At 44.1% G+C, this 288,358-nt stretch overlaps 3 protein-coding genes across 6 annotated transcripts; all 3 read left to right on the top strand.

Moving 5' to 3' along the window:
* The first annotated feature begins 3,860 nt into the window (after positions 1 to 3,860).
* On the top strand, positions 3,861 to 102,964 carry DSTYK (dual serine/threonine and tyrosine protein kinase). The gene is made up of 13 exons (XM_077295089.1): positions 3,861 to 4,206; positions 43,474 to 43,862; positions 58,616 to 59,270; positions 72,413 to 72,648; positions 76,258 to 76,341; positions 76,684 to 76,860; positions 83,089 to 83,218; positions 85,164 to 85,320; positions 86,567 to 86,699; positions 99,242 to 99,355; positions 100,386 to 100,500; positions 101,124 to 101,258; positions 101,421 to 102,964. Exons 1-13 carry the CDS (start codon positions 3,999 to 4,001, stop codon positions 101,600 to 101,602), a joined length of 2,715 nt encoding a protein of 904 aa, XP_077151204.1. The 5' UTR covers positions 3,861 to 3,998; the 3' UTR covers positions 101,603 to 102,964.
* Positions 15,769 to 17,197, top strand: LOC143817359 (uncharacterized). Its single transcript, XM_077298732.1, has 2 exons — positions 15,769 to 16,402; positions 16,497 to 17,197. Exons 1-2 carry the CDS (start codon positions 15,769 to 15,771, stop codon positions 17,195 to 17,197), a joined length of 1,335 nt encoding a protein of 444 aa, XP_077154847.1.
* Positions 102,965 to 124,294: 21,330 nt separating the features above from the next.
* On the top strand, positions 124,295 to 248,807 carry RBBP5 (RB binding protein 5, histone lysine methyltransferase complex subunit). Of its 4 annotated transcripts, none has more exons than XM_077295085.1 (15): positions 124,295 to 124,368; positions 142,704 to 142,733; positions 212,108 to 212,133; positions 213,386 to 213,558; positions 214,251 to 214,391; positions 219,257 to 219,419; positions 219,503 to 219,612; positions 219,707 to 219,826; positions 220,075 to 220,228; positions 220,348 to 220,419; positions 229,531 to 229,648; positions 234,151 to 234,220; positions 242,479 to 242,708; positions 243,466 to 243,657; positions 248,014 to 248,807. In XM_077295085.1, the coding sequence occupies exons 1-15, from the start codon at positions 124,338 to 124,340 to the stop codon at positions 248,040 to 248,042; spliced, it is 1,659 nt and encodes a 552-aa protein (XP_077151200.1). In that variant the 5' UTR covers positions 124,295 to 124,337; the 3' UTR covers positions 248,043 to 248,807. The 4 variants fall into 4 exon arrangements, with proteins under 4 accessions (XP_077151200.1, XP_077151202.1, XP_077151201.1 ...); XM_077295087.1 differs by having other exon boundaries at positions 124,297 to 124,368; positions 243,466 to 243,543; XM_077295086.1 differs by lacking the exons at positions 124,295 to 124,368; positions 142,704 to 142,733 and adding an exon at positions 200,943 to 201,239.
* Positions 248,808 to 288,358: the final 39,551 nt, after the last annotated feature.

Here is a 288,358-nt window from a genome sequence, read left to right as displayed (position 1 = left end):
ATTCACTACAGCAAGCAGTGTGATGTGCCATTGCAGTCTGATACATACTGGTTCAGCAAGACGTGTAATGTGCCAGCTAGACTCTATTTAATACAACATATAATGATAAAAGTAACTATTAATAAAAATAAAATACTGTAACATATGTAAAACATATTCAATAATATTCATATTTTTTAAAGGGAAACCGTCCATGGTTGAGAATATTGTACATTCAGAAGCTGCAATGCGAAAAGAGTACAGTGGTAATGCTCAGCGAGCTGCGCTAGAAAAATCAGGAGAAACACATCTGTTATACGGGGCCTAAGATGTAACTTCATATGAAACTACTGTGATACATTATAAATTGCAAAATAGTTTTGAAGCTTTGTGTAGAAATATATCAGGCAGAGAATATAAAACTACTAGACACTCTAAAAGAATAGTTAAAAGTAGCTATTAATAAAAATAAAATACTGTAACATATGTAAAACATTATATTCAATAATATTCATATTTTTTAAAGGAAAACCGTCCATGGGTGAGAATAGTGTACATTCAGAAGCAGCAATGAGAAATGAGTACAGCGGTAACGCTCAGCGAGCTGCGCTAGAAAAATCAGGAGAAACACATCTGCTATACAAAATGTCAATAAATGGTTTTACAATATCACCCAAACAATCAGCTAGGTCATTATTCTTTAGCAGCAATGAGAAATGAGTACAGCGGTAACGCTCAGCGCGCTGCGCTAGAAAAATCAGGAGAAACACATCTGCTATACAAAATGTCAATAAATGGTTTTACAATATCACCCAAACAATCAGCTAGGTCATTATTCTTTATTTTAATCCAGATACATACATGTTGGAAGCAAGAATCATTAGCTGCATGTTATAAAATATGCCAAACGTTATTATATTCACTATTCCAACAAGTTCTTATAAATTGCAAAATAGTTTTGAAGCTTTGTGTAGAAATATATCAGGCAAAGAATATTTGAAGCTTTGTGTAGAAATATATCAGGCAAAGAATATAAAACTACTAGACACTCTAAAAGAATAGTTAAAAGTAACTATTAATAAAAATAAAATACTGTAAAACTTTTTTAGAAAATGTAATTGATTTTGTTCAATAAACTTTATTACTTTTATCTGAAAAGTTCTCTCGTTCTTTATTTTACAAAGATCAGTACTGTTTATAGTATCAAACTGTCAATAAAAGAGGGTCCTAGCTATGAAAATGTCAGAAGCACATCTTATAGCTTGTATTGTATATCTACCCCTGATTATTGACGGGTTATGTGTAAGCCGTGCACTGTTGGTGAATTGGTATATTTTGTCTGTATTTTATCTATTAACCACATGAGCATGTAGCCCCTTATCACACATAACACGACCTCTTAAAACTCATGAAAATGAGAAACTGCGTTATAAGCTGAAAAATATGCTGTTTCATTCTAAATGTGCAGTGGCCAAGCTGTCTCTAAAATACAGCTTACAGAAGACCCCAAAAACAACTAGGATATAATTGTATAACGGGGCACCGTGTGTTATAAAAACACAATTTTATACATATGTACCACAAACAACTGTTTGTGTTAATGTATCCAATTAACAATATGTAAAAATCTAATATAAAAAACAAATACTGGTATAATAATTGCTGTATCAAACAATATCAGCCTGTATCAAAAGCTGACAGCCGGACAAGGAGAGCCAGCTGCTGACAGGGCGGGGAGGAGGGGTTACACCCTTTTGATACATCTTGATAGGGGCGGGGCACCTGTCAGATTGAGTTTGACGAAACCACCCGATGCTACACTACTGGGGTGTGTTGGGGTTAGGGTTAGAGTTAGAATTGGGAGGTTTCCACTGTTTAGGCACACCAGGGGCTCTGCAAACGCAACATGACGTCTGATCTCAATCCATACAATTCTGAGTTGAAAAAGTAAAATGGTGCTCCTTCCCTTATGAGCTCTGCCGTGCGCCCAAAAAGTGGTTCACCCCACATATGGGGTATAAGCATACTCAGGACAAATTGGACAATAACTTTTGGGTTCCAATTTCTCCTGTTACCCTTGGGAAAATACAAAATAATACGGCTCTACATTATAAACGTCTGTGAAGCACTTGGGGGTTCAAAGTGCTCACCACACATCTAGGTATGTTCCCTAGGGGGTCTACTTTCCAAAATGATGTCACTTTGGGGGGTTTCCACTGTTTAGGCACATCAGGGGCTCTCCAAATGTGACGTGGTGTCCTATCTCAATTCCAGCTAATTTTGCATTGAAAAGTCAAATGGCGCTCCTTCCCTTCCGAGCTCTGCCATGCGCCCAAACAGTGGTTTACCCCCACATATGGGGTATCAGCATACTCAGGACAAATTGTACAACTTTTGGGGTCCAATGTCTCCCGTTACCCTTGGTAAAATAAAACAAATTGGATTAGAATAAAAAATTTTGTGAAAAAAGTTAAATGTTCATTTTTTTTAAACATTCCAAAACTCCTGTGAAGCACCTGAAGGGTTAATAAACTTCTTGAATGTGGTTTTGAGCACCTTGAGGGGTGCAGTTTTTAGAATGGTGTCACACTTGGGTATTTTCTATCATATAGACCCCTCAAAGTGACTTCAAATGTGATGTGGTCCCTAAAAAAAAAATGGTGTTGTAAAAATTAGAAATTGCTGGTCAAATTTTAACCCTTATAACTCCCTAACAAAAAAAATGTTGGTTCTAAAATTGTGCTGATGTAAAGTAGACATGTGGGAAATGTTACTTATTAAGTATTTTGCGTGACATATCTCTGTGATTTAAGGGCATTAAAAATTAAAAGTTGGAAAATTGCTAAATTTTCGCCAAATTTCCGTTTTTTTCAAAAATAAACTCAAGTAATGGCAAGGAAATTTTACGACTATCATGTTGTACAATATGGCACGAGAAAACAATGTCAGAATCAGCGGGATCCATTGAAGCGTTCCAGAGTTATAACCTCATAAAAGGACAGTGGTCAGAATTGTAAAAATTGGCCCGGTCATTAACGTGCAAACCACCCTTGGGGGTAAAGGGGTTAACTTCTTATTGAGAGAAATAGAAAAACAACAGCAATTGTTTGTTACATTTGAAATATTAACGCTTTTTATTCGGGCTGCACAAATAAAGCATGGACTTTATTCTGTACATCACGTTTACGGCGATAACAAATTTAGGCTGTGTTCACACGCAAATGAAAAGCTGCTTTTTCCAGCACCAGGGAACGCTATGAGGTTTCGGAGACCTCCTGCAGACGCTTGTTTTTTTTCCCTGACTGAATTGGAAAACGGCTGCCTGTTAGAAATCTGCAGCACGTCACTTCTTTCAGCGTTTTTTCACCCATAGAAAACAATGAGATAATTTTTGGTGACGTCTACTGTGGACAAAGCACAAATGTTATTCTACACCCAGAAAAAGCTGCCCAAAAAAGTTGCAAATGGCGTGAAAATTCTGCATGTGAACACGTAGCCAAATATATTTTACTTTTATATAATAATTTCACTAAATCATTGTTTTGGCATCATATTCTGAGCACCATAAATTATACATATTTTTTTCTGAGGGCTTATTTCTGAGTAACAGGACGCATAGTATGTACAGTATGTGACTTGTTTATCACTTTTTAGGAACAGCATGAAAGCAGCATTCTGCATGTGGAGGAGCTGAAGCACGTCCTCGCCCAGTAATAGAAAGTCAAGGCTTCCTGGAGAGCAGTCACTCGTCCGCGCTGCAGGCTGTACAGCTGCTCTCTAGGCTCTTGTCTTCATCTTCTCACGTCACTGCAGTGCAGCGGTTTCCCGTTCAGGACTACATTTCCCTGCACGCCCTTCGGCAGTCCTCGCGCATGCGTGTTTCGGGGTTGCTGCCCGCCTCAGCCCCGGGCGCTGATGATAAAGGTTCCGTCCCATGGGCAGTGCTCTGCTTGTTGTTGTGTGGCTTGGTGGCCGGCCGCGGAGTGTGCGGGTGCAGGCAGGGCACTGGCTGACCGGCAATGGAGGAAGGCGACCGCCGGCACAGCTCCTCGGGGGGCTCCGGCTCCCTGCAGCGGGAGTTAGGCCGAGGCTTCGCCCATTATAATAAGCACCTGGCCAGGCTGCACCAGAATCTGCGGGACACTAAGAAATTCTTCCGGGACATTAAGCAGACGTACAGCGGGAGTCCCGGGGGACCGGAGGCCGATCTGACTGCCGGGGAGCTCGGTAAGATGGTGGGCTGTACGGTAGTGGAGTGCGCACACTTGTTGCTGCAGGGGAACTACTAGTTCCAGGATGGCCTGCAGCTACAAGTGTGTGGTGCTCTGTCAGCACTGGCTGTGGCATGTATGCCTGCCCTGTCCATCACTGTCACTGCTCCAGTCTCCTCTGGTCCCAGGGCAGTGGCAGGAATCGGGTTGCCAGTGCTGTTTTGCGTTGGATCTTACCTGTTGGCATAACTTGTGGTGTGGGCACTGCAGGTGCCACCGTGTGTGTGTGTGTGGGGGGGGGGGGGGGCATAGCCATTATTATGGCTGCATGTATAGGCTCTGGTAGTCTTCTGTGAGAAGGTAAAAAATGAAGACTGCTTGTAACCCCGCACTGACACTCTGGGGGTCCTCGTCTATGGTGCCCCGCTAGTGAGCCAGTCAATTTCAGGGCTCTCTGGTCATATGCTGTACACCCATCCAGCACCCTGAGGCCAGTGATTGGCTGCATCGGTCACATACTGTACATGCACCTGTCATCCCCGAGACCAGTGATTGGCTGCATTGGTCACATATTGTACATTCATGCAGCCCCCGAGACCAGTGATTGGCAGCATCGATCACATGTTGTACATACACTCGTCATCCCCAAGGCCAGTGATTGGCAGCATTGGTCACGTGTTGTACATGCACTCGTCATCCCCGAGGCCAGTGATTGGCTGCATTGGTCACATGTTGTTCATGCACCCGTCATCCCCGAGGCCAGTGATTGGCTGCATTGGTCACATGTTGTACATACACCCGTCATCCCCCAAGGCCAGTGATTGGCTGCATTGGTCACGTGTTGTTCATGCACCCGTCATCCCCGAGGCCAGTGATTGGCTGCATTGGTCACATGTTGTACATACACCCGTCATCCCCCAAGGCCAGTGATTGGCTGTATCGGTTACATGCGTGTACATCATGTCACAGCTGTCTATGGGTTAAAGTTGTTGCGTGAACTTTCCCTTTAAATAAAAAGATACAGGTCTGGAATTGGTCTGCAGGGGTTTTGCTAAGTGACAAAGCACGAGGGGTGTATGTCAGATACTGGATGGGCTGTTTACACTGAGAAACAAAAAACTGTGACTGTCTTCTAGGAATACCTGGTGATCGCCGGGGTCCGGCCTCTGCAGAGAGCTGTCCTGTACGGGGCAGAAGTGGGCATGCTCCACTTCACTCCATTAATCTTCTGCTTTCTCTGCCCTTTCCAGAGTCCACTTTCAGTAATTACAGGGGGTCTCTGCAGTTGGTCCTCCAGCGATCAGTAAATTTCCTCTGTTCTCCGGTTACTTTTTTTATTTATTTGCACGTCATTCTGGATATCTGCCGCATCTCGGTTAATATGTTAAATGTTCAGCGTATTGGACAGTAACAGAATAACCGTCTATATTACAGCCTTAGTCACCTCGTACAATGGAAGCCTAGGTAACGGATCCCATTATGTATGTTTGCGATTCCGATAGCGCTGCATGGCTTTGATTCCTTCGTCTTGTGATTCAGGGGCATGTGACGTGTGCTGGGGTCTTGGGAGATTTTCTTGGGGATGTTCGCAGTGACCTAAAGGCCATTGCTATGTGAAGCACTGTGTTCTTGTTGCATCTCTTATTCTAAGTGAATCTTACTCAGTATCATGTGCTACATCGCCGCTGTCAATCCAGCAAGATGAAAGGGCATCTAAACCTGACAGTCAGTCCTCAGATTAACAATGTACTGCTGTGTCCTTTTATTACTTTGCTGAGGGCTTGTTCACACTAGTTTATTTATCGGATGGCACTCGGACCAATGTTTAAATTATGGGCCGCTACTGACTAGCACTTTTTTTTTTTTTTTTTCGCATGCCGACTCGGCATGAAAAAACAAATCGCAGCATGCGGCGAGTGCATCCGCACCACGCTCACCCATATAAGTCTATGGGTGTATGTGAAACATCAGACTGCACTCAGATGTCATCCCAGTGCAGTCAGACATCTGTGGACTCAAACAGTGGAGAAATGCAGTTCTCCATCTCCTCCGCATGTGATATGATTTTATCATGCGAGAGAATCAGATCACAGTAAACTGACACTTGGCTCAAACTCCAACAGTGGGATCCGAGTGACATTATCATAATCTGCCTGATTCTCTCATCTAATTATCAAATTGCCGAATGGCAAATAGACCCTAACTAAAGATTCTGAGATTGATAAATTATAATGGTAATAATAAGAATTGTGCTCATTAAAAATAGGGTCCACAGCAGTTATTGATGTCTTAGTTGATGTATTGATCATACAAGATGGACACCATTCTTCCTCATGCAGTGTGGCTGCTAACTGCTGGGGGCCATTGCTACAAGGGTAAGTATTAGGAGATTCTTCCCTATTATTGTAGAATCTGATATTGACAGGCGATCTCACATGGGGTAGGTATTATTTAATTCCTCCCTTTTATGCGAGTTATGGTGACTTATTTCACTGGCTGATTAGCCTTTATGGGGTATGGTAAGTATTATTCAGTACCTCCCCATGTGAAGCCTTTCTACAGCTTTTAGGACATCAGTTATTATAGGTTTTTAGCCTTGGTGGCCACGGACCACTCCTATGGCGTTTTACAATAATGTGGACTATCTGGTCTAAAACCAAACAGCTGTCTGCCCCCCCGACATGTTTCGCCATTGCTGGCTTCTTTAGGGAAATGAGGTTCCAAATCCCACAATAGGGAAGAATCTCCTAAGGCCGGCGTCACACTCGGCGTAAGACAATACGGTCCGTATTTTACGGCCGTAATACGGCCGAAATACGGTGAAATGTTCCCAAAATAGTGATCCGTAGTCAGGGTGTGTCAGCGTATTTTGCGCATGGCATCCTCCGTATGTAATCCGTATGGCATCCGTACTGCGAGATTTTCGCGCAGGCTTGCAAAACCGACATCTAATGGATTTATGTGCTCAAATGTTCGGGAAAACATATATACAGTATATATATATATATATGTCATTGAGACACATATATATATATTCTGTATTTAGATTTCATTCAGCGCGATATGTGTTAAAAGCCGGTAATTCAATTGCCGGCTTCTCATTTCTCCTGCACAAACCCGACAGGATATGAGACATGGTTTACATACAGTAAACCATCTCATATCCCCATTTTTTTTGCATATTCCACACTACTAATGTTAGTAGTGTGTATGTGCAAAATTTCAGCGCTGTAGCTGCTGAAATAAAGGGTTAAATGGCGGAAAAAATTGGCGTGGGCTCCCGCGCAATTTTCTCCGCCAGAATGGTAAAGCCAGTGACTGAGGGCAGATATTAATAGCCAGGAGAGGGTCCTTGGTTATTGGCCCCCCCCTGGCTACAAACATCTGCCCCCAGCCACCCCAGAAAAGGCACATCTGGAAGATGCGCCTATTCTGGCACTTGGCCACTCTCTTCCCACTCCCTGTAGCGGTGGGATATGGGGTAATGAAGGGTTAATGCCACCTTGCTATTGTAAGGTGACATTAAGCCAGATTAATAAAGGAGAGGCGTCAATTATGACACCTATCCATTATTAATCCAATTGTAGGAAAGGGTTAAAAAACACACACACACATGATTTAAAAGTATTTTAATGAAAAAAACACAGCGGTTGTTGTAATAATTTATTGTACTCTCAGTCCATCAGGAACACCCTCGCTTGGAAAAATAATAAACGCACAAGATACATACCTTCTGCTGTCAGATCAGGTCCCACGAAGTAATCCATCTGAAGGGGTTAACTAATATTACAGGCAGAGCTGCGATAATCCACTCGCTCGTACCTGTAATCCCCGGGTGCTGAAAGGAAAGCAGTGATCTATACTTACATTCAGTTGCGGTGATGCGCCCCTGCTGGATGTTCTCATGAACTGCAGCCTGGGAACTTTTTCCCACGCTACAGGTCATATGAGGACATCCACCAGGGGGCGCATCACCGCGACTGAAGGAAATGTAGGTCATTGACCTACATTTCATTCATTCGCGGTGATGCGCCCCCTGGTGGATGTCCTCATATGACCTGTAGCGTGGGAAAAAGTTCCCAGGCTGCAGTTCATGAGAACATCCAGCAGGGGCGCATCACCGCAACTGAATGTAAGTATAGATCACTGCTTTCCTTTCAGCACCCGGGGATTACAGGTACGAGCGAGTGGATTATCGCAGCTCTGCCTGTAATATTAGTTAACCCCTTCAGATGGATTACTTCGTGGGACCTGATCTGACAGCAGAAGGTATGTATCTTGTGCGTTTATTATTTTTCCAAGCGAGGGTGTTCCTGATGGACTGAGAGTACAATAAATTATTACAACAACCGCTGTGTTTTTTTCATTAAAATACTTTTAAATCATGTGTGTGTGTGTTTTTTAACCCTTTCCTACAATTGGATTAATAATGGATAGGTGTCATAATTGACGCCTCTCCTTTATTAATCTGGCTTAATGTCACCTTACAATAGCAAGGTGGCATTAACCCTTCATTACCCCATATCCCACCGCTACAGGGAGTGGGAAGAGAGTGGCCAAGTGCCAGAATAGGCGCATCTTCCAGATGTGCCTTTTCTGGGGTGGCTGGGGGCAGATGTTTGTAGCCACGGGGGGGCCAATAACCATGGACCCTCTCCTGGCTATTAATATCTGCCCTCAGTCACTGGCTTTACCATTCTGGCGGAGAAAATTGCGCGGGAGCCCACGCCAATTTTTTCCGCCATTTAACCCTTTATTTCAGCAGCTACAGCGCTGAAATTTTGCACATACACACTACTAACATTAGTAATGTGGAATATGCAAAAAAAAAGGGGATATGAGATGGTTTACTGTATGTAAACCATGTCTCATATCCTGTCGGGTTTGTGCAGGAGAAATTAAAAGCCGGCAATTGAATTACCGACTTTTCACTAACACCGCTGCGTATTTCTCGCAAGTCACACTGCTGGTCAGTGTGGAATCCGTATTTTTCACGCCCCCATAGACTTTCATTGGCGATTTTTTTGCGCAGTACGCTGACAAACGCAGCATGCTGCGATTTTGTACGGCCGTAGAAAGCCGTATAATACTGAACCGTAATATACGGCTAATAGGAGCAGCCCCATTGAGAATAATTGTGCCGTATGTTATGCGAGTTTTACGGACGTAGTTTCTGCGCTCTTACGTCCGTAAAACTCGCCAGTGTGACGCCGGCCTTATACTTACCCTTGTAGCAATGGCCCCCAGCAGTTAGCAGCCACACTGCATACGGAGGGATTACGTCTATCTTGTATGATCAATAGGCCATCAGTAACTACTGTGGACTCTGTATTTTTATTGAGCACACCTCTTATTATTACCATTATAATTTATTCATTAAAAGTTATATTTTATTAATCTCAGAATCTTTAGTTGGGGGTCTATTTGCCATTTGTCAATTTAATTATCTCTTTAAACCCTATGCTGATTCTGTCTGAACTGTATCGGATAGCTGATTCATCTCACTCGCCAGCCCCTGCTGCTACATAAAGGTAACCTGTCAGATAAGCATTTTTGTGACCACGGGGGCTCTGCACAGAACTGCGTTGCTGGCTGTGTGCTCCTTGGGCTGCAGACTGCACTACTGTAGGGGCAGTGACCTTGATTACAGCAATGTGTCACTGACGGGGATATTTTATGTATTTTTCTTAAAATCACTGTTTGCCACTGCGGAACTGAGTGTTATGAATGCTGTGCTCTGTATAACCCCACCCACACCACTGATTGGCAGCTTTCTGCCTATGCACAGTGTACACAGAAAGCTGCCAGCCAGTGATGGGGGTGGGGGTTATGCACCACTCATGAACATGGAGGACTACATGGCAGCAGGTATACTAGTAATAACCTCTTGCTGATAGAACAGTGATTTTCTTTTGATTAAAAAAAAAAAAAAATTATAGAAAGTCCAGTAAATGACACACTGCTGGAATCAGGATCTCGGTCAACCTTACGGTGTTTATATATTGGGTGGCAAAAACCTGGTGTCCTGGCATGGATATGACACAGAAGAGCAGTCCCTCTGTGTTGGTGATGTGTACGAAAGGGACAGTCCTACTTCAGTCACTAAGCCAGCCCCCTTCTCTGTCAGTCTGCATAGAAAAGCTCCGCTATTAGCCGTCCACTGTAAGGGTATGTGCACACGATCAGTAAGTGCTGCATACTTGACCAGATGTTTCAAGAAATCCCATGCCCACTATGTGTCCAGACGCCTGCAGATCACCTGCAGAGACTGACATGTGGTGTGTCTTTCCAGACCGCAGCATTTTCCGCAATATAAATGTCACCCGTACAATGTATTGGACGCTGTGATTCCGCACAGTTCACTGAACACATGCGGATTCACCTGCGTTCAATAAACAGCAGCACATCCAAAGCACCGCCATTTCCGGATTGTGTGCACATCCACAACACAAATAAGTGAAACGCAGATCTCCCACTATAGATGATGAAAGTTGATTTTTTTTTTTTTTTTTCTTTCTTTTTGTCGTCAGATGTCAGTGCATAACACATACTAAAATCTCTATGAATATTCCCATAGGAATTTGCCTTTTTTTTTTTTTTTTTCTTTTTAATTAAACTATAATGAAAGGTGAAATTGTACCCAAGCAGCCTCCTGAAGCTGCGTGAAATCTGTTCTCCATTGACGTCAGTTTTATTTGAGTTCTAGATTTTGTTTTGAGCTCCAAAGGCTTCTTGGTGTTTTTTTTTGTTTGTTTGTTTTTTTTCCCCTATGTTTTTTTTTCTTCTCTTTTTGAGCTCTGCTATAATGGAAATGGGGAATTTCATGGTGATCCACGCACTGTCCTAGAGGCGCTTTGTAATCCCTTTGGCTAATTGCTGGTCTGCATTTCCACTGATCACTATTAGTAGCAGTCCTAGGAATAATCCCATTGTCCAGTGTAAACCGGCTGCCAAGGGCACCAAAAATTTGGCACGTTCTAAGGGTACCGTTACACTAAACAATTTACCAACTATCACGACCAGCGATACGACCTGGCCGTGATCGTTGGTAAGTCGTTGTGTGATCGCTGGAGAGCTGTCACACAGACAGCTCTCCAGCGACCAACGATGCCGAAGTCCCCGGGTAACCAGGGTAAACATCGGGTTACTAAGCGCAGGGCCGCGCTTAGTAACCCGATGTTTACCCTGGTTACCATTGTAAATGTAAAAAAAAAACCCACTACATACTCACATTCCGGTGTCTGTCGCGTCTCCCCGCCATCAGCTTCCCGCACTGACTGTGTCAGTGCCGGCCGTAAAGCAGAGCAGTGACGTCACCGCTGTGCTGTGCTTTACGGCCGGCGCTTACAGTCAGTGCGGGAAGATGACGGCGAGGGACGTGACAGACACCGGAATGTAAGTATGTAGTGTTTTTTTTTTTTTTTTTACATTTACAATGGTAACCAGGGTAAACATCGGGTTACTAAGCGCGGCCCTGCGCTTAGTAACCTGATGTTTACCCTGGATACAAGCGAACGCATCGCTGGATCGGTGTCACACCGATCCAGCGATGACAGCGGGTGATCCAGCGATGAAAGAAAGTTTCAAACGATCTGCTACGACGTACGATTCTCAGCGGGGTCCCTGATCGCAGTAGCGTGTCAGACACAGCGAGATCGTATGTATATCGCTGCAACGTCACGGATCGTGCCGTCGTAGTGACCAAAGTGCCACTGTGAGACGGTACCCTTAGGCCACGTGCACACATTGCAGAAAGTGGTGCAGATTTTTCCGGACTGATTTTGGAAAATCCGCAGGTAAACCGCACTGCAGACTTACCGTTTCTTTTTTTTTTGCTGATTTTGTGCGGATTCCTATTATGGAGCAGGTGTAAACCACTGCGGAATCCACACAAAGAATTGACATGCTGCGGCATAAACAATGCTACGTTTCCGCGTGTTTTTTTCTGCAGCATGTGCACTGCGGATTTTGTTTTCCATAGGTTTACATGTGACATAGGTTACATGGTATTGTAAACTCATGGAAAACAGCTGCGAATCCACAGCGGCCAATCCACTGTGGATTCACAGCAAAACCTGCAACGTGTGCACATACCCTTATGGTGGAATTACGTTTTAAGCTTGTTCTCAGCAGCACAGTCCAGCAATGAGCCTATGCGCGCACACACAACTATTGTATTCTGGAAATGCGGTCAGCCTGTGTAAGTGGGCTATTAACGACTGCTGATCGGCTACATAGAAATCAGTCAGCAGTTGTTTAATGGCTACCATCAGCTAGTGTAAAACCACCCTTAGGCCACGTTCAGATGTTCAGTATTTGTAAGCCAAAACCAGGAGTGGAACAGTCAGAGGAAAAGTATAATAGAAACACGTCACCACTTCTGTATTTCTCACCCACGCCTGGGTTTGGCTTACACATACTGAGGTAAAATATTGAACGTGTGAACATGGCCTAAGGCTGGGTTTCAATGAACTCTGGCATTCTCTGAGCCTGTCATGTCCTGTAGTTGGGAACGTGAATGGATCTGTGCGCAGCACCCTGCTTTTTCCGCATTGCTGATGGGTGCAGAAACTGGCTGCCATATAACAAACCTGATCTCGTCCGTAAATCGGACCGGAATGCTGCAGGCAGAGTTTAGAGTTTGGTGTTTTTATTTTATTTTTGCTTTAACTCCTGCTAAAGACTGTCAAAGGATTTTCACATGGATTTTTTTGCCACCAAAAATACCCAAATCTCATACAATACAAGCTTTTGTTTTCATGCTTTTCCTCCATGTCTCTGTGGCAACCACATCGATATCCCGACTTCTCCTTCTGTGGGCAGCATGTAAGGCTACGTATACAGTAGCTTTTCACATTTCGTTTTGGACCAGGAAAAACAAAATTCTGATTCTGAGCTCTGTACATCTCCCGCCCAGTAATTGGCAGCTTTCTGCCTATGCACAGTGTACACAGAAAGCTGCCAATTCAGAGCTTGGACACCAGGCAACAGCTTACTAGTTCCCTACTTATAAAATCTGTGTTTTTTCAGCAGAATATTATCAAAACTACAACAAGCAGCCCAGTAACACATGACCCAGTGCTGGAATCGAGGTCTTGTTTCTACATTCTGCTGCTCTCAGATTAGGTGACACACATGGTGAAAAATTCCATTGAAAGGTAACTTTCTCTGAATAAGTGTGAGTGTGTTAATACTATTTCTGGCCATTATGTGAGCTAGTGGGTGGAAAGTAGCTAATATATTGTCTCCTTTACACAGCACACACGGAGACAAGAGATGGGTTCCTATTCTTTCTCTGAAGGATAGGGGCAGAATGTAGCATGGTGGACATTATACAAGCATTGTGGCTGTGAGTCCAGAACAAGCAAAATGTTTTTTTTGCTGAAAGCTGAAGCACAATCTCTGTATCTGCGTTGTTCCACTATGCGGAGGAGTGCTTGCCCCTTTTCATAGTCTAATAGACTGTGGCGTCACGTTACCCATCCGTTCTTGCGTTGACAAGAACTTTTGTCATAATTTTTGCTCTATTGTGAACGCGAGATCCTAGGAATGCTCTTTCCACAACCATCTTTGCTGCTGCAAAGCGGCCTTACAGCTTTAGCACACAAGTCTCCTTTAAATGACTGTTGATCAGTATTTACTGATCTGAAGATCCTTTAGTGCCACCATTCAATCTGTGTAAGCAAACCTTTAGGCTGTGTGCACATATTGTGTTTTTGATGCATTTTTTTTTTTACTCAGAAATGAGTCTTATGCAAACTAATTCAATGACAATCCTGAAGTGCTGTCCTTTTTTTTTTTTTTTTTTTGTCAATTCTTTTTTGCGTTTCTGCAGCGTTTTTCACCCGTTGTCAGTCAAATCCACAGCAAAAATGCAGGTATAAAAATGTTTGTGGATTTGCTGAGTTTTTGTTTGCGTTTTTACCTGCTTCCTATGGTGTTTCCTACGCTGGCATCTGTGTCACAGCGTGGGAAACACCGGCATGGAGGTTCTTATTGGCGGTAACGCTACCACCAGTAAGGGCACTGCAGGGCCATGCTGTCAGATGTGGTGATCCGCGGTAAAAAGCTTACTTCAGGTCAGCAGGCATGGGCTGATGAGACTACTGCTCCCATCGAGCTACGTCTGTTATCACTGAGGCTGTGTGCACACGTCGCTTTTTTTTTTTCGCGGTTTTTCGTTATAAAAACGCTATAAAACCACGAAAAAAGCGCTCACATTAAGCATCCTATTTAATAGAATGCAATCCGCATTTTTTTTGTGCACATGCTGCATTGTTTTCCTGAGCGGAAACGCTTTCCAGAAAAAAACGCAGCATGTTCATTAAATTTGCGGAATCGCGGGGCTTCCACACACCTAGGAATGCATTGATCCGCTTACTTCCCGCATGTGCGGTTGGTACCCAGTGTGGAGGAGAGGAGACTCTCCTCCACAGACTGGGCACCATATAATTGGTAAAAAAAAAAATAATTAAAATAAAAAAAAAAATAGTGATATAATCACCTTCTGATGGCCCCCAGAGTCTTCCCGCCTCTCAGCGGTGCACGCGGCCGCTTCCGTTCCCATGGATGCTTTGTGTGAAGGACCTGCAATGACGTCACGTGACCGTGACGTCATCGCAGGTCCTGAACACAAAGCATCTATAGGAACGGAAGCCAAGCCGCTGCGTGCACCGCTGAGGAGATCGGGGGGCCATCAGAAGGTGAGTATAACCATTTTACCCTTCGCCACGACAGCACCCCACATGAGAGAGAGGGATCCGCCCCATAGGAACAGGAAACCTACAGAATAAAAGGAGGCGGTCCCCTCTCCTCCTCAGTTTTAGGTTTCCTGTTCCTACAGGGACCCAGCTTACCTACAGATGAAGAGGATCCCTGGGCCATGCACCCGCCTGCGTCGGTATCTGAGGGAACGGCAGGGGCTGCGGTTCCAGAAGCAGCGGCGGGGGAGCCCCTGCTTGCAGCCTCCCCCCTCGTCTGGCCAAGCATCCACGGTCCGGGTCCGGTCACCGTGGGTCCGCCCGGCACCGTGAGGACGCGCGCGCTGCTGCGGCCGGCTTAATATCCCTAGCCGCCGCATGGTGAGTGAGAGCGGCGCGTCTAACCCGGAAGTCGCTGGAGCACTTCCGGGTTGGTCCGGGGAGGCAGGAGAATGGGCGGCAGATTCAAAAATGCAGCGCTAGCGTCGGGCCGGTGTGTGTAAGATGGCTTCACCGGCCGACGATGCGCACTTGCCCGCAGTGCAACAGCGTTCTCCTAGCAAGGAGAGAAGCGCTAGGAGCAGCACAAAGAGTGGTGGTCGACCTCCAGAGAAGGGTTCTACCACCAAACGAAATCCGCCTCCAGAACCGGTACCTGTCAGCTTCACTGGGTGAGTTTTTGAAAGAGTCTCTTCCTATATGCTGATATATGTTCCTCCTGTATCTTTCCTCTAGACTAAGAAAAGGACACACAAGTCCAAGCACAAGGAATGTGCTTTATGTACGCAGCCCCTCCCGGATGATTATGTTAAAAAACTGTGTTCGGAGTGTATCATGCAAACCTTACGGCAGGAAAACATAATGACTCCATCAGAACGATGGGGTGCTCAGATGAGAAAGAAAGTAAATCTGCTCAGGACATCATGTTCGCGGGGTTAGGACAGAGGAAACGTAGGTCCTTCCCCGTCATAAAAACTATTAAAGAAATAGTAAAAAAAGAGTGGGATAAGCAAAATAGAGGTTTTCTACCATCATCCTCTAAAAGACGCTATCCCTTCAGCGACGAGGAGCTAAATACCTGGTCAAAGGTGCCGAAGGTTGATGCCGCTGTAGCCTCCACAACCAAACAGTCGGTCTTACCGGTGGAGGATTCAGGAGTCCTGACAGACCCGCTGGACCGTAAAGCGGAAGCTTTACTAAAAAGGTCGTGGGAAGCCAACACGGGGGCGTTCAGGCCCGCCATATCTAGTACCTGCACTGCGAGGTCACTACTAGTGTGGATGGAGCAACTGGAGGAACAGATTAGAGGTAGAACTTCGAGAGAGTCAATCCTGCCGAAATTCCCTCTAATCAAAGAAGCAGTAGCATTCCTGGCTGATGCCTCTGTGGATTCGCTACGCCTAGCAGCCAGGTCAGCCGGCCTAGTGAACACAGCCCGGCGAGCACTCTGGCTAAAGAACTGGAAAGGGGACGCACAGGCCAAAGCAAAACTTTGTGCGATCCCCTGCCAGGGTGAGTTCCTTTTTGGAAAAGCGCTGGATGAACTCCTGAGTAAAGCAGGAGAAAGGAAAAAAGGCTTCCCTAACCAGTATCTTCCATCCTACAGGAGAGCCTTCAGAAGACGTCCCTTTACCAGGAACAAGCCGTTCGAACAAAGGGAGCGATGGGAGTCGAAGGACCCGAAGCAAAAAGGTGCCTTTTTTAGCGGGTCCCATAACCCGAAACGCAAATACCGCTAACCAGGAGGTGGGCGGCAGATTAAAATTCTTCCTCCCCAGATGGGAACAAATAACATCCAGCCAGTGGATTCTGGACATTGTACAATACGGCCTAAAATTGGAATTTGACCGAATCCCTTGGGATTCCTTTATAGTAACATCTCCAAAAGGTCAAGACCAACAAAGGGCTCTGGAATCAGAGATCCTATCTCTTCTGTCTAAAAAAGTCCTGATAGAAGTTCCCCAGGATCAAGAAGGGAAGGGGTTCTATTCCCCTTTATTCTTGATCAATAAGCCTGATTGTTCATTTAGAACCATCATAAATCTCAAAAGATTAAACGCCTTCCTGCGTAATCATACCTTCAAAATGGAATCCATTAGTTCAACCATAAAACTCTTGTTTCCTAGGTGTGTCATGGCCGGAATAGACTTAAAGGATGCCTATTATCATCTTCCCATACATGCCGAACATCAAAAGTATCTAAGGGTAGCAGTCACCCTGGAAGGACAGGTTCGTCACTTTCAGTATGTTGCAATGCCATTTGGGCTTTCTATGGCTCCCCGCATCTTCACTAAGGTGATATATTAGAAGTGATGGCTCATCTACGTCAACGAGATACCTTGATAATACCCTACCTAGATGACTTTCTAGTGGTGGGAAACTCTATGCTTCAGTGTAAAACCCGTCTATCTAATACGATCTCGTCCCTACAGGAGTTAGGTTGGATCGTCAACTTCGAAAAATCCCGGCTGAATCCAGAAACTGTCCAGACATTTCTAGGAATCCAGCTAGACTCCGTAAGTCAGAGATGCTTCCTCCCCCAGGCAAAGAAACTGACTATACAATCAAGGGTATCAGACGCAATACGCAACCCCTACATGACATTAAGGAAGGGCATGTCTTTACTGGGGTCATTATCATCATGTATCCCTGCTGTACCATGGGCACAATTTCATACTCGTCAATTACAGTATGAGGTATTGTCGGCTCAGGGAAAAGACGGACATCTAGAAAGCAGAATAACTCTTTCCAAAGATGTCTTAGAATCACTATCCTGGTGGCTAGACATGGACCACCTCTCAGAGGGTGTACCATGGATAATAGACCCGTCTAAAATAATTACCACCGACGCCAGCCCTATTGGGTGGGGAGCACATATGAAAGACAGTCTGGCCCAAGATACTTGGGACCAGGCAGAATTGTCATATTCCTCCAATTGGAAGGAGTTAAAAGCGGTAGAATATGCCTTAAATCACTTTCTCCCGCAGATTCAAGGAGCAAATGTAAGAATTTACTCGGACAATTCCACCACAGTGGCATATGTGAACCGTCAGGGTGGTACAAGGTCAGGAAGTCTAATAACCATAGCTGCAGACATCTTCCAGCTGGCAGAGACTCATCTAACATCCCTAACAGCCCTGCACATCAGAGGTGTAGAGAACATCAGGGCAGACTACCTCAGCCGAAACGAGTTACGTCAAGGGGAATGGACCTTAAACAGATCCATATTCAGTATGATAACAGAATCATGGGGGATACCACAAATCGACCTATTTGCCACAAAAGACAACCGGCAAGTAAGAAGGTTCGCTTCCCTGAACGCCATGGATCACCCAGATATGTTGGACTCTCTCCACCATCCTTGGAGGTTCCAGCTGGCATACGCCTTTCCTCCGATGTCTCTGATTCCTCTAGTGATCAGAAAAATCAGGAGGGAACAAGCAAGAGTGATCCTCATTGCACCATTCTGGCCGAAAAGACCATGGTTCTCTTGTCTCTAGACCATGTGCCTATGCGATCCATGGATTCTCCCATCAGACAAGAAGCTGCTGTCCCAAGGCCCCTTTTTCCACCCGCAAGTGAAAGGTCTTCACTTGACGGCGTGGAATTTGAGAGGCAACTACTAAGATCAAGAGGGTTCTCAGCAGAACTAGTAAACACCCTCTTATTGAGCAGGAAAAGATCTACCACCCTGATATATAGTAGGGTATGGAATAAATTCTTAGACTTTTACACGGTACCGTTCACTAAGCAAGTTCCAGTCACACCTATTCTAGAGTTCTTGCAAAAAGGCCGAGAGTTGGGGTTATCTGTAAACACCTTAAGAGTTCAGGTCTCGGCATTAGGAGCCCTATATGGATGCAATAGAGCAGCTAATAGGTGGATCTCCAGATTCATAAAATCTTGTGAACGTAGTAAACCGGTCCATATTCCCCGTCTACCTCCGTGGGATTTAAATCTAGTGCTAGAGGCCTTAACCAGCTCCCCATTTGAGCCACTAGATTCAATACCTTTAAAAATCCTGACATATAAAGTAGCCCTCTTGGTAGCCCTAACCTCAGCTAGACGGGTTAGCGACATCCAGGCCCTATCAGTAGACCCACCCTTCTTACTGATATTCCATGATCGGATAGTCCTAAAACCAGACCCCTCATACCTCCCTAAGGTAGCGTCCACCTACCACAGGTCCCAAGAGATATTTCTCCCTTCCTTTTTTGATTCACCTGTAACTCCAGAACAGCATAAATTCCACACCTTAGATGTCAGAAGAGCCATCCTGACCTATATAGAAAGGTGTCAGACATGGAGGGAGAGTGGGAGAGTAGGGCTCTGTTTATCTCCTTTCAGGGCCACAAGAAAGGACATGGGGTCACGAGAGCTACCATATCTCGATGGATTAGAGATGCTATCTGCTTGGCCTATACATCAAAAGGCGAGATTCCTCCAGCGGGTATTAAAGCGCACTCAACACGAGCCATGGCTTCCTCCTGGGCGGAACAAGCAGATGTACCGATCCATTTAATATGTAAGGCCGCAACTTGGTCTACACCTTCTACCTTTTACAACCATTATAGACTTGATCTATCTACATCTTCTGATCTAACCTTTGGTAGAGCTGTTCTTAATACAGTAATCCCACCCAAATAATGAATCTCTGAAAATCTCTCATGTGGGGTGCTGTCGTGGCGAAGGGTAAAAAGCCGGATTACTCACCGGTAATGCTCTTTTAATGAGTCCACGACAGCACCCATTTACTACCCTCCCTAAGTTATGCACAGCTCTTCCTTTTAAATTCACAAATAATGGTTGTATAGAGTTTAAGATATTTATGTTGCTGAATAAGAATTAATACTAAAGCTTTTGCGGTTCCCTTTTTGTACTCTGTAAACTAAACTGAGGAGGAGAGGGGACCGCCTCCTTTTATTCTGTAGGTTTCCTGTTCCTATGGGGCGGATCCCTCTCTCTCATGTGGGGTGCTGTCGTGGACTCATTAAAAGAGCATTACCGGTGAGTAATCCGGCTTTTTTTTTTTTTAATTTTTATTATTTTTAACATATCTTTTTACTATTGATGCTGCATAGGCAGCATCAATAGTAAAAAGTTGGTCACACTTGTCAAACACTATCAATCAGTTTTCCAAGCGATGCTACAGATAGCTTGGAAAACGCTAGCATTCTGCAAGCTAATTATGCTTGCAAAACGCAAGGAATATGCATGCCAATTCCGCATGCGATATACCCACGGCAGGAGTTGCAGAATTGCCACAGAAATTTCCGCGGTAATTCTGCAACATGTGCACTTAGCCTGATAACTGTAAAAGCAGGTGCTGTTGATGGGAGGCATAGTCAACTGATCTCTCCTTCAAACCGTTTATCCAAGCCCTTTCCACTTCCTGCCGCCTTCAACTCAAAAATATATTTCACGTATCCGTACATTCCTAAACCAAGAATCTGCAAAAACCCTAGTCCATGCTCTCATCTTCTCCCGCCTCGACTACTGTAACCTCCTGCTCTGTGGCCTCCCCTCTAACACTCTCGCACCCCTCCAATCTATTCTAAACTCAGCTGCCCGACTAATCCACCTGTCCCCCCGCTATTCCCTGGCCTCTCCCCTCTGTCAGTCCCTTCACTGGCTTCCCATTGCCCAGAGACTCTAGTACAAAACCCTAACCATGACGTACAGAGCCATCCACAACCTGTCTCCTCCATACATCTGTGACCTCGTCTCCCGGTACTTTCCTGCAAGCAACCTCCGATCCTCACAAGATCTCCTTCTCTACTCCCCTCTTATCCCCTCTTCCCACAATCGCATAAAAGATTTCTCCTACGCATCACCCCTACTCTGGAACTCTCTTTACCCCAACGTATCAGACTCTCGCCTACCATCGAAACCTTCAAAAAGAACCTGAAGACCCACCTCTTCCGACAAGCCTACAACCTGCAGTAACCACCGATCGACCAAACCGCTGCACGACCAGCTCTACCCTCGCCTACTGCATCCTCACCCATCCCTTGTAGATTGTGAGCTCTCGCGGGCAGGGTCCTCTCTCCTCCTGTACCAGTTGTGACCTGTATTGTTTAAGATTATTGTACTTGTTTTTATGTATACCCCTCCTCACATGTAAAGCGCCATGGAATAAATGTATTATTATTATTGATGATTATTATGATTTATTATTATTATTATTATTATTATTATTATTATTATTATTATTATTATTATTATTATTCCAGAGCCTGTGTTCAGTTAAAATAAATTGATTACATACATTAAAAAAAAAAATAAAAATAAAAAATTACTCAACTAACACTAAATCCCCGATGCCCTTGTCTCCTAGAAATAATGTTAAATGATAAACCAACATATACTCACCTTTCCGCCATAGTCCATGTAATCCCGAGAGTCCCTCGGCAATCTCCTATATAGAACAGTCACATTGGGAGATGTGACTGCTGCACCCGGCCACCAGCAATACACTGATAGGAGGAAATCCCGCAGTGTATCGCTGGCGGTCTTTGTCTGATCACTGATGTGACTGCTCTCAATCATCAGGATTGTCGTGGAACATTATGAATTATTTCTTATGCAGACAGGTGACATCACCCCCACAAATATGAACCCCACTTGCCACCGCTACAGGGCAAGTGAGAAGAGCGAGGCTAAACGCCAGATTTGGCACAACTTATAGATGCACTTTTTCAGGGGTTGCTGAGAGCTGATGGTTTTTAGTCTGGGAGGGAGCCAATAGTCATGATGGCCCCTTCCTAGGCTATTGACATCACCCACAGCTGTCTGCCTAGCCTTTTAGCCTTTGCTGGTTAGATTTTATAGGGGGACCCTATATCCACTTTTTTTCTGGGATCCCCCTGTAAACTAGCCAGTAAAGGTTAAGCCGACAGCTGTGAGGTGATATCAATAGCCTGGGAATCTTTGTGGCTGTTGGCTCCTTGCCAGAATATTAACATCAGCCCCCAGCCGTCTGCTTCCCCTCTGCTGGTTATTAAAATTATTTGGGAGCCCATGCGATTGTTTTTTTTTTTTTTTTTTTTTTCTTTTAAATTAACAGATGGTTACAGATGGTTACAGCCTATGTGCCTTCGTTGTTAATGTGTGTGTGTGTGTGTGTGTGTGTGTGTGTGTGTGTTTACTTATCGGCTTAGTAATGAGGGAGTCAGGCTGACACCTTTTCCGTTGCCTAGGGCTTGGTGACAATAACAGCTGCTGACACCAAGCCCTGATCCCATTACCCTGATGCCACTGCATCAGAATGAAAAAGGTGGTGGTGGTGCTGAACCAAGAAATTACATCACAAAACTTTTTTTTTTTTTTTTTTTTTTAAATCTATTTCCAAAAAAGCCTTCATTGCTGTACGAAAAACACTTGTTTTTGCTGCCAATAGATGCAGAAACCTTTTAGAAATTTCTGCAAGGAAATACTGAACCTGCACACAGCCTAAAATGCTCCAAGTTGCAACATTTTACCAAACCTATGAATCTGAGGAGATGGTGTTTCCTACACAGGAGATGTAGAAAACCTCCATTACTTTGTATGGGACTGTGCTGTAATTCTCTGCAGAATGAGTGGTTGAGCGCTTGTGCCCCTTTGTTTGTGGGTCGGTGGGATCCCAGCAGGCCAGACCCACTATCCATGATAATTTTATATAACGTGTTTTTGTTTTTGATAAATTGTCTACTTCTGATACTACTAGACTCCTTTTCACCCTCCATCAGATAAGACAGTGGAAAATCTGTCTCATTGGTTGCTATGACAGCGTAATGACTTCTCTGGTGTATTTATAGAGTGGATAACATGATGTCTGCGCCCTGTATCACATTTCTCTGCTTAGTCCTGCTCTAGGCTCATATTAATACAGAGTAATATGTTGCAGTTTCTGTTAACTCCCAAAAAACTATTGTGATTGGTATCCTGACTGGGCTCCGACAGCCATTTACTGGAATAAATCTGATATGCACAAAATATCTGCAAATTTATTTTACTTGTATAGCGCTATTAATTCCACAGCACTTTACAGACATTATCCCTGTTGGTATTTCATTTTAGTGTGGGATGAAACCCACTAAAACTGTGAGAAAATACACACTCCTTGGTGGGATTTGAGCCTTGGACCCCAACTTTGCAAGCAGGGCTGTGGAATCAGTAAGCCAAGCCTCCGACTCCTCAATTTCCATAATTTTTTTTTTTTTTTTTTTCTACCAATTCAGCAAGAGAAGAAAAAAAATGCAGCATGCTGCGATTTGCATTGCAAATCAGAAGGCACGCATCCATTCAAGTCTATGGGTGCATGGAAATCGTAGGGCTTGGATGTCACCCGAGTACAGTCTGATTTCCACAGACTCACAGGATGGAGAAATTTCCTTCTCCATATTCTCTGCATCCGAGAGAGTCTGATCACACAAAGCTGACGCTCTAGAGATCTTGGTGTGTACTAGGTAGTCATGTTGTGTGTACTAGGTAGTCATGTTGTGCCTACATGCCAAAAAATAAGTGTTTGCTTCAATGCAAGACTATGGGTTGGTGGAAATGTAAGGACATTTCCAGGCGATTACACTAAATGCGGTGGGAGCTTGGCCCCATTGATTAGATGGGTGCAATTTGTCCTTGTCGTCCACAAAGTGTCCATCGCATTCCTATGCAGTGCATTTCTCTGCCCTGGTGAGTATTGTGGTGCGCATCAGCCAGGATAGGCCAAAGAGCGCCGATGTCCCATAGGCAAAGCTGGCACATGTGCACTACACTGCTCAGCTCTGCCCTCGGCAGGGCACATAAGTATGCCTGCAAAGGAACGCGATGTAGGACACTGTGAATGATGTAGGATGTCATATACACATGGAGGACGGCAATCGTAAGAGAGGAGGCGCCGGATTAAGACCAGAGACTCCCATCTGACTGTAACGTCTCATTATAATAAATGGTCTTTTTTGTGCTTTGCCGAGTGGATTGGGGCCATATATACAGCACTCTAGCATGCTATAACAGTTCTTGCAGTTGCTGGCTGTACTTTATATGGGGGAGGATCTGGTGACAGGATCCCAGTAAGACATGGCATGCCAAAAAAGACAGACGCGCGCATCAAAAAATGATTAAAACAAATATAAAAAACCACGAGTAACCTAAGTTACATCAAAAGCTGAATGTGGGAGCGTGGTCGTAGGGTTTGTTTCCTATCCAAGTATCGGAACTATGACCCCAAGCAGCTTTTGCTAGTTTTCTGGTGTAAAACTGCTTACAACATTGCAAAACTGTTGCCACTTCTAGCGTTTTTACACCAGTCCCTGCCAAAACCCCACTTTTCGAAGTGGTTGGGCGGTGGTGCATTGGTCAAGTGCAGCTGACAAATTTATTATAATTCACGTAAAAGAAGAAAGTGCCATAAATTACAGCGGAAATGTAGTCTAGTCACTGACTGTAGTACCTTTCTTGTGATGGCGGAAAGATCTGCTAAATTCCGTAGTGGCGCACGGCTCTTGAGATTATTCCAGTGGACCCTTTATCAAGACTGGCATGGAAAAATGGCCGGCTTGGTGAAACCGATCGCTGCCTGTGCCTTTTCTGCAACCAAATTACCAATTGGACAATCCCCAGCATAGACTGACGTGCTGCAGCTTTGGATTCCACGTTGCATACATTTACACAGCAGATTGTCTTTTCTATCATGTACATGAGATTGTGTAAACTGTCACATGCCCTCATAGTGTTGTCGTGTGATGTCCTATAGACTCGTGTCACTTGGCCTTCTGTAGACAATAGTGATTGGTTGACTGTTAATACATTGTTCACTCATCACTAGTAATTAGCATACTCGGATAAGGTGTGATCTCAGCATGCTCCTGTGCTATCAGAGCATTTTCTGTGTGCTCAAAAAATTGTTTGTGTCCCGCTGCTGTGTGTGTTGCTGCTGTTCGACAGAGGCAACACATACAGGGATTGCCTAAAAGCCACGAGACACGCAGTGGTGGGGATTTGGATATATTATTGAGCACGCCAAAGACACTGTTAGCACCTGAGCATGCTCAGATAACACCTTATCAGAGCACATTCACTCATCACTACTAATTACCCCAAATTCTTCTCCCTGGCAGATGCCTCACATTTTACAGGGAAGTGTGATCTGCTCCTGTTTTTACTGACTGAGACGCAGGGAGAGACAAAATCATCCTGTCTAATTCTTCGGATGAAAAAAGAAGAAAAACGTTTCCCAAAGTTACTGTTAGCCAGTTAAAGTAATATAATCCAGAATGATCTTTTATTATGTCCCTTGTGGTTGTGCTAGAAAATAGTGACATTTTTATCTGATGCCTGGACAACATGACAGAAATGCAGGGATTGGTGTGCACACTGTCAAAAATAATCAAGGTGCTGGTCTAATGGACTGTAAGAAGTCCCAAAGAGTCAGTCAATGGTCACCGCACTCTCTTGAATATATGCAACAAGAAGTTATATATTGATATACCATCAAACATGGAATAGAGCAAAAACACATTTTGGTCGTTTTCTGTTTTTGCTCTATTCCATGTTTGATGGTATATCAATAAATAACTTCTTTTTGCATATATTCAAGAGAGTGCGGTGAATATGGACTCTGCCAACATGACAGAAAGACATTGATAAGCTGGCAACAATGTGTGAATTGAAAATGTATGTACGGTACGTATGTATCCCTTTGGTGTGTGTACCCTAAAGTTGAAGTAACTGACCATACACCCAAAAATACAATAAATATACCTTTTTGTGTGTGGTGGTGTTAGGCTACTTTCACACTGGCGTTAACTGCAATACGTCGCAATGCGTCGTTTTGCCGAAAAAACGCATCCTGCAAAAGTGCTTGCAGGATGCGTTTTTTCTGCATTGACTAACATTAGCGACGCATTGACACACGTCGCAACCGTCGTGCGACGGTTGCACAGTGTTGTGGCGGACCGTCGGGAGCAAAAAACGTTACATGTAACGTTTTTTGCTCCCGACGGTCCGCTTTTTCCGACCGCGCATGCGCGGCCGGAACTCCGCTCCCACCTCCCCGCACTTCACAATGGGGCAGCGGATGCGCTGGAAAAATGCATCCGCTGCCCCCGTTGTGCGGCGGAGACAACGCTAGCGTTGGTGACCTTGGCCCGACGCACCGCGACGGACCGAGCCCGACGCTAGTGTGAAAGTAGCCTTATGGTTAGTTCCTTTTTTAGCTTTAGGGTATATCCACATGTTAAAGGGAATCTGTCACCAGGTTTGCTACCACATCTGATAGCCGCCTGCTGTAGGCAAGGAGAAGCTGAATCCAACGATGTATCACTTAGATTACTTGGGTACTAATGCAATTGGAGCTTTTAGATTTAGCATGAAGCAGAGCTGAGGAAGCTGCCCCAACCTCCACCAGGCTCTGTATGTACAAAGTCCATAAACAGATGCTCATCACAGGACGGGACGTTGCCAGACCCGGAGGAAGGAGCTGCTGTGCCCCAGCAATGCTGAGCTCCTGCTGCTAAGACAATCGCAATGAAATCCAAATCAAAGGCAAACCAATCCAAGGAGCTTGATAAGGGAGGCATTGCTGAAATCTGTGTTTCAACTCCTACAGCATGCTGTCTTCAGCTTCTCTGCATCAAGACGTTTCTCTTGAGGCTCGTTCACACTGCCATATAACACACGGCCCAGTGCTATCAGATGTATTCTTGTACAGCACTCGGCCCAGTGTCACACTATGGAGCAGTGCAGATCTGCCATTTCATGAGAAAACAATTGCAGCATGCTGTGTGCCTCTGATAATTGGTTAATGTGCACCCATATGTGTTTATGGGTGCAAGCGAAACATTGGACTGCGCTCTGATGTAATCGGAGTGCAGTCCAATCTGCGCTCAGACAATGGTGAAGATGATGAAATTAAGTCCTCCATCTTCTCTGCACCTGTGATGTGATTCTCAATCAAGACAATCTGATCACTGTGCTCAAACTCTGATAACTTTTGAGCCGAGTGAGAGATATAGATAGATAGATTTTTTTTTTATTCTTCTAGATACTCCAGAAGAATTTTATATTTGTAAATCTCTTCTGGGGTACATAGAAGGAAAAAATATATACAGTATATTCTAATTATTTCTGCAGATCCTGTGCTTCTTACAACAGACAAATCTGACATATACGCAGTTATACGCGTTCATATAACTGCACCTGATTGTAAGGCTTTGCCACCAACTTTCAAGATTTTACCCCAAGCTCTCAAGTTCCACATCATGGTGAGAACTGCAGGCAATTCTCCAAAATGTACGGCTTCACTGTCACACACGTGTTGTAGAAACAAGCGGAGCAGCGTGACTGCATCAGTATACACCAGCCACTGGTCTATGAGCACTCGCAGCAGACCAACGCTAATCCACACTTGTTCATGTCCTAGCTGGCAGCAAGAAAATATTTATAGGTGAGGGGGGGGGGGATATAAAAATATACTGTAGATTTACAATTTTTCCTCCCTATATACCCTACAAGAGATTTATTAATATATACTATGCTTTTAAAACTCTTCTAGGGGAGGAAAAAAAAATTCAAGTCTTTTAAAACCAAAGTTTTTATAGTGCACACACGTTCTTCTAAAGTGATGGCGTGTGCGTCAGATGGCCGTCCAGAGCAGACCTAAAGAGGACCAGGGGCTAATTCTCTGCTGCACTTTCCACACTTCCTAATTGGTGGGGATCCCCTAGATTAGACGCCTACTGATAAAGCTGTTGCTGGCAATATGGCTTGCTTTATCACACAGAGATACACCTTCAGTTGCTTGATTTTTGAGTTTCTTGTTCCCATGATGAAATCGGCCTACCTTTTTTTTGTGTAAGGACTCTGTTCTATCTGTGCCTCTCCCAAAAAGTGTGTGTGTGTGTGTGTGTGTGTGTGTGTGTGTGTGTGTGTGTGTGTGTGTGTGTGGGGTTGTGTTTTTTTTTTTCTTTTTTTTTTTTCTCTTTCTTCTTGAGTGGCCCCTACTAAAACATGGGAGACATGTTGAGTTTTTGTTGGGGACAGCATTCAGAAGCCATCCATACTCTGTGCAACTTTTCTTGTTTGGGAGAGACCTTAGACAAAACAGTGACCTCTGCTTTGTGCACGCCTCTGGTCCTCCCGGGAGCCACCAGCTTTCAGTCAGAGTTCATTTTCTATCAGTAGTCACACTTTCAGTATGGTGGCCAGACAGCATAAGAACGCTAGTAACCTGTGGCTCGGATCAAAAATAAACATGTCTCTGTTATTCACTTACAATTTTATTTTTTTATTTTCTAAAAATCAGTGATGCCTGAGCCTTTTACGGGTGTGTGGTGTTTTTTTTTTTTTTTTTTTTTTTTTCCATACAGAATGTAGTCCATATAATATAATATAATATAATATAATATAATATAATCATGTGGCATCGAGTTTTGCATAATATTTATTATTATTATTATTATTAATGTTTTATAATTAGTAATGACACCACAAAAAGTGCCACAGATGACTATAGGAGAAATTCAGCAGATATGCCAGTGTCTAAGACAAAATGTGCACAAGCTTGGAATTATCAGAGCTTTTATGCCAGAATTCTGCCGCAAAAACTGTCATGTAGGGCTGCACTTAAATTTTGCAGCGTCTAGCACCGTTTTTGCTCTGCTGAGATAATGTGGGAGAAGCTGGGGTGGGATGGGGATGTGGTAACCCTTTGTGATTCCTGGTGAGTTGTGGCATTCCTTTTATACCACAAATCTTACTTCCATCCCTGACCAGAGGGAGGCGCACTCCACTTCTCAGATGCGCCAGATTCAGTTAGTGTGATATGGGCTTCTTGAGTCAGGAGCGTCTGACTCCGCATCATCAAAGGTCAGCATGAAAAACGCTGTTCTTGATAAATTGGAGTCTGACTTCCAACGTACAGAAAGTGATGTTTTGTGTTCCTCGTTCTTTTTGTAATGTGGAAAACCAGACTCTTTCCACCCTCCCCTTTATCAATTTCCATGACCGCTGCTGTTTGTGCAAAGCTTTGGCATCCATAGCTGCTAAAGTATTTTCCTTTCCGGTTTCTCAGGAATTCTTTCATCCGTGGAGGTTTGCTTTCCTGTACGCTGGCAAGGGAGAGCTTTGTAGAAGTGCACGGCATAGCCTTCTGTGAGATTGGTCGTGAACATGACGTGTGAGGCTTCGGCCCCCACATACTGCCCTATGGGGCTTGTTTCTGGGACAATGACTAGTGCTCATGCGGACCCCTCTGGGGCCTTTCTGCTCTTTTATGGCCAGAAGTGGACAAAGAGGATGTTATCTGGGTCTTCTGTAGAAAACATTCCTGGACTTCTTTGTGATGTAATGTCTTTGGCGTTGGGTTATAGATTAATTCGTAAGGGAGGAGTGGAGTTAATACTCAAATAAAGGCTTATCTACTGCTGTAGATTAACAACCTTATAATGGCTGCTTCAATGGTAATGCATACAAATGGCTGACAATCGGTATGCATAGACTATTGTTCTCAGCAGCACAGGTCCCATTTACACATTGGGCTGCTGGGAACGATTATCTTTTTTTTGTGGAAACTAAAAGATCATTTCACCCAACGAACAAGCGTATAACTTGTTCACTAGGTGATTGATGTAATGTTAACAACCAATCATATCATACCTTTTATGTTCAAATCTGCTGTGGTAAAATGAAAGTGGTCCTATGATTGGTGGCTCTGGGAGATGTGCCTTTTCGTAGGCGCTCTGTACTGTCTATGAAGCGGCAGTGTATCCCCGTAGAACAGACTAGAGAAGACGAACTTGCTCTGTTACTCGGGGATAATCCCTAATAAAATAACAAGCATTCATACTTTGGTTATGAGCAGTTTTCTGTTCACAATTTTCCTAATGTGTTCCTGAACAAAAATTGGAATAATTAGTTAGCCTAATTCTTAACGCTGCTGGTTGGCATGTGACTCTAGTTAGGATTTTCTAATCTCATTACTAGGATTTAACCCTGCCAGCCCTAGACACCCAGAATGTAAAATGCCTTTTTTTTTTCTTTTATTTTTCTTCTGAGGCTGTGATCGTACTCTGCTTTGCTTTTCTATCATTCTAAGGCCTCTTTGACTTGTCTGTGTCTCTGGTACGTGTGGTGACAGTTTTCACACGTACCGGAGACAAGTACACACGTAGACCCATTCATCTGTGCACATGTCTGTGTTTCCACGGACTGTGTCAGTTTGCCCCTCACAGACATGTCCATTTTTTTTTTACCGCAAAACGTCCCGCACACGGAGAACACACTTTGATGTCTTCTATGTGACCAGCATTGGTACTGGGGAAGAAGCGCTACAATAAGCGCTGTTCCCCGGCAGCTGGTGCTGAAGCCGACTCTCCTCATTCTCCCCTGCTCTGCTGGCGATCAGCGCGAGCAGTGGAGAATGATGAGTTATATTAATAAGTCCAAACGACAGCAGGTGGGGGGCTTTTGGGATTCTTACCCCCATCATCCGACACCTGCTGCTAATATGTGACAGCAGGAGCGGATGATTGAGGTATCCCTCAGCCACTGCCTACGATCTAACAAAATAAATGAAAGACCCTACGTGGGATCCCCCTATTTTCTTGAACCAACCAGGCAAAACTCACAGCTGGGGGCTTCAACCCTCAGCTGTCAGCTTCAGCAAGGTTGGTTATCAAGCATAGAGGGGTCACCACGGGGGGGCGGGGGGGGGGGGGTTTGTTTGTTTGTTTTTAATTAACAAAAAAAACCCGGCGGGGGTCCCTCCATTTTTGACAACCAGCCTTACTAAAGCTCACAACTCGGGGCTGGTATTCTCAGGCTGGAAAGGGGCCATTGATATAGCCCCCCCCCCCCCAGCCTAAAAACAGCAGCATGCAGCTGCCCAGAGCAAGAGCATCTATTAGACGCGACTTTTCTGGCGCTTTGCCCGATTCTTCCCACTTTCCCTGTAGCAGTGGCAAGTGGGGTTGATGTCGCCTTTGTATTGTCTGGTGATATCAAACCCACGGCTTGGTAATGGAGAGGTGTCTATAAGACACCTATCCATTACTAATCCTATAGTTATGTTAGAGACACAGCCACACACATTGAAAAAATGACACCTTTAATATTGTAAGTTATATTATACTATACTTACAACCTCACCTAATTCCCTGAAGCCCTCGATCTCCTGTAATATAATATCCAACAATATACCATACCTGTCTGTCGTCATGTCCCACGCCGTAATCCGTGTCTGGGGGCTAAATAGTTTTCAACCTGGATGGTGCCAAGATGCAACCGACCCGGCTAAAAACCACTGGTGAATGAGCTGCGTTCTGTGATACATAAATGTTTGGGTTTTTTTACATCAGTTTGGCAAGCAGTCAACTTTGTAAAAAGTTTTGTATAGAACTCGCAGCAGAAAGTTGATCTGAACATGGATGTATATTACACTGCACTTCAGGTGTCTTAACATTGAGAATTTCATCACTGCTCATATTTGTAATACTCAAGCAGTGGGTGATCTGGAGTGTACGTCGCCCCCAGGAGACACTGGCGCTGCTGCCACTGTTTTTATATGTAGGATGGGAGGGCATCGCATGTTAACTCCCCCCTCAACATGCATAATCCTTCATTGTATGCACGGCAGCGTTCAGTAGGAAACGCTGCGTCTGCAGTGCAGGAAACCATTTAAAGGGCTGCCAAAACAAGGCCACCAGCCTGAGCACTGCAGTCCTTGGGTCGGAAGTTCCCTACCTCGCTTTAAAGGAAAGCTGTGAAAATATCCTGATCTAACCAATTGGTTCTTGTAATTAACACAATAAAATTAATATCAGCAGTGTATAAAAGTTAGGCTACATTCCCACAATGTGTTTTTAGTGACTTTTTTATTTTTAACGCTATGTGTGTATTATTATTTTTTTAATGCACGTAATCTATTTTACTTAATGGGTGCAGAAAATCTGCAACATTAAGGGTATGTGCACACGTCAGGATTTCTTGCAGAAATTTTCCTGACAAAAAAAAAAACGGACATTTCTGCCAGAAATCCGCATGTGTTTTTTTTTCCACGTTTTTTCATGCGTTTTTGACGCGTTTTTTGTGCGTTTTTTTTCCAAATGCATAGAATTGCGGAAAATCCACAAAACTAATGAACATGCTGCTTTTTTTTTTTTTTTACCGAGATGCGTTTTTTTCGTGGAATAAAACGCACCATGTGCACAAAACATGCAGAATGCATTCTAAATGATAGGATGCATAATGTATGCGTTTTGAATGAGTTTTTATAGCGTTTTTATCGCGAAAAAACCTGAACGTGTGCACATAGCCTAAAAGCTAATGGTGGGAATGTAGCCTGGCATGGCATTGTAATCCTGCCTCTGATAAGGAGTCTTCCAGTAAAGGCTGCCTGACTGGGCATTTAGTGTGGATGTTAAAAAGCCAGTGTGAAAATGGCAAGGTATTATTATTTTTATTTTTTTTTAAATAAGTTTTCCCATATCTTAATTTTACACGTAACACAAGCCTTCTTTGAACTAGGCCCCTTTCTGATTGCTTCCCTTTTTAATTTTGATTGTGCTACAACCCCTTTATCACCAGTTCACAGAATAGATGCATTTCTACCACTGGGAAGAGTCAGATGGCTGTAAAAAGGCTGTGTGCACACGTTCAGGAATTTTCACATTTTTTTCGCTATAAAAACGTGACAAAAATGCATTCATTAAAGCATCCTATTAGAATGTATTCCACATTTTTTGTGCACATGCTGTGTTTTTTTCCACAGCGGAATCGCATTCCCGGAAAAAAATGTAGCATGTTCATTCTTTGTGCGGAATCGCGGGGATTCCGCACACCTAGGAATGTATTGATCCGCTTACTTTCCACATGTGGCTATGCCCACCATGCGGGAAGTAATGGATCATGTGTGGTTGGTACCCAGGGTGGAAGAGAGGAGACTCTCCTCCAGGCCCTGGGAACCATATAATTGTTAAAAAAAATTAATTAAAATAAAAAATCGTGATATTCTCACCTTCCGGTGTCCCTCGGCAGGCTTCCCGCTCCTCGTGATGCTCGTGTTCCCAATAATGCTTTGCGGCAATGACCTGTGATGACGTAGCGGTCTCGCGAGATGGCTACGTCATCTGGGGTCATTGTCACTAGGCATTATTGGGACCGGAGCATCGCAAGGAGCGGGAAGGCTGCCGAGGGACACCGGAAGGTGAGAATATCATGGGGTTTTTTTTTTTTTTTTATTAGATCTTTTTACTATTGATGCTGCACTGATTTGCCCGGTTGAGGGCATTGAAAAGTACTGCAGTGCACAGGCGCTGGGACTCTTAAGTATTTCCCTGCGCACTGCAGTGCTTTGCTCTACCCTCAACAGCATTACAAAATGCTGTTGATAAGCTCTGGCCACCGCCATTAGGGTCTTATCTGTAAATGAACCGTAAAGGGAATCTGTCATCTCATTTTTCACATATAAGAAAAAAATGGATTTCTCTGGAATAACATCAGATTGCAAATATCAAGGTATCATTTTATTCAGCTTCCTATGACCTACATACCCATACAGAAAACTTGGAGGGTTGATCGTATTGACTGATTCCCTTTATGGTATGTGCACACATCAGGATTTCTTGCAGAAATTTCCTGAAGAAAACCGGAAATTTTCTGCAAGAAATCCGCATTTTCTTTTTCTCCTTCGCCTCATTGGGGGACACAGACCATGGGGTGTATGCTGCTGCCACCAGGAGGCTGACACTAAGTATTACAAAGAAAGTTAGCTCCTCCCCTGCAGTATACACCCCTCTGCTGGCTCCCAGCTAACCAGTTCTTGCTTAGTGTCCGTAGGAGGCACACGGACTGGTCTGCTATTCAGACCCAAAGAATCTTTTTACTTTTACCTTTTACCGGACGAAGGGGGCGACGGATTCTTTCATGTTCCGATCTCCCCCGAACCAACAACAGGCGAGTACGGGAGTTTTACCTCTCCGTATCCTCTCCTGCGACGTGGGAAGCCACTGCCTGAGCTGATTCTAGGGGCGACGGGCCCCTTCATGGGACCGATCTCCCCCCTCCCTTATCAGACGAGCACTGGAGTGTCACCTTCAGTATCCTCTTCTGCAGCCAGGCCTATTGCCGGACATTCAGCCATGACCACCAGGTTATACCCTCGGCTGTTCAGAGGCACAATCCAATGTGGCGTCCGAGCAGCCCCCACTGCACCACCACTATTAACCCCTTCCCGACATGTGACGGTATAGTACGTCACATGTCGGGACCCCCGCTTTGATGTGCGCTCCGGCGGTGAGCGCACATCAAAGTCGCGACATGTCAGCTGTTTTTTACAGCTGACATGTGCGCGCAATAGCGGCGGGTGAAATCGCGATCACCCGCCGCTATTAACTAGTTAAATGCCGCTGTCAAACTCAGACAGCGGCATTTAACTACCGCATCCGGCCGGGCGGCCGGATATGAGCGCATCGCCGACCCCCGTCACATGATCGGGGGTCGGCGATGTGTCAGGAAGGTAACCATAGAGGTCCTTGAGACCTCTATGGTTACTGATTGCCGGTGGCTGTGAGCGCCCCCCTGTGGTCGGCGCTCACAGCACACCTGCAAATCTGCTGTGTAGCAGCGATCTTATGATCACTGCTGCATAGCAGAGCCGATCGGGCTGTGCCTGCTTCTAGCCTCCCATGGAGGCTATAGAAGCATGGCAAAAGTAAAAAAAAAAAGTTTTTAAAAATGTGAAAAAAATAAAAAAAATATAAAAGTTTAAATCACCCCCCTTTCGCCCCAATCAAAATAAATCAATAAAAAAAAAACCCAACCTACACATATTTGGTATCGCCGCGTTCAGAATCGCCCGATCTATCAATTAAAAAAAAGCATTAACCTGATCGCTAAATGGCGTAATGAGAAAAAAATTCGAAACGCCAGATTTACGTTTTTTTGGTCGCCACGACATTGCATTAAAATGCAATAACGGGCGATCAAAAGAACGTATCTACACCAAAATGCTATCATTAAAAACGCCAGCTCGGCACGCAAAAAATAAGCCCTCACCTGACCCCAGATCACGAAAAATGGAGACGCTACGAGTATCGGAAAATGGCGCAATTTTGTTTTGTTTTGTTTTTTGCAAAGTTTGGAATTTTTTTTCACCACTTAGGTGAAAAATAACCTAGTCATGTTAGGTGTCTATAAACTCGTAGTGACCTGGAGAATCATAATGGCAGGTCAGTTTTAGCATTTAGTGAACCTAGCAAAATAGGCAAGCAAAAAACAAGTGTGGGATTGCACTTTTTTTGCAATTTCACTGCACTTGGAATTTTTTTCCCGTTTTCTAGTACACGACATGCTAAAACCAATGATGTCGTTCAAAAGTACAACTCGTCCCGCAAAAAATAAGCCCTCACATGGCCAAATTGACGGAAAAATAAAAAAGTTATGGCTCTGGGAAGGAGGGTAGCGAAAAACGAAAATGGAAAAACGGAAAAAGCTCCGGGGGTGAAGGGGTTAAGAGCGGATGGTACAAGGAGGCGGACGGTTCCTCTCCTCCTCCCTAACAAACGGATGATGGATTGAGGTTTATCCCTGCACCGTCCACGCTGCACAGAACAGCGCTGAAACCCACATCCGTGGCGGCTCCATGCCGGGACGCGCAACGATGGTGAGTGGATCCATCTTCAGAGGGATATCCATAAAGGCGCAGGCAGCCTTAGCCACTTTCCTGTGGCCCACCTCTCTGAGGTAACGCTCTGGCCGGCTACAAAAATTTAGCCCCTGGCTTCGGCCGATGTGTAGTCCGCATCCCGGAAGTCTCCTGAAACGCCCCGCTGGTGTCGCCCGCCTGCTACAGAAATTTAGGCCCCGGCTTGGGCCTATTCAGCATCGTGTCCGTCGCTCCGCCCCCCGAGTTGGCGCTTCTCGCTCTCTGCGAGATTTTATCTACTCTGCAGCTCACAGTGGCCATCTTGGTCCACCCGGCCGGCTCACACGGAGGCAACGATTTTTAGCATTAAGGGGGCACAACCACTCTACATCAAGGCATTAAACGCGCAAGTATTCTCCGTTCTTAAAGGCGCATGTAGTATTGTCTGGTTTTAAAGGCGCATGTCCAGTATTGTCTGTTCTTAAAGGCGCAGGTCCAGTATTGTCTGGTCTTAAAGGCGCATGTCCTGTTTTGGCTGGTCTTAAAGGCGCATGTCCTGTTTTGGCTGGTCTTAAAGTCGCATGTCTCGTATTGTCTGTTCTTTAAGGCGCATGTCCAGTATTCTCTGTTCTTAAAGGCGCATGTCCAGTATTGGCTGGTCGTAAAGGCACAGGTCCAATATTGTCTGTTCTTAAGGGCGCATGTCCAGTATTGTCTGGTCTTAAAGGAGCATGTCCAGTATTGTCTGGTCTTAAAGGCACGTGACCAGTTTTTCCCTGGTCTTAAAGGCGCATGGCCAGCATACCCTGGTCTTACGCACATGGCCGGTATGCTCTGGTCTTAAAGGCGCATGACCAGTATTCCTGGTCTTAAAAGCACGTAACCAGTATTCCCTGGTCTTAAAGACGCATGACCAGTACTCCTTGGTCTTAAGGGCACATGTCCAGTATTACCTGGTCTTAAAGGCACATGACCAGTATGTCCTGGTCTTAAAGGCACGTGACCAGTATGCCCTGGTCTTAAAGGCACATGACCAGTAGGCCCTGGTCTTACGCACTTGGCCAGTATGCCCTGGTCTTAAAGGCACATGACCAGTAGGCCCTGGTCTTACGCACTTGGCCAGTATGCCCTGGTCTTAAAGGCACATGACCAGTATGCCCTGGTCTTAAAGGCACGTGACCAATATGCCCTGGACTTAAAGGCACATGACCAGTATGCCCTGGTCTTCAAAGCATATGACAAGTATGTCCTGGTTCTTAAAGGCACATGACCAGCATGCCCTCATCCTAAAGGCACAAGACCAGTATACCCTGGTCTTAAAGGCGCATGACCAGTTTTTTCTGGTCTTATGGGCACATCATCAATACTAAGCTGGTCACTCTAACTGAGCTCCGGAGCCTTCCGCCGCTCATCCCTAACCGCAACCCAGATATACATGGTCCCTTTCCTACATGGGAGCGTCCGCTAGCAGGGGCCGCAAGTGTTCTAGAAAAACGTACAGGCGTCTGCAAAACGGAAGTTTTCATTTCCTAATCTCTCCCCCATGATTTGTTGAGAACAAGGCTGAATATGGATCGCATATTGCCTTGGATTGCAAGAGCTTCAGAAAAGGAGGGACTCTCCTATTTATACCATCAACAAATTGACGAGCAATTCACTGGACAGAAGCCGCTAAGTAGGTTGCCATACCTGGTCTGGTTTTTATGGGCGACGGGTCCTTTTAAGGGCACCGATTCCTCCCACATCTTCAACAGACGAACACATGCAGTGTCGCCTCCATGTATCCTCTTCTGCATCCAGGCCTAATGCCAAACAACCTGCCCTGTCCACCCGGGGACCTCAACTCTGGGGATGTACAGAGGCACACATCTTTGGCGTCCGAGCACCCCCCTTTGTATCAATTTAGGGGATGATGCAAGAAAGCGGACGATTCCTCTCCACGTCCCTGTTAACAGAATGGTGGATCGAAGGTTCCTAATTTTCTACTCTGCACGAAGATGGCAAGAGGCCTGCTGGTTGCAGCCCCGCATTCTGCCACTTGGCAGTCTAACCAGGTGGAATTTCTTGAGGTATACCTACCAGTATCCCTGCCCGATGTATCATCAATTTAAAAAAACCACAGACGGTCGGATAGCAAATCTGGTTCGTTCCGTCTTGTGGCTTCGGGTTCAGCGCTCTACCCTTCTTTAGCGCCACATGATGTTGCTTGGCCAATAGTCTCCTGGTCAGACCTTATCTACTTCAATTCAAATCAAATCTTCTGAGCGGGAGACTAACAAGGGATCGTATTTTTTCTACAGACCCATCCAGCAGTAGAAGCATTGTCCTGGACAGTCTAGATCTAAGGGATCTTGGTTTCACGAAGGAGAAAAGGGAAACTATGATCATTCCTGGACCTCAAACTTCTAACAACCTTTGACAAGGCCCTCCTTTTTCAGATGCAGTTCCTCCGCTCAGCCATTACTTCAACAGAAAAAAAAAAAAAAAAAAAAGTGGAGTTTTCTGGCATCCATCGACATTCGGTTTTCTTACCCTCACATGTCTACTTTTTTTTCCCCTCTACAATTATCTCTTCTCCTTTCCATTCGCGAACAGCATTTTCAAGTCACGACCTTGCCCTTCAGCCTGGCTACCGCACCACAGTGGTCGCAACGCTCATAGCAGTTGTCATGTGCTTCTTGCACCCTAGAAACATGGTCGTCCTGCCCTACTCGGTCGACTTTCTAGCCGCTCTACAAGGACTACGCTAAGTCGTCTATATCACTTGCAATACCCTCTCACTTGGGCTAGCAGCTAAACTTAGACAAGTTTTTTTTTTTTTTTTTTTTTTTTTTTTCCCCTCATTCCCAGCCCAGCAGATCCTCTTTGACGATGATCCTGCACAAGAAGGATGGTAATTCTCTCTCTCGAGTCAAGGTCGTGGCCCTTCAACATGGAGCTTGTGCACTTGATCACTCATTCCCTCGGTTCATTCAATTAGCTAGGAGGGTTCTGAGCAATAAGACGAAAACGGAAGTAGTTTTCTTTTGCTCCGCTCGTTTTCAGCAAGTCAATCAGGCTTTCAAAAGGTAGTCTCTAAGCTCCTTCCTCATCCAGAGCCTTCTTCTGGTCCAATGGTTATTAGGGATACCAATGCCCGTCTTCTTCTCCCGATCATTTCTCTGGGGATCCGAACAGTACGGCTAATCCTACAGCAGGTCCACTGCCCTTAGGCGGGTCAACCATCCGTCTTCAATTTGGATAATGCCACGGCTGTGCCATACGTCAATCATCTCGCAGGTACCCACAGTCAAGCGCCATGGCCGAGGTACCTCGCACTCTCTGATGGGCCGAGATCTATCATTCGGTGATCTCAACAGTACATGTCCCTGGAGTAGAACACTGGGCGGCTGACATATTCAGCCGTCAGGGTTTTTCTCCTCTAGTGAGTGGGAACTTCACTCGGAAGTCTTCCTTCACATCTGCCTTCACTGGAGTACTCCAGATGTAGGTCGGATGGCATCCAAGCTGAACGCCTATGTACTCCAGTTCATGGTTTGGCTTCAAGATCCAAGTCCATCGCAGCGCATGCTCCGTTTCTTCCACGGTACCAATTTCCATAACTCCTCTTCCACTACGTCTGAGATCTTTTTGGAAGCAGAAAAGGCCCCCAGTGATCCCGGGAGACCCGCACTGACCATGTCAGGTTTTCTCGCTTGCGGTACTAGTATTTCTCCGTCTTATTTCGTCAAAACTGGAAATATGGACCTTCTCGCAGGGAGCCTTCACCTGTAGTTCTTCCCTACCGCGTACCGTTAGATCTGGGGGACCTTAATGGTCCTGGGGATCTTACAGTAGACTCCTTTTTCGATCCAGAAAGACTTTACTATCAGGGAACGTCACTCACCTTTTTTCTCTGCGTTCTTGTCATCCTGATGAGTCTTCAGAGCTTGCCACTCTGTTCTTTTCAGTCTTTTTTCCTTATTACCATCAATGCATCGTTGCCCTCAAGCCATCCCCTTCCCTCATTGCCAAGGTGGTTTTGTATTCCCACTGTTGCAGGGGCATCGTCCTCTCATCTCTTTCGGCTCCAGTCCACACAACGGAATGGGTTCGCCATAATCCGGAAGAAGTGAGTGCTCCAAGTGGGTACGTATCGAGGACGGTGTCCTTCCGAAGGTTGGACACTTTGCTTGGGCTTCTCGATGGTAAGTAGGCTTCCCGACGGTCACAGGAAGGGTTTAGCCGTGTTCATCGGCCACGTTAGCCTGGTGGATTCTTTTCACCATCCAGGAGTCCTTCCGTGCTAGATGTCAGCCTATCTCCCTGTCTCAGGGCTCTAGGCACCAGGCGTCGGCAAGCACGACCACAAGCTTGCGAATTCCTCCAGTCCGCATGCATTCTTGAAGCACTATAATTCACACACTTCCACAGATGTGAGTCTGGGCAGGCGGACTTTGCAGGCCGCCTTGGCGCACTTGTAAGTAGCGGTTACACGGCCTGATCTGATGTTGTCCCCACCCAGGGACTGCTTTGGGACGTCGCATGGTCTGTGTCCCCCAATGAGGCGAAGGAGAAATAGGGATTTTTGTGTACTCACCGTAAAATCCTTTTCTCCGAGCCATTCATTGGGGGACACAGCTCCCTCCCTATTATTAGTTGTATTTGTTTTTATCATTTGATATGTTATACTCTCATATATAATGTGACATGCTATACACTTATATGTTGTTATTGATCTCCTACTGCTTTTGCACCGAACTGGTTAGCTGGGAGCCAGCAGAGGGGTGTATACTGCAGGGGAGGAGCTAACTTTCTTTGTAATACTTAGTGTCAGCCTCCTGGTGGCAGCAGCATACACCCCATGGTCTGTGTCCCCCAATGAATGGCTCGGAGAAAAGGATTTTACGGTGAGTACACAAAAATCCCTATTCTTGCGTTTTTTTTTGTTTTTTTTTTTCCTTTTTTTAGCATTTTGCAAGCTTAATTAGCTTGCAGAATGCTAAAGTTTTCCAAGCGATCTGTAGCATCGCTTGGAAAACTGACAGGTTGGTCACACTTGTCAAACATAGTGTTTGACAAGTGTGACCAACTTTTTACTATTGATGCTGCCCATGCAGCATCAATAGTAAAAGAGAGAATGTTTAAAAATAATAAAAAAAAAAAAATGGTTATACTCACCTGCAGACAGACGATCTCCTCAGCGGCGTCCGTTCCTATAGATGCTGTGTGCGCACAGGACCTTCGATGACATCGCGGCTTGTGATTGGTCGCGTGAGCAGTCACATGAGTGGTCTCGCGACCAATCACAAGACCGCGACGTCATCGCAGGTCCTTCACACAGAGCATCTATAGGAACGGAAGAGAGAGGATGCACCGCTGAGAGGCGGGAACACTCCGGGGGCCATCAGAGGGTGAGTATATGACTATTTTTTATTTTAATTCTTTTTTTTTTTACCAATTATATGGTGCCCAGTCCGTGGAGGAGAGTCTCCTCTCCTCCACCCTGGGTACCAACCGCACATAATCTGCTTACTTCCCGCATGGTGTACACAGCCCCGTGCGGGAAGTAAGCAGATCAATGGACTCCTAGGTGTGCGGAATCCCCGCAATTCCGCATTTTTAATGAACATGTTGCTTTTTTTTCCGCGATGCGATTTTTTTCGCTGAAAAAAATGCAACATTTGCACTAGAAATGCGGAATACACTGTAAATAATAGGAGGCATATGTTAGCGTTTTTTTCGCATTTTTATAGCGAAAAATACTGAACGTGTGCACATGGCCTAAAAGTGCTAGGTACTTTCTGGCTTTGTAATTGAAGCAATGCACCTTTGTTCATTTAATCTAAAATAACTTGGTCAATGGTTTCACTTTTTTTTTTTTTTTTTGTAAACAATACTTCTTCTTTCATTCTTGTACTTTTTACTGATATTCAAGGGGTTTTCCCCTGTTATAGTGTTGGTTTTCTTCGTAAAGTGACAACAGAACTCAGCTGTTCAAGATATATCTGAGCATTTCCGAGGACTCCTATTATTTGAGTACTGGTATCCAAAAATAAGTCATGTTTATGAATCGACAGTGGTTAGGAAAATTATCATGGTGTAAATTCCACTATAATGTATAGACAAATGGGATTGAGAGTAAAGTGTCAGTCTTTGCTGCTGACACCAAACTATGTAGGATATTAAAATCTGACCTGAACATTACAATATTGCAAAACGATCTGGATAAGATGTCTGAATGGGCAAACACTTGGCAAATAAGATTTAATGTAGATAAATGTAGAGTAATGCACCGGGGACAGTCATCCTATAACTGCACATGCATTAACCCCTTCATGACTGGAGCTTTTTTTTTTTTCCAGTTTTGCGGTTTTGTTTTTTGCTCCCCTCCTTCCCAGAGCCATAACTTTTTTTTTTTTTTTTCCTTTTTTTTTTTACCACTTGGATAAAACAAAACATAACCTAGACATGTTTGGTGTCTATGAACTCGTAATGACCTCGAGGGTCATTATGGCATGTTAGTATTAGCATTTAGTGAACCTAGAAAAAAGCCAAACAAAATAACAAGTGTGTGTGGATTGCATTTTTCTTTGCAATTTCACTGCACTTGGAATTTTATTCCCATTTTCCAGTACACAATATGGTAAAACCAATGGTGTCATTCAAAAGTACAACTTGTCCCACAAAAACCAAGCCCTCACATGGCCAAATTGACAGAAAAATAAAAAGGTTATGGCTCTGAAGTTGGGAGTGAAACGAAAACACAGAAATGCAAAAGGGCAAAGTCTTGAAGGGGTTAAACTTTTTTTTTTTTTTTTTTTCTTGTGCCATGCTTCAATAGTGTCCATAGGAGACTATAAGCTGGCACAACTTGATTATCTCCGCTACATAGAGGCGATCAGAGCATCACCTCTATGTAGCTCAATTGCGGAGTTGCTATGAGCGCCAACCACTGGGTGGTGCTCATAGCAGTCCGGCATTGACAACCATAGGGTTCTCAAGGAGACCTCTGGTTGTCATGCTGGTGCATCGATGACCCCCGATATTGTGACGGGGGTCACGTGTGTGTGTGTATGCGTGTATTTCCGGCCGGATGGCTGGAAGCGCGATTTTAAATTCCTCTGTCAGTCTGACAGCAGCTTTTAACTAGTGAATATCTGCGGATGGATTGCCATTGCACCCGTGGCTACTGCGGGCACATGTCAGCTGTTTTGAAACGAGGGATACTGACATCGGTGTGCTAATACGTCCGATGTTAGTAAGGGGTTAAATGGGACCATACTTGGGACTACAGAACAGGAGAAGGACTTGGGTGTTCTGGTTACAAGTAAGCTGAGCAGCAGCTGAAAAAGCAACAAGATTCTAGGATGTATATTTAATTTAAAAAAAAAAAAAAAAAAAAAAAGTGATCCCAACTTATTGTTACCTCTTTTTATAAATCACTGGTGAAGCCACATCTAGAGTATGGGATCCAGTTTTGGGCTCCACATTTTAAAAAGGATTGTCCGAAGTTAGTCAGTTCAAAGGCAGGCAACTAGAGTATTACAAGAAATAGAAGGCCGCTCATAGGATGAGAGGTTAAAAAAGTTGTGTGTGTGTGTGTGTTCAGTACAAAGGAATGGTACACGACTTATGGTATAATTCCAGAGACAATACTTAGGACCAGGTAGCACTCATTACAGGTGTAAGAAAAAGCGATTCCGGCAGTTAAACAGGAAAGGGTTCTTTACAGTTAGAGCAGTCAGACTGTGGAATACCCGACCACAGGAGGTAGTAATGGCAGACCCTGTAGCAGCTTTAAAAAAAGGTTGGATGATTTCTCAGTACACATAATATTGCGCATTCTAGATAATTTACTGACCATGTATAATTAGTGGAAAATGAATGAACTTGATGGACCTAGGTCCTTTTTTTTTTTTTTTTTTTTTTTTTTTTTTAATTTATTTATTTTTTTTAATTTCTCTTCTTTTACTTGCAGGTCAGTTGAATTGCATGAGTTTTTCAAAACAAGAAGAAGACTACCTGAAGGTGACTGTTCGCTGTCGGCCATGCCTGTTTGTCCTGGGACAGAACTGTGGTGCTAGAAGCAGATTGGTCAATGCACTTTTAGGGGATCCTCTTTTACCAGTGGGTGGGTGTGATGATCCAGAAACTTGCAAGAGAAGGCGCATCCGCTTTAGGCATGGGCAAAGGACATTAGTCAGCTTGGCATTGCCGGAACAGTATGAACTAGTTCATCAATTAGTAGCCCATCAGGGCAAGTGGCACACCATTCCTAAAGAAGACTTGGAGATACCAGAGGATGAAGAGGATCCTGCACACAGACTGGCAGAGCTTGAGGTGACTCTACCCTATCAGTTGCTTCAGGTAAGGTATCTAGTCACTTGTTTCTGGCAGCATAATATGGGTAAAAATGAATGTTAAATGGACAATTTCCAGGGAGCTCTTTACTGTAGGAATGGTTATCCTTCTAATGGATCTATGGTGTCCTTCAGACATTGCTGCAGAAAGGGGCGATCAGTAGGTCTCTAGCCATCCTAATCTTCTGACTCTGAGCAGTGTATAGTGTTAAGTTGTACTGGTTTTCTAGCGTTTCATGGTGGATGTTGGTGCTTCAGTGTATGGAAATTCAGTATTTGTTAGACCAGATTGGAATCTGAGCCCTTTCAAAGAGAAACTGTCAAGTGATTTGTGCTGCCCAAACAGTGGGCAGCTTGATTCACTGCCTGGTTCCAGCCAAGTATATTTTACTCTGAAATATTCCGGTGTGTCAGAGAAAATATACTTTCAAGATCAGCTGGTTATCCTAGCCAAACCTAATACTAGGCCTGCACCGCAGCCAGCAGGGTTATCATGAGAGACCTGTCAATCACCTGTAGCTGGGCAGGGGCGGAGCTAGAGTGGTCTGGTCTCAGTATGGTTCTTGGCCAGACTTCTCTGAAATGTCACATTGTTTCAGAGAACAATACAGTCGCCTGTGATTCATGCTTTCCATCTGACAGGTTCTCTTTAAACATGATTGTCAACAAGAAAAATGACTTACACAAAGCATAACCTGATTTGCAGCATTTGGTTACTTTTGTGGAACCTTGGTATGTACTATACACTGCCTGCACTGATCCTCATTACATGTAAAATATGTATGGAATATATATCAGACTTGTCTGTTTAGTGGTGCACAGGATTTGCAGGTTTCTTATAAATGAATGACGAGGTCTATTTTTATCGTAGGTACACGTCAACTGTGAGACTGAATCTTTAAAAAGAAATTAACAAAAAAAAAATCCAGACAGTCACATTATGATTTTTTTTTTTTTTTCTTTAAATAGTTATTTCAGGCAATAAAATGCTAATTAATAATTTGCTTCAATAGAAAATTAGAACTTAATATTTGGTACATACGGTAAACCTTTTGTTTGCAATTACAGAGGTCAGCCGTTTCCTGTAGTTCTTGACAGCGTTTGCACACACTGTAGCAGGGATTTTGGCCCAGTCCTCCATACAGATGTTCTCCAGATCTTTCATGTTTCGGTGCTACATTATCAGCTCCATCCAAAGATTTTCAATTGGGTTCAGGTCTGGAGACAGGCTAGGCCATTCCAGGACATTGAAATGCTTCTTACGGAGCCACTCCTCAGTTGCCCTGGCTGTGTATTTCATGTCATGGTCATGCTTGGAAGATCCTGCCACGACCCATCTTCGGTGCTTTTACTGAGGGAGGTTGTTGGCCAGTAGTTGTGGGCTGATTCCTGACCTTTCTGAGAATCATTCTTTCCCCACAAGGCTAAATCTTTCATGGAGCCCCAGACAGAGGAAGATTGACAGTCCCCTTGTGATTCTTCAATTTTTTTTTTTAATGATTGCGCCAACAGTTGTTTTGTCACCAAGCTGCTTGCTTATTGTTCTGTCCTGTATCCCATCTCAACCTTGTGTCCTTGTGACCTTTTATCCCTGTTGTCCTTAGACAGCTCTTTGGTCTTGGCCACGGTGGAGAGGTTGGAGTGTGATGGCGTGTGTGGACAGGTGGCTTTTATACAGGTAACTAGCTCAAACAGATTCACTGTGAAGCTAGATCACAAATATCTCCAAAAAATCAAAACTAAGTCACTGACTAATCCAATTAAAGTGAAAGAATGAATTAAAATATAACATTTAATATTTTTAGAAAGTGTGAGTAGATTTAAAATATCTCTCAAATTGCTCTTTGTGCCAAATTAGTATTAATTATACGGATGTCCTTCTGAACCGTAGCAATACTATAATGCCAGCAATGCATACTCCTATCTAGACGATCATAACCGTAACAAGTGATGATGAAACATGTAGGGCTTCAATGAACTATTCTAGCTTTATTTGCTCTACAGCCAATGGGAGTACTAAATTATGGAGTGTAACTCCCATCGTACCCACTCCCTGGGGATATATGCATCAAATTACTGAACCGATAGCACTTACAGCACTTTTTTTGAATACTTAAGGATAGCTAATCGCTCGGATAGCACTTTATTGTTCACAATAAGTTGTATGGATAGTCCCCACTAAAATACAGTGTGGTGCTGTCAAAGCTCCCTCATTGTCTAGATGGTGTTTTTTCTACGGTATAAGCATACTCCTAACAGGTCTGAGAGCCAGAAATCTTGCTGGTTGGTAACTTGCAAAATCAGCAGTGAATCCAATGCTTATTTTCCCCACTGTAGATCACTCCGGACAAACTATATACTTTTTTTTTTTTTTTTTTTTTTCCTTTTCTTCTCCAATACTCCCAGTTACAAAATTGAGTCATGGCATGTATTATTAAATGGAATATTCTGTTCATGGGCTTAACAAGTGGCTTGTGGTGATACCATAGTAAGAAGCCTAGTAAGAAACTAAAAAATGATAGTGTTGGCCCCCTTAAAAATAGTCTGGGGGAAATGGTGGATGAGGAAAAAGCCAATATGCTAAATGACTTTTTTTTCATCAGTATTTACACAAGAAAATCCCATGGCAGCCAATATGATCAGTGATAACAAAAATTACCCATTAAATGTCACCTGCTTAACCCAGCAGGAAGTACGGCGGCCTCTAAAAATCACTAAAATTGACAAATCTCCGGGCCCGGATGGGATACACCCCCGAGTACTGCAGGAACTAAGTACAGTCATTGATAGACCATTATTTTTAATCTTTAAAGACTCCATTATAACAGGGTCTGTACCACAGGACTGGCATATAGCAAATGTGGTGCCAGTATTCAAAAAGGGGACAAAAACTGAACTCTGTAATTATAGGCCAGTAAGCTTAACCTCTACTGTGGGTAAAATCCTGGAGGGCATTCTAAGGGATGCTATACTGGAGTATCTGAAGAGGAATAACCTCATGACCCAGTGTCGGCACGGGTTTACTAGGGACCGTTCCTGTCAGACTAATTTGATCAGCTTCTATGAAGAGGTAAGTTCCGGACTGGACCAAGGGAATGCAGTGGACATAGTGTATATGGACTTTTCAAAAGCTTTTGATACGGTGCCACACAAAAGGTTGTTACATAAAATGAGAATAATGGGGATAGGGGAAAATGTGTAAGTGGGTTAAGAGCTGGCTCAGGGATAGGAAACAAAGGGTGGTTATTAATGGAGCCCACTCCGACTGGGTCGCGGTTAGCAGTGGGGTACCACAGGGGTCAGTATTGGGCCCTCTTCTCTTTAACATATTTATTAATGACCTTGTAGGGGGCATTCAGAGTAGAATTTTAATATTTGCAGATGACACTAAACTCTGCAGGGTAATCAATACAGGGGAGGACAATTTTATATTACAGGCTGATTTATGTAAACTAGAAGCTTGGGCTGATAAATGGCAAATGAGCTTTAATGGGGATAAATGTAAGGTCATGCACTTGGGTAGAAGTAATAAGATGTATAACTATGTGCTTAATTCTAAAACTCTGGGCAAAACCATCAATGAAAAAGACCTGGGTGGGTGACAAACTCATATTCAGTGGCCAGTGTCAGGCAGCTGCTACAAAGGCAAATAAAATAATGGGATGTATTAAAAGAGGCATAGGTGCTCATGAGGAGAACATAATTTTACCTCTATACAAGTCACTAGTTCGACCACACTTAGAATACTGTGCACAGTTCTGGTCTCCGGTGTATAAGAAAGACATAGCTGAACTGGAGCGGGTGCAGAGAAGAGCGACCAAGGTTATTAGAGGACTGGGGGGTCTGCCATACCAAGATAGGTTATTACACTTGGGGCTATTTAGTTTGGAAAAACGAAGGCTAAGGGGTGATCTTATTTTAATGTATAAATATATGAGGGGACAGTACAAAGACCTTTCTGATGAACTTTTTAATCATAGACCTGAGACAGGGACAAGGGGGCATCCTCTACGTCTGGAGGAAAGAAGGTTTAAGCATAACAACAGACGCGGATTCTTTACTGTAAGAGCAGTGAGACTATGGAACTCTCTGCCGTATGATGTAATGAGTGATTCATTAATTAAATTTAAGAGGGGACTGGATGCCTTTCTTGAAAAGTATAATAATACAGGGTATATATATTAGATTCCTTGATAGGGCGTTGATCCAAGGAACTAGTCTGATTGTCGTATGTGGGGTCGGGAAGGATTTTTTTTTCCCCAATGTGGAGCTTACTCTTTGCCACATGGTTTTTTTTTGCCTTCCTCTGGATCAACATGTTAGGGCATGTTAGGTTAGGCTATGGGTTGAACTAGATGGACTTAAAGTCTTCCTTCAACCTTAATAACTATGTAACTATAATGCAAAGGCCACTTAGTGTACATATATACCGTAGGTGCTCTGCACCGATGTCCCCTACCCCCTCCTCTTCCTTGATTGACAGTCCTAACTTGAGAAGGGTGCAGATTGTTGGGAAAACAAATTGTTGATAGCGCACTGGCCGTTTGGTCACGCCAAGGGTGCCCAGAGCACCACATCTTGGTTTGTACAGACACCCTTTCACTGCTGATAATCCAGATGACGCTGGATTCTTCTCCAGTAGTTTACATATGGCACCCTTTGTATTTTAACTTTTACATATATCGTGCTGAAATTGCAACTTTTAACACATGTTGAGGAAAAGCATTCTAAAAACAATATGATGACATACAGCTGGTTTATTACACACAATTCTATCAATGAGTTTTCTTGAAATCAAAGCTGTGGTAAATTGGCAAAAAACTGAATAGTACATGTACAGTGAAATCTGACTATCATGGCCCTCAGGCGGTCTAAATAGTAATATGACCTGTTTTAAATGAATGGAGTAATGTTAGAAACTACCGTAGTTATAATTAATGAATGTGATCGTGTGTGGTGGGTTTTTTTGTTTTGTTTTTTTTCCTTCTCTATAGCACATTTTTATAGCTTGAATTGTTATACCTGTGGCGACAACAAACGTGTAATTTTTTTATTTTTTCTGTTTGTACATAAGTTTTTTAGCTATATTTATTCATAGCAATTCTCACCAGCATCTCGTAGTAATGTCCCCAATTGAGCCGCTCTTTGCATACACATTTTAAAAAAAATAAATAAATAAATTAAAAAAAAATCCTTCCCACCTAACTTCACTCCCTTGGCGAACAGCGTAGTCCTGACTTCACACCTGGGGTGGTGCATGGCAATGACATCATACGCCACCCCTCGATGGGCACTGTGACATCAGCTGCCGCCCTCTGATTGGCTGCTATTGGTAGTGCTGTGCAGAGAGCTGGTCTCTACACCGCAATACATCTCAATTGAAAAGAAGCGCTGGCATCGCTGCTGCCCCCCCCCCCCCCCCGGACCATTCCGTAATGGTCACAGGTGCTCCAGTGCCTGTGGGTCACATGTTGCCACCAAACTCTTCGGTAGACCCATCTGCCCTGAGACAGTTCTCTTTTCTACTGAGCACTAGTTCAGATTGTCTGGATCCCTCCAAAAAAAAAAAAAAAGATTCTGAGAACCTTAGATGAGCCACTCGCTTCGTTGAGGCCAATATAGGCACTGTCTGGCCTCCTTCCTGGCAGTAGTCGTCTTTTTCAGACCTGCATGAAGACTGGGTCTGGTATACCTCTGTGCATAACAGAAAAAGCCAGATGGTGCCAATAGTGACTCCATCTGCTTCATTGAAGGAAATGGCTACGTCCGGACTCTGTCCTAGGTCCTCTCAGGGTAAGTTCACACAGGGCGTTTTTGCTGCTGCGGGTTTTTTTTTTTTTTTTTTTTTTTTTAATTTATTCATAGCACAGGAGAGGCAGAAACTCCCAATCGCCGCTCCTGCTCTCGCTGTAATTAGTGGTGGCAGGTGTCGGATGATGGGATCAGTAGTCCCATCAGCTGACACCAGTGATCGGAGGTAAAGTTTATACCTCTGATCAGAAGTGGTGTTTGCTGTGCTGTCATGCGTATGGCAGCATGTCACTGTAATGTTGAGCCACCCATTCAAGTGAATGGGGATCGGTCCGCTCTGCTGGATGACAGGCTGTATGGACGCATCATGCAGCCTGCCATCTAGTGGTAGCAGAGCAGAGTGTGACGTCACATCCGGCTGTCTTTGACTTTTCTGCAGCAAATACGCTGCAAGAAAAGTCAACCTGCGTATTTGCAGCGTTTTTTCACCATCCATTCAAGTCAATAGGTGGAAAACGCTGAAAAGTGACAGGCTCTGTCCAAAAAACACAGCAAAGCACAAAATACTGATGACACAATAAACAGTGTGTGCATGAGATTTCTGAAATCTCATAGGCTTTGCTGGTACTGTAAAAAGCAGCTTAAAATTAGCATAAAAAGAGCCCTGTGTGAACTTGCCCTCAGAATCCTGTTTTTCCGGGACAAAAAACCCAACTTGGTGCTCTGCAGAGAGGGGTGAGCCTACCCCTATGTGCCTCTTGTCTTACTGTAATTCAGAATTACTGCGTGGACGCTGGCTTTTTTTTTTTTTTTTTTTTTCTTTATGCAAAAATAAGACATGTAGACAGTATACCAGTAAAGATGCTTGCAGCGTCTCCCATGCTTGTGATGGTCTCCTCCCTGCTCCCAGACAGAGGGCTCTTTCTTCCCACAGGACTAATTTTATTCCCATAAGATATTAGACGTAACTTATTGCTACTTAGTTCCTGGGATCGTGTACAAATAAACATTCAAGGGGGTGAGAGCAAGTCTGGACAGTCCAAGCTGAAATGTCATTTCTGGGAAGAGGATGCCTACTGTTGTGGTAGATACTGTGCCGTGGGAACCATAAGGTCCTCTGCACTTATCTGCATGGACTAGTATGAATTTTCTAAAAAAATAACTTTTTAAAAAACAAAACAAAAAAATATATATATTAAAAAATATATATTTCATTCGTGTAATTCTGTCTGTAACGGAAATCCTGCATCACTGATTGGTCGCACCAGCCGCCCGTGACCAATCGGCGTCAGGCGTAGTCCAGCCGCAAATTAGCGTGGGATTTGAACCACGCTTCGCTGATTGGTCGCGCCCGGCCAATCAGCGATATTGGCGTGGGATTTAAACCTCTACATACATGTTCTAGAATACCCGATGCGTTAGAATCAGGCCACCATCTAGTGTGTGTGTATATGTATGTATGCATGTATGTATTTGTAAGAATCATTGGTGTTCGCAAACCTGAAAAACTGTCTTCAAATATACTTCTATTTTCCACATGGAAATAGAAATCTGCCCATTCTGGAGAAAAGCTAAACAAAAACACCTATTTAGAGAGATTTTATACAATTTTTCTAAGTCTTTGCCCCTTCCTGACTTCCTATTCTTTTGCATGTTTGTCACACTTTTATGTTTCAGATCACTTAAATATTAGACAAAGATGTCACAAGTAAGTACAAAATGTAGTCTTTCTTGTTATGGGGAAAAAGAAATCCAAACCTACAGGGCCCTGTGTGAAGAAGCGATCACCCCCTGAACCAAATAAGTGGTTGGACCACCCTTGGCAGAAACAACTGAAATCTAGCGTTTGCGATAACTGTTAATGTATCGTTTCCAAGGCTCTGAAGAAATTTTGGCCCACTTTGCAGAATTGTTAAAATTCGGCCACATTGGAGGGTTTCCTACCATGAACCCCTTTTTTTTTTTTTTTTTTTTTTAAAGGTCATGCCACAGCATCTCAAACTGTATTACTGTCAACACTTTGACTAGGGCACTCCAAAGTCTTAATTTTGTTTTACTTAATCCATTCGGAGGTGGACTTGCTGGTGTGTTTTGGATCATTGTCCTACTGCATAACTGAAGTGCACTTCAGTTTGAGGTCACGATCAGATGGCCGGACATTCTCCTTCAGAATTTTTTTGGTAGACAGCAGAATTCCATCTTCCAAGTCCTGAAGCAGCAACACAAGCCCCAGACCATAACACCACCACCATATTTTACTGCTGGTATGATGTTCCTTTTCTGAAATGCTGTTACTTCTACAATGGGTGAAATCCAACATATACCTTCCAAAAAGATCAACCTTTGTCTCGTCAGTCCACAGAGTATTCTCCCCAAAGTCTTGGAGATCATCAAGATGTTTTCTTGCTAAACTGAGACGAGCCTTTGTTCTTACTGCTTAGCAATGGTCTTCATCTTTGCTATTTAGCAAATGGGTGCAAAAAAATCCAATTGGCGACTAGAGTACATTTGTCCAAGTTTCCCCACCACCACTTTGTAGCCTAAGCTATGATGACTTGTTGTCAACTCCTAACTAAGCTGTAACATAATGATTGAATAGTATGCAAGTTGATGAATCGAGGCCTGTGTTTCAGTCTTAACACAGAAAAAAGGACCGTGATATTTATCTGTCCAGGTGTCAGAACTAATTCACTATCAGGATGCAGCAAACCCATATAATAAATATTGTGGCAACACTGGTGCAAAATACTAAGACAACCACTGACAGCCTACCAATTCATGGAGGGTGTGACTGTTTGGTATTAAAATTGCCCACAAAGGCTTGTATGGGGCGCTGGTCACACACAGGTAGTACAGTGTCTGGCTTAGAGCCTATAAGTGACACTCATATTGTTAGTGCTGGGCAGCCTGCCTAATCTATGTAAACGAACCCCATGAGGACAGACACCCCAGTTTACAAGGCCCACATTGATGGTCCTGGCTGCACCCTGAAAATAAATAACATACAAAAAATATATAGTAATATGTTTAAGATATTGGTTGATATTTCAGCCAAAATGCACAAGCTCGCAACCTGCATCAAGGGTCTTCTCATTTGTGAGTCCCTACACTAAAAATGAAAAGCAAAGCTAGTGTGGCTGTCTCATCTGTACTTTGCACCTGTGTTGCCCTGTTCTTTATTCTTGCTGTATCCTGAGTGTGTTGGTTCTGAAACCCGGGCAGGTAAATGCTGTTGCCTTTTTTGCTGTGTTTTAATTCTTGAATTTTGGGGGGAATTCTGATTCTTCTTATTGTGGCTTTGCTACTAAATTTCATTCTGCAATATTTATTCTTTGATCAAAACTTCTGATATGCAAAGAGGTTTCAGACTGTTCTCTTGTGGGTATGATGTCCCAGTCCTGCATACTAGGCGTGAGGCCTGTGAGTCTTTTAAGATAGATAAACACTTAAGTACTAGCACAGCTTTATTCCTGTAGCACTTAACCCTTCTACAACTCGTGCGTGTTCTCTTCTCCTTTGTCTTGACACACAGATGCCTCCCTAAGTCTGCCTGAGTAGTCTCCTCTTTCTCTAAATGAATACACAGATGTTGTAACTCATCCACTGCAGACCAACATGTGCTTTTCATTTCAGTCTACTGTGATGCAATATACCTTGTGTGACCTACCCTCCCTGATGACTTGGATGCTTTCTTCTCTTAATGGGTCATTCCATGTCAAGTGAACCAGTGATTTTTACCACTATATTTTTAATTCTTTTGACATTTTGTTATTTGGTAATAGTGTGTCAGAATGCAAAATGTGAAGAAAAAATTCTAGATTTATTTTATTTATTTTTTTTATTGATTTTCAAAGTTTGGTAAAAGTGTGAATTTCGGTGTTGCCTGCCTTTACATTTCTCCCCATAACTCAGGCTAGAAAAAAGATAGAGAAACAAAATAAACACCATTCTACTCAGAACTGTACAGGCTTTCACCAGATATGTCAAAAGAGTATCCTTGATAATATTTTACCTATGCGAACGCCAGCGCAAAACTTTAAAACCTTTCCAAAAAAAAAAACCATTTAATTTAAAAATTTCAAAAACTGCACATGTGCCTGCTCTGCTCCTAGCCACATCTGTACCAAAATACAAGCTGGGATCGTGATGGGATCATATTTTAAAAAATAAAACTATTAGTGTCAATTTGAAAATCTCGCATTCAGATCTGTTCAGCCTGTGGTGTAGAAGTGTGGGGTCTATATTTACCAAATAATCCAAGATTTTTAGATATTACTGTATTTTATTATGTTACAGCTTAGAAGCAGGAGAGGGCAGAGGACAAAGCTTTGTTAGGGCTGAGAATGACCAGGGGTGGACAGTGAATGCAGAGCAGATGACAGGCCAGCAGCTCGGGCCTCCAGAGGCCGTATTCTGATCAAATCTTATCACCCAGGCAACTCCTCAAATGGAGGGAGAAAAATATTCTTAACATCCAGTTCATGTATTGTACAAACCAGGACTACGAAGAGGAGGAGAGTTTGTGAAAACCTCGGTTACAGGAAGCAGAAAGGGGACTCAGCAATACCACACTGTCATCCCATATAGTGAAACAGAAATAAAAACAAGGGTTTTTTCATTCAGCAAAGAGTGACGTCCATGACGTGGTAGAAGGCAGCACAAGATCGGCAATGGATGACATAACTGGTGATGTGACCTGTGAATATGATTGGCGCTGGTGGCGGCTACTGTTCTCTCCAAATATTGTGAAAATGAAGAAGTAGAAGTGACTTTTCTGGTCCAGCGCCATCCTTTGTGTATCCAAGAAAACCAGACATTGTAAAAGCTAACAAAAATCGGATATTGACTTAGGCCAGTCTCACACATCCAGATAATTCCGGTACCGGAGTTATCCATGTCCGTGTGCTCACTTGGCACATTAGTGCGGCAGCAGTGTGCCGACTGAGGACCACACGGACCGTGCAGGAGACAGCGCTACAGTTAAGCGCTGTCACCTGCTTTTGGTGCTGAAGCCGGCATTCATTCCTTCTCCCCAGCAGCGTTTGCTGGAGAGAAGGAATGAAAAATCAAGGTTTTTTTTGTTTTTTTTTTGTTAATAAAGTTTGGGGTCGCCTCCCACCCCTCGTGCGCCCGCCCGCTTGCAGAGAAATACTCACCCAGCTCCTGCGATGCCTCCTCTCAGTGCCGGCAGCCTGTACTGTGTGAGCGGTCACGTGGTACCGCTCATTACAGTGATGAATATGCGGCTCCAACCCTATGGGAGGTGGAGCCGCATATTCATCACTGTAATGAGTCAGACTAAATATTCATATTTGGATCACTTGATATGGAATGACCCTAATACTAGTGCTCCCAAGATCAACTTTTTCTTTCTTCACTTTTTTTTTTTTTCTTTATTTTTTCTTCAGTGGTGTGGCCAAACAGTGCAGTCGCTTGTTTTTATCGATCTATGCATTTCTCTGACAGCTCTGGCTTTATAGAGCCAAAGAGATTTTGAGGTTGTGTGTATGTGGAGATGGGGGAGGAGAGTAGGTCTGAAGGTGTACTGGCCAAACCAAGAATTGTTCAGGCACTTGGTACGTCATTCTGCACTGTCAGAATCCATTTTAATGTCGGCTGAACCACTGAAGTAAGACTCCCACCAATTAATTTGTATGGAGGCTTCATGGCTTTCTCTAGGAATCGCTCCCCTCTACCCATTGAAAATAGTCATGCCAAGTGTGAGGTGATGCTTGCTTGAACAAGTGTTGGGTTGACCTTTTTAAAATTTTGTGGCATAGCCTCCTGAGGAAGCCAATGTGGAACGTGCGTTGGGGCTGTGCTGCATGTGACCTGCTATATCTTACTGTGGGTAAGAAACTATAGGATATGGGGTGGTCTTAATTGTTCAGGGCCCTTCTGCTCTAGATATTACTACTATTATTACTTACCACCCTATTACCTTATTTTTCTCCTCCATATGATAGGACTGCACTAAGCACTGTTCTATATATGAACATGATATACCGTAATTGGGTGCACATGCCGCTAACTACCTGATCTTTCCTAAATGTCTCTTGTACTGTGTTTTTTTTTTTTTTTTTTTGTCACATGCATTAATGATTGTCATTGTGTTTTTTTTTTTTTTTGTTTTTTTTTTTTTTTTTTTTTGTAATGAACTTGTACCTTTTTACATTTTTTCTTTGGACTTCTGCTCCATAATTTTTCTCTTGCTCTAATCTCCTTACGTTTTGGAGTGTCCATCTTTATATTTCTTGTTCTTTGCCTCTCTACATGGTTTGGGGTTTGCATGGCAGATTTGTATGATATCGGTGGTTCCCTATTTGGTCTGTATTTATCTCATTGCTTGAACAAGTGTTGGGTTGATATTTCTAAAATTTTATGGACCCCTTTTACAGTCTGATACAATGGTAGGCAACTTTAATAAAGACTGTTTCGAAAATTGATTGTTTTTATGTAGGCAGCGAATGAACAACAGAAGTTCAGTGCAAGTCCAGTGCAAGTTGTATAGTGTGCATGGGTACGTTTCCCCTGGGTGGTGTATGACCGAATCCTGTGAAGGAGAAAATGTGCAGTGTGAATTGACACATGCCTCTTACTTGAGTCTGCAGTGTCTACTACAGAGGGCTTCACAATTTGCAATGCATCCACAAAAAAATGTACAATTCTCCCGCAAAGATATGACTTAAGATTTGTTTTGGTTCCTTTTTTACTGTGACCAGAAAAAAAAAATCTGTTGCGTGCCAACATGCCTTTTGTGAAATATAACTATAACACTATTGGATCATCGATCACAAATTTAAATGCAATTTTGTGGTTTTTTTTTTTTTTTTTTTGAGAAAGGAACACTGCTAGTGTTCATAAGGAGGCCCGACTATCCGATCTCCGTAACACCCCCCCCCCCCCCCCCGATGAATGAGCAAAACTCTTGTCGGGTGAAGTGATTTGCTTTTTTTTGTTTTTTTTTATATGCTGGTTCGATATTCCATGCACAAAGGATGATTTTTGTTAGCGGATGTCCTGTGCGCATGCACTGTTTTATAGGCCTGTCTGAATGGGAGAGTAAACGGCCACTGGTGGGCTACTCTAAAGAGGATAGAAGGGGCGCTGTTCTCCAGTTACCCGGTGCTTGTCAATGACCTCCTGGATCTATGATGACATTGGTCCCTGGTGTTTATTCTGCCTATGGTACAGACAGGATGTAGCTAGCTCGAGCCTTGTCATTACATTAGCCGAGAATACACGCGGTGGAATGGGATATTATTTCTATTATTTTTAGGCACTTAGGCCTCGTTTACACATCTGTGTCTCTGTCCCCATTGGGGTTCACAATCTAAATTCTCTCAGTATGAATCCGACACAAACCGATTCCTTGCAGTTGTTGTACTTGAACCCAGAACCCCAGCGCTGCAAAGCAAGTGCTTAACCACTGAGCCACCCTGCAGCCTAGCCTAACATTGTTCTATGCATCAGTTGAGGTGTAAGGATTTGCCTCTGGCCCTGGGAAAGAAAATGCATGTGATCTGCCTGTCACTAGGGCGGCGTTTGTGTGCAGAGCCTTTGCTGCAGGCAGACTGACATGCTGGAGAGCTGACGTTCACAGTAACCTTGTTGCTCAGAACTGTTATTTCTGCGTTTTTCTCCTGTTGCTTTTGTTGCTGTTGTGCTTCTCCCTTGTCAGTAGGTTTTTGTTTTTGCATTCTGGTTTCCTCCTAGTACAACGGTCCTGAGTCTGACTCATCAGTCCATCTCTCGCTCTCATGCGATCCCCGCCCTTCCCCCGGCACAGAAGAGATTTCCTTTTGGGAAGTTGCAAAGTGGCGCAATGCATTTTTGATATGGCAGTAAGATTTGTGCAGCTTTTTACATTCAACTCTGTGGGAATAGTAAAATATAGAGAAAATTTGCTTCTTGGCTAAAGTTTTACAAATGATCAATGTGCAAGGCACCACTTTTTCTAGATGTATAAATATCAAAGTAAATCTGTTAGTATATTTTTGCTGCTGCTTCTGAGCACCATTATGTAGAGACTGATTCCAGCAATGTGTCATTTAGTTTACTGGGTGCAGCAGTTTACAATCAGAATTCTTAGATGTAGCGGAGCTCAGAAAGCAGGGACAGCTGCTAATCGGTGCTGGGGAGGGATTGGACAGGGATGCACGTGGCAGCTAGTCCGGCAGTGATAATTTTGTGAGGCTGGCATGTATCCAGCATTTGGCTTAATCGAGCGAGACCTACTAGACCGATAAGATAATGGCTCTGTTTGCATTTAGCTCATTTTGCTGATGAATAGGGAGAGCTTCTTCACTTTTTTTTTTTTTTTCTATTACTTTGGATTTTATTCTTCAAGTCTGTATGCTGAGTATGATCGTGTGTAAAAATAAATAAAAAATCCACACATGGCAGAACGGAGTACATTTGGCTTTTGTGCATAAGTCACGTAGAGAAAGTCTTAAGAATAAAACCATCGCCATTCCCTGATTGCAGATCTTGCTTTTAACTTCTGAATGTCGCTGATATTTCTGTACTTGCAGGCAGTGATGATCTCTACGTGCACCTGACCGCTGCCTCCAATCACTGGCCTAAGTGATGGTGTTGGCATGTATAGCACCAGATCTGATACCAGTGATCCTTTCCCTGTAGGAATAATGTCATTTACATTGATAAGACCGCTGCAGTCAATCACAAATCTCACGGTTCTTGTCGTACTTGCTAGCGTTATCCTTTTACTCCAGGTAGTTAATGGTATATTACAGGGAAGTAATCGCTGATCTCCACCGACCTGCTGTTAACCCAATTTTCTAAATTCTGAGATGTTGCCTTTTTAAGACAATTATCTCCGCTAGGCTACCTCTGTCTCTGAGGCTTGTTGGGGTCCATGCGCCAAAATTGGCTTCTCTTCAGGTTGTGCTGCCCAGTTGAAACAATACTTGTAAACAGTATGAACCAGACGACCATGTTTGCATATTTCTAATTTCATTTGACCTTTTCCTTTTTCCCCTTTTACAGGATGTTGATCTTGTGGTCACCCCTTGTCGTGGCTCCCAACCTGTGACAACTACTGTTGAAGACTACATTGACCATGTGCAGTCAGTAGTTCTTTATGCCATAAGTGAGGACCTCCTATCTACCCCGGATGAAGAGGAGCTTACAGATATTAAGGCAAAGTACAAACTCCCCATCTTTTTCATTCGAACAACTCCGAAGGACAAATTGATAAGTAGCTCAGATGGTGGGCTGTCAGCACTACACGAGCAGATGACTGAGCTTGGCTATATAAAAAGGGGTGTATGTAGCTGCGGAGCCGCAGGGTCTGGCAGTCCAGCCCCTAATGTTCTGGTTGAACAATTTGACAAGTTGCGTCTACTCAGCGGTTTCTCCCGGCAAGTTCTGCAGATGCACCTAGTTGATGCAGCAATGGTTCTTAACATGGTGCACAGTCGTAGTTTGGAATTATTCATAAATACAGCGTTTGATATGCGGAGAGATCTTCAAATTACTCCGAAGAGACTAGAGTACACACGGCAGAAGGAGAGTGAGCTGTACGAGTCTCTCATGGGGATCGCTGATCGCAAGCAAGAAGAACTGAAGGACATGATTGTGGAAACCCTAAACAGCATGAGGGAGCAGCTTCTGGAGGACGCGGCCAACATGGACTTCCAAGGTTGGTGACCAGTGTGGTCTGTATGAACTGGTTTAGATAATGCAGAATATGTTCTAACCACAGGTTGTCGGCTGACTAACTGGAGCCCAAAAAATATTTTGTTGTGCTGGTATGTATCTGACGATCACAGCTTCAAGTCCCCTAAGGGGACTAATAAATATTTTTTTTCCACTTTTTACTAGAAGTTCAAATTACCACCAATAAAAATAAAACAAACAAACAAAAAATACACATTTGGTATCTGTTTGTAAGAGTCCGATTTTATTGAAATCTAAAATTAATCCGATCAGCAAGTGGTGTAATGAGGGAAAAAAAAATTGAAACACCAGAGTTGTGCATTTTCCCCTCCACAACATTGCAATAAGAGGCGATCAAAACGTTGTATCTACCCCAAAGTAGCATCAGTAAAAACCTCAGCACAGGGTGCAAAAAAATAAGCCCTCCCATAGCACAAAATATCGAAAATTGAAAACGTTACAGGTCTCAGGGTTGGGAATGACTACATAAAACCTTTTTTTTTTTTTTGTTTTTTTTCTCCTCTGAAATAGTAAACCAAAATGTACACATGTTTTGTATCTGTGTACTCGTACTGACCTGGAGAATCCTATTGCCTGGTCCGTTTTACCATGTAGTGAAAATGGTAAATATTTAATTTGGGTTTATGTCTCAGCTTACTGGAGCATGCGCACATAGGATATGAAGCTGGGACGCACACCCAGATTCAGTGCGCATGCTCAAAGCGCAGTCCTTGCGCAAGTGCAGGATCTGCTGGGAGATTGTGGTGACGTAGGGGCCAGTGAAGGAAGGAATCATGTGATGGACATTTTAGGGTATGTGCACACATTGTGGTTTTGGCCCTGGGGATTCACAGCAGTTTTCCATGCGTTGTACAGTACCATGTAAACGTATGGAAAACAAAATCCGCAGTGCACATGCTGCGGAAAATTCCGCGCAGAAATGCAGCGGTTTATTTTCCGCAGCATGTCAATTCTTTGCGAATTCTGGAGCGGTTTACACCTATTCCTTAATGGGAATCTGCAGGTGTGAAAACGCATGTGAAATCCGCACAAAAACTGCACTAAATCCGCAGGTAAAACGCAGTGCGTTTTACCTGCAGAATCCGCACAGAAAAATCTGCAAAGGAAACCGCAACGTGTGCACATAGCTTTAGAATTTGAAATGGGCATGTCACTGAAAAGCTAGAGATCGCCACACCTATGACTGAAACAGAAGGTATGTGGGGCAATCGTCAAAGTATAAAAAGTGGGGTTTTTTGTTTAGTTTCTCTCGAGAAAACCATGTTAGGCTACGTTCACGTTTTGCTGCGGATCCGCAGCGGATTTGACACTGCGGATCCGCAGCAGTTTTCCATGCAGGGTACAGTACAATGTTACCCTATGGAAAACAAAACCCGCTGTGCCCACGCTGCGGATTTCCGTGGAAAAAGCCGCGCGGCTTTTCTGCGGAAAAAAAGGAGCATGTCACTTCTTGGTGCAGAATTGCAGCGATTCTGCAGCCATAGAAATGCATTGATCCACTCACTTTCCGCATGGGGCTGTGCCCACGTTGCGGGAAGTTAAGCGGATAATGTGCAGATGGTACCCGGGGTGGAGGAGAGGAGACTCTCCTCCAGGCCCTGGGAACCATATTTTGGTGTAAAAAAAAAAAAAAAAAAAAAAAAGAATTAAAATAAAAAATGATGCTATACTCACCTCTCAGCGCTGCCCGCGGCGTCCAGTCTCAGTTGCTGTGCGAGCAGGACCTGTGGTGACGTCACGGTCACATGACCGTGATGACGCCGCGGTCACATGACCGTGACGTCACGAGGGTCCTTGTCGGCGCAGCCGCCTGCAGCACCGAGGAGATCCGGACATCGGAGGGGGAGTATAACCAATTTTTATTATTTTTTACATTACTATTGATGCTGCATATTGCTGCATATGCAGCATCAATAGTATAGGCGGAAACCCGCAGCGGAAACCGCGGAACAAACCGCGATAAATCTGCAGGGATAACCGCAGCGGTTTTGCCCTGCAGATTTATCAATTCCGCTGCGGGATTAACCCGCAGAGCAGGCCGCAAAGTGTGAACGTGGCCTTGGGGTATTTTCACACTAACGTTTTTTGCAATATGTTGCAATACGTCGTTTTGGCAAAAAAACGCATCCTGCAAAAGTGCTTGAAGGATGCGTTTTTTTTCCCCATTGACTAACATTAGCGACGCATTTGCGACACATTGACACACGTCGCAACCGTCGTGTTGTGGCGGACCGTCGGCAGCAAAAAACGTTGCTTGCAATGTTTTTTGCTCCGTCGAGAACGTCTTTTCCGACCGCGCATGCGCGGCCAGAACTCCCTCCTCCTCGCACCTCACAATGGGGCAGCGGATGCGCTGAAAATCTGCATACGCTGCACCCGTTGTGCAGCGCTAGCGTCGGTACGTCGGCCCGACGCACTGCGATGGGCCGAGTACGACGCTAGTGTGAAAGTAGCCTTAGTGATGCAGTGTGCATCACTAACAAGACCTGTGGACCCGGTCCTTTTTGTCTGCCCTTATTTACACACTGAGGTCAACTCTGAAACATGGTAAGGTTTTAATATTCGACAGCGTAGCACTGTCCAAATCGGTCACCTTGTCGTCGGTGGGATGTCTTTTATGCTATTTTTGATCAAGAACTGTTATTTAAATGCACTTTTGCTTTTTCCTTACCGTATATACTCGAGTATAAGCCGAGATTTTCAGCCCAAATTTTGGGGCTGAAATTGCCCCTCTCGGCTTATACTCGAGTCATGATCGGCGGTGGGGTCGGCGGGTGAGGGGGAGAGAGGACTGTCGCATACTCACCTAGTCCTGGCGCTCCCCCTGCCCGTCCCACAGTCTTCGGTGCCGCAGCTCTTCCCCTGTTCAGCGGTCACGTGGGACCGCTCATTAAAGTTATGAATATGGACTCCACTCCCATAGGGGTGGAGCCGCATATTCATTCCTCTAATCAGCGGTAATGGTGACCGCTGACAGAGGAAGAGGCTGCGGCACCCGGAGACCAGCTGTCCGGGATAAGGAGCCAGGGACCGCGCCGGAGCAGGTAAGTATGTCATAGTTAACTGTCCCCGTTCCACACGCCGGGCACCGCTCCATCTTCCCGTCCTCTTGCTCTGACTGTTCAGGTCAGAGGGCGCGATGACGTACTAGTGTGCGCGCCGCCCTCTGCCTGAACAGTCAGTGCGGAGAGACGCCGAGACGGGACGCTGAGGAGCTGCGGGCAGCAAGAGAGGTGAGTGTCATTTTTTTTTTTTTTGATTGCAGCAGCAGCAGCATTATAGGTGGGGCACAGCTTTCTATGGCACCTCTATGGGGCAATAATGAACGGTGCAGAGCATATATGGCACAGCTTTCTATGGGGCAATAATGAACGGTGCAGAGCATTGTATATGGGGCACAGCTTTCTATGGGGCAACAATGAACGGTGCAGAGCATTGTATATGGGGCACAGCTTTATATGGAGCATCTATGGGGCCATAATGAACGGTATGGAGCATCTATTTTTATTTTCTAAATTCACCGGTAGCTGCTGCATTTTCCACCCTAGGCTTATACTCGAGTCAATAAGTTTTCCCAGTTTTTTTGTGGCAAAATTTAGGGGGGTCGGCTTATACTCGGGTCGGCTTATACTCGGGTCGGCTTATACTCGGGTCGGCTTATACTCGGGTCGGCTTATACTCGGGTCGGCTTATACTCGGGTCGGCTTATACTCGGGTCGGCTTATACTCGGGTCGGCTTATACTCGGGTCGGCTTATACTCGGGTCGGCTTATACTCGGGTCGGCTTATACTCGGGTCGGCTTATACTCGGGTCGGCTTATACTCGGGTCGGCTTATACTCGGGTCGGCTTATACTCGGGTCGGCTTATACTCGGGTCGGCTTATACTCGGGTCGGCTTATACTCGGGTCGGCTTATACTCGGGTCGGCTTATACTCGGGTCGGCTTATACTCGGGTCGGCTTATACTCTGGTCTATACGGTAAGTTACAACAGGGCTTTTGTTCATTTTTTTTTTTTTTTTTTTTCTCTTGTAGGTTTTGATGCTTTCTCTGTAGGTTCTATAAGACTAATGGCATAAACTCCAGCAGCCACTCTGAGATGCCTCCTGTAAATGCCGTCCTCGGGTTTTATCATTGTTGTGTTGTGCCATTGGGCTTGGGAGGTTTTGTATGAATTGCAGTTGGCACCTCGTTAACACCTTTTAGTCTAGGATTGATCTTTGAAAGTAGTTTTACCCATTAATTTTTTTAATTATTTCATTAAATTGTTTTTTTCCAGGAGCAAAGTATGGAACGGTTTTAATACATTTTGGAATAATAGTTTGCACAATTGGATGTTTAAACAAACAAAAACTTCCTGTGCTGAGAATCTTTATAAATGTGCCTCTATCTCAGGACAGTAAGGCCATGTTCACACAGTGCGTTTTTTACCGCGGAACCGCAGCGGTTTTGCCGCTGCGGTTCCGCAGCTTTTTTCCATGCAGGGTACAGTACAATGTACCCTATGGAAAACAGGAACCGCTGTGCACACTATCCTGAATTTCCAAAAAAAAGCCGCGCTGAATAGCTGCGGGAAAAAAGGAGCATGTCACTTCTTTGTCCGAAACTGCAGCGGTTCTGCACCCATAGACCTCCATTGTGAGGTCAAACCCGCAGTAAAACCCGCAGATCAAAAATATATCTGCGGGTTTTATTGCGGTTTGTGGTGCAGAACCGCTGCAGCAGGAAGTGCGGGGAAGCGGCTGGAAGTGCGTCGGCGGAAGTGCGTGGGCGGAGCGACATGGAGGCATACCGTCGCATGGGGATCGCTGTCGGCTGTTTGATTTGGTTGTGTGTGTGTGTGTGTGTGTGTGTGTGTGTGTCCCCATGCGACGCTAGTGCCACCATTGTGCTAAGTCGCCGTATGGGACTACTACTCCCATCCGGTATTAGGATGGGAGAGTTGTCCCTGTGTCCGGCGACTTAGCACAATAGTAAAGTTTACACCAAACACCTACACACAATACACATACATGACACACAGTACAGTACATACAACACATAACACAGAGTATATACTCACCAACAGCACACTTGTAGGCGAAGCCCTCGATCCCCTAGATAAAATCCCAAAATAAAAAATCAAATTCATACTCCCTGTCCGCAGAATCCATAAAACGAGTGTCCCACGCCGATCGGCTGCTCTCCGGCGATACACTGCCAGGAGCGAAGCTCCTAGCAGTGTATCGCGTACTGTTCCGGAGCTCAATGGCTCCGGCGTCTCGGTTAACGGCAGTACAGCTGCGTTGAACTTTCCCACGCAGCACTGCCGTTAAGCGAGCGTGCCGGGGTCAATGACCGCCGGTAAACTCGCTCGCGCATGCGCAGTGACACACCGACAGGAACTATGGCTCCTGTCAGTGTGTTATACGTTATATATATGTGTGATACGTGGCACTGAAATACGTGATACGTGGCACTGAAATACGTGATACGTGGCACTGAAATACGTGATACGTGGCACTGAAATACGTGGCACTGAAATACGTGGCACTGAAATACGTGGCACTGAAATACGTGGCACTGAAATACGTGGCACTTAGGCTATGTTCACATTTGCGTTGTGCGCCTCAGCGTCGGCGCCGCAACACACAACGCAAACAAACGCAGCAAAACGCATGCACAACGCTGCGTTTTGCGCCGCATGCGTCCTTTTTTTTATTGATTTTGGACGCAGCAAAAATGCAACTTGCTGCGTCCTCTGCGCCCGGATGCGTGCGCTGCAGTGACGCATGCGGCGCAAAACGCAAGTGCGACGCATGTCCATTTTTAGTCCCAAAATGGAGGATGGAAGAAGAAAAGGGTTGGACAAGGAAATGACATCATTTCTTTTTTTTTTCCCCCCCACTGCAGTTAAAGCTTTATTTGTGTCAAACACAGCCAATCTGCAGAGAAAAACGCACCAAAAACGCACCAAAAACGCACCTGCGTTTTCTGCCAAGAGCTGCGGTTTTAGTCCTCAAAAAAAAGGATTGAAATCAGGAACGTGTGAACATACCCTAACTTTGTTTAAAAAAAACATCCAATTGTATAATGTATCATTATTCCAAGATCTAGCTGCTGCTCCAGAAATCTGGCTAAACAGGACATCCAGCCTATGAACCTGCGGATTAACCCTATATCTGCCGGTAAATTGCACTTCTGGAGGTTACAGGTTCTCTTTAAATAAAATGTTGGAATGTGAGACGAGCCTAAAGGTACCGTCACATTAAGCGACGCTGCAGCGATAGCGACAACGATGCGATCGCTGCAGCGTCGCTGTTTGATCGCTGGAGAGCTGTCATACAGACCGCTCTCCAGCGACCAACGATGCCGAGGTCCCCGGGTAACCAGGGTAAACATCGGGTTGCTAAGCGCAGGGCCGCGCTTAGTAACCCGATGTTTACCCTGGTTACCAGCGTAAAAGTAAAAAAAACAAACAGTACATACTCACCCAGCGTCCCCCAGCTTCTGCTTCCTGACACTGACTGAGCTCCGGCCCTAACAGCACAGCGGCTTTCACTTTCACTTTAGGGCCGGCGCTCAGTCAGTGTCAGGAAGCAGACGCTGGGGGAGGTATGACGCTGGGTGAGTATGTACTGTTTGTTTTTTTTACTTTTACGCTGGTAACCAGGGTAAACATCGGGTTACTAAGCGCGGCCCTGCGCTTGGTAACCCGATGTTTACCCTGGTTACCAGTGTAAAACATCGCTGGTATCGTTGCTTTTGGTGTCAAACACAACGATACACGGCGATCGGACGACCAAATAAAGTTCTGGACTTTATTCAGCGACCAGCGACATCACAGCAGGATCCTGATCGCTGCTGCGTGTCAAACTAAACGATATCGCTAGCGAGGACGCTGCAACGTCACGGATCGCTAGCGATATCGTTTAGTGTGACGGTACCTTAAGGAACCTTTTTTGCATGGGCTGATCAGCTCTGAGCACTTCCAGCCCTGACCATCTACAGCCGTAATGTTAAACTCAAATACACAGAGGGTCAAAATTAAAAACTGCCGACCTTGATATTTATTAAAACAATGAATATAAGGAAAACCTACAGTGCTGTAATCTTCAGCCCAGGAGAGCAGTACATGTGAGGAATCCCTGCTGTTTCTGAATGGCACAGGAGCGAGTACAATTCTCCCGCTCCTTCCTCCCAGCAGAGGCAAGCTGCGGTCACCTAGGGATTTACTGTGTACAGAAGGTCTGATCTATCCTTACACAGAAGCATCTCTTGTCTGGTTACCTGCTGGGACAGTGCAGTGGATGGTCTGAAGAAGTGTCGGCAAGTAACCCTACATTCACTGTGCACAGGGCACTTGTTTGTGTCTGGTGCTGCTCCTTCAGATTGCAGGATGGTAGTGGATGGGGGGCGGCCTTCCTCACAGGTCAAGTGTTATCTGCTTGCGGGCCAGAGTTTGACACATGTGATCTACAGCGCATCATTAGCTTTCCATTATGGTGCAGATTTTATACTACTTTTCAATAATGTGACCCTGTTGGACAATCTGATATGATATAGGTCACCAGCATGCTGTGTTACTTGGATAGTCCTGCCATCTATAAATGACTTGTCTGGAGACTGCATTAAAGGGCTATTCTCAAGTTTGGATGTTGTTCCCCATTCATGGTTAAGGGATTAAATTTTAGTTTTGAGAATACACTTCAAATCATGATTTCAGCCATTGTCTACATGGCATGAACAGCATCTGTGGAGTTGTATTACCTAGTTGGGCAATATGGTGCCAGATTTTCCCTGTTACTCCTTAACCCCTTCATGACCCAGCCTATTTTGGCCTTAATGACCTGGCCATTTTTTGCAATTCTGACCAGTGTCCCTTTATGAGGTAATAACTCAGGAACGCTTCAACGGATCCTAGCGATTCTGAGATTGTTTTTTCGTGACATATTGGGCTTCATGTTAGTGGTAAATTTAGGTCGATAATTTCTGAGTTTATTTGTGAAAAAAAACGGAAATTTGGCAAAAATTTTGACAATTTCGCAATTTTCAAATTTTTAATTTTTATTCTGCTAAACCAGAGAGTTATGTGACACAAAATAGTTAATAAATAACATTTCCCACATGTCTACTTTACATCAGCACAATTTTGGAAACAAATTTTTTTTTTTGCTAGGAAGTTATAAGGGTTAAAATTTGACCAGTGATTTCTCATTTTTACAACAAAATTTACAAAACCATTTTTTTTTTTTTTAGGGACCACCTCACATTTGAAGTCAGTTTGAGGGTTCTATATGGCTGAAAATACCCAAAAGTGACACCATTCTAAAAACTGCACCCCTCAAGGTGCTCAAAACCACATTCAAGAAGTTTATTAACCCTTCAGGTGTTTCACAGCAGCAGAAGCAACATTGAAGTAAAAAATGAACATTTAACTTTTTAGTCACAAAAATGATCTTTTAGCGAAAATTTTTTTATTTTCCCAAGGGAAAAAGGACAAATTGGACAACAACGTTCGTGGTCCAGTTTCTCCTGAGTACGCTGATACCTCATATGTGGGGGTAAACTACTGTTTGGGCGCACGGCAGGGCTCGGAAGGGAAGGAGCGCCATTTGACTTTTTCAATGAAAAATTGGCTCCAATCTTTAGCGGACACCATGTCACGTTTGGAGAGCCCCTGTGTGCCTAAACATTGGAGCTCCCCCACAAGTGACCCCATTTTGGAAACTAGACCCCCCAAGGAACTTATCTAGAAGCATAGTGAGCACTTTAAACTCTTAGGTGCTTCACAAATTGATCCGTAAAAATGAAAAAGTACTCTTTTTTCACACAAAATTTTCTTTTAGCCTCAATTTTTTCATTTTCACATGGGCAACAGGATAAAATGGATCCTAAAATTTGTTGGGCAATTTCTCCTGAGTACGCCGATACCTCATATTTGGGGGTAAACCACTGTTTTGGCACACGTCGGGGTTTGGAAGGGAAGTAGTGACGTTTTGAAATGCAGACTTTGATGGAATGCTCTGCGGGCATCAGGTTGCGTTTGCAGAGCCCCTGATGTGCCTAAATAGTAGAAACACCCCACAAGTGACCCCATTTTGGAAACTATACCCCCCCAAGGAACTTATCTAGATGGGTGGTGAGCACTTTCAACCCCCAAGTGCTTCACAGAAGTTAATAACGCAGAGCCGTGAAAATAAAAAATAATTGTTCTTTCCTCAAAAATTATGTTTTAGCAAGTAATTTTTTATTTTTGCAAGGGTAACAGGAGAAATTGGACCCCAACAGTTGTTGCCCAGTTTGTCCTGAGTACGCTGGTACCCCAAATGTGGGGGTACACCACTGTCTGGGTGCACGTCGGGGCTTGGAAGGGAGGGAGCACCATTTGACTTTTTGAACGCAAGATTGGCTGGAATCAATGGTGGCGCCATGTTGCGTTTGGAGACCCCTGATGTGCCTAAACAGTGGAAACCCCTCAATTCTAACTTCAACACTAACCCCAACACACTCCTAATCCCAACTGTAGCCATAACCCTAATCACAACCCTAACCCCAACACACCCCTAACCACAACCCTAACCCCAACACACCCGTAACCCTAAATCCAACCCTAACCACAACTGTAACCCCAACACACCCCTAACCCTATCCGTAACCCTAACCACAAGCCTAATCTTAACCCTATTTCCAACCCTAGCCCTAATTCCAACCCTAACCCTAAGGCTATGTGCCCACGTTGCGGATTCGTGTGAGATTTTTCCGCACGATTTTTGAAAAATCTGCAGGTAAAAGGCACTGCGTTTTACCTGCGGATTTACAGCAGATTTCCAGTGTTTTTTTGTGCGGATTTCACCTGCGGATTCCTATTGAGGAACAGGTGTAAAACGCTGCGGAATCCTCACAAAGAATTGACATGCTGCGGAAAATACAACGCAGCGTTTCTGCACGGAATTTTCCGCACCATGGGCACAGCGGATTTGGTTTTCCATAGGTGTACATGGTACTGTAAACCTGATGGAAAACTGCTACGAATTCGCAGCGGCCAATCCGCTGCGGATCCGCGGCCAAATCCGCACTGTGTGCACATGCCATAACCCTAACCCTACCCCTAGTTCTAACCCTAGTTCTAACCCTAACCCCAGTGGAAAAAGAAAAAAATATATTTTCTTTATTTTATTATTGTCCCTACTTATGGGGGTGATAAAGGGGGCCGGTATTTATAATTTTTTTATTTTGATCGCTGTGATAGAACCTACCACAGCGATCAAAATGTACTTTATAATGAATCTGCCGGCCGGCAGATTCGGCAGGCGCACTGCGCATGCGCCCCCCATTTTGGAAGATGGCGGCGCCCAGGGAGAAGACGGACCGACTTCGGGAGGCTCGATAAGTATGAGGGGGTGGTGGTGGGGTGGATCGGAGCACAGGGGGGGGGATCGGAGGACGGGGGGAGCGGACAGGAGCACGGGGGAGCGGACAGGGGGACGGAGGGGGGTACCGGACAGAACGGAGGACTGGGGAGGAGATCGGGGGCGGTGGGGGGGGGGCAGAACATGATTTCCAGCCATGGCAGATGCTATTGCAGCATCGGCCATGGCTGGATTGCAATATTTCACCATTTTCATAGGTGAAATATTGCAAATTGCTCTGATTGGCTGTTGAAAGTGCAACAGCCAATCAGAGCGATCGTAGCCACGTGGGGGCAAAGCCACCCCCCCTGGGCTGAAGTACAACTCCCCCTCTCCCTGCAGATCGGGTGAAATAGGAGTTAACCCTTTCACCCGATCTGCAGGGACGCGATCATTCCATGACGCCACATAGGCGTCATGGGTCGGATTGGCACCGACTTTCATGACGCCTACGTGGCGTCAAAGGTCGGGAAGGGGTTAATCTCAATGTTCTTCTCTCGTACTCATGGCATGCTCCATTAAAATGCATAGTCTACAATAAAGTCTACAATCCTTGAGGCCGGGGTCACACTAGAGAGAAATACGGACGTATGAGAGGCGCAAAAACAACGCATTGTACACGGACCAGTGTTTCTCTATGGGGCAGCTTCCATCAGCCGTATATTTCTCGGCCGTATTTTACGGGCTGAGAAAATCACAGCATGCTGCTGTCGGGGTCGTAACGACAATATACCCTCATTCACCAGTCATTCCAAATTAAACTATAAGCATGTGGTACCGGGTAAGAATGAGTCAGACAGGTAGCTGGTTCAATCTCAGTGCATGCTCATGTGACTATATGTGTCAGCCACGGTCATACCAACTGAACTTTATTTTCCAAATACACGGTACTAAAAAGGAATGCAATAGGCGGGGTTTAAGCAGTATACGTCTAGTGCTCAGTCCTTCTGATTCGTCGGACGTCTCCTGGTGGATTCCTCCTCTTCTTTCTATTTCCAAGTTTCGATTTCAGAAGAAATGAAACTTTAACCTTTCAGATTCTAAACTGAAGTGAAGAATGAACACTGGCAGCCATCTTTAATACAGTTACATTTGCATTAGCAAGGGAAAACTTATTGTTTCACAGTATAAAATCTAAAAGTACAAAAAGTATATAAGAAAGTATATTTTCACCTTGACACTGCGTTTGTCAGCGTATTGCGCAAAAAATCCGCCAATGAAAGTCTATGGGTGCGAGAAAAATACGGATTACACACGGACCATCCTTGTGACTTGCGAGAAATACGCACCGTTGTCCTATGGAAAAGCCGGCAATTCAGTGCGGTGTACAGTATAATCTGATAGAATAGCTAAAATAAATGTCTACACATAGTATAGGGGGGTGTGTGTGTGTGTGTGTGTGTGTGTGTGTGTGTGTATATGTATATATGTATGTCATTGACCAGGGGGCGCAGCACCACAAGTCACTGAAGCTGCATTCCATTCATTCCCCAGTTTTTACAGCCAGGGGTGGCTGCATTAGCAGGCTCCCGGTTGTAAATGTATTTAACCCCTTCAGATGGATTTACATCGTGGGACATGATTGTACGGCGGACAGGTATGGGATATTGTTTTATTTATCCTTTTTTTTTTTTTTTTTCAGAAGATCGAGGGTCGTCAGTTGGATTGAGAGTACAATAAAGATATTAAAACCCCATATGTTTATTTCATTACAATACTTCATAATGTATTTATTTAACCCTTTATTAATTTTGGATTAATAATGGATAGGTGTCTTACTGACATCTCTCCACTATTAAACAGGCTTAATGTCACCTTACATTAGCAAGGTGACATTAACCCCTTATTACCCCATATCACACCGCTACTCGGGAGTGGGAAAAGTAGCTGGCTTTCGCACTCTGGTGGAGAATTGTGCGGGAGCCCATGCCAGTCTTTTTTTTTTCCCCGTGATTTAACCCTTTATTTTAACAGAGCTCCCAAATTTTACACACAGACACTTCTAACATTATTAGTGAGGAATATGTAAAAATATAACCGTCGGTGAGAAAATCTCGCCGTACGGAGGTTTACATGCGCAAAATACGCAGCCACTCCTTGCCAACGGTTGACATACGGAACACTGTTCAGGGAACATTTGTGTGTATTTGGTTTGTAAAAAACGGACCGTATTTATACGTTGTGTGTGACTCCAGCCTGATAAAGAGTGCAATATATGCTACAGTTGGACATAAGCCAACCAAGAAAACTCGGGGCACAACATCTTGACGGAGTTGCAAACATTTCTGGGAGTCTCAGATAAGGAAATAAGGCAGGGATGAAAATGCTTATGCAATATATGTATAAGAGTCTGGGGAAAGGTGACTTCGGAGCTTTTGTAAGGTAGTAAGTCTCATACACCAGAAGAAATGGGTTGTGTAAGTGTCCATAGTGTGTACAGGGAAGGGAGTTGGTGAATGACGTCAATTATTTTCCAGCTATTTTATGCAAGTTTATGGGTCCGTGAATTTCAGACAGGAGGGGGCAAATTTAGGACCTTGTATTTTAGGCTAGCAAGCGCCAGATCTTAAATGCTCATGGATTTCCATTTGAGAGGGTAACTTACCAGCAATAGCCTCTATAAATGTGAGAAGTAATATTATGAAATTTACCGTAATATAAAAATTATTTATAATCTGAAGTTGAGTATCTTCATGCTCTTCTGTTTCCTCAGGTATCGCGATCCCTCAAAATGGTGAGCCTCTTGGAGTACAAGAAGTGAAAAATTGCATCTTTCAGATCAAAGACCTGATCATTTCCCGACTCAACCAAGCTGTAGTGAACAAACTGATCAGCTCCGTGGATTATCTACGAGAAAGTTTTGTGGGGACACTAGAAAGATGTCTCCGAAGTCTAGAAAAGTCCCAGCAAGAATCTTCGTCACATGTTACAAGCAACCACCTGAAGCAGGTACGTTGCGTTTGTGATTGCCGTAGATGTCTTGTTAGATGTAGACTCGCTTGGTGCAGAAGGGGAAGCTTGGCCAAAGCGACTGATTCCCACCAATCCAGTACAAAAAAGGAACAGCATCCCATTCAGGTGATGACAGATTCCCACCAATCGTCATAAAATATGCAACTGACCAATGTCTACGGCAAAGTTAAAAGGTCCTGTTGTGTGGTGTTTTTTTTATTTTTTATTAAATTGCTATAAATTGTGTGGATGTTTTGTTTTAAAAGGGACAGTACTGGTAAAAATGAAATGTAGGATGCCCAGAAAGCTGCCCTCAAGGGCATCTTTACCCAGATGGCTTTTGAGGTGCAAATCATTGCTCCTCAAAACATTAAAATGTTTGTTCACAGCTGCCGCGAGCATCGGTAACACTGCTCGGGACACCGGAAGGTAAGTATATTGCGATTCTTTCTTTTATTTATTTCATGCCATAGTACGAGAATTTTTGTTTTGTGATAAACAATGAACTTATGTTACATCCTATTATGACTCTATTATCAAGTTGGTCTATGGAACTGGTCAACTCTTTTTCACTTAAGTACATACTGTGGCTAGTAAAAATGTCTGGTTCAACCTTTCTTCACCAATTATGGTATACATTTTGTTACTAAATTAATTACAACACACAATGTTGTGTACTGAAGAAATCATCCAGCCTTTTTCAAAAGCTGTTATATTGTCTGCCATTACTACCTCTTGTGGTCGGCATTCCACAGTCTGACTGCTCTAACTGTAAAGAACCCTTTCCTATTTATCTGCCAGACCTGACTTTCTTCCACCCATAATGAGTGCCCCTTGTCCTAAGTATGGTCTCTGGGAGGAATAAGTCGTGTTTCAGTGTTTTGTATTGGCCATATAAATGAGATCTCTTCTGAGACCATTTTTTTCGAAGCTAAACAAGCCTAACTTTTCCAACATCTCCTCATAGGAGAGGCCTTCCATTCCTTGTAGTAATCTAGTTGCCCACCTCTGAACCAAAAAACTCCCATCATGTTAAAGGGAACCTGTCGGCAGGGATGTGCTGAGCAACCTACAGACCGTGTCAGGTCAGCAGAATTATACTGATTACAATGATACCTTGGTTGATGAAATCCGTCTTGTGCTTGTTTAATCTTTACAGAGATTCTTGTGCTTTGTGGGCGGCCTGTGGAGGGGGCTTTATGGGATGCTCTGCTTACATATTCATCCTTATGGCTTGTGACAGGTCACTGATCCCTCAGTGACCTACCCCTTATTTTACATGCTGCATATACTATGGTGGGTTTAGAAAACAAAATTGACATTGAGCAACATGGTGGCACCTGCGCACTATGTATCGCGTTCCGATAGATACCTCGCAAGCTCCGCCGTTGCCATTTTGCTAGAGAAAAAAAAAATTGGCAGCCGTAAAATGGCGCCTGTGCAGTAGCATTTATCGGCACACGATAGGTGCTACTGCGCAGACCCAGCCACCATTATGATGTTGTTTAATTTATTTTTTTTTTTTTTTCATGTCAATATTATAGGCATAATGTGATACATGCTACTGCACAAGCTCCATTTTGCTCACTGTGAATTTTTTTTTATTGGTTTTTTTTTTTTCTAAACCCACCATAATATATGCAGTATGTAAAACTGGGCAGGTCAGTGAAGGATCAGTGATCTGTCATGAGCCCATATAGATGAAAATATAAGCAGAGCCCCACATAAAGCCCCCCCACGGGCCGCCCCGGAGTACGAGAATCTCATTAACTGAAAACTGAGAATACAGATTAAACAACCACCACAAGACGGATTTCATCAACAAAGGTATCATTTTCATCAGTATAACAGCGCCAACCTGACACTGTCTGTAGTTTACTGAGTAAAATCCTGCTGACAGGTTCGCTTTAAGTATAGTCCTCTATTTAAAATGTTAAGCATGACTAGTTTGGTGGGCATTGATTCTTCCAGACTAGTCGAACCTCGGATCCTGTAGTCAAGCTAATTGAGCAGTGTGCCAATTAAGCCAGGAAAGTCAGCCACTTCCCCTGGGCACAGTAACTAGATCTCCCTGATGCCATGCAACTACTGTCCTGGCACTTACCTGGTCCAGGCTTCCTGGTCCTGACCGCCACACTGGAGATAATCCCCTGGTTGAGAGGTTAAAGGGAAGCTGTAGTCAGAAAATTACCTATTGATTAAACTTAAGTCTCTGTTTTACATGTACAACATTTAAAAAAAGTTTTAAAAATAAACAATTACGGTAGTAATCTTGCAATTTTTACACCGCCTACTTGTTTTTTTTTGTTTTTTGTTTTTCTCCTTCAGAGGCTGGATCACATTGACCAGTAACTAGTGATGAGCGCAAGTGGTTGTTACTGGAGTTGCCCAGTGTTCTCGGATATGCACCTAGTATCGCGGGTGCTCCAGTGACATGAGTCACGCGGCTGCATATTTCACGGCTGTTTACAGCCACAAAACATGCAGGGATTGCCTGTGTTTGTCAGGCAATCCCCACATGTGTTGTGGCTGTCTTAACAGCTGCAAAAAAAAAAATGCGACCTCGGGCACACCTAACATCTCACTGGAGCCCCCGCGATCCTCTGTGGGCTCATCATTACCGGTAACGGCTCTATACTCAGCTGGTAACTCGGGATCCTCCAATCACAATAGAGGTCACAGCTGACCCTGCCCCCTCTCCTTTCACAATGACCTGTGCACAGAATCATTAGACATTTCAATACTAAAAGCAGGTTCGGGTCTGACCATTGTGACTAATGTGCATCTGTTATTTCCTGAAACACAAGGAAGTAGTGGTCTACAAAAAGTCCAGTGTGAAAATTGCTACATTTCTATATTGTGATATTGAAAATAGAAAAAAAATTGCCTTAAAAAATGCATGTAACACAAATAACTAATTTAACCTGTAGGTAATTTTCTGATGGCAACTTCCCTTTTTAAGAACAGTATTGAGGTGCACAGACCACTAGGGAATTATCTATGTAATGCACCATCTCTTTATGAGCAATTATAATGGTGCAGTTACATTGTAATGAGACCTGGTAGCAGGTGTCGTTTTCATCGAACCACATGGCAATGGGCTTTGTTTTCTGGATCACAGAAATGATGAGGATTGACTTTTCTTTTTTTCTGTAGAAAGCCGATTTATTGTATAAAACACTCTACTGATCAGGTGTGTGGTTTTTTTTTTTTTTGTTTTTTTTTTGCACCAACTTGCTGTAAGTGCTTTGAATTGAGCTGCTGACTACAGCGCCATTCAGAGTCTGGTGGCCGCTGCCAGGTAGTGAATCATCTCATTTACTCTTTTGAATAAAAGCTGTTCTGCAGCGGCCACTACAGTTTAAATGGAGCTGTGCTCAGCATGTGTTTTTTATAGCCGGAGCAGGTCAGTGGGGGGTTGTTGGACCTATCTTATAATAGATGGATCTTCAATTCTCCATGCCTAGTTGGACAACCCCTTTTTAAGGATTCAAAACAAGTGATTTATTTAGTGGGTCAGAAACGTCTTATATTACTATCTGACTAATTTTAGGACACTAGCGTAGATATAATTTCATCATTATTATTCTTTGTATGTCTTGCCAGATACTGAACGCTGCATACCACGTGGAGGTCACATTTAATTCTGGATCCACAGTCACCAGAATGGTGTGGGAGCAGATAGTCCAGGTGAGACCGAGCCCTCGTAAATGACCGTTTTGACTCATTCACTTAACCTAGTATTCTAGGTAAAGAAGTAAAGAAACATGGAATCGTTGGCTGTGGCTTTGGCATATCTTGGATATTGATGACTCAAAAAAACAAAAAGAATTCACTTCAGTTTAAGTACATAACACTGGAAGTGTTAGATACTGATTAACCTAACAATTACTAATAGACAAGTGCTATCAATGGTTTTCACTGGTGGCCTTTTATTATGGCCTTTTTATGGAGAAGGTGGAGATTTTTTTTTCACACCGTACTTGATGCCAACCTATGGATTATTATACTAATGACCTTTTCTTCCTTTAGATAATACAGCGCATTACATGGGTGAGTCCGCCCTCCATAACCCCAGAATGGAAACGCAAGGTGGCTCAGGATGCCATAGAAAGCTTGAGTGCGTCTAAACTTGCAAAGCGAATCTGCAGCCAGTTCTGTAAGCGTCTCAAAAGCTCTCATGAAGCTTTTGCAGCATCCCTCAAACAGGTGGGTATCAAAAAACGGCCAGAACAGTCTTATGTGACCGGTTTATCTGCAGTGCTGAGACTGGGGTGCATTATTTTGTTAGCAGCGCTGGGATCGACTGCTTGTATTGGCGTTTTATTATTTTTGGAAGCGTTCCTTGCTTGGGCCTTAAAGGGTTCTGAGCAGAGGAAACCTTCCTCTATGATGTCGAATAGTGTAAAGGGGCAAATGGACAGCTGCTGTTAATTTGGGAAAGCAAAGTTTTAAGTTTGTGTGTTCATTGTATAAAAATGTAAGCTTAAATAATTTAACATCCTTTTTTAATACATTGCACTAATTCTTTATAATGCTTTATTTCATTATCAAATTAATAATCCTGTTGGTTACATAGCGGGTTTATAAATTTATTCTGTTTTTTTATTTTTTTACACCTTCACGTACACATAAGTGGTACGAGTGTTGTGGATCAGAATTTCCTTAGTGCTTGATGGTAAAAAGTAATACTTACCAGTGTTTCATCAGTGATTTTCACATATGGATAAATGAAGTATAAAGCTTCTATACATTGCAATGTTAATCACATATCATATGATCTAACCCTTATACTGATATAATCTACTCGCTGTCCATGATTATTACAGACACGCAAACTTGTATTGCTACTTTTTACCTGTGACACTGATTAAGTATGACATGTCTGCGATTTTTGGATGAACTCAACGTCCAAAAAAAACCTGGACACGTGAACCGCTCCATAGACTATAAAGGGTTTGTGTTGTATCTGTGAAATGAGGGATGGCGCACGCACGTGATACACCAATGTCTGAATGAGGACTAAGGCTGGTGGACCTTCAGTTTGTCTGCAGATTTATTGCACTATTGGTAACCTGTGATACCTTGTATTGATCACAATTTATAACCTGTATTAGCTTGTGGCAATAGATTGGTTATGTTGTCAAAAAGAATATCTCCACATGGCAAGAAATAAGAAGCAGCCTTTATTATTTTTTGTTAACCAAACTGTTGTTCAGTTTTGCAAATTTTGCATAACCGCAACAGATCAATGTATAAGATTTGGATCTGTTGTCCATATTGTGTTAAAAAAAAATAAAGTTGCAAAGAACATAACCTGTCAGTCATGATATTAAATATATACTGTACAAAATTGTGCAATACTATTTTAATGTCACTGTCTCCTGTGACTATTAACGCCAGGCTTCAGCTGGTCTTCACAAGTAGTAATGGCAAATAAAGCCATAATATCCTGAGCTGACATATTTTTTTTTTTTTTTTTTGTCCAAAGTCAGATATTCATATATGAACTATTAATGAATGTATAAAACCAGATATATTGTTAGTTTAATAACAAATTATGTTTGAAGAGCCACTGCACGGTTTGGTTAGAAATCTGCCAGTGTAAGAATCCGCAGAGCACTCAGTGATGGTAGACCATCTGCAGTTTCAATCAAAAGTTTAGACCCGCCTGTACTTGCAATGGTTTTATTTATTCTTATTGGCATGTGTACATTGTAGATACAGACTCAGGCCATGTGCACACGTTCAGTATTTTTCGCGTTTTTTTCGCTATAAAAACGTGATAAAAACGCAAAAAAAAGCTTACATATGCCTCCCATTATTTTCAGTGTATTCCGCATTTATTGTGCAAATGTTGCATTTTTTTCCGTGAAAAAATCGCATTGCGGAAAAAAAAGCAACATGTTCATTAAATTAGCGGAATTGCGGGGATTCCGCACACCTAGGAATGCATTGATCTACTTACTTTCCACATGTGGCTATGCCCACCATGCGGGAAATAAGCAGATCATGTGCGGTTGGTACCCAGGGTGGAGGAGAGGAGACTCTCCTCCACAGACTGGGCACCATATAATTGGTAAAAAAAAAAAAAAAAAAAGAATTAAAATAAAAGTCATATACTCACCTTCGATGGCCCCCAGAGTCTTCCTGCCTCATCGGTGCATGCTTCCGTTCCTATAGATGGTGGGTGTGTGTGTGTGTGTGTGTGAAGGACCTGCGATGACGTCGCGGTCACATGACCGCGATGACGTCATCGAAGGTCCTGCGCACACACCATCTACACCACGGCTGTCTGCAGGTGAGTATAACCATTTTTTTAATTTTTTTTTTTTATTAATTTTAAACATTCTTATCTTTTACTGTTGATGCTGCATAAGCTGCATCTATAGTAAAAAGTTGGTCACACTTGTCAAACACTATGTTTGACAAGTGTGACCAACCTGTCAATCAGTCTTCCAAGCGATGCTACAGATCGCTTGGAAAACTTTAGCATTCTGCAAGCTAATTACGCTTGCGAAATGCTAAAAAAAAAAAGGGAAAAAACGCAAAAAAAAAATAAAAAAAAAAAATGCGGATTTCTTGCAGAAAATTTCTGGTTTTCTTCAGGAAATTTCTGCAAGAAATCCTGACGTGTGCACATACCCTCAAGGCAGCAAAGCCACAAGAGATGCACATGGAAAGAAGGAGTAAAGAAACGTATGTGTAAAATCTGGATGCCTCACAGTATCCCCCTTCTGATGGCTGTAACTTTGCCATTCTCTAATGCAGCATCGAGTAGTCACCTGGAATGACTCTCTGGGTACTTTCTCACGATGAGCTTCTATCGTGTTTTTGATGCTGCGTGTTAAAATTCCAGCAAACTGTATGGGATTTGTAGAAATCGCCTGCCCACTGCACTCCTTATTTACGCTGTGTAAACTGATCTCTGGTGCGTTTTACAAAACCATAACGTGTCAATTTCTCTTGCAGGTGCTCTGTGCTTTCAGTGCAGAGTTTCTTCTTAGACTTGTAGAAAATACATGTGTTTTTCTTGCGGAAAGGTATCAAAACTCCTGTATCCCACACATGAATTTACCAATAAAACTGTCAAATCAAAGTGGCTTTATTTAAAGCCTGACACACCAGAGACAAAAATAAATCTGCAGCGTCAAACCAACAAAAGTGCATGTTAATAAAATGCACAAATGCAAGTAACCTAATTTTAAATAATAAATCACTAAGGACCTGTATCTGTTTGCCAGGCCTTTTAACATTTCAGGTGGTGATGGGTTAGGTTCTTCCATGAATTTTATGTGACTAAATAAACTTTGGAATTTTTATTGGATCCGCCTGCTGCTGGAATTTCCTCTTTTCTAGTGAACTCTGATGCACTGCAGTCTCCACGCAGCGGATGTCCGGGAGGAGAGCTGGCTAGGGAATCTTTTTCAGTTTAAATTCTGAAACCTCAAAAACTCGCCAAAAGCTCATCGTGTAAATGTAGCCGAACAGACCTTGTAGTAGTTCCCAGAGATGCAGAGCACTTAGCCTGAAGGCAAAGCAGAAGACATGTGCACACAATGCATTTTTGATGCTGTTTTTTTACGCACGTAAATGGTCCAAAAACGCTATGGAATACTTATGCAAGGTAATGCAATGACAATCCGGACATGCTGTGCATATGATCAGTACATTTCCTTCCATATTTGCAGTGTTTTATTTTCTGCAGCATGTCAATTCTTTCTGTGTTTCTGTAACATTTTTGACTCTGACTTCAATTGAGTCAGTCAAATCTGCAGGGAAACGCAGGTGTAGAAAGGTTTGCTTATTTGCTGCCAAAAACGCTGCAATTTGTCAAAGGAAATTATGTCAGAAGGAGGGAGTGGTGTGTGTGTGTGTGTGTGTGTGTGCGCGCAGGGAGGGAGTGGTGTGTGTGTGTGTGTGTGTGTGTGTGTGTGTGTGTGTGTGTGCACGCACGCAGGGAATGTCTGTGTACCCAAGCGGCATGTGTACCCAGGCATTGCCCGATGTAACTACTACTCCCATCCGCTACGTCTTTTGTCACATATAAGAGACAGTGTGAGCTGATGATGGGAGAATAGTCCCATCATCCAGAGCCTGTGTTCAATTGTAAAAAAAAAAAAAAAAAATCCAAAGCATTTACATAATTACGTATTCACATACAAAATACATATTCGCATAATTCCCAATGCCCGTGTTTCCTGCAAACAATCAAAAATAATAAACCAACATATACTCGCCTTTCCGCCATAGTCCATTTAATACAGTGTGTCCCACATCGATCTCACCCAGCCTCCAGCGAAACACTGACATGAGGTGATCGCACCCGCGGTGTATCACTGAGCCGCCATGAGAGTTCATCAGCTGATCAGCTCTGATGCGTAAGAAAGTACTCACACAGGGATAGTGCCGTAAGTGAGAGCACCGGAGCTGATGAACTCCAGTGAACTCTCATGGCAGCTCAGTGATGCACACTGACAAGAGTTAATCGCTCCCGCAGTATCGCCGGGGTAGAGCAGTCACATCTCCCAATGTGACTGTTCTACAATTGAGATCGCCGTGGGATACTCTGTATTAAATGGACTACTTCGGACAGGATAGTATTATATGTTTATTTATTTTATTTTTTTATTGTTTTCAGGAGACGAGGTCATCGGGGATTAGGCGATCACTAAGTAGGATAAATTTAGATTCAATAAAGGAGTTTGTGTGATTATTTCAAATAAAGGACTTTATTCTGAGTGTCTGTGTTTTATACAATATCACTATGGGGTTAGTAATGGAGAGGTGTTTTATAGACACCTCTCCATTATAAAGCCGTGGGCTTGATGTCACCGTGGGCTTGATGTCACCTGACAATAGAAAGGTGACTTCAACCCCACAAATATGAACCTCACTTGCCACCACTACAGGGAAAGTGGGAAGAGAGGCAAAGTGCCTATCTTTAAGTACTGTAGCTCTATGGATTTAGAATAACGCATAAAAATGTTTTTCTGCAAAGAGATGCAGAAACTTTGCGGAAATTTCTGAAAGCAAATATGCAATGTGCGCACATGGCCTCACTTTGCATTCAACTCATCCCAATCCCTCTCCATTATGTTGAAATCTGGGTATGGTGGAGGTCATATCATCTGAAGCAGCTGTTCAGTGCTCCTTTTTGGGGGGGTCACAGTCCTTTTGAAGGTGTGGTTTTTAAGTCCTTGTCCTGTTGCAACACAAATAATGGTCCAACCAAGTGCAAACCAGCTGGGATGGAATGCTGGCGGATAATGTGGTGGTAAACTTGCTGGGTAAGTGTTGCTTGAATTTGGAATAAATCACCAAAAGTGTCATCAACAAGTACCCCCCCCCCCCCCCAAACATCACACATCCCCTTCCATGCTGCATGATGGATGCAACACCTGTAGATGCAATCTGCTTCTTTTCTGAGTTTCACTAAGACATCCTGGTTGGTACCAAAAATATCAGCATTTTAATTCCTCAAACTGCAGGACTTATTTGCAGCTGATTTTAATGTCCAATCCTTGTTTTGCTTTTCCCAAACAAGTCTCTTGTTTGCAGTCCTTCTTTGTGAGAATCTGGCTTGATGGATGAATTGCTGCACTTCCCTCGGGACAGGTGATGTTGAAATATGTCTGCTCCTTGTTGTCCATATCCTTTATGTTGGTTGTTCTCTGAGATGCTGTCAATTTGCAGTTTGAGGCTGGCATCTCAGATGACCTTATCGTCTTCAGCAGAGGTAATTCTTGGTCTTCCTATCCTGGGGTGGTTCTCATTTCTCATGAGAGCCAGATTCATCATAGCGATTGACTGTTTTCATGATTGCATTTAAGGATACCTTCAAGTTTCTTGCATTTTTTTATTTTTTTTATAAGATTGTCCGACCTTCACGTCTTAAAGTAATGGACTATGACTTTATTTTATGGGCTAGTATTTTATTTACGGTATATTACTTTCAGTTGATTGTTCATTGGAAGTCAGTCTAGATGACCACCTGATGAAGCTGTTTGAGTATGCCAAGGATGTGTAAAGCTGTCATCAGAATTTTGCACAAAAAATTTGAACATTTGTCCACAAAGATGTTTATTGTTTAGTATCTGCAATTCTTTAATTAAAATTGTCCAATGGCATAAAAAGGGTTACTGTCTGACTCGCAGTGCTCTTTTTCCAACATTTTGTGGGTCTCTGCTGGCTTAATTTTACAGAATTTGGTTAAGGCTTCATTACTGGTGTACCAACCAGCAGCAAGTAGAGACCAACCGGAATGGGAACATTGGGTGATCTGTGAGTATCACTCTCTGTATCCTGCCATCAAATGCTTGACCACATACAGAGCTCTATAAACCTTTATGTAAAATGGCAGAACCCTCTTGAAAGTAACTTTAATTGCGAAGTTTGCTTTTTTTCTAACTTTTTTTTTTTTTTTTACTCCTTCAGCTGGAGGTTGGTCACTGTGGCAGACTTGAGAAAACTGAAGATCTTTGGTTAAGGGTTCGTAAAGATCATGCCCCACGCCTGGCACGACTGTCCCTGGAAAGCAGATCTCTGCGGGATGTTTTACTATATGGTAAGAGGCCATGGGACTGTTTAGACTTTTGGTGTCCAAACTCCGTTCACTGCTGGACTCTCATGCAAATTTAAAAATGAATAATTTAGAAATGAAACCTCTTGGCTGCTTTCACACCACTGGTACTCCAGAGCTAAATAGTCTGAGGTTGTTTTCATGGGTGTTTGGCATCCATTTTAGAAAACCGATTATCGCTACTCAAATTCTTATACTGAAGCAATATTAGTCATGAGTAGGGTTGATTGAATAGATTCAGATAAGTGCTTATCTGAATACCTACTGCGCTCACCAAATGGCTGCATTGGTTACCTGGATTTTGGTACCGTGTTAGCCAGTGGATAGAAAAATATTTTAGAATTGAGTCCTCAGTGGTTGATGCCTTTTTAATGGCTAACTGAAAAGATGGTAACAAATTGCAAGCTTTCGAGACTACTCAGGTCTCGTCATCAGGCAAAGACTATAAAAAAAAATTCTGGAGAATCACATATTTATGCACAACACCACACAAAGAAAAAAAAAACATGGATAAGACAGGTGACATGAAGCAGAATTACCATGAGTGATAAACAGTTGTCCATAAAGCTCCCTGTCCTCTCCAACAGCTGCAGGTACCTTTCCTTGCAATCAGAAAAAATGCAAAACCTGTCCATTCATAATGACCACGGACAAGATAAAGATCCCCAATTCACATCAGGACTACAAGATACCAGGTACTTTCAGCTGCGACACTTCTAATGTGGTGTACCTAATCATTTGCACTAAATGTCCAACTGGGGGTCTGTATGTGGGGGAGACAGGGCAAAAGCTTAGAACAAGAATGAATTCTCACCGCCACACAATAAGAGAAAAAATAATGGATCTACCTGTGGCAATACACTTCTGTCTCCCGGATCATAACATTATGGGCATGAAATTACTTGTATTAAAAGGTAGCTTCTTTTTACATCAACTAAGGAATTTGCCCCTCAGACCATGTGAGGTCATCACAACAGAACAAGACCCCAATCAGAGGACAATAAAACAATCCTTATCTAAGAACTGGCCCAATATTTATGGACATAACTGTTTATCACTCATGGTAATTCTGCTTCATGTCACCTATCTTATCCATGTTTTTTTTTTTTTTCTGTGCTATGTTGTGCATACATGTGATTCTTCAGAATTTCTTTTAGTCTGTGCCTGATGAGACCTGTGTAGTTACGAAAGCTTGCAATTTACCATCTTTTCAGTTAGCCGTTAAAAGGTATCAACTACTGAGCACTCTCAATTCTAAATATTAGGTTACCTGGAGCGCTTCCGATAATCTGCTATTAGGCGCCGTTGCTTCATATGTTGCGGCTGTGTGATGGTCACAGAACGTGCATGGAGAGGCTGTTTGTTGGGCTTTCCATGTGTGAGTTGTGACTGTCACACAGCCGTGACAAATGCAGCTGCGGTGCCGTACAGCTGATTATCGGAAGCTCCAAGTATCCGGGTTCCCGGGGCAGTTATTCGGTAAGCACTGAAGCTATTCGATCAACCCTAGTGATCAGTGAACGTGCTTGGATAAGGTGTTATCAGAGAATGTTCATGGTGCTTACAGTGTTTTCGGCGTGCTCAAAAAATATGTCCGAGTCCACGCAGCTGCATGTCTCATGGCTGTTAGACAGCCAAAACACATGCAGGAATTGCCTAACAGCCATGAGACATGCAGCTGCGTGGACTCCAACATATTTTTCGAGCACGCTGAAGACGTGCTTATTCCATATCCATATTATACCCTGTGAGTCATTGCTTTGATTGGTAGATCCCTGCTGCAAACTCTAAAACTGTGAAGGCCCATATTGGTGTTACCCTGTTTGGCAGCACTACTGGCCAGTGCCTTTGCAGCTAAATTCATTACCGCCCCACTCACTTGAACTGCTATGTTGTTTTGTTTCTTTTTGTTTTATTTATAAATCTGCAGGCAAGCCTAGACTGGGGCGAGAGCTGGGAAGGGGCCAGTATGGTGTTGTCTACTTGTGTGAGCATTGGGGAGGACATTTCCCTTGTGCACTGAAGTCTGTTGTACCTCCAGATGAGAAGCACTGGAACGACCTGGCTCTGGAATTTCACTACATGCGGTAAGCTGGGTACACCTTTCACCAGTAGATAACCCCGTATGGTGCATGGAGTGTTTAGTACTCCTCTATCACTAGCCATTCAATATGACAGCACTAGTGACGAGCGAATAGCATTGTTGCTCGGGTGATCTCCGAGTATTTGTTAGTGCTCTGGAGATTTAGTTTTCATCGCTTCAGCTACATGATTTACGGCTGCTAGACAGGCTGAATACATGTGAGGATTGCCTGGTTGCTAGGGAATTCCCACATGTATTCAGGCTGTCCAGCAGCCGTAAATCATGCAGCTCAGGCTGACGAAAACTAAATTTCTGAGCACTAACAAATACTCGGAGATCACCCGAGCATGCTCGGGGAGACCCGAGAAACAATGCTATTCGCTTGTCACTAGACCACACATTCAGGTGATTTATGGGGTTTGTAGCTCTTGGGTCCCCACTTATTCAGCAGTTATCTATCCTGGAATGACCCTTAAGTGGAGTCATGTTTATCCGAAGATTCATTATGGTAATGGAGAGCAAATTCTGAGGGTGCTGAAATGGCCTAAACTGAAAGAGTATCTCATACAAGCTATCCTATTTATACTTGTGAATTTTTTTATTTTTTTTCCCCCCAATCCACATTTTCATGTGAGGGTTAGTGGATCTACTTGTGATGGAAAAGCAAAACTCCTTATTTTATTTTATTTCAATTTTTTTCTTTTTGCAATTTCAGTTTTTCCTTCCTTATTTTTCCCAAGAGCCATAGCCAAAAATTTGTTTCGTGTTGCTGTTGTCTGACATGCATAACTATTTTTTTAAATTATTTTTCTGTCGTTAAAACTGAGATTTATTTTTATTTTTTTTATTACTGATGGTCCCCATTAAGGAATGTGAACTTATGGTACTCCAGTACATAGGAATATGATTGATTTTTTTCCTATGAAGCCAAGGCACAAGATGGTGATGAGGTGAGGGAGGGGGGTCTTCAGCTATAGCAATACATTAGCTTCCTGCAATCCCATCACAAGGAGACATGAGGCACCATTGTGCCATGCAAGCAGGTCTTATAAATGCTGCTATGAGAGATTGACTGAGATTTAAAGCTCAGCTGGGTATGGCGTAGACTCAGATCCTGACTCATACTCCCCAAAACCGAGTATTGAAAAGAGTTTACATTTTATTCAAAATCAACTTGACAAATTCACTTAAAATTGCTAAATATTAATAGAATATAATTTGCAACCCATTTATTGTCTCAATTGTTCTAGGTCACTCCCAAAACATGAGCGTCTAGTGGATTTACATGGTTCAGTGATTGATTACAGCTATGGCGGAGGCTCAAGTATTGCAGTTTTGCTGATCACGGAACGTCTCCATAGAGACCTCTATGCGGGTCTTAAGGTGAGGTGTAGATTTCTGCACTACACATTGCGTCTAGATGGAGGTTGCTTTTTTGAAATGCAGTTCAGACTGAAAGATGACCATTGAAATGGGTTGTTCAGAATGGGAGTCACCATGGTTTTCTGAATGGCAACATACAGATTAATGGTTTGTGCAGTTTCACACGAGGAGCTACAATATTGGGTCATTATTGGACACCATTCATTGATAGATGTGGTGCTGGTTTTGGAAGAAGGCAGCCATGAAGTTTTCATTCTGTACAATCTTTTATTGTACCCTGAAGAATAAAAGCACACTAAACAATGGGTCAAGGAACATAAATTCAAAAGTATTTGGTAGCATGTAAGGAACAGTAAGTTTCCAGATCTAGCCAAGGAAAATATTAAAGGTTCAGCACTATAACAAAATATAGCCTACAGAAAAAAGCATGCATAGAGAACCACTGGTATAAAGTTGTGTAACTTTGCATATAGAAATATTAAAAAAACAGATAAATGTCATCCAATGGATGGCACCACATCGCTAAAAGAGGCAGAACAAGTATTATAATGCACCTGTCAATATACACGGTGTGCAGAATTATTAGGCAAGTTGTATTTTGATCACATGATCCTTTTTTTATACATGTTGTCCTACTCCAAGCTGTTCAGGCTTGAGAGCCAACTACCAATTAAGTAAATCAGGTGATGTGCATCTCTGTAATGAGGAGGGGTGTTGTCTAACGACAGCAAAACGCTATATAAGGTGTGCTTAATTATTAGGCAACTTCCTTTCCTTTGGCAAAATGGGTCAGAAGAGAGATTTGACGGGCTCTGAAAAGTCCAAAATTGTGAGATGTCTTGCAGAGGGATGCAGCAGTCTTAACGCTTCAAAAGTTTGGCAATTTTATCACCGAACAATCAAGCGTTTCATGGCAAATAGCCAACAGGGTCGCGAGAAGCGTGTTGGGCATAAAAGGCGCAAAATAACTGCCCATGAATTGAGGAAAATCAAGCGTGAAGCTACCAAGAAGCCATTTGCCACCAGTTTTGCCATATTTCAGAGCTGCAACATTACTGGAGTAACAAAAAGCACATATATATATATATATATTTACTTCCGGCTGTGTCACAAGATTCACCATTATTTAAATTAGTACACATGCGTATTAAGTTGCTTTCCCGCACTTAACACACGTGATTAGGAAGATAATGCGGTTTTACCGCATCTAATGAAAGTCTATGGGTAATTTATGCAGCGGAGACTGAGCGTCTCCGCTGCAAAAATGGTCATGCTGCGGTCTGGAAAGACGCACCACATGTCTTTCTCTGCGGCTGAGAGGTGGGAATTGGTGCACACATAGTGGGCATGGGATTTCTTGAAATCCCAACCACTATGCTGTAATAGCTGGACGTTGCAGGTTGGATGCTGCAGATGTACACAGCTCCCAACCTGCAGCGGTCCGATGTTTCAGCATAGCGGATGGGATTTCAAGAAATCCCATCTCCACTATGCATGCTGGGATGCCTCAGTCTTCCTGCGAAGACAGACTTGCGGCGTGTCTTTCCAGACCGCAGCATGTCCATTTATCTAGCGGAAACGCTCAGTCTCCGCAAGATAAATATCACCAGTCCAATGTATTGGACGTGGCGATTCCTCACAGATCAATGAACACATGCAGAATCACCCGTGTTAAAAAGCCAGCAGCGCTTTGGTTGGAGCTGACATGTGCTGCGTTCAAAGCGCTGCCGATTACGAACAGTGGGAACATACCCTTAAACCAATTACATTTGAAACCATATAGAATGTGCCCTGAGTCTTCTACAAAGTCTGGGAATTTCTTGGCTTCCCATTTTCACCAAGAGCTTTTATAATCCCTGTATGGCAGCTACTATTAAAACGTGCATAAAGAACATTTATGTAACTTTGAGTTATAGAAATCTAAAAACACACAAATGTAAGCCAATGGATGGCACCACAACACTAAGAGTCAGAAAAAGTATTATTCTACATCTGTTAATACATAGGGGGCAACTCCCCCAGATGAAGGCACACTGCCGAAACACGCAACAGGGATTGGAGCACATCAGCAATAATCGCACACCAGCTTTCTTGTTGCCTATTCACGATTATACTTCTCATAGCGCCATTTCATTTGTCAAATGCTGACAACATTGCTTGTATTTTCACCCTATACACTGTGTGCAGAATTATTAGGCAAGTTGTATTTTAGAGGATTATTTTTATTATTGATCAACAACTATGTTCTCAATCAACCCAAAAGACTCATAAATATCAAAACTTAATATTTTTGGAAGTTGGAGTGGTTTTTTTTTTAGATTTGGCTATCTTAGGAGGATATCTGTTTGTGCAGGTAACTATTACTGTGCAGAATTATTAGGCAACTTAAAAAAAAAATACAAAAAATATTCCCATCTCACTTGTTTATTTTCACCAGGTAAACCAATATAACTGCACAAAATTTAGAAATAAACATTTCTGACATGCAAAAAATGAGTGACCCATATAGCCACCTTTCTTTATGATGACACTTAACAGCCTTCCATCCATAGATTCTGTCAGTTGCTTGATCTGTTTACGATCAACATTGCGTGCAGCAGCGACCACAGCCTCCCAGACACTGTTCCGAGAGGTGTACTGTTTTCCCTCCCTGTAGATCTCACATTTTATCAGGGACCACAGGTTCTCTATGGGGTTCAGATCAGGTGAACAAGGGGGCCATGCCATTTTTTCTTTGAGACCTTTACTGGCCAGCCACGCTGTGGAGTAGTTGGAGGCATGTGATGGAGCATTGTCCTGCATGAAAATTCATGTTTTTCTTGAACGATACCGACTTCTCCCTGTACCACTGCTTGAAGAAGTTTTCTTCCAGAAACTTGCAGTAGGGTCTGGGAGTTGAGCTTCACTGCATCCTCAACCCGAAAAGGTCCCACAAGTTCCCAGCCTACACCAGTACCCCTTGCTGGCGTGTGTGTGTGTGTGTGTGTATATATATATATATATATATATCTATATATCTATCTATCTACTGGGACTGTAATTTGTTCAATCGTCCATGACAGCGAGGGGATCTAACCGACCCAGGTAGTGAGGGGTCTCCTACCTCGGTCGGTGCTGGGACCATGGAAGCGCCACGGTGGGCCCGGGCAGGGCTCCACGACAGTGTGTGGAGCGGAGTCCAGAGGATGGCCGTCTCCAGAGCCAGCGCCGGTAGGTGAGTATTCAAAAACCACCCCCCTCCCCCGGGGTCCGGCCTGGTGCCTGTCATCCTGCGGCCTGGTCTGGCGTGGCATGGTGGCGTGCGCAGGGCTGGGGTCGTGTCATTCGGGTCTTGGCGCCGCTGTCCTCCTGCGCGTTCCCATGCGTTCAACTGGGTGCCATAAGTGACGCGGCAGGGCCAGGCCGAAAGTCTGATGCCAGCCTGCTTCTCGCTGTGGATGCGGCCGTGTCACGGCGGCGTGGGGCAGGCGTACGGCTGGAATAGCGGGAGAGGTGGGGCGCAGTGGGGGAGGACGTGGGGCGTCCCGAACGGGGAGGGGGCGGAACCCCTGGCCACGAACCTGCTGACCTGGATCCGGGGGAGGACTACAAAAGAGCTACAGAGACACTGCAGGGCTGCTTTTTGGCCCATTGCAGCAATGGATGAGCTGGAAGCTCCCATGGTTCAGCAGGAGTAGGAACGCACCTCAGAGAGGTCCCATGTGAACCCCCTGCTGAAAAACCGAGGATGAAGTGGGCAGCCCAGCCGCAAGAGTTCCTCCAGACTGAAGGATTCAGCGCTCTCCCCAAGTGATCCGGTACCTTCCGCTACTGCTTGGGTAAGATCTCCGTGAATGTACCCTGATGCAGTTTTTTCCTTATTTTCTTTCTCTAGTGGAAGAAATGCTCTGGTTAAAAACAGTGAATGTGCCCTTTGTAGTTGTCCCTTGCCAGACGCCTGCCCTAAAAAGTTATATCAGCCATGTGTATGACAGACTGTAGGAAGTTTAAAAAGAAAAAAAAAAAAAAAGGGGGAGCGGAGGTCCCTAGTTAATTGCATAGTCCTTTACACTTTTCCCCACTTCTGCAGGTGGCGGAAGAAACCCCTGACTTCACCGCAAACCTAAGGGTACTGTCTCACAGTGGCACTTTGGTCGCTACGACGGCACAATCCGTGACGCTCCAGCGTCGCTCCATTATCGCTCCAGCGTCGTAGACTGCGGTCACACTTCACAATGCACGGCGCTGGAGCGATAATTTCATGACGTATTTGCGATGTAGAAGTCGTACGGGCATGTCATATCGTGCACACCTTTGTTACACGATGCGATCATGCCACCACAGCGGGACACTTGACGACGAAAGAAAGTTTCAAACGATCTGCTACGACGTACGGTTCTCAGCAGGGTCCCTGATCGCATTAGCGTATCAGACACAGCGAGATCGTAAGTATATCGCTGGAACGTCACGGATCGTGCCGTCGTAGCGACCAAAGTGCCACTGTGAGACGGTACCCTAAGGGTAATTAGGAGAGAAGTTAAGGATTCCCTAAAGTCCCGATCTCAAGGGGAATCTTCCAAAAAAACAGAGAAACCAGTTTCTCAGGGTCAAACTCTTCAGCTGCCCCTGGGAAAGGCGAATGTTATTCACAAGCCTCTGCCTCCTCCGCATCGTCTTCAGAATAGGACTCCAACCGTTTTTGGTTTCCCCTAAATCAAATGGACAAACTTGTCAAATCAGTAAGGTCCACTATCTGGGTAGCTGACGCAAAACCTGAACTTTCTGCACAGGACCTGATGTTCGGCGGCCTAGACCCATGGAAACGCAAATCCTTTCCACTGAATGACAAAGTTCAGAACCTGATAAATAGAGAGTGAAAGAAGCCAGAAAAGAAGGGCTCCCTATCACCGGCCTTCAAACGGAGATATCCCTTGGTGAACAGATGGGATAAAGCGCCAAATCTAGACGCAGCTGTGGCTAAAGCTCCAAAAAATCCTCCACTCCCTTTGATATGGCCTCCTTAAAAGATCCTCTTGATATAATAATAATTAAAAAAAAAAAAAAAAAAAAAAAAAAGCGGACATGTCTAAAAGGGGCATGGGAAATGTCGGCTGGCGCTCTAAGACCAGCGGTGGCTGCTACATCCATGATGGTCTGGCTGGATCAGCTTGAATCCCAGTTAGAAGATGGAGCCTCGAGGGAATCCATCCTGAAGTCCCTGCCAATAATCCAGAATGCCACAGCTTCGGCAGACTCGGTGAGGATGGCAGCTAGGGCCGCAGGACTATCCAATGCGGCTCGTAGGGCTCTGGCTGAAGTGTTGGCCAGGGGACATCCAGGCCAGAGCCCGTCTCTGCTCTATCCTGTGTGAGAGAGAATATCTGTTTGGCCCAGTTCTGGACGAACTTTTAGAAAAAGCTGGGGATGAGAAAAAGAAATTCCCCAGTCTGATGACCCCTTCTTTTAGACGTCTCTTCACCGGGAAAATGTTTTTTTTGTGGAAGGTCGTACAGAGATTTAGGCAGATGGGATGAAAGAAGAGAGGTACTGGATTTATGTTTGGAGGTGGGGGGGCACCAGGAACCATCTCGTGAGCTCAAGAAGCCACCCCAATGACTAGCCGCTCCAGTAGGAGGTAGGCTAACTGCCTTCTACCCGGCCTGGTCCCTGATTTCCAATAGCAGCTGGATCTTGGGGATGATAGCCACGGGTCTGCAGTTAGAATTATCCTATGTCCCCCAAAACATGTTTAAGATTACCCCACTCAGATCTTCCCCAACAGAACAGGGGGCCCTGGAAGCCGAAATTTGTGACCTACGCAGCAAAAAGGTTCTGACAGAAGTGCTGGAGGAAGAAAGGGGCAGAGGTTTCTACTCCCCTCTGTTCCTAGTCCGTAAGTCAGACTGCTCCTTTAGGACTATAATGAATCTTAAAGCCCTCAATTAATTTTTGATCATACGGCCATTCAAAATGGAAATGATCAATTCCACATAATTGTTGTTTAAAAACTGCTTTATGGTTGTGTTAGATCTAAAAGACACCTAGTACCATATACCCATTCATGCAGCTCACAAGTGATTCCTTAGTGTAGCAGTCCATTTAGAAGGGTCGGTCTGACCTTTTCAGTATGGTGCCCTTCTCTTTGGTAATGCAACCCCTGATGAATGTAGCAGAACGTTTTTTCCAACTGGCAGAGCAGCATTTTCTGTCTTTAACCACTCTACATATAAAAGGAAGATAAAACACTACAGCGGATTACTTAAGCCGCAACCTTCTAAAACAAGGGGAATGGTCCCTAAAAAAAAACAAACAAAAAAAAAAAAAACCTCCATCTTTGATCTGATTGTGCAAAAGTGTGGTCAACCAGAGGTGTTTCTCTTCGCCACCAGGGAGAACAGGAAAGTGAGGCGATTTTGCTCAGTGAATCCCAGAGAAGACCCTTTGACACTAGACATTATTTATTTTTATTTTTTTATAATACAGGTCCTTCTCAAAAAATTAGCATATATAGTGTTAAATTTCATTATTTACCATAATGTAATGATTACAATTAAACTTTCATATATTATAGATTCATTATCCACCAACTGAAATTTGTCAGGTCTTTTATTGTTTTAATACTGATGATTTTGGCATACAACTCCTGATAACCCAAAAAACCTGTCTCAATAAATTAGCATATTTCACCCGGCCAATCAAATAAAAGTGTTTTTTAATAACAAACAAAAAAACCATCAAATAATAATGTTCAGTTATGCACTCAATACTTGGTCGGGAATCCTTTGGCAGAAATGACTGCTTCAATGCGGCGTGGCATGGAGGCAATCAGCCTGTGACACTGCTGAGATGTTATGGAGGCCCAGGATGCTTCAATAGCGGCCTTAAGCTCATCCAGAGTGTTGGGTCTTGCGTCTCTCAACTTTCTCTTCACAATATCCCACAGATTCTCTATGGGGTTCAGGTCAGGAGAGTTGGCAGGCCAATTGAGCACAGTAATACCATGGTCAGTAAACCATTTACCAGTGGTTTTGGCACTGTGAGCAGGTGCCAGGTCGTGCTGAAAAATGAAATCTTCATCTCCATAAAGCATTTCAGCCGATGGAAGCATGAAGTGCTCCAAAATCTCCTGATAGCTAGCTGCATTGACCCTGCCCTTGATGAAACACAGTGGACCAACACCAGCAGCTGACATGGCACCCCACACCATCACTGACTGTGGGTACTTGACACTGGACTTCAGGCATTTTGGCATTTCCTTCTCCCCAGTCTTCCTCCAGACTCTGGCACCTTGATTTCTGAATGACATGCAAAATTTGCTTTCATCAGAAAAAAGTACTTGGGACCACTTAGCAACAGTCCAATGCTGCTTCTCTGTAGCCCAGGTCAGGCGCTTCTGCCGCTGTTTATGGTTCAAAAGTGGCTTTACCTGGGGAATGCGGCACCTGTAGCCCATTTCCTGCACACGCCTGTGCACGGTGGCTCTGGATGTTTCCAAACCAGACTCAGTCCACTGCTTCCTCAGGTTCCCCAAGGTCTGGAATCGGTCCTTCTCCACAATCTTCCTCAGGGTCCGGTCACCTCTTCTCGTTGTACAGCGTTTTCTGCCACATTGTTTCCTTCCAACAGACTTACCATTGAGGTGCCTTGATACAGCACTCTGGGAACAGCCTATTTGTTGTGAAATTTCTTTCTGGGTCTTACCCTCTTGCTTGAGGGTGTCAATGATGGCCTTCTTGACATCTGTCAGGTCGCTAGTCTTACCCATGATGGGGGTTTTGAGTAATGAACCAGGCAGGGAGTTTTTAAAAGCCTCAGGTATCTTTTGCATGGGTTTAGAGTTAATTAGTTGATTCAGAAGATTAGGGTAATAGGTCGTTTAGAGAACCTTTTCTTGATATGCTAATTTATTGAGACAGGTTTTTTGGGTTATCAGGAGTTGTATGCCAAAATCATCAGTATTAAAACAATAAAAGACCTGACAAATTTCAGTTGGTGGATAATGAATCTATAATATATGAAAGTTTAATTGTAATCATTACATTATGGTAAATAATGAAATTTAACACTATATGCTAATTTTTTGAGAAGGACCTGTATAAAGTGGAACTTCAGGCCAGCATGTGCCTTCCCTCCCCTGTCTCTGCTACCTCTGGTGATGAGAAAAATCAGGAAGGACAAGGCGAAGATTATAGTCGCCCCGTTTTGGCCCAGGAGGGCATGGTTCTCATGCCTCAGGACCATGTCGGTGTCCGACCTGTGGGTCCTACCAGATATCCCGGCTCTCCTAGCCCAGGGCCCAGTCTACCATCCTCAGGTGGATGGCCTTCATCTGACGGTGTGGATTTTGAACGGTCACTGCTAAGATAGAGGTTTCTCCCTAGGCTTGATTAATACCCTGCTTAAAAGCAGAAAAATAATCACAACCCACATTTACATCAGAATCTGGAAAAGGTTCCTTCAAGACTCAGGGGTGGTAGCTGGTCAATCAGCACCAATAAACCAGATTCTAGAATCCTACAAAAAGGTCTGACCATGGGATTATCGTCTAGTACTTTTAAAGTGCAAGTGTCAGCCTTAGGGGCCCTCTTTGGCTGCAACATTGCCGGTAATTACTGGATTGGTATGTTCATTAAGGCGGCAAGTAGGTCCAAACCAGTAGTGAAAGATAGGATCATGATGTGGGATTTAAACTTAGTCCTCACAGCCATGACAAAGGCTCCATTTGAACAGATTTCATCGACCTCCATAAAAAACCTGTCCCTCAAGGTAGCCTTCCTGGTAGCACTAATGTCAGCTCGTAGAGTAAGTGACATCCAGGCGTTATCCAGGCTCCCTCCTTATACGCAATTTTGAGATGATGGGGTAATACTTTCACCTGATCTAGCATACCTGCCTAAAGTAGTTTCCAGATTTCATAGGATGCAGGAAATAGTTCTTCCATCCTTCCTCCCTAATCCTAGTAACGAAAAGGGGAAAAAAATAACTACACACCCTAGATGTTAGATGTCTCCTAGAATACCTAGCAGTTACTGATCCCTGGAAAAAAGATAACGACCTGTTTGTGTCCTATCGGGGCACTAGGAAGGGCCTTAGGGCATCAAAAAGCACGCTAGCTAAGTGCATAACGGAGGCTATTTCACTAGCATACATCTCAAAGGACAGGTCGGCACCTGGAGAACTGAGGGGGCATTCCACTAGAGAGCAGCCTCGTAGGCGGAGAGATTGGAAGTTTTGATTGACCAAATTTGTAAGGCTGCTACTTGGTCCTCTCCGAGCACATTTTTCAATCATTACAGATTAGATCCGGGTGCTTCCTCAGACCTCTTTTGGTGTAAGGGTGCTGCAAGCTGTAGTCCCTCCTTAATTAGTTATTACTCTCTATAATTCTCTCAGGAGTCCATTACAGCACCCGTAGATTCCCTCCCTTTCTTTAGTTCTGGGTGTGCACCTATTCCTCTTATGATCCACACGTGGTAAATAGTAGTAATATTATTGTACATAAATCATGTCATTAACCTTGGTGGTCCTCTTGTGCTCTGTAAACCAACTGATGCGTGGGAGGTGCCGCCCTTATGTATCGGTAGATTTCCTGTTCCTGAAGGGCGGATCCCCCTCAGGTGGTGCTGTCATGGACTCCGAAAAATACCATTAACCGGTGAGTAGCTAAGACTTTCAGGCTAGTAAGGATCCAATATCCATGAACCTTTCCAGCCTGATAATACCAGGCCGCAGCAAAAAATGGCTGGTGAGGCCCATGGATTTTGGCCCTCACCAGCCTAAAAATAGCAGCCTGCAGCCGCCCCATAACTGGCACATCCAAAGATGCCCCAATTGTGGCACTTTAGCCAGCTCTTCCCACTTACCCTGTAGCGTTGGCAAGTGGGGTAATATTTGTGGGGTTGAAGTCACCTCTGCATTGTCAGGTGACTTCAAGCCCACGGCTTGGTAATAGGTGTCTTCTAGACGCTCCTCTATCTATTACTAGTCCTATAGTTATATGGTAAAGACAGCAAGAATAAAGTATTTTAATTGAAATAATGACAGACTGCTTTTAATAATCTTAATTAAACCATATTTACTGCATCGCCTAATTCCACCGAAGCCCTCGCTCTCCTGTAAGAGAACTTAAAAACAAAAAAGCAACAATATCTTTACCTGTCCGTGAAGAAGATACACATCCTGTCCCACAACTAGTCCAGCTCCGCTACATCTGGATGCCTTTGGCTGAACAGTGGCATTATGCCACCATTCAGCCTGACATCCAGACACAGCGGAGTTGGAAGCTGATGACCTGAAGAGATTGCCGTCCCCAGCGGTCACGTGCATGGCAGTTCTCGCGGTCATCTGATTGATCACGAGAACTACAGTGTATGCGAACTTCCTGCTGAAACAAGGTACGCTAGTATGTAAATTAGTACACATGCGTCATAAGCTGCGTTCCTGCACTTAATATGCATGTGACTAAAAAGGTAATGCGGTTTTACCGCATCTAATGGTAGTGAATGGGTATTTTACACTGCGGAGACAGAGCGTATCCACAACGTAAATAGACATGCTGAGGTCTGGAAAGATGGGACGCATGTCTGTTTACGCAGGGATGCCGCGGGCGATCCACTATGCTGTAACATCTGGCCTCTGTGGGTTGGATGCTGCGGATGTACTGAACGTGGGAACATACCCAAACACGTGGGAGGCTCCCTCCACTCCCCACCCCACCCAAATGACACGTTAATCGTTCCCCAGCATCCCCCAACTGGTAAAACTGCAGCACCCATCAGCTGTACATGATGGCGGACACCCTGCTGCATCAGCCACGATCGGTGTTGGCATAAACTATGGCCATTTAATACCTTTGATATTGTCAATAGTGACTACGGCACCTAGATGCTTAACACCGTGTGGTAGGGCTCCCTCTTTAACGCAATTGCACCTGAGCTCATGATTGTGTGGTACTCATGGTTGCCATGGCAATTCACATCCAAATAGTTTGTCAACTATAGTGACATGTCATGGGTTGCATCCCCATACTCCATGCGGGCTTTGGCGCTGAGCTTGCATGTTTTTCCAGCACACGTTGGCTGATTTCATCAGCTGAGATGTGCCACTAACAGCCATTGATGGAATCTAGATCCATCCGCGGCTGTTAAAATGTTAAATGCTGCAGTCAATATGACCACGGCCTTTAACATGCGCTCACCGGAAGCGCGTGACAAACGTCCATTCAAATCACCCGCCATTCACCCCACTCAAAATAAAACAATGAAAAATACACACATTTGGTATGGCCGCGTTCACAAGTACCCGATCTGTCAAAATATAAAAAGAATCAGAGTAAGTAAAAAAAAAAAACTAATTTTTTTTTTTTTTTTTTTTCCCCATATCTAAACCAAAGATGGTAGCAATAAAAACATCAGATCGGTGCTCAAAAATAAGCCTTAACTCAGCCCCAGATCCCAATAAATTGAGACGCTATGGGTCTTTAAAAATGGCCCCTTTTTTTTTTCCCGCAAACTTTTTTTTTTTTTCTTTTCTTTTCTTTTAACCACGTAAATTTAAAACAGAACCTATACATGTTTGGTATCTGTGAACTCATAATGACCTGGAGAATCAGAAGTCAGTTTTAGCATTTGGTGAACATGGTTAAAAAAAAAAATTGTGGAATTGCACTTTATTGCAATTTCACCTCACTTGGAATTTTAAAATGACAAATTGTTATTGATGCAACAAAATATTCCAAAAACATACATTTAAAAGCAACTAAAAAGCCCAGTGTCTATACAAATTCATGCCAGAATAACCAAATAAGGTTATAGTGGATTACATGTATTCTGCTGTATCAATAACAAGTTGTCATTTTTATGGTGATCCTTTTGTATGCATACTTCTTTCTTGCTTTGTGTACTATTCTGAGAGCAGTGGAAAATGTTGGGCTGGTTTCTCACTAGTGTTCGGCAGGGCTGCGGATGGCTGCCTTCTTCCTCCATGAAGCCCCGCCTCTTCCTTCAGCTCCGCCTACATCTGCATGCGTCCTGCGTACCCTATAAAATTAGGTACGCAGGCTATGCGGATGCATTGTTTTGAAGCTGCGCCAACCGCAACAAAATGCAACGTGTTTAGTTTGATGCTTGCGGAGGCATCCACATACATCTGCATGGCCTGCCTATGCAATGTTAAAGATAGGATACGCAGGACACCTGCAGATGGAGCTGAAGGAAGGACGGGGCTTCACGGAAGTAGAAGACGTTCATCCGCAGCCCTGCCGAACGCTAGTGTGAAACTAGCCTTAGGCAGAAGCATATAACGAGTCCCCTACTGTCTTTTTTTTTTTTTTTTTTTTTCTTCTCTATTTATAGTCATTATTGCTACGCTACTTGGCATAATCTGATAATACTAATTGGTGCTGACTTCTCACCTAGCCCCAACCTCGGGCCTGTTTTCCCATTACAGCTCAATGTTGCGTGTTTGGAGAATGAGGGCATTCTGAGGTGTTTCTTGCATTATCGTTGTTTGATCTATAATCCTGCTCCTTCCTAGCATTTCTCCAACACCTCTTTTCTTCTCAGGCTGGGCTTTCTCTGGAAACAAGATTGCAAATTGCCTTAGATGTGGTGGAAGGCATCCGATTTCTACACAGCCAGGGCTTGGTCCACAGAGACATAAAGCTGAAGAATGTTCTGGTAAGAGGCTAGAAGTTCTAACATAATGAAAGTTGCAGTATAGATTATTAAATTATCTTTTACTTTTTATTTTTTTTCTCCTCATGGGCCCATGTTAAGCTGGGGTCAGAGAGCCAGATTTCTTGGTTGGTTGTTGACTACAATGCCTGGCTGCACTGCAGTTCTCCAGACCCATGCTCAACAGCCTCCTATATACCCATGATGCTGTTCGGGAGAAGAGGCCTGCAGTCCATCTGGTTATTACAGTCCACATATAGAACATGTAAAGGTCATCTGAGCCTAGCCTACTGAGGATTTTCACAGTACTCGTTCCAAATATAAAATGTTTACTGCGTGGGCGACTGGCGTCTTTCAGTAATGCCATCACCATCTCCCAGGAGAACATTGGTTAGGGCCACAGCGCTATTATTTAGGGCTTCCTCTTTCCTGTTTAAATAATATATAGATGGGTTCTACCTTCAAAACGTCTTTATGCCAAGGAAATATGGTTTATGTTCACTTTTATTGAGACAAGGTTTCTGTTAGTCTGACAACCAGCATAGGAAAAGTTGAGATTCATTCTAAAGTGAAAAGGAACCCAACGGATCCAATCTACTTATGTACAGTGGTAATTACATATTTACTTTGAGCAAGCTATCTAGTAAGCTTCCTGATGAATCAGTAGCCTTTATTCATTGCCATGTCTACTTGATAAATAATCAAATTCTAATCTTAAATCTGGTCATTTCTGTTGTGATGACAGTAGACGTGTGCATATTATGCATGGTGGCTCAGTGGTTAGCACTGTAGCCTTGCAACACTGAGGTCCTGGATTCAATGCTTTTCAAGGACAACATCTGCAAGGAGTTTGTATGTTCTCCCTGTGTTTGTGGGTTTCCTCCGGGTTCTCAGGTTTCCTCCCACACTATAGGGAAATTAGATTGTGAGTCCCAATGGGAGGCCAGTGGTGGAGTGTCTGTACAATACTGTAGAATATAATGGTGCCACATAAGCAAAGCATAATAAATGTTGTGCTTTAATACTTATACAGCTGGATAAACCGAACAGGGCTAAGATAACTGATCTGGGTTTCTGCAAGCCGGAGGCTATGATGTCTGGCAGCATTGTAGGAACTCCTATACACATGGCACCAGAGCTCTTTTCAGGTAAACATTCATTTTTTTTTTTTTTATTTTTTTTTTACTTGTATATATGAAAGTATGTCTTTGTGACGTGGATTGAAGACTTCTTGTAGAACTACCTCCCCTCCACCTCCCAACCCCTTATTTATGCTTTCTGTTTCTTTCCTTGTTTTGTGCTATTAGTAGTAAACTGTTCATTTGGCACTACAATGCACATTAGGTTTGACTGTTCTGAAAGGATTCATGTTTTTAACAGTTCAAGCAGTTTTGTGCTCTGCATATCCTTCTTGGATTTTTCTGTTGGTTGTTACTATACATTTGTGCCTTTTATGACTGTTCTTGAAAAATTTACAAACTACAGGCACCCTGGACTGTCGAATCAGGCATGGCTTCAAGAGAACTTTATAGATGCCACCTAGGGCTCTATTTAGGAAGTTGGAAAGTTCAGTGTCACATAACATGCTCTGATCAGGCTTTCACGGATTTGATTTGTGGTGGGAGAGTGGGTTACTGGGGTTGCTTTTTCTATGTAATTTTCTATTATAAAATTAATAAAAACAAACAACCAACTTAAAAACAAATTCAGCAAAAGCACCACGTAAAAGCAGAATATCGATTTTTATTGCCTTTTTTTTTCCCTCCACTAGGAAAGTACGACAATTCAGTGGATGTATATGCATTTGGGATCCTGTTTTGGTATATTTGCTCAGGGTCAGTGAAACTTCCAGAAGCCTTTGAAAGATGTGCAAATAAAGATCATCTATGGAATAATGTCAAAAGAGGTAAACTGCTCGAAAAATAACCACTGTGTAGTATGCATAAGCCTAGCCAGACTCCTTTTGTGTATGTACATGTGGAGATGATAACCTACAGAAGATGTAGATTGTACCCCTTTTAGCATGATTTTGTAGGCTAAAGTTATTGCCCTTATTCTCGATCCACAGGTGCCCGTCCTGAGAGGCTTCCCGTCTTTGATGATGATTGTTGGAAGTTAATGGAGGCATGTTGGAATGGAGACCCCTCTCAAAGGCCTCTTCTGGGTATTGTTCAGCCTATGTTACAGGGTATCAAGGACAGACTTTGCCGCAGCCAGGAATCTAGCAAAAACCTTGAAGATTCAACCTGAAGACACTGCACCTGTAGCACTTGTGGATGTTTAGATGCTGCCTATTGACTCCTTGTACAGCAAGAAGGTGAAGACTCCTTGTATGATCTGGCGTTCCTTGCCCTGTGCATTCTGTCTTACAGTAGAATGAAGCTATAGGATGAGCTGCTCCATTTGCACAGTTGTAGTAGTCACTTTCTTAACCCTATTGACTCCAGTACAGAACTGGTGGCTTTTGGGCAAACTTGCAATATTGGTCAAGCTACAATATGAAGGGGTTCTTGTTCATAGGTTGTTGCTTCTGTTTACGGTGGGTGCTTGAAAGCTGTTACATCTCCTGAGCGTGTTTTTATAGAGATTTGATTCTTATACCTTCCACGAAAAATCATCGTGTGCTTCCTGATTTAATATTACCAAATCCATTACTAAAAACGAACACTATTGACTTGTACCTGAGATGTCCCCTTTGATGGACTATCCAACATTCCTCCTTTAAAGACCATTTTCTGCCTATTTTGTAAGCCACTCCTCCACTATCGCTGTGCATGGTCTTACTACACAGTGGACCGGAAAACCTGAATTGGATATTCTTCATTATGTGTTCTACATGGTTTGTGTTATAGGTGCTGCACAGTTTTAGATGCACTCTTGTGTGTTTTGTTTCTTTTTGTTTGTTTTTTTTAATATTTATCCATATATTTTTCATTTTAATTAACTTTTTGAAGGAGGGACTGGTATCTCCTCCGACTAGTTATCCACTAAAGTTTATATAATTATTTAAAAGAAAAAACCTAAACCTAAAAAAACCCTAATCATTGTAAGAGTTTTATGCCACATTCTGCTTTGATTCTACAAAGTTGAAGATCTACTGGCAACTAATGGAAATCTGCCATCACCTAACCTCTGGATGTGAACAGGTCATGTTTTAATTCATTGACGGCAAGCAAATTTTTGATCAATAGAGAATTGATACACAATTCATACACTGAGGAGCTTTGACATGCCACCCTTTATTATTTTTTTATTATTATTATTTTACTGGTACATATAATATACAAGTACTTTCCAATGAGTCTTTCCCCCACATTGGTTTTAAGCATTTCACTGTGCACCAAGGATCATAGACTTGCTAATGTTTTCTGTGTGTAGTGCATCTGTTTACGTAGTAATGAAACACTATCAACCATGAGCAGTAACCATAGTGTACTGTCCCTTAATGTACTGTACTTGTATTGCTCTTTCGCATTGTTACATACTTCCGCCAGAGGTAACCCAACAAAAGTGATGTGTATAATATGGGCTCCTAGTTTTAAGACATTTATTGGTCTCCAAAGTCATAATATTTTATTAAAAGATAAAATAATAAACCATGCCTTGCGAATGCATTGTGTTGAGTTTCCACTTCTACCATTTTGCAATACAGTATTGGTACAGAAGTTATCATGGACTGGAGGGTAGCCACTACCCATGAGCTTGTAAGGGTGCATTCACATGTTGCACTATAAATCTGCTTCCACATCCCCCTTCCAAAATGCAAGGAGATATCTAGCAATTTGGGGTGGTATAATTTTCAAATAATGAGGAGGGATAATGGAACATTTTAAAGGTGTTTTTGCAGCCATATAATATTGATGTACCATTTTATATAGTAGCAGCTCTCACTTATTCCGGGTGTCAGTTTTGTCCGAAGGAAGTGAGAAGAAGGCGGCCGCTGCTTGGCTGTCAGGCGCATGTGGCATAACAACGTCACACAAGCCACATAGGACCAGGCACCGACGTCGCAGGAATTGCACTGATGCAGAGTATAGGTGATTTTTATTTTACATGTGGTAATATATTGGAATTGTGAAGAGGTTGGATAAACCCCTTTACTATTAGATTGATTGGGAGTGGTGGTATAGTGCCTGACTCCCTCACTGATCAGCTGCCATTATCTCCAGTAGAGGCCGCATGTCAATATTGAATTGAGCCGCACTCTAGTTTGTTTGTTTTTTTTCTTTTCCTTTTGAGTAGTAGCTGCTGCTGGGTACAGTAGATAAGAGTCATAGAATGTTAGAGTTGGAAGGGACCTCAAGGATCTTGTCCAACCCCTTGCTCAGTACAGCGCAGGATTCACTAAACCATCTCAGACAGATGTCTGTTCAGCCTCTGTTTGAAGACTTCCATTGATGGAGAACTCACCACCTCTTGGCAGCCTGTTCCACTCATTGATCGCTCACTGTCAAAGTTTTTTCTAATAAGTAATCTGTATCTTCTCCCTTTTTCAGTTTCATTCCATTGCTTCTCGTGCTTCCATGTGTAAAGGAGAATAAGGATGATCCCTCTACACTGTGACATCACTTCAGATATTTGTTGACAGCTATTAAGTCTTTTAGCCTTCTTTTTTGCAAGCAAAACATTCCCAGATCCTGAAAACATTTCTCGTAGGACATACTTTGCAGTCCACTCACCGTCCTGGTAGCTCTTCCCTGAACTTGTTCCAGTTTTTCTATTTTTTTTTTTTTTTTTTTTTAATTTGGTGCCCAGAACTGGACACAATATTCCAGATGAGGCCTGACCAAGGAGAAGTTGAGGGGGATAATTGCTTCTTGTGATCTAGACTCTGCTTCTCTTAATACATCCTAGAACTCCTTTAGCACAACTTTTCTCAAAAGGATATAAAAAATTATATAAAGAAAAAAAACTCTATCAATACCACACAAACGCTAGCTGGGTATGGAAAACCATAAGAAAAGGGTCAAGAGTATATTTATGAAAATGCATTCAATGTGTTAATAATATATTTATGCAAAATTACATCCATCCAGAGGAACACTACCAAAAGCAGGTAACATGGGGATTTTGTGAACCAAGGTATAGCATAGTTGACAACTTAATTACACTGATAAGGAAAATAAATAATTAAAAGGAAATGTTATGTGCAGTATATGATGTAAGAGCACACTAAATGCCAAGGCGTCACAATGGCCACATTCCTAGTTAGTCCCATAAGGGGTCAAACTCCAAGTGGAGAAGGAACATGGATATTGATTAGTTCTAGTAGTAAAGTGCCACAGTGCATATCAGTGGGTGTAGGTTAAACTTAGTATCCATAATAAAAGTGCAAGTGCCAGCGCTGCAACTTACATGGTATTCATGCAGTCAATAGCCTCTGTGTCTGTACTGCTACATACTTAGGCTGTTAACTGGTTCATGCTGCTTTACATGAACACCCGAGCCTTACACTATGGCTGGTCCAAATAACTAAAGCAATTGTTACCATCCACCTCTCGTGTCTCCCCTTTTCCTCATAGTTTGTAAGCTTGCGAGCAGGGCCCTCATTCCTCCTGGTATCTGTTTTGAACTGTGATTTCTGTTATGCTGTAATGTCTATTGTCTGTACAAGTCCCCTCTATAAGTTGTAAAGCGCTGCGGAATATGTTGGCGCTATATAAATAAAATTATTATTATTATTCCACAAAAATCAATCCCAGGCCTGCCGCCTGTTCTCGCGTTTCGCCTGTCTTCGTCAGGAGGCGTGGTTAACAGTCATGTGTCAGTATATGAAGGAGGTTGAACCAATCGGGGGCATCCGATACTAAATGATGCGGGTCAATGAGCGGCGCATGCGTGGACATCATCACACCACATGGGGACACTTCCTCCTGCTCCCGTGGAACGCAAGCAAACCACTGCTGCTATGCAGCGGGGATCATGTGCGTGCCGGTGGAGTGCATCGGGAAGGCCCGGGTGTAGCAAGGCACGGGTATTCGCACTGACCATGGAAAAGAAATCGGTGGACATAATAAATAAGAGGTAGCCAGTATGGAATGTGGACAAAATGAAAAAAGGGGAGGAGGAGAAGGAAACTAAAAACACTTTTACCTTTATCCTATTTAATGTTTGCACACATGTATATTTAATTTTTAAATTGCATAATAATATTAAAGTAATGTGTGTGAAAAGTGAATAATACATGACTAAAACAAAATGGGATAAACACAGGGGACATGAAGTGCATAAATGGAAAAAAGTGGCACAAAGAGAAAAAGGGACAATGAAAAATAAAAAATGTATAAATATTATTAATGTTGGACAATGTGATAAGAGTACGAGTGAAAATAAATTTTTTCCAGGGTTCAAGATCCAAATATGAAATGGGAAGGTGGTAAGGGGAAAATAGAGTGAAAAACAATAGATGGTGAATTATGAAACTAATTGATCATTAATTTAAGATATAAACCTAATTGGTTAAATATAACTTTTTGCACACACATTACCCTCTTAATTTTATTATGCAATTTAGCAACACTTTTACCTTTTATCCTTTTTATTTAATTTTTGCACACATGTATATTTAATTTTTTCCTCTTTTTTTTTTTTTTTTTTTTTTTCTTTCATTTTGTCCACATTCCATACTTGTTACCTGTTACTATATTGAAGAATAATAATATAATAAATATCTCATACTATATCAAATGCTTTGCTGAAGTCAAGATATACTATATCTACCGCATCTCCCTGATCCACCCAGTCAGTGATTCCATCATAGAAGGAAATTAGATTAGTCTGGCATGACTTGTTTGATATAAACCCATGCTGGCTCTGGTTATTTACTGTATTATCCAAATACTTACATAAATGCTGTTTAATTTCTTCAAAGATATTTCCTGGTATAGTAGTAAGGCTCACTGGCCTGTAACTTCCTGGCTCCATCTTATTTTCTTTTTTGAAGATTGGGACATTTACCCTTCTCCAATCTTCTGGGACGAATGTTCTCCTCCAGAATTTTTGAAAGATTCTGGCTAGTGGTTCTGCAATTTCCTCATCTTTCTTTCAGTACCCTAGGTGGTAATTCATCTGGACCAGGAGATTTATATTAATTTTAAATTAGCTAAGTGTTCCCTCACCATCTCTCTGTTTATAGATTTTTTTTTTTTACTCCTTTGATAGCACCATGAAGATCAGTTGATGTTACAATTGCTTTCTTGAACGACACAGATGCAAAATAGAAATTTAAAAGTTCGGCCTTCTCTGCCTCATTTTTGACCACTTCACCCTTTTCATCCTGTAAACATCCTATAGTATCTTTGACTTTTCTTTTGCTTTTGACATGCCCCAAAATCCTTTTTACTGCTTTTGCTTGGTCTCCCTTGCAAGCTTTACTTACTGGCTTTAGCTCTTCTAACGCTTGTCCCGCATACCCTGCAAACAGCATTATATCTTTATTATATTTTTCTTTAGATATGCCCCCCTCTTTCACTTTAATATACATTTTCTTTTTTCCTCTTTTTAACAAATGTTTTTAAGTTCTGTGCTCATCCATCCTGGTTTATTTAAATGCTTCCAATACTTGTTACCGATTGTGCAGTGTGAATTTCATTTAGCAAAATCCCCCATCCTCATTGGACATTTGTCCTTTAGAACATCCAGCCATTAAACCTTTTACTACCGTCTTTCGGAGGCCAATAAAATCCGCCTTTCTGAAGTCCAACTTTTAAAGTCTGAGTCCTTGGAGGTCTTCCTCCTTTTTGTAATCCAAAATTTGAGTATGGCATGATCGCTGCCTCCCAAGTTCCCATCTGCCTTTTATTTCCTCAACCATTTCCTCCCTGTTGGTAAGAATTGAGTGCAAGATGGCAGATCCTCTTGTTCGTTTGTTCTACCTTTTGAAAGATAAAGATGTCAGCCAGAGAGGATAAGCATTTTCTGCACCCATTACTTTTGCCTGAGAGAGATTCCCAACAAATATCTGGATAGTTTAAAATCTCCCATGATCACCATGTCGTACTTTTTTGAGAACCGAGACATCTGATGTAAGAGTTCATCCGTATCTTTAGTCTGTCCAGGTGGCCTGTAGTAAACACCTTCAATAGTGTTTTCTCTTCTTCTCTCCATGTATTTTTACCCAAACTATTTCTACAGAGCTACCAGTCTCTGAATCTTGGATCTCTGTGGAGATGCACATTTTCCAAACATACAGTGGGTACGGAAAGTATTCATACCCCTTTAAATTCTTCATTGCAACCATTTGGTAAATTCCAAAAATTCACCTTTTTTTCCCTCATTAATGTACACACTACACCCTAGCTTGACTGGGGAAAAAAATAACAAATTTAGTAATGTTTGCAAATTTTATTAAAAAAAGAAACTCTGAAATATCACATGTCATAAGTATTCAGACCCTTTGCTCATTATTGAGTAGAAGCACTCTTTTGAGCTAGTACAGCCATGAGTCTTCTTGGGAATGATGCAACAAGTTTTTCACACCTGGATTTGGGTATCCCCTGCCATTTTTCCTTGCAGATCCCCTCTAGTTCCGTCAGGTTGGATGGTGAACGTTGGTGGACAGCCATTTTCAGGTCTCTCCAGAGATGCTCAATTGGGTTTAGGTCAGGGCTCTGGCTGGGCCAGTCAAGAATGGTCACAGAGTTGTTCTGAAGCCACTCCTTTATTATATTAGCTGTGTGCTTAGGCTCATTGTCTTGTTGGAAGATGAACCTTCGGCCAAGTCTGATGTCCAGAGCACTCTGGAAGAGGTTTTCATCCAGGATATCTCTGTACTTGGCCGCATTCATGTTTCCTTCAATGATGACCAGTCGTCCTGTCCCTGCAGCTGAAACACGCCCCCATAGCATGATGCTACCACCACCATGTTTCACTGTTGGGATTGTATTGGGCAGGTAATGAGCAGTGCCTGGTTTTCTCCACACATACAGCTTAGAATTATCACCAAAAAGGTCTATGTTCATCTCATCAGACCAGAAAATCTTATTTCTCATAGTCTGGGAGTCCTTCATGGTTGTGGTTTGTTTGTTTTTTTGTTTTTTTTTGTTTTGTCTTGTTCTTTTTTTTTTTTTAAGCAAGCTCTATGTGGGCTTTCACATCTCTTGAACTGAGGAGAGGCTTCTGTCAGGCCACTCTGCAACAAAGGCCCGACCGGCGGAGGGCTGCAGTGATAGTTGACTTTGTGGAACTTTCTCCCATCTACCTACTGCATCTCTGGAGCTCAGCCACCGTGATCTTGGGGGTCTTCTTTACCTCTCTCACTAAGGCTCTTCTCCCACGATTGCTAAGTTTGGCTGGATGGCCAGGTCTAGGAAGACTTCTGGTGGTCCCAAACTTCTTCCATTTAAGGATTATGGAGGCCACTGTGTTCTTAGGAACCTTGAGTACTGCATAAATTCCGTTGTAACCTTTCAAGAGCTGTGCCTTGTCACAATTCTGTCTCTGAGCTCCTTGGCCAGTTCCTTTGACCTCATGATTCTTATTTGGTCTGACATGCACTGTGAGCTGTGAAGTTTTATATAGACAGGACTTGATTTGGAAAGGCACACACCTATCAGTTTAATTAAACACAGCTGGACTCCAATGAAGGAGTAGAACCATCTCAAGGAGGATCACAAGGAAATGGACAGCATGTGACTAAAATATGAGTGTCTGAGCAAAGGGTCTGAATATTTATGACTAGTGATGGGCTAGTGTACTCATTGCTCGGGTTTTCCCGAGCACGCTCGGGTGACCTCCGAGTATTTATGACTGCTCGGAGATTGTTTTCATCCCGGCATCTGAATGATTTACAGCTACTAGCCTGCTTGATTACATGTGGGGATTCCCTAGAAACCAGGCAACCCCCACGTGTACTCGGCCAGGCTAGTAGCTGTAAATCATTCAGCTGCCGCAATGAAAACTAAATCTCCGAGCAGTCATAAATACTCGGAGGTCGCCCGAGCGTGCTCGGGAAAGCCCGAGCAATGAGTACACTCGCTCATCACTACTTATGACCATGTGATATTTGTTTTTCTTTTTAATAAATTTGCAAAAATTTCTACTTTTTTTTTTTTTCAGTCAAAATGGGGTTTCAGAGTGTACGTTAGTGAGGAAAAAAATGAACTTTTTTGAATTTACCAAATGGCTGCAATGAAACAGTGAAAAATTTTAAAGTGGTTTGAATACTTTCCATACCCCCTGTACAATGCAATACCTCCTCCCCACTTGTTAACCCCTTTCTGACAGCTGACGGAATAGTATGTCAGCTGGCAGATCCCCTGCTTTGAGGTGGGCTCCGGCGGTGAGCCCACCTTAAAGCCGCGACATGTCAGCTGTTTTGTACAGCTGACATGTGCGCGCAATGAGCGCGAGCAGAATCGCGATCCGCCCGTGCCCATTAACTAGTTAAATGCCGCCGTTAAGCGCTGACAGCGGCATTTAACTAGCGCTCCCGCACGCGCGGCCGGAAGTGCTCGCACCGCTGACCCCCGTCACATGATCGGGGGTCAGCGGTGCATTGCCATAACAACCAGAGGTCTCCTTGAGACCTCTATGGTGGTTGATGGCCGATTACTTTGAGCGCCACCCTGTGGTCGGTGCTCAAAGTACACCTGGACTTCTGCTACATAGAGGTGATCTGTACTTCACCTCTATGTAGCAGAGCCGATCGAGTTGTGCATGCTTCTAGCCTCCTATGGAGACTATTGAAGCATGCCAAAATTTTAAAAAAAGTGTTTAAAAATAAATATACAAAAGCTCAAATCACCCCCCTTTCGCCCCAATCAAAATAAAACAATTAAAAAAAAAATTAAACATACACATATTTGGTATCGCCGCGTTCAGAATCGCCCGATCTATCAATAAAAACAAAGGATTAACCTGACCGCTAAATGGCGTAGCGAGAAAAAAAAATCAAAACGCCAAAATTAAGTTTTTTTGGTCGCTGCGACATTGCATTAAAATGCAATAACGGGCAATCAAAAGAGTGTATCTACACCAAAATGGTATCATTAAAAACGCCAGCTCGGCACGCAAAAAATAAGCCCTCACCTGACCCCAGATCATGAAAATTGGAGACGCTACGGGTATCAGAAAACTGTGCAATATTTTTTTTTTTTAGCAAAAAACTGTACCAGTCCTTAACATTCTTTGGAGGTTATTGTTCCTTTCTTTCCCTGTCTTTTTACCCATAGTTTTAACATTTTGTTTTTGATAAAAAAAAAATTTAGTCACTTTGTGCCATTTTGGTAGATTGTGTTTATTGATAAATTTAAGTACTTTTCGCCTATTTAAGATTTATGGGATTAATTTTTAGCAGTAGTTGATGGGACAGATTTTCAAAATCTAATATACAGTAGAACCATTTCCTTTTAAAAGGGAACCTTGCAGGCCCCTGAGCATTCCAAAATGCCACAACAGTGTCCTATCTGGCAATTACTTTTATTGCAATGTAAAAACCTAATTAAAACAAACCTTGGTACGTCTTGAGTTGCATGCACGCCCCTTGCTGGCGGTCCTACCATGATAGTTATAGTATGGAGGCTGTCAATCATGTTCAGAGATGTGTGATTAGAAGATCTGAGGCAAGACTAGTCTGTTGGAAGAGACAACATGGCAGAAGTCCTGCCTTATAAGCACATGGTGCACAACCGAATAGCAGTTCATTTAATAAAATATCAGTGTGTCTGCACAATAAAATAACTTATTAGAACAAATGTTTGATGCTGTAAGGTGGCTTGGAATACTTATGGGACCTGACATTCACTTTACCGTATATACTTGAGTATAAGCCGACCCCCCTAATTTTGACACGAAAAACTGGGAAAACTTAATGACTCGAGTATAAGCCTAGGGTGGGAAATGCAGCAACTACCGGTAAATGTCAAAAGTAAAAATAGATACCAATAAAAGTAAAATTAATTGAGACATCAGTAGGTTGTGTTTTTGAATATTGATATTGAATCAGGAGCCCCATATAATGCTCCATAAAGTGTATGATGGGCCCCATAAGATGCTCCATATTAAAATATGCCCCATATAATCCTGCATAAAGGTTAATAATGGCCCCATAAGATGCTCCATAGACATATTTGCCCCATATAATGCTGCACAAACGTTGATTATGGCCCCATAAGATGCTCCATACAGACACTTGCCCCATACAGTGCTGCACAAACGTTAATTATGGCCCCAAAAGATGCTCCATATAGACACTTGCCCCATACAGTGCTGCACAAACATTGAATATGGCCCCATAAGATGCTCCATAGAGATATTTGCCCCATTTGCTGTTGCTGCGATAAAAAAAAAAAAAAATCACATACCTCTCGTCGCTCAGGCCCCCGGGACTTGCAATATTCACCTTTCCTCGTTCCGTCGCCGCTCCGTCTTCAGCGTCTTCTGCACTGACGTTCAGGCAGAGGGCGAGCACTAACCACGTCACCGCGCCTTCTGACCTGAGCGTCACTGTAGAAGACGCTGAAGACGGAGCGGCTCCGGAACGAGGAAAGGTGACTCGCGCAGCGCTCCCCCACCCCATTATACTCGCCTTCTCCTGGCGCGGTCCCTGCACGTCTGTTCCCCAGCGCCGCAGCTTCTTCCTGTATTGAGCGGTCACCGTTACCGCTCATTACAGTAATGAATATGCGGCTCCACCCCTATGGGACGTTGAGCCACATATTCATTACTGTAATGAGCGGTACCTCATTATAGGGGGGACTTTCAGCCCCAAAAAATGGGCTGAAAATCTCGGCTTATACTCTAGTATATACGGTAAATTGACAATCATGATGCGGTGCAACAGTATTAATTAATCTAATGCCACCTATTGGAAGTAACAATTGTAAAAGTTAATATCTACCCTTTTAACCAGCCTTGTCACATGACTTAGGATAAAAGCCAAACCAGATACTCAATTTGTAGACACTGTTTGGGATACTCCCCCCCACCCACCCCTCAGTGCAAAGTGTGAGATCTGGTTTGAAAACTTAAAAAGGTTTGTCTCTTCACCTTGACCTGTTCCACACGAATAAATGGTACACATTGAAGCATAAATTAAGATATCCATAAAATGTTGAAAAGGGGTTAAACTGGTTGTTTGGACTATACAGTTTGCGTGTTTGAGATCTCCTTAAAGCAGTGCTTCTCAACTCCAGTCCTCAAGACCCACCAGCAGGTCATGTTTTCAGGATTTCCTTAGTATTGCATAGGCGATGGAATTAATGCTTGAGCAGGTGATGAAATTATCACCTGTGCAATACTAAGGAAATCCTGAAAACGTGACCTGTTGTTGGGTCTTGAGGACTGGAGTTGAGAAACACTGCCTTAAAGGGAATCTTGTCACCAGGTTCTTGCTAGCCCATCTGAGAGCAGCAGCATGTAGGGGAAGAGACACAGATTCCAGTGACGTGCCACTTACGGGGCTGTGTTTTTTTTGTTTTGTTTTTTTTATTTTGCTGCGGATTTACCAGTGTTTTGAAGTCTCAGCTCTGTATAGCCCTACCCACACCACTGACTGGTATCTTTCTCACTTTGCACAGTATACACAAAGTTGTCATTCAGTGGTGTGGGTGAGATTATACAGAGCTCATGAATCATGGAGGACTACATGGTAGGGGGTTTATTAGTCCTTGTAATAATCCCATGCTTAACAGCAGGTTTATCAAAACTACAGCAAGAAACCTAGTAAGTGACACGTTGCTGTAATCAGGGTCTCTCTCTATAGTGTGCTGCTCTCAGGTTAGTTGGAAAAAACCGTGATGACCTATTCCAAGCGCATTACAGTTCCAGCAACGTGTTTTGTTTTTTTAACGCTGACTGACATTACTTTTCTGCTGTGGACATACTATAAAAATTAATGTAATCTGCACAACTTTATCAGTAAAGTTTTTTTTGTTTTTATAAAGGTTAAATAGCAGGAAGACTCCAAAACAAAGCTGTTTTAACAGCTGGTGAAACCAAAATGCAAAGAAAAAGCACAGGTAAGGCTGGGTTCACACTAGCGTTTGAGTCCGCAGCGTGGTGCTGCGGACTTTTTTTTCCTTAGCTCCACCTACTTCCGCATGCGTTCTGCGTACCTATCTTTAACATTGGTTACGTGGTTATTGGTTTCGAACGTAACATGAATGCAGATGCGTCCGTCATTTTGACGTGCCCACCGAACGCAAGAGAATGCAACAACGCATGTCCCTGCGTACCCAATGTTCAAGATGGGGACGTAGGCAGAACTTAAGGAAAGAAGTCTGCAGCACCACACTGCAGATTCAAATGCTAATGTGAACTTAGCCTTACCTAATGAAGCTAATTTGGTAGAGATATGCTGCAAAAAAAAAATAAAAAATCTGCAACCTCAAAAGTGCACCAGATCCTCATCATGTAAACTTTTAGCCTTAACCTGGCTATACACATTAGATGGGTGTCAGCTGAACAATGCTTTGGCCGATCATTTGACTGGCAGCCATCTTGGTCGTGTCTCCCATAGACAGGATCGTTCCTGTTTTCTCTATGAAAAAGACACCGACAGACCGCACTGCCAGTGGCTTATCTCCAGTAAAAGAAAAGCGAGCAGTAGTCCGAAATCTGACCTCAACCTTTTCCTTCCTCTTCCTAATGTGCCTGGCGGCTTTAAAATTAACTTGTGAAAAAGCTGGGACGACAAATGTTGTACGCAACACTTTTTGGCCTCATTCACACGTCCATTTTGTATCAGCATGTGTTTTCACGGATACAACATTTTTTTATTTTATTTTACTCACTTATATAGCAACATTAATTACACAGCACTTTACAGACATCATCATCACTGTCCCTATTGGGCTCTAATCTGTGGTGCTAATTTGCATGCCTGTGTTTTCTCTCGGATCATGTGTACATGCAAAACTAAAGGAGACCTGTCTGGTTTTTTTTCTGGTATCACTGATAAAAAGGGCCTAAACCAATCCATGGGCTCATAAATAAAAACCACATACAGCACATGTCTGTGTGCTGACCGTACAGCACTACAAAGAATAGAAGATTTGTCACTTATTATTCCATCCGTGACTAACACACCGATGGTAGAGATCAACCACACACTGATCCAAAACACAGAGGACAAAAATGTACACCGACACCCTGATCCAAAACGCTGATGACACCGATGCCAATTTTTCACATGAGTCCCCCAGAGGTGGATTCCTTTAGACCTTTTGTGCATTGCCAGCGCACTATTTAACCCCTCATTATAAGGTCTTTATGACCGTATTATTGATTTGTTTCCGATGATGACCGAGACATTGCAAATAGAGGTTGGTTGTTATTTTAATTTAATGCTTAAAAAATCTGAATAGAAGCATTGTACTTTAATACTATGCTCACTTTTTACACCCTTAATTGTTATCCGTTTCCTAATTATTGCCTTTTTATTTTAATCTAATACGTATTCGCAGTGTCTTGCTTAAGGTCAGAAACCTCTTGATCGACCATTATACGTAGCTAATGAGTATTTAGTTTTCTTCACAGCAGCTGAATGATTTACAGCTACTAGCCTGCTTGATTACATGTGGCGATTCCCTAACAGCCGGGCAGCCCCCACATGTACACAGCCTGGCTAGTAGCTGTAAATCATTCAGCTGCCGTGATAAAAACTAAATCTCCGAGCAGTCATAAATACTCGGAGGTCACCCGAGCAATGAGTACACTCGCTCATCACTAATAAATACAGAAGTGGTGACGGGTTTCTATTATACTTTTCCTCTGACTGTTCCACTCCTGGTTTTCACTTACAAATACTGATGTAAAAAACTGACCAAATATTGAACGTGTGCATGTGACCAAAGGCACTAGGTGCAGAAATTCAGCAGGTACAAAATGCACGAGTTTTTAGAGCATTTCCGCAGCGGAAGCGCATGTAATCTGCACCTAAGTATGTCAAAGTTTTTGTCAAAGTGAAAACCCAGGAAGCATAAAAAACAAAGCAGCTTTATTAACAGCATGACACCAAACGGACAATAAAGGCGGAGATAAAAGGCATCTTAAACCTTTACAAACACAAGTAACATAATTTAAATAGGTGCAGAAGTTCTGCAACATGAAAAACGCAAAGGCTCATCATGGGAATGTAGCCGTTCTTGAGGTGTTTTTTACTGCATTTTTGATGCGGTCATTGTCTTTTGGTATGTCATGTCTTAAATAAAGCTACTTTGTTTCTGATACTTCCTCGTATTTAGCTTTAACAACTGGTGCACCCGCAAGAGAAATTAACATGTTTTGGATTTCAAACACAACTCAGGTCGGTTTATGCTGCAATATTAAACAAAAAGAAATAGTGCCCTTGAGAATATCATAAATCCCATCCGCTTTGCTGGAGTTGTAAGACTTTGTGCATGGCAAAAATGCGCAATGTCAAAAATTTGCCAAAAAGTCATCATGGGAACTTATCCAAATCTGTGTACTGTCCAATTTAAGATTATGACTACTCCTATCCATTAGCTTCACCAATATTAACTACGTGAAAGTTTACATAGAGCTTAAACAGCGACTCTGTACAGAAGCCTAAATGGAGAACGTGACCCAGCAAGTGTTTTGGAAGAACACAAGTGGATATTGTACGACTTTACCCAAAGATCATGCGATCAGGAGTGTCTGATGTTGCTCATTGATGTGATATCATTGCTCAATTCTCGAAGCCAGTCTCCGTTTGTTAGCAACATATCAGATGGACTGTTACAATGCACCCTTTGATGGCCACAGATGTTTCTTATGAAATTGTATCATCTGAATTAAAGAAAATTCACATTGTAGGAAGATATATAAGCAGCTCTGTTCTAACAATGGTCCTCGCATGCATATTACATGTAGTTGTTGGAACCAGCTTTTAGTCGTACATTCATATAGTTTAGAATTTTAGGAGATTATGGCTTTTTCCCCATTATATAAATGTCGTATAATGTTTGTATACTGTATATCATTTTATAAGCGAGTGATACAAAAGTACAGTCTACTTTCTTGAATACCTATATTTATCCGTATTGGCATTTATTTATTTTCCTTCCTATCTGAATGCTAAACCTGATGTACCAGGACCAAGCACACCCACATATCCTTTATACACTCCAGGACATGGCAATTGCAGAAAATGGCGGATCTTGAAAAGTAGCTTTATTACAATTGTTTCTTTCATCAGAAGATGACATGTCTGCTGTTTCCTTGACAGAATAAATGATGTTTTAATTTCTTTAGGGTATGTACACATGTTGCGGATTTGGCCCTGCGGATCCGCGGAAGTTTTCGATGCTGTGTACTGTACCATGTAAACCTATGGAAAACAAAATCCGCAGTGCACATGCTGTGGAAAATTCCGCGAGGAAATGCTGTGGTTTATTTTCTGCAGCATGTCAATTCTTTGAACTGATTCCGCAGTGTTTTACACCTATTCCTTTATAGGAATCCGCAGCTGAAATCGCACAAAAACTGCACTAAATCCACGGTGAATCTGCAGGTAAAACGCCCTGCATTTTGCAGAATCCGCTTGGAAAAATCCGCAATGGAATCTGCAACGTGTGCGCATAGCCGAACACCTCTAAAACCTTATTATTTCATAACTTCAGTATTTAGTGTTCAGAGCTGGAATAGTATGGTCTCTAAGTCGTGGCAGTATTGTATCTCAGCTCTTATTGCAGTGAATGTGATCAGAGCTGCAGTACGATGAATGGCCACTACACGGGTGTACAAAGCTGTGCTTTTCCGGCTCTGTACAGCTTGCCCATTTTGCTCCTTTTGATAAGTATGAGGGCTGGGCATCATTCTTCCATGTTCTGATATTGATGACTGAAGTACTGAACAATTATAAAATTACAATTCATGGTGTGAGCAGCATGGTGGAATTTGTTTGCATAAGGCTACGTTCACACGTTCAGTATTTGGTCAGTATTTTACATCAGTGTTTGTAAACCAAAACCAGTAGTGGTGACAAATTCAGGAGTGATGCATGTGTTTCTATTATACTTTTCATCTGATTGTTCCTTTCCTGATTTTGACTAATACTGAGGTAACATACTGACCAAATACCGAACGTATGAATGTGGCCTAAGGCCTCTTTCACACTTCCGTCGTTTGGCCAACGTCGCAATGCGTCGTTTTGGAGAAAAAACGCATCCTGCAAAGTTGCCCGCAGGATGCGTTTTTTCTCCATAGACTTGCATTAGCGACACATTGCAACGTATGGCCACATGTCACATCCGTCGTGCAACGGATGCATCGTGATTTTGCGGCCGGAACTTCGCCCCCTCCTCCCCAGAACTCATAATGGGCACCGGATGCGTCTGAAAACTGCATCCGCTGTCCACGTTGTGCACTATTTGCACAACGTCCGTCGGACCAACGGTTTGCGACAGCCCCGTACCGACCGAAATGTGAAAGAGGCCTAACAGAAACATTAACCCCTTTATGACCTATGACGTATATGTCCGTCATAGGTCACCTCCCCCTTTTTGGTGCGGGCTCTGGTGCTGAGCAGCAGCCCTTTTCCAGCACATGACAGCTAATCTGATCAGCTGACATGTGCTCCTAACATGCTGGAATTGTAACCCACCCACAGCTGTTAACATGCTAAATGCCGCTGTCAATATCTGACAGCGGCATGTAATTTGCGCAATCCAAATGCCCAATGCGTCATTAGCTCTGTCCATCGGCGCCCCTATTAAATGATCGTGGGGCAACGATGAGTTGGCATGACAACCCAAGGGTTGCAGAAGACCCTTATGGTTGTCACTGCCGAACTGCTATGAGTGCCACCCCGTAGCAGGCATTCATAGCAGTTGAGCATGCTGCAGCCCTGCTCTACAGCACAAGCAATCAGAAGATCACAGCTTTAAGTCTCCTAGCATGTAAAAAATAAATAATTTTTGGCTTAACGAGAAAAAAAATCAAAACAAAAATTACGGGTTCTTTTGTTGCCACAACATTGCAATAACGTACGCTCAAAAGATCGTATCTGCACCAAAAAAGTATAAAGAAAATGTCCGCTCAGTTGACAAAAAGTAAGCCTTCACCCAGTGACAGATTCTGAAAAATAGAAATGCTATGGGTCTCAGAAAATGGCACCATTTTTTTAATTTAGTTTTTTTAGGTTTTTTTTACGAACTGTGGATTTTAAACCATTTAAATAAAAAAGAACCTATACATGTTTGGTATCTGCAAACTCTTAATGACCTGGAGAATCATAATGGCAGGTCAATTTTAGCAGTTAGTGAACATGGTAAAAAAATACAATTGTAGAATTGCACTTTTCTGCAATTTCACCACCCTTGAAATTTTTTTTTCCCATTTTCCAGTACATTATATGGTAAAATCAATGGTGTCGTTCAAAAGTACAATTCGTTATGAAAAGAAAATCAAGCCCTCACATGGCCATATTGACGGAAAATAAAAAAAGTTATGGCTCTGGGAAGGAGGAGAGCAAAAAACAAAAGCTGAAACACCCAAGGGGTTAATAAAAACTGTAGAGACCTACACATTTATTTCAATAAGCCTTTATTAAAAAAAAATTCCCATCAAAGTTTTATCCTATTAATATATTGCCATCATCATATTATATGACCCTATGTCCTTCTAACCTGATAATTATTCTGCTTTCCATTAGGACATCACCAGCGGAATCCTTCACACTTCTATGTAGAAACAGGAGGTCAATTTTCCCTGTATAAGTCCTAACTCACTGCAAAATTCCCTGTCAGGGGCAGGAGGGGAATGATAAATAAGGGAAATAGACTTCCTGTTTCTAAATAAAGCACAGAAAAGAGAAGTAACTGGGTAGAAATGCAAAATGAGCAATTGTAAGTGCACAGTGCTATATAATATGGTGACTGCAATACATTAATAGGATAAAAACTTTGATGGAAGGAGTGCTTCTTCAAATAGAAGTGACTTTTTTTCTTGCTCTTTAATATGCTAATTTGAGACTATTTATTAGAAATGGCACCTTAGAAGTCGCCAACCCAAGTCCTAGTTATGGGGAGACTGACTATATATACCGTATTTTTTGGACTACAAGACACACTTTCCCACCCCCCAAAAAAAAGGGGGGAAAATAGAGGGTGCGTCTAATAGTCGTAAGGCAGGCTTACCCGCAGAGGTGCGGCGGCAGAGGTGCGGGGATGAGGAGGCGCAGTAAGCGGGGTCCCTTTCACCGGTGAGATGATGCAGCAGTCCGGTAAGCAGCAGAGCCGGGTGAATCATGTTGTTATCGGTGGTGGCGGCCATCTTCCTGAGGCCGCGCGTGCGCAGATGGAGTGCTCTGCTTCCCGGGGCTTCAGGAAAATGGCCGCGGGAAGCCGCGCGTGCGCAGATGGAGATCGCGGTGGCCATTTTCCTGAAGCCGAGTTCGCAGATTTAGATCTTGGCTTGGCTTGGTATCACCTGACCAGCACTTGGCACCGCTGATAGGTTCAGGCTCACATAAATACACAGCTACCCCTCACCTTGACACGCTCCCGGAAGAAGCTGGCGGCGAAACGCTCGTTGGGGTGAGGGGACGCCAGGATTAACAACGCTGTAGGTAATTATCAACCTTGATTTTATATCAGCAACGTCATACCATTTCAACTAGCAGTATATACCTGGGAAGGACATTGGCATGTATCCCTAGGGTAACTATGCAGTGATTGCAGATATGAAATTTTTCATGTCCCTGTATGAAAATTTAACACAGGGTATAATTGTTAATATAGACTGCCTTGAGACATTGGGCCTGGTTATATCAGTGTATAGATAATTTTTCGGATATTTGATGGACTAGATTTGTCTGCAAATGAACTTTTTGTTGGTAATAAAATAGTTTATGTGATCATTAATTACATGTGGGGAATTTTCCTATTTAAGTAAATCTGGCGTCCCCTAGACGGCATTTTACTTTTTTATTATTGTTTTTTTACAGTTTATTGTCATTTGTGGCCTTAATAAAAATATTGTTTTTAATATAGTATGCGGGATCTCGTCTTTGTCCCTAACATTTAATAATGTGGGATTTGTTTTTTTTGCATTTTGATGAAGTGCCCTGAAAAATATTGTAGGACATAAGTTGATTTGATTAATGAGGGGGCTGCATTATACTCTATGGGGGCTGCATTATTCTTCATGAGAGGGCTGCATTATACTCTATGAGGGGGTTGCATTATTCTCTATGGGGGCAGCATTATACTCTATGAATGGGGCTGCATTATACTCTATGAGGGGGGCTGTATTATATTCTATGATGAGGGCTGCATTACATTCTATGCAGGGCTGCATTATGCTTCATGAGGGGGCTGCATTATACTCTATGGGGGGCTGCATTATACTCTATGGAGGGGCTGCATTATAATCTATGGAGGGGCTGCATTATAATCTATGGAGGGGCTGCATTATACTCTATGGAGGGGCTGCATTATACTCTATGGGGGCTGCATTATACTCTATGGGGGCTGCATTATACTTCTTGGGGAGGCTGCATTATACTCTATGGGGGCTGCATTATACTCTATTGAGGACTATTGGTTGCATTATACTATATGTACTATATGGGGAAAGCATTATACTACTGTATATGGGGGCTGCATTATACTCTATCAAGGACCATGAGGAGTGCATTATATAATTTGTCCTATATGGAACCTGCATTATACTGTATGGAGGACTATGGGGATTGCATTATACTATATGAAGAACTATGGGGTGCATTATACTATGAGGAGTGCCTTGCACTATATGGAGGACTATGAGGGGTGCATTATACAATATGGAGGACTATGAGATGCATTATACAATATGGATGATATGGGGAGCACATTATAATATAAGGAGGATATGGTGAGCATATTATACTATATGAAAGACTATGGGGAGTGTATTAAAGAATATGGAGGGATATGGGGCACGTTATATTATGTGGATGATTATGGGGTGTGCATTATACAATATAGAGGATTATGGGGTGCATTATACTATGTGGAAGACTATGGGGTGTATTACTGTATACTAAAAAAGCAAAATGCTGCCTCATCATCGAGTAATTGGTTTATGACGGATCAAATATCATTGTTCTCAGCAGCACATTGCCCAGTGAAAACTGCAGATATGCTGCTGATAACATGATACTGTATTGGGACATATTGATCTACTAGTGATCGTTCTGTGCCCATAATTCTTCCTCAGCCATTATAAAGAGGCCAGCCAGGAAACAAGCATCAAAAAACTTCAATATCCAAAATGTTTCTGTTTGATGGTGTGAGCATTTGGGGCCCCAGTTTAAACTATTGCCCAGGGCCCCATTTTGCCAAAAATTGGCCCTGCATGGACCTATAGACTTCTATTGGTTATTTTCATCTACGATGCAGGTAAAAAATAGATATGTCTCTATGATTTTTGCATGGTCACAAGGTCCGAAAAAAACTCACGGAAATGTGAACGGCCCCATAGACTAGGCATGTGTTCTACCCGTGAAAACCATAGATAAAACATCAACGTGAAAAATTGATGTCTGAATGAGGCCATACACTATGTAAATAATGAAATATTGGTTGCCTTATAATGCATATGATTTTTTTAGAAAAAGTATATAAAAAAGGGGGGTATTTAACAAATTACCAAAACAATAGGACCCTCGGACTGGTATTACAGACCCTCCTACACCTCAGGCTGGGTTCAGTCACCCGCATGCAAAATAGTAAATTCTTCATTCGTATGTCATCTGTATGTGCGCTTTTTACATCTGTATGTGGAATCCGATTATTCCATCAACCCTTTAATAAATAATGACAATATACAGTTTTGAAAAATGCATGACATACAGATGGTGACTAGTGAAGAGCGAGTATACTCGTTGCTTGGGTTTTCCCGAGTACCCTCCGAGTATTTGTAAGTGGTCGGAGATTAAGTTTTCATCGCAGCAGCTGAATGATTTACAGCTACTAGCCAGCCTGAGTACATGTGGGGGTTGCCTGGTTGCTAGGGAATCCCCACATGTATTCAAGCTGGCTAGTAGCTGTAAATCATTCAGCTGAGGCGATGAAAACTTAATCTTACAAATACTTGGAGACCACCCGAGGGTGCTCGGGAAAACCTGAGCAACAAGTATACTCGCTCTTCACTAATGGTGACCCGTACGTGATCCGTTTTTTGCACATTACTTTATAATGGGAGAGTCTGATTTACATATGGCTGAAAGTAGTGCATGTGTTGATTCTTTATATGCGGACAATTGGTCCTTGTGTAGAAAAGTCACTTGCATTGATCAGTGTGCTGGCTGTGTGCTACCCATTTTGCATCCGGACCGATAATATGCTTGTATGAACAAGCACTAAGGATGGTTAGAGTCCATGGGACGAGAGTGAGCTGGGTGCAGAGTTCAGTTTAGGAAGTATATGATGTATAAATCCTTAATTGCTAACAAGCAATTAAAAAAGGTATTCTCAAGCTTGAAAGTTATCCCTTATCCATTGGGGGTCTGACCGCTGGGACCTCCACCCATCCTGAGAACTGTGGCCCTAATGACGCCCATGTGAATGTGAATGTGGTCGATCATGCGCACACGACTCTATCACTCGGTTGTCAGGATCAGCAGTTGTTCCCCCCTGGCGATCGGCAACGTATAATGGAAGACTTTCAAACTTGAGAATACCCCTTTAAAGGGAACCTGTCACCCTGTTTTTTCAGTATGAGATAAAAATACCGTTAAATAGGGCCTGAGCTGTGCTTTACAATAGTGTATTTTTTGTCCCCTGATTCCCCACCTATGCTGCCGAAACACCTTGCTAAAGTCGCCGTTTTCACCTGTCAATCACGCTGGTCCGGCCAAATGGGCGTTGTGGAATCACTGTTTCTCCCCCCGCTCGTCGGCGTGTCTGACGTAAATAGATCTGTGAATACCATAGATCGCGCTTTTTTTTCAGCTGCGCAGTGCATTCGGCTCTTGACTTCCGGGGCACGCAGGTTACAGTGACCAGCCGCGCATGCGCAGTGATGTAATGTATGCTATGCCCACAGTTGGGCAAAGCATAATGCGCAGGCGTGAGATTAGACTTTACTGCACAAGTGCAAAACACTACGCCAACGCCGGGAAGAAATGTCTTAGGGAAGCAATACGGAGCAATACGTGGACATACTCATATAATGGATACATGAGGGGGCTGTTACTGTATTTCATATCTGTACTAAAAATCTTCATGGTGTGTGTATATACTGTATATATATATATATATATATATATATATATATGTATGTATATATATATGTATATATATATATATAATGTATATATATGTATATATATATATGTGTATATATATCTATATATATATGTGTATATATATCTATATATATATGTGTATATATATCTATATATATGTGTATATATATCTATATATATATATGTGTATATATATATATATGTATGTATGTATGTATGTATGTATGTATGTATGTATATATATATATATATATATATATATATATATGTGTATTTGCAGTCATTAGGGGGTTAACCAGTGTTCCCGGGTACAACCGGACAGGTGAGGGCTAGGATACAATTGTTGCTGTATTCTAGTCATGTGACAGGCTCTACTGGAGTTATTACTGAAGGAAGAAAGTACCACCAGCGTCCCTAATCTGCACAGTCCAGTAATGGAGAGGCCCCATCCTGCGCCACCACAGAACGTTCAAGCGATAAACTGCAGGAAGAGCCCCAGCCATTAATGCGCCTGTTTTGGTTTGCTCCCTCTGCGGACAGAAGGTGTGTACCCCCCAGCACCCCCACAGTGAGGCGTGTGGTTCGGCCCACAGAGCTCCTCGTCAGTCGCGGAGCGATCGTAGTGCGGCTGGCAGTCTGCACTCTGCAGTGACACGGCGCGCCTGGGACAGCCCATACAACCTGTGCGGAAGGATGTGGGGTGAGGACTATTTTTTTGCATACTGTACATATATAAATGTGCCGCCATTATCACTGAGTCTAGAAGAGTGAGTGGTGCTGCCCCGAGAATCTTATCATATCTTAATAATGGAGGATGAGGCACATCGCAGGAGCCAAGGTATTTAGCAAAGTTTGCATGCACTTGTCCATCTGGTTGCACATAGTGAGGCCCTCAGCGGTGATGGCTGACAGACCTGTACCCAGAGCACTGTGCGATGTAGACGTACCAGAGACTGGCGCTAAATACAGCTGGGGTCACCATGCTGAACTTGGGTTTTTTGCCAATTGTTTGATTTTGTACCAGCTTAACCCTTTCGCGCCTGTCTGCACCTTCCTGACAAGGCCGGCGTCACTTTATGTAGTAAGAACTCCGGGGGACACTTCAGCGGATCCCACTGATACACAGATTGCGTTTTCGTGACTTATTGTACTTCATGAGAGCCGTAACATTTGTTCAATAGAACTTGCATTCATTTCTGAAAAAAACTGAAATTTGGCAAAAAGTTTGAAAATGTTGCAATTTTCAAACTTTTATTTTTTATGCCCTTAAATCAGAGAGTTATGTCTCACAGAATAGTTAACAACATTTCCCACATGTCTACTTTACATCTGTATCATGTTTTAAACATTTTTTTTGTTAGGAAGTTATAAAGCTTAAAAGTTGACCAGCGATTTCTCATTTTTCCAATAAAATGTACAAAACCATTTTTTTTTAGGGACCACATCACATTTAAATTGGCTTTCTGAGGTTTATATGACGGAAAATACCCCAAATTGATCCCATTCTAAACACTGCACCTTAGGCCGGTTTCACACGTCAGTGCCTCCGGTACGTGTAGTGACAGTTTTCTCACGTACCGGAGACACTGACACACATAGACACAATGGGTCTTGTGCACATGCCTGCGTGTTTTTACAGACCATGTGTCCGTGTGCAAAACACGGAGACGTCCGTTTTTTACCGGCAGCACGTACCGCAATACGTCCCGCACACGTAGAACAGTGTACACTCTCCTCCGTGGGCACGGACGGCCTCGGGAGAAACAGCGCTACTTTAAGCCGCTGTTCCCCTGCTTGTGGTGCTGAAGCTGGCTGTCATCCACTCACCTCTGCTCGGCCGAAAGCAGCGTGAGCAGGGGAGAAGGGATGAAAGAAAACCCGACGTGCGGTCCCCCCTATATTTTCCAACCAACCCGGCAAAACTCACAGGTGCGGGCTGCTATTCTCAGGCTGGTAAGGGCCCCCCCAGCCTTAAAAAAGAATCTATTAGATGTGCCAATTCTGGAGCTTTGCCCAGTTCTTCCTACTGCCCTATGGCATTGGCATACCTACTATATAATTGTCTAAGGGTCACTTCCATCTGTCCTTCTGTCTTTTTGTCACGGCCTCTGTCTGTCATGGAAATCCAAGTCGCTGATTGGTCGCGGCAAAACAGCCACGACCAATCAGGGACGGACACAGTCCGGCGGCAAAATGGCCGCTCCTTCCTCCCCGCAGTCAGTAATCCCCTCCAGTCAGCCTGCCCACAGGGTTAATGGCAGCGTTAAGGGACCGTGTTATGGTGCGGTGTAACGCACTCCGTTAACGCAGCTATTAACCCTGTGTGACCAACTTTTTACTATTGATGCTGCGTATGCAGCATCAATAGTAAAAAGATCTAATGTTACAAATAATAATAAAAAAAAAAGGTTATTCTCACCCTCCGACGTCGCGCGCTGTCCTTGGCGCTCATACCAACCCTGGGACCGGAAGCTGCCGCGTGCACCGTACACAGGCGCCAGGACTTCAAGGGGCCTTCGGAAGGTGAGTATATGTTTATTTTTTATTTTAAGTCTTTTTCTAACCACGCATATAGTGCCCACATTGCTATATACTACGTGGCCTGTGTTACATACTGCGTGGGCTCTGTTATATACTACATCTCTGTGCTATATACTATGTAGCTGGGCAATATACTACGTGGCTCTGTTATATACTACGTGCCTCTACAATATACTACGTGGCTGTTATATACTACGTGGCTCTGCTATATACTACGTCGCTGACCAATATACTACATAACTGCAATACACTACGTAGCTGTGCAATACACTACGTGACTGTAATATACTACGTGGCTGTGCAATATACTATGTGCCTGTCCAATATACTACCTGGCTCTACAATATACTACGTGGCTATGTTATATACTACGTGGCTCTGCTATATACTACGTGTCTGACCAATATACTACATACCTGTGCAATACACTACGTGGATATGTTATATACTACGTGGCTGTGTTATATACTACGTAGCTCTGCTATATACTACGTACGCTGTGTTACATACTACGTAGCTCTGTTATATACTACGTCGCTATGTTATATACTACGTCGGTTGTGTTATATACTACGTCACTGTGCAATATAGTACGTAGCCTGTGCTATATACTACCTACATATTCTAGCATACCCGATACGTTAGAATCGGGCCACCATCTAGTGGGGTAATAAGGAGTTAATGTCACCTTGCTATTGTAAGGTGACATTAGGCCGGCTTAGTAATGGAGAGGTGTCAATAAGACACCTCTCCATTACTAATCCCACAGTTGTGAAAGAGTTAATAAAACACACACACACACTAAGAAAAAAGTATTTTAATGAAATAATGAAACACTGGTTTTTAATTTCTTTATTGCACGCTCGTTCTCCTGCAAAAAATTACAAAATAAAAAAGCAACAATATCCCATACCTGTCCGCCGTACAGTTAAGTCCCACGCTGTAAATCCATCTCAGGGGGTTACATAGTTTACAACCGGGAGCGCTACTAATGCGGCCGCTTCCAGCTGTAAACGACTGGGGAATTAATGAAATGCAGGGGACAGAGCTTTGGTGACTAGCATCTGCGCCCCCTGGCGGCATAAACTCATATGAACTCTGTAGCGTGGGAAAATATTGAGAAACCTTCCCACGCTACAGAGTTCATATGAGTTCATGCTGCCAGGGGGCGCAGCTACGGTGACGGCACTTCTAGTCACCGAAGCTCCGCCCCCTGCATTTCATTCATTCCCCAGTCGTTTACAGCCGGGAGCGGCCGCACTAGGCTACTTTCACACATCCGTCGGTACGAAGCCGTCGCAAACCGTCGGCCCAATGTACCGACGGATGTTGTGCTAAATTTAGCACAACGTGGGCAGTGGATGCAGTTTTACAATGCATCCGCTGCCCATAGTGATGAGCGGGGAGGAGGGGGCAGAGTTTCGGCCGCACATGCGCGGTCGAAAATGGCGGTCACGTCGCACAAAAAAAGTTACATGGAACTTTTTTTTGTGCATCGCGTCCACCAAAACACGACGGATGCGACGTGTGCCCATCCGTCGCGATCCGTCACTAATACAAGTCTATGGGCAAAAAACGCATCCTGCAAGGACATTTGCAGGATCCGTTTTTTTGCCCATAGTGACGAATAGCGACGGAGGAAAAAAGACGGAAGTGTGAAAGTAGCCTTAGCAGCAGTCCTGGTTGTAAACTATTTAACCCCTTGAACAAAGTAAACAAAAGTTGGCCTAGCCATTAATGGCACTTCCACATTAAATACTATACCTATAAATACATAGAAAGCAGATGCCAATTGAGTTAAAAATTACAAGAATCTTTATTAAGCACTGTAGAACAAACACTTCAAAATTTTTATTTTTTTTATTTTTTTAAAATTTTTCAGTGGGTATACACCAAATGGATCTGCAAACACAGGAATATTCTTGCCAAAATATATGTATACAATATTATGTTCTTTTAGATAAGTTGGTCCTTTGTTGCTAAGTTAGGACAGAGGAGGAATCAACATTAATAAAATCCAATTTTTGAAAAAAAATGTTCATGCGGTTAGTGCTTGTAAAGTTTGACGTAAGTACATAAACATAGGATTTTCCAATAAGTAATGACTCCCTACATCACTAGACTTGTTAAAGCAATAAATTCAAGTGATTTAATGATATTAAAGGAGGGTCAGTAAGCCATTTGTGCTAATCTATTCACCAAATAATTTCCAACAAAGCAAGATGAATCACATAGTAGTGAGAGAACCAAGTTTAAGGTGCATAGTGCTATTCAAACATCAAATAGTGACAAAGAGGAGAGAACAAGTACTAAATAATGCATAACCTGGCTGCAGAAGGCTCCCCGACGCACGTTTTGCGTTAGCTTCTTCTTTATGGGGGTCAGTGATCCAATGCAGCGTGAGCAGGGTTGAGCAGATGAAAGCCGGCTTCAGCACCACACACAGGGGACAGCAGCTTACTGTAGCGCTGCTTCCTGGCAGCCGTACGTGTGGTCCTGATGCGGCACACGGCTGCCGCACGTGTGCCACACGGATGTACCACATGAGCACACGGATATCTGGACGTGTGAACCCACCCTTAGGGTACTCAAAACCACATTCAAGCAGTTTATTAACCCTTCAGATTCTTCACAGGAACTAAAGCAATGTGGATGGAAAAAATGAAAGTTTTACTCTTTCCCACAAAAATGTTATTTTATCCCCAAATTTTGCATTTTCAGAAGGATAGCAAGAAAAAATGGACCATACAATTTGCAATTTTTTTTCTGACTACACCAATACCCAATATGTTGTGAAAAATCTCTGTTTGGGCGCAAGGCAGAGCCTGGAAGGGAGGGAGCACCGTTTGACTCTGAACGCAAAATTGGCTAGGATGGAGAGTGGATGTCACGTTTGGAGAGCCTCTAATCTGCCTAAACAGTGGAAACTCCCCACAAGTAACGCTATTTTGGAAACGACACCCCTCAAGAAATTTATCTAAATGTGTGATTAGGGCTTTGAACTCCCAGGTGCTTCACAGAATTTTATGACAATGAAAACAGTTATTTTAGCCCCAATTTTTTATTTTCACAAGAGTAGCAAGAAAAATGCACCATACAATTTGCTTCCCTGCGGAGATGGACATGAGGCGCGTCTCTCCAGACTGCAGCATGTCAATTTATCGTGCGCCGACACACATACTTCCGGCTCATGTACCGGAACTACGTTTTCCAGTGTATACGCACTTCTGTTTTTCATCTTTGCCCACAGTTGGGCAAAGCATACTGCGCAGGTGCGAAACGCAATATTTCTGAGCAGGTGCGAGATGTCGCATGACGATGTGGATCGTTATCCATGTTAGGAGAACGGCAAGGGGAAGGAGAAGCCGGGGAGGGATGCAGAATTTTATACCATTGGGCGGTGAAAAAATAATAATGAAAATGGCTCCAAAATTTGTCCCACAATTTCTGCTGAATGTTGCAATACCCACACAGATTTTCCTAGAACTGTTTGCAGACTTCATATAAAGAGCCTCTAAGTGCTAGAAGAGCAGAATTCTCCAAGTGCTAGAAGAGCAGAATTCTCCCTCAAGTGACCCCATTTTGGAAATTACACACCTCTGGGAATTTATCTACAGATGTAGTGACGATTTTGACTCCATGGGTGTTTTCCAGAAAAAGGAGCAGTGGATGTTGCTGAGTGAAAATTGCAAACTACGCTGTAGTGACCAGTACGTTGTAGTGCCCAGTACATTATGCCAGCTCGTGCTTCTGGAGTCATGCACCCGTAAATTAGACGGGCTCTCATCATTACACAAATGCCAAACGTTGATGCTGAATGTGGTTTAAGCACACTGTGGGGCTCAGACGGGAGGGGGGCATTTGAATATTGGAGTGCAGAATTCGCTAGATTTTTTTGGGGGGGTAAGGAGCCATTAAACTTTTCTTTTACCAGTAACGTGTAAGCTCCCTATATATCCGCTAACAGATGACGGACAGCTGCTGGTTGAGTCTTACAGGCCACCATATATGGCAGACCTGGAGTGACCTCCGGCTGCCATGACAAAACTCTGCTTCGGGGAGCCAGTGAGGTAAGACATGGAGCGCTCTCCCTCTCACTATCTTCTAAATGCCACGATCGCGGCATCTAGAAGATAGCAAAGGGTTAACATCATGGGGACCTTATCAGTCAGGCCCCGATGATATCACCTGTCAGAGCTATCACTCTGCACCACAATCGCAGCGCTTGCAGGACCCTGGAAGTCCTGACTGCTGCAAGACCGTCGACCGTTGATAAACGTTGGATATGCACAAAGCCCAACAAGTGGCAACGTTTATCTACAGTGGGCAGTCGGGAAGTGGTTAACAACAAAAATCGCAATAACAAAATACAATGCAGCAAAGTGCTCTGATGTCAATACACTTAAAAGCAGCTGCAAACAGTATAAAACTGGAACAAATATGGCCATCAAAGTGGGCACCGAAGGGTGTTATTAAAAGGGTTAAATGACTTTGGGCCACTGATCTCAAAATGCAGACACATAGATAGTGTTGCCCCACATCTAATTCAGGTCACTCCAATGTGGGCCTCTCTGACCTTTCCCGGCGCCTGCGCACTGCAGTACTTTGCTCTGCCCTCAACAGGGCAGATAAAGTACGCCTGCGCAGGAGCCGCGACAGGAAGCAAGGAAGAGGACGTCATCGCATGAAGATGGGAGGCGCTGGACCCGGGCCGCGTCGCCCATCGGACCGCACCGGGACCGCCCCTGGTTGAGTATAATCTAACTTGTTTTTCTTATCTTTCAGGTTACATCTGGGGCTTATCTACAGCATTACAGAATGCTGTATATAAGCCCCTGATGCCAGTGGCCTTTGCTTATAGGCGAATTTTGGGGTGACAGATTCCCTTTAACCCCTTTCTGCCATTGGACGTACTATTCCATCCATGTGGGGTGGGTCTTACTTCCCAAGGACGGAATAGTACGTCCAGAGCGATCGGCCGCGCTCATGGGGGGAGCGCGGCCGATCGCGGCCGGGTGTCAGCTGACTATCGCAGCTGACATCCGGCACTATGTGCCAGGAGCGGTCACTGACCGCCCCCAGCACATTAACCCCCGGCACACTGCGATCAAACATGATCGCAGTGTTCCGGCGGTATATGGAAGCATCGCGCAGGGAGGGGGCTCCCTGCGTGCTTCCCTGAGACGATCGGTACAAGGCGATGTGCTCACCTTGTACTGAGCGTCTCCTCCCTGCAGGCCCCGGATCCAAAATGGCCGCGGGGCTGCATCCGGGTCCTGCAGGGAGGTGGCTTCACAGCGCCTGCTCAGAGCAGGGGACGGGAAGCCTCCCTGCTGTGCATGTCAGATCGCTGATCTGACACAGTGCACAGCAAAGTGTCAGATCTGCGATCTGTCACTTTACTGTGATGTCCCCCCCTGGGGCAAAGTAAAAAAAAAAATTACATGTGTGGAAGAAAAAAATAAATCCTAAATAAATTTAAAAAAAAAATTGTTCCAATAAATACATTCCTTTATCTAAATAATAAAAAAAACAATAAAAGTACATATATTTAGTATTGCCGCGTCCGTAACGACCCGACCTATAAAACTGTCCCACTAGTTAACCCCTTCAGTGAACACCGTTAAAAAAAACAAGGCAAATAACGCTTTATTATCATACCGCCGAACAAAAAGTGGAATAACACACGATCAAAAAGACGGATATAAATAACCATGGTACCGCTGAAAACGTCATCTTGTCCCGCAAAAAACGAGCTGCTATACAGCATCATAAGCGAAAAAATAAAAAAGTTATAGTCCTCAGAATAAAGCGATGCAAAAATAATTATTTTTTCTATAAAATAGTTTTTATCGTATAAAAGCGCCAAAACATAAAAAAAGATATAAATGAGGTATCACTGTAATCGTACTGACCCAAAGAATAAAACTGCTTTATCCATTTTACCAAACATGGAACGGTATAAATGCCCCCCCCCCCAAAAAAAAAAAAGAAATTCATAAATAGCTGGTTTTTGGTCATTCTGCCTCACAAAAATCGGAATAAAAAGCGATCAAAAAATGTCACGTGCCCGAAAATGTTACCAATAAAAACGTCAACTCGTCCCGCAAAAATCAAGACCTACATGACTCTGTAGACCAAAATATTGAAAAATTATAGCTCTCAAAATATGGTAACGCAAAAAAATATTTTTTGCAATAAAAAGCATCTTTTAGTGTGTGACGGCTGCCAATCATAAAAATCCACTAAAAAACCCGCTATAAAAGTAAATCAAACCCCCCTTCATCACCCCCTTAGTTAGGGAAAAATTAAAAAATTAAAAAAATGTATTTATTTCCATTTTCCCATTAGGGCTAGGGTTGGGTTAGAGTTAGGGTTAGGGTTGGGGCTAGGGTTAGGGTTAGGGATGGGGCTAGGGTTAGGGCTACAGTTAGGGTTGGGGCTAAAGTTAGGATTGGGGCTAAAGTTAGGGTTAGGGTTTGGATTACATTTACGGTTGGGAATAGGGTTGGGATTAGGGTTAGGGGTGTGTCAGGGTTAGGGGTGTGGTTAGGGTTACCGTTGAGATTAGGGTTAGGGGTGTGTTTGGATTAGGGTTTCAGTTATAATTGGGGGGTTTCCACTGTTTAGGCACATCAGGGGCTCTCCAAACGCGACATGGCGTCCGATCTCAATTCCAGCCAATTCTGCGTTGAAAAGTAAAACAGTGCTCCTTCCCTTCCGAGCTCTCCCGTGTGCCCAAACAGGGGTTTACCCCAACATATGGGGTATCAGCGTACTCAGGACACATTGGACAACAACTTCTCCTGTTACCCTTGGGAAAATACAAAACTGGGGGCTAAAAAATAATTTTTGTGGAAAAAAAAGATTTTTTATTTTCATGGCTCTGCGTTATAAATTGTAGTGAAACTGTTGGGGGTTCAAAGTTCTCACAACACATCTAGATAAGTTACTTGGGGGGTCTAGTTTCCAATATGGGGTCACTTGTGGGGGGTTTCTACTGTTTAGTTACATCAGGGGCTCTGCAAATGCAATGTGACGCCTGCAGACCAATCCATCTAAGTCTGCATTCCAAATGGCGCTCCTTCCCTTCCGAGCTCTGCCATGCGCCCAAACGGTGGTTCCCCCCTACATATTGGGTATCAGCGTACTCAGGAGAAATTGGACAACAACTTTTGGGGTTCAATTTCAACTGTTACCCTTGGAAAAATACAAAACTGGGGGCTAAAAAATAATTTTTGTGGAAAAAAAGGATTTTTTATTTTCACGGCTCTGCGTTATAAACTGTAGTGAAACACTTGGGGGTTCAGAGTTCTCACAACACATCTAGATAAGTTCCTTGGGGGGGTCTAGTTTCCAATATGGGGTCACTTGTGGGGGGTTTCTACTGTTTAGGTACATTAGGGGCTCTGCAAACGCAATGTGATGCCTGCAGACCATTCCATCTAAGTCTGCATTCCAAATGGCGCTCCTTCCCTTCCGAGCTCTCCCATGCACCCAAACGGTGGTTCCCCCCACATATGGGGTATCAGCGTACTCAGAACACATTGGACAACAACTTTTGGGGGCTAAAAAATAATTTTTTTGGAAAATTTTTATTTTCTATTTTTACGGTTCTACATTATAAACTTCTGTGAAGCACTTGGTGGGTCAAAGTGCTCAGCACACATCTAGATAAGTTCCTTAGGGGGTCTACTTTCCAAAATGGTGTCACTTGTGGGAGGTTTCAATGTTTAGGCACATCAGTGGATCTCCAAACGCAACATGGCGTCCCATCTCAATTCCTGTCAATTTTGCATTGAAAAGTCAAATGGCGCTCCTTCCCTTCCGAGCTCTCCCTTGCGCCCAAACAGTGGTTTACCCCCACATATGGGGTATCAGCATACTCAGAACAAATTGTACAACAACTTTTGGGGTCCAATTTTTTCTCTTACCCTTGGGAAAATAAAAAATTGGGGGCGAAAAGATCATTTTTGTGAAAAAATATGATTTTTTATTTTTACGGCTCTGCATTATAAACTTCTGTGAAACACTTAATGGGTCAAAGTGCTTACCACACATCTAGATAAGTTCCTTAGGGGGTCTACTTTCCAAAATGGTGTCACTTGTGGGGGGTTTCAATGTTTAGGCACATCAGTGGCTCTCCAAACGCAACATGGCGTCCCATCTCAATTCCAGTCAATTTTGCATTAAAAAGTCAAATGGCGCTCCTTCCCTTCCGAACTCTGCCATGCGCCCAAACAGTGGTTTACCCCCACATATGGGGTATTGGCGTACTCAGGACAAATTGTACAACAACTTTTGGGGTCCATTTTCTGCTGTTACCCTTGGTAAAATACAACAAATTGGAGCTGAAGTAAATTTTTTGTGAAAAGAAGTTAAATGTTCTTTTTTTTTTAAACATTCCAAAAATTCCTGTGAAACACCTGAGGGGTTAATAAACTTCTTGAATGCGGTTTTGAGCACCTAGAGGGGTGCAGTTTTTAGAATGGTGTCACACTTGGTTATTTTTTGTCATATAGAACCCTCAAAATGGCTTCAAATGTGATGTGGTCCCTAAAAAAATGGTGGTGTAAAAATGAAAAATTGCTGGTCAATTTTTAACCCTTATAACTTCCTAACAAAAAAAAATTGGGGTTCCAAAAGTGTGCTGATGTGAAGTAGACATGTGGGAAATGTTACTTATTAAGTATTTTGTGTGACATATCTCTGTTTTAAGGGCATAAAAATTCAAAGTTGGAAAATTGCGAAATTTTCAAAATTTTTGCCAAATTTCCATTTTTTTTCACAAATAAACGCAGGTAATATCAAAGAAATTTTACCACTATCATGAAGCCCAATATGTCACTAGAAAACACAGTCAGAATTACCAGGATCCGTTGAAGCATTCCAGAGTTATAACCTCATAAAGGGACAGTGGTCAGAATTGTAAAAAATGGCCCGGTCATTAACGTGCAAACCACCCTTGGGGGTAAAGGGGTTAAAGACACCAGTTACCGTATATACTCGAATATAAGCCGAGATTTTCAGCCCATTTTTTAGGCTGAAAATGCCCCTCTCAGCTTATACTCGAGTCGTCCCAGGGGGTCAGCGGGGGAGGGGGAGTGGCGGCTGTCACATACTCACCTGCTCTTGGCGCGGTCCCTGCATGTTCGATGGTCTTCGGGCACCGGCAGCTCTTCCTGTGTTCAGCGGTCACGTGGCACCGCTCATTAAAGTAATGAATATGGACGAATATTCATTACTTTAATGAGCGGTACGTGACCGCTGAACATGGGAAGAAGCTGCCGGCTCCCGGAGACCATCTGACAGTGAGAAGGTGCCAGGGACCGTGCCGGGAGCAGGTGAGTATAACGGGAGAGGGTGAGCATTGCGCGATATTCACCTCTTCCCGTTTCACCACCTGGCGACGCTCCGTCTTCCGCGTCTTCTGCCTGTGACTGTTCAGATCAGAGGGCGCAATGACGTAGTTAGTGTGCGCTCTCTGCCTGAACAGTCAGAGAGCTGGAAGACAGAGCGGTGCGCAGCGGTTGAACGGGAAAGGTGAATATCGCAAGTGCCGGGGGCCTGAGCGACGAGAGGTGAGTATGTAATTTTTTTATTTTAATCTCAGCATATGGGGCATAATCTATGGAGCATTTTATGGGGCATAAGATATGGAGCATATTATGGGGCATAAAATTTGTAGCATCTTATGGGGCATAATCTATGGAGCATTTTATGGGGCATAATCTATCGAGCATCTTATGGGGCATAATCTATGGAGCATTTTATGGAGCATAAGATATGGAGCATCTTACGGGGCATAATCTATGGAGCATCTTATGGGGCCATAATCAACATTTATACATCATTGTATGGGGCAAATGTTTCTATGGAGCATCTTATGGGGCCTTTATTAACCTTTGTGCAGCATAATATAGGGGCATATTTTAACCCCTTCCCGCCGCGGCCCTTTTTTGTTTTTGTGTTTTCGTTTTTCGCTCCCCTCCTTCCCAGAGCCATAACTTTTTTAGTTTTCCATCAATATGGTCATGTGAGGGCTTATTTTTTGCGGGACGAGTTGTACTTTTGAAGGACACCATTGGTTTTACCATGTCTTGTACTAGAAAACGGGAAAAAAATTCCAAGTGTGGTGAAATTGCAAAAAAAGTGCAATACCACACTTGTTTTTTGTTTGGCTTTTTTGCTAGCTTCACTATATGCTAAAACTGACCTCATATTATGATTCTCCAGGTCATTACGAGTTCATAGACACCTAATATGTCTAGGCTATTTTTTATCTAAGTTGTGAAAAAAATTCAAAACTTTGCTAAAAAAAAAAAAAAGCGCCATTTTCCGATACTCGTAGTGTCTCCATTTTTCGTGATCTGGGGTCGGGTGAGGGCTTATTTTTTGCGTGCCGAGCTGGCGTTTTTAATGATACCACTTTTGTGCAGATACGTTATTTTGATTGCCTGTTATTGCATTTTAATGCAGTGTCGCAGCGACCAAAAAAACGTAATTCTGGCGTTTCGAATTTTTTTCTCGCTACGTTGTTTAGCGATCAGGTTAATCCTTTTTTTTTATTGATAGATCGGGCGATTCTGAACTCGGCGATACCAAATATGTGTAGGTTTGATTTTTTTTTAATTGTTTTATTTTGGATGGGGCGAAAGGGGGGTGATTTAACCTTTTACATTTTTTTTATTTTTTTCATATTTTTAAAAATATTTTTTTTTTACTTTTGCCATGCTTCAATAGCCTCTCAATCGGCTGGCACCACTCGATCGGTTCAGTTACATAGCAAAGATCATCAGATCGCTGCTATGTAGCTGAATTGCAGGCTTGCTATGAGCTCCGACGACAGGGTGGCGCTCACAGCAGGCTTGCATCAGTAACCATAGAGGTCTCAAGGACCTCTATGGTTACCATCCTGATGCATCGCCGACCCCTGATCATGTGACGGAGGTCGGCGATGCGCTCATTTCCGGCCGCGCGGCCGGAAGCTGTAGTTAAATGCCGCTGTCAGCGTTTGACAGCGGCATTTAACAGGTTAATAGCGACGGGTGCATCGCGATTTCACCTGTCGCTATTGCGCGCACAAGTCAGCTGTACAAAACAGCTGACATGTCGCGACTTTGATGTGGGCTCACCGCCGGAGCGGGAGACACGACATGCGCCGTACTAGTACCGGCGCATGTCGTGAAGGGGTTAATATGGAGCATCTTTATGGGGCCCATCATGAACTGTATGGAGCATTATATGGGGCTCCTGATTCAATATGGATATTCAAAAACACTTAACCTACTGATGTCTCAATTAATTTTACTTGTATTGGTATCTATTTTTATTTTTGAAATTTACCAGTAGCTGCTGCATTTCCCACCCTAGGCTTATACTCGAATCATTAAGTTTTCCCAATTTTTTGTGGCAAAATTAGGGGTCTCGGCTTATACTCAAGTTTATATGGTACTTATTTAAATAGTTAAAACCGACTCTCTGCCTTCTTTGTTGCCAGTTCAGATGCCCAGAACCAATTTGGGAAAGCCTGGAGCAACTGGAATTTGATGGGGGACATCACTATCTGTGTGTCTGCATTATGAGATCGGTGACCCAAAGTAATTTAACCCTTTCAATAACACCCTTCGGTGCCCACGTTGATGCCTATTTTTGTGCCAGTTTTATAATTTTTGTAGCTGCTTTGTATTTTATTTTTTTACAAGAACAGTATATAGGCCCTGTACAAGAACAGTGTATAGGCCCTGTACAAGAACAGTATATTGGCCCTGTACAAGAACAGTATATAGGACCTGTACAACAACAGTATATGGACCCTGTGCAACCTATTAGCTAATCACAACCCACCTTCTTTAGAAATAGTAATGGGCCCCTGTGCAGGTTCACAGGTTGCACCAATAGTATGTCTGCCCCTGTCTCTGACGCGAGATGGAACGTTTTCAGCCCAGATTTTTGCCATGATTTTGCAAAAAGCTGTATATTCTGCAGCAAATGCACCAGAATGTGCCAGAAAGGAGCTCACAAATGTAATTTGAAAATGTTTGGCACAAGGCAGAGGAAGTAAATGTTTAAAGCAGTTGCCCATTATTAGTACTCAGACAGATCCCCTGTTAAAGGGGTTGTCCGCCCTTAGGCTACAAATCTGCAGTCACTCTTTGTCACTCTATGTGACTGCAGACTTGTGAGTCCCCACATCCCATGCACTATGGGTATTCTCCGGTGCCAGGAGTGAGCAGTCATGTGACTTGCATAATTTCAGCCACTTTCCAATTAGACTGTATCTGGCTTCGTTCCTTATACTTGCATTGAGCGAGACTGCTTCCATCTAGTTGGCACGTGACCGCATATATGCAAATCACCTACTTGCACTCACATTCCCACAGCGGCCTGCACCTGAAAATCCTCAGATCATTGACATGTTCATGCAGGCGTCACACTCAGCGTATGAAAATACGGTCCGTATTTTACGGCCGTAATATGAAGAACTGTTCCAAAAATAGTGATCCGTATGTCATCCGTAGGCAGGGTGTGGCAGCGTATTTTGCGCATGGCATCCTCCGTATGTAATCCGTATGGCATCCGTACTGCGATATTTTCTCGCAGGCTTGCAAAACCGACATCTAATGGATTTATGGGCTCAAATGTTCGGTAAAACATATATACAGTATATACTGTATATATATGTCATTGAGACACATATATATATATATTCTGTATTTATATTCAATTCAGCGCGAGATAGCTTAAAAGCCGGTAATTCAATTGCCGGCTTTTCATTTCTCCTTCACAAACCCGACAGGATATGAGACATGGTTTACATACAGTAAACCATCTCATATCCCTTTTTTTTTTTGCATATTCCACACTACTAATGTTAGTAGTGTGTATATGCAAAATTTGGGCGCTATAGCTATTAAAGGGTTAAATCGTGGAAAAAATTGGTGTGGGCTCCCTCGCAATTTTCTCCGCCAGAGTGGTAAAGCCAGTGACTGAGGGCAGATATTAATAGCCTAGAGAGGGACCATGGCTATTGGCCCCCCTGGCTAAAAACATCTGCCCCCAGCCACCCCAGGCTATTGTAAGGTGACATTAAGCCAGATTAATAATGGAGAGGCGTCAATTACGACACCTATCCATTATTAATCCAATCGTACGAAATGGTTAATAAAACACACATTATTACAAAGTACTTTAATGAAATAAAGACACGGTGTTGTAATATTTTATTAGACTCTTAATCCACCTGAAGACCCTCGTTCTGTAAAAAAGGAAAAATAAAAAATCAACAATATCCCATACCTTCCGTCGTTCTGGAACGTCCCACGATGTAAATCCATCTGAAGGGGTTAAATCATTTTACAGCCAGGAGCCATGCTAAAGCATGTGTGCTCCTGTCTGTAAAATGTGAATGAATGGAGTGCAGGGGAATGTACTGTAGTTACCTCGAGTCGCGGTGATGCGCCCTCTACTGGATGAACTCATATGAACTCGAGCCTGGGAACTTTTCAGAATATTTTCCCAGGCTCGAGTTCATATGAGTTCATCCAGCAGAGGGCGCATCACCGCGACTCGAGGTAACTACAGTACTTTCCCCTGCATTCCATTCATTCACCAGGTTTTACAGACAGGAGCACAGCTGCATTAGCAGAGCTCCTGGGTGTAAAATTATTTAACCCCTTCAGATGGATTTACAGCGTGGGACAAGACTGAACGACGGAAGGTATGGAATATTGTTGTTTGTTTTGTTTAACTTTATTTCAGGTGACAAGGGTCTTCAGATGGATTAAGAGTATAATAAAATATTAAAACAACATGTGTCTTTATTTCATTAAAATACTTTTTAATAATGTGTGTGTGATTTATTAACCATTTCGTACTATTGGACTAATAATGGATAGGTGTCATAATTGACGCCTCTCCATTATTAACCTGGCTTAATGTCACCTTACAATAGCAAGGTGACATTAACCCTTCATTACCCCATATCCCACCGCTACACAGGAGTGGGAAGAGAGAGGCTAAGTGCCAGAATAGGCATTTTACAGATGTGCCTTTTCTGGGGTGGCTGGGGGCAGATGTTTTTAGCTGGGGGGGCCTATAACCATGGACCCTCTCTAGGCTATTAATATCTGCCCTCAGTCACTGGCTTTCCCACTCTGGCGTAGAAAATTGCGCGGGAGCCCCCGCTAGTTTTTTACGGGATTTAACCCTTTAATTTAATAGCTAGAGCCCCCAAATTTTACACCAAGACACTTGTTACATTAGTAAAGAGGAATATGTAATAAAAGAAGGGATATGAGATGGTTTACTGTATGTAAACCATGTCTCATATCCTGTCGGGTTTGTGAAGGAGAGAGGAAAAGCCGGCAATTGAATTACCGGCTTTTCTGCTATCTAGCGCTGAATTAAATATAAATACAGTATATATATCTATAATATAACACTGGGAGCGTCACTCGGTCCGAAGCCTTTATAGACTGCGCAAGCGCCGGCGCAGTCTGGACCCCACAGAGTGACGCTCCCAGGAGATCGCGGTATGCGTAAGCACTGAACGCACACCGCGATCTCCAACGGAGATGCAGGTAGGGGGTGAGTATGCTATATTTACCTGTCCCGTTCCACCGATGCGCGCTGCTCCATCCTCTGCCTGTGACGTTCAGTTCAGAGGGCGCGATGACGCGTTTAATGCGCGCCGCCCTCTAACTGAACAGTCACAGCCAGAGGATGTGGAGGATGAAGCGGCGCGCAGCAGTGGAACGGGACAGTCAGGTAAATATAGCAAGTGCCGGGGGCCTGAGCTAGCGGCGACTCCGGCACCTGACCCCCACAGCGCGCTGGTGTCCCCGCCCGCTCAGGCCCCCAGCACTCGGCGCCCAACACAGCCACGCACAGCCGCCCGCACTCACCACAACCACGCACAGCCGCCCGCACTCAGCACCGCCACGCACAGCCGCCCGCACTCAGCACCGCCACGCACAGCCGCCCGCACTCAGCACAGCCGCCCGCACTCAGCACAGCCACGCACAGCCGCCCGCACTCAGCACAGCCACGCACAGCCGCCCGCACTCAGCACAGCCACGCACAGCCGCCCGCACTCAGCACAGCCGCCCGCACTCAGCACAGCCGCCCGCACTCAGCACAGCCGCCCGCACTCAGCACAGCCCCCCGCACTCAGCACAGCCGCCCGCACTCAGCACAGCCGCCCGCACTCAGCACAGCCGCCCGCGGGCAGTAGAGCCGGATAGAGAAAGATGGGAGCAACATATGGCAGAATGGAAACAGGAACAGGCAGAATGGGTGCAGCACATTACAACAGAATGGGGGCGCAGGATGGGAGCAGCACATGATAGAATTGGGGCACGGGATGGGAGCAGCACATGACAGAATGGGGGCGAGGGATGGGAGCAGCACATGACAGAATGGGGGCACAGGATGGGAGCAGCACATGACAGAATGGGGGCGCACACATGACAGGATGGGGGCGCAGGATGGGAGCACATGACAGGATGGGGCGCAGGATGGGAGCACATGACAGGATGGGAGCAGCACATGACAGATTGGGGGCACAGGATGGGAGCAGCACATGACAGAATGGGGGCACACATGACAGGATGGGGGTGTAGGATGGAGCAGCATATGACAGGATGGGGGCGCAGGATGGGAGCACATGACAGGATGAGGACGCAGGATGGAGCAGCACATGACAGGATGGGGGCGCAGGATGGAGCAGCACATGACAGGAAGGGAGAGCAAGATGGGAGCAGCACATACCAGGATGGAGACCATATACCAATAACGGGTTCAATAGCTAGTATATATATATGTATGTATATATATATATATATATATATATATATATATATATATACACGGTATGTCTCACTGATATATATATATATATATATATATATATATATATATATATATATATATATATATATATATATAGACTGTATATATGTTTTAACGAATATTTGAGCCCATGGATCCATTGTATGTCGGTTTTGCAAGCCTGCGAGAAAATATCGCAGTACGGATGCCATACGGATTACATATGGAGGATGACATGCGCAAAATACGCTGCCACACCCTGCTTACGGATGACATATGGATCACTATTTTGGGAACATTTCTGCGAATTACGGCCGTAAATAACGGACCGTATTTTCATACGCCTAGTGTGACGCCGGCCGAAGACTGTTTAAGTCTATTGGTGCGCTAAAAAAGTTGATCCTATAAGGATCAACTGTATAGTTTATGATTTTTACTAATGTAGGGAACTGTATTTAACCTTGTAAATATTAATGACTGCTGATGTATAAACACAGATGACAATACAGATGAAAATCAGACATTTTTTACATGCTCACGTGAACTGAGCTCTATAGTGAATAGTTCTGGTGGGGTTTCCATTGGGATCCTGTTTTTCGGGGATTCTGATGGAAACCCAGACAAAGAGTCCTGGATATGTATATCTGTGTATTGTGGTATAGATAAAACACATGGCCCGCACATCTGGCTAGTAAGATCGGGAAAACTGGTCCCAGACGGCGGGCTATGCTCCTGGGACCTTGCTTGTAGGACAGTTTACATTTTTTCACAACTTGAAAATCACAAACGTCTCTCTTGCAGGTAGAAGGTCGGTCTCAGGGAACAACAATGGTAAGATTGTGTATATAACTTCAATGTCCTGCATATTGGTGGAAAACCGACCATGTAGCTTTTAGTGAAAGGAAACACCTCTGATTTGGGATTCTGTCAACTATTTTGCGTGAATAAAGCCCAATTTTAGGATTCCCTTTCCACTATCTTGTGTGGATCCTGCTAGCCTTAGACTATTTAACTCAGATGAGAGAATGAAAATATGCAAACTGACATTCAAAGATCAGCCAAAATAGGAATGTTTTTTTGCAATTTCCAGTAAGTATGTTTCCAGGTGAGTTGTGATCTGTGTGTCTCTAAGGGCTCTTTCACAGGTTAGTATCTCTGACGCTGCCCTCCGTCCTCCCCTTCGCTCCCCCCGCGGTCCGTTTTCACCCCCCCGTACCTACCTAGTCCTGGTGTCCCTCCCGGTGTCAGTCTGTCTTCTCCATGGGTGCCGCCATCTTTCAAAATGGCTGTCCGGCAGATTCATTCCAGGTACATTTTGATCACTGTGATAGAACCTATCACAGTGATCAAAATAAAAAATAAAATAAATAGTAAATAACCCCCCCTTTATCACCCCCATAGGTAGGGAAAATAATGAAATAAAGAAAATATGTTTATTTTATTTTTCCGTTAGGGTTAGAGTTAAGGTTGGGGTTGAAATTAAGGTTAGGGTTAGAATTAGGGTTAGGGTTAGAATTTAGGTTAGGGTTAGAATTAGGGTTGCAATTAGGGTTAGGGTTAGAATTAGGGTTAGGGTTAGAGTTATGGTTGAAATTAGGGTTAGGGTTAGAATTAAGGTTAGGGTTAGAATTAGGGTTACGGTTGCAATTAGGGTTAGGGTTAGAATTAGTGTTTCAGTTAGAATTAGGCTATGTGCACACGGTGCGGATTTGGCAGCGGATTAGCCGCTGTGGATTCATAGCAGTTTTCCATCACGTTTACAGTACCATGTAAACCTATGGAAAACCAAATCCGCTGTACCCATAGTGCGGAAAATACCGCGCGGAAACGCTGCGTTGTATTGGGGGTCTAATTTCCCATGTTACCCTTGGGAAAATTAAAAAATGGGGGCTAAAAAATTATTTTTGTGGGAAAAAAAAAGATTTTTTATTTTCACGGCTCTGCGTTATAAAATTCTGTGAAGCACTTGGGGGTTCAAAGTGCTCACCACACATCTAGATAAGTTCCTTGGGGGCTCTAGTTTCCAAAATGGGGTCACTTGTGGGGGGTGTCTACTGTTTAGGCACATCAGGGGCTCTGCAAACGCAGCGTGACGCCCGCAGACCATTCCATCAAAGTCTGCATTTCCAAACGTGACTACTTCCCTTCCGAGCCCCGACGTGTGCCCAAACAGTGGTTTACCCCCACATATGGGGTATCAGCGTACTCAGGACAAACTGGACAACAACTATTGGAGTCCAATTTCTCCTGTTACCCTTGTGAAAATAAAAAATTGAGGGCTAAAAAATCATTTTTTGAGGAAAAAAATGATTTTTTATTTTCACGGCTCTGCGTTATAAACTTCTGTGAAGCACTTGGGGGTTCAAAGTGCTCAACACATATCTAGATAAGTTCCTTGGGGGTCTAGTTTCCAAAACGGGGTCACTTGTGGGTGTTTCTACTGTTTAGGCACATCAGGGGCTCTCCAAACGTAACATGACGCCCGCAGACCATTCCATCAAAGTCTGCATTTCAAAATGTCACTACTTCCCTTCCGAACTCTGCCATGCGCCCAAACAGTGGTTCCCCCCCACATATCGGGTATCAGCGTACTCAGGACAAACTGGACAACAACTTTTGGGGTCCAATTTCTCCTGCTAACCTTGTGAAAATAAAAAATTGCTGGCTAAAAAATAATTTTTGAGAAAAGAAAAATGATTTTTTATATTCATGGGTCTGCGTTATGAAGCACTTGGGGGTTCAAAAGTGCTCACCACACATCTAGATAAGTTCCTTGGGGGGGGGTCTAGTTTCCAAAATGTGGTAAGATCATTAGCTGACAGCTGTGACCGGAGGTAAAAAGTTTACCTACGGTCACAGGCGTCGGCTGATGGGTGTTACGGATGTGGTTTGTGGAACCACTGTGCCATGGACCGTGGAGAGCCTGGAGGGGCGTGACTAAGTGAACACCTGACTGTTCACTAGAGCCTCTTTTGGTGAGGTTAGACTTAGCTCCCGGTGGCTGGACCCAGAGGACAGACTGGGGAGAGCAGCTGGCAGAGTTTGATTTAGAATGCAGCAGAGTTCGCATCAGAGTGCAGCAGGCAGTGTTTGTATCAGGGTGCAGCAGGCAGGATTTGCACCAGAGTGCAGCAGGCAGAATCTGCATCAGAGTGCAGCAGGCAGGATTTGTGCAAGAATGCAGCAGTCAGGATTTGCACCAGAGTGCAAACTTAGACTGCAAAACAGGAAGGTTGCTCAGGCACCTCCCCAGTGGGGAGGGGGAGGAAGCAATATATACATAATGTCCCACAGCTATTGCCTGGGGAGGAAATAGCAAGTGCACGTGCTGACCCTTTAAGAGGACAGGAGTGCACGCGTGTGTGCCCTAAGGACATGGCTGGAGGCATACAGAGCATGGGGAAGGGAAGAACTGACCGCAGCACGTGAGATTAAAGTGACACGCCGGAGACTCTGCTTGTCAGAGCAGGACTCCGGCGTGGTGCTAACAATGGGACTAATACTCCCATTAGCCTACACCAGCTGCCACTAATAACAGCGAGAGCAGGCGGTGGCTGATAGGAGAATTCATCAGCCTGCGCTATAAATAGATTTTTTTTAAAATGGCGTGGGTTCCCATGTATTTTTCAGAACCAGCCAGGCAAAACTGAGAGCTGTAACCGGAGAATACAAAGGTGACATCAACCTCACAAATATGAAGTCCACGAGCTGGGAAAGCACCAGAATTGGCGCATCTAATAGGGTGGCTGCGGGCTGCTATTTTTAGACTGGGGGTGGCAATATCCATGGCCCCTAACCAGCCTGAGAATACCAGCCCCCAGCTGTCTGCTTTAGCTTGGCTGGTTCTCAAAAATGGGGGGGAGATTAGTTCAGAGATATATGGAGGAGACTGGTTATGGTTGGCTTTGGCCTCTCTCACACATCAGTTATTTAGAATCAGTCACAATCCGTCGAAGTGTTGTAAAGACGGATCCTGTGCAGATTGTAAAAAACTGATGCACTGGATCCGTTTTTTTGACGGATCCGTTGAAGCAGCTGCCGCAGGAATTCAAAGGAACAGAATTCTGGAGAGGGAGAGAGAGACATTAAAGGAATAGAAATTCTTCCAGGCATGCTCAGTTTCAAAAAAACGGAATCTGTCGCTGGATTCCGTCTTTTGACGTATCCTGCGCCTGTAGGCTTCCATTATAGCCAATGACGGCGCAGGATCCGTCACTGTCCGACTTTTCGACGTACACTAAAAACGTTACTTTGTCCATTGTCTCTGGCCGATGGACAAAGACTTTACGAGGGATCCGTCAAACGACGGATGAAACGGGAGGCCATCCGTCGCTAATACAAGTCTATGAGAAAAAAATGGATCCAGCAGCAACATTTGCTGGATCCGTTTTTTTTCTAAAAAAAGACGGATTGTGACTGATGGCAAAAAACTGATGTGTGAAAGAGGCCTTTGTAGGTCAGTATTAGTAATTTGAACTGGATACGCTGAGGGAAAGGGAGTCAGTGAAGAGATTTGCAGAGGGGAGAAGCGGAGGAGATAGATGAATTAGTAAGGCAGAAGAGTTAAGGATGGACTGGAGAGGTGCGAGAGTGTTAGCAGGAAGGCCACAGAAAAGGATATTGCAGTAGTCGAGGCGGGAGATGAGGAGGGCATGCACAAGCATTTTAGTAGATTGAGGGTTGAGGAAAGGACTGATTCTGGAGATATTTTTGAGCTGGAGGCGACAGGAGGTGGAAAGAGCTTGGATGTGCGGTTTGAAGAACAGGGCAGAGTCATGGGTTACTCTGAGGCAGCAGATATGGCTGATAGACACTCCGGGATTCTGGACCGCAGAGAGGTGACGTCTGGGCCAGAGAGGTAGATCTGAGTGTCATCAGCATCATTCCATGGTACTGGAATCCAAGGGACTTTTATGAGTTGTCCAAGGCCAAGTGTATAGATTGAGGAGAGTAAGGGCCCTACAACAGAGCCTTGGGGGACTCCCAACAAAGAGAGAGGGTGGGGTGAGTAGAAAGTGTGGGAGTGGCAGACACTGAATGTGCGGTTGGAAAGGTAGGAGATCCAGGATAGGGCGAGGTCTTTGATGCCAGAGAGGCTCTCTAGTAGGAGGCAGTGGTCAACTGTATCGAAATCAGAGGACAGGTCTAGAAGGAGGAGTATAGAGTATTGTCCGTTAGCTTTGGCTGTAAATAGGTCATTAGTAATTTTGGTCAGGGCAGTCTCAGTGGAATGATGAGGATGGAAACCAGATTGTAGATTGTCAAAGAGCAAGTTAGATGAGAGGGGGAGGAAAGTGCAGCGTGGACATGCTGCTCCAGGAGTTAAAAAGCAAATGGGAGCAGCGATATTGGGCGATAGCTGGATGTAGCGGTTGGGTCGAGGGTTGGCTTTTTAAGGATAGGCGTGATTGTGGCATATTTGAAAGCAGAAGGGAAGGTACCAGAAGTTAATGATAGGATGAAGAGATGGGTTAGGAATGGGATAAGGTGGTGAGGTTGGGGAGGAGGTGGGATGAGATGGGGGCTAGTGCACAAGTGGTGAGGTGTGATTTGGAGAGGAGACAATTAAGTTCCCCTTCAGTTTGGAGAGGGACGTTATGGGGTCTGGGCATTGGTCTGGTATACAAAGGGGTTGTGTTGGTTGAACAATAAAGATTTGCCTTGTTTGGTCGATTTTATTTTTGAAGTGTGTGGCAAAGTCCTCAGCAGAGATGTGGGAGGTTGGAGGGGGCAGTGGTGGGCGGTGGAGGGAATTAAAAGTTTTGAATAACTGTTTAAGGTTGTAGGATAGGGAAGATACGAGGGTTGTGAAGTAGGCCTGTTTAGCAGAGGTGAGAGCAGATTTGAAAGCGAGCGTTGCCTGTTTGAATGCAGTGAAATCATCGTGCAAATTTGTTTTCTTCCAACACTGCTCTGCAACCCTGGACACTTGCCGGAGATTTTTAGTGAAGTTATTGTGCCAGGATTGTCTATTGATACGTCTCACTCTGCCATGAACGAGAGAGGCAACCGTGTCAATAGCTGATGTGAGAGTGGCATTGTAGAAAGCAGTGGCACTGTCTGTTGTTGTGAATTCCGTTCTCGAACTCCCTCCTGTGGTCATGAATGGTACTTCGGCGAGTTCTGTCTGTGGACTCCCTCTGTTGGCTGTGAGTGGAACTGCTGGTTCTGAGGTTCCTTCCTCAGCTGCCTTCGTTTGCGGCTAGGCTGGTTTCTCTATTTAACTCCACTCAGATCGTTACTCCATGCCAGCTGTCAGTTCATTTGTTGTTCATTGTGTACTGAATATATATTTCTTAGTACTTGCTAAGTTCTAGTCCAGCTTGCTAACATGATATTGCCTTGCTAGCTGGAAGCTCTGGGTTGCAGAGTGGCACCTCCGCACCGTGAGTCGGTGCGGGGGTCTTTTTGCACACTCTGCGTGGCTTTTTGTAGATTTTTGTGCTGACCGCATAGATGTTGTGAATTTACCTTTTGGCTCCCTCTAGTGGCTACTAGTGATTTTACTCTGGGTATGTCTATCATCCCTTGTATGCTCACCTGGGTCGTTAGGTCAGGGGTGTTGCTATATAAGCTCCCTGGACCTTCAGTTCAATGCCTGGCAACGTTGATATCAGAGCTAATCTGTAGTGCTCTTGTCTACTGATCCTGGTTCCTGCGTGATTAAGCTAAGTCCGCTTTCTTGCTTTTTGCTATTTGTTTTTGTTTGCATTTTTGTCCAGCTTGTTCATTATCTGTATCCTTTCCTTGCTGGAAGCTCTAGGGAGGCTGGAGTTCTCCCCCCGGGCCGTTAGATGGTTCGGGGGTTCTTGAATCTCCAGTGTGGAATTTTGTTAGGGTTTTTGTTGACCATATAAGTTATCTTACTACATTCTGCTATTAGTAAGCGGGCCTCTCTTTGCTAAACCTAGTTCATCTCTGTGTTTGTCATTTCCTCTTACCTCACCGTTATTACACAGGCCAACAAAAAACAACTTTTTTTATGTTTCTTTGATGAAAATAGGCAAATATTACTAATTTTGGGTCGAGAAACTCAAATATACCCACAGAATTGTTTAATTAGCTCTCGTTTTTTAGATACACGCCATGGATGTATGTGCTGTAGGTAGCGAGAAGCATTCATTACAAGAGTATAAATTGCACACAAATGTCATGTTCAAACTTGAAATATTGTTTAAAATATGATTAAAATAGCAAGAACACAATACATTAACTGAACACAACAGTTCAGACAAGACCTATTCACGAGAACGCTTTCTTTTTGCTTGTCTATTGAAGTTTTCTTCTGGTACATCTCTGATTAATGTCCAACAGTAGTCTGCAAGCATGGAAGCATTCCACTTGCCCTGATATCTTTGTTCCATATTTAAAATATCTTGGTGGAATCGCTCACCATGCTCATCGCTTACTGCACCACAATTGTCCGGGAAGAAATCCAGATGAGAGTCCAGAAAGTGTATTTTTAATGACATGTTGCAGCCTAATTTATGATACTTCGTAAGAAGGTTATTCACAATATCAACATAGTTATCAACTCGTCTGTTTCCCAAGAAGCCACGTACAACATCTCTGAAGGCTTGCCATGCCGCCTTCTCATTGCCTTGTAGGATCTCGTCAAAATTTCCATCCCTAAGTAGGTCACGAATTTGAGGACCAATGAAGACACCTTCTTTCACTTTAGCATCACTGAGTTGTGGAAACTTCCCTCTGAGGTACTTAAAAGCATTTCCTTCTTGGTTCATTCCCTTAACAAAATTTTTCATAAGACCAAGTTTAATGTGTAGCGCCGGCAGAATGATTTTACTGCGTTCAACAAGTGGACAGTGTTGAACATTCTTAATTCCAGGACACATTTTGTCCCTTGTAGGCCACACTTTTATATTGTAGTGAGAAGATCTAGCACGGCTGTCCCACTCACATAGGAAACAGCAATATTTTGTGTATCCCAACTGCATGCCTAACAATATTGCAACCACTTTCAAGTCTGCACAGATCTGCCATTGGTGGTCACTGTATTTTATTGCGTCCAGAAGCAGTTTCATATTGTTGTAGGTTTCTTTCATGCAAACAGCATGGCCTACAGGAACGGAAGGAAGAACATTTCCATTGTGCAATAGTACAGCTTTTAAACTAACCTTTGAACCGTCGATGAAAAGTCTCCAATCTAGTGGGTTGTACTGAACATTCATAGCGGACATTAAACCATCAACACTGGTGCAGAAAACGAGATTGTCTTGCTTTTTAAAATAAACATGTAAATCTCTTTGTCGATGCCTATAGGCAGTCACTTTAACATTGTACAGTAGAAAGTTCCATTGTTTTAATCTTGAAGCCAGAAGCTCTGCCTTTTCTTTCGACAGGTCCAGGTCGCGTATCAGATCATTGAGTTCACCCTGAGAAAGCAAATGTGGTTCATTTGATGCAGACTGTGAATCATATTCAAGATCTTGTGATGAACTTCCGGGCGATTCTTCCTCCTGATCTGATTCCAGTACATATTCCTTTGGAGGGCGAGGAACGGGAAGATCTTTCCCATGTGGGACTGGTCTTATAGCCGAGGGGATGTTAGGGTACTCAATAGTCCCCTTCTTTTTTCTTGACATGCCATGCTGAAGAGGAGCAACCATGCAGAAATAGCAGTCGTCTACATGATTTCTTGGCTCCCTCCAAATCATTGGCACACCAAAACGCATAGAACGTCCTTTATTCTTCAACCATGCAACCAGATTTACTGAACAACTATTGCAGCAAATGTGTGGAGCCCAGGGCTTCTCCTGATCACCAACCTTTACACCAAAGTAATGATGGTAAGCAGTCTTCACAAGTGGAGTAATTGGTCTTCTTTGGTTGGCAAATGTCACATAACCACACACGTAACAAAAATTGTTAACAATATTTGCACATTTACGAGGCATTTTCAAAGTGTAAATTCTCTCCACAAAATTACTGCAACAAGAGAAAGAGACTTCAATTAGTACAAACTATGCAGACACAATGAATAAAATGGCTGACATTGGTTCAACAGGTCTGTAATCAGGTTTACCAATACACATTTGTTGAAAATTCAAAATTTCCCTATTTTCCTGCATAATAATCTTAACCCCTTCCCGACATGTGACGGTATAGTATGTCACATGTCGGGACCCCCGCTTTGATGTGCGCTCCGGCGGTGAGCGCACATCAAAGTCGCGACATGTCAGCTGTTTTTTACAGCTGACATGTGCGCGCAATAGCGGCGGGTGAAATCGCGATCACCCGCCGCTATTAACTAGTTAAATGCCGCTGTCAAACACAGACAGCGGCATTTAACTACCGCATCCGGCCGTGCGGCCGGATATGAGCGCATCGCCGACCCCCGTCACATGATCGGGGGTCGGCGATGCATCAGGAAGGTAACCATAGAGGTCCTGGAGACCTCTATGGTTACTGATTGCCGGTGGCTGTGAGCGCCCCCCTGTGGTCGGCGCTCACAGCACACCTGCAATTCTGCTGTGTAACAGCGATCTTATGATCGCTGCTGCATAGCAGAGCCGATCGGGCTGTGCCTGCTTCTAGCCTCCCATGGAGGCTATAGAAGCATGGCAAAAGTAAAAAAAAAAAGTTTTTAAAAATGTGAAAAAAATAAAAAAAACATAAAAGTTTAAATCACCCCCCTTTCGCCCCAATCAAAATAAATCAATAAAAAAAAACCCCAACCTACACATATTTGGTATCGCCGCGTTCAGAATCGCCCGATCTAGCAATAAAAAAAAAGCATTAACCTTATCGCAAAACGGCGTAACGAGAAAAAAAAATCGGAACGCCAGAATTACGTTTTTTTGGTCGCCACGACATTGCATTAAAATGCAATAACGGGCGATCAAAAGAACGTATCTGCACCAAAATGCTATCATTAAAAACGCCAGCTCGGCACGCAAAAAATAAACCCTCACCCGACCCCAGATCACGAAAAATGGAGACGCTACGGGTATCGGAAAATGGCGCAATTTTGTTTTGTTTTGTTTTTTGCAAAGTTTGGAATTTTTTTTCACCACTTAGGTGAAAAATAACCTAGTCATGTTAGGTGTCTATGAACTCGTAATGACCTGGAGAATCATAATGGCAGGTCAGTTTTAGCATTTAGTGAACCTAGCAAAATAGGCAAGCAAAAAACAAGTGTGGGATTGCACTTTTTTTGCAATTTCACTGCACTTGGAATTTTTTTCCCGTTTTCTAGTACACGACATGGTAAAACCAATGATGTCGTTCAAAAGTACAACTCGTCCCGCAAAAAATAAGCCCTCACATGGCCAAATTGACGGAAAAATAAAAAAGTTATGGCTCTGGGAAGGAGGGGAGCGAAAAACGAAAACGGAAAAACGGAAAAAGCTCCGGGGGTGAAGGGATGACATGTATCTCAGCAACAAGAGCTAATAATGATTTTTAAGTAACATATTCGTTTTTAGGATGCTAAAATTATTACAAACCAGCTATTTTCATTTCAGACACATTTTCACTGTTGGCCAGTGTTATTTGTGGGGGGCTTGTATCCTACTTTTGGGGTCTATTCTCTGGAGGCAAGAGAGGTCTTTGTTTTCCTCTTCTAGGGGTAGTTAGTCCTCCGGCTGGCGCGAGACATCTAGCGACCAACGTAGGCATGTTCCCCGGCTACTTCTAGTGTTGGCGTTAGGAGTAGATATATGGTCAACCCAGTTACCACTGCCCTATGAGCTGGATTTTTGTACTTCGCAGACTTGCTGATATCTCTGAGACCCTCGCCATTGGGGTCATAACAGTTTGCCAGGCCCGTATTAAATGTTAAATGCATTGCAGAAGCGGGATTATAAGAAAGAAAGTTCTGAGTTTTTTTTTCTCTCTCTCGTTTTTTTTTCTTTTCCCCTTTAACTCTGAGTGGCTTGTGTTTGCTGCAGACATGAATGTCCAGACCTTGATTACAAGTGTGGACCAGCTTGCTGCTCGTGTGCAGGGCATACAAGATTATGTTATCAGAAATCCTATGTCAGAACCTAAGATACCGATTCCTGAACCATTTTCCGGAGACCGATTTAAATTTAGAAATTTCAGGAATAATTGTAAATTGTTTTTGTCCCTGAGACCCTGTTCATCTGGAGACTCCGCTCAGCAAGTAAAAATTGTTATTTCTTTTTTACGGGGCGACCCTCAGGATTGGGCCTTCTCGCTGGCGCCAGGAGATCCGGCATTGGCTGACATTGATGCGTTTTTTCTGGCGCTCGGTTTGCTTTATGAGGAACCCAATCTTGAGATTCAGGCAGAAAAAGCCTTGCTGGCGATGTCTCAGGGCCAGGACGAGGCCGAAGTGTATTGCCAAAAATTTCGGAAATGGTCCGTGCTGACCCAGTGGAACGAGTGTGCATTGGCTGCAAATTTTAGAAATGGCCTTTCTGAAGCCATTAAGAATGTGATGGTGGGTTTTCCCATTCCCACAGGTCTGAATGATTCTATGGCCCTGGCTATTCAAATCGACCGGCGGTTGCGGGAGCGCAAAACCGCAAATCCTCTCATGGTGTTGTCTGAACAGGCACCTGATTTAATGCAATGTGATAGAATCCTGACTAGAAATGAGCGGAAAATTCATAGACGCCAGAATGGCTTGTGTTACTACTGTGGTGATTCTACACATGTTATCTCAGCATGCTCTAAACGTCTTACTAAGGTTGTTAGTCCGGTCGCCATTGGTAATTTGCAACCTAAATTTATTCTATCTGTAACTTTGATTTGCTCACTGTCATCGTATCCTGTCATGGCGTTTGTGGACTCAGGTGCTGCCCTGAGCCTTATGGATCTGTCATTTGCCAAGAGCTGCGGATTTGTGCTTGAGCCATTGGAAAATCCTATCCCTCTTAGGGGTATTGACTCTACGCCATTGGCAAAAAATAAACCGCAGTTTTGGACACAGGTTACCATGTGCATGACTCCCGAACATCGGGAGGTAATACGTTTTCTTGTTCTACATAAAATGCATGATTTGGTTGTTTTGGGTTTGCCATGGTTACAGACCCATAATCCAGTCTTGGACTGGAAGGCTATGTCAGTGTCAAGCTGGGGCTGCCATGGAATTCACGGAGATTCCCTGCCCTTGTCTATTGCATCTTCTACGCCTTCGGAAGTTCCGGCGTATTTGTCTGATTATCAGGATGTCTTCAGCGAGTCTAAGTCCAGTGCACTGCCTCCTCATAGGGAATGTGACTGTGCAATAGATTTGATTCCTGGCAGTAAGTTTCCTAAGGGGAGACTGTTTAATCTGTCGGTACCTGAACATACCGCGATGCGTTCATATATCAAGGAGTCTCTTGAGAAGGGGCATATCCGTCCTTCTTCTTCCCCTCTTGGTGCGGGATTCTTTTTTGTGGCCAAAAAGGACGGATCTTTGAGGCCTTGTATTGACTATCGGCTTTTAAATAAGATCACTGTCAAATTTCAGTATCCTTTGCCGCTGTTGTCAGATTTGTTTGCCCGGATTAAAGGTGCCAAGTGGTTCACCAAGATAGACCTTCGTGGTGCGTACAACCTTGTGCGCATTAGGCAGGGCGATGAATGGAAAACCGCATTCAATACGCCCGAAGGTCATTTTGAGTACTTGGTGATGCCATTTGGGCTCTCTAATGCACCTTCAGTTTTTCAGTCCTTCATGCATGACATTTTCCGGAAGTATCTGGATAAATTTTTGATTGTTTATCTGGATGATATTCTGTTTTTTTCTGATGATTGGGACTCGCATGTGGAGCAGGTCAGGATGGTTTTTGAGATTCTGCGTGAAAATTCTTTGTTTGTAAAAGGCTCAAAGTGTCTCTTTGGTGTACAGAAGGTTCCCTTTTTGGGGTTCATTTTTTCCCCTTCTGCTGTGGAGATGGATCCAGTCAAGGTCCGAGCTATTCATGATTGGACTCAACCCTCGTCAGTTAAGAGTCTTCAGAAGTTCTTGGGTTTTGCTAACTTCTACCGTCGTTTTATCGCAAATTTCTCTAGCGTTGTTAAACCGCTGACGGATATGACCAAGAAAGGCTCTGATGTAGCTAACTGGGCTCCTGCTGCCGTGGAGGCTTTCCAGGAGTTGAAACGCCGGTTTACTTTGGCGCCTGTTTTGGGCCAGCCTGACGTCTCACTTCCCTTTCAGGTTGAGGTGGATGCTTCGGAGATTGGGGCAGGGGCCGTTTTGTCGCAGAGAGGCCCTGGTTGCTCTACTATGAGACCTTGTGCCTTTTTCTCTAGGAAGTTTTCGCCGGCAGAGCGAAATTATGATGTGGGCAATCGGGAGTTGTTGGCCATGAAGTGGGCATTTGAGGAGTGGCGTCATTGGCTCGAGGGTGCTAAGCATCGTGTGGTGGTCTTGACTGATCACAAAAATTTGATGTATCTCGAGTCTGCTAAACGCCTGAATCCTAGACAGGCCCGCTGGTCATTGTTTTTCTCCCGTTTTGACTTTGTGGTCTCGTATTTACCAGGTTCTAAGAATGTGAAGGCCGATGCTCTGTCTAGGAGCTTTGTGCCTGATGCTCCTGGAGTCGCTGAACCTGAGGGTATTCTTAAGGAAGGAGTTATCTTGTCAGCTATTTCTCCAGATCTGCGACGTGTGTTGCAGAGATTTCAGGCTGGTAGGCCTGACTCTTGTCCACCTGACAGATTGTTTGTGCCTGCTAAATGGACCAGCAGAGTCATTTCCGAGGTTCATTCCTCAGTGTTGGCAGGGCACCCGGGAATTTTTGGCACCAGAGATCTGGTGGCCAGGTCCTTTTGGTGGCCTTCCTTGTCAAGGGATGTGCGGTCATTTGTTCAGTCCTGTGGTACTTGTGCTCGAGCTAAGCCTTGCTGTTCTCGTGCCAGCGGGTTGCTCTTGCCCTTGCCTGTCCCGAAGAGACCTTGGACACACATCTCTATGGATTTCATTTCGGATCTTCCGGTGTCTAAGGGCATGTCTGTCATCTGGGTGATATGTGATCGTTTCTCCAAGATGGTCCATCTGGTTCCTTTGCCTAAGCTGCCTTCCTCTTCTGATCTGGTTCCTGTGTTCTTCCAGAACGTGGTTCGTTTGCACGGCATTCCTGAGAATATTGTGTCGGACAGAGGATCCCAGTTTGTTTCCAGGTTCTGGCGATCCTTTTGTGGTAGGATGGGCATTGATTTGTCGTTTTCCTCCGCTTTTCATCCACAGACTAACGGACAAACGGAACGAACTAATCAGACTCTGGAGGCGTATTTGAGGTGTTTTGTCTCTTCTGATCAGGATGATTGGGTGACCTTCTTGCCGTTGGCTGAATTTGCCCTTAATAATCGGGCTAGTTCTGCCACCTTGGTTTCGCCATTTTTCTGCAACTCCGGTTTCCATCCTCGTTTTTCCTCGGGACATGTGGAGCCTTCTGACTGTCCTGGAGTGGATTCTGTGGTGGATAGGTTGCAGCGAATCTGGAATCATGTGGTGGACAACTTGAAGTTGTCACAGGAGAAGGCTCAGCGTTTTGCCAACCGCCGCCGCGGTGTGGGTCCCCGACTTCGTGTTGGGGATTTGGTATGGCTGTCTTCTCGATTTGTTCCTATGAAGGTCTCCTCTCCCAAATTTAAGCCTCGATTCATTGGTCCTTACAGGATATTGGAGATCCTTAATCCTGTGTCCTTTCGCCTGGATCTTCCGGTGTCGTTTGCCATTCACAACGTATTTCATAGGTCCTTGTTGCGGCGGTACGTTGTGCCTGTGGTTCCTTCTGCTGAGCCTCCTGCTCCAGTGTTGGTTGAGGGCGAGTTGGAGTACGTGGTGGAGAAGATCTTAGATTCTCGTCTCTCCAGGCGGAGGTTTCAGTACCTGGTCAAGTGGAAGGGCTATGGTCAGGAGGATAATTCCTGGGTGGTCGCCTCTGATGTGCATGCGGCCGATTTAGTTCGTGCCTTTCACGCCGCTCATCCTGATCGCCCTGGTGGTCTTGGTGAGGGTTCGGTGACCCCTCACTAATGGGGGGGTACTGTTGTGAATTTACCTTTTGGCTCCCTCTAGTGGCTACTAGTGATTTTACTCTGGGTATGTCTATCATCCCTTGTATGCTCACCTGGGTCGTTAGGTCAGGGGTGTTGCTATATAAGCTCCCTGGACCTTCAGTTCAATGCCTGGCAACGTTGATATCAGAGCTAATCTGTAGTGCTCTTGTCTACTGATCCTGGTTCCTGCGTGATTAACCCCTTCACCCCCGGAGCTTTTTCCGTTTTTCCGTTTTCGTTTTTCGCTCCCCTCCTTCCCAGAGCCATAACTTTTTTATTTTTCCGTCAATTTGGCCATGTGAGGGCTTATTTTTTGCGGGACGAGTTGTACTTTTGAACGACATCATTGGTTTTAGCATGTCGTGTACTAGAAAACGGGAAAAAAATTCCAAGTGCAGTGAAATTGCAAAAAAAGTGCAATCCCACACTTGTTTTTTGCTTGCCTATTTTGCTAGGTTCACTAAATGCTAAAACTGACCTGCCATTATGATTCTCCAGGTCACTACGAGTTCATAGACACCTAACATGACTAGGTTATTTTTCACCTAAGTGGTGAAAAAAAATTCCAAACTTTGCAAAAAACAAAACAAAACAAAATTGCGCCATTTTCCGATACTCGTAGCGTCTCCATTTTTCGTGATCTGGGGTCGGGTGAGGGCTTATTTTTTGCGTGCCGAGCTGGCGTTTTTAATGATAGCATTTTGGTGTAGATACGTTCTTTTGATCGCCCGTTATTGCATTTTAATGCAATGTCGTGGCGACCAAAAAAACGTAAATCTGGCGTTTCGAATTTTTTTCTCATTACGCCATTTAGCGATCAGGTTAATGCTTTTTTTTAATTGATAGATCGGGCGATTCTGAACGCGGCGATACCAAATATGTGTAGTTTTTTTTTTTTTTTTATTGATTTATTTTGATTGGGGCGAAAGGGGGGTGATTTAAACTTTTATGTTTTTTTTATTTTTTTCACATTTTTAAAAACTTTTTTTTTTTACTTTTGCCATGCTTCTATAGCCTCCATGGGAGGCTAGAAGCAGGCACAGCCCGATCGGCTCTGCTACATAACAGCGATCATCAGATCGCTGTTATGTAGCTAAAATGCAGGTGTGCTGTGAGCGCCGACCACAGGGGGGCGCTCACAGCCACCGGCAATCAGTAACCATAGAGGTCTCAAGGACCTCTATGGTTACAATGGAGGAGCATCGCCGACCCCCGATCATGTGACAGGGGTCGGCGATGCGCTCATATCCGGCCGCACGGCCGGATGCGGTAGTTAAATGCCGCTGTCTGCGTTTGACAGCGGCATTTAACTAGTTAATAGCGGCGGGTGATCGCGATTTCACCCGCCGCTATTGCGCGCACATGTCAGCTGTAAAAAACAGCTGACATGTCGCGACTTTGATGTGCGCTCACCGCCGGAGCGCACATCAAAGCGGGGGTCCCGACATGTGACGTACTATACCGTCACATGTCGGGAAGGGGTTAAGCTAAGTCCGCTTTCTTGCTTTTTGCTATTTGTTTTTGTTTGCATTTTTGTCCAGCTTGTTCATTATCTGTATCCTTTCCTTGCTGGAAGCTCTTGGGAGGCTGGAGTTCTCCCCCCGGGCCGTTAGATGGTTCGGGGGTTCTTGAATCTCCAGTGTGGAATTTTGTTAGGGTTTTTGTTGACCATATAAGTTATCTTACTACATTCTGCTATTAGTAAGCGGGCCTCTCTTTGCTAAACCTAGTTCATCTCTGTGTTTGTCATTTCCTCTTACCTCACCGTTATTATTTGTGGGGGGCTTGTATCCTACTTTTGGGGTCTATTCTCTGGAGGCAAGAGAGGTCTTTGTTTTCCTCTTCTAGGGGTAGTTAGTCCTCCGGCTGGCGCGAGACATCTAGCGACCAACGTAGGCATGTTCCCCGGCTACTTCTAGTGTTGGCGTTAGGAGTAGATATATGGTCAACCCAGTTACCACTGCCCTATGAGCTGGATTTTTGTACTTCGCAGACTTGCTGATATCTCTGAGACCCTCGCCATTGGGGTCATAACAATAGATTCCTTTCCTATCCTCAGTCTATTTAGTAAGTCTGGCCTCCTTTGCTGAAACCTGTTTCATCCCTGTGTTTGTGACTTTCCTCTTAACTCACAGTTAATATATGTGGGGGGCTTCCTTTACCTTTGGGGAATTTTCTCTGAGGCAAGGAAAGGCTTATTTTCCTATCTTTATGGGTAGTTCGCTCTTAGGCTGTGAAGAGGCGTCTAGGGAGAGTTAGGTACGCTCCACAGCTATTTCTAGTGTGTGTGTTATAGGATTAGGATTGCGGTCAGCAGAGTTCCCACTTCCCAGAGCTTGTCCTGTTTTTTAGTTTAACCATCAGGTCATTCCAGGTGCACCTAACCACCAGGTCCATAACAGTCTGTGTCATGGAGTGAGGATATGGATGCCACTGGTAGAATAGAGTTAGAGAGTGTGTGGGCGTCTAGGTGTGCGAGGTTTCTGCGGGGGTGCGCATGTTGTTGGACATGGGTGACAGGTGAGGAGGACAGGGATGAGAAAGTGAGCAGATGGTGGTCGGATAGAGGGAGAGGGGAGGTGGTGAAGTTAGATAGAGAGCAGAGTCGGGTGAAGACCAGGTCTAATGTATGTCGGTCTGTGTGCGTGGCTGCGGATGACCACTGAGTAAGTCCAAAAGATGAAGTAAGGGACAGACGTTTGGAGGCTGTTGACTGAAGGCTATCAGTGGGGATGTTGAAGTCACCCATGATAATAGTGGGAATGTCAGTGGAAAGAAAGTGAAGAAGCCAGGTAGAGAATTGGTCAATAAAAGCAGTGGCCGGTCCTGGAGGTCGGTATATGACGGCGGCAACTTGTGTAAGGAAACAGTGTGCAGTGCATACATACTAGAGAGAGAGTGGACTGTACCGAAGACTGTGCTTACCGTGCGCACACTCCAGAGTGGGAGGGAAGGAGAGAGTAGCAGGCTGAAGTGGCAGTGAGAAGAGACACAGACAAGGACTTGGCTGGTCACATGACCAGAGCGGGAAGGTCCTAAAGACAAGAGCTAGCACCCGAGCGTACTGTAGGGCGCAAGGCTGAAAATAAGAGCCGGCAATACCGGAGTCAGACAAGCCAAGGTCAGTAACAGGAGGACAGCGCAAGACAAAAGGAGTGAGACAAAAACGTAGTTAGGTGTCAAGCCGGAGTCAATTAACAATAGAACCGAACAACGAAGTACAGAATCAACAGGCAATAACAAAGCAGGGGACAGACCGGGTCAGCAACAGGAAATATTCACGCAGAGCAGGTACAAAGCACAAACACACAAAACACCAGGGTCAGCTTAACTCAGCCGAGGACAGGAGTATAACTGACAAGAACTAGAATTAACCAAAGCAATAAAAAGCCCTCCCAGAACCAGAAAGAGGCCACAAATAATTAACCCCTGGCACGTCAGTCCGAAAAGTACCATAGGATCATGACAGTACCCCCTCTCAACAGAGACCCCCAGGCCTCTCTGGATGCTTGGCATGAAATGCTCGAACCAGATGATCCGCATGTACCAAGTGAGCAGGGACCCAAGAGCGATCCTCCGGCCCATACCCCTTCCAGTGAACTAGATATTGCAAGGAGCGACGCACCAACCGAGAATCCACAATATGTCCAACCTCATACTCCATGTAACTCTTCACCAACACCGGAGGAGCAACGGACCCAGTATCCTCTGACTGATCCCAATGGTTTCAACAGGGATTTATGGAATACATTAGATATTTTAAACGCGGCAGGAACACGCTACCCAAATGCCACCGGGTTAACTATTTCCACAATCTCATATGGACCAATGAATTTTGGTCCCAATTTGGCCGACTGAACCTTAAGATTGATGTTCCGTGTGGAAAGCCAAACCTTCCGCCCCACCTAAAATATGTTCCCCGGAGTTCTCCTTCTATCCGCGAAAAATGTATACCTCCCTTGAGCCCTGGAGACATTGTGGCGGACTTCAGCACACAGATCTTTTAACTGCTGGACGGATCCATCCGCCCCCCGGACCCGGAATCTAAATTCGAAAATTCCACAAAATGTGGACTAAACCCATAGTTGACCAAAAATGGAGACAAACCGGTGGATTGATTCACCCGATTGTTAAAGGGAACCTGTCACCTGAATTTGGCGGGACCAGTTTTGGGTCATATGGGCGGGGTTTTCGGGTGTTTGATTCACCCTTTCCTTACCCGCTGGCTGCATGCTGGCCGCAATATTGGATTGAAGTTCATTCTCTGTCCTCCGGAGTACACGCCTGCGCAAGGCATGGGGCTCTCCAAACGTGACATGGTGTCCGCTAAAGATTGGAGCCAATTTTTCATTGAAAAAGTCAAATGGCACTCCTTCCCTTCCGAGCCCTGTCGTGCGCCCAAACAGTGGTTCCCCCCCACATATGGGGTATCGGCGTACTCAGGACAAATTGTACAATAACTTTTGGGGCCCAGTTTCTCTTTTTACCCTTGGGAAAATAAAAAAATTGTTGCTAAAAGATCATTTTTGTGACTAAAAAGTTAAATGTTCATTTTTTCCTTCCATGTTGCTTCTGCTGCTGTGAAGCACCTGAAGGGTTAATAAACTTCTTGAATGTGTGTTTGAGCACCTTGAGGGGTGCAGTTTTTAGAATGGTGTCACTTTTGGGTATTTTCAGCCATATAGACCCCTCAAACTGACTTCAAATGTAAGGTGGTCCCTAAAAAAAATGGTTTTGTAAATTTCGTTGTAAAAATGAGAAATCGCTGGTCAAATTTTAACCCTTATAACTTCCTAGCAAAAAAAAATTTTGTTTCCAAAATTGTGCTGATGTAAAGTAGACATGTGGGAAATGTTATTTATTAACTATTTTGTGTCACATAACTCTCTTGTTTAACAGAATAAAAATTCAAAATTAGAAAATTGCGAAATTTTCAAAATTTTTGCCAAATTTCCATTTTTTTCACAAATAAACGCAAAAATTATCGACCTAAATTTACCACTAACGTGAAGCCCAATATGTCACAAAAAAACAATCTCAGAACCGCTAGGATCCGTTGAAGCGTTCCTGAGTTATTACCTCATAAAGGGACACTAGTCAGAATTGCAAAAAACGGCCAGGTCATTAAGGTCAAAATAGGCTGGGTCATGAAGGGGTTAAGGCTGGAGTCACACCAGCGTATGGCTTCCGATGCAAGAGCATCAGATACGATATGCTAATGACCCTCGTCTCCTGCTCTGCTGCGAACCGGAGCCGAGTGTCAGTGCTCTTTGCTCCGATCTTATTGCATGACGGGATCGAAGCACAGCTGCGGAGGAGACGGAGAAAGTAATTTCTCCATCTCCTTTGCTGCCGGCAGGTGATATCCGAGTGCTGTCCGATGTTTCACTCGCATCCATAGACTTGTATTGGTGTGAGTGAGCCAAATCGGCATGAGAAAATAATCGCAGATGAGATCTGCCCCATAGTATAACACCGCGCTGAGTACTATGCAATGTTTTATCTCATAGTACTCGGCCGTGTTATATGGTAGTGTGACTCCGGCCTTACGCTCTTCTTTTCTCTCTCTTCTTTATCTTTTCCTTTGACTTATTTCTACAAAATTAAGACTTGGATTCAGGAACATGGCTTATGTTGATTTGCAATCACAGATCTCTGTTTGTTAGAATTATTGTCTTTATATACATTTGACTTGTTTGTATGGGGTTGTACTGTTTACGTGTTTTTTGTTTTAAATAATTTAAAAATAGGCAATCTGTCTACCGTTTTTTGTATGTAATCTGATGGCAGCATGATGTAGGGGCTGAGATCCTGATTCCAGCGATGTGTCACTTAATGGTCTGCTTGCTGTTATTTTGATAAAATCATTTTTTTTCTCTTGCAGATAAAATCATTTTTTTCAGCCCACACCACTGATTGGCTGGTATCTGTGCACACTGTGCATAGACACATAGTTGCAAATGAGTAGTGGTACTGGCTTACACAGAGAAGTAGGACTGCACAGCACAACACAACTAGTCCTGTAGTGATAATCTTCTTCAGATAAAACAATGATTTTATTGAAATTACAACAAGCAACCCAGTAAATGAAACATCACTGGAATTAGAATCTCTGTCCCTTCATCATGCTGTTCTCAGATTAGGTTGCAAAAAACTTGTGACAAATTACCTTTAACCCCTTTCTGACATCAGACTTAATATTCCGTTCATGTGGGACAGAATATTAGGTCATTGCGATCGCCCCTTCCACACGGGGGTGTGCGGGTGATTCTAACAGCTGACACTAGATGCCAGGAGCGGTCACAGAGGTGTGCTAGCGGGGATCTCACTGAGATCACAGCAGTTCAGCCCGATGGGGAACGCAGCCTCTGACCGGCACTAACCTCGATGATGTAACCGCCGGTCACTGGCGCTGCGCTAGTAGCTCAGTCACCATCAGTTCTCAGCCTGGATGGTCGCTTCTTGGCACCATCCAGGTTGAAAACTATTTATCCTCCAGAAATGGATTATGGCATGGGACAGAATGACCGAGAGGTGAGGGATATTGTTGTTGTTTTTTGTTTGTTTTTTTTACAGGAGAACAAGGGCTTTGGTGGAATTAGGCGTTAGGTGAGTATAACTGTGTTTGTTATTTTTAAATAAAAATGCAAAACTGTGTTTTGTTTTATTTCTAATAAAAGACTTTATTCTGGCTGTGTGTTTTTTTACCATATAACTATAGGATTAGTAATGGATAGGTGTCTTATAGATGCCTCTCCATTAGTAAGCCATGGGCTTGCTGTCACCTGACCATACAAAGGTGACATCAACCCCACAAATATGAACCCCACTTGCCACCGCTACAGGGCAAGTGGGAAGAGCAGGGCAAAGCGCCAGAATTGGCACATCTAATAAATGTGCCTTTTCTGGGTGGCTGCGGGCTGATATTTTTAGGCCTGGGGGGGTGTCAATACCATGGCCTCCTACCAGCCTGAGAATACCAGCCCCCAACTGTGAGCCTTAGCAAGGCTGGTTGTCAAAAATGGGGGGGACCCCACTCCCTTAATTTAAATCATTAAAAGAAATCAGCGTGGGGACCCCTTTTTTCTTAATAACCAACCTTGCTGACAGCTGAGGGTTGCAGCCCCCAGCTGTAAGTTTTGCCTGGCTGGTTATCAAAAATATAGGGGATCCCACGCCATTTTTTTAAATTATTTATTTATAGCGCAGGAGCTGCCTGATGAATACTCCCATCAGCAGCTCCTGCTGTCACTGTTAATAGCGGCAGCAGGGGTAGGCTAATGGCAGTAATAGTCCCATCAGTTGCCGCCTGCTGTCTCTTTTATCACTTAAATATAACTCGCAACATTCTCCCTTGCTCGACGGCAGAGCAGGGGAGAATGATGAGAGTCGTGTTCAGCACCTGGTGCCAGTTAACAGCGCTTACTGTAACGCTTCTTCCCTGGCGCCGATGCGTGTCACATGGATGACTTCCATGTGTGTTATCTGTTTGCACGTGTGCGGGACGTTTTGCGGCCCGTTTTGACATTAAAAAACGGACATGTCAGTGTGTTTTACCCACGGACACACGGTCCGTGGAAACACACTGACATATGCATAGACCCATTCACTTGAATGGGTCTACATGTGTACATGTCTCCGGTACGTGTGAAAACTGCCACCACATGTACCGGAGACACGAGGAATGGCATAAAAAAATAAATAAAACCAATTCTTCACATGCTGTTTATTTTTTCATTCTGCCTCCCAAAGATTGCAGTAAGGCTCGGCGCACATTTATTCTGTGCTGAGTACTTGCATTGAGGTTTCCATGTAAATCTCTGAAATATGTGATTCAGACTGAACCGCCGGTAGAAAATTCCCTAAAACGATGCAGATGGAGGCACTATGGATGCCATAGGACCTGTGATCTGGTGGTGTCCGTCTTTTTAGGATTGCGTAAAAGTACCGTCGACCACAGTTTTGTGCACTTCTGAAAAGAACACCACTGAACAGGGGCCAGACGGAGTCCAGAGTAACTCTGCTGCCTCTCTATAGTGAATGGATCCCTCGGGGGTTTCATCTGAATAACGTCACTCAGAGATTTGGATGGAAACCCCAAAGTGCTCAGCATCGAGCGCCGGATAAATGTGAATATAAATGTTATTTAAAATGTTCCCAATAAAAGCTTTAACTCAATCCACAAAGAAAGCAAGTCCTCACTCGGGTCCGCCATCTGTTAATGGAATTATAGGGGGCTTCCACGTTACTGGTAGCACAAAGGCTCTGGAAACGTGAAATGTCTCACCCGCCAAAAGAAATTCAGCAAATTCTCCGCTCCCAAATCCAAATGCCCCCTCCCTTCTGATCCCCACAGTGTACCTAAACCACATATTGTGTCCATGTTTGGCATTTTTGAAGCGATGAGAGCCCGCCTAACTTGCGAGTGCATGCCTCCAGAAGCACGGGGTGGGCATAACATACTGGTGACTGCAATATACTGGTCACTACCACGGCAGTTTGTAGTTTTCACTCGGCAACATTCATTGCTGCTTGTTTCTGTAAAATACCCATGAAGTCAAAATCGTCACTACACCTGTAGATACAGTAAATTCCCCAAGGGATATAGTTTCCCAAATGGGGTCACTTGAGGCGGGATTCTGCTCTTCTAGCAATTAGGGGCTCTGTATATGGAGTCCGCAAACTATTCTAGAAAAATCTGCGCTCCAGGAGGCAAATCGCGCTCCATTCCTCCCGAGTCTCTCCGTATGGCTACGTAGTACTGTACAGCCACATATGGGGTATTGCCACGTTCAGTAGAAATTGTGGGACAAATTATGGTGCCATTTTTACCCACTTCCTGTGTGAAAATGTAAAATCTGGGGCTAAAACAAAATTTTGGTGGTAAAAATGTAGTTATTTTTTCTTCACTGCCCAAAGGTATAAAATATTGTGACACACCCATTGTATCAATATGATCACTGCACCCTAGATGAATTCATTAAGAGGTGTAGTTCGTAAAATAGGGTCAGTTATTGGGGGTTCTGTTGTTCTGGCACCTCATGTCACATGTAAACCATAACAGTAAAATTGGGGGTTCCTTGCCTTCTGAGCTTTGCACTGTGCCTGAAAAATATTTCCCAATTACATGTAGGGTATTGGCGCACTCAGGAAAATTTGGACCTCAGTTTGTTGTAAAAAAAAATCCTATTAGCCTTTAGAAAAATTAAAAACTTGGGGCTAAAACAACATTTTGGTGGTAAAAATGTAACTTATTCTTTCTTCACCGCTCAGTGGTATAAAATTCTGTGAGGCACTTGTGGTGTTAATATGATCACTGCACCACTAGATTAATTCATTGTGGAGAGTAGTTTGAAAAATGAGTTCACATATAGGGGGTTTCTGTTGTTCTGGCACCTAAGGGCTCTGCCAATGTGACATGGCACCCTCAAACCATTCCAGCAAAATCTGAACTCCAATATGGCGCCTCCTCCCGTCTGAGCTTTGCACTATGCCTCAAAAGTAGTATTCCCCTACATATGGGGTATCAGCGTACTCAGGACAAATTGAACACTAACTTTTGGGGTCCAATTTATCCTCTTACCCTTGGGAAAATAAAAAAAATTGGGGGCGAAAAGATCATTTGATTTTTTTATTTTTACGGCTCTATGTTATAAACTTCTGTGAAGCACCTGGGGGTTCAAAGTGCTCACCACCCATCTAGATAAGTTCCTTGGGGGGGTATAGTTTCCAAAATGGTGTCACTTGTGGGGGGGTTTCCACTGTTTATGCATATCAGGGGCTCTCCAAACGCGACATGGCGTCTGATCTCAATTCCAGCCAATTTTGCATTGAAAAAGTCAAATGGCGCTCCTTCCCTTCCAATCTCTGCCATGCGCCCAAACAGGGGTATACCTGCACATATGGGGTATCAGCGTACTCAGGACAAATTGCACAACTTATGGGGTCCAATTTCTACTGTTACCCTTGATAAAATGAAAAAAATTGTATCTGAAGTAAATTTTTTGTAAAAAAAAGTTAAATGTTAATTTTTTTTTAAACATTAGAAAAATTCCTGTGAAGCACCTGAAGGGTTAAGAAACATCTTGAATGTGGTTTTGAGCACCTTGAGGGGTGCAGTTTTTAGAATGTTGTCACTTTACCTTCAACCAGGCGACACTCTTATTTGATTTCATCAGTATACACCCTTTCCACTTCATGCAATTACAGAGTTATGTGACGAGTGTTACTTGTGGTTTCAGTGATAATGACTGGCAGGATAGGCTGATAACCAAACTTACCACATGCAAGCTGACGAAAAGGCTTGTGTCAGACTACTATACATTCCTAAGATCTGAGACCGAGAGGGAAGAACATTCCACAGGAATAATGAAGTGGCAGCTCAGTGACCCGTCATTAACACCTACTCTGATTCTACAAATGTTGAGGAATACGCTTAAATTTACACCGTTTACATCTTATTGGGAAATGATGTTGAAGATTATGCATAAATCCTATATCTCGCCAAGGCGCAACTTTCTTATGGGTAATATACCGAGTCCGATCTGTTCCAGGTGTGGAGAGGTCGAGGCAGACATGTTCCACTGCTTGTGGGCTTGCCCACAAATCCAACTATTTTGGCAACGCATACTTGTATTTACTCATACGCATACACCATATAGGGTGGCTCTCACTCCAGCCTGGGCTCTTTTCGGGTACATTACTAATGAAGGGGCTGTGATCCCCACTTATGGTAGAAAATTCTTGTACATGATTTCGGCCTCGGCCCGGAAAACGATTTTACAAACCTGGCTGGCACCTAATGTGCCCACCCTGAGGATCTTCCTGGACAAACTCTCCTTCCTATTTAGGATGGATTGGGTGGAAGCATCCCTTCAGAAAGAACTAAAAACCCAAAATTTTTTTGAACTATGGCAGCCACTTATACCCATTCTTCCGACGCATATACAACAGAGGCTCAAACAATGCTTCTGCACAACTACATGGTTCCTGGAACAGACGGTAGCGGGCCGGGCACCCTTGTGAGTGGTGTTGTCTCTTAAATAACACATTGGGCGAAGTGCGGAGCCGTGTGTTTCCCCCCCCCTCCCTTCGACTTTCCCTCCCTTCGACTTTCCCTAATCTGTCTGTTGACCCCTCCCCCCCTTTTTTTTTTTTTTTGTTCTTCATTTTCTCTTTGGCTATAACTTCCCCTCTTTCACCATTTAGGGTTATCTAGTTACAGAATGGTAGTCCACTCGTATTGTATTTCCATGTTGAATTCTATGCTTTATCTTGATTGAGAGGTATTTTGCCTTTAATTTGCAAACTGGAACGCTAAATTAGTTACCGTCTTTAATAATGGGCTTCTGTAATACCGGAAAGAGGGAAATAATCCCGTGTACCTATGTTTGCATATTGATATGTTAATGTTGAAAATGTTTAATTGAAAATGTTTAATAAAAACAGTTTGGGAATAGAATGTTGTCACTTTTGGGTATTCTCTATCATATAGACCCCTCAAAGTGACAAATGTGAGGTGCTCCCTAAAAAAAAATTGTGTAAAAATGAGAAATCGTTGTTTAACTTTTAACCCTTATAACTTCCTAACAAAAAAAAAATTAGTTTCAAGATTGTGCAGATGTAAAGTAGACATGGGAAATGTTATTAAGTATTTTGTGTGACATATCTCTGTGATTTAAGGGCATGAAAATTCCAATTTGGAAAATTGCGAAATGTTCAAAATTTTCGCCAAATTTCCGTTTTTTTCACAAAAAATCGCAAGTCATATCATGAAGTACAATATGTCACGAAAAATCAATGTCAGAATCACCGGGATCCATTGAAGCATTCCAGAGTTATTACCTCATAAAGAGACGGTGGTCAGAAATGTAAAAATTGGCTTGGTCATTAACATGCAAACCACCCTTGGGGGTTAAGGGGTTAATACAAATGGCATGTGCTGTTTTACTGATTAATTTTTTTCGTCAGCCTCTGGGGGCTAGCATTTTCATTAACGGGTGTGTAAGTGTCCAAGCACGACACTTGCACACCCCAAATTTGGCTGTCCTTTGGCATAGGAGATTGCGTCCGGTGCCCCTGGGCTATCCAGTTCTCAGTTGTGGGAGGAGTTGGGTACCGTCTTCCCCCACTTAGGCTTTGTTCACATTAGCGTTGTGCGACGCAGCGTCGGGCGCCGCTGCGTCGCCGCATGCGTCATGCACCCCTATATTTAACATGGGGGCGCATGGACATGCGTTGCATTTGCGTTTTGTGACGCATGCGTCGCTGCGGCGCACGCGTCAGGGCGCACAGAACGCAGCAAGTTGCATTTTTTGTGCGTCCAAAATCAAGCAAAAAAAGGACGTATGCGTCACAAAACGCTGCGTTGTGCATGCGTTCACATTTGCGTTGTGCATTGCGTCGCCGACGCTGCGGCGCACAACGCAAATGTGAACGTAGCCTTACTGCTCACACAGTGTTCTGCTGGGAGTGGTGACGGGGTAGAGGCAGCACATACACGTCGGGCAGCGGCGGTATCAGTAAACTGGGGTTACAGTGTTTAGTACAGGTCGGGCAGCAACGGTATCAGTACACTTGGGTCACAGTGGTTAGTACAGGTCGGCAGCGGCGATGTGTACACTGGAGTCAAAGTGGTTAGTACAGGTCAGGCAGCAGCGGTGTGAGTACACTGGGGTCACAGTGGTTAGTACAAGTCGGGCAGCGGCGGTGTGACTACACTGGGGTTACAGTGGTTAGTACAGGTCGGCAGCGGCAGTATCAGTACACTGGGGTCACAGTGGTTAGTACAGGTCGGGCAGCGGCGGTGTGAGTACACTGGCATCACAGTAGTTAGTACAGGTCGGCTGTGGCGGTGTCAGTACACTGGGATCACAGTGGTTAGTACAGGTCGGCAGCGGCGGTATCAGTACACTGGGGTCACAGTGGTTATTACAGGTCGGCAGCGGCGGTATCAGTACACTGGGGTCACAGTGGTAAGTACAGGTCGGCAGCGACGGTGTCAGTACACTGGGGTCACAGTGGTTAGTACAGGTCGGGCAGCGGCGGTGTGAGTACGCTGGGGTCACAGTGGTTAGTACAGGTCGGCAGCAGTGGTATCAGTACACTGGGATCACAGTGGTTAGTACAGGTCGGGCAGCAGCGGTGTGAGTACACTTGCGTCACAGTGGTTAATACAGGTCAGCTGCGGCGGTATCAGTACACTGGGGTCACAGTGGTTAGTACAGGTCGGGCAGCGGCTGTGTGAGTACACTGGGGTCACAGTGGTTAGTACAGGTCGGGCAGCGGCTGTGTGAGTACACTGGGGTCACAGTGGTTAGTACAGGTCGGCAGCGGTGGTATCAGTACACTGGGGTCACAGTGGTTAGTACAGTTCGGGCAGCAGCGGGGTCAGTGCACTGGGGTCATAGTGGTTAGTACAGGTCGGTAGTCTGACATTGTACTACTAACACTAGGTTACCGAGCAGTTCTCACCTCTGAAAGAAGTTACCTCTACAGGGCTGTTCTGAATGAGCAGGGTAGTGCTGCAACAGTGACTTCTTGCAGCTGTGAGAACCCCCTGGTGTTAGTAGCACAATGTCAGGCTGCCGACCACTACTCCCCATCGCTGTCACCCCAATGTTCAGAGCACAGCAGTGTAACTATCATGCTGTTCTCTGCTCACTGACTCAACTCTGCTCATTCAGTATAACACCTCGTTCAGGTGTCTGTGCAGGGACTTCTAAATAAGGATTTATTTTTGTGACTGAAAAGTGCATCAGAAGTCAGCACTAAAGCCTCAATCAGACGTGTGTGCATTTCAGACATTTGAATGAGGCATTATATAGACTGAGCAGAACCGTGCATGTCACCTCATCACATATGATACGATTTGCTGGTCCATGCATCTCACCCCATCATGTACAATACGGTCCACTGGGTCGTGCGTCTCACTCCATCATGTTCAATATGGTCCGCTGGGCCGTGCGTCTCACCCCATCATGTGCAATACGGTTGCTGGGCCGTGCGTATCACCCGATCAGGTGTGTTACAGTCCACTGAGAAATAACATCCCACCCCATCAAGTGTGATTTGGCCCACTGAGCCATACATCTCACCCCATCAAGTGTGATACGGCCCACTGAGCCATACCTCTCACCCTATCGAATATGACACTATCCACTGAGCCATGCATCTCACTCCATCAAGTATGATACATAGTTATTAAGGTTGAAGGAAGACTTTAAGTCCATATAGTTCAACCCATAGCCTAGCATGCCCTAACATGTTGATCCAGGGGAAGGCAAAAAAAACCCATGTGGTAAGAGTAAGCTCCATCATGGGGAAAAAAATTCCTTCCCGACCCCACATACGGCAATCAGACTAGTTCCCTGGATCAACGCCTTATCAAGGAATCTAATATATATACCCTGTAATATTATACTTTTCCAGAAAGGTATCCAGTCCCCTCTTAAATTGAAGCAATGAGTCACTCATTACAACATCATACGGCAGAGAGTTCCATAGTCTCACTGCTCTTACAGTAAAGAATCCGCGTCTGTTATTGTGCTTAAACCTTTTTTCCTCCAGACGTAGAGGATGCCCCCTTGTCCCTGTCACCGGTCTATGATTAAAAAGATCAGCAGAAAGGTCTTTGTACTGTCCCCTCATATATTTATACATTAACATAAGATCACCCCTTAGTCTTCGTTTTTCCAAACTAAATAGCCCCAAGTGTAATAACCTATCTAGGTATGGCAGACCCCCCAGTCCTCTAATAACCTTGGTTGCTCTTCTCTGCACCCGCTCCAGTTCAGCTATGTCTTTCTTATACACCGGAGACCAGAACTGTGCACAGTATTCTAAGTGTGGTCGCACTAGTGACTTGTATAGAGGTAATATTATGTTCTCCTCATGAGCATCTATGCCTCTTTTAATGCATCCCATTATTTTATTTGCCTTTGTAGCAGCTGCCTGACACTGGCCACTGAATATGAGTTTGTCATCCACCCATACACCCAGGTCTTTTTCATTGACGGTTTTGCCCAGAGTTTTAGAATTAAGCACATAGTTATACATCTTATTACTTCTACCCAAGTGCATGACCTTACATTTATCCCCATTAAAGCTCATTTGCCATTTATCAGCCCAAGCTTCTAGTTTACATAAATCAGCCTGTAATATAAAATTGTCCTCCCCTGTATTGATTACCCTGCAGAGTTTAGTGTCATCTGCAAATATTGAAATTCTACTCTGAATGCCCCCTACAAGGTCATTAATAAATATGTTAAAAAGAAGAGGGCCCAATACTGACCCCTGTGGTACCCCACGACTAACCGTGACCCAGTCCGAGTGTGCTCCATTAATAACCACCCTTTGTTTCCTATCCCTGAGCCAACTCTCAACCCACTTGCACATATTTTCCCCTATCCCCATTATTCTCATTTTATGTATCAACCTTTTGTGTGGCACCGTATCAAAAGCTTTTGAAAAGTCCATATACACTACATCTACTGGGTTCCCTTGGTCCAGACCGGAACTTACCTCTTCATAGCAGCTGATCAAATTAGTCTGACATGATCGGTCCCTAGTAAACCCGTGCTGATACTGGGTCATGAGGTTATTCCTCTTCAGATACTCCAGTATAGCATCCCTTAGAATGCCCTCCAGGATTTTACCCACAGTAGAGATTAAACTTACTGGCCTATAATTTCCGAGTTCAGTTTTTGTCCCCTTTTTGAATATTGGCACCACATTTGCTATACGCCAGTCCTGTGGTACAGACCCTGTTATTATGGACTCTTTAAAGATTAAAAATAATGGTCTATCAATGACTGCACTTAATTCCTGCAGTACTCGGGGGTGTATCCCATCCGGGCCCGGAGATTTGTCAATTTTTGTGATTTTTAGACGCCGCCGTACTTCCTGCTGGGTTAAGCAGGTAACATTAAATTGGGAATTATTATCACTAGTCATATTGGCTGCCATGGGATTTTCTTTTGTAAATACTGATGAAAAAAAGTCATTTAGCATATTGGCTTTTTCCTCATCCTCATCCACCATTTCACCCAGACTATTTTTAAGGGGGCCAACACTATCATTTTTTAGTTTCTTACTATTTATGTAGTTAAAGAATATTTTGGGGTTATTTTTGCTCTCTCTAGCAATGAGTCTCTCTGTCTCAATCTTTGCTGCCTTGATTTGCTTTTTACATAATTTATTTAATTTTTTGTATTTATTTAATGCCTCCTCACTCCCTACATCCTTTAATTCTCTAAATGCTTTCTTTTTGTCACTTATTGCGCCCCTTACAGCTTTATTTAGCCATATTGGTTTCCTCCTATTTCTAGTATGTTTATTCCCATACGGTATATACTGTGCACAGGTCCTATCCAGGATGCTAATAAATGTCTCCCATTTTCTTTGTGTACTTTTATGTCTCAGGATATCGTCCCAGTTAATTGCACCAAGATCCTCTCTCATCCGTTGGAAATTTGCCCTCCTGAAGTTTAGTGTCCTTGTCACCCCTCTACTACACATCTTATTAAAGGAGACATAAAAACTTATTATTTTGTGATCACTATTCCCCAAGTGACCCCCAACCCTTATATTTGATATGCGGTCTGGTGTCATGATCTCTGCAGGCAGAGATCATAGCAAGCCTATAGAGGGACAAGCTCTCGGAAGATGGAACTATACTGACCATGAACTAAGCCTGCCGCGCAACTAGAAATAGCCAGGTAGCATTTCCTATTTATCGCTAGATGCCCAGCTCTGGCCTAAGACCTAAATAGCTAGCAGAGGGAAATATAAGACCTGGCTCACCTCTAGAGAAATATTCCCAAGAAGACAGTAGCCCCCCACATATAATGACGGTGAGTTCAGATGAAACAACAAACGCAGCAGGAAAATAGTCTTAGCAAATTTGAGGTCCGCTTACTAGATAGCAGAAGACAGATAGTATACTTTCATGGTCAGCAGAAAAACACTAACAAAACACCATCCAGAGATTACCTTAAACTCTGGCATTAACTCATAACGCCAGAGTAGCAATCCCTGATCCACGAGAGCTTTCCAGACACAGTAACAAAACTTCAGCTGTGAACTGGAACAAATAGGCAAAACAAAACATGGACAAAAGTCCAACTTATCTAGTAGTTGTCAGAAGCAGGAACAAGCACTGAGAGGCATCAGATAACATTGTTGACCGGCAAGAAACCACCAGAGAAATGAGCTTAAATAGCGACACCCACTACTGATGGAATCAGGTGAAACAGGAAAGAGGATGACAAGTCCAATTCCACAAGCGGCCACCGGGGGAGCCCAGAATCCAAATTCACAACAGTACCCCCCCCTCAAGGAGGGGGCACCGAACCCTCACCAGATCCACCAGGGCGACCAGGATGAGCCCTATGGAAGGCACGAACAAGATCAGAAGCATGAACATCAGATGCATTGACCCAAGAATTATCCTCCTGGCCGTAACCCTTCCAGTTGACCAGATACTGGAGTTTCCGTCTGGAAACACGAGAGTCCAAAATTTTCTCCACAACGTACTCCAACTCACCCTCAACCAACACCGGAGCAGGAGGCTCAACTGAAGGTACAACAGGTACCTCATACCTGCGCAATAACGACCGATGAAAAACGTTATGAATGGAAAAGGACGCAGGGAGGTCCAAACGGAAAGAAACAGGATTAAGGATCTCCAATATTCTATAAGGGCCGATGAACCGAGGTTTAAACTTAGGAGAAGAGACCCTCATAGGGACAAAACGAGAAGACAACCACACTAAATCTCCAACACAAAGCCGAGAACCAACACGACGATGACGGTTGGCAAAACGCTGAGTCTTCTCCTGGGACAACTTCAAATTGTCCATAACCTGCCCCCAGATGTGATGCAATCTCTCCACCACCGCATCCACTCCAGGACAATCCGAGGATTCCACCTGACCGGAGGAAAATCGAGGATGAAACCCCGAATTACAGAAAAACGGGGACACCAAGGTGGAAGAACTGGCCCGATTATTGAGGGCGAACTCTGCCAATGGCAAAAAAGCAACCCAATCATCCTGGTCAGCAGAGACAAAACACCTCAGATATGTCTCAAGGGTCTGATTAGTCCGCTCGGTCTGGCCATTAGTCTGAGGGTGAAAAGCAGATGAAAAAGACAAATCTATGCCCATCCTAGCACAGAATGCCCGCCAAAATCTAGACACAAATTGGGTACCTCTGTCAGAAACAATATTCTCAGGAATACCGTGCAATCGGACAACATTCTGAAAAAACAGAGGAACCAACTCAGAAGAAGAAGGCAACTTGGGCAGAGGAACCAAATGGACCATTTTAGAGAAACGGTCACAGACCACCCAGATGACAGACATCTTCTGGGAAACAGGCAGATCTGAAATAAAATCCATCGAGATGTGTGTCCAAGGCCTCTTAGGAATAGGCAAGGGCAACAGCAGTCCGCTAGCCCGAGAACTACAAGACTTGGCCCGAGCACAAACGTCACATGACTGCACAAAGACTCGCACATCTCGTGACAGAGAAGGCCACCAGAAGGATCTTGCCACCAAATCCCTGGTACCAAAAATTCCGGGATGACCTGCCAATGCAGAAGAATGTACCTCAGAGATGACTCTGCTGGTCCAATCATCCGGAACAAACAGTCTATCAGGCGGACAACGATCCGGTCTATCCGCCTGAAACTCTTGCAAGGACCGCCGCAGATCAGGAGAAACGGCCGACAAAATTACTCCCTCCCTAAGGATACCTGTGGGTTCAGAATTACCAGGAGAGTCCGGGTCAAAACTCCTAGAAAGGGCATCTGCCTTAACATTCTTAGAACCCGGTAGGTATGACACCACAAAATTAAAGCGAGAAAAAAATAAAGACCAGCGCGCCTGTCTAGGATTCAGGCGTCTGGCAGTCTCAAGATAAATCAAATTTTTGTGGTCAGTCAATACCACCACCTGATGCCTAGCCCCCTCGAGCCAATGGCGCCACTCCTCAAACGCCCACTTCATGGCCAAAAGCTCCCGATTCCCAACATCATAATTCCGCTCTGCGGGCGAAAATTTGCGAGAAAAGAAAGCACAAGGCCTAATGACGGAGCAGTCGGAACCTTTCTGCGACAACACTGCCCCAGCTCCGATCTCCGAAGCGTCAACCTCAACCTGAAAAGGCAGATTCACATCAGGCTGACGCAACACAGGGGCAGAGGCAAAACGGCGCTTAAGCTCCTGAAAGGCCTCTACAGCATGAGGGGACCAATTAGCAACATCAGCGCCTTGTCTGGTCAAATCAGTCAGTGGTTTAACGACATCCGAAAAACCAGCAATAAATCGGCGGTAAAAGTTGGCAAAGCCCAAAAATCTCTGAAGACCCTTAAGAGAGGAGGGCTGAGTCCAGTCACAAATAGCTTGCACCTTGACGGGATCCATCTCAATGGAAGAGGGAGAAAAAATATACCCCAAAAAGGAAATTTTCTGGACTCCAAAAACGCACTTAGACCCCTTCACACATAAAGAATTAGACCGCAGAACCTGAAAAACTCTCCTGACCTGCTGGACATGAGAGTCCCAGTCATCAGAAAAAATCAGAATATCATCCAGATATATTATCATAAATTTATCCAGAAAATCGCGGAAAATATCATGCATAAAAGACTGGAAAACTGAAGGGGCATTAGAAAGACCAAAAGGCATGACCAAATACTCAAAGTGGCCCTCGGGCGTATTAAATGCGGTCTTCCACTCATCCCCCTGCCTGATCCGCACCAAATTATACGCCCCACGAAGATCAATTTTAGAGAACCACTTAGCACCCTCTATACGAGCAAACAAATCAGTAAGCAATGGCAATGGGTATTGATACTTAACAGTGATCTTATTCAGAAGCCGATAATCAATACATGGTCTCAAAGAGCCGTCTTTTTTTGAGACAAAGAAAAACCCAGCTCCCAAGGGAGAAGAAGATGGACGAATATGTCCTTTTTCCAAAGACTCCTTTATATATTCCCGCATAGCAGCATGTTCCGGCACAGACAAATTAAACAAACGACCCTTTGGATATTTACAACCCGGTATCAAATCTATGGCACAATCGCACTCACGGTGCGGAGGTAACGACCCAAGCTTGGGTTCGTCAAAGACGTCTTGATAATCAGAAAGGAACTCAGGGACTTCAGAGGGAATGGACGACGAAATAGAAACCAAAGGTACGTCCCCATGAATACCCTTACATCCCCAGCTCAACACAGACATTGCTCTCCAGTCCAAGACTGGGTTGTGAGACTGCAACCATGGCAATCCCAGTACCACATCGTCATGTAAATTATACAGTACCAGGAAACGAATAATCTCCTGGTGATCCGGATTGATACGCATGGTTACTTGTGTCCAGTATTGTGGTTTATTATTAGCCAATGGGGTGGAGTCAATCCCCTTCAGAGGAATAAGAGTCTCCAAAGGCTCTAAATCAAAACCACAACGATTGGCAAAGGACCAATCCATAAGACTCAGAGCGGCGCCAGAGTCAACATAGGCGTCCGTGGCAATGGATGACAAAGAGCAAATCAGGGTTACAGACAAAATAAACTTAGACTGAATGGTGCCAATGGAAACAGACTTATCAAGCTTCTTTGTACGCCTAGAGCATGCCGATATAACATGAGTAGAATCCCCACAATAGAAACACAATCCATTCTTCCGTCTAAAATTCTGTCGCTCGCTCCTGGACAGAATTCTATCACACTGCATACTTTCTGGCGTCTTTTCCATAGACACCGCCAGATGGTGCACCGGTTTGCGCTCCCGCAGACGCCTATCAATCTGAATAGCCATTGTCATGGACTCATTCAGACCTGCAGGCAAAGGGAACCCCACCATAACATCCTTAACGGCATCAGAGAGACCTTCTCTGAAAGTTGCCGCCAAGGCGCACTCATTCCACTGAGTAAGCACAGACCATTTACGGAATTTTTGGCAGAAAACTTCAGCTTCGTCTTGCCCCTGAGATAGTGCCATCAAAGTTTTTTCTGCCTGAAGTTCCAAATGAGGTTCCTCATAAAGCAAGCCCAAGGCCAGAAAAAACGCATCCACATCGCGTAACGCAGGATCCCCTGCTGGCAATGAGAAGGCCCAATCTTGAGGGTCACCCCTGAGCAAGGAAATCACAATCCTAACCTGCTGAGCAGGGTCTCCAGCTAAACGAGACTTCAGGGACAAATAAAGCTTACAATTATTTCGGAAATTCTGGAAGCTAGCTCTATTCCCTGTGAAGAACTCCGGCAAAGGAATTCTCGGCTCAGATACCGGAGCATGTACCACAAAATCTTGTAAATTTTGTACTTTCGTGATGAGATTATTCAAACCCGCAGTTACACTCTGGAGATCCATTATTGTCAGGTGCACACAGAGCATACAGAGATTAGGAGGAGGGAGAGAAAAAAGACTGCAGCAAGGCAGACTGGAGGAAAAAAAAAAAAAAAAAAAAAAATTCCAGCAGACTTCTTATCACTCTCCTTTCTCAACCTGGGTCTTTAACACTTTATGGGCCGGTCAAACTGTCATGATCTCTGCAGGCAGAGATCATAGCAAGCCTATAGAGGGACAAGCTCTCGGAAGATGGAACTATACTGACCATGAACTAAGCCTGCCGCGCAACTAGAAATAGCCAGGTAGCATTTCCTATTTATCGCTAGATGCCCAGCTCTGGCCTAAGACCTAAATAGCTAGCAGAGGGAAATATAAGACCTGGCTCACCTCTAGAGAAATATTCCCAAGAAGACAGTAGCCCCCCACATATAATGACGGTGAGTTCAGATGAAACAACAAACGCAGCAGGAAAATAGTCTTAGCAAATTTGAGGTCCGCTTACTAGATAGCAGAAGACAGATAGTATACTTTCATGGTCAGCAGAAAAACACTAACAAAACACCATCCAGAGATTACCTTAAACTCTGGCATTAACTCATAACGCCAGAGTAGCAATCCCTGATCCACGAGAGCTTTCCAGACACAGTAACAAAACTTCAGCTGTGAACTGGAACAAATAGGCAAAACAAAACATGGACAAAAGTCCAACTTATCTAGTAGTTGTCAGAAGCAGGAACAAGCACTGAGAGGCATCAGATAACATTGTTGACCGGCAAGAAACCACCAGAGAAATGAGCTTAAATAGCGACACCCACTACTGATGGAATCAGGTGAAACAGGAAAGAGGATGACAAGTCCAATTCCACAAGCGGCCACCGGAGGAGCCCAGAATCCAAATTCACAACAGTCTGGCCTGTTGGTTAATATTAGGTCTAGCAGTGCCCCCCTTCTTGTTGGGTCCTGAACCAGTTGTGAAAGGTAATTGTCTCTCATAGTTGTCAAAAACCGATTACCTTTACTGGAACTGCAGGTTTCTGTTCCCCAATCTATTTCAGGGTAGTTGAAGTCCCCCATAATAATGACTTCTCCTTGAGTCGCAGCTTCATCTATTTGCTTTACAAGGATATTCTCCATTGCTTCCGTTATTTTTGGAGATTTATAACAAACCTGTTGTGAAATTGGATTTTGGGCTCCCCCGGTGGCCACTGGTGGAATTGAACTGGTGTGCATCATCCTCTCTGTTCACCTGTTTCCATCAGGATGTGGGAGTCGCTATTTAGCCTTGCTCCTCTGTCACTTCCATGCCGGTCAACATTGTAATCAGAAGCCTTTCTGTGCATGTTCCTGCTGCTAGACAACTCCCAGCTAAGTTGGACTTAGTCCTTGTTTGTTTTTGCATTTTGTTCCAGTTCACAGCTGTAGTTTCGTTTCTGTGTCTGGAAAGCTCTTGTGATCTGAAATTGCCACTCTGATGTTATGAGTTAATACTAGAGTCTTAAAGTAATTTCAGGATGGTATTTTGATAGGGTTTTCAGCTGACCATGAAAGTGCCCTTTCTGTCTTCCTGCTATCTAGTAAGCGGACCTCAATTTTGCTAAACCTATTTTCATACTACGTTTGTCATTTCATCTAAAATCACCGCCAATATTTGTGGGGGCCTCTGTCTGCCTTTCGGGGAAATTTCTCTAGAGGTGAGCCAGGACTATATTTTCCTCTGCCAGGATTAGTTAGTCCTCCGGCCGGCGCTGGGCGTCTAGGGATAAAACGCAGGCTACGCTACCCGGCTACTGTTAGTTGTGCGGCAGGTTTAGTTCATGGTCAGTTTAGTTTCCATCCTTCCAAGAGCTAGTTCGTATGTTTGCTGGGCTATGTTCTCTTGCCATTGAGAACCATAACAGTTTGACCGGCCAAAAGGGTTAAATTAATTGACAGAGAAAGGAGAGAAAAGAGAAGTCTGCTGAAGATTTTTTTTTTTTTTTCTCAGTTCTGAGTGTGCTTGTAATTGAATCTCTTGCAAGTCTGCCTATATTGCAGCCTTTCTCTCTCTCTCTCCTTCTAATCCTGGAATGGCTCTGTGTTCACCTGTTTAAAATGGATATTCAGAGTTTAGCTGCAGGTTTGAATAATCTCACCACGAAAGTTCAAAACTTACAAGATTTTGTTGTTCATGTTCCTATATCTGAACCTAGAATTCCTTTGCCTGAATTTTTCTCGGGGAATAGATCTTGCTTTCAAAATTTCAAAAATAATTGCAAGTTGTTTTTGTCCCTGAAATCTCGCTCTGCTGGAGATCCTGCTCAGCAGGTCAGGATTGTGATTTCTTTGCTCCGGGGCGACCCTCAGGATTGGGCTTTTGCATTGGCTCCAGGGGATCCTGCGTTGCTCAATGTGGATGCGTTTTTTCTGGCCTTGGGGTTGCTTTATGAGGAACCTCAGTTAGAACTTCAGGCGGAAAAGGCCTTGATGTCCCTATCTCAGGGGCAAGACGAAGCTGAAATATACTGCCAGAAATTCCGTAAATGGGCTGTGCTTACTCAGTGGAATGAGTGCGCCCTGGCGGCGAATTTCAGAGAGGGTCTCTCTGATGCCATTAAGGATGTTATGGTGGGGTTCCCTGTGCCTGCGGGTCTGAATGAGTCCATGACAATGGCTATCCAGATCGATAGGCGTCTGCGGGAGCGCAAACCTGTGCACCATTTGGCGGTGTCTACTGAGAAGACGCCAGAGAATATGCAATGTGATAGAATTCTGTCCAGAAGTGAACGGCAGAATTTTAGACGAAAAAATGGGTTGTGCTTCTATTGCGGTGATTCAACTCATGTTATATCAGCATGCTCTAAGCGTACTAAGAAGCTTGATAAGTCTGTTTCAATTGGCACTTTACAGTCTAAGTTTATTCTATCTGTGACCCTGATTTGTTCTTTATCATCTATTACCGCGGATGCCTATGTCGACTCTGGCGCCGCTTTGAGTCTTATGGATTGGTCCTTTGCCAAACGCTGTGGGTATGATTTGGAGCCTCTTGAAACTCCTATACCCCTGAAGGGGATTGACTCCACCCCATTGGCTAGCAATAAACCACAATACTGGACACAAGTAACTATGCGGATTAATCCGGATCACCAGGAGATTATTCGCTTTCTTGTGCTGTATAACCTACATGATGTGTTGGTGCTTGGATTGCCATGGCTGCAATCTCATAACCCAGTCCTTGACTGGAAAGCTATGTCTGTGTTAAGCTGGGGATGTAAGGGGACGCATGGGGACGTACCTGTGGTTTCCATTTCATCATCTATTCCCTCTGAGATTCCTGAATTCTTGACTGAATATCGTGACGTTTTTGAAGAACCTAAGCTTGGTTCATTACCTCCGCACCGGGAGTGCGATTGTGCCATAGATTTGATTCCGGGTAGTAAATACCCTAAGGGTCGTTTATTTAATCTGTCTGTGCCTGAACATGCTGCTATGCGAGAATATATAAAGGAGTCCTTGGAAAAGGGACATATTCGTCCTTCGTCATCTCCCTTAGGAGCCGGTTTTTTCTTTGTGGCTAAGAAAGATGGCTCTTTGAGGCCGTGCATTGATTATCGGCTTTTGAATAAAATCACGGTTAAATATCAATATCCGTTGCCACTGCTGACTGATTTGTTTGCTCGCATAAAGGGGGCCAAGTGGTTCTCTAAGATAGATCTTCGTGGGGCGTATAATTTGGTGCGAATTAAGCAGGGGGATGAGTGGAAAACCGCATTTAATACGCCCGAGGGCCACTTTGAGTATTTGGTGATGCCTTTTGGTCTTTCAAATGCCCCTTCAGTCTTTCAGTCCTTTATGCATGACATTTTCCGTGATTATTTGGATAAATTTATGATTGTGTATCTGGATGATATTTTGATTTTTTCGGATGACTGGGACTCTCATGTCCAGCAGGTCAGGAGGGTTTTTCAGGTTTTGCGGTCTAATTCCTTGTGTGTGAAGGGTTCTAAGTGCGTTTTTGGGGTTCAAAAGATTTCCTTTTTGGGATATATTTTTTACCCCTCTTCCATCGAGATGGATCCTGTCAAGGTTCAGGCTATTTGTGATTGGACGCAACCCTCTTCTCTTAAGAGTCTTCAGAAATTTTTGGGCTTTGCTAACTTTTATCGTCGATTTATTGCTGGTTTTTCTGATGTTGTTAAACCATTGACTGATTTGACTAAGAAGGGTGCTGATGTTGCTGATTGGTCCCCTGCTGCTGTGGAGGCCTTTCGGGAGCTTAAGCGCCGCTTTTCTTCCGCCCCTGTGTTGCGTCAGCCTGATGTTGCTCTTCCTTTTCAGGTTGAGGTCGACGCTTCTGAAATCGGAGCTGGGGCGGTTTTGTCGCAGAGAAGTTCCGATTGCTCCGTGATGAGACCTTGTGCTTTTTTCTCGCGTAAATTTTCGCCCGCCGAGCGGAATTATGATGTTGGGAATCGGGAGCTTTTGGCCATGAAGTGGGCTTTTGAGGAGTGGCGTCATTGGCTTGAGGGGGCTAGACATCAGGTGGTGGTATTGACTGACCACAAAAATCTTAATTTATCTTGAGTCCGCCAGACGCCTGAATCCTAGACAGGCGCGCTGGTCGTTGTTTTTCTCTCGGTTTAATTTTGTGGTGTCCTACCTGCCGGGTTCTAAGAATGTTAAGGCGGATGCCCTTTCTAGGAGTTTTGAGCCTGACTCCCCTGGTAATTCTGAACCTACAGGTATCCTTAAGGATGGAGTGATATTGTCTGCCGTTTCTCCAGACCTGCGGCGGGCCTTGCAGGAGTTTCAGGCGGATAGACCTGATCGTTGCCCACCTGGTAGACTGTTTGTTCCTGATGATTGGACCAGTAAAGTCATTTCTGAGGTTCATTCTTCTGCGTTGGCAGGTCATCCTGGAATCTTTGGTACCAGGGATTTGGTGGCAAGGTCCTTCTGGTGGCCTTCCCTGTCTCGAGATGTGCGAGGCTTCGTGCAGTCTTGTGACGTTTGTGCTCGGGCCAAGCCTTGTTGTTCTCGGGCTAGTGGATTGTTGTTGCCCTTGCCTATCCCGAAGAGGCCCTGGACGCACATCTCGATGGATTTTATTTCGGATCTTCCTGTTTCTCAGAAGATGTCTGTCATCTGGGTGGTGTGTGATCGTTTCTCTAAGATGGTCCATTTGGTTCCCCTGCCTAAGTTGCCTTCTTCTTCCGAGTTGGTTCCTCTGTTTTTTCAAAATGTGGTCCGTTTGCATGGTATTCCGGAGAATATCGTTTCTGACAGAGGTACCCAATTCGTGTCTAGATTTTGGCGAGCATTCTGTGCTAGGATGGGCATAGATTTGTCTTTCTCGTCTGCTTTCCATCCTCAGACTAATGGCCAGACCGAGCGGACGAATCAGACCTTGGAGACATATTTGAGGTGTTTTGTGTCTGCAGATCAGGATGATTGGGTTGCTTTTTTGCCTTTAGCGGAGTTTGCCCTCAATAATCGGGCCAGTTCTGCCACCTTGGTGTCTCCCTTTTTCTGTAATTCGGGGTTTCATCCTCGATTTTCTTCTGGTCAGGTGGAATCTTCGGATTGTCCTGGAGTGGATGCTGTGGTGGAGAGGTTGCATCAGATTTGGGGGCAGGTAGTGGACAATTTGAAGTTGTCCCAGGAGAAGACTCAGCTTTTTGCCAACCGCCGGCGTCGGGTTGGTCCTCGGCTTTGTGTTGGGGACTTGGTGTGGTTGTCTTCTCGTTTTGTCCCTATGAGGGTTTCTTCTCCCAAGTTTAAGCCTCGGTTCATCGCCCCGTACAAGATATTGGAGATTCTTAACCCTGTGTCCTTCCGTTTGGACCTCCCTGCATCTTTTTCTATTCATAATGTTTTTCATCGGTCATTATTGCGCAGGTATGAGGTACCGGTTGTGCCTTCCGTTGAGCCTCCTGCTCCGGTGTTGGTTGAGGGCGAGTTGGAGTACGTTGTGGAAAAAATCTTGGACTCCCGTGTTTCCAGACGGAAACTCCAGTATCTGGTCAAATGGAAGGGATACGGTCAGGAGGATAATTCTTGGGTGACTGCCTCTGATGTTCATGCCTCCGATTTGGTCCGTGCCTTTCATAGGGCTCATCCTGATCGCCCTGGTGGTTCTGGTGAGGGTTCGGTGCCCCCTTTTTGAGGGGGGGGTACTGTTGTGAAATTGGATTTTGGGCTCCCCCGGTGGCCACTGGTGGAATTGAACTGGTGTGCATCATCCTCTCTGTTCACCTGTTTCCATCAGGATGTGGGAGTCGCTATTTAGCCTTGCTCCTCTGTCACTTCCATGCCGGTCAACATTGTAATCAGAAGCCTTTCTGTGCATGTTCCTGCTGCTAGACAACTCCCAGCTAAGTTGGACTTAGTCCTTGTTTGTTTTTGCATTTTGTTCCAGTTCACAGCTGTAGTTTCGTTTCTGTGTCTGGAAAGCTCTTGTGATCTGAAATTGCCACTCTGATGTTATGAGTTAATACTAGAGTCTTAAAGTAATTTCAGGATGGTATTTTGATAGGGTTTTCAGCTGACCATGAAAGTGCCCTTTCTGTCTTCCTGCTATCTAGTAAGCGGACCTCAATTTTGCTAAACCTATTTTCATACTACGTTTGTCATTTCATCTAAAATCACCGCCAATATTTGTGGGGGCCTCTGTCTGCCTTTCGGGGAAATTTCTCTAGAGGTGAGCCAGGACTATATTTTCCTCTGCCAGGATTAGTTAGTCCTCCGGCCGGCGCTGGGCGTCTAGGGATAAAACGCAGGCTACGCTACCCGGCTACTGTTAGTTGTGCGGCAGGTTTAGTTCATGGTCAGTTTAGTTTCCATCCTTCCAAGAGCTAGTTCGTATGTTTGCTGGGCTATGTTCTCTTGCCATTGAGAACCATAACACAAACCCCTATCAGTAATTTATTATTTTTTTCCCCCTCCCCATATCTCCACCCACAGGGACTCTACATTTTCATTAGATTCACCTATATTATCACTCAGGATGGGTTTTAAGGTCGATTTTACAAACAGACACACCCCACCCCCTTGCTTATCTGTACGGTCATTTCTGAAAAGGCTATAGCCCTGCAAGTTAACAGCCCAGTCATGGCTCTCATCCAGCCATGTTTCAGGTATCCCCACCATGTCATAATTATGTTCCAACAACATTAGTTCTAATTCGTCCATTTTGTTGGCGAGGCTTCTGGCATTAGTATACATGCACTTGATGTTCCTCTCTGTACCTCTATTCTTTCTTAAATTACTAACTGTTCTAACCCCACCCCCTATGCCTCCGCCACCCCCAACTTCCTTATTTGTGCCCAGGTCTCTATCTGCACTATCTTCCCCACCTATAAAATGAATACCCTCCCCCCCCGATCCGCTGAGCCATGCATCTCACCCTTTCGAATATGATACGATCCGCTGAGCCATGCGTCTCACTCCATCAAGTATGATACGGTCCATTGGACCGTGATTCTCACCCCGTCATGTGTGATTCCGTCCTCTGACCCGTGCATATCACCCCATCAATACCCCATGATACACTCTACAGAGCCTTGCATCTAACCTCATCCTGTGTGATATGGTCCATGTATCTAACCCCATCCTGTGTGATAGACTCCGCTGAGACCTGTATCTAATCCCATCATGTGATAAACTTTGCTTAGGCCTGTATTTAATCCCATCCTGTGTGATACAGTCTATGTATCTAACCCCATCCTGTGTGAAACACTCTTTGTATCTAACACCGTCATGTGTGAAACTTTCTGTGTATCTAATCCAGTCGTGTGGTATACTGATAAGCACTGGCAGGTTCAGGCTGGTTCGGCTGTTATAAACATAAGCACTGGAAGGTGCGGGCTGGACTGACTGGTATACAGATAAACACTGGCAGGTGCAGGCTGGTATAGAGATAAGAACTGGCAGGTCCGGGCTGATTGCGCTGAAATACAGGGAGATAAGTCAAGTACGGGCAGACAGGCACAGGACAGGTAGACTAACTCTCGGTTACTGGGGACGTGACAATAAGCAAGTGTGCTAGGGACTACAATACACATTACTCAGGCACCTCCATTCAGGTGGAGGAGCCTTAAATGCTAAGTGTCTTCCATTGGCTGGGGACATTTCATGACAGCGCATGTGGCTCCTTTAAAAAGGAGGGAGCGCGCGTGGTCACGCCCTAAGCATAGTGTTTGGGGTTCTGCGTGTCATGTGCACACCCCGGGGAGCAGCCGGAAAAGGAGGAAGAGGAAATGTGGGACGGCAGCCGTGGCGCTGAGTAAACCGGCGACCCTGCTGGGGAGGAGAGAAGCATGCAGGGACACCGACGCTACACTCTGTAATTGCTAACAAAGGTTTTTGTACCAACAATGCGTCTACAGACGCCCGCGGCTCACCCGCAGAGACTGACCTGCGGCACATCTTTCCAGACTGTAGCAATGTAAATTTCACCGATACAATGTATTGGACGCAGTGAATCCACACGGTTCAGTGAAAACATGTGGAATCACCTGCGTTTAATAAACAGCAGCGCTTTGGAAGCAGCAAACATATGGATCTTGTGTACCCGGCCGCGAAATCGGCAGTGTATCAAATACTTATTTTCCACACTGCATCTAATCACATCACGAGATACAGTCCACATACAGCAGGGAGAAACAGTCCACGTATCTAATCCCAGCTCATGCTGCAGTCTGCATATCTACTCCCACTGTGTGATATACTCTGTTTATCTTATCCCAACATGTGATACAACGAGCAGCACCAACAAACAGAATCAATGCTGTCGGCCGTCCTCAGTGACACTGTCCACACCTCAGTATCACTTTTCAGTCACCAACAAAATGGCTCCGCCCTGTGATCCTAAACTTCATCCTCTCGTATCCTTCTGCAGATGCCAAGAAGGGGAGGGGAGAAGAGGAGTGATGTCACACACATGTGGCCTGATCTCGCCCACATTTACTGCAGGCATAATGTGAGCCAGCACTACACTAGCTTTTCATGGCAAATTTCAGCAGCTTCCTTCCCAGTGTTTAACCCCTTTTCAGTGACAGCTGAGAGGCACTGGAATAGGTGCAGTGAACCATATCATCGGTCCCCGCATCCAGATAGCTGAAAGTGATCAAAAAACATCATGTGACTGAAAATAGTACCAAAAAAAATCAACCCATCCTGCAAAAAACAAGCCGTCACATGACTTTGTCAGCTAAAATATGGAAAAATGATAGCTCTCAAAATATGGGGATGCACTAGTTTTTGCAATAAAAAGTATCTTTTAGTGTGTGACAGCAGCCAAATGTAAAAACCTGATATAAATCTGGTATCGCTGTAATCGTTCTGAAGAATAAAGTCGTCCAATCGCTTATATTGCTTGAGGAACGGTGTAAGAAATAAATACAACCAATTCTTCACATGCTGTTGATTTTCTCATTCTGCCTCCCAAAGATCGCAGTAAGGCTCAGTGCACATTTATCCTGAGCTCTACGCTGAGCTTTTCCATCGGGGTTTCTGAGTAAATCTCTGAAATATGTGATTCAGACAGAACCACCTATAATACGGCAGATTGAGGCTCTGTGGACGCGGTCTGGCCATCGAGAGCGGACACCATGTTGCTTTTGGAGAGCCCCTGATGTGCCTAAACAGTGAAAACCTCTCCCAGAAGTGACCCCAATTTTGAAACTAGAGCTCTCAAGGAACTTATCCAGATGTGTGGTGAGCACCTTGAACACCCAAGTGCTTCACAGAAGTTTATAACGTAGAGCTGTGAAAATAAAAAATCACATTTTTTACACACAATTTATCTTTTGGTCCAAATTTTTTTCCCACAAGGGTAACGGGAGAAAATGTATACCAAAAATTGTTGTGCAATTTCTCTTGAGCATTGTTTGGGTGCACGGCAGGGCTCCGAAGGGAAGGAGCACTGTTTGACTTTTTGAACGCAAAATTGGCTGGAATCAAGAGTTGACACCATGTCGCGTTGGGAGAGCCCCTGATGTGTCTAGACAGAATAGACCACCCCACAAGTGACGCCATTTTGAAAGCTAGACCCCCAATGAACTTAGGCCGGTTTCACACTTGCGTATGGAGCAGCTGCAGAGGGCTGCGGACTTCCTCCGTGAAGCCCCGCCCTCCGCCGCTAGCTCCGCCTACTTCTGCATGCGGCCAGCATGCGGCCTGTGTACCTATATTTAACATTAGGTACGCAGGTCGTGCCGCTGTATGCGGAGGCTGCCGCATGCGGCGTTTTGACGCTGCAGCTACCAGCGTAGGACGCAGCCTGTAGCATTTATTTTTTTTATCTGCAGCGTCAAAACGCCGCATGCGGCACCATCCACATACTGCGGCAGGACCTGCGTACCTAATGTTAAATATAGGTACACAGGCCGCATGCAGAAGTAGGCGGAGCTAGCAGCGGAGGTGCGGCGGGGGGCGGGGCTTCACGCAGCCCGACGCAGATCAGGTAAACGCTAGTGTGAAACTAGCCTTATCTAGATGAGTGGTGTGTTTCACAGACATTTATAAGATTAAGCGGTGAAAATAAAAAAAATCAACGGACATCATTTAGGCTCATCATTGTGTGAATGAAGCCAAAAGGCCCGGGAAAGCCATACAGCGAACAAATGTTATTGAAAACTTTGCTATTAGAAGTGGAAAGGAAGAACAAAGACCAAAAAATCTGAATAATAAAATTATTGGAGGAAGAGAAACAGATTATAAACTAAGATGTTTGTATACAAATGCACAGAGTATGGGCAAATGGAGAAATGGAGCTACTAGAAAGAAATATGTTATTGGCATCACTGAATCTTGGTGGGAGGATGCACCTGATTGTTATGCAAGTCTAGAAGCATACAACTTATTTGCAAGAAGCAGACTTAACCCCTTAGTGACGGAGCCAAATTTTTGAAATCTCACCAGTGTCACTTTATGTGGTAATAACTCTGGAACGCTTCAACAAATCCCAGTGATTTTGAGACTGTTTTTTTCGTGACACATTATACTTTATGTTAATGGTAAATTTAGGTTATGTTTTGTGTTTATTTATAAAAAAAATATCAGAAATTTGAGAAAAATGTAAAATAATTAGCAATTTTCAAACTTTGAATGAGTATCCCTTTAATCCAGATAGTCATACCATTGCAAAACATTAATAAATAACATTTCCCACATGTCGGCTTTACATGAGCACCATTTGTAAAATGTTCTTTTATTTTGTTAGCATTTTAGGAGGTTTAAAAATGTAGCAGTAATTTTTCATTTTTTCAAGGAAACTTACAAAACTTATTTTTTTAGGGACCTATCCAGGTTTGAAGTGACTTTATTGGTCCCATATATTGGGAAACCCCCAAAGTGATACCATTTTTAAAACAGCACCTCCAGACATATTGAAAACTGCTGTCAGGTAGTTTATTAACCCTTCGGGTGATTTTCAGGAATTAATGCAAAGTGGCGTGACAGAAATGAAAATGTGTATTTTTACCACCTAAATGCCTCTAACTTCTGAACAGATTACTACAGCCGGCAAACTCTAATGCCACCATTTGGTCATGAATTGCCATGGCAAACATCAGGACCACACAATCATGATCTGAGGGCACCAATGGGGATAAAGAGGAAGCCCCTATACTCTGTTATCCATTTATAATGATGTAATCACTATTGACAGCAGCATCTAAGGGGTTAAACATATTTGGACGGTGCAAACACTGATCGTGGCTGATACAGCAAGTTGTCAGCTATAGTGCACAACCGACAGCTGCTGGATTGTCACCTGTATGGGGAGGCTATTCTCTTACATCGCAGATCAGTTAAAAGACGTATTGGCGGTCATTAAACGAGGATTAGGTGTCGCATTGCATGTTAGAAAAGAGTATACCTCCACAGAGATTGAAGCTTCAGCGACTGAGAGTTCTGTGGAAACTGGGTAAGAATACAAGGAGAGAACAACGGAAAGGACACCATTGTAGGTGTTTACTACCATCAGAAGGGACTAGTTATAAAAAAAAATATCACGTAGTGATGACGAGAGATTTGAACTATCCAGACATTTGTTGGGAATTTCTCAGGCAAAAGTAACTGGTCCAGAAAATTCTAATTCTCTCTTGCTGATAATTTTATCTTCCAAAAGGTAGAAGAGATAACAAGGGAATCTGCTACCTTGGATCTAATCTTTATAAACAGGGATGAAATGGTTGAGAAGGTAAAGGTACCGTCACACTGAGCAACTTTCCATCGAGAACGACAGCGATCCGCGACGTTGCAGCGTCCTGGATAGCGATCTCGTTGTGTTTGACACGCAGCAGCGATCTGGATCCCGCTGTGATATCGTTGGTCGGAGCTAGAAGTCCAGAACTTTATTTCGTCGCTGGATCACCCGCTGTCATCGCTGGATCGGTGTTTGTGACACCGATCCAGCGATGTGTTCGCTTGTAACCAGGGTAAACATCGGGTTACTAAGCGCAGGGCCGCGCTTAGTAACCCGATGTTTACCCTGGTTACCATTGTAAATGTAAAAAAAAAAAAACACTACATACTCACCTTCTGATGTCTGTCGTGTCCCTCGCCGTCAGCTTCCCGCACTGACTGTGAGCGCCGGCCGTAAAGTAAAAGCAGAGCACAGCGGTGACGTCACAGTCAGTGCGGGAAGCTGACGACGAGGGACGTGACAGACATCAGAAGGTGAGTATGTAGTGTTTTTTTTTTTTTTACATTTACAATGGTAATCAGGGTAAACATCGGGTTAATAAGCGCGGCCCTGCGCTTAGTAACCCGATGTTTACCCTGGTTACCCGGGGACTTCGGCATAGTTGGTCGCTGGAGAGCTGTCTGTGTGACAGCTCTCCAGCGACCACACAACGACTTACCAACGATCACGGCCAGGTCGTATCGCTGGTCGTGATCGTTGGTAAATCGTTTAGTGTAATGGTACCTTAAGAGTGGCTGGGACCCTAGGAGGTAGCCACCATGCTATTTTAGAATTTTGGATAACTAGAAGAGGAAGACCTGTGAAGAGTCAGACTTCAAGGTTAGAGTTCAAAAAGGCAGATTTTAAGGTACTCAGAAAGAGGATAGGAGGCATCCAATGGATGGATGACCTTAAGGACAGAAATGTCCAGGAAGGATGGGGAATTTTGAAAAATTTGATTCTCAAAGCACAGTCATTAGCAAACCCTAAAAGAGGGAAGAAGAGGAAGCATTTAAGGAAACCAGGATGGTTGAACCTAGAACTTAAACACATGTTAAAAAGGAAGAAAGAAATGTTTAGCAAATGGAAAGAGGGAGTCATTTCTAAAGAAGAATATATCGCTCTCTGCAAGGCACACATCAGATTATCTAAAGCTGATAATGAATTAAGGTTTGCAAGAGACTTCCAAAGCAATAAGGCTACGTTCACATTTGCGTTGTGCGCCGCAGCGTCGGCCGCACAACGCAAACAAAAACGCAGCAAAACGCATGCACAACGCTGCGTTTTGCGCCGCATGCGTCCTTTTTTTCATTGATTTTGGACGCAGCAAAAATGCAACTTGCTGCGTCCTCTGCACCCGGACGCGTGCGCCGCAGTGACGCATGCGGCGCAAAACGCAAGTGCGACGCATGTCCATGCGCCCCCATGTTAAATATAGGGGCGCATGACGCATGCTGCGGCGCCCGACGCTGCGGCGCAGACCGCAAATGTGAACGTAGACTTAGAGAGGATTTTGGGGGTATGTCAAAAGTAATAGAAAAGTCAAAAATGCTATATAATTTTTACAGGATGAAAATGGTGAAGTGACAAAAAATTATGTTGAGAAAACCAAACTTTTAAATTCCTATTTTGCATCTGTTTTCTCTCAAAAAGTAAATGTAACATCAACTGATCTTCACTGTACTATTGAAGGAAAAGAAGAATCCACACTATAAACAGAGATATAATGAGGGAGAACGACTAACATAAATGAATTCAAGTCTCCAGATGAATTACATCCTAGAGTACTGAAGGAAATAGCAGAGGAAATTACTGAACCGCAGTTCATAATCTTTGAAACTCTTGGAGAACAGGAGAAGCCCCAGAAGACTGGAAAAGAGTGAATGTCGTCCCTATCTTCAAAAGGGGAGGAAGGTGGACCAAGGGAACTATAGGCCTGTGAGCCTAATTGCTATACCAGGAAAGATCTTTGAACAAATTATTAAACATGTATGCAAGTACCTGGATGAGAATGAAGGGATTAACCAGAGCCAGCATGGGTTTGTAACTAATAAATCATGTCAGACTAATTTAATTACCTTCTATGACAGAATCAGTGGCTGGGTGGATCAGGGAAATCCAGTAGTATATCTTGACTTCAGCAAAGCACTTGACAAAGTATTTTGTGGCTTCCTTATTGAAAAAATGACCAAGTATGGAAGGGACAAGGCAATTGTTTTGGGGATTCATAACTGGCTTAGTGATCGGACCCAAAGAGTGGTAAAAAATGGCTGCAAATCCAGTTGGAAGAAAGTCTCGAGTGGGTACCGCAGGGCTTTGTCTTGGGCCCTATGTTGTTCAACATTTTTATCAATGATTTAGGTGAAGGAATTGAGGGTAAACTGATTACATTTGCTGATCCCACAAAGCTAGGAGGGATAGCTAATACTAGAGAAGAGAGAGCAGATTCAAAAAGATCTAAACAAAATGATGTGCACAGCCAGCTTCTTGTACCACATCTTGGCTTTTCTCATGGCACTGTAAAGCTGGAGGACTTGATCAGAGAGATCAACTCCCTCCATGTTCTTGTTGTACCGAGTACACAGTTTGGTGGGAGTTCTGCCATCACGATGTATGGTGGCTAAGAAAATGACATCTTTCTTGTACGTGGTCACCAGCATGTTGTCGTTACATTGGGCTCTGCTCTCACCCTTTCTGAGCAGCTGCCCAATTAGCGTCTTAGGGAGGCCTCTCTGATTTTTGCAGTCAGTACTGCAGGCTGCAGTAGCTCGCGCAGAGAGGGACTTGAAGAGTGGGATGCTGGTATAAAAGTTGTCTATGTAGAGGTGATAACCTTGTTCTAGCAGTGGGTGCACCAATTCCCACACCATTTTCCCACTCACTCTCAAGACGGGGAAACTCAGGGGGTTCAGTCCGGGTGTCTTTCCCTCCATAAGCTCTAAACTTGTGGGTGTACTCTAGTCTTGCACAGCAAGTAGAGTTTAATACCATACCTGGCCCTCATTCTGGGCAGGTATTTGCACATTTGAACCTCCCCTTGAAATGTATTAGGGACTCAGCCACACAGATGTCCCTTTGGGTAACGTGCATCTCAGCAAACTTATTGCTGAAGTGGTCAATGACCTGCCGAACTTTGAAAAGTCAGTCAAAGTTAGGGTCATCTTGGGGAGGACATGGTGCATTATCAATATAATGCTTGCATTTTTGGATTGCCTCAAATCGTTTTCGGGTCATAGCCATGTGGAACAGTGGAGTGTTATACACACATGGTCAAAATTGTTGGTACCCCTCTTTTAATGACAGAAAAACCCACAATGGTCACAGAAATAACTTGAATCTGACAAAAGTAATAATAAAAGATCTATGAAAATGAACAAATGAAAGTCAGACATTGCTTTTCAACCATGCTTCCACAGAATTAAAAACAAATTAAAGGTGAACTTTAAGCTCAAGCCTCAAAAGGTTGTTCAGCAAAATATTAAGTTAAAGGGAATTTGTCAACCCAAAATTTGCCTATAAGCTAAGGTCACTGGCATCAGGGGCTTATCTACAGCATTCTGTAATGCTGTAGATAAGCCCCCGATGTATCCTGAAAGATGAGAAAAACAGGTTATATTATACTCACCCAGGGGCGGTCCAGTCCGATGGGCGTCGCGGTCCGGGTCCAGCAGCTTCCATCTTCATCCGATGTTGTCCTCTTCTTTGCTTCCTGTCGTGGCTCCTGCGCAGGCGTACTTTATCTGCCCTGTTGAGGGCAGCATAAAGTACTGCAGTGCGCAGGTGCTGGGCCTCTCTGACCTTTCCCGGCGCCTGCACACTGTAGTACTTTGCTCTGCCCTCAACAGGGCAGATAAAGTACGCCTGCGCAGGAGCCGCGGCAGGAAAAAAAGAAGAGGACGTCATCATATGAAGATGGGAGGCGCTGGACCCGGACCGCGACGCCCAATGGACCCGGACTGCAGCGGGAACGCCCCTGGGTGAGTATAATCTAACTTGTTTTTCTTATCTTTCAGGTGACATCAGGGGCTTATCTACAGCATTACTGAATGCTGTAGATAAGCCCCTGATGCCGGTGGCCTTAGCTTATAGGCGAATTTTGGGGTCACAGATTCCCTTTAAGGGTACCATCATTTCTGTCCAGGCCTATTTCATGAGTTTTATTTTTTTTTTTTAATTCTGTGGAAACATGGGTGAAAAGCAATGCCTGACTTTCATTTGTTCATTTTCATAGATTTTTATTTATTTATTATTACTTTTGTCAGATTCAAATTATTTCTGTAACCATTGTGGGTTTTTCTGTCATTAAACGAGGGGTACTAACAATTTTGACCACGTGTGTATATATCAATACTCCAATATTGCTGAAGTTCTTGCTTCTTCATTAACTCCACATGAAGAACAAGGCCCAGGGTTCCAGCTAGAAAATGATGGAAGTGTGGTTTTCTGCCAAAAATTGCTGGGCGTACAATTTGTCTCGGCTATCATGAGGTTTACAAAATCATCAGAGAAAAAGACTTACATAAAGTCTACTTCTGTGAAGCCAGTGGTGTCAAATTTGATTCCTAATTGTGCCCAGAAATCAGGAATCAGTGGCTCATAAAAGGGGCTGTGAGGTCCATACAGGATCAGTAATGGTGGGCATTAGTTTATTTTCTGTCTTGGGGCATCTGCATGGCGGTTCAGTATCACTTGAGGAGGAGGAGGAAAAATAAAGGAAGGTGGCATCCTCTTCTTCACTATCAGAGCCGGAGGCATATGCCTCCTTCACTGAATACCGTGATTGGGACAAGTGGGGCATTTTTTCACTTTTGCGGTGTTTCTGTGTGTACCAAATTTTATTCAGGTGTGTGTGAGTGTTTGGTATAAACTTTTTTATTTAGAAGAGAGAAAAAAAGAAGAAAATAATCTAGAAAGAATAAGATAAAAAAAAATTATAAAAATGTGGTAAAATAACAAACTTACTACACGGACGTCAGAAAAAAAAAATACTGAGTGTCCTCAACTATCTGACACTAAGACTGACTATATTCAGTAAAAAAAATACCATAGAAGACATTTTTCCAGTCCCTAATCAAGTCCTATCAACTAATCTAAATATTTCATGTACTAGCTGGCCCGTGCAAAATTTTCGCACATTGGTTGTCTAGCATGAACAATGAAAAAGGGTGCACTCAAGCTGGATATAAATCTACAATAAGGGGAAGGGGTGCAATGCCTAGTCTAATGATATATATAGTCAAAAAAAGAAGAAAATAGATTGGACTACAAAAAGGCCCGCACAACCGCATAATATGAAACATTTACAAAACGTTTTATTAAACACCACAGCAAGACATATAAAAACAATTAAAATACAGCAAGTGTATATAAAACACCCCTATTCAAACATAATGTGTCTGCAAACATGAACTAGGAATACAGTATGAGGTATGGTAAATCGGGCTAGCATTAGTGTATATCACCATAAATATGTAAGAATGTAAGAATATATTTCATGGCTGAAAAGGCAACCCATCCAGCGTCCAAAGAATACAAAATGGTATACACCAAGTATCTGAGCTCCCTATAGATGCATCAAAGTAATAAAGCATAATGAGCACATGATAGAAAATATTTATATAGAGCTCCCTATATAACCCTCAGGTAGGGTGTAAACAAGATGCAAAAATGGAGTACCCATGCGAAACAATGGGTGTGATAGCATGCCATGAATAATCAACTGACTCAAGGAGGGAACAGCTAAAGCCCAAAGAAGATCTGGCTATAAATAGCCGTGCAGATGTCCATGCTCTGAATGGCCGGCATTGGGACAGAATGGGGTGTGTGGAAGGAACCCACGCGTATCGCCGCCGCAGCGGCTTCGTCAGGGAAAGTGGGTTCTATGGTGAAAAACTTACGTTTAAATGCAGGCGATAATCATCCATAATGCAAACAGCCGCGTCTTTCGAGGCTGGGAGGCGTGAACCGGAAGGTACACATTGGACAAGAGTGAAGAGACAGAGCGGAAGTGTAGGTGGTCTCCATATCATTGGTTGTCTGGGGCACAGGTAATTTCAGGAAAATCAAGCTGGTCAAATGTAAATATATTTAATGGGATGATGAACACAGAGAGGTATGTGTCTCACTGATTATATGTTTTATATATATATATATATATATATATATATATATATATATATATATATATATATATATATATACACTGTATATAACTGTATATATTTTCATGAATATTTGAGCCCATGGATCCATTATATGTCCATTTTGTAAGCCGGTGAGAAAATCTCGCTGTAAGGATGTCACACGGATGCTTACATGCGAGAGAATCACATCCTCACATTGCACACAGATGACATACGGATCATTGTTCAGGGAACATTTCTGAGATTCTCGTCCGTGTGAAACGGACCAATTTTTTATACGTTGTGTGTGACTCCAGCTTAAAGGGGATCTCCCAACATTAAGCATAATGGTATTTTACTTACCGATCAGAAGGGGTCTGATTGTCAGGACGTTGCAAAAGAGCAGGGGCAGCAGCATTTTTTTCCCCTCCACAGCAGCACTGCCATCTATCTGCAGTGTAGGGAAGTGCAGCACAGCCCTATGTATGTGAACGGAGCAGCTCCCTGTACAGCAGTGCCACTTTGATAGTAAAAATTGTGGAGAATTGACCCCATAACTGAGCGTATTTACACCATTGTATAATAATTGGTAATATCCCTTTAAAAAAAAAAAAAGTAATATCTGCAGATTATTTTACCTTTTTTTTCCCTACGATTGGGGTTTTTTTTTTTCAATTTTTGCAAGGTTGTTTCCACCAATCACTTTTAGGCTGCATTCATTTATATCATCAGTTTTAAAGCTGAAGTCTTAAACAGGTAAAGTTTTACTTTTATTCTACTTCCACATATGTAGCAAATATTTTATATGTACCTGCCTGAAATTGGCTGGGCAAGGAGTTCAGCAAGCTGGAAAGCCCCCAAGGCAAGTGTTAGGCTACGTTCACACGATCCGTTTTTTGCTGCGGATCCGTAGCGGAATTGCAGCTACGGATCCGCAGCCGTTTTCCATGCAGGGTACAGTACAATGTTACCCTATGGAAAACAAAACCCGCTGTGCCGACGATCCTTTTTTTCGCTGGAAAATCCGCGCGGATTTGCCAACGGAAAAAAGAAGTACCATGTCAATTCTTTCAGCGGATTCCGCTGCGGGTTTCCAACAGCACCAATAGGAAACTGCAGTTGGAAACCCGCAGTGGAATCCGCAGAAGAAAAAGGACACAAATCCGCCGAGAGAAGCACCGCCGTTTTCCACTGCGGATTTCCCCGAAAAAGGACCGGAAAAATCCGCAGTGAAAAACGGATCGTGTGAACGTAGCCTAAGGCTATGCTTCAGTCTTGTGGTATTGTGCTTTGGTGTAGTGTGGTGCCACCTGCAGGTCAGTTTTCCTTACTGCAGTTTTATGAAAATTAATGTTTCAAATGTATTTTGCGATAATATTGTGGATGTGTGGTTTGTTTAGCTATTTTCTTGCTGAAGGGGGCAAGCTTACCTTTCAAATGGTGTATCATTTGTGTGTGTGGGTGCAAGTATGAACGGAGATACAAAGGAATCACCGAAAAAGAGTGTATTGAAATAATATAGAAGGATAATTCCTTTGAGATCCCAATTTGAAGTTTGGTACAGATGTGGCTAGGAACATAGGGTGCACATGGGAATTTTTGGAAAATGTTTTATCATTGATTTTTTGGAAACGGTTTTCAAACTTTTACGTTTGAGTCTGCATGGGTAAAATATTCGCAAAGATATTCTTGTGACATATAGGGTGGAAACTTGTACAATTATGACTGGACTGGTGTTTTTTTTCCTTCACATTTTGCATTTTCTAACACTGTTACCGAAGGACAAAATCTCAAAAGAATTAAAAACGTAGGCCGGGGTCTTGCAAGTTCAGTGCGAGAAACTTGTGCGAGTCTCTCTCATCAAGTCCCAGCACTGCCGCCGGCACTCGGGACCGGAGTGTGCGGCTGCATGGATTTCACCCTGCGGTCCCGGCTGCAGTTCCGGGACTTGATGCGAGAGACTCGCACAAGTTTCTCGCAGTGAACTCGCAAGTGTGACCCCAGCCTTAGAGGAAAATTGCATTGATTCACTTGAAATGGAGTGACCCCTCCAAGAATCGAAGCAATACAGAAGGACACCTAGTTAAAAAAAATATTCAGTACATAACCCTTTATATTTTGGCACAAAGTCTATAACTATTGGGTACTAGGTTGTTCAGAAAATATAAGTAACATGAAAACCAAAAATGCAGTCAAAGGGTAAATGCATGACTAACCCAATAGAGCAGGTGCCAACAATATAGAAGACCCATATAATAAATAATGTAAAGTGCAAACAGTGCATACAATAATGCAGACAAAATAATGCGCACCCACCAAACACCCGACATGTGTTTCAACAATGCTTTGTCACTCACCATTTCTGGCTTTGTTTGTTATGTTGGATATTTATTCCCTCTGTGTTTAACTAACTATTTCAAAAACATTCTTTGATTACTTCTTATTTATTTAGTCCTTGCAAATTTTCTTAATTTGGTTTAGTAAAAAAAAATAAGTACACTAATGTATACCAGGCACTTCTTTTTAGATATACCGATAGATATGGAATAAATAGATTGGAATAGATAGATATGTAAAGAATGGATGGATAGATAGATAGATAGATAGATAGATAGATAGATAGATAGATAGATAATATACACTGCTCAAAAAAATAAAGGGAGCACTTAAACAACAAAATATAATTCCAAGTAAATCAAACTTCTGTGAAATCAAACTGTCCACTTAGGAAGCAACACTGTTTGACAATCAATTTCACATGTTGTGTAAATGGAATAGACAACAGATGGAAATTATTGACAATTATCAAGATACACTGAATAAAGGAGTGGTTCTGCAGGTGGGGACCACAGACCACATCTCCGTACCAATGCTTTCTGGCTGATGTTTTGGTCACTTTTGAATGTTGGTTGTGCTTTCACACTCGTGCTAGCATGAGACGGACTCTACAACCCACACAAGTGGCTCAGGTAGTGCAGCTCATCCAGGATGGCACATCAATGCGAGCTGTGGCAAGGTTTGCTGTGTCTGTCAGCGTAGTGTCCAGAGGCTGGAGGCGCTACCAGGAGACAGGCCAGTACACCAGGAGACATGGAGGGGGCCATAGAAGGGCAACAACCCAGCAGCAGAACCGCTACCTCAGCCTTTGTGCAAGGAGGAACAGGAGGAGCACTGCCAGAGCCCTGCAAAATGACCTCCAGCAGGTCACAAATGTGCATGTGTCTGCACAAAGGGTTAGAAACCGACTCCATGAGGATGGTCTGAGTGCCCGAATTCCACAGATGGGGGTTGTGCTCACAGTCCAACACCATGCAGGACGCTTGGTATTTGCTACAGAACACCAGGATTGGGAAATTCACTGGCGCCCTGTGCTCTTCACAGATGAAAGCAGGTTCACACAGAGCACATGTGACAGACGTGACAGAGTCTGGAGACACCGTGGAGAGCGATCTGCTGCCTGCAACATCCTTCAGCATGACCGGTTTGGCAGTGGGTCAGTAATGGTGGCATTTCTTTGGTGGGCCACACAGCCCTCCTTGTGCTCACGAGAGGTAGCCTGACTGCCATTAGGTACCGAGATAAGATCCTCAGACCCCTTGTGAGACCATATGCTGGTGCGGTTGGCCCTGGGTTCCTCCTAATGCAGGACAATGCCAGACCTCATGTGGCTGGAGTGTGTCAGTAGTTCCTGCAAGATGAAGTCATTGAAGCTATGGACTGGCCCGCCTGTTAGGCAGACCCGAATCCGATTGAACACATCTGGGACATCATGTCTCGCACCATCCACCAACGTCACGCACCACAGACTGTCCAGGTGTTGGCAGATGCTTTAGTCCAGGTCTGGGAGGAGATCCCTCAGGAGACCATCCATCGCCTCATCAGGAGCATGCTCAGGCGTTGTAGGGAGGTCATACAGGCACGTGGAGGACACACACTACTGAGCATCATTTCCTTGTCTTCAGGCATTTCCACGGAAGTTGGATCAGCCTGTAATTTGATTTTCCTCTTTGATTTTGAGTATCATTCCAAATCCAGACCTCCGTGGATATTAGTTGTGATTTACATTGATCATTTTTATGTTTTATTGTTCTCAACACATTCCACTATGTAATGAATAAAGATTTACAACTGGAATATTTCATTCAGTGATATCTAGGATATCTAGGATGTGGGATTTTAGTGTTCCCTTTATTTTTTTGAGCAGTGTGGTAGATAGATATTAGATAGATATGGGATTGATAATATAGTAGATAGATAGATATGGGATAGATATGAAATAGATATATTAGACAGACAGATTAGGCAGGATCTCTTCACTTATTGCTTTGCCTTTTCCAGCTATTGGTTACAGTGTTTGTGGCTCGGCGCCTTCATGTTATTTTGCAGGGCTTTGGTAGGAACGTGCACTCGCATGGAACCTTTTAGCCGTTGCCAGTTTAGTGATCGGGACAACAATCTGTGCTGTACAGACTGGGAAGCCCCGGGCTGGCTTCCGTAGTTGCCTGTTTTCAGACCTTATAGCTGCCCTGCATTTGCCTGATTGAGCTCTTATGTTACTGTTCGGAGGCGGTGTACAGCAGCCCCTTTTGATATATATACATTTCCCCACTGACGTTCGGGAGGCGTCGGCCCCGTTTCCGGGGCGGCGGTGAAGCTTCGGAACTTTAGGTGAAAACCGGAGCCATGAATTTAGAGTTACTGGGTAAGTGCAACAATGGGAGAGCAAAGGAGCGGGATGTATGAAAGATGACCGGGACGTGGGCGGCCGGCAGCTGACTGCCCGCGGTGTGATCATTCAGCCGCTGGGCAGTGCCGGGTAATGTCAGGTTGTCGCACAGTTCATTATTGGTCTCTGACATGGAGAGTAATGTCCGCAGTGATGGAGGCTTATAGACAGCAGGTCGGTAATGACGGCACTAGCAGTCACGTTACACTGTCCCATCACTCCATGGTCGGTGCGGACTTACGGGCTGGAGCCGTGTGCTGAGCGCTCCAGATTCACTGTATCATAGGTGTGATGCTACATATATCACTTATTGCTAATCTTGGGTATAAGAAGCGCTACATATAGATGTTCCTTCACATGGGTCTCTGGGAATAGCAGAAGAAAGTCATTATCAGTAAATTCCTGGATACTTTTAGCAAGTCCTACCCTTCTTATTACACTGACAGAAATCTGTCTTAATATGTTAGTCGTGCAGTTGCCTGTGAGCATGTGCCGGAAGCTGTCTACTTGTGGAGGAACACGCAGAACCTCCCTACTGTTCTGGATCCTGTGAGACAGTCTGGAGTTTGTGGCACTATCCCGGAAGGCCAGGGAACGTCCTGACTTAACTGTGTCTGGGTGGGTGGGTAGCATCATGCTGTGGGGGCATCGTGCTGTGTAAAAGGTGGCTTGTGGGGGCATCGTGCTGTGTAAAGGGTGGCTTGTGGGAGTATTATCTGTAGGGGGGCATCATTCTCTCTAGGGGCACCTTGGGAGCATCATACTGTGTGTGGGGGAATATCCTGTGGAGCTGAGGTCACAATAACACTTGTGCACGTTCTCTAGATAACAGGCCTTTAACCCCTTTACCCCCAAGGGTGGTTTGCACATTAATGACCGGGCCAATTTTTACAATTCTGACCGCTGTCCCTTTATGAGGTTATAACTCTGGAACGCTTCAACAGATCCTGATGATTCGGACAGTTTTCTCGTGGCATATTGTACTTCATGATAGTGGTAAAAATTCTTTGATATTACCTGCGTTTATTTGTGAAAAAAAAATGGAAATTTGGCAAAAATTTTGAAAACTTCGCAATTTTCCAACTTTGAATTTTTATGCCCTTAAATCACAGAATTATGTCACACAAAAAAGTTAATAAGTAACATTTCCCACGTATCTACTTTACATCAGCACAATTCTGGAACCAGAATTTTTTTTTTGTTAGGGAGTTATAAGGGTTAAAAGTTAACCAGTGATTTCTCATTTTTCCAACAAAATTTACAAAACCATTTTTTTTTAGGGACCACCTCACATTTGAAGTCACTTTGAGGGGGTCTATATGGTAGAAAAAAAACCAAAGTGACACCATTCTAAAAACTGCACCCCTGAAGGTACTCTAAACCACATTCAAGAAATGTATTAACCCTTCAGGTGTTTCACAGGAGCAGAAGCACCGTGGAAGGAAAAAATGAACATTTTACTTTTTAGTCACAAAAATGATATTTCAGCAACAATTTTTTTATTTTCCCAAAGGTAAAACGAGAAAATGGACCTCCAAAAGTTGTTTTCCAATTTGTCCTGAGTCCACTGATACCCTGAATGTGGGGGGGAACCACTATTTGGGCGCTCGGAAGGGAAGGAGCGCCGTTTGACTTTTTCAAGCTAAATTTGTCTGGAATTGAGATCGGACGCCATGTCGCATTTGGTGAGCCCCTGATGTGCCTAAACAGTGGTAACCCCCACAAGTGACCCCATTTTGGAAACTAGACCCTCTAAGGAACCTTGAACCCCCCCAAGTGCTTCAGAGAATTTTTTAACGCCGGGCGTGAAAATAAAAAAAAAATCCTATTTTTTCCACAAACATGATTGTTTAGTCCTCAATTTTTTATTTTCCCAAGGGTAACTGGAGAAATTGGACCCCAAAAGTTGTTGTCCAATTTGTCCTGAGTATGCTGATACCCCATATGTGGGGGGAACTACTGTTTGGGCGCACGGCAGGGCTCAGAAGGAAAGGAGCGCCATTTGACTTTTTCAAGCTAAATTTGGCTGGAATTGAGATAGGACGCCATGTCGCGTTTGCAGAGCCCCTGATGTTCCTAAACAGTGGAAACCCCCCACATGTGACCCCATTTTGGAAACTTGACCCCCTAAGGAACTTATCTAGGTGTGTGGTGAGAATTTTGAACCCCCACGTGCTTCACTAAAGTTTATAATGCCCAGGCGTGAAAATAACAAATCCTATTTTTTCCCACAAAAATTATCTTTTAGTCCCCAATTTTTAATTTTCCCAAGGGTATCAGGAGAAATTGGACCCCAAAAGCTGTTGCCAGTTTGTCCTGAGTATGCTGGTACCCCACATATGGAAGAAAACTAATGTTTGGGCATACGTTGGGGCTCGAAAGGGAAGTGGTGACGTTTTGGAATGCAGACTTTGAATGTTCTGTAGGCATCATGTTCTGTTTGCAGAGCCCTTGATGTGCCTAAACAGTAGAAACCCCCCCCCCACATGTGACCCCATTTTGGAAACTTGACCCCCTAAGGAACTTATCTAGGTGTGTGGTGAGAATTTTGAACCCCCACGTGCTTCACTAAAGTTTATAATGCCCAGGCATGAAAATAAAAAATCTTATTTTTTTTTTCTTTACCAGAAAAATGATCTTAGTCCCCTGTTTTTAATTTCCCCAAGGGTAACAGGAGAAATTGGACATCAAAAATTGTTGTCCAAATTGTCCTGATTATGCTGGTACCCCATATGTGGGAAAAAAACTGTTTAGGCACACGTTGGGGCTCGAAAGGGAAGTAGTGGCGTTTTGGAATGCAGACTTTGATGAAATGGTCTGCGGTCGTCATGTTCCGTTTGCAGACCCCCTGATGTGGGTTTTTGGTTTTTTTTCTTACTGTTTAGGCACAAGTGACATCATTTTGGAACCTAGACCCCCAAGGAACTTATCTAGATGTGCCCCCTTTTTGGAACTAATGTACTGTTTTCTGTAAAGTAAATTAGTAGTGCATGGAGGTGTGGTACAATTTGAAGCAATCCTTCATACACAGGCCAGGTTTGTCGGGGCAGGTGTCGCATTGATAAATGGTGTCCTTGCGTATTCCCCTTTTGTAACACACTCGGCACCTTTTTTGCGGCTTACCTTTTCTTCCAGTTGGCGGGACCACCCCCGGAAAATGCTGGCCTGGTACGATACGAGCACCTTCTGTTCTGGAAGTACTGGGGCCCGCTCCTTCCGGAGTGCCAAATATCAGGGCCTTAACCACTACCTCCTGGAACTGATGGTATGACGTATCGGCGTGGCGTGCACATCGTGACAGCAGGAAAGCGTTCAGCATTGCCATTTGTACAATGTGCACGGCCAGCTTTTTGTTCCACACCTTGACCTTTCTCAAAGCACTGTACGGTTGGAGGAGTTGATCAGAGAGATCAACGCCCCCCCATGCTTTTGTTGTACCCCAGTACACAGTCCGGTTTGCTGACCTGTGTAGAGGTACCCCGTACAGTGCTGAGGGCGCTGCCATGACAGTGTATGGTGGTCAAGAGAAGGACATCCCTTTTGTCCTTGTACTTTACCACCAGCAGGTGGTTGCTACATTGGGCTCTGCTCTCACCTTTTCTGAGCATCTGCCCAAGTTGCGTCTTCTGGAGGCCTCTCTGATTTTTGCGGACAGTACCGCAGGCTGCGGTATCTCACGCAGAGAGGGATTTGTAGAGAGGGACGCTGGTATAGAGGTGATAACCTTTATCCAGCAGTGGGTGCACCAAATCCCACACAATCTACACTCCCAGGACAGGAGGGCACTCGGGGTTCAATCCTGGTGTCCTTCCCTTCGTACACTCTAAACCTGTGGACGTACCCTAAGGTACTCTCACACAGCTTGTAGAGTTTGATTCCGTACCTGGCCCTCTTGCTGGGCAGGTACTGGTGGAATCCGAGCCGCCCCTTAAAATGGACCAAGGACTCATCCACGCAGATGTCCCTTTTGGGCACGTACACTTCAGAAAACTTTCTGTTGAAGTGTTCGATGACCGGCCGAACTTTGAACAGACGGTCAAAGTTGGTGTCATCTTGGAATAATGCAGGAACTTTTGGATGGCCTCAAAACGCTTCCGAACCATGACCATTCGGAACACTGGAGTGTTATATAAAACTAGATGGTGGCCCGATTCTAACGCATCGGGTATTCTAGAATATGTATGTATGTATGTATGTATGTATATAGCAGCCACATAGTATATAGCACAGGCCACGTAGTATATATGAGCCATGTAGTATATAGCAGACAAATACTACGTGGCCTGTGCTATATACTATGTGGCTGCTATATACATACATACACACATACAGTAGAATACCCGATGAGTTAATACAGGCCACGCAGTATATAGCAGCCAAGCAGTATGTAACACAGGCGACGTAGTATATAGCACAGGCCACGCAGTATATAACACTGCCCATGTAGTATATAGCAGCCACGCAGTATGTAACACAGCCCACATAGTATTTAGCAGTGTGGGCACCATATCCCTGTTAAAAAAAAATAAATAAAAAATAATAATTAAAATAAAAAATAGTTATATACTCACCCGCCGGGATCCTGCGAAGCTCTGGCGATGCGTGCGCAGCTGCCGCCATCTTCCGTTCCCAGGATGCATTGCGAAATTACCCAGATGACTTAGCAGTCTCGCCAGACCGCTAAGTCTTCTGGGTAATTTCGCAATGCATCTCTGGGAACGGAAGATGGCGGCAGGCGCGAGCGCATCGTCAAATGACTGAAGGTGAGAATAGCAGGTTTTTTGTTTTTTTTATTATTTTTAACATTACATCTTTTTTACTATTGATGCTGCATAGACAACATCAATAGTAAAAAGTTGGGGACACACAGGGTTAATAGCAGCGGTAAAGGAGTGCGTTACCCGCGGCATAACGCGGTCTGTTACCACTGGCATTAACCCTGTGTGAGCGGTGACCGGAGAGGAGTATGGAGCGGGCGCCGGGCACTGACTGCAGGGGAGTAGGAAGGGACTAATCGGACTGTGCCCGTCGCTGATTGGTCGCGGCAGCCATGGCGAGACCAATCAGCGACGCTGGATTTCCGTGACGGAAGTTGCCGACAGAAAGCCGGAAGTACCCTTTAGGCAATCATAGATAGATAGATATCTACACTCCAATATTGCCGAATTTCTGGCTTCTTCACGATCCCCATGTGGAGGACCAGGCCCCAAAACTGCATAATTTCAACTGCGTCTACAGGAGACCAGTTGGAAAATGATGAACCGGGGTTTTGCTCCGAAAATTGACGAGCATACAAATTAGTTTGCTCCACCATGAGGTTAATTAAATCCTCAGAGAAAAAGACTTTGAAAAAGTCTGCGTCACCAATTAACGCTCGGCGGCTACTAAATGTGCGCACGGAGGCGGCGCAAATGGGGGTGGAGGGGGGTAAAAAGAGGGGGAAGGGGGGGGATTGGGCAGGGATAAAACTTATGTTTAGTTGTCTTCTTTCTTTAGCAGGGATTGTGGTGCTACAGGCTGCACAAGATCCAGCAGGGAGATCCAGCAGTATGACCGCTCTGTAGGAATCCTGAGCTAGAGTGAGGACCCCTGCAGAGCAGTCATACACCGGTCAGGCAGGTGAAAGGCTGGAGTCACACTTGCTGTATGAAAAATCGGTCCGAGTCTCCCTGCCGAGAGTCGCACAAATGTTCTATGTATGGTCATCCATGTGTAATCCGATTGCTATGCGATGATGCAATTTCCTCACACCTATGTATCCGTATGGCTTTACATTTCTCACTGCTTTTCACCATTGAATTTAATGGCTCAATGGGCTGAAATGAGGAAAATGTGTGCGTGTTTCTCGTAAGTCACACTGATGGTCTGTGTGGTGTCTGACTTTTTTTTTTTTTTTTTTTTTTCTTGCACCCATAGACTTGCATTGGCGAGTCTTGGCCGATATACTGTGCAAATCACAGCGATTTCACTCGCATGTATAATACGACCAAGTGCTATGCGTCTTCTTTTTTTTTGTTTGTTTCCTCGCATACCACTCGTCCGTATTCCTCTCTACACTGTGTTCCAAATTATTATGCAAATTGGATTAAAGTGTCATAAAGATTTAATGGTTTTGTTTTTCAAATAAACTCGTGGATGGTATTGTGTCTCAGGGCTCAATGGATCACTGAAATCAATAAACACATGATAATTGGTTTTCCAGGTGATTCTAATTAAAGGAAAACTACTTAAAAATGATGTTCCACATTATTAAGCAGGTCACAGTTTTCAAGTAACATGGGAAAGAAAAAGGATCTCTCTGCTGCTGAAAAGCATCAAATAGTGCAATGCCTTGGTCAAGGGATGAAAACATTACATATTTCCCGAAAACTTAAGCGTGATCATCGTACTGTTAAGAGATTTGTGGCTGTATCTGAGCACATATGTTTGTGCTGATAAAGGCATAATGAGGAAGATTTCTGCCAGGCAAGTTCATCAAATTAAGAGAGCAGCTGCTAAAAAGCCACTACAAAGCAGCAAACATATATTTGACGCTGCTGGTGCCTCTGGAGTCCCTTGAACCTCAAGGTGTGCTCCTTCAAAGGCTTGCTGTGGTGCATAAACCTACTATTTGGCCACCCTTAACCCCTTACTGACATCGGACGGTATAGTACGTCCGATGTCAGCTCCCCTGCTTTGATCCAGGGCTCCGCGGAGAGCCCGCATCAAAGCCGGGACATGTCAGCTGTTTTGAACAGCTGACATGTGCCCGCAATAGCGGCGGGTGAAATCGCGATTCACCCGCCGCTATTAACTAGTTAAATGCCGCTGTCAAACGCAGACAGCGGCATTTAACTACCGCATCCGGCTGGAAATGACGTCATCGTCGACCCCGGTCACATGATCGGGGGTCGGCGATGTGTCAGGACAGTAACCATAGAGGTCCTTGAGACCTCTATGGTTACTGATCGCCGGTAGCTTTGAGCACCACCCTGTGGTCGGCGCTCACAGCACACCTGCAATTCTACATAGCAGCGAACAGCAGATCGCTGCTATGTAGCAGAGGCGATCGTGCTGTGCCTGCTTCTAGCCTCCCATGGAGGCTATTGAAGCATGGCAAAAGTTAAAAAAAAAAAAAAAAAAAAAGTTAAAAAAATGTGAAAAAAATAAAAAAAATATAAAAGTTTAATTCACCCCCCTTTCGCCCCAATCAAAATAAATCAATAAAAAAAAAATCAAATCTACACATATTTGGTATCGCTGCGTTCAGAATCGCCCGATCTATCAATAAAAAAAAAAAGCATTAACCTGATCGCTAAACGGCATAACGAGAGAAAAAAATCGAAACGCCAGAATTACGGTTTTTTTGGTCGCTGCGACATTACATTAAAATGCAATAACGGGCGATCAAAAGAACGTATCTGCACCGAATGGGAATCATTAAAAACGCCAGCTAGGCACGCAAAAAATAAGCCCTCAACCGACCCCAGATCATGAAAAATGGAGACGCTACGAGTATCGGAAAATGGCGCAATTTTTTTTTTTTTTTTTTTTTTTAGCAAAGTTTGGAATTTATTTTCACCACTTAGGTAAAAAATAACCTAGTCATGTTAGGTGTCTATGAACTCGTAATGACCTGGAGAATCATAATATGTGGTCAGTTTTAGCATTTAGTGAACCTAGCAAAAAAGCCAAGCAAAAAACAAGTGTGGGATTGCACTTTTTTTGCAATTTCACCGCACTTGGAATTTTTTTCCCGTTTTCTAGTACACGACATGGTAAAACCAATGATGTCGTTCAAAAGTACAACTTGTCCCACAAAAAATAAGCCCTCACATGGCCAAATTGACAGAAAAATAAAAAAGTTATGGCTCTGGGAAGGAGGGGAGTGAAAAACAAACACGGAAAAATGAAAAATCCCACGGTCATGAAGGGGTTAAACAGTGTTCACAAGCAGAAATGGTTGCATTGGGCCCACACATACATGAAGACTAATTTCCAAACAGTCTTATTTACTGATAAGTGTTGAGCAACCCTGGATGGTCCAGATGGATGGAGTAGTGGATGGTTGGTGGCTGTCCACCATGTCCCGACAAGGCTGCGACATCAGCAAGGAGGTGGAAGAGTCATGTTTTGGGCTGGAATTATGGAGAAACAGCTGGTAGGACCCTTTAAGGTTCCTGAAGGTGTGAAAATGACCTCTGCAAAGTATATAGAGTTTCTGACTGACAACTTTCTTCCATGGTATAAAAAGCAGAAACATGCCTTCAGGAGCAAAATCATCTTCATGCATGACAATGCACCATCTCATGCTGCAAAGAATACCTCTGAGTCATTGGCTGCTATGGGCATCAAAGGAGAAACTCATGGTGTGGCCACCATCTTCCCCTGACCTCAACCCTATAGAGAACCTTTGGAGTATCATCATGAGAAGGTCTATGAGGGTGGGAGGCAGTTCACATCAAAACAGCAGCTCTGGGAGGCTATTCTGACTTCATGCAAAGAAATAGAAGCAGAAACTCTCCAAAAACTCACAAGTTCAATGGATGCAAGAATTGTGAAGGTGACATCAAAGAAGGGGTCCTATGTTAACATGTAACTTGGCCTGTTAGGATGTTTTGGAGTTAAATAGCTTTTTTGTTCAGTGAATGTGACCTCCTAATGCTGCAAATTCCACAAATGAGCATTTTCAGTTCTTTAAAACATATCAAATGTTTAGAAATTGTACTGTGCCTAATAATTTGGAACAGTGCATTTTGAGTTTTTATTCATTTTGGAGATTATACTGTTATCATTGGGAGGTTTCTTCAATAAAATTCGATGTATAATCTAACGGGTGATGACTTTTATTAGACTGACTGTCATTTGCACCGACCATTTAGGAAAATCTGAGAAAAATATCATTTGCATAATAATTTGTAACAGTGTAGTGTGACTCCGGCCTAACACTGGAGACATCAGGGTTGCAGAGGTAAGAAGCTGCTCACACTGCTGTCCTCATGATCTTTCTGAATGCTGGGTGGCTGCTGTGACCTGGAGATAAGCATTCTCCCAGTTATACCAGTGGAGCTGCCTACTGCACATACTCGCAGCATCTGACCTGTTAACATTCTGGTTTCTATCTGTGTAACAAGACCGCAGCTGTTTTAGTGCTATACTGATTACCTCCATGGGCAAAATGATTTGCTTATTAAAGGTTCTTAGGAATTTAGTTATGACCTTATCATTCTTTCTTTTTGTATTCCTAGAGATTCACCTCTCGTGTCTCCCCTTTTCCTCATAGTTTGTAAGCTTGCGAGCAGGGCCCTCATTCCTCCTGGTATCTGTTTTGAACTGTGATTTCTGTTATGCTGTAATGTCTATTGTTTGTACAAGTCCCCTCTATAAGTTGTAAAGCGCCGCGGAATATGTTGGCGCTATATAAATAAAATTATTATTATTATTCCTTTTAAAATTTACCATGAATTTCTGTTTACTACATATCCAGCTATACTTGCCCATGGCACTTCGCTGCCTCTCTGCCGCTGCCCCTTCCAGTCTTTGTGGACAAGCTGCAAGGTTGATGCTACGACTACAGAGCGTGACCACTGAAGCCAATGACAGTGATTGTCTGTAGCGGTGATATATTGTCCTTGTATTGTCACCGCTGAAGCTTGTCATCAAAGACTGGAGGCAGTAGTGAGTGACTAAAGCTCATTTCTATTCTTGGCAAGTTTGTGCATAGCAAAAGGAATGCTTGAAAAACTTGTGAAAGTTTCCTATTGTCACCTTTTCCCCCAGACTTCAGTACAAACATGTGGATTCCTGAAACTAATATATTTTATCAGAATTATCATCTTTCTTACCTTTCATCAGCCCATAATCACTGTTCCCTCAAGGTTCTAGTTCTGTCTCCACTTACTCTCTAAATGTTTAGCAACTTTTTCAGCTACAGAAACCCCCGTACTGTAACGCAGTAAATAGTGGGAGGTGGATGAGGCTGCAGATTATTTCTGTGTGAGACTGCATGCTGCTAGAAGAGAGGGCAAGCCTAAGGGTACTGTCTCACAGTGGCACTTTTGTCGCTACGACGGTACGATCCGTAATGTTCCAGCGATATCCATACGATATCGCTGTGTCTGACACGCAGCAGCGATCAGGGACCCTGCTGAGAATCGTACGTCGTAGCAGATCGTTTGGAACTTTCTTTCGTCGCTGGATCTCCCGCTGTCATCGTTGGATCGGTGTGTGTGACACCGATCCAACGATGCGTTCGCTTGCAACCAGGGTAAACATCGGGTTACTAAGCGCAGGGCCGCGCTTAGTAACCCGATGTTTACCCTGGTTACCATCGTAAAAGTAAAAAAAAAAAAAAAAAAACGGTACATACTCACATTCCGGTGTCCTTCAGGTCCCTCGCAGTCTGCTTCCCGCACTGACTGACTGCCGGCCGGAAAGTAAGAGCAGAGCACAGCGGTGACGTCACCGCTGTGATCTGCTTTCACTTTACGGCGGCACTCAGTCAGTCAGAGCGGGAAGCAGACTGCAAGGGACCTGACGGACACCGGAATGTGAGTATGTACTGTTTGTTTTTTTTCTTACTTTAACGATGGTAACCAGGGTAAACATCGGGTTACTAAGCGCGGCCCTGCGCTTAGTAACCCGATGTTTACCCTGGTTACCCGGGGCCTTCGGCATCGTTGGTCGCTGGAGAGCCGTCTGTGTGACAGCTCTCCAGCGACCACACAACGACTTTCCAACGATCACGGCCAGGTCGTATCGCTGGTCGTGATCGTTGGAAAGTTGCAGAGTGTGACAGTACCCTTAGGTCATCTTTAAGTCTATGATGATTTTGGAATTTATTTTATTTTTATTTCTCCCTCTAGAATCCTTTGGTCAAAATTACCCAGAGGTAAGTGTGTATTTTGCCATGTGTGCAATTACTATGTGTAATCTACTGTTTGTACAGTTATTTCTATACGGTACAGACCAAAAGTTTGGACACACCTTCTCATTTAATGATTTTTCTGTATTTTCTTGACTATGAAAATTGTACATTCACACTGAAGGCATCAAAACTATGAATTAACATATCAAGAGAATACCAAGAGTGTGCAGAGCAGTCATCAAAGCAAAAGGTGGCTACTTTGAAGAACCTAGAATATAAGACATAATTTCAGTTGTTTCACACTTTTTTGTCAAGTATATAATTCCACATGTGTTAATTCATAGTTTTGATGCCTTCAGTGTGAATGTACAGTTTTCATAGTCATGAAAATACAGAAAAATCTTTAAATGAGAAGGTGTGTCCAAACTTTTGGTCTGTACTGTATGTAACATTGATGACCTATGCTCTGTATAAGTCATCAATATACGATCAGTAGAGGCTTGTTACCAGGCACCACCACCAGTTAGCCGGAGGCAGAACTGCTCCAGCCAATGTGAAGCCTCCATGGCCAAGAACTGCAGCTCAGCTCCCAATTTCTTAAATGGGAGCAGATCTGCAGTACCGGATTGTGGCCACTACACTTTGAGGGGAGCTGTGATTTTTCAGCTGTGTTGAACCCTTACTTCCTTACAGGTGATGATAGATGATTGGGTGTGGGCGGGGGGGGGTAGTGGCTTATGGTGACCCTTACTGATCTGATATTGATCACCTATCCTGAAGACAGTTCAATATTACATGTCCAGACAACCTCTTTGTTTTGTTTGTGTTCTCATAGTATGTTTGCTTTGTGTCAAACTTTACTGTTCTGCTCAATCTTCTAGTCCATGTTCTTAAAGGGGTGTCAATCACTGAGATTCTTTTGCTGAAAGCCTCCCAACATAGTAAAAACTAAAAATGTAAAGTATACTTGCCTTATCATTTCCCTGGCTTACTTTTACCGATGCTGCCTAAGCTCACCACTGGTCTTGCTTGTTCTTCCGGCCTGACTGCTGCGGCCAATCACTGCTGTGATTGGCTACAGTGGTCACATCTGTAATGTTGAAACAGAACTTGTTCCAGCCGTCTGTCCCTGGATGGAAAAAAAAAAAAAGGGGGTAGACAACCCTATCTAAACAAGTTTGGGGGGTTTATGACCAGTGCTTTTGGATATATTCTGTTATTTAGAATGACTTTGCCTTGCGTGTATACATGTAGTGATTGTGCTTTTGTGTTGTAGGAAGCAGATGGCACCTTGGATTGCATCAGTATGGCCCTCACCTGTACGTTTAACAGGTGGGGAACGCTGCTTGCTGTGGGCTGCAACGATGGACGTATTGTCATCTGGGACTTTCTAACAAGGGGCATTGCTAAGATTTTAAGTGCACATATTCATCCAGTGTGCTCTCTTTGGTGAGTGTTTGTTTTTTACAAAAAGGCAGAATATATGATGGTGTAAATCATGGAAAGTCTGTCATGTGATTTTCCTATCTGTACCGACTGGGTGGGCACTTGTGAAGTATTGTCTAGTACTCTAGAAAGAGTCACAGAAACAAGTTGGCTCAGCTACCCTCAGCTGTTTCCGCAGCGCCTCCTCCAGCTATTGGGCTTTGCCCAGGTTTTCCCATCTGTCACAAGCCTGGTATAGGAATAACTCTGAGAATGAAAACCTGTGTGTCCAGTAAATCCTAATGATAGGCCGTCAATAAGAAGTACAAGAAAACCCATTGAAATGATTTTTCATATGCTGCAAGTATAGCTAGCCTTGCACATGAAATGGGGATTTGTCAGAATGTGCAATGATGAATAACTGCCTGTAATATTGCAAGCAGTAAGATTCTTATTTTTAACTTCTTTTTATCTTATTTTTTTTAAACCTAAGCTGAGATTTTATCTAATCCCAGGAAACCTTTTTAAGTATCGGCGATAAAGTTTGTTGTGCAAAATAAACTGAAAATATAGGAGTCCTAGGCGCAGTGCTGGTCAGCTGGGATCATGAACAATCCAATGAATGTTCATAAGGCTTGTGTCCACCATTCTTCTCTATAAAAGAGGGTGGGAGTTTGAGAAACCTATGTAAGCGTCCATGTCTTTCTCCCTTTCAGCTGGAGTAGAGATGGGCATAAGCTTGTGAGTGCTTCGACTGACAACATCGTATCCCTGTGGGACGTCCTCTCTGGAGACTGCGACCAACGGTTTAGATTCCCTTCCCCTATTCTCAAGGTTCAGTTTCACCCGCGGGATCAGTAAGTAATATGCTTTTCTTAAAGGGAATCTATCACCAGGTTTTTGCTATGTGATCTAGGGGCAGAGATGATCATTTCCAGCAATGTCACTTACTCTGCTGCTTGTTGTAATTTCAATAAAAACAACATTTTATCAGTAGGAGACATCACTAGGGGACTAGTTGTCATGTAGTCACCTTGCTCTGGGTAACCCCTTCACCAGCACTGATTAGCAGCTTTTTGTCAATGCACAGTGTAAACAAAAAGTTGCCAATCAGTGGTGTGAGTGGGCAGGATTATACAGAGCTCAGCATTTGAGCACTGCTATATCTGCAGCAATTATTTTATCAAAATGACAGCATATAGATAAGTGATACACTGCTGGAATCAGTCTCAGCCCCTACATCATGCTAATCTTAGAGAGATGTCTGTCCAGCCTCTGTTTGAAGACTTCCATAGATGGAGAACTCACCATCTCTCATGGCACCCTGTTCCACTCATTGATCACCATCACTGTCAAAATGTTTTTTTTTTCTAATAACTAATCTGTATCTTCTCCCTTTTCAGTTTCTTTCCATTGCTTCTCGTGTTTCTATGTGCAAATGAGAATAAGGATGATCCCTCTACAGTGTGACATCCTTTCAGATATTTGTAGACAGCTATTAAGTCTCCTCTTAACCTTCTTTTTTGCAAGCTAAATATTTCCAGAACCTTTTGCCTGTTTCTTGTAGGACATACAATACATATATATCCGATAGTTTTGGGCACAAAATACTAATTCTCCTAAATCAATGATTAAATTATTCTATCAAAAAAGCTTGGAGAACTTCTTAATAAAATCAACAATTCTTTATTAAACACAATAATAAAACACATAGATTGTAAGTAGTACATGATTAGACAATACATGATACCTTCAAGTAAGAAGTGGTACAAATATTAGTTCTTTAAAAATACACGATTATTCTCACAAAAACACCATCCTCATTATATTGGACTGTGGCACTATATTCACCATAACCTTCTCAAGAATTGCAGTCACGAATCTCCAGTTTTATTCATACAAAATCAATACAGAAATGTTATATACACTGCTCAAAAAAATAAAGGGAACACCAAAATCCCACATCCTAGATATCACTGAATGAAATATTCCAGTTGCAAATCTTTATTCATTACATAGTGGAATGTGTTGAGAACAGTAAAACCTAAAAATGATCAACGTAAATTACAACTAATATCCCATGGAGGTCTGGAGTTGGAATGATGCTCAAAATCAAAGTGGAAAATGAAGTTACAGGCTGATCCAACTTCAGTGGAAATGTCTCAAGACAAGGAAATGATGCTCAGTAGTGTGTTTGACCTCCCTACAATGCCTGGGCATGCTCCTGATGAGGCGGCGGATGGTCTCCTGAGGGTTCTCCCAGACCTGGACTAAAGCATCCGTCAACTCCTGGACAGTCTGTGGTGCAACGTGACGTTGGTGGATGGTGTGAGACATGATGTCCCAGATGTGTTCAATCGGATTCAGGTCTGGGGAACGGGCGGGCCAGTCCATAGCTTCAATGCCTTCATCTTGCAGGAACTGCTGACACACTCCAGCCACATGAGGTCTGGCATTGTCCTGCATTAGGAGGAACCCAGGGCCAACCGCACCAGCATATGGTCTCACAAGGGGTCTGAGGATCTCATCTAGGTACCTAATGGCAGTCAGGCTACCTCTGGCAATCACATGGAGGCCTGTGCGGCCCTCCAAAGAAATGCCACCCCACACTATTACTGACCCACTGCCAAACCGGTCATGCTGAAGGATGTTGCAGGCAGCAGATCGCTCTCCACGGCGTCTCCAGACTCTGTCACGTCTGTCACATGTGCTGAGTGTGAACCTGCTTTCATCTGTGAAGAGCACAGGGTGCCAGTGGTGAATTTGCCAGTACTGATGTTCTGTGGCAAATGGCAAGCGTCCTGCACGGTGTTGGGCTGTGAGCACAACCCCCATCTGTGGACGTCGGGCACTCAGACCATCCTTATGGAGTCGGTTTCTAAACATTTGTGCAGACACATGCACATTTGTGGCCTGCTGGAGGTCATTTTGCAGGGTTCTCGCAGTGCTCCTGTTCCTCCTTGCACAAAGGCTGAGGTAGCTGTCCTGCTGTTGGGTTGTTGCCCTCCTACGGCCCCCTCCACGTCTCCTGGTGTACTGGCCTGTCTCCTGGTAGCGCCTTCAGCCTCTGGACACTACACTGACAGACACAGCAAACCTTGCCACAGCTCGCATTGATGTGCCATCCTGGATGAGCTGCACTACCTGAGCCACTTGTGTGGGTTGTAGAATCCGTCTCATGCTACCACGAGTATGAAAGCACAACCAACATTCAAGTGACCAAAACATCAGCCAGAAAGCATTGGTACTGAGATGTGGTCTGTGGTCCCCACCTGCTGAACCACTCCTTTGAGTGTGTCTTGATAATTGCCAATAATTTCCATCTGCTGTCTATTCCATTTGCACAACAGCATGTGAAATTGATTGTCAAACAGTGTTGCTTCCTAAATGGACAGTTTGATTTCACAGAAGTTTCATTTACTAGGAGTTATATTCTGTTGTTTAAGTGTTCCTTTTATTTTTTTGAGCAGTGTGTATATAGGATGATTTTTCATATTCTTTTATTATTACACTGCCCTCTAGTGGGATAGAAAGAATTACATCCTATTGGTGATTTAAACCAAATATCCTGCTGCAATCATTTCTATAGTTCCTTACTTGCCTTTTTGCAAATTATGCCAAGCATCTTCCAATACCCAAATATATCTCCTTTAAATCTATATCATAATCACTGCGAAAGTGCATAAACAAAGAGGAAAGTTATTTAAAGTGCAATATAGTAGCATTATATTGGTGCAATCCACATAGCAAAAAGATGCATATAACCCTTAGGGTGACATACCACTGAAGGACCACGTGTGCGAACCCCCTAACGCACGTTTTGCATTCTTGCTTCTTCCGAAGGAAGAAATGGTATCATTTTCTCTTAATACATCCATCACACTGTTGACTCATGTGCAGTCTGTGATCTATTAATATACCCGTCTTTTTTTTTTTTTTTTTTTTTTACACGTGCTGTTGCTTAGTTTTATTACGCCTATTCTGTAGATGTCATTTTCACTTTTTTTTTGCCCAGATGTAGAATCTCAAATTTCTCCGTTAAATACCATTAGTCACTACGTATTGTTCAAGCTTATCTAGATCCTTCTGAATCCTTTGCATTCTCTAGTGTTAGCTGTCCCTCAGTTCCCTCAGCAAGATCACTTATAAAAATGTTGAACAACACTGGGGCCAGGACAGAGCACTTGAAACACTATTCCAATTGGATGTGCAAGCATTTATTACCACTCTTTGACTACGATTACTGAGCCAGTTAAGAATCCAGCTAACCGTAGCCTTGTCAATCCCATACTTGTTCATTTTTTCCAATCAGGATAGTATGAGATACTGTATCGAATGCTTTGCTTAAGGCGAGATATTCTATGTGTACCGCATATCCCTGATCCATCCCAGTCCGTGATTACCACTAGAGAGGACTTGTGCTACTATGTACAACTAGGACTTTATCCTGTGGAGTATGTACTATCTAACACACAGTTTGTTCTGTAGCATCCAAGCAAAAAGTTAAAATCTGGTGTGAAGATGGATTTCTGGAACCTCTCCATCATACTAGACTTGTAATTGCAAGGGATTAAACAATGCATGCTAATTAGTGATGAGCGAATATACTCGTTACTTGAGATTTCTCGAGCATGCTCGGGTGTCCTCCGAGTATTTCTTAGTGCTCGGAGATTTAGTTTTTCTTGCCGCAGCTGAATGATTTACATCTGTTAGCCAGCATAAGTACATATGGGGGTTGCCTGGATGCTAGGGAACTCCCACATGTACTTATGCTGGCTAACAGATGTAAATCATTCAGCTGCGGCGAAGAAAACTAAATCTCGGAGCACTAAAAAATACTCGGAGGTCACCCGAGTGTGCTTGGGAAATCTCGAGTAACGAGTATATTCGCTCATCACTAATGCTAATCCTATTAAAAGCACTACATGAATAGTTCTCTGCGGCTTTGGTAAAGTCACAATCCTTCAACCTATGAAAGAAAAATATTAGTCTGTCACAGGAGGACTGAGATAGCAGTGAGTGGGGCCTTCTTCAGGCTTCGGCTGCAATGCTAAGTCATCAGAGCCTTGCGATTGCATAGTGGAGGAGGGAGGTGACTATCGGAGCCAGAGAATTGGCATCTGCGCCATTTAAACTCTTTGTCAGAGAATGATAGCTGCAAACAAATGCCTGACAGTAGCGATTAGTGCTAGAGACAGATTCGGCTTTATAACCTAGCCGGCATCTACCACATGTGGAGAGAGAGCAGCTCCTGAGCCCCCTCCGTACAGTCACTTCTGCAATGATGCATGTTGCTTTTAGGAGTTAAAGAGCACGTTCTTTGGATATGTTCTGCTACATCATAAATTATATGTCTAAATGGTAGATGAGTGTACAATGGATTTTAGATGTCACTGCTTTCTTTATTTACATGTGTTTCCCTACAGTAGGGCAGCACGGAGGCTCAGTGGTTAGCACTACAGCCTTGCAGCGCTGGAGTCCTGGGTTCTAATCCCACCTTGGACAACATCTGCAAGGAGTTTGTATGTTCTCCCCGTGTTTGTGTGGGTTTCCTCCGGGTTCTCTGGTTTCCTCCCACTTTCAAAAGACATACCGACAAGGGAATTTAGATTGTGAGCCCCATCGGGGACAGCGATGATAATGTGTGCAAAACTGTAAAGCGCTACGGAATATGTTAGCGCTATATAAAAATAAAGATTGTTAATATTATTTATTATTACAGAGACAAAGTCCTGGTGTGCCCCATGAAGTCTGCACCTGTCATGTTAACACTGTCAGACTCCAGTCACGTAGTGTTACCAGTGGATGATGACTCCGACCTTAATGTAGTTGCATCATATGATCGGCGAGGGGACTATATCTATACAGGGAATGCCAAGGGAAAAGTAAGAACTCGTATATGTTTTATAATAGGAGAAAACCAGAAGCCGCACACCTCCACAGACCTGGTTTACTTTATTTTCCCCAGATCTTAGTGTTGAAAACAAGCACTCAGGCGCTGGTAGCATCTTTCCGGGTCACAACTGGAACCAGTAATACAACTGCAATCAAATCCATAGAATTTGCTCGCAAGGGCAGGTGAGTGGAACTGTCTGAGTCCTTTATGTCCTCGTGTGTCATTTTGGATGACATTACTTTAGTCCCCTTTTTTTTTTTTTTTTTTTTTCTTTAGCTGCTTTTTGATAAACACAGCCGACAGAATCATTAGAGTATATGATGGACGGGAAATATTGACATGTGGCAGGGATGGGGAGCCTGAACCCATGCAGAAGCTGCAAGATTTAGTGAACAGGTATTTATCTGAAACATGCAAGGGCTGAAAACCCCAACACTGTTTCACAGAAAGTCCCCCTTCAACGTTGGGGCTCATTGGATGACCCAGGTAAGGCTTTATCCACATCTGCTTACCATATAATTCGGTAGTTCTGCTCCTAACAAAGCCTGCAAACGCAGATGTAGGTTTGTAGGCCTAATTACTTGGTGACTTAGTATTATTGCAGGTAAGTAATGTTTTGTTTTGTTTTTTTTGTTCTCTCTCAGGACTCCCTGGAAGAAGTGTTGCTTTTCTGGGGATGGCGAGTACATTGTGGCAGGTTCTGCAAGGCAACATGCGCTCTATATTTGGGAGAAGAGCATTGGGAACCTGGTGAAAATTCTGCATGGAACGCGTGGGGAACTCTTACTAGATGTTGCTGTAAGTTTCTATTTGCAGAATTGACTGTGAATAAGTGTTGTCACCTTAGATAATTTGTTTAGAAGAAGTGACAATTTATTTTTTTTTTGTTTGTTTTTTTTTTTGTTTCTACCTCCCAGTGGCATCCGGTCCGACCAATCATTGCATCAATTTCAAGCGGTGTCGTTTCCATATGGGCACAAAACCAAGTGGTATGTGTAGTAATGCCAGATCAGAATTAATAGAAGCATTTTTTTTAATGTCTCTCCATTTTGCAGTCTATATTAAAATAATGACAATGTAATTGTTTGATGGGGTTGTCCACCGTTGGGGACACTTTCTTTTTCTTTTTCTCCTTAAAAGCATGCAGTTGAGACTGAAAATAATTTTCTCTTATCGCCTCTCATTGGGGGATGCAGGAACCATGGGTGTATGCTGCTGCCACTAGGAGGCTGACACTATGCACAAAAAAAGTTAGCTCCTCCTCTGCAGTGTACACCCCACCGACTGGCATTATACACTTCAGTTTAGCTTAGTGTCAGTAGGAGGTGGACACGGGTCTTTCATTAGACCCTTATGTACCTCAATGTGCGTCGTTTTCTTTCAGGTTTTCCGGAGGGATACAGGGTGAACAGTCACACCTGTATTCCCACAATACGGACTATGAATACGGACTGTACTGCCACCCCGTATCCTCATAGATCCCTCAGCAGGACCATGATCCTAGCACACAAGCGTGCTCAGAAGTCCGGTCCTGGCTCCGTCCCCCACCCACTCGCCCACCAGAGCCTGTCGGTTGCGGAGACGAGGACGTCCATCAGCTCCCTGGACGCCTCATTCCTCTTCAGGTTAGTATCGGCGTGGGAGGTTTGAGGTGAGTATTTTCCCCATCCCATCCCAGATCTTTCAAGGGGGGGGGGGTCTTGCTAGGGGCTCCCAGCATACCTAGTCATCGCTTGCACCCAGATTGCAGCAGCATGGCCCGGGGTTGCTGTATTGTGTGGCTGCCTTTGCAGGCAGCCGCTTTTCTTCCTTCCCATGTGGCAGCTCTGCCTTCTATTCCAGCGCGGGACCTTTACAGGCTGCTTCCTACCCCGGCGGCCGCACTGACCCGGCGCCGCGGTTTTCTCGGTGGCCTCACCACCTCCAGTGAGACAGCCCTGACAGGTTGTGGTGCCGCTTCTTCCTGCGGCGCACTGCTCCGGCGCTGCGGTTTTAATGGGGCCGCACTACCTTCTCCAGCACGACAGCCCTGACAGGCTGCCGCGCCGCTTCTCCCTGCGGCGCACTACTCCGGCGCCGCGGTTTCTCGGCGGCCGCTCTATCCTCTCCAGCATGACAGCCTTGGTAGGCTGCTGCACCGTTTTTCTAACTGCGGCGCACTGCTCCGGCTCCGCGGCTCTTTCTTTAGGCAGTCGCCGGCCTCTAATTTAGGCCCCGGCTTCTGCCCGTGCCTACTTCCGGTGCCGCGCTCCGCCCACTGCTGCCTTCATCGGGCGGGCTTTCTCCCACCCGACAATCTCTATCCTGCACTCTCCGCCCACCGGCGCCATTTTGGTGCTCCTGGGTGCACGGCTGTCTCCACCCCTCCCTCTACGCCCCTGCTTGGTGCCACACATCGCGCTCCGCCCCTTCCAGAGCGCACATTCCTGCGCCCTTTCAGTGGTCACCATCTGCGGTTCAGATTGCAGCAGGAGCTCAACTTCTCTCTGGAGGTCCACCCTCAAGCCGGACAGCAGTCTGACACTCCCCTCTGTCCCCTAACCCTCTGGTATTTTCTTCAGGGACCCTTCAAAATGTCTATCTCTAAGGGAGGTCGCTCTCGTCCTCTTACTTCTTCCTCTGCTTCTTCTGCCTTAGGGCTCATTTCCACATGCGAGGCACATGTCCGTATCTCGCATGTGGAAACCAAGCTCTGGCGCCGGCACTCAGGAGCGGAGCTGTGCAGCTCCATGTGTTCCTATGCGGCCGCACAGCTCCGCTCCTGAGTGCCGGCTCCACAGCTTGGTTTCCACATGCGAGATACGGACGTGTGCCTCGCATGTGGAAATGAGCCCTTAGTCAAATACTTTGCATGTTCGTCCTGTGACTGCAAACTTCCCTCAGGTCAGTCCTCCCCACTCTGTCAGACCTGCAGCAACCCGATTGTTTCCACCGCCCAGGATCTCCCGGCTGCTCCGCTTGAGTGATACCCCCACCCCTAGCTGGGCCTCCTCTCTGTCACAATCGGTAGTGGATCTAACTCGGGTGTCCCAAACTCTGGTGTCCGTGCTGGATCGATTACCCCTGCAGACCCCCGCAGTAGCCAGCGGGTCTCAGGAACCTCCGTCAGAGCCCTCCATTATAAGCCGCAAAAGGTCCAGACAGGAATGCCGGTCTGAGTCCTCTTCTCGCTCCATCTCGCCACACTGTCCTTCTCTGCGGTCGAATTCCCCCTGGTCCTCCTCCTCTGAGTCAGGCGAGGCGTTCTCTGATGCGCCCTCGGAGGATATTTCGGAGCTGGATTCTAACCAAATCGCTGCCATGAGGGATATGGTTCAGAATCTCATTGGAGCGATAAATCAGACCTGTGGCATCAAGGATACCTCTACGGAACCCACAGATCAGGCGGTTTCATTTAGACGGGCTAAACCACCTTCCAAGTTTTTCGCTCCTCACCCTGAATTCAAGTAGATCATGACCAGAGAAAGAGAGAATCCGACCAGACGCTTTCAGAGAGGAAAGCGACTTGCCGTTTTATATCCCTTTTCTCCGGAGCTCACCGCTAATTGGACTGCTTCTCCTTCGGTGGATCCTCCAGTTTAAAGGCTGTCCACCAACACGGTCCTTCCACTGTCCGGCGAAGCATCTCTGAAGGATTCTAACGATAGGGTCATAGCGAAGGATTCTAAGTCAGCCTTTGAAGCGGCTGCAGCTACTCTATGCCCGGCTTTTGCTTCCACTTGGGTTTCAAAATCCATATCCAAATAGGCCAAACAACTCTGTCGGGGCATCCTGGACGGAGCTCCACCCGGACAGCTGGCGGAGCTTGCCAACCAGATTTCTCACGCGAGTGAATACCTGGTCTCTGCCTCCCTGGACTCCGCGTCTTGTGCGGCTCAGGCGTCCAGCAATGCTGTTGCCATCCACCGGACCTTTTGGCTCAAGGCCTGGCAGGCGGATTTGTCTTCTAAAAAGTCCCTTACCAGCCTGCCTTTTCAAGGTTCACGTCTCTTTGGTTCTAAGCTGGACCAAATCATGAAGGATGCCACTGGGGGCACAAGTTCTCTTCCCCAGTCCAAACCTCGTCGCCCTCCTCCTAGACGGCAATTTCGGTCCTGTCGTCGCTTCGCGGCGTCAAACTCCTTTTCCCAGCAGCAACAGAGGCCACAGGCACGTCAAGAGAAGACGGTATCCTTTAGACCCACTCCTTCCTGGCGTCCTCGCTACTTCCAGAGTAGATCCTCCAGGTCCAGGACTGGAAGATCCACCTCGGCATGACTCTCAGCAAAACCCCAGCCAACTTCCCAGGCTGGGCGGCCGTCTCCTCTTCTTCAGGGACGTCTGGATCTCCTCAGTAGAGGACACATGGGTCAAGGAAGTTGTATCCGTGGGATACAAAATAGTTCGTTTCACGACCCCGGGATCGTTTCTTTGAATCCCGACCTCCCAAGAGACCCCGCTCTAGTCCCGGGTTTCTTCGCAGCCATCGCTTCTCTCCTCAAAGCCGGGGTGATTGTTCCCGTCCCAGAAAAAGAACGGTTCACAGGTTTCTATTCAAACCTTTTTGTGGTGCCGAAAAAAGATGGCAAGGTCCGTCCCATTCTGGATCTCAAATTGCTGAACAGGAGAGTTCGTCTGAATCGCTTCAGGATGGAATCCCTTCGTTCAGCCATTGCTTCCATGGAGGCTCAGGAATTTCTATGTTCCATAGATATTCAGGACGCCTACCTCCATGTTCCGATATTGCCGGGACATCACCGATTCCTGCGCTTTGCGGTGCTCCAGGAACACTTTCAGTTCGTCGCCCTGCCGTTCGGTCTTGCAACCACTCCCAGGGTTTTCACGAAGATCATGGCGGTGCTGATGGCCATCTTGAGAGTCAGAGGCCTGATTCTGTTTCCATACCTTGACGACATCCTCATCAAGGCTCCGTCTTTTTCCCAGGCTCACGAAAGTCTGTCCATCGTTCTCGACACCCTAGCCCTCTTCGGGTGGCTGGTCAACCGGAAGAAGTCCTGTCTCATTCCTGCTCAGCGCATCGTCTTTCTGGGCATGCTCTTCGATACTCGGCAGACCAAAGTCTTCCTTCCCGAAGACAAGAGATCCATCCTTCGTCGGGACATACGCTGCTTCAGGGTCCTCCGGCCTCCCTCCTTCCAATCAGCCATGAAGGTTCTGGGGATAATGGTAGCAACATTGGAAGCGATTCCCTTCGCCCAATTTCATTCGCGACCTCTTCAGCAAGCCATTTTGTCTCAGTGGGACAGGTCTGTCTTTTCCCTGGATCGTCCGATTCGACTCTCTCCCCGGGTCAATCGGTCTCTCAACTGGTGGCTGACATCCCCTCTCATCTCCCAGGGCAGGTCCTTCCTTCCAGTTCACTGGCAAGTGGTGATGACGGACGCCAGCCTGCTCGGCTGGGGTGCGGTGTTTCGCCACCTGACTGTTCAGGGTCGTTGGTCAGCGCAGGAATATACTCTGCCGATCAATGTCCTTGAGATTCGGGCCATCTTTCTGTCCCTTCGTCACTGGGAAGGGATTCTCAGGGGTCTAGCAATCTGAATCCAGACGGACAATGCCACGGCGGTGGCATATGTCAACCTTCAGGGGGGGACTCAGAGCGCCTTGGCCGAGGTATCCAAGATCCTCCTCTGGGCAGAGGCAACGGTTCCGGTGATATCCGCGGTGCATATCCCCGGCGTGGACAATTGGGCTGCAGACTTCCTCAGCCGCGAGGGCCTCGCGGCGGGGGAATGGTCCTTGCATCCAGAGGTTTTCCATCAGATTTGTTTTCGATGGGGGACTCCGGACGTGGACCTCACGGCGTCCCGAATGAACAGGAAGGTTCCTCGGTTCGTCTCCAGGTCTCGCGACCACCTTCGCATTGTCCGTCGGCGCTCTGGCCATTCCTTGGTCGCAGTTTGTGCTGCCCTATCTGTTCCCACCCCTGCCCTTACTTCCCAAGCTGTTGAAAAAGATCAAAGCGGAAGGGGTGCCGGTCATTCTGATTGCCCCGGAATGGCCCAGGAGAGCTTGGTTTGCGGACATCGTCAATCTTCTCGCGGACGCCCCTTGGCGCCTTCCAGACAGGCCGGATCTGCTGTCTCAGGGTCCGATCTGCCACCCGAATTCTCAGTCGCTCAGTTTAACGGCGTGGCTGTTGAAACCGCAGCTCTAAGAGCATCCGGCCTCTCGGACCGGGTGATTCACACCATGATCCAGGCTAGAAAGCCTTTGTCTTCCAGGATTTACTATCGTAACTGGAAGGCTTATTTCCATTGGTGCGAGTCCAACTGCGTTTCACCTATGTCCTTTTCCCTGCCTTCCGTTTTGGCCTTCCTTCAGGCCGGATTGGATTCGGGCCTTGCACTTAGTTCCCTGAAGGGCCAGGTTTCTGCGCTCTTCATCCTTTTTCAGAAGACTTTATCTTCTCGGCCACAGGTTAAGACCTTTCTTCAAGGAGTGGCCCATGCTGTCCCTCCGTACAGGGCCCCTGTGGATTCATGGGATTTAAATCTAGTACTGGATGTTCTGAGGGTTTCCCCCTTTGAGCCTCTCAGGGAGGTTCCCCTATCAGTTCTGTCTTGGAAGGTGGCCTTTCTTGTGGCCATCACTTCTATCCGCCGCGTTTCTGAGTTGGCGGCTCTCTTGCCGACCTCCTTTCTTGGTCATCCACCAGGACAAGGTGGTCCTCAGGTCTCCGCCTTCCTTTCTTCCTAAGGTGGTTTCCACATTCCACCTCAACGAGGACATTGTTCTACCTTCCTTTTGTCCAGCTCCGACTCATCCTCTGTAGCGATCGTTGAACAAGCTGGACCTCGTCAGGGCAGTGAGGATCTACCTGGATAGAACGTCCACTTTCCGGAAGACGGATTCTCTTTTCGTCATTCCTGATGGCACGCGCAGAGGCTTGCCGGCTTCCAAGGCGACTATTGCTCGCTGGATCACATCGGCAATTTTGGAGGCTTACCGGGTCAAGAACAGAGTGCCCCCTCCTGGGATAAAGGCTCACTCTACCCGGGCAGTCGGCGCCTCCTGGGCGGTACACCACAGGGCTTCTGCCCTACAGCTTTGTAAAGCGGCAACCTGGTCTTCCATCCACACGTTTGCCAAATTTTACAAGGTCCATACCTACGCTTCGGCGGAAGCCAGCCTAGGCAGAAGGATTTTGCAGGCGGCAGTGGTGAGTCCTCTGACCTGATGGAAGTCTGTTTTTCCCACCCCAGGGACTGCTTTTGGACGTACCATGGTTTCGGTGTCCCCCAATGAGAGGCGATAGAGAAAACAGGGTTTTTGGTTGCTTACCGTAAAATCTGTTTCTCGGAGCCTCCATTGGGGGGGACAGCACCCTCCCATGTTATTCAGTTTCTTTTGTTCTATGCTCTATGACTGTTCTCACGTTTACAGTTCTCATGTTTGTGGTTATGGTTTTCAACCTTGTTATTTACCTCCTACTGCTTTCTCACTAACTGAAGTGTATAATGCCAGTCGATGGGGTGTACACTGCAGAGGAGGAGCTAACTTTTTTTTGTGCATAGTGTCAGCCTCCTAGTGGCAGTAACATACACCCATGGTTCCTGTGTCCCCCAATGGAGGCTCCGAGAAACAGATTTTACGGTAAGCAACCAAAAATCCTGTTTTTGCATTTCTTTCATTAAAAACTATGCACCGTTTGGCTCCTATAATCTCTGTATTACACGGTCTCTGACTACAAAATGAGTTATGGACTATAAAATAAAGATATTGTGGCCGACTCAGTTACCTCATTCTGCTGCCAGTAATACGGTTCAAAATTTTAATGAAACCCAATAGCAAAAATGATTGAGCCCCAATTTCATGCATTTAAGGAATTAAAAAAAAAAAACTGTTCCCAGAGGCCCAAAAGGTTGACAACTGTTTAAAGGGGTTTTCCAGGTTTGTCACAAACTTATGGTCGATCAGACTGCAGACTTGTAAATCCTCACACTGCGCACAGCATGCACTGTGTAGGTTCTCCGGTGCAGACCGAGCAACATGTGACTACAAGTACTAGTGAACGGAGTGCGCATGTATGTGTAGTCATAATGTGGCCGGGAGTATGCATATCACATGCTTGCGGTCACATGACTGCTCAGTCTCCCCAATAGTGTTCACCAATCTGCAGTCACATAGAATAGCTGCAGACTTTAATGATCAACCTGGAAAACCCCATTAAATATATTATTTAAATTAACCCTTCTGCCCAAAGTATTTTCTGTAAGATCTCACTGTTGATGTAGATCAGAGATACAACAGTGTGGTGTGCAGGACAGAGGAGACTTCTTAGGCCTCTTTCACACTTCCGTCTTTAATTTTCCGTCATAATGCGTCGTTTTGTGAAAAAAAAAAAAAAACAAAAGGATCCTGCGAATTTGCCCGCAGGTTGCGTTGTTTTCTCATAGACCTGTATTAGCGACGCATGGCCACACGTTTCGTCCGTCGTGCACTGGATCCGTTGGAATTTGTAGACACGTCATCTGGAAAAAATGTACAATGAAACTTTTTTTGTCTGCGTCAGAAAATTGTGCCATGACGGATCCTGCGGCATACATCATTGGCTAGAATGGAAGCCTATGGACGCAGGATCCGTCGTGGTACGTCACATGACGGACTCCAGCGCTGGATTCCGTTTTTTTACACTGCGCATGCTCCAAATCAGTATTTATTAGCCAATTGGTCAGACAGCCCCAAATCTATATAAACCTGGCCTGTGGCTTCATTCCTCAATGTGCCAGCAAGAAGCATACAAGCAAGAAGCCTGCCAGCAGCCTGCCTGATGGATAGATGCATAGATGGTCACAATATTTGCTAGAACTCCTTCCATTTCTGCCACTTGCTCTAAACCCTCTCAAAGATGGGGTGCTAAAACACTCAATATATAGGTTTCCATTATTTTCCAGTAGCCAATCACATTTGGGAGCCTCCCATTTGGAGGTATCTAAAATGGATCCGTCAAAACAATGGATGAAACAGATGAATAAAACGGATAAGATGGATGTAATGGATCCAGTTTTTCAACGGAACCGCCTAGCGGATCTGTTGAAAAACTGGATCCGTTACATCCGTTTTACACTATTTTTTACACATCCGTCGATACGTCACACCGACGGATTGTGACGGCCGCCAGATGACGGAAGTGTGAAAGGGCCTTAGCTGTTGTGGTTCTCACCTATAGTCATACAGTGTAACAAACCTTCAGCTCCAAGCATATATCATTGTAGCCTTTCCTGTCCCTGGCTGTTTATGGGGCCTGTGGCTGAACAACGGTATAGGCCCTATTATCTCAACGACCTCTGTTGTTGTAATATTTTCACTTTTTTCCCCTCTCAGTTTTGGTGCAGTAGATTGTTCATAGTATTCATCAAGAAATACTTTAATTGTGTACCTCCAACATGACAAAATGCGAGCAAAGCCTTAGAAAATTGCACAGCATTTTATTAACAGTGTTTCAGTTTTAACTCATGGCTGAACTATCGCATGACGAAAACCGTGGTGTGACTGTAATGGCGAGGCTTTAACCCCTTAGTGACCACCAATACATCTTTTTATTGACCTCACATATCGGATACTAGCATCGTCCTGACTGGGGAAAATGCAGCTGTCAACTGTACACTATACCTGACACCTTGCTGTATCAGCCTTGATTGGTGTTAGCAACAACCATGGCTTTTTAACCCCTTAGATGCTGCTGTCAATAGTGACTACGGCACGTAAATGGTTAACAGTGTGGGGGCTCCCTCTTTAACCCGATCGGCACCCAGAGATCATGATTATGTGGTCCTGATGTTTGCCATGGCAGTTCACAAACAGATAACGGCCTTAGAGTCTGCAGTGGCCTGTTCAGAAGTTGGCAACATGTAGGTGGGGAAAAATAACACTTTTCCTTCCTTTTTATGCCACTCTGTATTAATTTCTGAAAAGCACCCGAATGGTTAATAATCTGTGATAACACTTTTGAATACGTTGAGGGGTGCTGTTTTTAAAATGGCATTGGTTCTCTGCATTTTGGGCTAGGTGATGATTGTGCAGGCAGATGTGCTCAGCAGACATATTCTTCAGCAGTTTCTTGATCTTTATTTTCCTGCTGGTTTTTTTTTCTATAGGAGAACTGGAGCGCTTTTGCTCCAGACTTCAAGGAGTTAGATGAGAATGTGGAGTATGAGGAACGGGAATCCGAGTTTGATATTGAAGATGAAGATAAGAGTGAACCTGAACAAACTGGTAATGGGTGACACTGACTGTACATTAATTAAAGGGGTTGTCTAGGTTTGGGACAAACGTCAGCAGCCACTCCATGTGACAGCGTGCTCACCACATGCTATCCTGATTTCCTGGTGCAAGCAGTTGGTCACGTGATTGCATGTAGGCCAACTAGACTCTTCTGGCTTTTGTCAAATCTCTTCTGTTGAGAGAAGCCAAGTGGGTCTTGTCATCATGTGACTACAAGTATGCAAATCGCCTACATGTCATCACATGACCACACACCTACTGGAGAGTCACGTGCATACTGTCACGATTCAGCGGTCTGATGAGCTAGGCGGTGCACGAAATGGAGGAGGCCGCTGATCCCAGAGAAAGTAGAAAAGATGTATCCAGTGCTCATCCCAAGGTTCATTTATTTGACCAATAAAAACTCAGAAATGTGAATGAATACATGTGTGTAGTCTGTTATGTTTAAGAACTCATGGTCTAGTGTTTGATAAGGATATCTGAAAAAGCATCTCCACTGTCTGGCTAAAAAGGATCTGCTCCTGCCGTCAGGGTATGTTAATCCTGGGCTAGACCCTCTCCTCAGACAGTAGGCAGCTCCTTTTTATCCCACTGTTTGTAGGAGGCATAACACAGCCTGTATCCTGTCTGCTGCACTTTTTTTTTTTTTCATTTCCTTATTTTTTTTAGGTTTTTTTTTCACCGTGGTGTGAATATTGCCCCCACCTTAGCGTAACCCTCCCAGGGAGGATGCACACTGTCCTTCCCAGTAGTGCAATTCTCGGGATGCCATTTTGCTACAACCAGTGATGCCGCAGTGATGTACTGGTGTCCCCACAGTCCATGCGAGGCAACAGAGGGCGTGAGACTGCAAGTGTTAGACTTTGACATGTGAGCATAATTCCACAATTACACCGTCTGTTCTCCTTCTTACCCATTCCTTCAAGCTTGAGTTAGGATTGTCTCCAAGGGATTTCCCTCCACTGTATTCCCCCTGGGCCATCCTTCTCCACCATACTAGTGCTTTGTAAGATGCACTCTTCCATAGTTTACCACAGTCGCCAAAGGTTCTACTTTCGCTGCTGTGTACAGAGGGACTTCCATCCCATTGCTTTCTCCATTTCTAGAATTTGTTCTTTCCTTTTAGTCTGATCTGGATGTAGACTTTAGCTTCACTTCCCTGAAGGCACAGATTTCTGCTCCTTCCATACTCAGACAGCATATGTCGGCTTTTCACAAGCAGGTTAACTAACACCATCCTTCAGGGCGTGGCTCATTGAGCTCCTCCTTACAGTCATTTCTTGGGACATCACTATTGTTTTGTCTGCTCTTCAGGGACCTTTTTGAGTCTCTCCGCAGCATTTACACATTGTTCCTTTCATGGAAGGTGGCATTTCTGGTGGCTATCCCTTCCATTCGCTGTGTGTCTGAGCTCATTGCCCTTTCTCGAAGGGCTCCCTTCTTTAATCTCTATCAGGACAATGTTTTGCGTCCCATGCCCTCCTTCATTTCAGAGGTGGTCTTTGCTTTCTACTCCGTCTTTCTATCTTTTTCATCCCTCACAGGCTACGTATTGTGGATTAGGTTAGCTATTGTGAGGGCTTACAGGGCCAAGGACAGATCTCTGCCCTTTCAGTTAACCACTCATTTTGAAAGTGCCTAAGGAGGGCTATCAGGGTTTTGTTTCTCAGGTCTCCAAGACTGCTACACCTTAGTCAGATTCTATGTAATTCGCTTTTTGGCTTCTTCCGATGCCAGCTTGGGATGTAAAGTGGTTCAGGCCACTGTCAGCCAGGCGGTCCACATAGTTGGCTATTATAATTTCCTACCCATTGGGAATGCCTTGGAATGTCTTGTGGCCCTGTGTGCCTCATTACTATTAACAAGAAGAAAAAAAAGTCCTCTCCCACCCTATTCCTGTTTCTTCCGTCCCATGGTCAGTTCTGGTTGTCGGTACTCAGTTTTGGGTTTTATTTGTTTTTTTATTCCCCGTCCCTGGGTTTAGGTCATGTTGATTCTGGCTATTTTTGTTATAAAAAGTTTACTGTTTTTTGGATTGCACTCCTAATGCTCTTGGCACTAAACTGAGTTGCATTTTGTTTGGGAAGAGTATTACCCACGAAGTGGAGGAAGCGCTTCTATTCACCTAGTATAGAGCCACTGAGTGGAAAGCCAGGTCTTTTAACATATTCAGCGAGTAAGAGATTGTACATTATGTAGGTTTTTTTTTATGGTAAAGGAAGCTGCTAAAATGGAGCTGACCTCTCAGTATTATGTGTATACTGCATGCAGGGTGTTGACAGAGCTGAAGTGCAGCATACTGAGCAAAGTCTGAGCCCAAAATCCTGCCTCCTTGTTTTTTGTCTTGATCACTTGTAGTCTTGATAATTCCCTGAAAATGTTTGAAGTGCATGAGTTAACCACTTAGAATTATTGGGTGTACCATTAACGTCCCAGGAAGGATGTCATAGTATATCTAAAAGATGGCACAGGGTCCATGGCAGGGAGCTTGCAGTAATCAACAGCATAGCTCTTGCTACAACGCTCAGGATCAAAGATTACTACCGTATATACTCGAGTATAAGCCGAGATTTTCAGCCCAAATTTTTGGGCTGAAAGTGCCCCTCTCGGCTTATACTCGAGTCATGATCGGTGGTGGGGTCGGCGGGTGAGCACTGTCATATACTTACCTAGTTCCGGCGTTCCTGTCGCTCCCCCTGCCTGTCACACTGTCTTCGGTGCCGCAGCCTCTTCCCCTGAGCGGTCACGTGGGACCGCTCATTAGAGAAATGAATAGGCTGCTCCACCTCCCATAGGGGCGGAGCCGCATAATTAATTTCTCTAATCAGCGGTGCCGGTGACCGCTGACAGAGGAAGAGGCTGCGGCACCGAAGACAGGCAGGGGGAAGGAGCGGGACGCCGGGAGCAGGTAAGTATGACATATTCACCTGTCCTCGTTCCACACGCCGGGCGTCGCGCCAGCTTCCCGGCGTCTCTCCGCACTGACTGTTCAGGCAGAGGGCGCGATGACGCATATAGTGTGCGCGCCGCCCTCTGCCTGATCAGTCAGTGCGGAGAGACGCCGGGAAGATGGCGCCGAGGAGCTGCAAGCAAGACAGGCGAGTATGTGTTTTTTTTTTTTTTTTTATTGCAGCAGCAGCAACAGCTATGGGGCAATAATGGACGGTGCAGAGCACTATATGGCACAGCTATGGGGCAATGGTGCAGAGCACTATATGGCACAGCTATGGGGCAATGGTGCAGAGCACTATATGGCACAGCTATGGGGCAATGGTGCAGAGCACTATATGGCACAACTATGGGGCAATGGTGCAGAGCACTATATGGCACAACTATGGGGCAACGGTGCAGAGCACTATATGGCACAGCTATGGGGCAGTGGTGCAGAGCACTATATGGCACAGCTATGGGGCAATGGTGCAGAGCACTATATGGCACAGCTATGGGGCAATAATGGACGGTGCAGAGCACTATATGGCACAGCTATGGGGCAATGGTGCAGAGCACTATATGGCACAGCTATGGGGCAACGGTGCAGAGCACTATATGGCACAGCTATGGGGCAACGGTGCAGAGCATTATATATATGGCACAGCTATGGGGCAACGGTGCAGAGCATTGTATATATGGCACAGCTTTATGTGGAGCATCTATGGGGCCATAATGAACGGTATGGAGTATCTATTTTTAATTTTGAAATTCACCGGTACCTGCTGCATTTTCCACCCTAGGCTTATACTCGAGTCAATAAGTTTTCCCAGTTTTTTGTGGCAAAATTAGGGGGGTCGGCTTATACTCGGGTCTGCTTATACGCGAGTATATACGGTACTTTGACCCCAGTTGTTTTATTTATTTTTTTTTTTTTTAAATATAACTATTCCCAATGAAAACAACCCCTCATATGGCTACAAACTGGCATGAGGGTGCAATTCATAGAAAACTAATGCAACACCCTGTATCGAAGATGGCTTAGATTCTAGACTTTTTTCTAATCTTGCATTCATTCATAACTGCGGCATCTAAATGGATGGTAATAGAAGGGGTTATCCTCTCTATTAAGCCCCTGAAATGTCATCACAAGTTGGGACAAGGCACCCGGGGTTGGGGCTATGAATGCCTCTCAGGTCTGCCATCAACCTCAACCTGATTGTTGCCTTTATGAAATTTTGTAAAAAAAAAAAAAGTTGCAATACCGATTATGCATACTTTTCTTATATTGTAAGAGAATATTTTCATTACATTTACCCCAAAATTATGGCAAATAAAAAATATTACCAATTAAAAAAAAACCAAAAAAGTTTTCATTCAGCTACAGGGGGTATAACAGTGATAAAAAAATATAAATAATTGCTGTATTCTCAAGATCCCAAATAGCTTCATCTTAAAAGGTTACAGAAATAACTATCCTCGTATGTATGGTAAATGACACTGTAAAAATGTGTGCAAAGTCGCATGATTCCAAATTGTGTTAATATCCACTTCCTGATATCCAGGTGGAGATGCAGCGGAAGATGAAGAAGTGGATGTGACTAGCGTGGACCGCATTGCAGCTTTCTGCAGCAGGTACATCACTGTTTGTAGATATACATGTGAATAAGCATACGTATGAGTTTGCGTGTGTATATATGTATGTACGGTGGCTTGCAAAAGTATTCACCCCTTGACATTTTTGATGTTGTGCTACCTCACAACCTGCAGTTTCATTTTTTTTATTTTGAGGATTTGCATCAGTTCAAGTACAGAACTTGCCTACATCTGTGAACATTTGGTTTTCTTTTTATTGTGAAGCAAACAACAAATGGGACAAAATAACTGAATACTTCACTGTGCATAACAATTCATCCCCCTTCGTCCATATGCGGTCTGCACACACATTGTATTCATTGATGGTGTGCACATGCCAGTTTTTTCACACACACACTTGTGCTTCCATGTGCTGCTTACAAGCATAAATCAGCTGCTGGCAACGGAGCAGAATGCTGCGAGGGTAAGTGTAATTTTTTTTTTTTTTTTCTGATGGGGCCATACATACTAGGATCTGGGTGGAGGACAATCATACCAGGATGCTAATGAGAAATCAATATTCATTGCCCTCCACCCCATGGGCTTGGAATGCAGTGAATATTCATTTCTTTTTAGTAGCATGCACAGGCATTAGCCGCAGCAGCCAGCTCCTGCCTATGTGACCCGCTGCTCCGCCGATTGCTGCTCTCCCACCTCACCACCACATCCAGGGCCAGTACATTCGGGCTATAAGACGCACCTCCCATTTTCCACCACATTTTTGGAGGAAAAAAGTGCATCTTAGTCTGATAAATACGGTAACACTAAAAGAAACAGGGATTTTATTTTGTGAAAAAGATGACCATGTCCAGGGGAGAGTGGAAACCGAGGCTGTACAGATGTCTTCGCAATACGAACCCAAATTTTTGAGTCAGAGCAGTACAGGAGATCTAATATCCTAGCATGCACAATCTGGTAATCCCACCCCACCAGCTTCCTTTGGACGAGACAATACACTTCCCTTTATCCTGAGACGGTTGGTGGCCCATACAAGGTTGTTAAAATTATTTATGATTTTGATCAAAAACGAAGAAGGTAATTGTAATGGGATAGTATGTAGTAAATATAGTAATTTTGGCATTATAGTAATTTTAAGGATATTAATGCTGCCAAACAAGGAAAATTGGGCTCTGTTCTTGGAATTGAGGTTCTCCTCTAGCTTGGATAAAAACGGGAAGAAAATAAGTGCAAACAGCTTTGCGAGGCCTGAGAGAACGAGTGCCCAGATAGCTAATAGAGCAGTTTGAAAACCATTTTAAGGAGTAGTTCGCTCAAAGTATCTACCAACTGCTGGGGTAAGGAGACGCCAAGGGCTTCCGACTGGTCAACATTTGTTTTAAAATTTAACCAGTTCCCAAAACTCTACAAGTCTGGCATCAGGGAAGGTAATAAAACGTGTGGATTTGTGATGTAAATCGACACAACATCAGCTAATGCTGAGCATTTATATTCCCGTCCCCCAATTCTAATTCCCGTATGTCTAGGTTAGAGCATATCGCCTGCATAAGATGTTCCATTATTATGTACAAGAGGGGGGATAAAGGGCACCCCTCTCTAGTCCCATTCTTTATAGTAAAGGGTTCTGGGAATGAGTCATTCATTTTTAGTCTAGCAGAAGGGGAATTGCATAGGGCAAGAATTTAGGAAAGGTGGGCCCAATCCAATGTGTTTTTAGAGATTTTAGAAAGGGAAGACCCGGAAATACTGTTTAAGATCTTCTCGGCATCAAGTGATAGGATCATAAGGGGGATTTTTTGAGTATTAGGACAATACTTTAAAATCATGGATATTATTGATTATGCTAGGTCTCTTCCAGAGACAAAAACAACCTAATCTGGGGGGATCAAGGTGGCTAAATGAGGGTTAGTCTGTTAGAGTATTTTGGCATAAAGTTTTTAGATCCACATTTAACAGGGAGATTGGGCGAAAACTCTTACAAGAGTGAGGATCTTAACCAGGTTTGGGTATAACTGCTATATGAGCAATTGTGGACTGTCTGGGGAAAGGGGAAGAGTCAGAAATAGAATTGAAAGTATTTAGTATTATGGGAGATAATTGTTCAGCAAAGGTTTTATCCAGTTTAGTTGTAAAGCCATCAGGGCTCAGGCTTTTATTGTTTGGGAGACTACCTATTATTTCTAGAATCTATCTGAGAGAACGGGGCTTCCAGGTCAGTTATGTTAGAGCTCAACTTTTTAAAAGGAGAGGGCATTGAGGGGAATTTTCCTACCGGAGTCGGGAGGTTATATAGTTTAGAGGAATAAGATCTGAAAATGTCAGCAATATCTTGGGTGGTGTTTACTAAAGTGTCACGAGGGCCCTTTATACAAGGGATGTGATTTTTGAATCCGTTTAGATTTTAAAGCCTTAGCAAGCATCTTCCCAGGTTTATTCCTAAATTCTATACATTACCAAAAATAGGGGAAGGTCCAATACTGAATTAGTCACCTCCAATCACTAAATTCAACTCATCATCATCAGAAATAGCTGATGAAATACAGAGGCTAGGACAAATATGAATAAAATGAATATATTTTTATTGACAATAATAATACATAAACACTTACATAAAAAAGACAAGGGAATTTCAGTAATTACGAAATAACTAATGGTCACATATATGTAAGAATATTTCTTTTCTATCTAAATAGATCAATCTAAGCATAATTGCTACCACTAGAAAGATTTATTTCTCATGAGCGTAAGTATATATTATATCTGCATATGACACAAGTTTTTAAAGTGCTCAGTGCTGTGCACAAAATATTTCTAATTATTATATGTATACATCGGCACATAGTATTACTCTACTTGAGATATATAAATAAAGTGCTTTATACTACTTTACCATGCATTCATATAATCCAACAGCAAATAATCAACAGGCACTACATAAGGTGCTCTGTGCTGTGCAAAATCATAAAATGCTTGGTACTTAATAGCAATGCATGTGACACAAGTTTTTAAAGTGCTTCGTGCTGTGCACAGAATATTTCTAGTAATTGCATGTACACATCGACACACAGTATGACTCAACCTGAGGTATATAAATAAAGTGCTTTATACTATATTACCATGCATTTTTAGCATCAAACAGCAAATAATAAACAGGCACTATATAAAGTGCTCTGTGCTGTGCAAAAATATGAGATGCTTAGTGCTAAATCACAATGCACTTATAATAGACCCCAACAAATAATACAGCAAGCACTATATCCAGTGATCCATGCTGCACAGAGGGTGCCTGTTTATAAGACATATATATAGCTCAGTGAAAACAGGAAGAGCTAAGAGCTGCAGGTGCCGAAAAAATGACCGTGCCTCAGCCTATAAATCTTACTACTTACATTTAGAAGACCATTAGTGACCCCGACAGCGCCGTTTCGCCATCATGGCTTCCTCAAATGGGGGCGTATTCGTGTGTTCACTAACCCGTGTTTTTAAGCCCACATAGGGCATGTATCCGCAGCTGATTCCAATGTCGGCATTAACGGCGTTTAATTGCGCATGCGTCGTTTCTCGGATTTCTCCTCATGAAAAGGTGACTTCCCTTGCCGCGCACCTGGAACGCAGGCGTGGAACGCACTGCATCCAGCAAAGGGCGGGGTGGGAAATCACGGAGTCACCCCAAACTGCGCATGCGCTGGCCGTATGCCGAATAAACCGAGGAGAAAATTCCCAAAAGAAGAGAAGAAATAGAAAGAAGGAAGATGGAAACAATGAAGGGATATCCCACCAACTATAGTAATCAATGATCCGGTGCCGAAAAACGGGGGTGAATGTAGTGTAAACATAAAGTGTAAAACTATGCGCAAAAACTATATAAAGTGTGTGCCTACCTTCAATTTGTGTGACTAACGCAAAAATATTAATAATTAGCCAAGATAACAGTGCATAAGTACACATAAATGTGCACATTTGAAAATAAGCAAATAATCTTATATGGTCCAGATAAAGCTAGTATTATCACATGTTATATGGACAGGATGTGAAGCTATATATTAAACAATATAAGGTGTATATCTACCTTAAATTTGTGAAAAAACTAATAATTATTAATAAATAACCAAAATATCTGTGCATAGACATACATATAAGTGCACCTTAAAAATCAACAAATAAATACTTGTTAACAAGAGAGAACTAATATTGTCACATGTTATGTGAACAAAGTGACTTTATTGTCACAAAATTGTGTATCTTCCCCAAAGTGAGACATTTCCAAGGATCAGGAGTTCGAATTTTCCAAATATTTGCTAGAGAGGCCATCTCACATCCATCTTCCCAAGCAGAATAAGTACTTCAAATATATAGTTCTCACTTTCTAAAAAAATCCAGAACAGGAATAAATTAAGATTAAAAACACACAAACACATGTAATTAAAACTTATGTAAAAAAGGACAGGAATAAAGGAAAAATTCCTTTAGTATTATGGGAGATAATTGTTCAGCAAAGGTTTTATCCAGTTTAGTTGTAAAGCCATCAGGGCTCAGGCTTTTATTGTTTGGGAGACTACCTATTATTTCTAGAATCTATCTGAGAGAACGGGGCTTCCAGGTCAGTTATGTTAGAGCTCAACTTTTTAAAAGGAGAGGGCATTGAGGGGAATTTTCCTACCGGAGTCGGGAGGTTATATAGTTTAGAGGAATAAGATCTGAAAATGTCAGCAATATCTTGGGTGGTGTTTACTAAAGTGTCACGAGGGCCCTTTATACAAGGGATGTGATTTTTGAATCCGTTTAGATTTTAAAGCCTTAGCAAGCATCTTCCCAGGTTTATTCCTAAATTCGTAGAATTTGCTAAGACCAATTGGTGTGTCCTCCTATGGGAGGCGTCCAACAAACGTTACTCGCCTCTATTCTCTCCCCAAGAAGGTTTCTGAGAGTCTCTGTGTATGAGCTAGTTTGAGCTTAGACATTGCATTAACCCCTTAATGACTGTCGGTACGCCTCCTAACGGCGGCAGTTAAGGGTACTTATTCCTCAGCCCTGTTTTTTAAACGGTGCTGAGAAATAAGTATATAGCGCCTCTGTGTCAGAAATTCTCTGGTGTGTTGGCTACCGGGGGTAGCGGAGACCCCGGAGAACATAATTCGGATCAATTTTTACTGACCCCAGTGTTGCAATCACAAAAAAGTCAGATTTCCCATTTAATTTCTCTCTCCTCTGATGTGCTAGATCAAATCAGAGGAGAGAAAAATGGGGTCCCCCGAGCCCTCCCAGTACATCTGGTGTCCCTGGATTTCCCGGGTCTGTCCCCTGGCCGCCGGCGTCTTCTTCTGGGAAGTAAATGGCTGGTGCATGCGCAGTCTACCCCCCGAGATCTGCTGGCCGGCACTCGGCAGCAGCAATAGGAAATTTTTCCTATTGGTTCATTTTGATCACTGTGATACTCATGCATTTTGGAAACAAAACAAATCATGAAGACCAATGAGATTAAAATGGAACTCTTTGGCCACAATGGTCAAAGGTATGTGTGGAGAGAAAAAAGCGCACAGAATTTCATGAAAAGAACATCTCGCCAACTATTAAGCTTTGTTGTAGATCAGTTATACTTTGGGGCTGTGTTGAAGCCAATGGCACAAGGAATTTGTCATGGGTAGAGGGAAGAATAAATTCAATAAAATTTCAACAAATTCATGATGCAAACATAGCACCATCTGTAAACAAACTGAAGTTGAAAAGGCTTCTACAAATGGATAATAATCCTAAACACAAGTCAAAATCCACAAAAGGCTACCTCAAAAGGCGCAAGCTGAAGGTTTTACACTGGCCCTCGCAGTCCTCTGATATGAACCACATCCATCTGTGGCTTGACCTCAAAATATCAGTGCATGCAAGACGACCCAGGAATTTCACAGAACTAGGAACATTTTCCAAGGAAGAATGGATGAAAATCCCTCATACAAGAATTGAAAGACTCTTGGCTGGCTGCAAAAGCATTTACAAGCTGTGATACTTTTCAAAATGGGGTGCTACTAGGTACAAACCATGCAGGGTGCCCAAACTTTTTCATCTGCCTATTTTCCTATTTGTTTTTTTATAACTTGTTAATGATCTCAAATCAGCTGGCACCACAGTCACCAAGAAAACCATTGCTAGCACATTACGCCATAAAGGTTTAAAATCCTACAGTTCCCGCAAGGTCCCCCTGCTCAAGAAAGCACATGTGCAGGCCCGTCTGAAATCTGCCAGTGAACACTTGGATGATTCTATGAGTGACTGGGAGAAGGTGTTGTGCTCAAGGTGAGACAATAATTGAGATCTTTGGCATTAACTCAACTTGCCATGTTTGAAGGAAGAAAAATGCTGCCTATGACCCAAAGAACACCATCCCCACTGTCAAGCATGGAGGTTGAAACCTTATGTTTTGGGAGTGTTTCTCTACTAAGGGCACAGTACTACTTCACCGCATCAATGAGAGAATGGATGGAGCCTTGTACCGTAAAATCCTGAGTGACAACCTCCTTCCCTCTGCCAGGACATTAAAAATGGGTCGTGGCTGGGTCTTGCAGCAAGACAATGACTCAAAACATACAGCCAAGGCAACAAAAGAGTGGCTCAAAAAGAAGCACATTAAGGTCATGGAGTGGCCTAGCCAGTCTCCAGACTTTAATCCCATAGAAAACTTATGGAGGGAGTTGAAGCTCCGAGTTGCCAAGCGACAGCCTCAATCTTAATGATTTAGAGATGAGCTGCAAAGAGGAGTGGACCGAAAGTCCTCCTGACATGTGCGCAAACCTCATCAACTGCAAAAACATCTGACTGCTGTGCTTGCCAACAAGGGTTTTGCCACAGGGATCAAATACTTGCTTGTTTCTCACTGCAAAATGCAAATGTATAACATTTATACAATGTGATTTTTCTGGATTTTATTTTTGATATCCTATCTCTAAATGTTAAAATTAACCTACCCTTAAAATTTTAGACTGTTCATGTCTTTGCTTGCGTTGAGAAACACGTGATGGTGTCTCCGCAGCTACTCTACATGCATTTGTCAGTTGGCAAACGTACAAAATCGGCTAGGGATCAAATAATTATTTCCTTCACTGTATATATTATATATATATATATATATATGTATGTATGTATATATAATTTTTTTTTTTAACCAAAGCTTACTCCCAAAAGTTTTCTGAAAGAGGTTCACTCCTTTTAAAGGGAAGGTGCCACCAGTTTTCTTGTTTGTTTTTTTGTGAAATTAAGCTTAAAATAGTAAATAAAATGTATTAATGCAATGTTTGCACTGTTTGCAAACATTTCTATATGAAAAATATTATATATTTTCTTACAAATATATATATTGACCACTAGGGGGAGCATTTTCCGTTTTAGACCTCAAGCAGCTATAGTGAGACTTACCAGCTTTACTGTTAGCTGGAAAATCTGGGCAGTAACTGCTGACATCAGCATTTCCCTCCCCTTTTGGGTGGTCTAATATCCCTGGGGCAGAATGAAGAGCAGCATCACTGGGCAGAGCCATTTTGTGTGTGACTGCCCTGTGATCTGCTATCACCAGCAGTTGCTGCATCAGAAGCACAGTTAGTTTATGTGGTGTGTATGGAGCAGCATTGTCTGTGCAGAGCTGTCTGTGACTCATCCCTCAGTAAGATAAGAAGGAGCTCCAGGTCTGCAGTGAATGGCCAGGCATTGTGGAGGGAGGGGAGAGATACATTGTATGGCTGAGAGAGGTATCAGGTGTCACCTCTCTCTGCAGGCTGGGAATGCAGCTTAATGGAGTGAATGGAGCTCCTGTGATAGAGAGTAAGTGGAGCTGGGCAGAGAGCACTGGGCTATAATAAAATGGCTGCTAGTCACACCTACAGCAGTGAGTTGTGCAGCCCACAGAGGCGTGCCCAGCTCACTGCTAACACCTCTCCAATGTTATAGATAGGGTCCTCGCCGGTCTATTATCTCCTATGTCCATGGGGTGCTGTAAAATGACACTGTTAGTGTCATGAACTGCTGTGAAACCAAGATGTCAGCCCCCAGTTCCTTCTTTAAACACATATAACACACGAAATCTGTTTCACATGCATTTAAAACTTGGTTATAGCAGCATGTTATGCTACATTACAGTGATTTATTAATAATCTACAAACGCGGTACCTTACCTTTAAGCTTATCTTGTCTTGGACATATTGTTCAATGCAATTATGCTGGGTAGCTGGTAAAATTGCTGTGATAACTATACCCAATTATTTTATACCTTCAGACACAATAATGTTAAAAATATATTTTATTTTTTTTTCTTGCAGTGATGAAGAATTAGAAGATACAAAAGCACTTTTATATCTTCCCATTGCTCCAGAAGTAGAAGATCCTGAGGAAAATCCCTATGGACCCCCTCCAGATGCAGGTCAAATGCCACTGACCGAGGATGGGACGGGAACAGAGAAGAAGCGACAGGCCTCCTCAGATGGTGCACCGCCCCCAAAGAAGAAACCAAAGACCACAATGGTTGAGTTACAAGGAGTGCCCACTGATGGTAAGTGCGAGGTCCATACATCAGTGTGGATTCCCAGCCTCCTTTCTAATATTGGCTGGTCATAGATGAGCGATGCCATACAATACATGGAATATGGCTTATTTTCACTGGAGCTTGTTACTGTTTGATTAAACATCATTCCCATTGTGACTTTAGTCTGTACCTTCCTTGATATTGGTAAACGTTTGTTTATTGGTATTAAGCAGTGCTGGGAAAGTGGGGACTTTACTCCTATTTTTCATGCAGCAAAGCTAAGTAGATCTTTTTTTTTTTTTTTTTCTTATGCCATGTACTATAATTATAGAGTGTGTGTGTGTATATGTATGTATGTGTGTGTGTGTGTGTGTGTGTGTGTATATATATATATATATATATATATATATATATATATATATATATATATATATATATATATATATATACTCTAAAAAAAATAACCCTGCCAATAATACACATTGACTGCCAGATCTGTATCCTTGTAAGCATCTAAGCTTTAATGTTAGTGATGCACATCTTACTTAACTGTGTAAATTTATGCCTTTCAATCCTTTGCTACGTATTGCCTAGAAGTGGCAGCACCCTTATAAGCCTTTGTTCTCGGTGAGCTGAACATGCCTGCTGATGGAGGGGCACGTGACGAGACACATTCACCAAGAACCTCCATTGATGAGAACGTATTTGCGGGTTGATGATGGCTGTGTCTAGTTGTCTGTTTCACTTGCAAATCTCTAATTTCTCCACATTTATCTGATGACAGAAGTTCACCCGCTGTTGGGAGTTAAAGGGGACAGTAAATCCAAGAAGAAGCAATCTGGACGACCAAAAGGAGCTAAAGGTAAAGAGAGAGATTCGCCATTTAAATCGAAAACCTTCATGGGTGACAGGGGCATGCCTCTGGATTCAGCAATGAAAGGCAAAGCTCCGAGTGAGCTGCCACAAATGCTGACAGGTAAGCACTTTACAAATAGGTGCAGAACCCCAATACTGCTCCCTGTGGCTCTGGCTTCATGCAGCTGACCTCCTCTTGTAAACACTCGTCTTAAACCTTTCACACCAGGTGGGAACCATTTCCAACTTCAGATAGAGTACTCTAACTACAGGAGGGTTGCTTGTAAGGGAAAGCAAGATGCTTGGGTTTTATGTGCCAAATATTTTTTTTATATATTTAGATTTCCATATATCCTCATCTGGTAGCATTTCTCATTTTATTAAGCGGCACACATCTATAGCCAGTACGTTTCAGCAATTCTCATCAAACACATGGTCATACAGTTCCCCTGCTAATGATTGGTTTAAGACTAAAGTACCCTTGTTGTCTCCCACTTTGTAAAAAGTAACTGAAATTACCCCTCTGTGTTCTGATAATTGTGTAGTAATATGTAATGGTTTCTTATAAAAGGAGCTTATGTGATGGGCAGGCTTTACATTGAAAGGGAGCAGGAATTCTGCAAAATATTAGGAGACATCCTACAATGGCACAAAAGGGAGAGTGGCCTTGTCTCAAGAGTTTACAACCTCGGTCGTGTTAACACTAGCATATGCAAAATTTACTTATACTTACTGTATATAAAGACATCTGCTCTGTGAAGCGCCCTCCAATTAACCTTGCTGTATTCGGCTGAATCTGAGCAGAAAGTATAGCCCTGTACACTTCTGAATTCATCCGACTGCTTCTGTCTTCAGTCACATCATCAATAAACACTATTGACCCAGTGCGATTGGAAGCCATGCATGTCCATTTCACCTCGCTGCCTCCACCATGTTTTACAGAGGATGTTGTGTGCTTTGGATCATGAGCCATTCCAAGCCTTCTCATTATTCTTCTTCCCATCATTCTGGTACAGGTTGATCTTTGTTTCATCTGTCCAAAGAATGCTTTTCCAAAACTGGGCTGGCTACTTTTATATGTTTTTTGGTAATGTCTTATCTGGTCTTTTTATTTTTAAGGCTGATTAATGATTTTGCCCCCTGTATTTGCTCTCATGAAGTCTTTTCTTTATGGTAGTCATAGGTATTGAAACACCTACCTCATAGAGAGTATTCTTCACTTGAATGGATGTTGTAAAAGGATTTTTCTTCACTATATGGACAGGATCCTACAATTATAACTGTTGTCTTCCTTGGATGTCAAGGCCTTTTTGAGTTGCCAATGTCACGACACAACTGTCGGGTGACCCGAGACCAAGAGCTCCTTCCCTGTCCCTAACACTAGGGGAAGCCCTAGCTCGCCCTATTGCCTGGGATACTTCTGAAGGTGAAGATGCCGGGGCCTCCACCCTTGCCTTATCTTCTGAGTCAGCCCTCTGTCTGCTCTTCCCCCACCCAGGGAAGAGAGGTGCTACTGTGCACCGTAATACACCAAAGAGAACAGAAAAAAAAGCAATCAAAATAGTCCAATATCATATAAAAATGATAACTTTATTGAAAACACTGCATAAAAGAACAGATAAATGGGGCAAAAAGTGCATAAGTGCTTACAGAGTTGCTCAGACGCAGGAGTATATGCGGGTGGTCTCATAGAATCACCTAAATAGTCATCAGAAAATAGTCATAGGCACAAATGATAGCGCCAAGAGACCATTAACCCCTAATATATAAAGTGTTACCCAGTACCATGTAAGAAGACACAGAACATGGCTGAAGAAAGTATTTCACTAGAAAGACTGATTTTAGAAGAACACAGCACTCTTAGTCTGTGGTGATGTTGGTGCCCAAGTCAGGTGTCCAACCCATCAATATAAAATGTAACAAACTTGGCACTCGCTATGTGGAAAATACAAACCAAGCAACAGTCACACATTACTCTTCCAATTCTCCTTCTCATATGAACTCCTCTCCTTCCGTTAGCCATGCAGCAAATGCCAGCTCTGATGAGGATTAGTAACAGAGCCCAGATTATACGGAGGAAAGGAATAGCTAACCGAGCTCAGCTGTGAGCACAGGGATTACCAACATGGCTGATTACCCCGTTGTGCCAGAAGAAATAAATACATTTAAAATGAAAGCGAAGTGCTTCTTCTCAGCGCCGGAGTAGGAGCAAACAGACGCTGCGGTCTTCAGGCTCCATCTGTTGCGGCAAACCCGTGATCCCTAAACTCACGAGGGCGCTCTTCTTTTTGCAGAATGTGCTAGCCTGTTGATTTGGCCACTGCTAACAATTCTGCTATCTCCCTGATCAAATTTTTTTTTTTTTTTCAACCTAATGATGGTCTGCTTCTTTCCATTGAGAATTCCCTTGACCACAAGTTGTTGGTTCACAGCAACCACTTTCAGATGCAAATGCCAAATTCGGAATGGGCTCCAGACCTTTTACCCATTTTAATGATGATGGATTAGTGAGCGAATAGCCCATGCAGCGTATTAAAGAGCTTTTGAGATAACTGTCCAATTACTTTTAGTCCCTTTTTTAAAAGAGGCTCCTACATATTAAAGGACTGTAAGGCCATGGTCACACTATCCGTATTTGGTCAGTATTTTACATCAGTATTTGTCATCCAAAACCAGGAGAGGAAGAATCATAGGAAAAGTATAATAGAAGCACATCACCACTTCTGTGTTTATCACCCACTCCTGGTTTTGGCTTACAAATGCTGATGTGAAATACTGACCAAATACTGACAGTGTGACCGTAGCCTAATTCTTAAACCCTTCCTTCAATAAGGATGTTATTAACCTCAAATTTAAAGCGGAGAGTCTGCATTTTAAGCCCATATTGCTTGTATAACTATATCTTGAATATGTTTTGGTAAGCAGCTAAAATGCCAAAACTTGTCACTGTCAGAATATTTCTAGACCTAATTGTATCAATACCTCCTCGTATGTAAAAAGGAATATGTCTGACGGTGAGACATGTAATGTTGTTCCATAACACTGGTTGGGGTTGGGGTAATGGGCTCATAATGCAAGATATACAGCAGATCCATGGATAGAAGAAGGTTGATAAAGCAGAATAGGAGTATAGTTGTGGTAATGAGTACTCACACACTAGTAATGTAGGTTATAAGAAGAAAGCTATGGCTGTGTAAGAGGGGCAGGGGAAAAGCATATGTTTTAAAAATGATAGACTAGAGCAGAATATTGCCTAAAGGTGTTGTTTGGCTTTAAGCTACAAGCTTGCAGTCACTTTAAGTGAATCGTCACACTGTGTGCACTGGATGCGATGAGGATTCTCTGGCGGCATGCGCATGACTCTTAGGTTTCATTTTCATACATGCATAGATGGGCACAGCTTCTCTCTGCAAGTGTATTGAGCAAGTCCAGACAAGTCTAGTCAGAATGTGGATTGAACTACGGGTAAAAAAAAAAAAAGAAGAATCTGTTTCAGTATCTCGTTGTGGATAGTAAAATAATGTAGGTGATGCATTCCTTTTTAGGAAATCTTTTTCGGTAAATATCTTTTGGTGTCTAGAAGACCTTCTTGAACACTAGAAAATCATTACATATGGTGCCAAGATGAATCAAGACAAAATCTGGCCTCCATTGTGGATTACCATGGAGAGGCATAATGTAAGATTTTTGATCAGGCACTGAGTAAATTAATGTTACACTAATTTTCAGTCTCCTGTGTTAGAGGCTTTGGCTAATAGCTTTTGAGAGTAGACTGAAACCTGATCATTCAGTTTCTTACTCATACCCTGCAATAATCAGACATCGGTGCAGGGAAGTGATAGAATGGTGCCGCTGTGATTCACAGACTTGATCACAAATGAAAGAGTTTAGGAATTCAGTTATAGCATTTCAAGCATAGCACCATTCAAATCCACAGCCGTTTACTTAGAATTTGGGCAGTGACCAACGAATTTAATCGTTAGATATTCATATTAGTCGCTGATCAAAGAATCTGTTTATCAGAAGATCATGTAGACTGGACTTCCCTAAAAAAAATTTAAAAAAAAGTTTCATATTCATTTGGTAGTTTAATCTGAGGACGTATAGCCGGATAATTGATGAAAAACCTTTATCAGTAGAACCATTTAGTTTGTAGCAGTGTTACTGGACTGTATATATGTGTCTGAACTTGGCATTAGTGAGATCCAGAGGCTCCTGTGCTTTGCTGCTTCATCCCTCCTGCTCATGCCTTTGCTAGTTTAAATTATTCCCTACTTTTCATTTGTATTGGTTACATAGTCGTCAAGTGTAAAATTTAGCATTTCTGGAAAAACAAACTCAAAATATATAACAACAAGACGGCATTGAAAATAGAAGAAATCTAGATTTTACCATTTGATGACTTCATAGCCATTGCTATTCAAAAATGGAACATCTTCAAGTTTCACTTTTTATTTCTTTGTGGCTTATCTTTTAGGTGGAGGTGCCATCTCTGAGCTGTTGTGAGAAGACGCTTTGGATCTGGACCCTTTTCCAACTTGCCATAATGGAGAATTCTACAGACTTTTCATTCATATGGTCCTATCCAAGTGAAATCACAGGATATTTTTATCTGGACTTATTGCGTCTATTTTTTTTTTTTCTTTTTGTTCCTCCAATTATCAACATTATTTTAAATAGACGTATTTCTGTGAATCTTGCAGTAGTTTTGTGGATTTGTACTACATTTTTAAAAGGCAAGTTCAGTTTTGATGTGAAAAGTTGCTTCCTTTTAACTCTTTAGGAACAGACTACAAACTGGATGAAAGTGTTTGATTGTAGTCTGTTGCTATGGAGATGGAAGGGAGCCAATCTCCTAAGCGAGAACTTGCACTTCAGAATCCTATTTTCTCCAATGTGTCACTGGGAAGAACTTTCTCGTCTCTGTTTTTTTTACATGGCAGAGAATTCCTATTGTACTGAAGATAATTTGGGGCAGTTTACAGAATTTGAGACGTTCCTGCCCTTCCAACAATTGTATCACTTCATATTGGCCATCACTTTGTGTGAGGAATGAGAATACATGCCATCGTATCTGTTTTTAGAAAAGCCAGGATTATTGGTACTGCACTGGAAAGGAAGATGTTGTAATTTACCTTGTGCTTCTTATAGTGACATTTTTTTTTTTCAATACTTTTCATCTTTATTTTCCTATGTAGATACATTTTGATCCCATGGATTTCAGTTTTACCATAGCTGCTGGGGAAATAAACTTTTTTTTTTTTGTCTACATTTAGCTCTGTTTATTATTAAGTTGATCTTCAGTTTTTGTGATTGCAGAGTTTATAACTGATTTTAGTATCAAACATATATGAACTTTTTTTTATTTTATTTTAAAAGGAATCGACAAGAGTTTCTCACATGTGGATCTAAATCTGTCTTTGACTACAAAGAGGTATAATGACACAGGTCTGGCTACCTTGCGTATATAAGGATGCAATCAAAAGAACAAGACGGGAACATTTCACATATAAGACATATATCATCATATCATATAGAGATTAATAATACTGTATATCCAGGTAGCCCAGATTGAGCGGATATCCGAGACTGACAATTTTTTTTTTTCCCACATGTGTCTAAGGCTAGGTTCACATTGCGTTAATGGGTGTCCGCTAGCGGACTCCGTTACATGGTGCAATTGTCGCAATTAACGCTATGTAACGGGTCCGTTAGTGCACCCATTGACCGCAATGTACTAACGGGTCGCTAACGCTAGCGATGTTCCGTTATTCTCGAACGGACCTCGAACGCTGCTTGCAGCGTCCGAGGTCCGTTCCTCGCTAGCACAGATCGGGCATCTGCGCTAGCGGGATTGCCAAACGCGATCCCTTTTGGGACATTGCATTAGCGCAATCCGCTAGCGTATGCGCTAAACGGATTGCCCTAACGCAATGTGAACCTAGCCTAAAGACCCCGTCACACATAGCGATTTACCAACTATCACGACCAGCGATACGACCTGGCCGTGATCGTTGGTAAGTCGTTGTGTGGTCGCTGGGGAGCTGTCACACAGACAGCTCTCTCCAGCGACCAACGATCAGGGGAACGACTTCGGCATCGTTGAAGACAGTTTCAACGATGTCGAAGTCCCCCTGCAGCAGCCGGGTAACCAGGGTAAACATCGGGTTACTAAGCGCAGGGCCGCGCTTAGTAACCCGATGTTTACCCTGGTTACCAAAAAAAACAAACAGTACATACTCACCATCTGATGTCCGTCAGGTCCCTTGCCGTCTGCTTCCTGCTCTGACTGAGTGCCGCCGTACAGTGAGAGCAGAGCGCAGCGGTGACGTCACTGCTGTGCTGTGCTCTCACTGTACGGCGGCACTCAGTCAGAGCAGGAAGCAGACGGCAAGGGACCTGACGGACATCAGATGGTGAGTATGTACTGTTTGTTTTTTTTGGTAACCAGGGTAAACATCGGGTTACTAAGCGCGGCCCTGCGCTTAGTAACCCGATGTTTACCCTGGTTACCAGTGAAGACATCGCTGGATCGGTGTCACACACACCGATTCAGCGATGTCAGCGGGACCTCAACGACCAAAAAAAGGTCCAGGCCATTCCGACACGACCAGCGATCTCGCAGCAGGGGCCTGGTCGCTGGTACGTGTCACACATAGCGAGATCGCTACTGAGGTCGCTGTTGCGTCACAAAACTTGTGACTCAGCAGCGATCTCGCTAGCGATCTCGCTATGTGTGACGGGGCCTTAAGACCTGACAGGCATTTAATTGCAAATTACCTGCCTGGTGCTGACTCGGAGTGATCACAGATGGCTCCTGTTGGTGATTTTGCAGCTTCACGTTAACGGATGTTGACAAATATTGCACGGAGTAAGGTGGGGACATATGTCCTATTCAGAATCTCAAGAGTTGTACTTATTAAAGAAGTCTGCCAACTACTGTTGCTCAATTGTTTGCAACTGATTTGTCACTTCGGTAGTGAGAATGTACCGTACTATAAAAACAATCTAATTTGGACCATGTAAGACATTTTAGAATGTGGGGATGATTGATTAATGACACGGTACAAAAAAAGATAAAAAAGAGAGTAAATTGTTGAGTATAATCCGTCTCATCTCTTGCTGACTAAAAGGAAAAAAAAAAAAAAACCTGCATTAACCTGGATTCTTCTGCCGGTGGAGGATTAAACTGTAATTTGAAAAAATGACAGTAACCAACATTTTATATCTTAGATAATCCTGCAATCTGAATAATTTCTGAGCTTTTTACCAGTCACAGCCTCTACTGCTAACACCAGAGAGTGTGATTAGCAAACAAAAGGGGTTCCTGGAGAAAAAGAAGCCTGCCGCTGATATTAAAATGGCTTAAACACCATAGGGCTAGCAAGTGTAGAGTGACTGGAGCCAATGGTTGTACCACATTAGATTACATTTAAAAGTTTAAATCACCCCCCTTTTTGCCCCATTCAAAATAAAACAATAAAACAAATCAAACATACACATACTTGGTATCGACACGTTCAGAATCGCCCAATCTATCACTATAGAAAAAAAAAAAAGTCAGCTTGGCACGCAAAAAAAGAAGCCCTCACCCAACCCGAGATCACGAAAAATGATGATGCTATGGGTATTGGAATATGGCACAATTTTGTATTTATTTTTTTTTTAAACTAACTTTGGATTTTTTTTTTCAACACTTAGACACCAAACATGTCTAGGTTCTTTTTTTTGAATCTATGAACTCGTAATGACCTGGAGAATCATAATGGCAGGTCAGTTTTAGCATTTAGGGAACATGATAAAAAAAAACCCCAAAGACAACTGTGGGATTTCACTTTTGCACTATCACCGCACTTGGAATGTTTTTGCCCTTTTTCCAGTACACAATATGTTAAACCCAATGGTGTTCAAAAGTACAAATCTTCCCACAAAAAACAAGCCCTCACATGGGGCCATATTGACAGAAAGAAAAGTTATGGCTCTGGAAAGAAGGGGAACTAAAAGGAAAGCGCAAAAATAAAAATACCTCCGGGGGTTAAAGGAAGCACTTCTACCATCAAAGTTTTTATCTTAACAAATTGCAATCCTTATATGGCACTCTATACTTTACAATTGCTGATTTTGTCCTTCTACTCAGCTAATTCTTCTCTTTGCTTTATGTAGAAACAGGAAGTCTCTTGTCCCTGCTTTTAGCATTCCCCTCTTCACCTCCTGACCCGTTGCACCCTTCTTTCCCTGCCAGGGACTTTTGCTCTGACTTATGACGCATACAGTGAAAATTGACCTTGTGTTTCTACATAGAGCTTAGAAGGATTCAGCTAATCTGTTTTTAAATATGTGATGTCATAGACCTATTGAAAAAGAGAACAATTAGCTGGGTGGAAAGGCAAAATGAGCAACTGTAAGTACACATTTGCATATAATATGATGACTGAAATATATTAATAGGATAAAAACTTTGATGGGAGGAGTTCTTCTTTAAATGAACATTGACTGCCTCCAACATGTTTGCTGGTGGTGGGGTTGTTTAATGGCTTGTTACATAGGCTGACCCGTCTTCGGATGTAAACTGGACAATCCTTAATAGATTGTTCAGTGCGCATAGTCTGCCATTGTTTTTGGCAACACATGTCCTGTTTACACATACTAATTTGCTGCAGAGGACCAAAAGCTCATTTCACCTGACGAACAGCGGTTTCCCCACTTGTGTGATCAGCAATCTGTGTAGAATGCACTATTATCGTTCTGTGTCAATGCACCTGTAATCCACGTTAACGTAGATAAGAAATATCGAGAAACCAGGTGATTCTCAATTGTAACCATAAAAAGGGGAGACTTAGGAAGTGATGATAAGAGTTTCGCAATCTTTCCTGCCCTAAAATATTGTATAAACTTAAGAATGCATAGTCTTTACATCTCCTAAGGAAGGTATATTATTTTTGGAGGTACACATGCACGCCTGTGCTTTCCAATGAATTGCAACACATGTTGTAACGCTCTTAGATCTTTGAGTTTAACTGGGATGGGAAGAGTCGAAATAAATAAAATAATAATTTCCAATTCAATTGCAAGACTACATCCTATCTAGGAAATATTTTGTAAGTCATATCTTTAAATGTCATCTTTCAAAGATTTAAACAGCCTGGAGTAATTTTGTGCATGAAGCCGAGCTGAGAGTTGATAGTTAAAAACTCCCTGGTAAGGCCTCCTTTACATGTCCATGTTTGCAGTACGTATGGCATCCCTTTTTTTTTTTTACACGGACTGTGTCCATGAGGCTGCTCTTTGTGTGGATCATAGTACATAGCAGGCACTGGAAACTATTGTGTATACTTGCCACTTTTGGGCCTCTCAGATCTCATCATAAACTGTGAGAAGTCAGTGCTACTGCTTTTGGATGGACAAATTACCAAAGCAGATAAACAATATACTTAACTTCATATTCACTCGTTGCTGTTTTAAAATGGCGATATGAAACCTCGCCACCCGACGGCCGCAATTCCCGTGGGTGTCAGCTGTACATGACAGCTTATGTTGCTTTGTCACCCGGCTGGTTTTGAAGCTGATCAGTTAATTGGTTACAAGACCCCCTTTGTAACCATCGGACCACCACGATGAGTCGCTAATGCTGATGGTTACCATGGTACCCTGAGGTGATGTGATGATCCCAGGGTACGGTGGCCTGTGAAATCCAGGCTGTCAGTGACTCACTGACTGGTTTCATGCACTCAAAGTACACAAGTACTGCAGGTTATGAGACCAATGATAAAAATTATACATGTCCCACAGGGGAACTAATTAAAAAGGTGAAATAAAATAAGTAAAAAAACAAAAGGCACGCACATCACAAATAGCTGATTCGCCGCTAAAAATGCAGCTTTTGTGATAAAACAAAAATAAAAAAGTGCATAATTGGTATCGACGCATCCAGAACGATCCTCTTAATAAAACTGGCACATTGTTTATTTTAAAAAAATTAACGCCAAAAATGTAGCTTGTTCATCATGCTGACTCATAGAAAAGTGAACAAAAAGCAATCAAATAGTCATATGTGAAAAAAAAAAAAAAGGGGTATAAATGAATACTCCAAACCGTCCTGCAAAAAACAAGCCCTGATATGGCGCATTTGGCAAAAATAGAAAAGATCCAGCTCTCAAAATATGGCAATGCAAAAACCAATTATTTTTTGTACAATATTCTTTTTAGTTTGTAAAAGTAGCAAAACATAAACAAAGCCTATATAAATCTGGTATCGCTGTAATCGGAACGACCCGACGAACAAATCTCGTGGTTTCAGCATCATGCTATGGGGGCGTTTTTCAGCTGCAGGGACCGGACGACTGTTTGCCATTGAAGGAAACATGAATGCTGCCAAGTACAGAGATATCCTGGATGAAAACCTCTTGCAGAGTGCTCTGGACCTCAGACTTGGCCGAAGGTTCAGTTTCCGACAAGACAATGACCCTAAGAACACAGCTAAAATAACAAAGGAGTGGATTTAGAACAACTCTTGTGACCATTCTTGACTGGCCCAGCCAGTGCCCTGCCCTGAACCCAATTGAGCATCTCTGGAGAGACCTGAAAATGGCTGTCCACAGATGTTCACCATTCAACCTGATGGAACTTGAGAGGATCTACAAGGAAGAATGGCAGAGGATCCCCAAATCCAGGTGTGAAAAAATTGTTGCATCATTCCCAAGAAGACTCATGGCTGTACTAGCTCAAAAAGGAGGTTCTACTCAATACTGAGCATAGGGTCTGAATACTTATGACCATGTAATATTTCCGTTTTTCTTTTTTAATAAATATGCAAACATTTCTATATTTCTGGGGGGGGTTTTCAGTCAAGATGGCGTGCAGAGTGTACGTTAATCAGAAAAAGATGAACTGTTTAATTGCAGCCTTTTGGTAAATTCAAAATAGAGTGAAAAATTTAAATGAGTCGGTACTTTCCATACCCACTATTTATATACAGCTTAAATATGGATAGGGCTTCAAAAGTATAGCAAGAAGTATGAAAGTCCATATTATTGTTCCGAGAAAGGTCAGGAATTAGTCCAGAACTACACTGGAGGAGCTGGTCAATGACCTGTAGAGAGTTGAGACCACAGTCTCAAACATTACTGTTAATAACACTACGCTTTCAGGCCCATTTGAAGTTCGCCAATGACCATATGGATAATCCAGAGGAAGCATGAGAGAAGTTCTTGTGGTCAGAAGAGTCCAAACATAACTTTTTGGTATCAACTCCACTCACCATGTTTGGAGAAAAAAGTATGAGTACAACCCCAAGAACACCATCCCAACCACGAAGCATGGTGGGGTAAACATCATACTTTGGAGGTATTTTTCTGCAAAGGACAGGATGACTGCAACCTATTCAAGGAAGAGTGGATGGAGTTATGCATCGCAAGATATTGACGAACAACCTCCTTCCCTCTTAAAGAGCATTAAAGTTGGGTTCTGGCTGGGTCTTCCAGCATGGCAATGACCCGAAACACACAGCCAGGACAGCTAAGGAGTGGCTCCGTAACAACCATTTCAAGGTCATGGAGTGGCTTAGCCAGTCCTAAAACATGAACACAAGCGACAGCCCTGAAACCTGAAAGATCTGGAGAAGATCTGTATGGAGGAGTGTGCCAAAATCCCTGCTGCAGTGTATGCTAACTTGATTAATGACTACACTAAATGTCTGACCTCTGTAATTGCAAACAAAGGTTTTGGTGCCAATTATTAAACTATTAGCAGTGTCTAGAACGAGTGTTTGTTTATGTCATATTTGTAATAATTTAATAAGTCTTATCTGATTTAAAAAAAAAAATTAAAAAAAAGCTTGCGCCCTAAGCACAGTGCCCGGGGATCTGTGTGTCATGCGCAGACCCTGGGCAACAGCCGGAGAAGGAGGAGGAGAAAGTGTGAAATGTCGGTCGTGGCGGTGAGTAAACCCGCATCCCTGCTGGGGGAGGAGGGAAGCATGCAGGAACACTGATGCTACACTCTGTAATTGCAAACAAAGGTTTCTGTACCAAATATTAAGTTCTGTTTTTCTATTGTATTGAATACTTATTTCATGCAATAAAATGCAAATTCTGTAAAAATCATACAATATGATTGTCTGGTTTTTATTTTTAGATTCTGTCTCACAGTTGAAGTGTACATATGATAACAATTACAGATCTCTCCATTCTTTGCTGTTGGGGAAACTTACAAAATTAAATACTTATTTTCCCCACTGTATGTTCTATTGGGAGAGATTGGCTAATTACATTCCTTGATAAATTTTCCCACTCCTTTCCAGATATGAATGGCATTGTTTGGATTCAATCCAAATGCCCTCTTAATATACCCAACACTTTATGGTTTACTATCTGTAGGGGCATTGCTAGGGTCTTAAAAGATCAGGAGTCCAAGCCCCAAAGTACATGTCTCCCCATATGACTCTTCCCCCACTAATTAAAAGAGAATCTATACATATATAATAATCGTATACCACTATATACCTACTCCAAAGAAGGCAATAAACCAAACCAGAAAATATATAAAATATATAATTTTTATTAAGTCATAGTGTCAAAGTATAAGAAGCAATAAAAACACATTAGGGGTGGAGGGAAACCAATGACACGTATAAGGAAACCACTGCAGAAAAGTATTGGTAATGAGGTGACAGATTCCCTTTCAGAGAAAAAGAGGACTTGAACTCTATAGCGTCACCTGTTGGAAGCACTCGTTAAAGGGTTGATTGTGACTTGTAGGATCGCTACTTCCAACAGGTGGCGCTATAGAGTTCAAGTCCTCTTTTTCTCTGAAGAGGCAACTTGCATGTTCAATTTCCCAGAGGAGCATTGCACGGCGAATAAGCCTCCTTACCTTGACAAGCCAGAGCTGGTATGTCGCTCTCCACAAGGGGAAACCTTACCCCATACTAATGTAGTAATTCACAAGGTGACTCTCATTTACGTTTGTTGTTGTGGGGTACATTAATTCTTCAGTGTTTCTTTGCTTTTTTCTTTGGACCCTAGAGGCCAATTGGCTTGCACAGGCATATAATGTTTTTAGAGGGGATGCTGCTCAAGACAGTGGAAACCATAGCACTATACATGAGCTTAAAAGCAAACTAAAGAATTATTTCCATCGTAGGATAAAAATCTGGTGGAATAAGATTTTTTTAGAAAATATATCTCTGTAAAAATGTAATCCCAAGAGGCCTACGGGTACAACTTTTTCCTTCCTATGGAGGAAATGATACCACATTTTCATCAGCGTGGGAAAACATCTGTAATACATGCTCTTGTTCCTTTTTTCACTTTAATCATTGAATTCAATTTTCAATCATTATTACAGCTTGAGAAGGAAATTGATGATCTCCAGAAAGATCTCAATGAATTACTCATGTCCCTTGAGACTGATAAATTCAAAAAGGAAATTGAGGAGCTTCATACAAAAGCAGGAGACTAAAACCAAGAAATATAATCATGATTTATTAGATATGGAGAACAATAGAGTATATAGATATAGACTTCCTCCACAACATACCAGAAACAGAAGCGTCTCCATCACATTCTCTACTGGAATCAACTAACTCCAGTCCACGTAAGACATGCAATACAAGGAATTACAAGAGTAAAGATAATCCAGGACAAACGCATCTGGTGAAAAGACCTACCAAAACTGCTCCAGCCTCCAGTGAATCTGGCTCCACTGTGGTCCTTTTTAGCAATAAAGGACCTGCTTCTCTTTGCCCACAAATTGCTTCTTAAGAAATTACACCATAAGCCTACAACTGAAAAAGTAGAAGACATCTGAAACTGATGAGAAACTGGAGGCTTTGGGAGTTCTTAATGAACTTCTGATGGAACAAGAGCCCTCACATCGAAGTAAGTTCCCGACAGCATTGATTCCCATATGTAAAATTTTCCCACCCTTCGCTTTGAGTGCTAACATTGCTATGTTTGTAAAACTAGTGAGCACTGACCTGAGAAATGTTCCCACCACCATTTCTGAACACAACTGTTCTTATGAACGTAAAATGGCTATTGAACAATTGTCCTCAATAACTGATAGTCATCAAACCATCTGACAAAGGAGGTAACATTGTCATTTTACCCTGACATGTATAAGAACGAAGCCTACAGACAGTTACAGGACACTAAAAGCTATCTGACACTTTTAACCCTCTATCATCCTTTCTCCTTCGCCTCATTGGGGGACACAGACCGTGGGTGTATGCTGCTGCCACTAGGAGGCTGACACTAAGTGATACAAAGAAAGTTCGCTCCTCCCCTGCAGTATACACCCTCCTGCTGGCTCTCAGCTAACCAGTTCTTGCTTAGTGTCCGTAGGAGGCACACGGACTGGTCTGCTATTCAGACCCAAAGAACTCTTTTTACTTTTACCTTTTTACCTTTTACAACGGACGAATGGGGCGACGGATTCTTTCATGTTCCGATCTCCCCGAACCAACAACAGGCGAGCACGGGAGTTTTACCTCTCCGTATCCTCTCCTGCGACGTGGGAAGCCACTGCCTGAGCTGATTCTAGGGGCGACAGGCCCCTTCAAGGGCACCGATCTCCCCCCTCCCTTATCAGACTAGCACTGGAGTGTCACCTCCAGTATCCTCTTCTGCAGCCAGGCCTATTGCCGGACATTCAGCCCTGCCCACCAGGTTTTACCCTTAGCTGTTCAGAGGCACATTCCAGCGTGGCGTCCGAGCAGCCCCCACTGCATCACCACTATTAAGAGCGGATGGTACAAGGAGGCGGACGGTTCCTCTCCACCTCCCTGCTAAAGGGGACGATGGATTGAGGACTTTTCTTAACCCTGCACCGTCCAAACAGCAGCAACAGCACAGGATCTTTTTCTACCTTCTGACCTGCTGAACAGAGCTGCATACTGGGGTAAGTGCTGGAACTCGAGCGGTTGGAGGGCTCTGCCCATTTTCCCTCGTTCGGCGCCGGCTGGCTTCAAAAATTTAGCCCCCGTCTTCGGGTTTGTGTAGGCCGCAACCCTGAACTGCAGCCTATGCTAGGCCGCGCTTCAGGCTCCGCCCCCCTATTCAGGCGCCTCTCATTCAGGACGAGAGCTCTATTCTCGGCGGCCATCTTCTTCCTGCCATCTCCGGACACGAGCTCATCCGGAAGTGGCTGCTGCATCGCATCGGCAGTACTCAGCGCTGAAGACAGCGCTATTCCAGACGGGGGACTCAGAATCTCGGTAAGGAGAATCCTCCCTCCGCACCCCTCCCCCGCACGCACCCCGGCAGCATAAAGGGACTAGCGTTCCCTATTTTTAATACTTAAGACCTGTAACCTCTGGTTGTCCAGCAAGCTCCGGTCTTAAAGGCACGGGTCTTAAGGGGTACATGACCGCATTCCCTGGTCTTAAAGACGCATGCCCAGTAGTCGCTGGGCTTATAGGTACATGTCCAGCTTTCCCTGGCTTTGTAAAAACACGTGACCAGCATTCCTTGGTCTTAAAGGTTCCCTAGTTTAAAAGGGGCACATTACCAGCATTCTCTGCTCTTTAAGTCATGACCAGCCAGAAGCCGGTCACCTTTCCCAGAGTACTTAGGCTACGTTCACATTTGCGGTCAGCGCCGCAGCGTCGGGCGCCGCAGCGGCGCCGCATGCGTCATGCGCCCCTATATTTAACATGGGGGCGCATGGACATGCGTTGTGCTGCGTTTTGCGCCGCATGGCCGCAAGCGTTGGACGCAAGAAACGCTTCAAGTTGCATTTTCTTTGCATCCAACTTTCGGCCAAAAACGACGCATGCGGCGCAAAACGCAGCGTTTTAGCGTGCGTTTTGCCGCGTTTTTGTTTGCGTTGTGCGCTGCGGCGCCGACGCTGCGGCGCACAACGCAAATGTGAACGTAGCCTTAGTTCAAATGAGCTCAGGAGCCCTCCGCCGCCGCCGATCCCGGCTCTTCCCAGGGTACCTAGTTCCCCTCAAGGGGCTTCACCTCTGGCGTAATCCTTGAAAAAATGCCCCGGTCTTAAAGACATATGACCAGCATGCCCTGGTCTTAAAGGCACGTGACCGGTATGCCCTGGTCTTAAGGCACATGACCAGTATGCCCTGGTCTTAAAGGCACATGACCAGTATGCCCTGGTCTTACGCACATGGCCAGTATGCCCTGGTCTTAAAGGCACATGACCAGCATATCCTGGTCTTAAAGGCACATGACCAGTATGCCCTGGTCTTAAAGGCACATGACCAGTATGCCCTGGTCTTACGCACATGGCCAGTATGCCCTGGTCTTAAAGGCACATGACCAGCATATCCTGGTCTTAAAGGCACATGACCAGTATGCCCTGGTCTTAAAGGCACATGACCAGTATGCCCTGGTCTTACGCACATGGCCAGTATGCCCTGGTCTTAAAGGCACATGACCAGCATATCCTGGTCTTAAAGGCACATGACCAGTAGGCCCTGGTTCTTAAAGGCACATGACCATTTAAAGGCACATAAACAGTATGCCCCCCTAAAGGCACAAGACCAGTATTCCCTAGTCTTAAAGGCGCACGACCGGTATTCCCTAGTCTTAAAGGTGCATGACCAGTATTCACTGGTCTTAAGGGCACATGTTCAATCTGAAGCTGGTCACCCTAACTGAGCTCTGGAGCCCTCCGCTGCTGATCCCAGTTATCTCAGAGTACCTAGTCCCCTCAGTGGACTTTGTCACTAACCACAACTCATGGTTTCTCTGACAAAGAGATTGAATCCCTCTGTGAACCCTCTGTGGCTCGGAGTGCTCGCAGGACCGATATACATGGTCCCTCTCCTACAATGGGAGCCGTCGGCTAGCAGGGGCCGCAAGTATTCTAGTAAAATGTACAGGCGTCTAGAAAACGGAAGTTTTCATTTCCTGATCTCTCCCCTATGATTTGTTGAGAACAACGCTCTGAATATGGATCAGATATTGCCTTGGATTGCCAGAGCTTCAGAAAAAGAGGGACTCGCCTATTTATATCATCAACAAATTGACGAGCGGTTCCCTGGACAGAAGCCTCTACGTGGGATGCCATACCTGGTCTGATTTTTAAGGGCGACGGGTCCTTTAAAGGGCACCGATTTCCCCCCCCCCCACACACCATCAACAGACGAGCACATGCAGTGTCGCCTCCATGTATCCTCTTCTGCATCCAGGCCTATCGCCAGACAACCTGCCCTGGCGTCCGAGCACCCCCCTTTGTATCACCACTATTTAGCGGCTGATGTAAGAAAGCGGACGATTCCTCCCTGTTAAGAGGATGGTGGATCGGGGGTTCCTAATTTTCTACTCTGTATGACGATGGCAAGAGACTGTATTTTCCTGACCTGCTGGATGCAGCCCTGCATTCTGCCACTTGGCAGACTAACCGGGTAGAATTTCTTGTGGTATACCTACCAGTGTCCCTGCCCGATGTATCATCAATTAAAATACCACAGATGGTCGGATAGCAAATCTGGTTCGTTCCGTCTTGTGGCTTCGGGTTCAGCGCTCTACCCTTCCTTAGCCGCCACATGGGTTGCTGGACCAATAGTCTCCTGGTCAGAGGCCTTAACTACTTCGATTCACACAAGTAACCTTTCTCTGAAGACAGTACAGCTGGCCAATCAAATCTTCTGAGCGGGAGACTAATAAGGGATTGTATCTTTTCTACAGACCCAACCAGCAGTGGAAGCGAGTCTAGATCTAAGGGATCTTGGTTCCAAAAAGGGGGAATGAAAAGTAAGACCGATCCTGGACCTCAAACTTCTAACAACCTTTGACAAGGTCCTCCTTTTTTCAAATGGAGTTCCTCCGCTCAGCCATTACTTCAACAGAAAAATGTAGAGTTTCTGGCATCCATCGACATTCGGGATTTTTACCCTCACATTCCTGTTTTTCCCCTCTACAATAATCCCTTCGCCTTCCATTCGCGAACAGCATTTTCGAGTCACGACCTTGCCCTTCGACCTGGCTACAGCACCAGAGTGGTCGCAAAGGTCATGGCGGTTGTCATGTGCCTCTTGCACCCTAGAAGCATGGTCGTCCTGCCCTATTTGGTCGAATTTCTAGCCGCTCTTCCAGGACTACGCTGAGTCGTCTATATCACTTACAATACCTTCTCACTTGGGCTAGCAGTTAAACTTAGACAAGTTTTTCCTCATTCCCAGCCCAGCAGATCCTTTTTGAGGATGATCCTGCACAAGAATGATGGTAATCCTCTCTCCAGTCAAGGTCGTGGCCTTTCAACAGGGAGCTCGTGCACTTGGTCACTCATTCCCTCGGTTCATTCAATTCACTAGGAGGGTTCTGGAGAAAAAGATGACAATGGAAGCAGTTTCTTTCGCTCCGCTCGTTTTCAGCAAGTCAATCAGGCTTTCATAGGGCAGTCTCTAAGCTCCTTCCTCATCTAGAGCCTTCTCCTGGTCCAATAGTTATTAGGGAATACCAATGCCAGTCTTCTTCTCCCGATCATTGCACTGGGGATCCGAACGGTACAGCTTATCCTACAGCAGGTCCACTGCCTTCAGGCGGGTCAACCATCCGTCTTCAATTGGATAATGCCACGGCTGCGCCATACGTCAACCATCTAGCAGGTACCCACAGTCAAGCGCCGTGGCCGAGGTACCTCGCACTCTCTGATGGGCCGAGATCTATCACTCGGTGATCTCAGCAGTACATATCCCTGGAGTAGAACACTGGGCGGCAGACATATTCAGCCATCAGGGTTTCTCCTCAAGTGAGTGGGAACTTCACTCGGAAGTCTTCCATCAGATCTGCCTTCACTGGAGTACTCCAGATGTAGGTCGGATGGCGTCCAAATTGAACACCAATGTACTCCAGTTCATGGTTTGACCTTGAGATCTAAGACCATCGCAGTGCATGCTCGGTTCTTCCATGGTACCAATTTCCATAACTCCTCTTCCACTACTTCTGAGATCTTTTTGGAAGCAGAAAGGGCCCCAGTGATCCCGGAAGACCCACACTGACAATGTCAGGTTCTCTCGCTTGCCATACTAGTATTTTTTCCGTCTTATTGTGAGAAAACTGCAATTATGGAATTTCTAGCAGGGAGTCTTCACCTGTAGTTTTTCTCTACCGCGTACCGTTAGATCTGTGGGACCTTAATGGTCCTGGGGATCTTAGAGTAGACTCCTTTTTTGATCCGGACAGACTTTACTATCAGGGATGGTCGCTCCCCTTGTTTCTCTGCGTTCCTGTCATCCTGATGAGTCTTCAGAGCTCGCCACTCTGTTCTTTCAGACTTTTTTCCTTATTACCATCAAGGCAAGGTCGCCTTCAGGCCATCTCCTTCCCTCGTTACCAAGGTGGTATTGTATTCCCACTGTCGCAGGGGCATCGTCCTTCTCTCATCTCTTTCGGCTCCAGTCCACAAAACGGAATGGGTTCTCCATAATCTGGAAGAAGTGAGTGCTCCGAGTGGGTATGTATCGAGGACCGCGTCCCTCCGAAGGTTGGACACTTTACTTGGGCTTCTCGATGGTAAGAAGGCTTCCCGACGGTCACAGGAAGGGTTTAGCCGTTTCATCAGCGATGTTAGCCTGGTGGATTCTTTTCACCATCCAGGAGTCGTTCCGTGCTAGATGTCAGCCTATCTCCCTGTCTTAGGGCTCTAGACACCAGACGTCGGCAAGCACGGCCGCAAGCTTGCGAATTCCTCCAGTCCGCATGCATTCTTGAAGCACTATAATTCCCACACTTCCACAGATGTGAGTCTGGGCAGGCGGACTCTGCAGGCCGCGGTGACGCACCTGTAAGTAGCGGTTACACCGGCCTGATCTGATGTTGTCCCCACCCAGGGACTGCTTTGGGACGTCCCACGGTCTGTGTCCCCCAATGAGGCGAAGGAGAAATGGGATTTTTGTGTACTCACTGTAAAATCCTTTTCTCCGAGCCATTCATTGGGGGACACAGCTCCCTCCCTATTATTAGTTTGTGCTTGTTTTATAATTTGACATGCTATACTCTCATATGTAATGTGACATGCTATACGCTCATATGTTGTTATTGATCTCCTACTGCTTTTGCACCAAACTGGTTAGCTGAGAGCCAGCAGCAGGGTGTATACGGCAGGGGAGGAGCTAACTTTCTTTGTATCACTTAGTGTCAGCCTCCTAGTGGCAGCAGCATACACCCACGGTCTGTGTCCCCCAATGAATGGCTCGGAGAAAAGGATTTTACAGTGAGTACACAAAAATCCCTATTTTGTTCACAACTAAGGGAGATTCTGGAACAAGCAGTAGACTCACAGGTCATCAGCAGAAAACAGATGGAGTACCTGACTTTAGAACGTCCGACAATTGCTACCTTCTACTTTCTTCCGAAGGAACACAAAAATATGTGTTACCCTCCAGGCTGCCCCATTGTAGCGGGTAACAACAATCTCAGTGAACCAATTTGCAAACTCATGGACTTTGTTCTCCATCCTATAGTTGAGGTTATACCAACTTACCTCAAAGATACCAATGATCTACTCTGCAAATTGGACGGCCTACAGTTAAAGGATGACATTATATTGGTGACCTGCGACATAGAATCGCATTACATGTCAATTTGACTTTAAGATGGACTCCATGTTGTGAAACAATTACTGCTGATGTCAAATGTAGATGGTGAGTTTTGTTCATTCATCCTAGACCTCCTCCAGTGTGCACTTACCCATAATTGTTTTTCTTTTCAATAATCAATTCTTCCTACAACTCCTGGGAACAGCTATAGGGGCGGCATGTGCGCCCTCATATTCCAAACTGTTCGTGGAGCTGTGGGAGAGAAAGATCTTTACTACCAAACCTATACCGTTAGTGGAGAGGGTGCAATCCTGGGGGAGGTATATTGATGGATATTATATGCATTTGGCAGGGATCCCTGGAAGATCTGCAAGTCTTCATTAATCATATGAACCAGAATGATATCAACCTCCATTTGACATATTAAGTTGGAAGATCTGATATTGAATTCCTTGATATTCTACAAGTGGATGAATCTGGACATATACATAGTGATGTATTCTGCAAGCCGACCTCTACAAACACCTTACTCCACGCATCATCGTCACACCAACAGAGCCTCATTCGATGAATTCCAGTGGCACAATTCTTGTGGATGCGGTGCATCTGTTCAAAGTGCTTTTTGAATTACAAAGCAAAGATCTGAGCAGTATATTTAAAGAGTGAGGTTATTCATCTTCAAACATAAAACATGGCTATTGGCGTATCGTATCGATCTCAGGCGCTTACTAAACAATCAGAACTCCCAGATAAGGTACGCTTCATCCACTCATACAATTCTAGTTGGCGGGAGGTCCGAGAAATTTTTACCAGACATTGGAAGATTCTACAACCTATTTTATTGAAATATTTACCGCCCAAACCAGCTATTACCTATAGACGATCCCAAAATTTCCTTGATGTATTGGTACAAAACCATTATAAAAAGAATCTAGACAATTCGTTTGGATCCCGGGGACCTAATTGGAGCTGTCGTCCCTGTGGTTCATGCATTGCATGTCCTAATATAGAAAGAAGCACTACCTTTTCCAATGTTGATGAAAAGAAGACATTTCAAATTTTACATTCTATTACCTGTGCCACCACAGCAGTAATGTATTGTGCAAGCTGCGTATGTAATCTTAAATATGTTGGTTTAACCTCTAGAGAATTTAGACGCAGGGTCAAGGAGCACGTCCTCGACTTTAGAGCGGTTTAGACAATTTTGGACATTGATTCTCTTAAAACGCTACAGAAACATTTCAAATTGGTACATCAATGTAATGAGTCTTTGCTAAGAATCAGGGGTATTGATCATATTCTCCTCAATTCCAGGGTTGGTGACCTCAAGAAATGTCTTGCCCAAATTTAGGAAAGATGGATCTTTTGGTCAGACACATTAGCACCTAAAGGCCTCAATGAACAGATTTCATACAGTTAATTTTTTATAAATTTTAAACCTCTTTGTATTTTTTCTTCCTAACTTCTCTTTTGTTTTTAGTTCCATCCATGTAGTCTTGTCTTCAAACCAAGTATCTTCATATCATCCAAACCTAATACATCTGGTTCCTGGCTTCTATATATCTTCATATTTAACATTTTGCCTTATCACTCATTCGCACGTGTGTTCACCTCCGTCTTTTACACTTATTTTTTTACATAATTATATATTTATATATGTGTTTTATCTATTCATTTATGTCTTGGTGTTCACATTATATTGTATGTATCTCATTATATTCTAACTCTATGAGAATGCACTTGCCACTTATATTTAATTTCTATGTCTGTCCGGGATCATTATGAAATTTTTGAAATATTTGATATTTTTAAGTTCCCTGAATTTGTGATATTATTAACATTGTCTATTTGCACTTAATACCAACCTTCAGGTTCCGACGGAACCTGATAACCCACCTCTTCAGGAAAGCCTACAGCCTGCACTGACCCCACAGCCTCCACACCACTACTGCAGCTACCGCTTCACCAACACCGGAGCTCCTGCAACCCCCGACCTACTGTCTCCTTCCCCACCATCCTGTAGAATGTAAGCCCGCAAGGGCAGGGTCGTCACCCCTCTGTATCAGTCTGTCATTGTTAGTCTGCTTACTGTAAGTGATATGTGTAATTTGTATGTAACCCCTTCTCATGTATAGCACCATGGAATCAATGGTGCTATATAAATAATAATAACCTTTTCTACCCTTTTGTTCAGCATAGCAACATATCTTGAGCTTGCGCTCCATGTGGAATGCACAACTGCCAACACCTGACATTCCTCCCATTGAGAAAATCCTCTCTGACAGTCTCCCAGCGGTAATGTGCAATGATACGTCATTTCCACTCCCAGCCGCATCCTTCTATGCATTCCATGCTGGGACGCATCAGCTAATTTTGTAACTTCCGCTTCTGGTAGTAGCTCTAGCGGTGTGCGTTCCACTGTGGAATGCATGTCGCTTTTAAATTACGGTCTTTGTACTTCGTGTTTTGGGGGTTTTTTTGCCCGCTGACGCCACTTTTCTGTGTTCTTGCTAAATGCTTTGCATTCCCTGACAATTTTTTACTTTACAGCAATATCGCAATCATGAACATTACATCACTTGTTCTAGGAACCCTTTCCACCCACTGGTTTGTACAATTGTACAACATATAAATAAACCCCTCTTTTCACTTTCCCTTCATACTCCTTGAGAAAGCCACTAGGCGAAACATACGTCGGAGTCCCAGGAGCCACAGGGGGCTGACTACTGGTATACGTAATTTTCTTATACTTCCTTGTATGCCTACTTTATTATGTTAATATTCATGGTGTTTTTTTTACATAACTGAATGTCCCTATTTACAAATATAACAGGCTATATGTATGGAAGTTCCCATGTTTATCTCTATGCTACTGAGTCATTATACCCATTATTACCAATACTTTTGTGCAGTGGTTTCCTTATATGTGTCATTGGTTTCCCTCCACCCCTCATGTGTTTTTATTGCTTCTCATATTTTAACACTATGACTTAAAAAATATATATATTTTATATATTTTTTTTTATTTGGTTTATTCACTTCTGTGGAGTAGGTATATACAGGTCCTTCTCAAAAAATTAGCATATAGTGTAAAATTTCATTATTTACCATAATGTAATGATTACAATTAAACTTTCATATATTATAGATTCATTATCCACCAACTGAAATTTGTCAGGTCTTTTATTGTTTTAATACTGATGATTTTGGCATACAACTCCTGATAACCCAAAAAACCTGTCTCAATAAATTAGCATATCAAGAAAAGGTTCTCTAAACGACCTATTACCCTAATCTTCTGAATCAACTAATTAACTCTAAACACATGCTAAAGATACCTGAGGCTTTTAAAAACTCCCTGCCTGGTTCATTACTCAAAACCCCCATCATGGGTAAGACTAGCGACCTGACAGATGTCAAGAAGGCCATCATTGACACCCTCAAGCAAGAGGGTAAGACCCAGAAAGAAATTTCTCAACAAATAGGCTGTTCCCAGAGTGCTGTATCAAGGCACCTCAATGGTAAGTCTGTTGGAAGGAAACAATGTGGCAGAAAACGCTGTACAACGAGAAGAGGTGACCGGACCCTGAGGAAGATTGTGGAGAAGGACCGATTCCAGACCTTGGGGAACCTGAGGAAGCAGTGGACTGAGTCTGGTGTGGAAACATCCAGAGCCACCGTGCACAGGCGTGTGCAGGAAATGGGCTACAGGTGCCGCATTCCCCAGGTAAAGCCACTTTTGAACCATAAACAGCGGCAGAAGCGCCTGACCTGGGCTACAGAGAAGCAGCACTGGACTGTTGCTAAGTGGTCCCAAGTACTTTTTTCTGATGAAAGCAAGTTTTGCATGTCATTCGGAAATCAAGGTGCCAGAGTCTGGAGGAAGACTGGGGAGAAGGAAATGCCAAAATGCCTGAAGTCCAGTGTCAAGTACCCACAGTCAGTGATGGTGTGGGGTGCCATGTCAGCTGCTGGTGTTGGTCCACTGTGTTTCATCAAGGGCAGGGTCAATGCAGCTAGCTATCAGGAGATTTTGGAGCACTTCATGCTTCCATCGGCTGAAATGCTTTATGGAGATGAAGATTTCATTTTTCAGCATGACCTGGCACCTGCTCACAGTGCCAAAACCACTGGTAAATGGTTTACTGACCATGGTATTACTGTGCTCAATTGGCCTGCCAACTCTCCTGACCTGAACCCCATAGAGAATCTGTGGGATATTGTGAAGAGAAAGTTGAGAGACGCAAGACCCAACACTCTGGATGAGCTTAAGGCCGCTATTGAAGCATCCTGGGCCTCCATAACATCTCAGCAGTGTCACAGGCTGATTGCCTCCATGCCACGCCGCATTGAAGCAGTCATTTCTGCCAAAGGATTCCCGACCAAGTATTGAGTGCATAACTGAACATTATTATTTGATGTTTTTTTTGTTTGGTATTAAAAAACACTTTTATTTGATTGGTCGGGTGAAATATGCTAATTTATTGAGACAGGTTTTTTGGGTTATCAGGAGTTGTATGCCAAAATCATCAGTATTAAAACAATAAAAGACCTGACAAATTTCAGTTGGTGGATAATTAATCTATAATATATGAAAGTTTAATTGTAATCATTACATTATGGTAAATAATGAAATTTTACACTATATGCTAATTTTTTGAGAAGGACCTGTAGATCTATTTTTGTGAATATCCATACTAATGTAGTAATTCACCCTCTCACATTTGTTGTTGTAAAATCAGTATACCACTGTTGCTAACCCTAAAACACACCATACAAATCCAAATTTTACCAAAATCACTATTGTACAAGCCAAATATTACCGCTACACAATATCCATTATGACTACAAAGCTAATGCATATTATAATATGACCTGTTATGATCCTTAGTGGTTGAGGATCACAAATTACTCCAGCTAAGTAACAAACATAGGACAAGCTCTAGGGAGGTGGCAAACTGGACTGACCGCAAATCTGAACCTATCCAAACACACTAGAAGTAGCCGGTGAACGTGCCTAAAAATCCTAGACGTCTCGAGCCAGCCTGAGGAACTAACTACCCCTAGAGAGAAAGAAAGACCTCTCTTGCCTCCAGAGAAATAATCCCCAAAGATATAGAAGCCCCCAACAAATAATAACGGTGAGGTAAGAGGAAGGCACATACACAGGGGTGAAAGCAGATTCAGCAAATGAGGCCCACTAATACTAGATAGCAGAAAATAGAAAAGGGAATCTATGCGGTCAGTAAAAAACCCTTACAAAATATCCACTCTGAGATTTCAAGAACCCCCACACCAACTAACGGTGTGGGGGGAGAAACTCAGTCCCCTAGAGCAACCAGCAAGCGAGGAAATCACATTTTAGCAAGCTGGACAAGAAACATAATGAATGCTGATAATCAAAAAATGAACAAACAAAAACTTAGCTTGTCTTGGAGAGACTGGGAGCAAGGTAGTCACAAGGAATCTGAAGAGCACTGAATACATTGATAGCAGGCAAGGAACTGAGTATCCAGGTGAGCTAAATAGGAAACCAACCAAGGATAACGAACCAGCTGATGCTGCCAACCTGCAGAAAGACAACACTACACAGTACCGCTTGTGACCACTAGAGGGAGCCCAAAAATAGAGTTCACAACAATGACCATTATCTCTATATAACAGAACACACTGTACACAGATGAATAATACCACTGTACACCTTCCACTACATAATGAATGAATTACATTAATTTGTTCATTAAAAAACACGCTGTTTAAATAATATTACCACCATACAGTGACCATATAGTAGTAAATAAGTCTTGCAGAACATATACCATATTTTCTTTGGACTATGAGACACTTTTTAGCAGGAAACAACCCTGCTATATCAATTACAATTCGGAGGCATCTGTACCCGCCCGCCCCCGCAGTGTTGTCCTCACACTGATTCGTCAGTGCTCTGGGAACGGGTTCCTCCCCCGATCACCTAGAGCACTGTATAGAGATGTGGATCTGCTGGACACTAATTTAATTAGTGCTGAAGACCACAGATCTCCTGTCACATACACATTCTCCAGCACACTGACATCTTCCCCTCCTCCCCCCAGGTCACACAAAGCTCTGATGTCAGTGGATCTTAAAGTGAAAGTGCAGCACTAATTGTGGAGGCTGCTGCATTCTCAGGCACATAGCACAGGGGTTGTGATAATGCAGGTTAAGTTTTGTTACTTAGTCTGCTTTGTGCCACAATAGTATGAAGTCAATGACAGCGCAGCTCTGCTACATATGTCTAATACACATGATTTAGCTGTTGCTGTGCATTATTTCTTAATATAGCAAGGCTCATTAAAGGTTCAATATTGACTTGTAAGATTGCTGCTTCCAATAGGTGACGCTAGAGTTCTAGTCCTCTTCCCCTCTGAAGAGACAATTTGCATATTTTATTTCTCAAGTCACATCAGTAATTTTGCATCAGTGAAAAGGCTCGTTCAAACGATTTCCTGGTTCGCAAAAATCCGCCCAAGTGTCATCAGTGTTTTTCATGAGAGTTTAGTCCGTGTCTCATTTTTAACACCAGAGTTTGGCCAAAGTTTCATAAATCCAAATATATATATCCAAAGCTTCACACAAAGATTTTGTGTAATCACCTAGACCAGATCTGTACGACGTATGCCAAAACCTGTGGTGCTGTCCTGGCTGCGCCGGCTTCTTCTTCCTATATTCAAATGTATTTACGTCTTTCAGATGCGAATACATTTGAACACTGCGGTGCTGGGAATGGGTCAGTGAAGCATGTGTCAGCCCCCACCCTGATGTGTAGCAGCGTGATGAGCTCAGCATGCTGCTGACATCATCACATTGTCAGGGCCGCACAGGGACATGTCAGGCACTGGTAAGCAGAGGAGCCGAAGATTACAAGTCATGTTATCTACTATATAATTGTCTAAGGGTCACTTCCGTCCGCTTGTCTGTCTGTCACGGAATGCCCGCTTCGCTGATTGGTCGCGGCCCGAGGCCGCAACCAATCAGCGACGGGCACAGTCGCGGCATAACGCGCTGTAAGGAAGTCCGTTAACGCTGCCATTAACCCTCTGTGTGACCAACTTTTTACTATTGATGCATCAATAGTAAAAACATATAATGTTAAAAATAATAAAAAATCATTATCTACTCACCCTCCGGCCGCCCCCGGATCCAGCCCAGGCCTTTCCCGCTCCTCGCGCACCGCTCCGGTCTCAAGAATGCCTTACAGCAATGACCGGAGATGACGTAGCGGTCTCGTGAGACCGTTACATCATCACGTGTTATGCCTGTAGCATTTCTGGGTCGGTCACCGCTTTTGACATGCGTGACAAACTTTTTACTATTGATGCTGCCTATGCAGCATCAATAGTAAAAAGATATAATGTTAAAAATAATTTTAAAAAAATAAAAAATCGTGACATTTTCACCTTCCGTCGCTTCCGCAGCAGCTTTTCCAGCTGGCGCGACCAATCAGCGACATTGCCGCAGGTCAGCGGCCAGCCGGCGGGACCAATCAGCGACATTGGCGCGGGATTTAAATCACGCTTCGCTGATTGGTCGTGCTGGCTGGCTGCGACCAATCAGCGAAACGTGATTTAAATCCTGCGGCAATGTCACTGATTGGTCGCGGTCAGCCGACGCAACCAATCAATCAGCGAAGCGTGACTTAAATCCCACGCCAATGTCGCTGATTGGTCCGCTGATTGGTCCCTCCGGCTGGGCGCGACCAATCAGCGAAACGTGATTTAAATCCCACGCCAATTCGTGACTGGACTGCGCCTGTCGCTGATAAGTGTTATATACTACATGGCTGTGCTATATACTACGTGTCTGTCTGTGTTACGTGGCTTCTGCTATATGCTATGTGGCTGCTATATACAGTACAGACCAAAAGTTTGGACACACCTTCTCATTTAAAGATTTTTCTGTATTTTCATAACTATGAAAATTGTACATTCACACTGAAGGCATCAAAACTATGAATTAACACATGTGGAATTATATACTTAACAAAAAAGTGTGAAACAACTGAAATTATGTCTTATATTCTAGGTTTTTCAAAGTAGCCACCTTTTGCTTTGATGACTGCTTTGCACACTCTTGGCATTCTCTTGATGCTGGAAACGGAGAAGAAGCAAGTCTGGAGAGAAGCTCTCATGAAATCTCATCATGACATCTGTGCTACATGGAGACAAAAGGGATGGGAATTACTTAAATCAGAGAATATGTCACTTATAAGGAACAGTCCTGGATGTAAATATTTTTAGTGTATTGATTATGTCTCATCAGTGCTGTGGTTCTTGTATGATCCGCAGTTTGATATGCCTGGAAACAATTCCCAGCATCTCCTTACCATTGTTAAGGACTTACTGGTAATTGTAGGTTCATGCAATACAAATGTATATGGGGCTCACCCAACATTACATGGCGGCGGCTGAGTCCGGGTCACGTGACCCCCAGGCTGCAGCCACCGCTAATTTTCCACCCACCCGTGACCCAGCCTCCACAGACAGCGGTCATTCATCAAGAGTGACTGGGCTGTGGGCGGTGCTGGGGTCTGGGGGCTGTGCTGGGATGTGCGGGTGGGAAGGGCTGGGATCTGCGGGGCTGGGGTCTGCTTGCGAGGCTGGGATCTGCGGGCGGGCGGGGCTGGGGTCTGCTGGCCGTTCCCATGTGCTGGGGTCTCCTGGCTGGCCGCACTCATGTGCTGGGATGTGCGGCGGCGGGGGGTCTGCGCGGTGAATCTGCTGGCGGTGGGGGTTCTGCGTGGTGGGTCTGCGGAAGGTGCTGGAGTGTGCGAGCAGGGGGTCTGCAGGGCTGTGCGGTGGGGTCATTGGTGTGTGTGTCTCTGTGTGCAGCAGGGCCGGCATCAGCGGACGGCAGGGTCGGGCAGATGCCGGGGCCCCCTGACTTCTGGGGGCCCCCCGGCCCCCAGGATCCGACGGCAATTTTTTTTTCTTTTTTTTTTCTTACTTGTGACTGGCCGCCGACTCGCCGATCCAGAGACAGAGGGGACGGAGGAGACGGAGTCCCCGCTGAAAGCCCCGCCCAGCCATATGTTGCCCGGCCCCTCCACGCGGAACGTCCTTCAGCCGTTGCTTGCTGGACCCGGAAGCGAGCCACTGCTGCACCCCGGCGGAATTGAATCCGGACGCAGAACCCGCCGGCTCGCAGGACACAGGTGGCTCTGTCTGACAGTGTCACAGTCACAGAGGCTCTGTGATATTGTAAGCTGGCCACCTGGTGTTAGTCACGTGAGTGGGCTGCGTTTCCATGCTGGGGCCAGGGACAGGAAATTGTGTTGTGGGTGTGCTTGTGCGACATTACTCCAGAATCCACAAGCACACCCACATCAACCATCAATTCTGATATACATGGGGCAGTACCACTCCCTTTAACCCTTTCAATAAGGAAGCTAGACCAGTTTTTACAAAGAATGTCCTTTTTATGCATGGTCAAACTGGTGAACAGAGAGTAATAGGTTAAGCATTCTTCATCACCCTTCCTGTAGTACACCAGCTCCTTTCCCAGAGTCACAGTTAGTATTTTGTTTCCGGCAACAGGTACTGCAAAGGAAGGAGGAAAAGTTTGGAATACGTGCTTTATCCTAGGTGTGGGGTCCACCACCGGCTCCAGACCACGGCCGTCGGCCGTCCACTTACTTGCCCATCTCGATCTCCCCATCTCCCCTCGTATCGGCAGGTTCACCGCCGCTGGCCCGCTGCACACCACTGTCACCACACCTGCCCGCCAGAACCAGCAGACAGCAGCCAGTAACAGTAAGTACTCAATTAACGTCCACTATGTATATACATATGTGTTACTGACTGTGTATATATCATATGTATTTGTATATATGTGTGAGTGTGTGCGTGAGTGTGTGTGTGTGTGAGTGCGTGTGCGTGCGTGCGTGTGTGTGCGTGGCAGCGTGAGTGAGAATGAGTGTGTGCGCACACAGCCAATATAATGAATAAACATTACTTTCCTTGACTGAACTACATGTGGAAGTGCTGCGTTATACACTATCTATGGGGAAAGGGGGGGCCCCGGCCCAGGACCATTCTTTGAACATGGGCCCTTTGGCCTCTGTGTCCGCCACTGGTCCTATGTGACATAGGAGCGCAGACACAGGGAGCCGTCCGGTCCGCTGGAGCCACGGCGCATGGCAGCGCAAACTGAGCCGCTGAAGCCGCTGTGGAACATCAGCGCACACTCAACGCCGGGGATGCGAGCATCCTGTCCGCTGAAGCCACTGCCGCTCACCGCCTGACAGCATTTTTGTAAGTACACTGCATGGTATATATATATATATATGACCATGCTAGTAACGGTTGGACCCCCTTTTGCCTTCAGAACTGCCTTAATTCTTCGTGGCAGAGATTCAACAAGGTGCTGGAAGCATTCCTCAGAGATTTTGGTCCATATTGACATGATGGCATCACACAGTTGCCGCAGATTTGTCGGCTGCACATCCCTGATGCGAATCTCCCGTTCCACCACATCCCAAAGATGCTCTATTGGATTGAGATCTGGTGACTGAGGAGGCCATTTGAGTACAGTGAACTCATTGTCATGTTCAAGAAACCAATCTGAGATGATTCTAGCTTTATGACATGCACATGGCGCATTATCCTGCTGAAAGTAGCCATCAGATGTTGGGTACATTGTGGTCATAAAGGGATGGACATGGTCATCAACAATACTCAGGTAGGCTGTGGCGTTGCAACGATGCTCAATTGGTACTAAGGGGCCCAAAGAGTGCCAAGAAAATATTCCCCACACCATGACACCATGATGGATCCATGCTTTCATGTTGTTTACGCCAAATTCTGACCCTACCATCCGAATATCACAGCAGAAATTGAGACTCATCAGACCAGGCAACGTTTTTCCAATCTTCTACTGTCCAATTTCGATGAGCTTGTGCAAATTGTAGCCTCAGTTTCCTGTTCTTAGCTGAAAGGAGTGGTACCCGGTGTGGTCTTATAATGGCGGTGATGTGGAGAAGCCGGAGATGATGGGGACATGATAGCAGTGAGGCAGAGAATAATAGTGGTGATGCAAAGATGATAGGGACATGTTGGCAGTGATCCACAGTATAATGGCGGTGATGCGGTCATGCGGAGATGATGGGGACATGATGGCGGTGATGCAGAGAATAATGAAAGTGATGTAGAGATGATGATGATGGGGACATGATGGTGCTGATGCAGAGAATAATGGCGGTGATGCAGAGATGATCGAGACATGATGGCTGTGATAGGAAAAATAATGACGGTGATGCGGAGATGATGGCGGCGATCCCTTTTTATTTTTTTTAGGCTAAAATGGATAGCACGGATCAAGGCCAAGAACTGGCAAGTCAACATGGACCTCCTACAAAGAAGTACAAGTCTGGAAGTCAGAAAAGAAAAGATAAACAGTTATTGGGGGACAAAATCAAGAAGCTACCTTCTATTGATCGTTTCTTCAGGAAGAGTGCATCTAAAGAGAATGAAGAATCTGTGATTTCTACCATGTCTGATGTGCAGCCAAATGTTAGTGGCTCATTAGAAGCGTGTTCCAACATTGAGGAAATAGGTGACATGCCTTTGGATTCTCCAGACCAGCCAGTCCTGCCCTGTCATCCTTGACCTGTGCCAGAACTCAGTGATGATCCAGCAAAATGGCCTGATGTAATCACCAACCTTCAGAGATGCCAAACTATCAAAAGGGGACCTAAACAAGTAAATCTTCACGATTTTCCACTCACAGATTTTCCGGATGGTAGTAAGAGACGATTTTCTTCTGTTCATTATTACAGGGTGATAGGTACTGGAGAAAAGGTTCCACGTGATTGGCTAATATACTCAATGCTTGGTGACTCCATATATTGTTTTTGTTGTCGGTTATTTGACAATCAAAGTAGATCAATATTCTCCAGCCCAGGTGGATTTAAAGACTGGAAGCATGTCGGTGGTAAGGGATCTTTGCATCTCCATGAAGTATCTAGCAGCCACATGTCTAATTATGTCAAGTGGAAAGAGCTAGAGGCAAGCATCAGTTCAGAGAGAACTATTGATAAAGATTTGCGCCAACAACTCCGTTTAGAAGAACAGCGGTGGCGTGAAGTATTGTTGAGATTGTTAAAAGTTATTCGATGGATGGCAAAAAATAATCTGCCATTTAGAGGATCGTCAGATACAGTGTTTACAGAACAAAATGGAATTTTTCTGCAGTTACTGGAGTTAATCTCCGATTTTGATCTGGTTCTGAAGGAACACTTGCAGCGTGCTAAAGAAGGAACCAATGTCCACTACCTAAGTAAGGATATGCAAAACAAGTTCTTGCAACTGATCGCAGAAGCAGTGATTGAAATAATAATTCAAAAGGTAAAACAAGCTAAATTTTTCAGTATAATAGTGGACTGTACACCAGACATCTCCAAAAAAGAGCAGTTGTCACTTGTGCTGCGATATGTGGAGATTGATAAAATAACAAAAACAGTGGAGGTAAAGGAAAGTTTTCTGCAATTCGTTCATGTCACAGAAACAACTGGAAGAAGTCTTGCAGGAGTTGTTTTGGAAAGACTGAGCGAACATGGATTATGTGTATCTGACATTCGAGGTCAATGCTACGACAATGGTGCCAATATGAGGGGGCAATACAAAGGAGTGCAGGCCATAATTTTAGAAAAAAATCCCTATGCCTTTTTTGTACCCTGCTCGCCACATAATTGGAACCTTGTCATTGTACACGCTGCTGAAAGTTCGAGCCAAGCCAAACGTTTTTATGACGTCCTAAATCGCCTTTATACATTTTTCTCTGGAGCGACAAAAAGGTGGGAAGTGGCCAAAGAGCATTTGTCACAGTTGACACTTAAGGCTTTGTCTCAGACACGGTGGTGTGCTCGTCTTCAATCATTGAAAGCTGTTTTATTACAGTTTCCCCAGCTTGTCGAAGCCCTAGAAGTATTTGTACATGGTACTACTACTACATATTCAAGTGACACATACAGCGAGGCAAAGTTTTTATTAGACTGCATATGCTCATACCCTTTTGTTGTCGCATTATGTGTTTGGTATGATGTCCTTCTGCAGGTTAATCAAATTAGCCTGGCTGTCCAGACAAAGACCATTAATCTCGCTGATGTCCTTCCACTTGTCGAATCTGTGACTGCTTCTTTTAAAGAATATTTGTCATCAGGATTCAAAACAGCAGAAAGTAAAGCTGCTGGTATTTGTGAAAAGCTCGATATCCCGATTGTGTACCCAACTCACAGAATGAGAAAAAAAACTCGACAATGCAGTGATAAAGATTGTCAAGAGCCAGCATGCCAGCAAGCAAGTAGTGGATCGTCATTTTTAGACACAAGGACTGAATTTGAAGAAACTTACTTCAAGCCTCTGCTTAACACCGTCCTTGAGGAAATAGATACAAGATTTAATTTTTTGAAACAATTCACTACCAAATTTGGATTTCTAACGGACCTCAAGAAATCAGCCTCTGATGGATCGGTGCTGGAGCAACACTGTTTAAACTTTTCTGATCCAGCAGTTGATGGGGAGGATATGCTGGAAGAATGTAAAACACTGGCTAGGATGTTGCCAGATGATCATCTAAGCCCACAAGAGACTTTGCAGTATATAGTGTCTCACTCACTGTACTTGACATTTCCTAATCTTGTTTTAGCATTGCAATTGCTGTTAACTGTTCCTGTCTCAGTGGCATCAGCTGAAAGGAGCTTCAGCAAACTGAAGCTGATTAAGAACTACCTCAGGTCCCAGATGTCTCAGGACAGGTTAAATGCTTTGGCCGTTCTTTCCATTGAGGCAGAAGAAGCTGAGTGTGTAGATTTTAATGACGTTATACACCGTTTTGCTTCAGAGAAATCAAGAAGAAAGGTTTAAAGGAGCACCTAAGAAAAGTAACTACTGTTAAAGATCTAGCAAAAGGCATAAATTGTTTAAATTTGTTTAGAAGTTTACAACTTACAGAGAAGCAAATTTATCAAAAGTTTCCCTGATATATTGCACTTTCTCTATTTTGCACTAGTGTTTTTATAAAGTTTACATAGTTTTTTTCTAAATAAAATATTTGGGTCTCTGTGGTCCCTGCTGTTTTACTGTCGCCACATGATTTGCTCCACAAGGGGGCCCACTGAGGTTCTGTCGCCCAAGGGCCCATGAAAACCTGGAGCCGGCCCTGGTGTGCAGGCATCGTCTGATGGGGCTACAAGTCCCATCGGGCTCTGCCTGCTACAGTGACAGTGAGTGACACATTAGCCAATGATGGGACAGTAGTAGTCCCAACATCCGGCTAATGTATTGAATGTAAAAAAACAAAACCACACATACAGTACATACATACAACATACATTACACATACAGAACATACACCATGCGACATGCACCATATGTCGTGACATGCACCATGTGACATACAACATGCAACATGTGACATGCTACATGCGACATACACCGTGCAACATGCACCATGCGACATACAACATACGACATGTGACATGCACCATGCCACATACAGTACATACATACAGTACATACATATAGACAGTTGTAGCGCCCCCAGTGCCGCAGGGCCGAGGGGTACCCGGTGCCGGGCCTCTGAGTCTCTGCTCCGGGGTCGTCACGGTGGCTAGGCCCGGTCCGTGACCCTGTCGTGGGGCGCACAGTGTAATAGGTATAACGGATGATGGTGATGAGGCTGTAGTGGTGCAGTGCAGTAAATAACGAGGACACCAGGTTGCAGTCTCTTTACCTCTTTACTGAAGATCTCTGGGTCCTCAGTCCAGAACACGGTTCACCAGGCTGCACAAGTCCGGCCGGTCCAATGGCACCTCCAGAGTTCTCTTCACAGGTGGAAATCTGTGCCTTCCTTCTAGCGCTATGTGTTGCGGTCCTTCCCTGCTGTGCTTACGGAAAGTCCCCACAACTGTTGTGTCTGTTTCTTAAGTTCCCTCACAACTCGATTAGATGATGTTCTGCTAATCCTCCGTCCCTCCCTGTTGTTCTGGTTGGGACGGCACCCGTTTGACGGGTAGGCTCGGAGCTCTTCCGGGACCCTAGAGTCGCCCCTCTCCACAAGTTGCCCCCCAAGACTGCATAGGTGATTAAAGTTAGACAGCCCGCCTTAGACTGACTGTCCTGCCGCTGTTTAGAGTATTGCTTGAAGCTGAATGTTATTATACTCCCTCGGCGTTCCGGCCACCGGTAGTGCGCCTCAGTAGGATGTTGCCTCGGTCTTACAGCACGACCCCTACTGGTATTTCTCTTTTTGCGTGATCTCGTTTCTCACTCAGCACAATCTATCTCGCTTCTAGTCCTTCCTTGGGCACCGCCGCTACCCGGAGCAGGCATGGTCCCGTTACGTTCGTTCAAGTTGCCAAGCCTCTGTCAGGATCCCACCCCTGACAGAGACCCTACTGTATCTTCCCCCACAACACCCTCTGCCACAAGGTGTTGCCTGGTTCCAACCCAGTCAGCTTTCTCATCTAACTTCCTGCCTGACCCCCAGTTTACCCACTATGGTGGGGAGTGGCCTAATGAATAGAACCCTTAGCTCCCCCCGGAGGCCCGACTGTGAAATGTATTGGTGTCTGTGATACCTGATCAGATGAACTCCTTCAGTGCCATCAGACACACCATAGCTCCCCTTAGTGGCGGAGCCACAGTACTGCAACGACCAGGACTCTGGGGCGCTGCACTCCCCCCTGGTTAAACACAGTACTCCGGGACTGGGAAGAAAACAACAATACAAGTTAGCAAAAAGACATACAGTTTTGTTGAGTGTAAAACAATAAGCATATTTAAACAGGCTTCCCTTTATGGGAGGTAAGGACACTTGAACATTACAAACGTGGTTAAATATCATAGCAACATGCTACAAATAACTTTTCTTACCCAACCGGGCATTCTACTAAGTGCAAAACTGTTGAACAATAATTTAACATTGCCTTTAAGGACATACACTCTAAATCCACTAAAGACCTTCTTATAATCACATTATAAGGCAATTTAACTTTTTCATTCTCCTTCTTTAATCTGCAGGACCGCCTGTCCTATCGGCACCAGACCTACTGCCTCTCCTTTCTTACAGGACCGCTCCTTTCAGCCCGAGCCTTCTGTCTTTTCAACTACTATACACAGTATAGAACATAACATACTTTCAGTTTAAGAGCACTGAGCCATCTCTGTATGGCTCCTATGAGGACTCAGGGTTTACCTTCTATCCTAATTATCTATCAACGTAATCAACCATTTTTCTTTACACAACATCAAACCTTCTCATTATTTTTCTCACTAACATGCATGCTGGACACCACGTCTACCCCTACGGGCCCACTGCATCCTTCTACTATCTTTCACTTTTCCTTTTTAGAGAACATCATCAGCATTTCTTCACAATTAACTAGTTGAACACATATAACTTACTCATGTAAACATTATCATCATTTTCTTTCGTCAAAACATTATTGCTACTTGTCTTAAAGCAATATCATCGTTTAAGTGCGACAAATGAACATCCCCTTTAAGAGGGGACTAAGTCTCTATGAGGTAGCACGCCTTCTCAGGCTACCAGTCCGTACTCAACAAAGGTTCCAGTGTGGTATCTTCACAAAGAGTCCTTCTTTAAGTAAAACCAGTAAGAAGCCCCTTTAAGAAGGTGCAAACTATTTACAAGCAGTTTGTATCATGCACTGTTCATGATTCAGCAGTTCTTTTCAACAATGAGGAAACAGGAAACAAAAGCAAAAGCAGAGGAAGGGATCCCGGATAAACAAAGGGATCCCTTTAAGAGTTAACCCTAGTCGGGTTTAAAGCAGCAAAAAGCAGGGAAACAAACAGTTAACTATGTACAGTTTCAGGTTTCCGAGGTTTAGTGGGACGGCTTCCAGGGCTGCACCTGGCACTTAACCCTTCTTGGCCTGGGAAGAGTGAGGTCCAGGGTTACACCCAGTGCTGGACAAACGCCGTTAATCTGTCTTGCATGTACTGTTAAATCATGCGCAGCGATGGAGGTCCGCGCAGCTTGAGTATGGGCATTTGCTGCAGCAGAGGTAGCGGATGCTGCAAGATCAGTCACTGGAACGCAGTCAGCAGCTGTGGCACTAGCAGTCACTGGAGTGGTGTCGGTCGTCAGGGCAGGGTCGTCCTTCATACCTGCTTCAGATGCGGTCCCTCCGGTGCCGGTCTGCTCTGCCTCCGCTGGGGTCTGGAATGCTGGCTGCAGGGCCTTGCGCTACGGCGTCGTCATCTCCGCTCGCAGCATCTCGCTTTCCGGCAGGGCCTTGCTTTCCAGCTTCGGAGCGCTGGGACTTCTTTCCTGCTCCGGACCAGATGAGGCTGCCGACAGACGTCTGGTGAGGCTCCTGATGATGGCCTTCTTCCACCCGGCCTCAGTGCTCAGCTGCGTCCGCCGGGGTCGTTCGCTGAGCTCGTCCACTCCGGCCTGCAGGAATTCAGCATCAGCGGTGGAGGCCTGGTTGCGGTGCCCCTCCGGGTGGCTGGGGGAGTCCTCTGCTCCGACCCCACGCTCCGGCTCCGGGCGGCTCGCCATGGCGTCCTCCATGTCGCTGACTTCTTCTTCCTGGTCCTTTTCCCGCTCTCTCCTTCGTGGGCGGTTTCGTTTTCTTTGTCTCTGCCCACCATTGAGGATCAGGAGGCGGACCTCGGCTGCTGACGGACACGTCCTCAAGGGCCAGAAATACTTAGACTGGGCGGCCATTGTCTTTCGCGCTCTTCAGCTTGTTCACGCCCACTTCCACGCCCTTCTTCTTCTCCTGCGCTCTCCTTAGCGCTGTAATGGCGGCGGTTTTGGCGGGAACTTCTGGCGGCAAGTGGCAACACACAGTCTTTGCAATAAAGTACAGTCCAAGCACAATAAATCACAGTTCCAAGGCACACATGACCTGATTCTTCAGGCTTAAGTAGATCCTGTTCGTGACGCCAAGTTGTAGCGCCCCCAGTGCCGCAGGGCCGAGGGGTACCCGGTGCCGGGCCTCTGAGTCTCTGCTCCGGGGTCGTCTCGGTGGCTAGGCCCGGTCCGTGACCCTGTCGTGGGGCGCACAGTGTAATAGGTATAACGGATGATGGTGATGAGGCTGTAGTGGTGCAGTGCAGTAAATAACGAGGACACCAGGTTTCAGTCTCTTTACCTCTTTACTGAAGATCTCTGGGTCCTCAGTCCAGAACACGGTTCACCAGGCTGCGCAAGTCCGGCCGGTCCAATGGCACCTCCAGAGTTCTCTTCACAGGTGGAAATCTGTGCCTTCCTTCTAGCGCTATGTGTTGCGGTCCTTCCCTGCTGTGCTTACGGAAAGTCCCCACAACTGTTGTGTCTGTTTCTTAAGTTCCCTCACAACTCGATTAGATGATGTTCTGCTAATCCTCCGTCCCTCCCTGTTGTTCTGGTTGGGACGGCACCCGTTTGACGGGTAGGCTCGGAGCTTTTCCGGGACCCTAGAGTCGCCTCTCTCCACAAGTTGCCCCCCAAGACTGCATAGGTGATTAAAGTTAGACAGCCCGCCTTAGACTGACTGTCCTGCCGCTGTTTAGAGTATTGCTTGAAGCTGAATGTTATTATACTCCCTCGGCGTTCCGGCCACCGGTAGTGCGCCTCAGTAGGATGTTGCCTCGGTCTTACAGCACGACCCCTACTGGTATTTCTCCTTTTGCGTGATCTCGTTTCTCACTCAGCACAATCTATCTCGCTTCTAGTCCTTCCTTGGGCACCGCCGCTACCCGGAGCAGGCACGGTCCCGTTACGTTCATTCAAGTTGCCAAGCCTCTGTCAGGATCCCACCCCTGACAGAGACCCTACTGTATCTTCCCCCACAACACCCTCTGCCACAAGGTGTTGCCTGGTTCCAACCCAGTCAGCTTTCTCATCTAACTTCCTGCCTGACCCCCAGTTTACCCACTATGGTGGGGAGTGGCCTAATGAATAGAACCCTTAGCTCCCCCCGGAGGCCCGACTGTGAAATGTATTGGTGTCTGTGATACCTGATCAGATGAACTCCTTCAGTGCCATCAGACGCACCATAGCTCCCCTTAGTGGCGGAGCCACAGTACTGCAACGACCAGGACTCTGGGGCGCTGCACATACAGTACATTAAACATAGAGTACATACTCACCATCACTTGTCACCTTGATCCCCGAAGCCAGCGTCACCTGTAAAAAATATTAAAATAATAAACACTATACTCCCTGATCCGCAGAAATCCAATTAAAACTAGTGTCCCTCGATGATCTCCCATGGAGAACAGCAGCATCAGCTGATGCGACCGCTTTCCAGGGGCTTCAGGAATACAATGATGGAAGGTATCCTCCCACAATGTATTCCCCACAATGTATTCCTACGCCCCTGTGAGAAAATAATCCCTAGTCTCACTTCTGGCACTGCTGTGTGAGAGAGTTCCCATGCATAAAGTGAGACCCTGAACTGAGGTAACCTCAGTGATGCACTGCATGAGCCATTGTCTCCTGTCAGTGTGTCACTGGAGGTCCTATAGAGCAGTGACATCACCCGATGTCACTGTTCTATAGTGGCGATCGTCGTGGGACACTCGTTATTAATTGGACTATGGCGGAAACTGAGTATACGGTTTATTATTTTTAATTTTTTGCAGATGATCGAGTATGGTAAGTATGGATAAATTAAGAATATTAAAATACTTTTTTTCTGGCTGTGTCTTTATTTTTTTTAACTCTTTCACTACTATAGGATTAATAATGGGTCGGCGTCATATTGACGCCTCTCCATTATTAACCTGGCTTAATGTCACCTTATATTAGCAAGGTGACATTGACCCCTTATTACCCCATATCCCACCGCTACAGGGGAGTGGGAAGAGAGGGGCTAAGTGCCGGAATTGGTGCATCTCACAGATGCGCCATTTCTGAGGCAGCTGCGGACTGGTATTTGTAGCCAGGGGGGGGCAATATCCATGGCCCCTCTCTAGGCTATAAATATCAGCCCGCAGCTGTCTGCGTAGCCTTTCTGGCTATAAAATATAGGGAGACCCCACGTCATTTTTTTGGGGGGTCCCCCTATTTTAATAGCCAGTAAAGGCTACGCAGACAGCTGCGGGCTGATATTCATAGCCTGGGAGGGGGCCATGGGTATTACCCCCTTCCCAGGCTACAAATATTGGCCCCCGGCCATCGGCTTTCCCCCTCTTGCGCAGAAAATTGCGCTGGAGCCCACACCATTTATTTTCTCATTTTTTTTAACTGAAACATATTGTTCATTAACCCCTTTCTGCCAGCTGACGGAATAGTACGTCAGCTGGCAGTATCCCCCGCTTTGAGGTGGGCTTCGGCGGTAAGCCCACTTCAAAGCCGCAACATGTCAGCTGTTTTCAATTGAAAAAAAAAAAATTACATGATCGCTAAACAGCGTAGCGAGAAAAAAAAATCAAAAGCCAAAATTATGTTCTTTTGGACGCCGCAATAACGGGCAATCAAAAGAACGTATCTGCACGAAAGTGATGTAATTAAAAACGTCAGCTCGGCACGCAAAAAATAAGCCCTCAACCAACCCGATATCTCAGAAAATATAGACGCTACGGGTATCGGAATATGGGGCAATTATTTTATTTATTTTTTTAGCAAAGTTTGGAATTTTTTTTCACCACTTAGATAAAAAAGAACCTAGACATGTTTGGTGTCTATAAACTCGTAATGACCTGGAGAATCATAATGGCAGGTCAGTTTTAGGCTGTGTGCACACGTTGCAGATTTGGGTGCAGAATTTTCTGCACAAAATCTGCATCTCCTTGCAGAAAACGCAGCTGCGTTTTTGATGTGTTTTTTTCACGGTTTTGATTTGGTTTATGCGCGGTTTTGATGCGGGTTTTTTGTGCAGTTTTTGCGTGGTTTTAATTCAGTTTTTGCTGCAGTATTTTGTGCACTTTTTTACGTGGTTTTGAGTCAGGTTTTTGATGCGTTTTTTATGCAGTTTTTGGTGTGGTTTTGATCCAGTTTTTGGTGCAGTTTTGATGCGTTTTTGCGCGGTTTCGATGCATTTTTGACTCTTCTTTGGTGCGTTTTTTGCTCATTTTTGGTGCGTTTTTTATGCAGTTTTTGGTGCGGCTTGATGCAGTTTTTGGTGCAGTTTTGATGCAGTTTTTTGTGCAGTTTTGATGCAGTTTTTGGTGCAGTTTTGATGCGTTTTTTTATGCTGTTTTTGGTGCAGTTTTGATGCTATTTTGGTGTGGTTTTGATGCAGTTTTTGGTGCAGATTTGATGCGTTTTTGCGTGGTTGCTATGCATTTTTTATTCATTTTTGGTGCGTTTTTTGCGCGTTTTTGGTGCGGTTTTGATGCAGTTTTTGGTGCGGTTTTTATGCGTTTTTGGTGCATTTTTGCGCGGGTTTGATGCATTCTTCAATTCATTTTTTGCGCGGTTTTTATGCACTTTTGGGCATTTTTGTATGCGTTTTTGTAAACTAAATAAAGATGTATTATTGAACAAAAAAAAAGATTTGTGATGTCATTATTGTCCAACCTCCTCTTTTACATTTGTCCAACCCACACTCAATTACACACACAAATAGATGATAGATGAAATGGATAGACAGATCTACATATAGATAGATCTATAGATGCATACATCTATCTATTCATATATCTATCTATAGATATATCTGGATAGATATATCTATTGATAGATGTATGGGTAGTGTAGGGTGTGTGTCCACTGTCCGGATTACATCTGAATTAGCTGCAGATTGGATGCTGCGTACTTGTAGTCCCATCGGATGATGCCTGCACACACACCCCAAAAGACCCCCCGCACACACCCGAACAGTCCCGCACACACCCGAACAGTCCCGCACACACCCGAACAGCCAGGCACACACCCGCACAGCCCTGCACACACCCGAACAGTCCCGCACACACCCGAACAGCCCCGCACACACCCGAACAGCCAGGCACACACCCACACAGTCCTGCACACACCCGAACAGTCCCGCACACACCCGAACAGCCCCACACACACCCGAACAGCCAGGCACACACCCACAGTCCTGCACACACCCGAACAGCCCCGCACACACCCGAACAGCCCCGCACACACCCGAACAGCCCCGCACACACCCGAACAGTCCCGCACACACCCGAACAGCCAGGCACACACCCGAACAGTCCTGCACACACTCGAACAGCCCGCAGAGCCCGCCTGCACACACATACATGCACACAGTCACCGCCCACACACTTCCCTCCTCCCGAACTGCATCGTTTCTCAGACCACATCCCCAACAAAACTGCAGATCTTTTTTACATCTGCGGTTTTGCTGCGGATGTGCCCGACTCAATGAAAGTCTATGGGTGCAGAAACGCTGCACTTCTGCACAAAAGAAGTAACATGCTGCGGAAAAAAAAGCTGCGTTTTCGTGCGGCATGTGCACAACAAGTCTGCGGCTCCCATAGACTTACATTGGTTGTGCACTACACTGCGGATTTGATGCAATTCTGTTATTGTAGTGGGTAACTTCTTTAACTACAACCCACAATGTTACGTGTATCGAGGAAAACATCCAGCCCTTTTTTAAAAGCTGTCATAGTGTCTGCCATTACTACCTCTTGTGGTAGGGTATTCCACAGTCTGACTGCTGTAACTGTAACGAACCCTTTCCTATTTAGCCTGCTGAATTTGCCTTTCTTCCACCCGTAATGAGTCCTCCTGGTCCTTAGTATGGTCTTTGGAAGTAATAAGTCTTCTGCAAGTTCTTGGTACTGACCACACATATATTAATACGTGTAAATGAAATCTCTGAGGCATTTTTTTTTATAAGCTAAAAAAGCCAAGCTTTCCAACCTCTCATCCTATGAGAAGTATTCAATCCCTTGGAATAATCAAGTTGCCCAGCTTTGAACTGACTAACTTCTCAATATCCTTTTTAAAATGTAGAGCCCCACACTGGGTCCCTTATTCTAGATGTGGCCTCACCATTGACTTATAAAGGAGTATCAATATATTGGGATCATGTCATTTTATCTCTTTTTATACATTTTAAAATCTTGTTTGCTTTTGCGACTGCTGCTTGACATTAAGTACTGCTGCCCAGCTTATTTGTAACCAGATTATCCAAGTGCTTCTCCTGTTCTGTAGTCTCGAGTATACTCCCATTTAATGTATGTGCAGCAATAGGATTACGCCATCCTAGGTGCATTACTCTACATTTTTTCTATATTAGACCTCATCTGACAAGTGTTTGCCAATTTAGACATCTTATCCAGATCGTTTTGCAATATTGTAATGTCAAGGTCAGATTTTAATATCCTACATAGCTTGGTGTAGTCAGCAAAGACTTGACACTTTATTCTCAATTCCATCCACTAGGTCATTAATAGAGGTTAAAAAGAATTGGTCCTTGCACAGATCCCTGCGGTGCACACTGCTGACTATATCCCATTTAGATAACGTACCATTTATGATGACTCTTTGTTTCCTGTCTTTTAGCCAATTCCTTACCCATCTGCATATACTTTCCCCCAGTCCCTGCGTTTGGAGTTTCAGTATAAGGCTGTTATGTGGTATTAGATGGAGGCCTGATGCTATTGCATCGGGAGGGCGGTAATGTCATGATTGGGGCAGGCTTTGCAGTGTTGAGAATCTCCCTCTCCATGTGCTCACCCACCTATCCACTCTCTCTTTCCCCATGTGCTGACTTCTCCCATCTGTGCTCTCTTATTTGACCTGTCTATCCCGTGTGCTATCCCCCTTGTCTGCTGTCTCTCCTTCCTGTGCTGTGTTCTCCCCTCATGTGCTGTCCTATTTGAGTTGTCTCCCCCTTGTGCTCTGTCTCTCTCACCCCTATGCGCTTTGATCGCAGAGGATACATTTTGTGAGGTAAAATATTGTCAGTGAAATATTTTACCTGACAAAAGAAATCCTCTGTGATCCCCTGCTGTAATGTCAGTATTGTCTTTTGCTTCCTCCCCTGCCCAGGAGATGTGGTATGTTCTGTACACGGTCAGACACAGACAATTTTTAAAATTAACTTTCGTTCGTGGGAAAACCCTTTTAATGTGACCGCCTTCCTCTCCCTGTAGACACATCGTGCATCTGCCGCCGGGATCAGCCGAATGGTTCACTGCAACTGTGCGGAATTCGCGCAGGCACAGTAAATCAGACCGCCACCATCTTTGTGCAGACAGATAGCAGCGGTCACATTAAAACCGTGCATGCGCTCCTCCTGTTCAGGGCCCCGCTGAAATAAGCCACTAGAATACCGTCACCTCTGGTGAGGAATTGTTTGTGTGTTTCTCTGACTGCATGACCACTGACTGCTATCTGCTCAGCA

Source organism: Ranitomeya variabilis, chromosome 3 (assembly GCF_051348905.1).
Source record: "Ranitomeya variabilis isolate aRanVar5 chromosome 3, aRanVar5.hap1, whole genome shotgun sequence".
Taxonomy (NCBI): domain Eukaryota; kingdom Metazoa; phylum Chordata; class Amphibia; order Anura; family Dendrobatidae; genus Ranitomeya; species Ranitomeya variabilis.
This window is presented reverse-complemented; position numbering and strand designations above follow the sequence as displayed.

What these genes read in the sequence shown, in the direction of transcription:
- DSTYK (XM_077295089.1), top strand. Translation starts at nt 3,999, where the DNA reads ATGGAGGAAGGCGACCGCCGGCACAGCTCCTCGGGGGGCTCCGGCTCC. An exon ending in TACCCTATCAGTTGCTTCAG is followed by an intron (nt 43,863 to 58,615) that starts GTAAGGTATCTA and finishes CCCCTTTTACAG; the next exon opens with GATGTTGATCTTGTGGTCAC. An exon ending in ATGGAATAATGTCAAAAGAG is followed by an intron (nt 101,259 to 101,420) that starts GTAAACTGCTCG and finishes CTCGATCCACAG; the next exon opens with GTGCCCGTCCTGAGAGGCTT.
- LOC143817359 (XM_077298732.1), top strand. Translation starts at nt 15,769, where the DNA reads ATGGGGTGCTCAGATGAGAAAGAAAGTAAATCTGCTCAGGACATCATG. An exon ending in TTGTGCGATCCCCTGCCAGG is followed by an intron (nt 16,403 to 16,496) that starts GTGAGTTCCTTT and finishes TCCATCCTACAG; the next exon opens with GAGAGCCTTCAGAAGACGTC.
- RBBP5 (XM_077295085.1), top strand. Translation starts at nt 124,338, where the DNA reads ATGGAGGATGAGGCACATCGCAGGAGCCAAG. An exon ending in TTGGTCAAAATTACCCAGAG is followed by an intron (nt 212,134 to 213,385) that starts GTAAGTGTGTAT and finishes TTTGTGTTGTAG; the next exon opens with GAAGCAGATGGCACCTTGGA. An exon ending in AACTCTTACTAGATGTTGCT is followed by an intron (nt 220,229 to 220,347) that starts GTAAGTTTCTAT and finishes TCTACCTCCCAG; the next exon opens with TGGCATCCGGTCCGACCAAT.